This window comes from Betta splendens, chromosome 2 (genome assembly GCF_900634795.4).
Source record: "Betta splendens chromosome 2, fBetSpl5.4, whole genome shotgun sequence".
In the NCBI taxonomy this organism is placed as follows: Eukaryota; Metazoa; Chordata; class Actinopteri; order Anabantiformes; family Osphronemidae; genus Betta; species Betta splendens.
The window spans coordinates 21,456,589-21,735,561 of NC_040882.2; the positions used below are offsets into that span (position 1 = coordinate 21,456,589).

At 43.7% G+C, this 278,973-nt stretch overlaps 25 protein-coding genes, 7 non-coding genes and 3 pseudogenes across 65 annotated transcripts in view; 15 read left to right on the forward strand and 20 right to left on the reverse strand.

Annotated features, from left to right (window-relative positions):
• Window positions 1-6,436, forward strand: part of rgp1 (GP1 homolog, RAB6A GEF complex partner 1) — a 12,052-nt gene extending 5,616 nt beyond the window's left edge. The window contains exons 6-9 of the mRNA XM_055507158.1: window positions 4,642-4,788; window positions 4,920-5,047; window positions 5,134-5,311; window positions 5,727-6,436. Of these exons, the coding sequence (XP_055363133.1) occupies window positions 4,642-4,788; window positions 4,920-5,047; window positions 5,134-5,311; window positions 5,727-5,950 (677 nt within the window). The 3' untranslated portion in view covers window positions 5,951-6,436. The remainder of the gene's footprint in view (window positions 1-4,641; window positions 4,789-4,919; window positions 5,048-5,133; window positions 5,312-5,726) is intronic.
• LOC114851565 (U5 spliceosomal RNA) lies at window positions 78-191 on the reverse strand. Its single transcript, XR_003785186.1, has one exon. It is a non-coding gene; the product is annotated as a U5 spliceosomal RNA (small nuclear RNA).
• LOC114851583 (U5 spliceosomal RNA) lies at window positions 456-563 on the reverse strand (annotated as a pseudogene).
• On the reverse strand, window positions 1,083-1,194 carry LOC114851580 (U5 spliceosomal RNA). The gene has a single exon (XR_003785198.1). It is a non-coding gene; the product is annotated as a U5 spliceosomal RNA (small nuclear RNA).
• LOC114851582 (U5 spliceosomal RNA) lies at window positions 1,453-1,557 on the reverse strand (annotated as a pseudogene).
• LOC114851575 (U5 spliceosomal RNA) lies at window positions 2,330-2,442 on the reverse strand. Its single transcript, XR_003785194.1, has one exon. It is a non-coding gene; the product is annotated as a U5 spliceosomal RNA (small nuclear RNA).
• Window positions 3,229-3,339, reverse strand: LOC114851576 (U5 spliceosomal RNA). Its single transcript, XR_003785195.1, has one exon. It is a non-coding gene; the product is annotated as a U5 spliceosomal RNA (small nuclear RNA).
• LOC114851549 (U5 spliceosomal RNA) lies at window positions 3,603-3,714 on the reverse strand. The gene has a single exon (XR_003785170.1). It is a non-coding gene; the product is annotated as a U5 spliceosomal RNA (small nuclear RNA).
• On the reverse strand, window positions 4,234-4,346 carry LOC114851568 (U5 spliceosomal RNA). Its single transcript, XR_003785189.1, has one exon. It is a non-coding gene; the product is annotated as a U5 spliceosomal RNA (small nuclear RNA).
• A 1,192-nt stretch (window positions 6,437-7,628) lies between the features above and the next one.
• LOC121201832 (uncharacterized) lies at window positions 7,629-10,307 on the reverse strand. The gene is made up of 3 exons (XR_008694089.1): window positions 9,555-10,307; window positions 8,203-9,440; window positions 7,629-7,766 (listed from the first exon to the last, which is right to left on the reverse strand). It is a non-coding gene; the product is annotated as an uncharacterized LOC121201832 (transcript).
• Window positions 10,308-10,386: 79 nt separating this feature from the next.
• On the forward strand, window positions 10,387-18,422 carry pik3c3 (phosphatidylinositol 3-kinase, catalytic subunit type 3). Of its 2 annotated transcripts, XM_055507157.1 has the most exons (26): window positions 10,387-10,791; window positions 11,361-11,549; window positions 11,677-11,820; window positions 11,925-12,054; window positions 12,244-12,270; window positions 13,133-13,219; window positions 13,325-13,420; window positions 13,524-13,595; window positions 13,704-13,808; window positions 13,952-14,044; window positions 14,129-14,314; window positions 14,504-14,634; window positions 15,092-15,173; window positions 15,384-15,451; window positions 15,554-15,659; window positions 15,735-15,851; window positions 16,020-16,151; window positions 16,261-16,389; window positions 16,595-16,664; window positions 16,758-16,822; window positions 16,908-16,992; window positions 17,075-17,149; window positions 17,241-17,409; window positions 17,490-17,580; window positions 17,654-17,779; window positions 18,177-18,422. In XM_055507157.1, the coding sequence occupies exons 1-26, from the start codon at window positions 10,727-10,729 to the stop codon at window positions 18,189-18,191; spliced, it is 2,655 nt and encodes an 884-aa protein (XP_055363132.1). In that variant the 5' UTR covers window positions 10,387-10,726; the 3' UTR covers window positions 18,192-18,422. The 2 variants fall into 2 exon arrangements, with proteins under 2 accessions (XP_055363132.1, XP_028984551.1); XM_029128718.3 differs by lacking the exon at window positions 12,244-12,270.
• si:dkeyp-75h12.7 (uncharacterized) lies at window positions 18,416-22,821 on the reverse strand. 2 transcript variants are annotated; one of them, XM_029143332.3, is made up of 8 exons: window positions 22,155-22,821; window positions 21,844-21,964; window positions 21,300-21,469; window positions 21,010-21,191; window positions 20,696-20,858; window positions 20,411-20,535; window positions 20,056-20,325; window positions 18,416-19,312 (listed from the first exon to the last, which is right to left on the reverse strand). In XM_029143332.3, the coding sequence occupies exons 1-7, from the start codon at window positions 22,231-22,233 to the stop codon at window positions 20,101-20,103; spliced, it is 1,065 nt and encodes a 354-aa protein (XP_028999165.1). In that variant the 5' UTR covers window positions 22,234-22,821; the 3' UTR covers window positions 18,416-19,312; window positions 20,056-20,100. The 2 variants fall into 2 exon arrangements, with proteins under 2 accessions (XP_028999165.1, XP_028999164.1); XM_029143331.3 differs by having other exon boundaries at window positions 18,416-19,786.
• A 135-nt stretch (window positions 22,822-22,956) lies between these two features.
• On the reverse strand, window positions 22,957-39,452 carry tesk1b (testis associated actin remodelling kinase 1b). Its single transcript, XM_029136993.3, has 11 exons — window positions 39,242-39,452; window positions 37,828-38,532; window positions 30,882-31,003; window positions 30,588-30,636; window positions 29,617-29,763; window positions 28,730-28,812; window positions 26,411-26,501; window positions 25,915-25,998; window positions 25,029-25,115; window positions 24,843-24,939; window positions 22,957-24,772 (listed from the first exon to the last, which is right to left on the reverse strand). The coding sequence occupies exons 2-11, from the start codon at window positions 38,014-38,016 to the stop codon at window positions 23,727-23,729; spliced, it is 1,995 nt and encodes a 664-aa protein (XP_028992826.1). The 5' UTR covers window positions 38,017-38,532; window positions 39,242-39,452; the 3' UTR covers window positions 22,957-23,726.
• A 4,737-nt stretch (window positions 39,453-44,189) lies between these two features.
• Window positions 44,190-50,443, forward strand: faah2b (fatty acid amide hydrolase 2b). Its single transcript, XM_029131015.3, has 11 exons — window positions 44,190-44,507; window positions 45,212-45,294; window positions 45,616-45,752; window positions 46,640-46,849; window positions 47,190-47,309; window positions 47,422-47,557; window positions 47,909-48,026; window positions 48,120-48,239; window positions 48,651-48,762; window positions 48,932-49,117; window positions 49,293-50,443. The coding sequence occupies exons 1-11, from the start codon at window positions 44,319-44,321 to the stop codon at window positions 49,466-49,468; spliced, it is 1,587 nt and encodes a 528-aa protein (XP_028986848.1). The 5' UTR covers window positions 44,190-44,318; the 3' UTR covers window positions 49,469-50,443.
• On the reverse strand, window positions 50,434-55,744 carry nelfa (negative elongation factor complex member A). Its single transcript, XM_029131003.3, has 11 exons — window positions 55,323-55,744; window positions 53,624-53,795; window positions 53,110-53,271; window positions 52,871-52,960; window positions 52,653-52,780; window positions 52,453-52,522; window positions 52,252-52,340; window positions 51,989-52,097; window positions 51,544-51,872; window positions 51,323-51,422; window positions 50,434-51,187 (listed from the first exon to the last, which is right to left on the reverse strand). Exons 1-11 carry the CDS (start codon window positions 55,530-55,532, stop codon window positions 51,003-51,005), a joined length of 1,644 nt encoding a protein of 547 aa, XP_028986836.1. The 5' UTR covers window positions 55,533-55,744; the 3' UTR covers window positions 50,434-51,002.
• A 464-nt stretch (window positions 55,745-56,208) lies between these two features.
• c2h4orf48 (chromosome 2 C4orf48 homolog) lies at window positions 56,209-58,646 on the forward strand. Of its 2 annotated transcripts, none has more exons than XM_029131037.3 (4): window positions 56,209-56,354; window positions 56,540-56,690; window positions 57,122-57,210; window positions 57,645-58,646. In XM_029131037.3, exons 2-4 carry the CDS (start codon window positions 56,579-56,581, stop codon window positions 57,714-57,716), a joined length of 273 nt encoding a protein of 90 aa, XP_028986870.1. In that variant the 5' UTR covers window positions 56,209-56,354; window positions 56,540-56,578; the 3' UTR covers window positions 57,717-58,646. The 2 variants fall into 2 exon arrangements, with proteins under 2 accessions (XP_028986870.1, XP_028986860.1); XM_029131027.3 differs by having other exon boundaries at window positions 56,227-56,354; window positions 56,555-56,690.
• Window positions 58,647-61,468: 2,822 nt separating this feature from the next.
• Window positions 61,469-67,490, reverse strand: LOC114851412 (glutamic acid-rich protein-like). The gene is made up of 3 exons (XM_029143308.3): window positions 63,131-67,490; window positions 62,981-63,059; window positions 61,469-62,831 (listed from the first exon to the last, which is right to left on the reverse strand). The coding sequence occupies exons 1-3, from the start codon at window positions 63,245-63,247 to the stop codon at window positions 61,714-61,716; spliced, it is 1,314 nt and encodes a 437-aa protein (XP_028999141.1). The 5' UTR covers window positions 63,248-67,490; the 3' UTR covers window positions 61,469-61,713.
• Window positions 67,491-67,649: 159 nt separating this feature from the next.
• Window positions 67,650-84,543, forward strand: nat8l (N-acetyltransferase 8-like). The gene is made up of 3 exons (XM_029143327.3): window positions 67,650-68,114; window positions 70,180-70,344; window positions 77,413-84,543. The coding sequence occupies exons 1-3, from the start codon at window positions 67,811-67,813 to the stop codon at window positions 77,778-77,780; spliced, it is 837 nt and encodes a 278-aa protein (XP_028999160.1). The 5' UTR covers window positions 67,650-67,810; the 3' UTR covers window positions 77,781-84,543.
• Window positions 79,876-122,248, reverse strand: LOC114851413 (HAUS augmin-like complex subunit 3). Of its 19 annotated transcripts, XR_008692837.1 has the most exons (32): window positions 122,130-122,245; window positions 117,912-118,101; window positions 117,480-117,567; window positions 116,916-117,263; window positions 115,653-116,776; window positions 114,784-114,858; window positions 114,297-114,355; window positions 113,230-113,958; window positions 112,911-113,077; window positions 112,666-112,778; window positions 112,066-112,265; window positions 111,938-111,998; window positions 111,710-111,774; window positions 108,932-109,015; window positions 108,646-108,741; window positions 108,252-108,308; window positions 108,058-108,114; window positions 106,522-106,587; window positions 101,664-101,721; window positions 99,949-100,026; window positions 96,036-96,147; window positions 93,985-94,067; window positions 91,191-91,322; window positions 88,362-88,472; window positions 88,103-88,181; window positions 87,232-87,299; window positions 86,994-87,055; window positions 85,259-85,333; window positions 85,129-85,173; window positions 84,895-84,991; window positions 84,706-84,793; window positions 79,876-79,988 (listed from the first exon to the last, which is right to left on the reverse strand). XR_008692837.1 is itself a non-coding variant. In XM_055503191.1 (28 exons), the coding sequence occupies exons 2-28, from the start codon at window positions 118,036-118,038 to the stop codon at window positions 86,664-86,666; spliced, it is 4,392 nt and encodes a 1,463-aa protein (XP_055359166.1). In that variant the 5' UTR covers window positions 118,039-118,101; window positions 122,130-122,244; the 3' UTR covers window positions 85,888-86,663. The 19 variants fall into 19 exon arrangements, 12 of the variants coding, with proteins under 12 accessions (XP_055359166.1, XP_055359178.1, XP_055359169.1 ...); XR_008692834.1 differs by having other exon boundaries at window positions 85,129-85,333; XR_008692832.1 differs by having other exon boundaries at window positions 84,895-85,333.
• LOC114851415 (prostaglandin reductase 1-like) lies at window positions 122,247-125,925 on the forward strand. 2 transcript variants are annotated; one of them, XM_029143323.3, is made up of 9 exons: window positions 122,247-122,378; window positions 123,206-123,315; window positions 123,475-123,520; window positions 123,625-123,684; window positions 124,018-124,185; window positions 124,290-124,563; window positions 124,668-124,773; window positions 125,089-125,207; window positions 125,304-125,925. In XM_029143323.3, the coding sequence occupies exons 2-9, from the start codon at window positions 123,210-123,212 to the stop codon at window positions 125,412-125,414; spliced, it is 990 nt and encodes a 329-aa protein (XP_028999156.1). In that variant the 5' UTR covers window positions 122,247-122,378; window positions 123,206-123,209; the 3' UTR covers window positions 125,415-125,925. The 2 variants fall into 2 exon arrangements, with proteins under 2 accessions (XP_028999156.1, XP_028999157.1); XM_029143324.3 differs by lacking the exon at window positions 122,247-122,378 and adding an exon at window positions 122,437-122,589.
• A 200-nt stretch (window positions 125,926-126,125) lies between these two features.
• On the forward strand, window positions 126,126-129,296 carry LOC114851416 (prostaglandin reductase 1-like). Of its 2 annotated transcripts, none has more exons than XM_029143325.3 (9): window positions 126,126-126,266; window positions 126,893-127,017; window positions 127,123-127,168; window positions 127,252-127,311; window positions 127,680-127,847; window positions 127,968-128,241; window positions 128,471-128,576; window positions 128,744-128,862; window positions 128,988-129,296. In XM_029143325.3, the coding sequence occupies exons 2-9, from the start codon at window positions 126,912-126,914 to the stop codon at window positions 129,096-129,098; spliced, it is 990 nt and encodes a 329-aa protein (XP_028999158.1). In that variant the 5' UTR covers window positions 126,126-126,266; window positions 126,893-126,911; the 3' UTR covers window positions 129,099-129,296. The 2 variants fall into 2 exon arrangements, with proteins under 2 accessions (XP_028999158.1, XP_055359197.1); XM_055503222.1 differs by lacking the exon at window positions 126,126-126,266 and adding an exon at window positions 126,286-126,744.
• Window positions 129,297-130,203: 907 nt separating this feature from the next.
• LOC114867606 (prostaglandin reductase 1-like) lies at window positions 130,204-133,966 on the forward strand (annotated as a pseudogene).
• A 1,159-nt stretch (window positions 133,967-135,125) lies between these two features.
• txn (thioredoxin) lies at window positions 135,126-138,082 on the forward strand. Of its 2 annotated transcripts, none has more exons than XM_029170391.3 (5): window positions 135,126-135,286; window positions 136,587-136,691; window positions 136,978-137,043; window positions 137,322-137,387; window positions 137,704-138,082. In XM_029170391.3, exons 1-5 carry the CDS (start codon window positions 135,263-135,265, stop codon window positions 137,764-137,766), a joined length of 324 nt encoding a protein of 107 aa, XP_029026224.1. In that variant the 5' UTR covers window positions 135,126-135,262; the 3' UTR covers window positions 137,767-138,082. The 2 variants fall into 2 exon arrangements, with proteins under 2 accessions (XP_029026224.1, XP_040923532.1); XM_041067598.2 differs by lacking the exon at window positions 135,126-135,286 and adding an exon at window positions 136,052-136,213.
• A 2,673-nt stretch (window positions 138,083-140,755) lies between these two features.
• Window positions 140,756-143,094, forward strand: LOC114867589 (thioredoxin-like). Its single transcript, XM_029170401.3, has 5 exons — window positions 140,756-140,912; window positions 141,397-141,501; window positions 142,164-142,229; window positions 142,508-142,573; window positions 142,785-143,094. The coding sequence occupies exons 1-5, from the start codon at window positions 140,889-140,891 to the stop codon at window positions 142,845-142,847; spliced, it is 324 nt and encodes a 107-aa protein (XP_029026234.1). The 5' UTR covers window positions 140,756-140,888; the 3' UTR covers window positions 142,848-143,094.
• A 53-nt stretch (window positions 143,095-143,147) lies between these two features.
• svep1 (sushi, von Willebrand factor type A, EGF and pentraxin domain containing 1) lies at window positions 143,148-200,913 on the reverse strand. 7 transcript variants are annotated; one of them, XM_029170191.3, is made up of 50 exons: window positions 200,807-200,913; window positions 196,179-196,713; window positions 182,255-182,510; window positions 180,843-181,019; window positions 171,129-171,287; window positions 170,059-170,238; window positions 168,466-168,645; window positions 166,709-166,903; window positions 164,534-164,652; window positions 164,149-164,278; window positions 163,153-163,260; window positions 160,753-160,884; window positions 160,455-160,646; window positions 160,137-160,258; window positions 159,944-160,049; window positions 159,648-159,851; window positions 159,312-159,545; window positions 158,959-159,120; window positions 158,584-158,745; window positions 158,205-158,366; window positions 157,479-157,567; window positions 157,266-157,362; window positions 157,044-157,157; window positions 156,783-156,896; window positions 156,469-156,670; window positions 156,213-156,370; window positions 155,736-155,934; window positions 155,442-155,617; window positions 155,187-155,311; window positions 154,956-155,085; window positions 154,713-154,883; window positions 154,424-154,597; window positions 154,206-154,325; window positions 153,891-154,067; window positions 153,540-153,624; window positions 153,181-153,372; window positions 152,774-152,941; window positions 151,905-152,577; window positions 149,098-151,826; window positions 148,723-148,957; window positions 148,353-148,508; window positions 147,856-147,919; window positions 147,324-147,497; window positions 147,064-147,240; window positions 146,369-146,551; window positions 145,168-145,338; window positions 144,405-144,500; window positions 143,955-144,050; window positions 143,729-143,822; window positions 143,148-143,431 (listed from the first exon to the last, which is right to left on the reverse strand). In XM_029170191.3, exons 2-50 carry the CDS (start codon window positions 196,611-196,613, stop codon window positions 143,401-143,403), a joined length of 10,785 nt encoding a protein of 3,594 aa, XP_029026024.1. In that variant the 5' UTR covers window positions 196,614-196,713; window positions 200,807-200,913; the 3' UTR covers window positions 143,148-143,400. The 7 variants fall into 7 exon arrangements, 6 of the variants coding, with proteins under 6 accessions (XP_029026024.1, XP_029026016.1, XP_029026007.1 ...); XM_029170183.3 differs by lacking the exon at window positions 200,807-200,913 and having other exon boundaries at window positions 147,064-147,237; window positions 196,179-197,149; XM_029170174.3 differs by lacking the exon at window positions 200,807-200,913 and having other exon boundaries at window positions 196,179-197,149.
• A 7,714-nt stretch (window positions 200,914-208,627) lies between these two features.
• On the forward strand, window positions 208,628-221,813 carry slc7a8a (solute carrier family 7 member 8a). Its single transcript, XM_029170326.3, has 11 exons — window positions 208,628-209,354; window positions 213,221-213,425; window positions 215,057-215,208; window positions 217,425-217,550; window positions 218,066-218,219; window positions 218,476-218,599; window positions 218,795-218,898; window positions 219,031-219,127; window positions 219,207-219,356; window positions 219,831-220,008; window positions 220,098-221,813. Exons 1-11 carry the CDS (start codon window positions 209,222-209,224, stop codon window positions 220,256-220,258), a joined length of 1,584 nt encoding a protein of 527 aa, XP_029026159.1. The 5' UTR covers window positions 208,628-209,221; the 3' UTR covers window positions 220,259-221,813.
• On the reverse strand, window positions 220,097-224,291 carry nedd8 (NEDD8 ubiquitin like modifier). Its single transcript, XM_029170414.3, has 4 exons — window positions 224,066-224,291; window positions 223,887-223,934; window positions 223,708-223,790; window positions 220,097-223,475 (listed from the first exon to the last, which is right to left on the reverse strand). Exons 1-4 carry the CDS (start codon window positions 224,081-224,083, stop codon window positions 223,367-223,369), a joined length of 258 nt encoding a protein of 85 aa, XP_029026247.1. The 5' UTR covers window positions 224,084-224,291; the 3' UTR covers window positions 220,097-223,366.
• A 210-nt stretch (window positions 224,292-224,501) lies between these two features.
• Window positions 224,502-228,345, forward strand: gmpr2 (guanosine monophosphate reductase 2). The gene is made up of 10 exons (XM_029170352.3): window positions 224,502-224,650; window positions 225,045-225,155; window positions 225,455-225,574; window positions 226,044-226,127; window positions 226,223-226,396; window positions 226,488-226,569; window positions 226,666-226,772; window positions 226,979-227,021; window positions 227,120-227,279; window positions 227,355-228,345. The coding sequence occupies exons 1-10, from the start codon at window positions 224,537-224,539 to the stop codon at window positions 227,542-227,544; spliced, it is 1,185 nt and encodes a 394-aa protein (XP_029026185.2). The 5' UTR covers window positions 224,502-224,536; the 3' UTR covers window positions 227,545-228,345.
• A 4,510-nt stretch (window positions 228,346-232,855) lies between these two features.
• On the reverse strand, window positions 232,856-234,692 carry si:dkey-183c6.9 (tripartite motif-containing protein 16). Its single transcript, XM_029170339.3, has one exon. It carries the CDS (start codon window positions 234,371-234,373, stop codon window positions 232,856-232,858), a length of 1,518 nt encoding a protein of 505 aa, XP_029026172.1. The 5' UTR covers window positions 234,374-234,692.
• Window positions 234,693-234,893: 201 nt separating this feature from the next.
• On the reverse strand, window positions 234,894-237,234 carry cideb (cell death inducing DFFA like effector b). Its single transcript, XM_029170379.3, has 5 exons — window positions 237,079-237,234; window positions 236,558-236,672; window positions 236,205-236,357; window positions 235,859-236,043; window positions 234,894-235,726 (listed from the first exon to the last, which is right to left on the reverse strand). Exons 1-5 carry the CDS (start codon window positions 237,102-237,104, stop codon window positions 235,585-235,587), a joined length of 621 nt encoding a protein of 206 aa, XP_029026212.1. The 5' UTR covers window positions 237,105-237,234; the 3' UTR covers window positions 234,894-235,584.
• Window positions 237,235-238,047: 813 nt separating this feature from the next.
• Window positions 238,048-241,852, forward strand: tinf2 (TERF1 (TRF1)-interacting nuclear factor 2). Its single transcript, XM_029170311.3, has 10 exons — window positions 238,048-238,409; window positions 238,514-238,716; window positions 238,835-238,936; window positions 239,244-239,339; window positions 239,438-239,548; window positions 239,645-239,768; window positions 239,851-240,643; window positions 241,256-241,314; window positions 241,386-241,465; window positions 241,713-241,852. The coding sequence occupies exons 1-10, from the start codon at window positions 238,382-238,384 to the stop codon at window positions 241,815-241,817; spliced, it is 1,701 nt and encodes a 566-aa protein (XP_029026144.1). The 5' UTR covers window positions 238,048-238,381; the 3' UTR covers window positions 241,818-241,852.
• dhrs4 (dehydrogenase/reductase (SDR family) member 4) lies at window positions 241,583-244,578 on the reverse strand. Its single transcript, XM_029170366.2, has 9 exons — window positions 244,451-244,578; window positions 244,035-244,153; window positions 243,689-243,866; window positions 243,402-243,503; window positions 243,230-243,300; window positions 243,062-243,113; window positions 242,821-242,955; window positions 242,674-242,729; window positions 241,583-242,588 (listed from the first exon to the last, which is right to left on the reverse strand). The coding sequence occupies exons 1-9, from the start codon at window positions 244,460-244,462 to the stop codon at window positions 242,474-242,476; spliced, it is 840 nt and encodes a 279-aa protein (XP_029026199.1). The 5' UTR covers window positions 244,463-244,578; the 3' UTR covers window positions 241,583-242,473.
• A 328-nt stretch (window positions 244,579-244,906) lies between these two features.
• Window positions 244,907-253,682, forward strand: efs (embryonal Fyn-associated substrate). Of its 2 annotated transcripts, none has more exons than XM_029170259.3 (8): window positions 244,907-245,098; window positions 245,584-245,787; window positions 246,490-247,785; window positions 248,015-248,134; window positions 249,044-249,982; window positions 250,399-250,458; window positions 251,303-251,560; window positions 251,673-253,682. In XM_029170259.3, exons 2-8 carry the CDS (start codon window positions 245,776-245,778, stop codon window positions 251,856-251,858), a joined length of 2,871 nt encoding a protein of 956 aa, XP_029026092.1. In that variant the 5' UTR covers window positions 244,907-245,098; window positions 245,584-245,775; the 3' UTR covers window positions 251,859-253,682. The 2 variants fall into 2 exon arrangements, with proteins under 2 accessions (XP_029026092.1, XP_029026099.1); XM_029170266.3 differs by lacking the exon at window positions 244,907-245,098 and adding an exon at window positions 245,246-245,468.
• Window positions 253,683-253,861: 179 nt separating this feature from the next.
• acin1b (apoptotic chromatin condensation inducer 1b) lies at window positions 253,862-271,764 on the forward strand. Its single transcript, XM_029170247.3, has 17 exons — window positions 253,862-254,030; window positions 255,563-255,628; window positions 255,720-255,831; window positions 256,166-256,233; window positions 256,804-258,159; window positions 258,330-258,412; window positions 262,650-262,767; window positions 266,937-266,982; window positions 267,396-267,541; window positions 267,713-267,859; window positions 268,024-268,195; window positions 268,381-268,526; window positions 268,786-268,893; window positions 269,238-269,345; window positions 269,548-269,923; window positions 270,160-270,257; window positions 270,378-271,764. Exons 1-17 carry the CDS (start codon window positions 253,896-253,898, stop codon window positions 270,696-270,698), a joined length of 3,606 nt encoding a protein of 1,201 aa, XP_029026080.1. The 5' UTR covers window positions 253,862-253,895; the 3' UTR covers window positions 270,699-271,764.
• Window positions 271,765-271,913: 149 nt separating this feature from the next.
• ajuba (ajuba LIM protein) overlaps window positions 271,914-278,973 on the reverse strand; it is a 7,647-nt gene continuing 587 nt past the window's right edge. The window contains exons 1-9 of one of the 3 annotated variants that reach the window (XM_055502211.1): window positions 276,492-278,973; window positions 275,418-275,570; window positions 274,002-274,103; window positions 273,858-273,925; window positions 273,700-273,762; window positions 272,896-273,026; window positions 272,722-272,773; window positions 272,540-272,608; window positions 271,914-272,406 (exon numbers count right to left, since the gene is read on the reverse strand). The exon at window positions 276,492-278,973 is cut by the window's right edge and continues 587 nt beyond it. In XM_055502211.1, the coding sequence (XP_055358186.1) occupies window positions 272,275-272,406; window positions 272,540-272,608; window positions 272,722-272,773; window positions 272,896-273,026; window positions 273,700-273,762; window positions 273,858-273,925; window positions 274,002-274,103; window positions 275,418-275,570; window positions 276,492-278,040 (2,319 nt within the window). In that variant the 5' untranslated portion in view covers window positions 278,041-278,973 and the 3' untranslated portion in view covers window positions 271,914-272,274. The remainder of the gene's footprint in view (window positions 272,407-272,539; window positions 272,609-272,721; window positions 272,774-272,895; window positions 273,027-273,699; window positions 273,763-273,857; window positions 273,926-274,001; window positions 274,104-275,417; window positions 275,571-276,491) is intronic. The other 2 variants (XM_029170281.3, XM_029170298.3) reach the window with 2 other exon arrangements.

Consider the following 278,973-nt stretch of genomic DNA (forward strand, 5'->3'; position numbering starts at 1 on the left):
TCCTGAACACTCCATCTTACATTGGGAAGAGGTTTTGTAGAGATTTTAGCAATTGTTTTATTTCGACAGTACAAGAAGCCCCACAAACGCAGGGTACAAAAAAAATGGGGATATACTCTTGTTGTTCCTCTCCACGGAAATCTTTAGTAAAAGGCGAAAGATTTGTACGATCTGAAGAGAAACAAGAGTGAACTACTTCTTTGCTTGGCGGACTGCGGCCAGACTGAAGAAGACACTGCTCCAAGTGACGGTTTCCTTTACTAAACACGTATATTATAGTTTTGCATAAAAAAAGTAATTATAATTAACATTGGAAGTGACTACTGCGGGGTATAGGACGAGGTCTATTCACACGTCTTTAGTAATGTGATTGGTGTTTTGTGATGACTTGTGTTTATAGAAACGGCTCGTGTAAAAAGTTATTACGGATTATGTTTCATTGGACAGCACAAGAAGCCCCACTAAAGCAGGGCAACAAAATTGGGATATACTCTTGTTGTTCCTCTCCACGGAAATCTTTAGTAAAAGGCGAAGATTGTACGATCTGAGAGAAACAAGAGTTAACTTCCTTTGCTTGGCGGACTGCGTCCAGACTGAAAGAACACTGCTTTAAGTGACGTTTTCATTTATAATGCAATGCATGATGGGATTGTGTTTTGGCATGTTAGGGCTTATAGAGTCATTGCCCTCATTTCAACGTTCATTACAATAGTCTTTTTGCTCTCTAATTGACTTTATTTAGAAAAGAGGGCTTGTTCCTGGTAACTTGTAAACTGTTGTAGACATGTATTGCTTTAGATTTTTTATACTTTATTGCATAAGCATATACTGTATTAGCCTCAGTTCTTGTCTTAAGTACAAAACATAAAACTGTTCATAAATGTAACCATTTCAAATTCCAGTTTGTCTGCATAAAAAAGACACTATATATGAAATGAACTACAACAGTGATTTGAGATACATTGCATTGCATGTTTGGGGAAAGCACCTTCTCGTGCTGTTGTCCTGAACACTCCATCTACATTGAGGAAGAGGTTTTGTTAGATTTTAGCAATTGTGTTTTTTATTCGACAGTACAAAAAAGCCCACAACGCAGGTGAACAAAAAAATGGGGATATACTCTTGTTGTTCCTCTCCACGGAAATCTTTGGTAAAAGGCGAAGATTTGTACGATCTGAAGAGAAACAAGAGTGAACTTCTTTGCTTGGCGGACTGCGGCCAGACTGAAGAAGACACTGCTCCAAGTGACGGTTTCCTTTTACTAAACACGTATATTATAGTTTTGCATAAAAAATTAATTATAATGTAACATTGGAAGTGACTACTGCGGGTATAGGACGAGGTCTATTCACCACTCTTTAGTAATGTGAATTGTGTTTTGGGCATGACTTGTGTTTATAAAACGCTCGTGTAAAAAGTTATTACGGATTATGTTTCATTGGACAGCACAAGACCCCACTAAAGCAGGGCAACAAAAATGGGATATACTCTTGTTGTTCCTCCACGGAAATCTTTAGTAAAAGGCGAAAGATTGTACGATCTGAAGAGAACAAGATGAACTACTTCTTTGCTTGGCGGACTGCGCCAGACTGAAGAAGACACTGCTCAAGTGACGGTTTCTTTACTAAACAGTATATTATAGTTTTGCATAAAAAAGTAATTATAAGTAACATTGGAAGTGACTATCTGCGGTATAGCGTCTATTCACACGTCTTTAATGTGAAGCTATATCGCAATGCATGATAGGCTTGTGTTTTGGCATGACTTGTGTTTATAGAAACGGCGAAAGATTTGTACGATCTTAAGAGAAACAAGAGTTAACTACCTTTTGCTTGGCGGACTGCGTCCAGACTGAAGAAGACACTGCTTAAGTGACGGTTCATTTAATGCAATGCATGATGGATTGTGTGTTTGGCATATTAGGGCTTATAGAGTCATGCCCTCATTCAACTTCATTACATAGTCTTTTTGCTCCTAATTGACTTTATTTAGAAAAAGAGGGCTTGTTCCTGGTAACTGTAAACTGTTGTAGACATGTATTGCTTTAGATTTTTTATACTTTATTGCATAAGCAATTACATGTATTAGCCTCAGTTCTTGTCTTAAGTACAAACATAAAACTGTTCATAAAATGTACCATTCAAATTCCAGTTTGTCTGCATAAAAAAGACACTATATATGAAATGAACTACAACAGTGATTTGAGATACATTGCATTGCATGTTTTGGGGAAAGCACCTTCTCTGTGCTGTTGTCCTGAACACTCCATCTTACATGAGGAAGGTTTTTGTGAGAGTTTTAGCATTGTGTTTATTTCGACAGTACAAGAAGCCCCACAAACGCAGGGTGACAAAAAAATGGGGATATACTCTTGTTGTTCCTCTCCACGGAAATCTTTAGTAAAAGGCGAAAGATTTGACGATTGAAGAGAAACAAGAGTGAACTACTTCTTTGCTTGGCGGACTGCGGCCAACTGAAGAAGACACTGCTCCAAGTGACGGTTTCTATTACTAAACACGTATATTATAGTTTGCATAAAAAAGTAATTATATGGTAACTTGGAAGTGACTACTGCGGGTATAGGACGAGGTCTATTCAACGTCTTAGTAATGTGAAGCTATTGCAATGCATGATGGATTGGTGTTGTTTGGCATGACTTGTTGTGTTTAATTATAGAAACGGCGAAGATTTGTACGATCTTAAGAGAACAAAGTTAACTACCTTTTGCTTGGCGGACTGCGTCCAACGAGAAGAACACGCTTTAAGTGACGTTTCATTTATAATGCATGCATGATGGGATTGTGTTTTGGCATAGTTAGGGCTTATAGAGTCAATGCCCTCATTTCAACGTTCATTACAATAGTCTTTTTGCTCCTAATTGACTTTATTTAAAAGAGGGGCTGTTCCTGGTAACTGTAAACTGTTGTAGACATGTATTGCTTTAAATTTTTTATACTTTATTGCTAAGCATATACATGTATTAGCCTCATTTCTTGTCTTAAGTACAAAACATAAAACTGTTCATAAATGTAACCATTTCAAATTCCAGTTTGTCTGCATAAAAAAGACACTATATATGAAATGAACTACAACAGTGATTTGAGATACATTGCATTGCAGGTTTTGGGGAAAGCACCTTCTCTGTGCTGTTGTCCTGAACACTCCATCTTACATTGAGGAGGTTTTGTAGAGATTTTAGCAATTGTGTTTTTATCGACAGTACAAGAAGCCCCACAAACGCAGGGTACAAAAAATGGGGATATACTCTTGTTTTTCCTCTCCACGGAAATCTTTAGTAAAAGCGAAAGATTTGTACGATCTGAAGAGAAACAAGAGTGAACTACTTCTTTGCTTGGCGGACTGCGGCCAGACTGAAGAAGACACTGCTCCAAGTGACGGTTTCCTTTACTAAAACACGTATATTATAGTTTTGCATAAAAAAGTAATTATATAATAACATTGGAATGCTATCTGACGGGGTAGAGACGGGTCTATTCACACGTCTTTAGTAATGTGATTGTGGTTTTGGCATAACTTGTGTTTATAGAAACGGCTCGTGTAAAAAGTTATTACGGATTATGTTTCATTGGACAGCACAAGAAGCCCCACTAAAGCAGGGCAACAAAAATTGGGATATACTCTTGTTGTTCCTCTCCACGGAAATCTTTAGTAAAAGGCGAAAGATTTGTACGATCTGAAGAGAAACAAGAGTTAACTTCCTTTTGCTTGGCGGACTGCGTCCGACTGAAGAAGACACTACTGCTTTAAGTGACGGTTTCATTTATAATGCAATGCATGATGGGATTGTGTTTTGGCATAGTTAGGGCTTATAGAGTCAATGCCCTCATTTCAACGTTCATTCCAATAGTCTTTTTGCTCCTAATTGACTTTATTTAGAAAAGAGGGGCTTGTTCCTGGTAACTGTAAACTGTTGTAGACTGTATTGCTTTAGATTTTTTATACTTTATTGCATAAGCATATACATGTATTAGCCTCAGTTCTGTCTTAAGTACAAAACATAAAACGTTTCATAAAATGAACCATTTCAAATTCCAGTTTGTCTGCATAAAAAAGACACTATATATGAAATGAACTACAACAGTGATTTGAGATACATTGCATTGCATGTTTTGGGGAAAGCACCTTCTCTGTGCTGTTGTCCTGAACACTCCATCTTACATTGAGGAAGGTTTGTATGATTTTAGCAATTGTGTTTTATTCGACAGTACAAGAAGCCCCCACAGCAGGGTGAACAAAAAATGGGGATATACTCTTGTTGTTCCTCTCCACGGAAATCTTTAGTAAAAGGCGAAAGATTTGTACGATCTGAAGAGAAACAAGAGTGAACTACTTCTTTGCTTGGCGGACTGCGGCCAGACTGAAGACACTGCTTCCAAGGGAGCTGGTTCTGCAAGGTGAGATTTCTCTTATTTACATTCATATCCATGCATTTTACATCTTGACAAAGTTTTTTTTCAGTGGGGAATTTGTAGAACAATGTCACTAAGAAAATCTTAAAAGTTTTCTTTTAGTTTGAAAATATAAAAGCGGTACTTTATAAAAAAAGGAAAATCTGTTGCACAAAAATGACTTGTCATGTGACTTCTTGTAATCTCTGTCATTCTTCTCTTTGACTCTAAGGCATGCCAGAGCCTCCATTTCCCCAGGATGAGGAGGTTTCCCCATCCAACCCATTCCTGGAGGAGGAGGAAACGAGCCGTAGGGATGCCCGGCCTTTGGAAAAAGCACTGGATATGCTGATGATCACCACTTCAAGACGTTGCCCCCGTTAGTCCTTATTTTAGCTTTGTCTTTTTTTATTGTTTTTCTGTATTTATTCTAATGTATCTATTTATCCTGTTTTATGGATATTTTGATTCTAGTATTTCTGTTTGATTTGGAACCTCTGTTCTCATCAGGCATGTTTAACATCACAAATATGCGTGGGAAAGTGGCAAAGTTTTGCATTTTTAAGACTGTTTACCGACTCGGTGAAGACATCATTGGAACATTCAACTTCTCAGAGGGAGACATCCCCTGCTTACAGGTGTCTTTACAGTTCTTATCTCTGTTTTTAAAATTTGACTTTCCTGTTTTATCAGCTTGCAAACTTAGCATTTCTATGTTTTTCAGTACTCCGTTAGCCTTCAAAGTGAGGAAGAGATTCAGCAACAGTACCTACGTCGGCCCGGTCAGACTATCAGTGTGACAGGACATGGACGACACGTGGAGTCCTGCCTGCACACAGCCTCCAGCCACTTCTCCCTGCCTATTCCCCTCAACGTCACACCAGGTTTCAGCACAGACATAGGTCAGTTACCAGTAACATAAGCTATGTTCCACAAAAAGAATGTAAAGTCATGTGAAGAAGTTTATTATTGTTTGTAAGTTTTTTTTTATTCATTTATATGTTTTTAGGAAGGTGACATTGATGCACATCAATTGTCTGATGTGATATCAGCAACAGGCAAAAGAGGACAGATAGACAGATAGTAGTTAGCAAACATAAATATAAAACATTCTGCCTCCAGAGCTCAAAATACTTGCTTTGGAGATGTTTTGAAATATGAAATGCATTCTGGGGAAAACACATATTTATTTGAGAAGATTTTACAATTCCTAAAAGATGACTTCATAAATCATTTGCAAACTCAAAAACCTTGCATGTATGAAAAATTGGTTTCCATATTTTAGCTATATATAGCTAATATCTTCTTACTGTTCAGTGACCCTCAGGTGGCGGCTGCATTTTGAATTTGTCACTGCTCGGGAACCACTGGAGCCTCCCACTGTTCTGCAAAATCAATCGGAGGTCACAGTTTGGGCCGGGACGGAGCATGTTGATGTGGACACATTCAGCTGGGATTTGCCCATCAAAGTTCTTCCCACAAACCCAGTCCTGGCATCCTACATGTCCCAGTTTACAGGGACCAACAGCATCGATATCTGACCATTGTGTGTGATAGACTGTGAGCATAAGGTACTCTAGAGTTAATACTGCGTCCCTTGTGTGTGTGTGTGTGTTTGTGTGTGTGTGTGTGTGTGTGTGTGTGTGTGTGTGTTTGTGTGTGTGTGTGTGCGTGTGCGTGTGTCAGAGATAGAAAAACCTTTCTGTCCGAAATTGAAAGCAGTTAATCTGTTTTTATTGGCTCAAATGCACAGAGCCAGTGTTTTTTTCCTATGTTAGATAAACAGCTTGTGTTTTGCCTTCGTAAATCTTACATAAAGAAGTCAACACAGACTGTGTGCAGTGCAACAATTTCTCTTATTGTTGTACATTTCTGTATTACTTCTTTATTGACCTTTCATTCATTTGCACGCCTTTCTTTTCATTTTAGGAAACAACTGTTTATTATTAAGTGCATTCATTTACTTTCATCTGTGTACTGATCTGAAAATACAAGATACATTTTATTAAAGTGTGATAGAAAATATACATGATTTGTATTTGAATTGAAAATCTTTTGTCTTAACAAAAATATCACAGACAGATGAGATACAGCAGAAAACTAATTAAATTCAGAATTTGCTACTGTAATTTATTTAATTTGGATGAAAGTTGTGTATATTAACCTGCACAGACACAGAAAACCTCTTACTCTATAATAAGAAAGTTTACCCTAAACCAACATTTCCTAAATTAGTTATGTAATTAACCATTTAGCAGTCTGTAGTTTAAATCTTCTGAAATACTGAGTTCTTTGCATATTTTCTGCTCTAATTAAACAGTTCAAATTCATAGTTGCTGGTAATGTTTAAACATGCACCATATCTGTATAAAAACAAGGGAGGATATTTCAGTATTGTGAGTATTGGTTTCACAGGCAAATGGATAAAAGACATCTGAGGAGCTCACTAGTCCTCAAGCTGTTGCTGCAGATGAAGTGATCCATGGCTGGGGTCACTGATGTCCTCACCTGGGGAGCAGGGCAGGCGGGGGTCCGCTGTTTGCACCAGAGACACTTTACAGGTCACTGGCTCCACCCGCACCTCGCACCATGCTGGGAAATCCACCGGCCGATGGACTCTGAGTAGATAAAAATATTTAAAATTTGAATATATTATGAAACTCAAAAGATCAATTTACGACTTCTTTCAGACTTATTACCATTTGTTGTCATAACTGTTTTTACTATCTATACTTGTAATAGTGTTTACGAGTAAATCGTAAATGATACTTTTGTGCCTTCTAAGTAACACACAGAAAATTTACATTCATTACTGTTTAATCAAATTGTTTTTGATTAGTCTGAATCCGTAAATTGACATTTTGAAGCAAACCAGGCTTGTGGATAATGTACTCACGTCTCACAGCAGCCGACCCCCACAGGTTGCAGACAGGTGCACTGCATGCAAGCTTCGTCCATCCAGGTTTCACCAAGTGAGTAATGAGTTCCCTCGAACACGCATGATGCTGGAACAACAATTCAAATATTAAATAATTATCTCTTTCTAGAACATTTACACAACTGAAAGTAACTATGAATGAGGTCTCACCTTTGAAGTTGAAGTGACATTCCATAGGTGCAGCAAAGCCACCAGCGGCCCACACAAGAACCCCAGTAGCTGCAAGCAACCAGTTAACCCCGGTGATTGTCATCTTCAGCTGTGACCAGCCTCTGGTTCCTCTCTCCATTTATACATCCTGGGGCTCTGTGAGCATCGCGTGGAGGTGTGGTTATCGCCATCATGTGACCCACAGGCCTGGCTGGGGTGCCATCCATTGGGAATGTCATGGTGTTTTGTACTGTAGCAGGCATGAACCTCTAAAGTGATAGAAACAATGACACATCAATGTGGTGACTAAGGAAGGGAAGGAGAGAGGTGAGGTGAAGTGCAGAGAGCAGTAGAAATGGGTAAAGACAGAGAGAAGGCGAGAGAGGGATGGAATTATCAAACATGATTCATCTCCACTCAACCTGAGTATGTGACTAATACTCACATAAAACGTGCCTAAACACAAATCTGTGAAACACATGTAAATAAAAGTCTTTCAGAGGTCACAATGTAGGGTGTGTTTACGTTTGGCTGCAGAAAACTCAGTTGTAAATACGTTAAATTGGTGACATGGAGGTAAACACTCTGTATAGGGCTGTTGTATAGGACACGGTGGCTGGCAGAACCATTTGCTACATGTATAAAAACCAACCAAAATTACAACTATGGTATTTCGGTACTATTGGAATGTTTTACATATCTTACCTATATGTTAACATCTGGTCCATACAACTGTTTTTTCACTCCTGGATGTGACTATTTGCCTTGGACATAAAACTCTTATGAAACATATTCAGTTGATTCTACTATGTTGGGGTAAATATTCTTTGGGAATTTTGTGTCTCATCTCACATCCATGTAAAATGTCCTAAAAAGTTGATCCACCCTTCCTTGCAAATAAAACATTTGCACATCTTCTTCCACCTCTCTGGTATCTGTAAGATCATAGGAAAAATCTGCTCAGGCCTTGCTAAGGATGCCCTGGTGTCTCATAACTGGAAATTTTATGTGTCTTTTCTCTGGTACCTCCAGCGTCGTCGGAGAGTTTTGATAGTTCTCTAGATCACTATCAACAGTCAGGGATACTTCATTCGCTTGGTGTGTATGACTCACAGTTGCCTCTGTGCACATCTCTATCGCATCCAGCCTCAGTAGAGCTACTGCTTCACCTTCCTCCATAGGCTCACACAGGGTGGTGCCGACTTCATCAGATCCTGGAGGTACTATAATGTTGTGCTGACAGCTTCAACATGAAATGCTGATGACAGGGGAGGACCTCATCTAAACAAAGGATGAAGATTTTCCTGCCACACGCCTATTGTTCTTCACGCACTCTGCACTTAATCAGTATCAAGTGCATTTTAGTTGGGAGGAAATTCTGTTTGAAAGTTCACAAGAGTGTCAGCACTGAAAGGGCTATCAGGAAAACAGGCTGCCTAGGGCACAGGGCAAAGAGAAGGCACCAGGAAAAACTGGCAAAATTTAGATTTCTGCTAAAGTGTGAAACATCTAAAATAGTACAGTTGTACACTAAATTCGTAGAGTCTGCATTGGTACGTATGTGCTGGAGAAGTAACCCTTTTGCCTTACTAACACCTAACAAGTGCAGAGTAACCAGAAAGCTTGAAACAGCAGGAAACAGCTGTCTGAATCTGAGGGGTAGATGATCAACAGGAAGGGAGAAAGCACTGAGGACCGCCTATACCACTCACGTCCACTTCAAGCAGAACCCGGGCTGAAGCGATAAACCGGGGACAGTTCGTCATCTAGTCACGCTGCATAAGATAGAGTACAGCACCATCAACAAGGCAAGAGGGTCCAGAAGTGCTTTCCTGTGGCCTCCTGAAGACCTACACCACCCTCACCAACACATTCAATACCTGGCATGCGTGGGCAACTGGTCACCATGAGGCCACATGAAGTCCACTGATTAGAGACAGGAGCTATAGGAATAAGAATAACTTTATTAGTCCCACAGTGGGGAAACTGCATCTTACAACATCTGAGTATTAGAAATGAACAAAGAAGAAGAAAAACCTGTCCAGCGGTCTCCTCACCTGGCCAGTTGAGGGAGGGGGTTCCAGAGGGCATGCCACAGGGGGTGGGGGGAAAGTTGGAGACAATAGGTGGGGAATGACTGTGAGCTAAGCCTCTTAAAATAACAATTCAGCTCATTTGCTTTCTCCAGGTTTGCTCCCCTCACCTCTGGTGATCTCCTTTATTTCAGTTCACACCCATAATTTAATAATTTCTGTGATACACATTCTCATGTTGTCTATGTTCTCAATGGGTGACTCTTGTGTACACCTTATAATCCTTATGGACACAGTATGACTGAACACAGAGAACATACTAAAGAGTCTTAAGATCAAGGTTGTGCCTGATCTGCCAAGTGGAGGAGGGCTATGGAGCTGTGTCACTTTTATTTGCATATGGTAATTACACTTTCAAGTAGGTCAACTGGCATATTGAATGTGTAAAGTAAGTGATATACAAGACTATACATAGTTTCAAATCTAGGATTGAGGCCCACAGCTAGATTTTGGAGTTTTTATATTGTTTGACTGGCACGATTGAAACCTAGCAGTTAAAGGTTCCAAGTAACAATTGTAATCTAGTTAGATTTAAAGTTGCACAATATTACTGGTTTAGTATTTTTAGCTGTTGTATTTCTTATTTTATTTATTTTGTTTTATACGTTTTATGCTCATTATGTTAAAATGTTGCCCGATTATGTTGTGTAATTAGACTACTAGCATAAACCTTACACTTCAATAATTTGGGTGTACTGCACCTTTAATTTGCTTGCCGTACTTCCTGCAGTTGTCTACTCGACATAAAAAATCAATGCCAGATACATCGATCAACCGCTTAGTTTTCTCAACCTCACTTCAGCGACAATCGACTGCTTTAGCCTGACTGTAGATTTCGGTTGCTGTTTTGTTGTGTAGCTATCAAAAACATCAAATCATGTCCAGCGAGACGGCATTAAAGTAATGTCTTTGTCCTGAACACTGGATTTGAAAGCTATCTCGTTAATCTGTTGTGCATACTGGTAACGTCTGTGACTGTGGGGGCAGGTTTTTCGCGTTTTGCCTCGCAGTGTATTTGTGCTTATCCGAGGCCTTGCCGCAACAACAACCGCTCGCAAAGTCTGACATAACCGTCCGGGATTTCATGTTGAAGTTGTCAGGTTTCTGCTCTAAGTCTAGTGTTTTCCCGTCGGAACATGGACACTGATAAATTCAACTATGCCTACAGCTGTGACTTGGACATCAACGTTCAACTTAAGATGTAAGTTTCTTGCGTAAACGGCCGCATTTCGCCCAGTGGTGCAACTAATCTGTCTTGTGACTTCACAGGATGCTTTTTGTGTTCGGTCAGTGAGAGTCGGACACGGTTTCCTCACCCGAGTATAAACTTTAAAGAACTTGAGAGGATACAGCACCAATGTAATTTGTAACTGACTAATTACTGAACAAAATCACGTACAATCAAGTGACAATGATGATGCTGCTAAGTTGCAGGACTAAAGAGAATAAGCATGTTGACATGGGAGATTCTGAGCATGTGTAAAGTCATGGCTAAATGCATTTGAGTATTAGTCACAACTGACATAACTAGTATTAAATCTATTCAGTGAACAAAGCCCTGCGATCTTTAGCATAGAGTGTTTACTCTCTCCACAGTAACTCAGACAGCAGGAGGAATTGAAAGTAGAGTGTCCTGTGTCCAAACCATATGTGCATGAATCAAGTGTTTAATGCAGTGTGAAACTTTATGATGTCATTGCGAGTGGAGCAGTGCATCTCTAAAGAATGTTTAAGTTTCCATACGTTGTGTCTCTCTCTCTCTTCTTCCAGAGGCAGTTTAGAAGGAAAACGGGAGCAGAAGAGCTACAAAGCGCTGCTGGAAGACCCCATGCTGCGCTTCTCTGGGCTCTACCTTGAGAACTGCTCAGACCTATACGTTACCTGTCAGGTGTTTGCTGAAGGAAAGCCTCTTGCACTGCCAGTTCGTACCTCATATAAGCCCTTCAGCACACGCTGGAAGTGAGTCCCAACCCAGCTTGTTGTTGATAACATCCTGATTGTTACTTGTTATTACCAGAGGACCATAGTCCAATAAGATGTCATAGATCCCCGTTTCTCTAACCTGCATTTCTCATGCTGTCTGCAGCTGGAATGAGTGGCTGCGGCTGCCCGTCAAGTACCCAGACCTTCCACAGAGTGCCCAGGTAGCTCTCACAGTTTGGGACATCTATGGGCCCGGCAGAGCTGTTCCTGTTGGGGGCACCACTGTTACTCTCTTTGGCAAATATGGGTGAGTCTCACCTTACATTATTATTTCTATTCAAATTTGTTCATGTGAGTTTAGATATTTAAATGTCAAAATAACAAATTTCACATTTCTTCCTTCTAACCTAGTATGTTTCGGCAAGGGATGCATGACTTGAAGGTTTGGCCTGGTGTGGAGGGAGATGGAGGGGAGCCCACTACCACACCAGGACGCACCAGCAGCAGTCTGTCAGAGGACCAGATGGGCAGACTTGCCAAGGTAAAGTGTGTTTGTGGACAGAACTGTGCTTGAAAAGAGTACTGGAAGGAGAAGTGAGTGTGGTTTATGGGGAAGAATAGGCTAGAACTGAATCCCTGAGAAAGGAAGGTGATAAGAAATATTGTTTGTATTGGATAACGGCAGAAACACTCCAATGCAAAGCACTGTCTAAAGGGTCATCTGTTCCAGGGCCCTGACCTGGAGGTACTCAGTCATGTGAGTACAAATGGAGGAGTCAGTGTTGGCAATGGAAAACATGTGTGTTCTGTATATGTGTGTGAACAAAACATTGGTCCAACGAGATTTTTAAATAAATGTCACTGGAGTCGGACACTACACGAGTGAGTTCTACCACATTAGGACAATGCAGAGCGTGTCGGAAGTTAAATGAACCCTTTAATGCTTCTTTCCCTCTTTTAAATCCCTGAACACTTTGCATTGTTCTATGTGACAAACATGACTGTGGGATAAACCTTTGGTTTAGGTTTGGATGTGAACACCTAATTGTCAATTGCTATGGCTTTGCTTTTGAAAGCATCACACACCTTTGTTTTTTAGGTTTTCTGCTGTTGCTGTAAATCAGTGTGTCTGCATGGACTTCATGTTTATTTGAACAGAATGTAATGTCAGTCAACTTGTTGCACTTTGGTGCAGTATTTAGTGAATTTCATTTATTATTATTTGTTTGGACTATTGCTTTATTTAATAATAAACAAACTCACTAATATCCTAATTTGTGTAATAATCCTGAGTGCAGTCACTCATGTCCAAAGTTGTTTTAGGCTGCTAGCAGTTAATTAGTTGTTTTAACCCATAACTGCTGATTTTAACCAGCAGAGTTGTTGGCTTCCTGTTCACAGCAAAGTGTGTGCTTGCGTTTGTTCCTGACACTGATGGAAGAGTGGCCTGGTTTAAGTGTATGAAAAGAGATGCTGTATTGGCTGCTGAGTTTATGCCTGATTGGTTTCGCTGCACATCAGTAACCATACTGATGCTGGTTCTGCTGCAACACAGTCTCAGTTTGTATTCCTCTCCTTTTCTTCCTTCCATCTTTCTGTCCCTCTCTGTCTTAACTCAGCTGACGAAGGCCCATCGACAGGGCCACATGGTGAAGGTGGACTGGCTGGACCGGCTGACCTTCAGAGAGATTGAAATGATCAATGAGGTGAGTTTGGCTTGGAATCGTGAAGCCAGTCACAAAAAACGAATTACTCAATTTATATGTGCAGAGTTTTTTTTAATCTTTTATTTTGTGCATTTAATTCTTCAGACTGAGAAACGCAACTCAAACTTCATGTACCTCATGGTCGAGTTCCCCAGAGTCAAAACAAATGACAAGGAATACAGTATTGTATATTATGAAAAGGTATTTCCAGATCAATCAATTTCAATCAATATTTTAATATGTTAAGGCCATGTCCATAACATAAGCAGTTATCTGTATTAATTAAATGATGGTCCTCATTCAGGATGGAGATGACACATCACCTGTTCTGACCAGCTGCGACATTGTTAAAGTTCCTGACCCACAGATGGGGATGGTGAGAGCACACACACATACACACACAGTCATAGTAAAGATAGGAATTTCATGTTTAGTTAACTTTAACGATATACTGCATAAACGTCTGCTCAACCATTCCTCACAGGAGAACCTGGTGGAGAGCAAGCATCACAAACTGGCTCGTAGCCTCCGCAGTGGGCCCTCAGACCACGACCTGAAGCCCAACGCTGCTACACGTGATCAGCTCAATGTGAGCAAGCATATGTGGATTTGTGTTAGGAGCCACACATGGTTGAATGAGATTAGTATATCAGATAGGTTAATGATCTATAGAGCCTTGGTTGTGTGTCACAATCTTGATATACTGTATAATTGTGAACATTGAACCAACAGATCATTGTGAGCTACCCTCCAACCAAGCAGCTGAGCTCTGAGGAACAGGACCTGGTGTGGAAGTTCAGATACTACCTCACCACACAGGAGAAGGTGGGTGGGTGTGTGGGTGTGTTTTACTCCTTTGGGGCATACGACCTTACTCGCATTGATTGCCTACTCCTCCACTCACTGCAGGCGTTGACTAAGTTCCTCAAGTGTGTGAACTGGGATCTGCCCCAGGAGGCCAAACAGGCCCTGGAGCTTCTGGGGAAGTGGAGGCCAATGGACGTGGAGGACTCCTTAGAGCTGCTGTCCTCGCAGTTCACCAACCCGACTGTCCGACGCTATGCGGTAGCACGTCTGCAGCAGGCAGACGATGAGGTGGGCAGAGGCAGGGCTTTCACTTTACTTCAATCAAATATAAACTTTGTTTGTTTAAAGTCATTCAACAGCAAACCTTTGCACCCCATCAATCCAACCTTGCCCCAACAGAAACATTCATGTAATTTAAAGTAATTAAAGTTTTCACCAGAAATCGTAAGAATCATTCATTCCCATCTCTCCTGTCAGGACCTGCTGATGTATCTTCTGCAGCTGGTCCAGGCTCTCAAATATGAAAACTTCAGTGACATTCAGGGAGGCCTGGATCCAGGCAGCAAAAGAGAAATCCAGGGACTTTCAGATGATTCCATGCTGGACAGGTCAGTGAATCAGAAATAATAAAAGCTACTCTGCATCGTCAGTGAGTCAACACTGCAAGGAAGAAACATATGGAGGTCATTTGTCAAGAACATATAAAAACTACTGACCTCCAAGGATTTTTTTAATTATTTGTTTTTAACCGCCTTAGTCTGAATATATCTCAGAATTACTCACTGGTCAGTAAAACACTCGCCAGAATTAGATTATTTTACTTTCAGAAACCATAACGAACTCATTGGATGTTATATTTTTTCTGGCTCATCTGCAGCTTTGGCCACAATCTCAGTGTAGTTAGATGCATCCACGTTGACCTAAAAATAGGAATGACACATGGACAGAACTATCCATAGCAAACACATCATCTCAGCAACACGAGCACAAGTCCATTTATGTGTCGTGTCAGTTGTTCTGCTTTCATTAAATATATTAAATGTTTTTCCTTTTCCCTGTCTTTAGTTCTCAGATCATTTCTGGCACACCTGGACCCTCCTCCACTCCACAGAAAGGCAAGGATGGAGCCGACAGTGAGAATCTCGAGGTAAAAAGGCAGAATGTGAATAAACAACCACAGAATGGTTGGAAACATCACATGTGCTCATGTCATAATGCTGCATAGAGATCTATACATTCCCATATGAAACAGAGCATCAGATGCAAAGTATAGTGTTAAAAACCTGAAGGGTGCCCATGAAAGCGTAGCTACTCGGCAGGTTAATATATGTAACCACATGTCTGCATTTCTCTATAGCAAGATCTGTGTACATTCCTCATCTCACGTGCTTGCAAGAATTCAACACTTGCCAACTATTTGTACTGGTGCGTACTGTTAATTTCCTGCTTGAGTATAATATTGGGTCAATTTATTACCTGTTATTAGCGATTACATATGGGTTTGCTTGTATTTATGCGTTCCTCCAGGTATGTGATTGTGGAGTGCGAGGATCAGGACACTCATCTGAGAGATCCGAAGATTCACGAGATGTACCTGAATGTGATGAGGAGATTCAGCCAGGCTCTGCTGAAGGTGAGCAACGTGATGCGTCTACTGCAGACTCAAATGAAGCGCGCGCTTCACCTTCTAATGTTACTCACGCTCCAGGGGGATAAGAGCGTGAAGGTGATGCGGTCCCTGCTGGCTGCGCAGCAGACGTTTGTGGACAGACTAGTGCAGCTCATGAAGGCCGTCCAAAGAGAGAGCGGGAACCGCAAGAAGAAGGTAACTGATCAGCAGCAGACAGTATTTACCTCCATAAGTTGAACAGAATGTTTCTAGTTTTCTAAAACAATCTGTTAAAGACATTTCTTTAATGACTTTGGCTTCAGCTGTAGTAGCACATCAACACACAGACCCTGCTAAGTTGTGTGTTCATCTGTGTGTCTGCAGACGGAGCGGCTGCAGGCTTTGCTGGCTGACAATGAGAAGGTGAATCTCTCTGAGATTGAGCCGATTCCTCTTCCTCTGGAGCCTCAGATCAGGATAAGAGGCATCGTACCTGAGACAGCAACACTATTCAAGGTAAAAAAAAAAAAATCATTCATTTGTACAACTCGTTTATAGATGTGGTTAATGAGTCTGTTTCCTCTGTGTGTGTGTGTGTGTTTGTGTGTGTGTGTGTGTGTGTTAGAGTGCTCTGATGCCAGCAAAGCTGATCTTTAAAACAGAGGAGGGGTTCATGTATCCAGTCATCTTTAAACATGGAGACGACCTGAGGCAGGACCAGCTGATCCTGCAGATCATCTCGCTCATGGACAAAGTATGATTACTTTTACTTTAATTACACAGTAACATACAGTTAGTCAGTTCACAGGCTTCTTTTTGAAACGTATTCAGCTGAAAAAACTGGTGCGTGTTTGGAGCCACAGGCTTTAACAAAAATCACTGCTTACCCAGAGAATAGCAGCTGCAGCTTGTTTAATTCCTTGTTTAATGTGGCGTTTGTTTTGTCTCTGGGTTTCCAGCTTCTAAGAAAAGAGAATTTGGACCTGAAATTAACGCCGTACAAGGTTTTAGCCACCAGCACTAAACATGGTGAGATAGTACAGTAATCTAAGACTGTCCCACTTACCTCCTTAAACAGGAATCCTTAGTTAGGGTTAAGGGCTAACATTGTTCATATTTCAGGTTTTATGCAGTTCGTCCAGTCTGTTCCTGTTGCCGAAGTCCTGGCCACTGAAGGCAACATCCAGGTCAGTGAGGCTGTAGACAGTGAGGGCTCGGTTTGGATGTCGCCGATGAACACTCTCTCTTCATACACATAATTTGTCTCAACAGAGTTTCTTCAGGAAACATGCCCCAAGCGAAAAAGGTCCCTACGGCATCAGCTCAGAGGTGATGGACACCTACGTCAAGAGCTGTGGTAAGGCAGTGGGTGTTGTAACGGACCTTTGCTCTACCTGTAGAACACACAGGTTCTGATCAATGATTTGTCTCCCTCTCAGCTGGATACTGTGTCATCACATACATCCTGGGAGTAGGAGACAGACATTTGGACAACTTGCTGCTGACAAAGACTGGTGAGACAAACACCTTTGTTTCACACCCTTTTTAATAACACCTCCTTTAATGGACTGTCCAACAGAGTTCTCCCCTTGTCCTGTTTTACAGGGAAGCTTTTCCACATCGACTTCGGTTACATCCTGGGCAGAGACCCCAAACCCCTGCCTCCACCCATGAAGCTGAGTAAAGAGATGGTGGAGGGGATGGGAGGCATGCAGAGCGAGCAGTACCAGGAGTTCAGGAAGCAGTGCTACACCGCCTTCCTGCACCTCAGGAGGCAAGAGGAACAACAAATGCACAGAAACAACTTCACCAAATGGGATCATTTAAAATATCGGTGTCCCTTCATCTCTTCAGGTACTCCAACCTGATCCTGAATCTGTTCTCCCTAATGGTGGACGCCAATATTCCTGACATCGCTTTGGAGCCCGACAAGACCGTTAAGAAGGTAGGTTCGTGTTATAATCTAAATCTATATAAAACAATTTTGACCAGAGCAAACTTTGATATTTTACCTCTAGGTACAAGACAAGTTCAGACTGGACTTATCCGATGAGGAGGCGGTTCATTACATGCAGAGTCTGATTGATGAGAGCGTGGGTGCGCTGTTTGCTGCTGTGGTGGAGCAGATACACAAGTTTGCACAGGTAAGTCTCCTTAAACATGTGGCCAGAATGGACTAATGCCGCTTTACAAAGCTTTTAAGCCGTCCTGCCTATGAAAACCTCATTTGTAATTGTTGTTGCAATTTGTGATTGCATTCAGCTGGATTTGTTATATGATGACTGGTGCGGTCCTCATATTTCATATCATCGTTCTTATTTTTAAAGATTTAATAATTGTGATATCCACAGGGATTATAACCCAACAATAGCATAACAAGCTTAAATAGGTTCTGTTCACTTCATGTTTCAGGTCTCCCAGTGTTTTAATGGACAATTAACTAGAAGCACTGACATTTATAAACTGAAAACATCAGCAGCAAATTGGTATAAACAGGTTAAACCATGATCAACATATTATTTTGTTCTTGTGCTTCCTTAGTACTGGCGAAGATGAGACGAGCATGAACTGGATGAAGCTTGTTGACCTGACTGGTGCGTGCGTGCGAGAGAGAATGAAGTAAAGAAACCCAGCGACACTGTTTAAAGGCCAAGATTGCACTGCCAACTTTACTGCAAGATGGCTAAACAAGGAGAACCTCCTTGTTTGCTTATGTATATATTCTGTATATTAATGAATGAATGAATGACTGTGAGGCCAAATAATAAAACTGTTGATACAACTAAATGAAGTGGACGCTTGTGTTTTTTAAATTCACATATTTTCAGAGCAGTGTGTGTTTTGGTTAGCGTAGCCCACAAAAGTGCTGCCATGCAGCGTTCATGGTGCACAGCATGGTTCTTAATTGAGCATCGCTGACCATCTGTGGTCATCCAGTGAACGCTGGGGGTAGAAACGCATCCAGCCCTAGAGGGAGATGAGTCAGAACCGGTGACTAAGCATTTCCTGCCAGACAAAGACCTGACGAAGAAACCGTTCCGGTTTAACGTGAACACATTCAGATACGGTCTAAAATAGGAACAAAGGAGTCCAATCGGCTCCACGACATTTGTTTCCTCACATTAAGATGGGAGACATCTGTTATAGCTGAGGACCAAAGATTCTGAGAAACTCAGTCATGTGACATCTGCCTAAAATAACTTGACAATTTATTAGTACACCTCCTTAAAAATGAAGGTCTAATACTACAGTGAATAAAGTGTGAAACTGAAACCTGCACATGGAGACCATAGTAAAATAAAGCCACTTCCTCTGATGTCAGGAGATGGATGTTTATACTACATGAACTTATACTGATGCAGACAGTGTGAACACAGTTCAGTCTTCCTTCCATTTCCAACTCGATTTAATGAGACGGCAGCAGCGATGAAAACCAAGTTAGTGAGTGTAAATACAACATCAGAATGATTTTACAGAAGATCACAATAACAAACAGGAGAAGACAGGAGTGAGCTAGAAACAGATGGGGTTAAATCCTCCTCACTGGAGGATGAGAAGCCGACGTGCACGTTGTGCTTCTGTGTAATCAGGCGCTCACCTACAGCAGCCAGCGCTTTGCTTCATACGTGAGTCATCACCACAGCAGTGGTGGGGCTGTTGGCCTGCGTCTGTGGACTCTGGAAAAGGTAGAAGGAGAAAACAAACAATGCTGCACAGCCAAACCCACAAAGGCGGAAAGAATGCAACACCAGCAAAAACAGGAGGCAGAAGATGTCAAGATGTTCCTTGTTTTCACGGGGAGGAAGAACGAGGTGTCAGTCACGGTGAGGAGGCAGCGGCGCTGCCAAGGGGCAACTGTGAGTCAGAGCAGCGGCCGATACACAGAGGAGCCCTGTGTTATCAGAGGGGGGTCCGAAGTTTCCCTAATTCCTCTGTGTGAACTTCATAGTTTGGACCCGGCCTGGAACCGCAGCCAGATTTAGAGTCTGTGCGCACACGTAAACACACAGAAAAACAGCGCGGGGCTCGGTGGACGTGGGGGATAAACGGTCTCTGCTCCACTGGTGGCGGCTCGCACACAGGAATGTGTTGGTGTGTTTGAACCCACACGCACATTTCTATGTGCTCAGGCCAGGGTTCGAGGTCGTCTTCTGGCCCACGGGAGAGAAATATTTATTACACTCACCATTTAAATGCTTGAAAAGCCTAATCTAATATATTCTATCTAACAATCATAACAAATAAATATTATTACAAATAGCGTTGTATATTTTTCTATTATGAACATTTCCAGAGTAATCAGATTATTTGATTCTGCTTTCGGCACCATAATCATGCTGCATGCATTAGAAGTTTATTTCACATCGTGGTTTAGAAACTAAACACTGCAGATGAAAATCAGGAAGCTTCGTCTACCCACCTTTATAAAACCAGTGCTCTCGTTAAGATGCCCCAGTCTTTTGCTCTATTGGTCCATTGTCTGAAAGGACAGAGACACGGGTGGGATGCTGATGCCAGAGTCCCGGCCTCGCTCCATCTCCCCACAGGTGACAGCCTGTTCCTGGTTGGAGGGAAGGCTGGAGGACGACTCAGTGGAGACGCGGTCGTCAGCAAATTCCACGTGGATGTCACAAGGGTCGACGGGGACCAGCGACACCGGGACCAAAGAGACTGGATCATGTACAGGCGCCTGATAGTGGAAGAAATAATGAAGATCCATCAGGGAGGACCTGGTTTAAAAAAAAAAAAAAAAAGACAATTCAATGAACACATACCGGGGTCTTGGGGGGATTTTCAGCTGTTCGCGCAGGTCGCCTTGTTTTTTTCACAAACGCCATGAGAAGCGGAGCGAGGAGCAAAGAAGTGAGGCCGATTCCCAGACACAAGCCAGGCATCAGGCCTGCAGGCACAACACAAAGAAGCAACGCTAGTACTGTGTGAACCAACGACCGACCCAGGAGCTTGAACTGACCCTTTGGACTTGGACAACCACATCACATTATACACGTCTGGGTTTTAAACAATCATTCAGGCTAAAACTAAGACTTCACGTGTTCAACCTGATTTGGAGAGCGTCTGGACGCACTGAGGGGCAGATTTGGGGGAGGCAGCCATGGAGAAGGTGGGGAAGGAGAAGTTCGCCTCCACACAGTACGTTTGACCCGGAGACAAACCAGAGAACTCCACGTCGGACGCCACCTCTTGGGTCCAAACCGTCCGAGTCTGCACCACAGACGACCACGAACATACAGTAGACAGTATACACACTGTTAACCTGTGTGTGTCAATGATCAATGGATGTTCACTGGGCTTCTTGTACAGATTAAAAATATTTATTTGAGGACATGCTTTTGTTAAAGACAGCGTGTTGGACCTGGTGTTCCGAGGGTTCCAGGGTGTTGTACATGGTCACCGTTGTCCAGGGGTCAATCATTAGAGAGATGGGACAGCACCGCTGCATGGAGCACCTCCTGCTGGCAGCACATGGGAACTGCACCCTCACCAGCAGCCGCAGGTCGTCCTTCAGGGAGACGGAGACAGAGGGGGGGCTGAAGGCTGGAGTGGACAGAGAGGACCGTTAACTATGCATCGATCACTGAACCCATGAGCCCCAGAGGCCGCACGGTTTCACGGCGCTGCGCTCCCCTGCAGCCGGTGACTGACTGAAATCACTGTAGTCAAACTTGCGCGGCTCCGTCCAGACTGTGGCGACGGGGCTGAGGTGGACGCCAAGGCGAATCATGTTGTACAGCTCGAAGTTGGAGAAGGCCTGGGAAACGTCACAGGTGCGAGAGGACGTCCACACACACCATGCCACGTCCTGCCACGGGTCCCTGCAGGAGCACAGTCACTTAGACCTGTAATAACCTGGCCTCAGCCTTTTAATGGGAATAAATCACATTCAAACATCAGTTACTATATACATTTATATTTTGTTCCTTTTGAAATTGGGTAGACATTGAACAATAATTATGTGACCAGGAAGAACATGTATAAAATTTAACCTAGTCTCCCTTCATCATTTTCATTTAGTTGAAAATCAAAATTCTATCTGACTGTTTTAACTATTTTAATGTTTATTTCCATGCTGACTTTTCTCGGTGACGACATTTTGAATAATATTTGCTATGCGTAAATATATAATGGAGCCTAGACGTGGTAAACACAGTAGCAGACGATGGCTGTGGAGGGAGAGCGTGACTCTTACCCCTGTGTCTTTGTCTGGACTGTGTAGGTGGTATTAGGACTGGCACTGGGACAATCCCACTGCAGGAGGCAGCCTAAGTCCAGTGATTCCACTGCAGTGTAACAGACTAACCCAGTCGACCCTAGAAAGATCACACGAACCCGTACACCAAAATAGCACACACACACACAGATGCCCATTGACCCGTTAAGTCAGATTGTCACAACTTTGTTAGCTCATGCAAGCGTGGCGGCCCCACAGAGAAGAACAGGGACACGGCTGCAGGAGACGCCGCTAAAAACGCCAGGACCAGAGTTACGCTGCATACTCACTGCAGATGAGCAGGGCGACCATGACACTCAGCCCCACCTGGGCTCCCACACGACTCGGGGCTCCACCTGGCGTCTCCATGGCAACTCACCCACCTCTGGGTCAAGCGAATAACACGGCGATCGGCATGCTCTGCGTCGCAGCGGAGATGAGCGAGTCCCTTAAAGCAAGACGGATGCACCTGCGGCGAGCGCGAGGAACGAGCAGCAGGGGAAAGGGACGGCCCGGAGTCAGCGGGCAGAGAAGGGGGGGAGAGGGATAAGGGCTTAATTGGAGGCCAGTACATTTGTAAGAGAGAGGAAAGGCTGTAAGCTACTTAGAGAGGGCAAAAAATAAGATTCATTTATAGGCAGAATGCAATCGCTTCCATCATTTACAAATATTTACAGATGTTTAATCTAAAAAATTGGAAGCAGAGAGTTTTTGTTTTAATTTAACCACATTAAAAAGATTAGTACGCTGATCTCAATATAATCATAAAACGAGTTAAACTTCTCAACGCGTCAAAATGTTTGTCGCATATTCTAAATGAGCAAAATATTCGCTTGTAATATTTATTTCCAGATAATTGTGTCAACACTTGCTAATTAGTCCTAAATAAGTACAGTCAAAGCTGAATGTCTGGTAATCTGATAATAAATCTGAGGGAAGAAAAACTAAAACGAAACATGACCTTAAATATGCAGAGGTTCTAATCCGTCCTCTGGAGCCATAAAAGCCCAAAGCAAATGTCAGGGCTGTGCATCAGGAGGTGGACGTGTCGCAGACGAGGCAGGTTAACGACAGATGCACACGAGGCCGACACTGCATTCTCTCTTTTTATTCAATGCCATCATTAAATAAGAATCTGTACATCTCTTAAGCAGGTCTATGACCATTCATTCGCAAAAAGTAATAATGATATCAATAGGTTCCTTATTAGCAACCGTAAATCAGCTGAAGTGCTTCACGAGGCGACCAGAAGGGCCAAGAGACCATACAGCAACAAAAACGTTCCTAAGAACCGTGTACAGCACACGCACACACGCATTTCTCACACTCACACACACACACACACACACACACACACCTGAGCAGTGAACCATACACCGTAATAATTAAAGACATTAAAGCAGAACTGCCTGTTCATTCAGAAACAGCACCAAACATCAAAAATGATTGCAACAGTAATACTAAGCTTAACATTCCTCATTCAGCATCATCAGTCATAAGAATCTTTACATCTGCGAATGTACAGGATCCCACTGGGCCCCAAACCGGAGTGTTGGCATGCTGATCGTCCTGGATGCTGCACATCAGTCAGCCCTACGCAGGCATCTGAAGGTGTGAGTCCATCTGCCCAGCAGAGGGCGACACACACAAAGAGCTCCCCAGCGTTCAGAGTCAGGGCTGCTGCAGGAGCAGGCTGCACGACACCCTCTGCACCAGAGAGCGTCTGGAAGCGAAGCAGGGTATTGCTGCATTAACATCTGTGCAAATTCTGAGGAGACCCACTTTGCTTCCAGGGCGGGTCTTTGGTGCAGAGTTTCCCACTCGGGTCTTTCAGTGTGTATTTGGTGTTGACAAGCCAAGGCTTATGTCTGCGGCCCTGGCAGGGCCAGTGCGGGTTCCGGGCTGGCGGTGGCGGTGGGGGTGGGGGACGGCGGCAGGCCTTTGGGCCCCGGGCAGAGCAGGCCGCGCGAGGCGCCGTGGTCCCGGTTCAGGTTCTTGTAGGGGTTCCTGCGGGGCGGGGCTCTGAGACACAGAGAGGGGAAGCGCAGCCCGGCAAGGCAGCAGCCGGGACAGGAGATCACCTCCTCCTGCTCCAAGGAGTGGCCGCTGCCCGAGCCGAACGGCGACGCCGCCGCGGGGTCGCTGGAGGGCGAGCGGTAGCCGTTGGAGTTTCCCGCGGCCGCGGCGTTGGCGTAGGGGGTGCTGGACCCCTGCGGGCGGCTCATGACCACATTGTTGTTCTCCAGGTGCGAGAGAGGGGGCAGGGACGGCGGCCCGTTGGAGTTGGTGGCGCCAAAGCCGTTGGACAGGAGGGGGGTGAGTGGAGGAGGGGAGGGTTTGGAGCACGGAGACGAGGCGCTGGGCTGCGTGTCCGGGGAGCTGGCGCAGTCCATCGGCTCCTCGTCCTCCTTCTCGTGGCCCAGTTTCAGGGAGAAGGGCTCGATAGACGGAGGAAGACCCGAGTCGCCCTCCAGCTGACTCCCGCTCTCCTCTCCCGCCTCCTTCTCCCCTCCCAACAGTCGCCTCTCCTCCTCGCCCTCTGGGAGGTCACCGATCAGCGCGCGCGTGATGTACGGCGGCGGCGTGCAGGGCAGCGAGTGGCAGCGCCGGTGCCGCCGCGGCGCCCGGCAGCCGTCGGCCTCGGGGGCGGCGTCGCAGTCGGGCGGAGGCGGCAGCGTGAAGGTGAGGGAGATGACCGACTTGCTGGGAGTGTCGAACAGCTTGATCTTGCCGCCTTTGAGGTCCTCCCTCTGAGAGAAGGGGTTGACCCGCGCCGGGGCCGCCAAGGCGGCGGAGGCCGGCGCCGCGTCCTGGAAGCGCAGCCCGTCGGATCCGCCGCGGAGGAAGCAGTGATCCGATGGCAGGCAGACGGACCTGCGTCTCAGAGGGCAGACTGCCGGAGGAGCGGCTGGAAAGAAAAAGCCATTTGGTTTTTAATTGGAAGAAACCGGGCGTTCACCGGCTGCGGCACGACTCACCTCTGACGGCAGTGCGGTCCTTCGGCTTGCGCTCGGCCTGTCTCGTCTCCAGCTGTGCTACAATTTGGGAAAAGGATGGTCGGAGCGTTGCATTCATCTGACAGAGAGGAGAAAATTAACCGATCAGAGGGTTTTTTTCATACAGAAGCAAAGACTGGCAGGAACTGGAGCAGAGTGGGAACTCACGTTACAGCAGGCGATGGCGAGCTGCAGGAACTCAGGTGGACAGTCTCCCACCATCTGCTTAAAAGCCTCCACGTCCAGACCAAAGTCCTGCACCAGACAAGAAAAGCAAACGGAATAAGGTTTTATATTGGGATGCTTTTTTTGACAGGTGATTTAACTGCTGTAATATCAGATAACCACAAGAGGGAGAAAAGCTGCTGCAAACATCTTCCCATACACGTAAAAGATCACAGTAGCGCTAGTTAATCTGTCCAGACATAAGAAAAAGAAGCCTTAATTGGTCATCATCACATACAACGTAACATCAGAATTTGTGTAATGCATTTAACCAATTCTCTGGGGGAGCTAGTACAAAGTGTCACTCAAGGACACACTTGGAGCTCTGCTGGGGGTTTGAACCTGCAACCTTCCACTCCCCAAACCAACGTCACTGCAGCAGATTTATTTTCAGGGTCCTTGTTAAAAACAGTTTGGTTCATCTTAGTCAGAGCTTAAAATCTGCTTAAAATCAGCTAAAAATCTGCTGAAAATACAAACCCTACACGACTTCGAGAGATTTCTGTGGTACAGTGACATTTCTGGAACATTCAATCAAAATAAGGAAGTTGTCTGTTTCACAAAGATAAAAATCAGCAGTAAGATTTAAAAAAATGATACTCATCAAAAACATTATCATCAAAAATGTTGCAACTGTTGCTTAAGACTAAAACTAATTTTAACGCAGGCACTTGCACAAGACCCTGGTGCTGAGGGAGTTTTTGAAACGATTAGAGCCCATATGAACACTATCAAAGGCTTCAATGGGATGAGATGAACATGTGATGATAAGTGTGTGTGTGTGTGTGTGTGTGTGTGTGTACACACACACAAAGAGCGTCCCTCGTACCTCAGTGCGTGGCAGGATGTCGGGATCGGCCTGTATCCTTGCGATGATCTCACACAGGATGATCCCATATGCAAACACGTCCACCTGCAGAGGAGCGGACGCGTCCGTCAGCAGCAGATACACAGTAAAATGACACCAGCCACATGTGGCGTGAACTGCTGCTACTGCTACTGGTAAACATGCGAAAGAGTAAACAAGTACAAATGGGTAAATAAAGGTCAATACAAAATCACATGACATGAAAGCTTGGTGGCTCCAAACCTTCTTGTCCTGGACCTGGCTCACACCTACTTGTACTTTCCTGAAGCGTATACTGCCTAAATAACTAAACCATCAATGTTTCCTTACATGCAAACCCAAAGGACACCAAGCGCAGCAGACGTGATTGATCAAATATTTACTGCTGTGCTTCAGCACCTGGATGCCAGTGGTTTGTGCTGACATTCACACCCACTGTAGACCTTGAACCCTAATGAAGGAAGAGCTCTGTCGGTACCTTCTCATTATACACCTCTCCTCGGAGCACTTCTGGAGCCATCCAGTAGGGGGAGCCGACTACAGCGAGGGGCTCCTGGTCCTCTTCCTCACTGTGGAACAGAAGACAGACTGAGTGAGAGAGGAAGTGTTGGAGGAAGCTGGATGTTACACCAGCTTTAGAGGCATCTGACGATAAACTAATTATTCAATTAAAATGACTCATGATCGTTATATCAACTAATCTGAAAATTAGACCTAGAAATAATCCAAAAGGAGGAAGACGGATTAGAAAAAAAATATTTATGCTAATGTTTTTATTTTAATACATCTCCTAAAAGGTTCGTCTGGTTTAAGAGAAGTCTTTGAACAGATCAGATTTAGCTTTTTTATTTTGTAACAAAATATCAGAATCAACTGCACAACATTTACTCCATTTCTTGCAGACAAGTCAGGGTTTGCATGAATACAGATTTCCATTTTGTCATGCATTTAAGATTTTGTGATCTGCAAGATCTGCAAGAGAAGTGTGACAGCGACGAGGACAGAAACAAGTGACCAGGACGGGAAGAGCCGCGCGAACAGGCTTCACGCTCCATTTCATTAACGCCGAACCCAATCAGGAGGGGTTATACGAGGTGAAGAGAGTGAGTGAGTGAGTGAGTGCTCTGTATCTAAGAAACCACAATGTTTTTCAGTTTTAAAGAGATACTGTAGTGTTGTGCAATTTATGCTGAACAAAAAGGAAGGAAGAGAAGAATGTGCAGGGCCAACATGCTTGCACACATGCCGGCGTACGTGCACGCTCCCCGCTGGCGGAAGCTCTCTGTGCTATTTCTATCTGCTGCTGCTGTGGGCTATGATACTGCAAAAAAAAAAAAAAAAAACACACACACAGCGAGGGAAAATGATGACAGAGACGATCATGGCTTATATTGTAAACACCGTTTGGAGGAGTGGACAGAAAGAAGACGAGGCAGAGAGAAAGCAGGTGAATGATCGTAGTGAATGAACAGACGAGACTGTGAAGGACGACGGCCACTTGTCAGCTCCAGTGGTTTCAGAGAGTGGAATATTTTGCCCTTATTTGGAGCACTTGGCCTAAACTCCCTTATCCTCCTCTATTCTGTGGAGGACAACAGTGTTTGACTAAAATAACAAGGTAAACAGTCCACAAGAGTGACGGAAACGCAATTCACCAGCTGCTATTGAAGCAGAGGCCGGAGCAAACAGAGGATTAATGTTTGATAGCTGCAGGTATGCAAGAATGAACACACACACACACACACACACACACACACACACACACACACACACACACACACACACACACACACACACACACACACACACACACACACACACACCTGATGGTGTGTGTGTGTGTCTGTGTGTGTGTGTGTGTGTGTTCGTTCATAATGCCGTGTTTCTTTAAGCAGCATCTGACTCCCAGACATTCAGGGCTGAGCCGTGTACTCGTACCGGTGCCAAGCTGTGCATAATGCAACAGGCACAAAAGAAAACAAAGACGGAGTGATGATGCGGCTGCAGAATCTTTTGAATAAATATGCTTCATATGTGAAGCGGACGGTGTCTCCATTAACTAAATAACAGAAGAGCTGGGCATTTTCTAAAGTTCAGGTCTCACTAGAACAGGTTTAAGCTGCTTGTTGCAACTTAGAGTAGTTTTTGTGAAAGGCTTTGAATGAACCTCGCCATCTACACATTTGCCGTGTTTGAGAGCTTTAGTCGCCCGATCCCTCGGGGGATTGTGGGTAGTCTGGCTCTGTCAGGGAGATATTTTTCAATTACTTTCAACACGTGTCAGGTTCATTAGTTACACTCGCTGCATACAGGACCTTCTTCGCAGTGGAATATTTTCCCCCCATGGTGGTAACAAACTCAAGTACAGAGACATGATGTCACCACAAAACCAGTTGCAAGAAAATAAAAAACACAACTGAGGACGACTGCCACTTTGCTCGCAGAATTAATGGTGCTGTATAAAATATGCCACATAAATGTCAGAGCCACGCAGCTGCAAACACAGCGGAGGCAGCGGGTCTGTGAGGCGTCACGGCCGCGCGGATCAGATACCGACACCGCCGAGCTGCGGTTTGCACCATGAAACGACGCGGGGGCATATTAGTAATAACAGTTCCACAGCAAGAGATTAACGACAACGTGTGCCTGCACACTGGAAAAACCCAGAGAACGTCTGAGTAATGAGCCTCATCATCCTGTGTGACTGTGTGTCATCTGAATGAGAGAAGCTGTGGGACACACACACACGGACACACACACGGACACACACTGTTGATAGAGGTTGTTATGGACTGACCTGTAATCTGGGATTTTCTCGGCCAGGCCAAAGTCTCCCACCACGGCGGAGCACGCGCAGCCCTCCCAGCGCACCAAGCAGTTCTGCACAGGGGTCAGAGGTCACACATACGCCATCGTTCAGTTTTTATTGACTCGCTTGGCTCCGGATACGTCTACTGTCGCTCCAGAGTCACAGCTCATCCATCACAGAAACTTTCATTCTTCTGAAGGTTTTACAAAAATGAAGGGATTATTTGAGAAAAGCAGCCGCTTAACAGCTACAAGACCTCACATGACCTCAAAGCTGATTTTCTACTGTTCTAGTTGTTCAGCACTAAAGCATGAGGTCACCGTAAGCATCCTGGAGGTTTAATCTTTTTAATCTGTTGTTCTTTTCAGTGTTGCTGCTTCCTGCAATGTGGAGGCTTGAGCCAAAACCCTGATCGATACAAAGCAGGACTGCAACAGGGAAAGTGCCACAGAGCAGGGCCATCCTGGATCAGAACCGGGTTAAACACTTGGAAACGTTCAATACGTTTGTAAAACTAGAGGTTTAAGACTTTGGGTTGGTCAAGCAAGCGGGTGAACAGTCAGGTCAAATCTAGGCCAACATATGTGGGAAACAGCTTCCTGTTACAGTGTACTGTATATTTTACATACTCATTAATTAATTCAGAACTTTATCCACGGCGCAGCTTTTCCCACAGATCTATTTATTTGCCTGGTTGGGACCAGGCCCAGCGTCACTGCTGAAGGACTGGGTCTATTTGTGCACTGGCTGCAGCATTAAAAAGGACACGAATCAAGTGGTTGTGCTTAAAAGACTGAACAAACTGGTTCCTTTACATCCTTGTGTCCCTGGACACATCTCCGACGCTAAACCCCTGTTTCAACCCGTGTTGTCACCTTGGAGGTCAGGTCCCTGTGGAAGATGCCCTTGCTGTGCAGATACTGGAGTCCGCGGGCGATGTCCAGCGCCAGGCTGAGCCGCAGGCTCCACGGCAGGTACACGTCGCTGCCCAGCAGCTGCTCCAGGTTTCCACCGTTGATGTACTGGACGAGCAACAGCAAGAAGAGAGGCTCATGAGTGAGGCTGGCATTTAAAAACCAGAGCACGGCTGACGATCATTAATGTGATTTATACGACACTGCCTGAACCTGTTTGGAAGTTAAATATTATTTAAGAGCCTGATAAAACTAACGCACCCAGTAGTACAAACGTCAGCTGTGGCTTTTATAGCAGGAGGAGGCTTTAATTCACAAACTGCATCTTATGTTTTAAAGAAGGGATCCAACGTCTAACAGTACCAGATAATTGTTATTTAAAGCCTCCATTGAATGAGAAATGGAGAATTTGTCATTTTCCGTGTGTTTCTTGTAGCTATGAAGGGAATGTCTTTTGGAGGCCAAGATGAACAGCACAACCCCTCCAAGGTGTTATATTTTACATTCCAAGTGTTTTTAAAGAGAATCTGGGGGCAAATATATTGATAGATTTTCTCTTACATTTTCTAAATGTGGTTTCACAACAGACCACGCTTTGCCAATATAAAACCATGCACGTCACATATGTTTGCATTAACGTGACGTTGAACCTGCGTCACGACATCTAATCGCTCTTATCTCCCATCTTTTTCCTCCATCACTGTTGTTTCAGCTGCCGGCTACCATGGCAACGTCAGGTCAACTCAGGAGAAACAGGTGAAGCATCAAGAGCTGCCTGGCTTCTGTGTTCGACCCAGAGCAAACTAGCTAGAAACCAACCCTCAAGGAACCTGGTTCGTTTAGAGAATATCTTGTGTGTAATTCTCCCTTAAAGGGAAAAGTGCATTAACATATGTCAACATGCGATTCTTCCTGGGTGAACAGCATCTCACCTCTGTGAGAGCGTGGAGCTGCCCCTCGTGGACACACACGCCGATAAACCTGGAGGCAGAGCAGGCAAACATGAGTCACTCTTTGGTTGAGTCATAAAATCGAGGTCCATCACACACAGAGATAAACACAACAGCGTTCGGAGGCAAAGGTGACACTCTCCTGGGAAAACTGCCTTATCTGATCCAAGGGTCCAAGAGAGTGAGGTGCAGACTGTAAAGCACTGCGAGGTAAAGGTCGCCTCCGGCATCAGCCTCTTGATTGGATTTTATAATGAACGCATGTGGCTGACTTACCTGAGTATGTTGGGGTGGGACAGCCTGTTCATGAGCTGCACCTCCCTGAGCATGTTGGCTCGGTTGCTGGCCAGGATGTTCATCTTCAGAGCCATCACCTGGCCAGACACCCGATGCTGCACCTGCATCACAACACAAAGCGCTCAGACAACTGGAACCAGTCTGCAGCAACAGCATTTAAAAGCAGCTCCGTCACCATTTTTGTCTGTCGAAATAGTGAGTTACGCAAGTTAGCAGAGGAAAAAACACAACATGGCTCAACAGACTCACTGGAGCAATAAAGGCTTGTTCCACTTTAGTAAAGCAGCTCGATAATTTATGGAAAACACAAAAAGACCTCATGGTTCACGCTCTCATAACAGGCGATTTATTACACATCATATTAGTTAACACTAAAGTAATAAAACTAGGCCTCGACTTTGAGTGATATTTAAAAAGTGGACATGAAACTTTTGCAGGTGGAGTCTGTTTGTTTTGGCTGCTGCAGCGCTCCAACCTGCTGCTACGGCCGTCTACCGTAACCACGGCGACGCGACATGCTTCGCCTCGGGATACGTGTCTGTGCAGATCCTCTTGGCGAGTGATGCGCACAAGCGGCAGACGATCAGTAAATGCGCCGACAGTGTGAGGAGAGTCGGGGGCGTTCCTGGATCCGCCCAGTGTTTGTACTGGTGAAGTAATTAGCAGTTGCTGCGCTGTCTGCGCGACACGGACTGTGGCAGTGGGCGTGAAGGCGAGACTGGTGCAACGACATGAAAGGTGTCACATTCACGTGTGAACTCTGCAGCGTTGGCGAATGACAGATTCCTGTGAGCTGAAATTGGTGGAACGAAGTTAAAGACTTGTTTTGCAACTAATTGTTTAAATCCAACAAAAACCTTTGACTTGTGTTTATTGCTTTAAACACAACCAGCGGGACTGGAATAGCTTTGAGCTAAATGCTAATACTTGCTGATGAGGGTATTTATGGGTACAAATACAAACTAGTTTAATACTGGTTTATTTATAGCAATTAGGAAAAGTAGAAACCCAAATTAGCAGGATTGTGAATTTCTGCACAAACATTTCATGGCAGTGAAATTTAAACCTGAACCTCGTGGTGCTCAATAGTTCACAACCATCTCTGGAGGAGTCTGTACTGTGATCCAGGCCAGTGTCCCATTAGCCTCATAGTGGTGATGGCCCTGAAAGCCAATTAGACGCCAGACTGGTGTGCAGCAAGTAATGCTATTAATGCGCATCTCTGGCAGTAAATCCACTCCACGGAGGCATTTGCAGCCTTTAGCTGGTAGCAAAGTGCTGTACGCATGGATGGACCCGTAAATCCCAAACAAGCACACGGTCTCCACAGATGATTCTAGATGGTTCCAACCAATGTAGTTCAAACAAAATCTTGTCTAAAACCCTGAAATGCGCTTGTGTATGAAACTGATACAAACAAGGAAATAAAGTCACAGTCCGGCAGAAACGAAACCCTGCAGGACCGATCTCTACCCCGATGCTGGGTCTTTACACACTGATGAGGCAGAGCTGGAGTTCACAGTCCAGTCAGCCAGATGAAGCACAGACGTCAGCGTTACGCGCTCATCTTCCTGATGCGCAGGTTACGGCCCGATCGGCCTCGTAACGACGGCTCAGACTCAACGCGGGGCTCAGTTGCGACTTCTTGTCCTTCACATCCGCGTGTGTCACGTTTGCAAACCCTCCAGAAGGACATGGGGATTTTCCCAGCACACTTCATGCCAACCTTCCCAGTCGTCTCCATGGGACGGCTGCTGGAATGTCAGTGTCTGTGGAAGCGCCCTGAAGCTCTCAGAGTCTGCCTTGGAAAGTGCTGCTGTCAGCGAAGGAAAGGTCACCGGCATCGCTCTCTCTCTCCAGTGTCTGTTATTACGGTGGCAGCCTGATGGGAGCGACCGATGCCCAGTGAGACGTGCTTCATGCTGTCTTTCTTGCTCTTGTGTGTAATGCATCTACAGAGTGACTGAAGCACAGACAGCGTTCACAGGAGAATTGGTTTCACGCTCAAAGTCCACTTTAAGATTCAATTGACAGATGGAAATTTCTGCAGAGCTTCAAATAAACAGTTTTATTTTGTGGCTGGACTATTATAAGACTAAGCTAGAAAAAAAATGACGTCAAGGCTCTTAAGTCCATGGTTTCTGAATACAAAAAGCACTTCATACTAAATGGAATTTCTGGTTAATTTTATCTATTTATACATAAACAGCTTTTGTAGCAATGACAATACAATTCTGAGAAATGCCAAATTCTTTTATTCCTCAAATTCCTATAAATATGAGGACGTGAGCTCAGCCCTGTTCTGCGGATGTTCAACCTTTATGATGATTGTTTTGCCTTTAATACAAGGATAAATTAATCTTGGTTTCAATATTTAACTTTCACTATGACGTAACAGAAAGAAACCTCTCACATCATGCGAGATCTGCGGTGGGACCGACTCCACACCTCCAGCTGATTCCTCCTAGACTCCAGCATCCGGTCTGGTACCAGACCAGTGAGAGGCGTCGCCAGACAGGATCCGTCTGCCACGAATGCAGCATTAACACGAACTGAGGCATTTCAAGCCAATACTTAAGCTTTACTAATTTGAAGGCCCTCAGGGACCAACTGGAGGTTCAGGGAAGCGACTCCAGCGCCTGAGGCTTAGCGTGAACAGGCCGAACGTGTGAGCGCGTAGGAGTGGGAGTGCGAGGGGGGGGGGGGGGGGGGGGGACTCAGAATAATCTAACAAAATAAAATAAATATAAAAAAGGAGCCTCTATTGTGTTGAACAAGCTGAAGTTGGATTTGGACTCCACCCGGTGTTGGCAGACTATGAATGGATGGAAATCTGACGCATTTTCCCCCCTTAAACTACAGATCATCTTTAACTCTGAGCACTCGTCTGTCAGTGCTGTACTTAGCAGAGTTCCATCCGCGCGTTTCGAGCTTGTGAGCGTCGAGTTTCAGCCCGTTGACCTCCGCTGAATGCTGGTGGACGCCGGCGTCTGATAAACACGCCGTGGCCGTGACGCAGCGCTGCATAAGTGCTGTTTTGGTGCTTCGAGCCCAGCTCCACCGCGTCACAGACACATTTCACCATGTGGTGATGCTGCACAGACGAACCCGGAGCCGTTTGTTTACCTTCTTCGGGGAGCGGCCTTCCTCGAGGCTTGGCCAAAAACACCGTGGGCACGTGAATGGCAGGAAGCGCTCATTGTGCATCGATATAAACACACAGCGAGTGTCTCAGGGGACGACGCCTTCAACAGCCACGAGGAGGACGGACCCAAGTCTTAATTGTGCAACTCTTAGGCAACGCTTCTCTATTTTAATCCTAGGTCCGGCAGAAACACTTGAATGATAAACACAGCGGTTCAAGCGAAGACAGGAACTTCACCGGCTCGAGCCTGCGCGTCTGTGCAGAACGTAAACAAAAACCGAATAGCTGTGCAACGACCGGAGGGAGGGGGCCGTAACGAGGGAAGAGCCTCACACGGAGCGGCTGATGATCACGTCTGCACTGCCCGATTTGTGTGTCCGCTGCATCTCTGTTGTTGTTTCACCTTTCCACTGATTCTGGTCACATTTTAAGCATCTGCGTCTCCTAATCTACACAACAAGTAACATGGGTTTTGGGTTTAAATCACGTTCATCTTCAATGTGCATGAGATGGAGATCTTTAGAGAGAAAAAAAAATGTTGCTCATCATTAAAGTTCTCAGTCAATTCTGTTGTTTTTCTGGATCCTCTGGGACAGAAAACTGGACATTGTTGTTACAAGTTAGTTTAAGCAACGAGGCCTTTGACCTCAGTGATTAAACGTGATCACAAAGTTACTACATGAACACACACACACACGTTTACGGCGTTTGAATTTGGACACACACAGTTTGTCAACTCCTTTCCACATCACACTCTGTCACAAGCCGCTGACAGACGCTCAAAAACATTCAAGGATTTGTCTGTTGAGACTCAGGTCGGTTTTAAATCCCGTCTTTATCTAATTACTGTGCGTCAGCTTATCATCATGTGTTGAATGCAACACACGCCTCCATGACTTGACTCTAAATCAGGCTAATCACAGGTTTTATGATAATTACCACGATGACGAACTTTGTTATGGAAACATTTGGCCTCATAGAAACGCATTTCACTGAGCTCACACCACAATTATAATTAAAAAACAAACCATTAAATCTGCCTCCACATTAACTTTCTGCCACCGTTAATGAAAGAATGATGAGTCGGGTCGAGATGAGCCAGCAACACAATAACACTATTGATCTGTGCTGTGTAACAGCACCTTACACAACAAAGTGTGGTTTCAAATGTTATTAAATGTTCTCCATATTTAATCAATGTGTTGATTGTTGATCTATTAACTGGGTTTGCTGTGAAAACACTAGAACTACCGCACATGTGTTCGGTTTAGTTTTTTTCCTAGCAGGAGAGAACGACAAATAAGTGTTAAAGTATCGTGATGAGAAAAGACCTGACGCCATTTTAAGTTATCTGTGGGTCTAACTTAAAGACTGCAAAACGCTCCACACGCAATTTAGGTACAAGCGGTATAGACGTCTGCAATAATACTAATACTACTAATAATAATACTAATAATGCCTAAATAAATAAAACAATCACAACTGAAGCTTTCTGGGTTGTAAACACGAAGGGGACACTTAACCTGGTATTTTAAGAGTTAATTATACTCCTGACGAGAACTGATGCTGATAAAAGGCTTTTATGCAGAGATAGCAGCAAACACCTAAGAAGAAAATAGGGCAGATTCCCATTAGATGAAGAGACTTGGGCCCTGCACAGTTTAATATCTGCACTTTCTGTCCTGATGTAATGCAAAACAAAAAAAAAATTTAATAAATGAGGATGAAATTTATTAAGTAGGAAGTTCAGTTTCCAGGTTCTTTGGCAACAGGTGTTCACTGCATTACAAAATAAACTATTTATCATCAGAGTTGAAACAGCTAGGAACACGAGCGCTTGGCGAAGGCATCAGTAATCGATCACAGAACCCGCAGGCACATGCACACACCGTCTTCTTGCACAATTTCCTTGTAACCGAGAGGTGTTGTTGCTTTGGAGCCCGGGTTTCGTCACGTTTGAGGGAGCAGACGCACACTCTGAAAAGAATTAACGGGAAGATGAGGAGCGGCGATGGGAGGATCTGTCTCGACACGTGCGCGCTCTTCCTTCCTGGTGCTGCTCTCATTTGTCTCAGGTTGCACAATGGCACGCCGGCGCGGTGAATGGCTGCCTGTCTGCCCGCTGCGCCCCCATTGAACACAAGTCAAAGCAGCACAAAACGGCCGTCTCAAAGCCGGAACCTTGACTATATGCACCGTGCGCTGCAGCGGCCTCCGCGTCCAATACACAAAAACAGTCCCAGGAGAATTTTGAGCCCGAGCCTCTTCCCTCTGAACCCGGATGCACGAACAATTGCTCAGTCAGTCACGTCTGCAAAGCCTTTAAATAAGACTGATAGCCGTGGTTACAGTTTTGCATGTATATGGCGCTATCAAAGGGCAAACTGATCCAAAGCGAAGTGGCAACTTGACGAGCCAGCAGTAAAGTCGGGGGCATTTGCATGCTCATTGAACATTCAAAGGGCAAAGCAGAGGGAGTGGCCTCAGACTGCGGCCCGTGGACCAGCGCCGATGAGGCCGAGCGGCGCCACCGAGCCCTGGGTCCGGCTGAGCCTCTGCAGGAGAGCTGCTCACGTCCACTGGTCAAATGGCAACGCCGCTTTTTAATGCGTCCCATCCATTAGAACCACAACGCTTCATCGGCAGTGAATGTGACAGGATTATTTATCATTAATCAGCAGCAGCTCTGCAAACGGCACCAATTAATACGAATTAGGAACAACAGTTGCCACAATATCTTGACATTCGTAAACAAGTGACTTGGGAAACATTTGACATACGTTGTGCAACCGACTGCAGGCGGGACTTTCCTGTCTTCCCCCCGAACGCCACCTTTCCATCATGTTCGGTTACGATGCGACGACCAGCGTTTGTGGAGCTCGTTTCTTTTACAGCCACATTGAACACGCGCTGAGCCAACGATCGAACACCGTTCTGGACAGAGTTTCTGCTCCTGCATGTATCGGCCCTGCTCCTGTGTTAATATGAAATCACCTTCACGTTTTTTTTCTAAATATATAACTTTATCTGTTGCTGGGCTCAACAAGTGACAACTTTATAATTAAACAACAGAACTTGGAAGTTTCAGTTTATCCCCACAACTCAACCAGTCACAGAAAACCCAGACACGGGAGAACAAAACGCCACAGAGACGTCCCAACAACCCTATTAATAATGGATAGATTCCACCAACAGTCAGAGCCGGGCTCATTATCATGCGTTGGTGCAAATCAATATTAAAAGCACGGCCTGATGTTTATTACATGTCATTTGCTCGGCCTGTGAACCTCGGCCATCTTACGTCACCGCCGCCTCAGAGCAGGCGGCCGCTCCGTGCTCAGACTGCGGGTCCGGACGCGGCGGCGCAGAGTTACCTGCACGCGTGCAGGTCCGGTCCGGACCGCGGCCGCTCACGTGGCCCCGCGCGCGGCGCCTGCCTTACGACATGTGGCACAGGGCACAGGGCAGCGCGGGGTGGAAACTTACATCACCGCCGCTCCAATTACAACCTGCTGCAGCCAGTCAGCATCACACAGTTTGGTTGCCATGGATACCGCTTTGCTCCGAGACGGTGATGGATGAAGTGAGTCAACAGGAACAGCTCAAACAGGGCTGTCAAGAAGTTTACTTCTCACCATCAGCTCATCATAATAATTAGACTTACACCGGAAGTTCGACGTCTTGACTTCTTGTAACTAATAAAACCCTGAGGATGAGCGCAACAAACCTCTTAATTTGCCTTTTCACAGACTGAGTCGAACCGTGACAAATGCCTCTCACCTTGAACACCTCGGAGAAGAACCCGGCGCCGATCTTCTCGCAGTTGAAGTCATCTAGTCGCGCCAGGCTGGACACGGCGCTGCGCAGCGCACGGTAGGAGGACGGCCGGATCCGGTTGGGTCCGTGGACGCTGTGCATGGGCGGCTCTGCGTCTCCTTCCTGCTCCGGCTCGAGCTTCTCCGTCTCCATCTCGGACGCCCCGGGAGGAGGAGACGGCAGGAGGAGGACGTGGGATGCGTGCGTGGTTTAAAATCCAGCCCGACTAATGTTTACATTTCCCATGTCCGCTACGAGGCCACGAGCTGCGCCCTCCGGAGGGAGGGGGGGGGGGGCGCTCAGTGGGGAAGCCAAATGTCGCAGCTGTGGACGGAGACCGGCGGCCCAGCTTCTGTCAAATCCACGCACGGGGTTCGGGACACGCTCGTGCTTCAGTAAAGTGCGCAGCTTGAGCGGCGTTGCATCCTGCGCAGTCCGTGCGCAGTCAGTGCGCAGTTTGGCTGAAGTCCCTCATGCCGCGCGGGAGGAGGCTGCGCCGCTGTCTTCCTGCCGCTGCTGCTGCTGTCTTGGCAGCAGCGTCCCTCTCCGTTTCCTCCAGCTCCGCTCCTCCTGCAGTGGAAAAGGCCGGGGCTCTGCTCCCGGTTCCACCAATTGAATTGATGGCTTCCACTGTGCGGAGTTGCCTCACGAGCGCTGCAGCCTATAAAACTGGAGAGGGACAGTTTAGAGGGGGCGGAAACAAGGGCGTTCATTTACCACATTAGGAGCGAGTGTGCGCGTGCGTGCGTGCGTCCGTCTTTAAAAGTATGGGTTATTGGAAACAAATTAATAGCACGCGTCTAATCTAAAGGAAACGAAAGACAGAAAAAGTCCCAATGAGGCTCTACGACGTCATCAGTCATGACTGGAGCTGCCTGACGTTTCCTCCGCATTACCGCGCAGCGAAATGAAATTTAAACAGAAGTCAATGCAGTTTAGGAGAGAGACTAATGGAGAGCCGGTCGTAAATCGGCCTGTCGGCACTCAGGTGATAAGCGTGGATGGAGCGAGATACCGCCTCACATTGTTGCTGCACGCACTTTGCCCACACGGGCGCTAACGCGACCCACGCACTCGGACGGCGTTCAGCATAGGTCTAATGGAGGCTGGAACCCCCCGGGGTCTCCTGACGCGGCGCGTGGACGCCCCGCAGACAACTGCGTGTCTCGGCTCTCCGCTGCGGCTCGTGAATTATGGATGACGAGCCGAGCGGAGTTCGGGCTCGTCTGTCACGGACTGAACGTCCCCATCGGACGGAGCGACGCGGACGACACGACCGCAGCCTCCCGATTCAAAGTCGGAGCGCTGACGCACGACTGCGCCGTAATCGAGCGACGCGCAGACGCGTGTTCGCCCGCAGAGCAGGAGCCGCACTTACCTGGCCTTCGGGAACGACACATGGGCCGGCGTCCTGCGTTGAGCCCCGAGCCCGGATCAGCCGCGGCGTCCGGTTACTGGCGGCCGGATTTTACTTATTAATCATCTGCGTGCGCACGCGTACGAGCCTCGGTGGTTTCGTTTTACCGCCGCTGCTCGTCCGCGCCTGCCTCGCGGTAGGTTTGGCTCGAAGGAAGAGGAGCGGTGACTTTTGCTGCGCTTTATTGGAGGCGGTGGGGCGGGGCGGGGCCGCACGTGACCACCGCAAAGCTGCACCTGTGGGTGGGCTAGAACTGGGCCGCTACACGCCTGGCAGCCACACTCCCCGTGCAACACTGTTATTATTATTATTATTATTATTATTATTATTATTATTATTATTATTATTATTATTATTATTATTATTATTATTATTGTTGTTGTTGTTGTTGTTGTTGTTGTTGTTGTTGTTGTTGTTGTTGTTGTTGTTGTTGTTGTCTGAACCTGCTGAGTGAACACTTTCCATTTAAAATACAAAACAAAGGATCCTGATGGGAAACATGTGCAAATTAACTATTTAGCATCAGAAAAAAGAAGTGATGGTGCTCTGTCTTCAGAGACAGAGGTGCTGGATGCCCGAGAGCGATAAAAACGCCGTGTTGTACATCAGACAAGCATGTCACACCCCACGGCCACATACTCAGCGTGATGACACCCAGCTGCAGGCTCATGTCTGACTCCACAGCAGGTCTGTGTCACACCTCTGTGGTTCGGTTTGTCCCACAGTCAGAGGTGAGCACGAACTTCACACCACCGCTGCCGATAATAATATGTCCCCTGTATTATTTAGTGCTGCTGATCATTTATTCATCACACTGACTTATATTTGTTGTGAGTCCTCGCTGAGCTTCAGTGCCTCTGTGTGTGAGCATTATGTGCTTTCATGCCCGTGTTTGTGTGTGATATGGGATAGCGTTGACCTCCTGACCCCAGTGTTCTGCCGCAGGGCTTATTTCCCACTAGTGGAACCACATCTTCTCTTTTGTGCGTTCATACGCTTTGCTCATGAATAAACTGTTGGTGATGACAAACAAAGGGACAAACTATACAAACATTAGTGAAAGAATATTGATGTATTCAGTTTTGTGTGGTTGAACTCTACAGTTGATGGTGTTTTACAGGGGTGGGGGTCTTTTAAAGTCACTGAGGCCAGAGATGATGCAGATCCATCTCATTAGGTAGTAGCTGTATGTTTGTGTAGATCCTCACACGAGAAATCCCCCCATTGACGTTGGTGATCCCCGAACTTTTCATTTGCAGAAGTGTCAACACTTGTTGACTTGATGTGTGGTATCTCAAAAACATTTTAATGGAAATTCTGGACACACATTCAGCTGGTTGCTTGTTACTTGAAAACCAGGTTCCATTAGAATAAAGATCCCTCCTTTGGCCTGGAACTGCACATTATTATAATGTGCTAATAAAGAAATCTAAGTTGCTGAGTCTCACAGAACAGAAGGCTGACTGTCGACGCGTGGTTTGTTTTCTATCTCACCAGCGGGACTTCCACTAATTTTACCTAACAACGTGTTCTTTTTATGAATATATTAAAAATGTTTTCAGGAAATGGAGCCAAACACTGACCACCACTGAAGGCAACACATCAGAAGTGTGATCTGATTCTGTGTTTATTTAACCTTGACTCATTTCTGCAGTTACACTCATGTCAATACAACATGCAGCACATCCTAAAATCAATATGAATCCATCTCTGTCTTCACCGAGGACAAAAAAATGTATTTTAATGATTGTGGCCCCTGTGGTTCTCATTCAAAAGCCCTGAACTCTGAACAATGTCTGGTTGGACAGGAATCAATAGCATCCAGCACCTGAGCTGTTCAGGACAATCAGATCAATCTGCAAAGAGGACAATAGAAGTGAATGATCAGAGTCACAGCGAGCGAGAGCAAACTCAGCCATTAAACAGCATCTTCACCCAACACAGAAAAGTGTCTGCTTAGGCCTGAAACTAATTCTGTGTCAGCGATCGATAACTTATTCCAGACACGCTTTAATAATACAAGCCTGTTGTGCCACAGTTTTGGTCAAGGCCCCTCAAAACTCCCTGGTGTAAATAAAACATGATTCGAGCGGCCACTGCATCTGAATTTCCAATTTCCACCTACACATGCAGGTCTGGACAGGGGCCACCTTTAATCTGCCCCTGCTGTGCCTCCCATCTGACCGTCCCGGTGGTGCCCCCTACTCGTTAAAGCCCATTTGTGGCTCCTGGCTCCGGAGCAGCCGGACGGGGGGCCGGGGGTCTTTATAATTGGCTTTTGGAGCACAGCTGTTTCACGTGGCTCCATGCAGGTCCCTGAAGGAGGCACAGGGGTAAGAGGGAGGGGGCTACGAGGCTGCCATGTGGACCGATGGCCCCTCCTCCACCTCCTCACCCTCCCCTCCTCATCTTGGATGGATGTATAGAGCACATAGCAGATAAATCTCCCAGAAATCTTAAATGTTCACTTTACTTCACACTTCAGCTGATTCTGATGCACAAGCCATCTAAGGCAAAAACATATTTCTCATTTTGCATTAGAGGAAACGTGTGTGCAGGAAGCAAAGCAGCAGCATTTTTGCTTTCGTTGTGATTCATTTGCTTTTGTCATGAGCCACTGCCAGATTATGCAGGAAAACACTGTTTTCTCTGCGCTGCTCAACCCCCCAGCTCTCAGCCCGTCAGCTGCTCAACTAAGAAGCTGTGCTGTCTGGATCTGAGTGGAAAGTCCCATGTTTTTACCACCATGAGGAGAATAATCTGTAGGAACCTCGCAATGCTTAGCGTAAGTAATGAAAAGGGCCCCTAAGAGTCACAGACGAGTCCTTTCCTCCCGTGGGAGTGACATATTAGCCCACGTCAGGCTCCCGGGCAGATCCAAGGTGCTTGAAAGTGGATCAGATTGAAGTGCTGCCTCATCCAAAGGGAGCAGTAAAGTAAATGACTGTACACTCAGGGATGAAACAAACATAAAGACTATTGACACAGATCTCATTAGGAAAATGAAATGCCTGGGTATATGTGTGATCCATCTGTGTGCATCGAAGACGAGCCAAACAGCCCCTCTTGAGTGTTCCAGACCTTCATCGACTGTCAGTGCATAATGTGATTGGGAATAATGAGCTATAGGTGGATGGCATGTGGCGTCTGTGCTGTGACAACGGAGACAGGAAGAAAGATGGAAATCAATACAGAGGAGCCCAGAGCCGTGCTGTTGTTTGCTGACCGCGTATCACTTTACCCTGAAGGCGTGTCTTTACGTTTCCCATGAAACATGACAGAATCCATGGTATAGTCGCTACATAATCTCTAAATAATACAGGCTAACTGCGCCGCACTGACTTCATGCTTTTCCCAGAGAGCAGAGCTCCTGACGCACAGACACAAACACCGCCAGTTGTGCGTCTGTCTCTTGTCTCAACATGCCCAGCAGTTGTGTGCGCCTCGGTTTTACCTTACAGGTGAGGAATGATGTGTTCTTTCTCAGCTCCACTGACACAGCTGTGCCCTTGTGTTGTCTATTCAGACTGGACAGACCCCTCAAGACGTGTGTATTTGCTATTTGCGTGGCATGTTGGCGCTTAAAGGAGCTCTGCAGTAAAAACAGAGCTGGATGCAGGTTAGTGTCTCTGTGTAGATTCCTGTTCACTGCCAGTGTGTGAGGATCAGTGGGCGTGTGAGTTGCCGTCCCCTAATCTAATGCTAGCTGTGGAATGATTTGTCTCCGGAACGACGAGGGTCAATAAATAGCTCAGCAGGGTGAACCATTCAGCTGATCTAATTGATTTCTCATTTCTTATATCCACACAGTCAAACCTTCACACGGTATTTGCCCACAACATGAAAAATGTGTGATCTTTAAAAGGGCAGATGTAGATTTATGAAAATCAAACACCCCAAACCATAATTTAACATATAATTCTCACCCACAGGCAATGTAAAATGAACCAAGTCCCACATGGACAACTTTATGTCCATAAAGGTCCAATCTAGACAATAATCACAACTAAACGTCTGCACAGAGCGACAGCGTGGATCCTCCACTAACCCACTGACCTGCATTGCAGAGACTGCGTTTTCTTTTTTGCTACGTGCTCTGTGTATTGAGTGAGGTGATGCAGTGTTGAAGCCTTTAGCAACGCTGCCCTCTAGTGTCCATGAGCGGCTACTTCATCTGGCTTCTCCCACCTGATTTTATCTAGAGAAACTCTTAAATTGTGAAAGTTTTGAGAGCATTTTAACCAAAGTATTATAATTACAAATTTACACAATTTTACACAATAATACAGTTTAAAATATTGCAATAATTTTTAAATAATTTATGTATAGCACACAGTGACATTTTTATTAATAAAACTGCTGTAATTATACGTTTTACTTGCAGAGTTTAAGCCACATTAATGTTACGAATAACATATTAAGTCAATAGGGTTTTGACTTTTTAATACAATTTCCTATCTTTGAGGTGACTATAGAATCAGCCATGGTCTGAGTGAGAGCAAAGGTTAATATTTCCTCATTGTCCTTGTTGTGGGGTAATAAAATGTGGTAACATTAGCTTTAAATTTCCAGAACAAGTAGTAGCTTAAAGTAAATAATAGCGCTGTTCACACAGTTATTGTTATAGTATGTAAGTTAAACTTTACCCGGTTAAATAAAAAATAATTGAATTATGCAGAGCGAGTTCCGGGGGTGGTGATTGACAATATAAATATAAAATAAGTGAAAACAACATGTTTCTAAGCTGCTATTAATAGCTACAGCTACTATAAGTAGCTGTAATGTTTGGTTTTGTTTATGTATATATGCTTGCATTGTTTGTATTTATTTGTATTCTATGCTAAGGTAACACTTTGGAAACCAAGTCATTTGTTTTTTTAAGAACCTTTATTTTGACGGCTACGCGTTTTCCGGTCCCATCACGCGCCTGCGCGAGCTTGACCACTAGGTATAAACTTATCGAGCCGTCGCCCCCGTCCAGTTCCGTGGTGAACGGCCGCCGAGCTCCCGCTGGCCCTGCGACCTCCCCGCGTGCAACATGGCTGTGAGCTTCCTGGAGCGCGCGCAGGCATGGCTGTTCAAGGCGCTCATGGGCGTCCTTTTAGCCTTCTTCCAGATGTTCTCCTCTCCGAAGCCCGGCGTTTCCTCCAAGAAGCTGCCTCCCGTCGACAACCCGCTGCTGCTCATGTCAGCGACGCAGCTCGCCACAAAGATCCGAAGAAAAGAGGTGTGTTCCCGCCACAGGCGAGCGGTGCTGGGTCGTATCACGTGCACTGGTCTCGGGTGCAGCTGCTTGTTTGTGTTCCAATTGTTTACAAACTGCACGAGCGGCTGTTGCGCATTTTATTGAGCCGTGCAGTTAGTTTGTTGGGGACCTGCCTCATCGCAGCTGATCTCCTCCAGGGACCGTCCCTGCAGCTGCTGGTCACTCTGGGTCATTCTCTCAGGGAATAAATAGGTTTATTTACTGTTTCTTATAGTTTATGGTCTGGTTGAATATTAGACCACTTTTGTAAACATCACTATAACTGTTATAAAAGCCGTCATTTATTTTAATCCCATGATGTTAGAAATGTAATCGACTGTATCTTTAACCATAATTAACAATAATAACTTAATGTTCAGTATGAGCTGCAGGATCATGTCTTGAGGTTGGAATCAATTTATTTGGGTTTTTAATTTCATTTGTTTCACTGGGAATTAGGGCTCAAAATAATGTCAAGATCCCTTGATCAGATTATTGCTTCCTCTCTAGTAACGAGGTCCACACGCGTTGTTGCTGTTTTAGCATAATTTAAAAGCGTTTTTTGACGCTTGAACTGGGTCTGTGGGAAACCTGTTTCCCCTCCGTTGAGGTAAAACGGTGTCACATTTCACTTAAGCAGATGCTGTGACTTGTCCTGACAGTGATACAATCTAACTGTGTTGCAGGTGTCAAGTGTTGAGGTGGTGCAGGCTTACATCGACAGGATCCAGGAAGTGAACCCGTTCCTCAATGCTGTGGTCAAAGACAGGCAAGAAACGTTCTCCTCATCTGATGCTTTACTATTTGACAGGAAAGCAGCTTTCTGGGTTTGATGCTTTTCATATTGCTCCTTGGACATTTATTAGATATTAAAAGACATTGCATACACTAAACAATAATAAATATATTTTTTGTTTCTGTATTTTCTTTTGTTTCACTGTATAAAGTTGTGCAGAGATGAGTTGCTCATTAATAAAATGAAATTCTAATAGCATTTGCAGCAATGTGCTGTCAACATGCAGCCACTTCTTAAATTTGCACAGTTTCTATGACAACAGTGATTTTTAAAGGAGTTGATTAACTTGGACAGGTTTGCTGCGGCGCTTCAGGAGTCGGCCCAGGTCGATAAGCTGATAGAGGAGGAATCCGGAGGAGAGGAGGTGTTGGAGGACCGCCTGCCTTTACTGGGAGTCCCACTGTCTGTCAAAGAGTCCTTTGCCCTCCAGGGTAACGTCCACAAATCACCTCACAGATACTTGAAACCTTGTAAATTACTTTGATTACACACATCTCGGGACCAAAATCAGACGGAACAAAAAGCAGAGATAAAGTAGATTGGCCCCAATCAACCGCGCATTAACAGCCAGTTGTAACTGTTACACGTATGGGCGGTTTAGAGGCAGCATTGTTAATCCTGCTGTAAAAGCCTGTTATGAAAGCCAGCTTTACCTTTGGTCAACATCTGAATGCCCTCTGTTTGCTTTCGCTGTTGATTTTATTCTATGCTGCAACTTGTTTTGAAACTCAAAGTAACTCCGTTATTAAATACCCTTGATGCCAATTATTTGCCTTTTAAAGCTTCGGAGAAGCTGCATATTTGTATAGTCTGTTTCTCATTGATCATGCACTACTGTTGCATGTCATCAGTTGGTGCATTTAATTCTAAACTAAACAACCTACCTACTCTAAAGCTACAGATTAGAAGCAGATAGTGAAAATAGACTAAATGCTGGTGCGTAGAGGCTGAGATAAAAACAAGAGTGAGTGAATTAAAGGCGTGTAACAACAGTAAATTTGGGAGTCGACTGAAAGCAGCTGGAAGGAAACTTGGACGGACTATCAAAGGAAAACCTGTTTCTCCAACGCCTGATCTTTGTTCGTTTGATGGTTACATTGTTGTCACAAAGATCAGTCTATCAACATTATTATCTGCAATTTCAGCAGAAAATAGATTTCCTAGAAGCAAAAGCAATTAGCTGGTTATTTTAGGAGACTTGCCATATTGACAGTACTGCTACACTTTAATTGCTCCAAATAATTGAGTAGATTATTTGATTGCTGACACTTTTACCAAAGCACTAAGTAGCTGCAGCCCTACGCTCTTTGTCTTGCAGGCATGCCCTTCACTACAGGCGTGGTATCCAGACAAGGGGTGGTGTCCAACACTGATGCTCCACCGGTGGCCCTGCTGAAGAGAGCGGGCGCCATCCCTCTGTGCGTCACCAACACCAGCGAGCTGTGCATGTGGTGGGAGTCCAGCAACCACCTGTACGGCATCACCAACAACCCGTACAACCTGGAGAGGATCCCAGGAGGAAGCTCAGGTTGGACACAGTCGCGCTGATTCCTGACCGACAGGAAGTTAAATGTTAGCGTTTGCTCTCGTGCTGGTTCTTCAAAAAGCATCTTTTATTAGTTTTTACACACTGAAAGCTTAGGCCACATACAGTCAAGCCTCTGGGTGCCTCATTAAGGACAAAAGCAATTTTGAATGAGCAACATTCATATTTGCTCATAACGTGAGATTTACCCTGGAACACTGGGAAACATTGAATAGTGGTAGTTGATCCTCATGTTGCAGCTCTTGTGTTGAGAAGCTCATTTAGCTTAATTGACAGCATTGTGATCCAAGCTCAGCTGCAGGTCTGTTTCTGCTGGGCTCAGGTGGAGAGGGCAGCATACTGGGAGGAGCGGGCGCCGTCATCGGCATTGGCTCGGACATCGGCGGCAGCATTCGTATTCCCTCTTTCTTCAACGGAGTGTTTGGACATAAAACTACTCCTGGTAGGAGACATGCATTACATCCGTGTTGACTGAGCGTATCGGCCCGCTGTGCTGCTTCCACTGCCCACGAGCATCCAAACAGCATACGAGGCTGCGCTGTCTGTTTCTGCAGGGGTCGTGTCCATTGAAAACCAGTACCCTACGCTGTCCGGCAGACAGGAGGAGTACGTCAGCGCCGGTCCCATGTGCCGCTACGCTGAGGACCTGCTGCCCATGCTGAAGATCATGGCGGGACCCAAAGCTGACATGTTGGTTTTTCCCTTTGCTCAGAGCTTCCATGTCTTGTTTGTTTCTTTCTTAACAAAACATCACTTTATAGATATTAAGATGCACTGACACTAAAGCAAATCCAAGCCTGCATGCATCTACAGTATTTCAGTAGGCTTCACATTTGCTACAAATGCAGATGTTTCTATCCTGTTTCATTATTAAATGCACACTGTGTTTTATAAAAAAATGAGGAATGCACTGTAGTCCAGGTTTATTTGTCTGGACCTTGATCAGGTTTAGGGAGACGAGTAGCTCCATACTTTAAGATTGATGGTTGTTAAAACCTTGTTGTTAGTTTAACTTATATTATTTTCTCTTGTGGTTTTCAGGTTGTCCTTAAACAAAAAGGTTGATCTGAAGAAGCTACGGTTCTTCACCATTCCTCATGACGGCGGCTCTCCTCTGGTGTCTCCTGTCAGCAAAGAGATCATAGACATACAGAGGAAGGTGCGTTAAATCGGTGTCTGGTCTGCAAACGTTCTGCAACATCACACATTAGAAAGATTTCAAGAGGTGAAGTCGCTCTGGGGGTTTCTGCAGATGGTGAAACGTCTAGAGGCCGACCTCGGCGTGAAAGTCCAAGAAGTGCAATTCCCTGAGCTGTGTCACAGCTTCCACATATGGAACACCTACATGAGTCTCCCTGACAAGGAGGGCAAGGTGGGTCCACACGACAGCCTGATCCACAGTTGACTCCCTCTCACGTCGGTGGGCTTTGACTGCACAGCAAGAAACGTCCACGTTTTAGATGGTGTTTACCAGGAAACATGAACAAACATGGGCACTGGTTGTTGTTTCCTTCCAAGACTGAATCCATGAACCCAGTGAAAGAAAGCAGGTTCACTAATTTGTTTAGTTGCCAGAGCAACACACATACACACTAGCATTCACATGCATCGGCTACAGTTCACTTTAGTCATTGTGTAACTGAAGTGATATGCTTTAGGTGAAAGCTTGGTGCTGAGTTAGCACTTGTACGACAGTGAGTCCTGTATCAAAGCACCGTAGCTGCTGTAATACAAAATCTGTTACGTCACACATCTTAGGTTTTAAAGCGATTCCTCCCTTCAGCCTCCTGTGCCGTTTGCTGCATTGATGGGGGAGCCAGGGCGACCAGTGTGGCCTCTGTGGGAGCTTCTGAAACGGATGGTGGGAAAGTCTGAGCATACTATGGCTGCCATCAGTAAGAGGACAAGATTTTCACACATTAATCAAGTTTTACTTTCATTAAAATGCTGTGTGCTACAATTTTAGCATCATCGCTACACATTTTATGTCTTGATTTTTTTTTTAATAAAACTAAGTTTTTAAATCAAGAAGAAATTTACAGATGTTTTCTTCTAACATTTCAGGTGTGGCTCTGTTTGGGCTGTTTCGTGTGTCTAATCCCGTCACCAGCGTAATCCAGAAGGAGAAGCTGCAGAAAGATGTGGAGGAGCTGTTGGGCAATGATGGCGTCCTGTTTTACCCCCCACACCCCCGGGTGGCACCCAAACACCACCACCCACTCTTCAGATTCTTTGACTTTACTTACACAGGTGAATGATCGTCATCTCCCATGAAACTACTGCAGTAGTGACCGCTTTTAACATTCATTTTAACAAGTCAATCAGATTGTGTACATAAGTATTTAGTTGCTAGGTCCAGACCTGTCTGCACTTATTCTGCTGAAAACGCTACATTACTGGATGATCCTTTGTTCTCTTACCACAGCCATCTTCAACACCCTGGGGCTGCCCGTCACCCAGTGTCCTCTGGGTTTGGGTGAGGAGGGCCTGCCCCTGGGCGTGCAGGTTGTTGCTGGGAAGCTGCAGGACCATCTAACCCTGGCTGTGGCTTTGTACCTGGAAAAGGCGTTCGGAGGGTGGAGAGACCCCGGAGCCAAATAGAACCACACAGTCAAGTCCAAATCTCCAGCTGGTTGGATCAGGAGCTGTGTAAATCAGGGGTGCTCAATCCTGGTCCTCGAGAGCTACGTCCTGCTGGTCTTCCAACTCTTCCGGCCGATTACCTAGATCAGGTGTTGGTAAGCTGCTGACTGGGTAAACACGCCTGGTCAAGGTAATCAGTATCAGCTGGGGCAGGGAAGAGTTGGAAAACTAGCAGGACGGTAGCTCTTAAGGACCAGGATAGAGCACCCTGGTGTAAACTCTGTCTGGTCACTAGCAGCGTGTTGAATGCTCATGTGCATTATAGATTTTTGTACTTGTGAGGGATCAGACTTCTCCAATAAGCCATGACTTAATTGATTTAACTTGTTGTGCTAGGATTACGGCACATAATTTTACATTGCTTTTAAATGTTTACATTATCAGAACAAAGGTTTTTACTGCTTGTGACATGTTTTGTGTTTGACTTCTTTAGCACCGGATCATACTGCAAGAGAATAAGAATGGTACTTTTAGCATTTTTTTTTACAGCAGCTATATATACTGTTATGAACTAATATATTCAGGTACACAAACAATGGAAGCTCAACTGGAACTTTGCCAAACACCTTTTACCAGGTAAAAACTTAAAAAATAGGGAGTCCTGTAGTTACAGCTAAAAGTTTATAAGATGAACATGTATATATCTGAGGGGAGATTAACAGTCTCCCTCTTGGAGGATAAAACAAGACTAACTCGAAACCTCAAAATACTGAAAGTATTTGTGTGATCATGTGTGTTGCTTTATAGTTAAATTGTGGTACCCATTTTATGCAGCAATGTTAGAAATAAAATTTATTCTACTCATACTTTAACAATGTTTTGGCATCACTTCTGTGAAGTCATAGTGTTGATCTAAGACTCCACTCTGCTCCAAACCAAAAGTTAAAGAATGACAGTGAAATAAAAGCAAGATCAGTAGCAGCTTAAAGATGACGAATGTCCCCTGGAGTCTGTCTCTTTATTTTTTCCCCTTCTGAAAAAAAAGTGATGAAAAAATAAACATCCACCAAGAGTCTCCAAACAGAACCGTTTTTTTTTGGGTCACCTAGGATGACTGTCATCATGGTTCCATTTCCTGTCACACACATAAGAAGCGGCTATTGTCACATTCACACAGAAAAATACATACAGCTTGTCGTCTTTCTAGCCACATGACATGTTTGTACCACTGTACAAACGCTGAAGGTGCCTGCCGTGACTGTAACTTCTCTTCTCAGACTCGGATTAACTCTCACCCCTCCTGACCACAACGTCAACCAGGAATCAGATGAACAGAAATACTCAAAGGGTATGGAAAAGAGTAAAAAAAAAAAATCTGCAGTCCTGCATTTTGGCTGTGCCAGAAAAGGGAGGCTCTTTCTCTCCTTGACACCTCTTAATCTGCCAGTGCTTGATTTGGCCCAAATGTGTATGCAAATACTTTCAAATGTGTAAACATGTTTGCTGACGTGGATAAGAAACGGTGTTTGTGGCGTTGAGCGATTGAAGTGCTTCAGGAAGTATTTGTGATGGGTTTGTATTTCTTGAGGCGGGTCCACTGGCCCGTGGAGTAGTTCATTTCGAAAACCGTGTCCACCAGCATGGTGGTGCTGCCGGTGCCGTCGGCTTTGGGCAGAACCTCTGTGTGCTCGCTCAGCTTGATCTGAATAATGTCCCCCTGCTCCGGGCATGGGTTCTCTAAAAGACACAGCAGGCGTTTAGGATTTAAAACCAGAATTGTCTATTTAAAATATTGCGCTCTGTAAATAAAAAGGCTTTATAATTTACTATGTAATACGTAAAAGACAGTGATTGAGTTGATTATTCCCATACCCCTTGATCCAGCCATGAAGCCCAGGATGAGTGCCTTCTCTGGTCTTGTGACCTTGTTGGCCGTCTTGAACATTTCCTGGGCAGCGTACATTTGGTCTCTCTGAAGAATAGAAACACAGAAAACTTAAACCTTAAGTAACAAAACTGAACAGGTAGATTCAATATTACAGAGTTTGGAGAATGAGGCTGTGTGTAACTACCCATGGGCATCTGCACCTTACCGTAAGTGACAGGTTCTTTTTGGGCTGGGGCTGTGATGGTGTAGGAGCTGGCGTCGGGGTGGGGGTCTGCGGTGTGGTGGGAGGCTGGGTGGGAGTTTCTGGCTGGCTGGCTGTTGCAGCGGCTGGAGGCCCATTGTTGACAGGGGTGGAAGCTGGGGTGCTGGGGGATGTGGGGGTTGCAGGATTTGCTGTGGTGCTTGCGTTGTACATAGGTGTCCTCTGTTTGTACTGTCCCGGTACGGTGGTGGTGGCACCGGTGCTTGCTGTCGCTGACTCTTCTGGTTGACGGGCCGACTGCAGTGTGTCCCGACCTGATCCACCAGCATTTGCTTTAGAGGTGGTTGATAAAAAAAAAAAAAAAAAAAAAAAAGATTTTTGTCATCTTTTTGAGAGCCATATAGTGTTTAGGCATAGATAGAGAAAAAAGCTGTAGCTTTTGACCAACCGGGTTGTGTCTCAGAGCTGGGAATATAGGAAGAAGAGGGAACCATGCTGGGTGTGGCTGGTAGGTAGCTGGTTGATGGCAGAGGGTTCTCGTTTAATGCCCCCAGTTTCTGAAAAACAAAAATGGTGAACTTTGGGTTCTCTGGGTGGCCAAAACACAAATTTTAACTTTAAGGAACACACAAAACAGATATATATTCCATAAATATATTCCAAGAAAAGCAAGGTATCAATAAAAGAAGGACAGTACAAGGCAAATGGTACCTGTGCAGAGACAAGGCCGGCAGCATAGTCGGGTGTAGTGTTTTCCACCACAGCTTCTTCTTTGGCTGCTTTCTCTCCAGCTTCGGTTTCTAAAGCAAAAATAAAAACAAGAGTGTAAGAACCAATATAACCATACTTTGTTTAATAACAAGTTTATGATGGATCTTTACAAAAAAAAAAAGAGTGTTGGAATATAAATACCCAAAGTCTTTCTTCTCCGCTTAGCCTCTCTTCCAGCTCCAACCATGTCCAGCTCTGAAATGTCTAACAGCTTGAGAAGAAAACAACAAGTGGTGAGAAACACCACATGATCTGAATGAACTGAAAACAGTTTAATAAGATCAAAAGGGATAAGTCAGTAATAAAGCAGGACATTAGCAAGGACTCTGATTAACTATTACCTTGACCCCCCTCTCCTTACGCAGAGGTGTTCGTGCAGGGGCAATCGGTGTGCGGTTACTGGGAGGGCTGAATATACTGGGGGCAGTGGGGCTGCGGAATGGAGCCTTGGGAATCCCTTTGAGAGGAGCTGAGGTGCAAGAGTAACAAATCAGAAAAGTCATGAGGGGCTTCATTTTGATTCTTTGCAGGTTCAGTACTGATGTTAGAATTCACTCACTAGTAGTGTCAATCTTTTTGACCAGTCCCCTTCCTTTGGCATGAAAAGGCACTCCAGCTGTCTTTTTCAGCTGCTGGGCTGTCTCTGACGCTGAAACAAGGATAATAAAAATGCTGTAAATAGTACTAAGTACATTTATTTGACGTCCAAAGCAAAATATAGAAATTATACAAAAACCTCAGGATACTGGAGAAGAAGGGCTGCTGACATTTAACTGGTGAGCTTTTATTGTAACTTACATTTCTGTAAAAGCTCTGCTCTGAGCGTTGCACTCTTGGGCTTCCGCTTCAGCTGGAAATGTTTCACGGGGGGTGTTAGGGGTCCCACCAAAGTGGTTAACGCACTCTTGTTCAGGTACTGGCACTCCAGAGGGAGCATAGCAGACGCCTCACACTCACCCACTAAAGTAAATATGAAAAAAGAGAAGGCTGCGCATTTAGAAAAGACCCTGTGTGCATTTATCTCTGATCAGATGACTGCACACTTTGCTGCATGTTATAGATATTCAGGATTCATATAACAACCAAACAGTTACACCACATGCAGAGAATGTGCCCAAATATTTCACGGGTTCAATTATTTAAAAAAATGTTTCCTTTATTCAGTTCGACCTACTTTCCACCACAGTAAATAAAAGAGGACAATCATAACAGCTAGGACTCACACAAAATTACTCACACCCTGTGCACTGTTTGTTTACATCATGAGACTGTTGAATGTTCTTATTTATATGGAAACAGCCCTTTTCTGTACCTTTCTCCCTGAGCTCTCCAAGAATATCCTGCACATTTGGATTCTGCTCCTCCAAGTCCAGATTAAGAGAGCCGGTCTCTGGGAAGGACTTTAGGATGTCCGCAACCATCAGCACCCAGGGTTCAGAGTCCACCGTAGCAAGCTGAATTATTTCTGACAGGGCCTCCTTCATCTGCAGAGAGGAAGGTGGCGTAAGTGGAAAGAAAAGTGTAAATAAAAATTTTTATGCCTGACACCATATGGAAAGTTTATCAGTTATAAACCTGTGATTATTATAACAGTACATACTATTTTGTCATAACTTTTATTTAAAATTATTATTATTATTATTTTATTTTTGCCCTCCTAAAAACTACAGAGAATCCTGAGACCCAGCCCATACATTTATGTCCTCTGTGGTGGTTTTTGATCTACAACTTTGGACTCATTTGATCTACCCTACTAAATCCTGACATGCTCTATAGATGACTTCCTGGCCTTTCCAATAGTATCTCATGTGTTTTGGTGGGATGAGGGGAACTTTGTTTTTATGCTGAGACAAAATGGAGGTGGCAGCAAAATGAAAGTGAAAATGTGTAAATGTGTAAAAGAAAATGTAATTGAAATATTGATTGAAGATATTGTTATTCTCCCATAGTAATTATATATTTTCTTATTCATGAACATGTCAGGAATTATAAACTGGAGTCAGAGGTCAGTTAAACGTTTTGCTAGAAAAAATAATAGCCATTTTATGAATGTCAACTATATTGGACATGAGAACAAGCTGGGTTGGCTAATGGCTAGAAACAGAAGACAGAGAAAGCTCAGGAGATGAGGTAGGAGGCTCATCAGATGAGAAAACAGACAAACTGTCATCATATGACAGATTAATAGATAAATAGATTGATACATAAGATATTGTATTTTGATATCCAAGCATCATTGCTATTTTACAGTAAATTCATTCGGTTGTCCATTACAGTGGACTTGCTGTAAAATCTAAAATAAAAATATTTGTATAAAATTCTAAATTTGTTCTATAGTTGTTGTTTTAACTCCAAAAAGGCAGGAAATTACAAAAAAATTAAATCGAAAGTTATTTTTCTTTGGTTCTCAGGAGGATATACTATTTTTTGTGCACACACTCATTCAGCATTTCTCTCATAACACAGGAGTGTTTTGCGTCTCGCCAAGCATCACATACTGATGACGGCTGTGTAACGTTGTCGGCAGCTAACGACTGATATGTCGGACTGGAGCTAGTACCGCCCTCCGGCTCGATCAAACAGCGCGCTGTCCAACCCACCATAATGTCTGTGCGAGACCCGCCAGGGTAAGGTTACCTGCTGGAGCTGTTGGAGGACGCCACTCGGTGCTGGAGACGAGTCGCTCCTTTTTTAAGCTAAACTGGACGTAAACGTGTACACCCGTTTTGTCTTGAATTTGAAGTAAAGCTTGAGGCTAAGCTGCAGGAATAACATGGGTTTGCAGGTTTTTAAGTGGACGCTAGCTAGCATTAACACCAGCCTGCAAGCTAACGCTAATAAAACAGCACCCGCTTATTAGCGTGGTTGCAAACATACGCAAGCTCAACGCCGTCAGAAAGTGCAACGTTTTGACTTGGAGCAACGCCGGGGAAGTTTCTTATAGGACTGTTTAAGTCGGCGCAGGTTGCTCTTCCTGTCAGCGATCAGCTAGCTAGCGCATAGCAACCCACCTCGTCAACGGTCCGTCTGGGAAGATGCAGCATCCCGAGCAGGAGTTTAAGCTTCACCGGCGGCGATAAGCTTGAGAAGCACAAACGTATGTTGTCAATAACAGACACGGTGAGCAGGGACGCGATGCTCGGCGGCGTCCACAGCTCGTCCGTAGATCCTAGTTTGTTGTGAAGCCACAGGCCGGTGTCGCTGTCCTTCATCGACGCCATCTTGGAAAAAGAAGTGTTTTGAGTTCGGGCATTTTAACAGGCTACCTAAGAAAACAGCAGTCAGGACTCCGCCCACACGAAGGGGCGCGAAGAGGGGGGTCACAATCGTAACAGTACACGGAGTCTGAAGGGAGCGTAATTCATCCACATGAATTGCAATTATTAAAATAAAATTCTACATACTGCAAATATGTTAATAGTCTTTTTAACACACCACACTGTCAAATATTGTTATAATAATATCCATATTATAATAAAAATATTGATATAAACGAAATGAAATAAATGCAACAAATGCAAATACACAAGCACTCGAGTCTTATATTTCTTAATGTATAAATTCATGGTCCATTTAGTTATGAAAGGGTGCAAAACACACTAAATATGATTACACGTGGTATACATGGATAGATGATAGTTACGAGTTTGATTTTTTCACAAAGACATATATAAAGACATAATATGATGCAGTTATAATATGTAAATGTCAGAATGATAAGGCATCTGTGGCCAGTATGACATTTCATTCATTTCGAAGCAGTTGAACTGACAAAAAGCAGGTGTTTGGCAAAGTTTAGGCATACATTGGAAATATGGAGACGATGCTTACAGTTTACAGAATGCGTGTTTTAATGATGAGCCAAAATTATTTAGATGAAATATTGTAACAAAAAATATATTATTTTGAAAACCATCGGAAAGCTTGACTCTGGTCCAAGGCCAATCACGCGCATGCGCACTGTCAGAATCTACATCAAACAGTCCTAGGCAGGCATCTTGCGCTGATCTGCTGCTCTACAAATAATCATCGACTGATTAACGGTGGGTTATTCCGCACTTTCCCTTATAAATAACCATTCTTCATTGTAGACCAGCTTTTAAATTAACATTTACCAAAAACAGCTATTTTGTGAACAAAGCCCGTTATGTTTAACGATTTAATTGATTCGCGGCCGTGTAGGACATTTTGATAGGTTTATAGCAACCAAACACTTGCTAATCCACAGGCGTCCATATTAAAGGTAATAAAAAGTGAACACGTCGCCATGGCGTCCGGTGGGTACGTGCAGGCAGCGGTGCTGCTGCTGGCGGTCCAGCTCCTCTGTCTCGGTGCGGCTGATGCGGATCAAGACGCCGGGACCGTCATCCCCGCTGAAAGTAGGTGTATTTAAATAGGAGATTGGGTTTTCCTGTGTGCTCAGATCGGACTTGGATGGTCTTCACATGTAATTAGGTCTGCCAAGGACTTATTTTTACACCGCCTAATGATGGCTGGTCCCACCAGGGGTTTCTGAGTGGGGATTGTAGGTCATCTTAATTGGTGTATACATCACAACATGAAACTGGGCCTGCGCTGCTCCTCTGAGACACATTCATCAGCTCCAACACACCGAGGTTTGAAGGAAAATGCCTGGACCTTTTGGGTTCAGCAGCGTCTAAATCTGACCTTGCCCGTGTTTGTTTAACCTCTCCCCAAAGTACAGCTTATTGACTGCTGCTGATAGAAGAAAAGCATTTCAAACACTGATCACACAATAGTTAATATATATATGAATAACCCATTCTTGACTATTTCTTCTCATTGCAAGGCCGTCCGTGTGTGGACTGTCATGCTTTTGAGTTTATGCAGAGGGCACTGCAAGATCTAAAGAAAACTGCCTTCAACCTTGATGCCAGGGTAAATCAAGTACCTTTATCTTGTTCATTACTGTCTGTTTTTCTGTTTGCATTATACAAATAATTCATCTCCCATGTTGTCTGTGTTAAATGTTTACTACTTATTGGTTGACAAGTCTCTCATACACTAACATATGGTGTATGATGGCGGTAACTCAAGTTACTGGGCATGATGATGGTAGTGGAGGTATTTAGTAATTTAGGTTTATAATATGCGTTTGGACAAGGTTTATTCATGTCATGTTAGTTTAGGAACATTTCAGTAGATTTCATGTGGAGGTGGTTAAAGGTGAAATCTGTACATGTTCAAACAGATCAATGGTGCAAATCTGTCCAACAGTGAGGATGAGAGAGTGAATGCATTTGTTTTGGACGCCTGACCTCTTCTGGCTCCAGCTGACGCTCAGTCCACTAACGTGTTATCTCTGCGTCCAGACAGAGACGTTGGTGCTGAGGGCGGAGAGGAGGGCTCTGTGTGACTGCATGCCCACCAACTCACTGGGCTGAGGACCCTGTCAACACAGCGAAAACCCAAACCACCACTGACATACAGCGACTCTCATTTCACACAACAGGCACTTTATTTTAATTTTGGTTGTACAGTATATGTTGTGTGATAATTTGATTGAAAATTTCATGTCACTTTTATTGTTTTGCCTTATTTGGGGTGAATTTTTTACAACAGCTGTATGATTTCTTCATGAAGAGATTTGGGTCCACTCTCATCTGTGTCGTATGAAACAACCTCCTTTTGTACTTTTTAGTATAAGACTGTATAATATAGATACAGTAGGATGCATCTGTAAATTTACTTGTTGAATGTGTTTTATGAGATTAATGTTTACGGCAATTATACACATTAAACTGTAGCATCACATGGAATTTATTTAAATGCTCAAAGTATTTAGATAATTTAAATTCGTAAATTAATTGATTTGCAGCCTGGCTTCTTTTGCAAATAAAAAACACAAGGTTGGAACACGTATTGAAGAAAGTTATTTTTATTTGTAATACTGACTGTTTTTTGTAAAGGTCAGCAGAAAGAAATGTGAAATTTTACCAACAATATTTTTAGACTTTTTCAAGGCATAAAAAACAGGCATACTTGTAAGTCTTGACTTAGCACAGCACTGTAGCATGACTTCACAGCACTTTCTGTTAACTTAGATTGTATGTATAGATTCTGTATATGTACACGGGTAAATGTTATGGAGCTGTCTATAGACGTCTTCTCTATGTAACTAAGTGTATGCAAGAGATGCGAGGAACAAGGTGTCGAATGAGCTGCAATATGAGCAGGTGAAGGGAGGCGAGCGCGGTGGGGGACGGAGGTAGAACTAATAATCATCATATTGTTGCTTGTTCACAAACAGTATGTCACAGGAAGCCTCATTTATTGTCGTAATGTTGTATCTACTAATAAAAACACTAAAGGATCCTGGTAGTGTTTTTTTTTACCCCACGTTGTTTTGTTGTCACTGCAGAGAATCTCACATTCACAACTACCTAATCACTAATTTGGAAACATACTGTATGAGTAGGAACTCATCAAATAATGGACTAACGACCTCAGCCTTTGTCCATTTGACATCCATCCATCCATCCATCCATTAGTTTAGCTCAGAGGGCTCCCGAGTACAGCAGATTATGTTTCCACTTGACATTGGATGTGCTGCTTTGCATAACCACAGCTCTGCTATGACAGCGTGTACACTCACAGGAGCCAAGTTAAGGTCCTGTGTTTTAGCTGACCTCACACGCACACGCACGCACGCACACACACGCACACACACACACACACACACACACACACACACACACACACACACACACACACACACACACACACACACACACCACTTGACTTATGTACGACAGGGATTACAGCAGAAAAAGGGAGGCTGTAAAGCACTCCGCACACCGGCAGGAGGAGCCCTAGGTAAAGGCATGCTGCCAGCTGTGTCGCAGTGATGCAGCACTCTCCTCATACTCTTCGCTTCCCTCATGGCTGTAAACGCAGATGGGCTGAAATACTGCATACAGATAAGAAAAAATAGAAGTCGGGAACTCGCCAGCCTCAGAAACGTCTGCAGTGACCTGGCACGAAGCGCGACTTCTGGTGCTGACAGCACCATCGCAGCAAATCGCCTTTCGCTGCACCTGATTCTCAGGCTGAAGCAGCTTCAAGCAGGCTTTAACTGGAGCAGCAAACAGGGAGCTATGGGTTTCACGAACATGCAGCATGCATGGAGTCATGCTAAAACAGCCTGTGCTGTGGACCAGCCCTCACTTGGTTCCTCTCTCCCTTTTACCTGCTGTGGGAAAGTATTTTCTTGCCTCAGTCCTACTTGGATATTTATTTAAACATAGTTTAAGTTTGGCATATTAGCCAGAGGTACTGTGAATCATTTAGTTTACAACCTGAGGGGGAAGGTGTGTTGATCAGATAACTGAGCAAGTGGTTCCCACCATCAGATGTATCAGATTAACTCCTTCAGTGATCTTTCATTATCAATATGTGCACATTTGCACTACTGTGTTGTTGTTTTCCTTTTTAAATTTCAGACATTTTGTTCTGGAGGATGATCTTAAAGCAGAGACCTCCATTTATTTTGCCACCGGATGCATCACTAAGCGAAGACATAAATGTGAATCAGACACACACATTCAGAATCCTTCTGAACGGAGATGAGTGTTAACATGGTGCCCATCACAAGACAGTCCATGACACGCTGAAAACAAAGAGCAGCAGCTGGTGTGAAATGAAGCTGTAAAAACAAAAAGCTGTTTAGCTGGTAACGCTTCCTGAGGAGAAAAATAATAATAGCCCACATTCAAAATGATATTAAAGGCTATGCTTCGAAGACAGCAGAGATTTGCTGTTCTCTCTTTTATTCGTGTTTTTCCTGAGTGACTGTTCCCTAGAATGAAATATTGATCATTAAACACATAATGGTCAGTATTTAAACACATTATGTTCAAAAAACCTATTCCAGTATTTGGAGGGTTATTTTGTACAATTCTGACATTTTGTTTGGTGGGAGGAAGCAGCAGGACGTTAGAAAGGTTTCCAGTGTTGATGCGGCACCATGAATAGGGCAGATGCATTATATTTACATGTAACACTCACATTGTTGAACTGCCACATGGATCATGGTTTTAAAAGTGAACCCTGTCCTCAAACACTGAAACACTGTGTCTCTTAAGGGCACTATGTTGTTTATAATGTCAGGTTTACTGTATTTTAAGAATCCTATCTTCTAAATAAGTCCGCTGCAATAAAACGCTACCCGGCTGAAAGGCAGTTTGCTACTTTTACTTTTACTTTTGCTTTATCTTTGACATGTGTGGTGGTGGTCAGCGTAGTGTTTTACGCTGTGCATGAATGTAGCACACAGTAACAGACTTGACACACTGATCAGGAGGGCTGGTTCTGTTCTGGGGGGTGGAGCTGGACCCCCTACATGCTGTAGCCTAAAGGAGGATGCTGGTCCAACTCCTCTCTATCCTAGACCCCCCCCCCCACACACACACACACACACACAGTGTGTGGCTGGACAGAGGAGCACCTTCAGCCAGAGGCTGATCAGTATTAGGTACTCCACAGAACACCACCGGAGATCCTTCCTACCGGTGCCATCAGTCTATACAACTCCTCCTCTGTCTGTAAGGGTTAATCTTCATCAATGCAATAACAAGTATAATAAATCTTTAGCTATTAGATGTGAGTGTAGATGTGTTAGCATTCTTAGTTTTAAGATCCCTTCCTTCTTGTTTGTACCTCCATCTGTGACAGCGACTGGGATTAATAGAGTTTTTTGAATCTTGAAGAAGATCTAAATTACCCAAATGGGCAGTGAAGACTGTGACAGGCTTCCACTGGGAAAGAAATCAGTAGGGAGTAGTCTTAAGTAACACAGTCTGGGGGGTTGACTCAGTATATTTGTTCACTGTGTCTCAGGAGAAATTTGTTCATTTAAATGCCTTGAACAAACAGAGTAAAATGACTCATGCTACAAAACGTGAGTATCACTGCACCTGTGAGAAACAGATTATTTATTACCATCTTTAATGAATTTTAACAGATTTGAATATTATGTTGTTTTGTAAAAGTGTATGTTACACATATGTAACATAGTGGACAGTGTATGTCACATATGTAACATGTGTGTAGGTTACTTTTTTTTAAGATAAAGACAAAAGTAAAGAACATGCACATGTGTAGAGGATATAATTTCCCCAGAACTGCCACACAATGCTGAAATTTCCATTATATTCTTTATTATTATTTGTTTTGATCAAGACTAAGACCAGATACTGAAGATCAGACACTGGAGAAAGAGAAGCAGATACAGATATGATGTACAGTGGATGGATATGTCGTTATACTTTCACAATAAAATACTACTTTCGTTTTTTTTTGCTTTGTTATCTCTGCTAATATGATATGAAACAAATATGAAAAGCGTGAGAAAAAGTTGTTGAGGGATTCATTCAGCTCAGCTTAGTAATCTTGCTCTCCCTCATCTTCTTCCTCTTCATCCTCTTCTTCATTCTCCCCTTCCACCTCCTCATCCTCAGTGTTATCCTCATCAACCTCTTCCTCTTCAGTATCATCCTCATCACCCTCTTCATGTTCAGCATCATTTTCATCAAAATCCTCATCATCATCGTCATAGGTCTCAATGTTCTCAATGACCACTTTGATGTCAGCACCATTAGTAAGAGGAATATTAACCTTTGAGTCTAGAGGAAGGATGTGAGACTGAGACTCTACAGTGGAGACATCAGATTTTGACTCTACAACAGGAATGATAGACTTCGAGTCTACAACAAGAGAGACTTTAGGCTTTGACTCCACAACATTGGACATGTCAGATTTTGACTCTACAACTTTGGAGACATCAGACTTTGACACTTCAACAGTATGGGTGTCAGACTGCGATGCAACGACATTGGACACGGCAGATTTTGACTCTACAACAGGAATGATAGACTTCGACTCTACAACAAGAGAGACTTTAGGCTTTGACTCCACAACATTGGACATGTCGGATTTTGACTCTAAAACTTTGGAGACATCAGACTTTGACACTTCAACAGCATGGGTGTCAGACTGCGATGCAACGACATTGGACACGGCAGATTTTGACTCTACAACAGGAATGATAGACTTCGACTCTACAACAAGAGAGACTTTAGGCTTTGACTCCACAACATTGGACATGTCGGATTTTGACTCTAAAACTTTGGAGACATCAGACTTTGACACTTCAACAGCATGGGTGTCAGACTGCGATGCAACGACATTGGACACGGCAGATTTTGACTCTACGACAAGAGAGCCTTCACGCTTTGACTCCACAGAGGAGACGGCAGACTTTGACTCTAGAGCAGGAAGGATGTTAGACGCTGACTCTACAACAAAGGAGACTTCAGGCATTTTAACAAGATGGATGTCAGGCTGTGACGCTACAACATTGGAGATGTGAGATTTTGACTCTACAACAGTTACGACCTCAGGTATTGACTTTACAATTGAAGGGTTGTCAGAGATTGACTGAACAACAAGGACGACGCCAGGCTTTGACACTTCAACAGGAGGAACGCCAGGCTGTGACTCTAAAACAGGAAAAATAAAAAAACTTGTTTATAGAGTGAAATCTAACTTAATCAAAAAATAGAAATGACACACTGATAACAACACACAGCATACCACAACAACAACATGAGACAACACACAGACACATTACACTTTATGAAATTTCTACCTTTGTTGTTATCGAGTGGTGCTGCAGCCACAACAGCCACAAAAGCAAGGACCATGAACATATTCTGAATCCTCATTTTCTAAAAGAAATCATAAATGTGGATTTCAATTTTTTTGAAAAAGAAAAACCAGAACAAAGTACAGTACTTACCTTGATTTTGCAGTTGAAGTCAGGTATAAATTGGCAGTGATGAACTGATCTAGTCTTGGAATGAGTAGAACGGTCTGACTGATGTGCCTTAAATTTGTATACTTTTGGGTGGAGCATGTATGTGTCACAAAGATCATCCAATCAAATTTCTGTCTGTCAAGGTTTGTCAAACAAGGTTCCTAAACACTTAAATAGCTTCCAAAATATTCCAAATATAAACTGGTATATATTATTTGTTATAACTGCTTTGACAGAAGTCAGGCTTCCTTTCTAGCTTGTAACCTTTTACTCAGGAGACGGATAAACCTGCTGACCTCAGAAATCATCAACGATCCAGAATTTAAAAGGTCTTAAATGGCTATAAGGGCGTAAAGGACAACTCCATTTCTATACAGCAACTCTAAAGTAGCTGCAGCTTTTAAACCTGTAGTACTGCACTGCAGGGCAACGATGATTTTTAATTATGACAAAGACATTTACATATCATCAGATCAACAAATCTTGTCTAACACATAAACATTTGTCCTAAATATCAGGTCTCTAAATAGGTATAACTTTCTCCTAACAGAATAAAAAAAATTACACTGCCACAAAAAATGACACAAATGCAAACAAGTTATAAAAAAATGACCAAAGGTGAATTTAAAAGTTTAAATATTTAAACTGCAGCTAGGGCAAAATATATGTAAATATAATACTTTGTCTTGAGCTTTTCTTTTTGCAAGCCCCTGGTCTAATATGTTCCTCTACCTTATATAAACTCTTTCGGTCATTAACTTGGCCTATGGATATTGACTTGGTGCTTTATCCAGTGTCAGGGCCCTGAGGATCAGGCGGCTTTGCTGATGTGTCACAGAGATAAAAGAAAACATCTGTTAATGTGCCAAGACATCTGAGCTAGTGTGGATGATCCAGTTTTATATGCTGAACTGCACATTCACTATAGTGACTCTATGTCTTGGTTCATCATGGTGAAATGGCTGAAATGAGGCTGCTCTGCATGTGTGAGAACCTAACACCTTAAAGACTGGCAGCTGCTTGTTTGTGGACATTTCTGTATTTGGGAGTTAATGAGTCCAGATGGACTCAGGTTTTCCATTACCACAACTCACCATGTAACTAACTAACCTGCCCTAAACTAAAGTCTATCAGCACTAACAGATGACCTCAAGGTAATATTCTGCAAAAGGTCCCAGGTTGTTTTAAATAATCAAACATTTATAATTCAAAGAATCTTTTATAACTATTGCGCCCACAAGTAACACCTGATCCACTGTGGCTTTGTGCCTCTGACCTGTGACCACAAGAGGGAGACATGTCTCCGAAAGTAAGTTGTAGTAACCGCCACCAAACAAACACATGACAGAGCAGATGTTACTACTTTGTCTTGCATCTGACCTTAACTAAAAGCCCATTGAAAGACACTAAAGGGCCAACACTGTCCTGTAGTCTTAATTATTATCACAATTAGCTTTACTTATTTAATTTAGATGGCTACCCCTGTAGTTTGTTTTACATACAAAACACAACCAACCAACTATCCACCACCCAGACTCCTATTAGAAGATGCATTTAACTGACCAACACCAAGGACCACAGATATGATGACAATCACACCATGAAGGATTTTATATTATCCAACGCACACAAGCTCATCTGTGCATCATCTTGAAGGTACAGTAGTGTCATGGCCTTTAATTTCTAGAACCAGCTCACAAATCTTTATTGATGCACCAACTCACAATTGCAACAGCGAAATGATTTCATGGACAACACTGAATATATTCTTTCCTATGGATGTTTGAAACTTAAACCCAGATGCTGTTTTTGTACAAGCGTATTTCTTAATTATTATCATTGCAATGATAAAGTAATAACAATCAGTTTTCCACAAGCAGCAGAACTAAGGAGGTCAAGTTAACAGCAAATAAACAAAACAAAGAAAAAAGGACCACAGGCGACATGTGGGTTGAAGGTGAGGGATCCTAATTAGGTAGAGTCATTAACATCTGCACCTCAGGGCACAGTGATTAATTACTGTTAGTGTTTGCTTCTGACATTATAATAAAAATCAAGTGTAAGCTAGAGGTTGTCAGTGAACTGTGTCCACCTGCAGCATGTGTGGTTTACAGTAGCACCTGGTGGGATTTGTAATGTGGGAAACACAGGAAAAGCCTCAAACGCCTGCGCAGACTCGGCTGCAGGGACGGCTCGTCTGTGAAAGGAGTCAGAGGTCAGAGCGGGAGCAGAGACGGCAGCGGCTTGATGTGACCCTTAATGGGGAGGGGGTCCTCGGCTGCAGGGCAACACGGGCTGTCAGGTCACATTGAGGAGCATTAGAACAATATGTGGGGCTCTCTGTGGGGATTTATGCACGGTCTGCTGTTGGAGGAAGCGAGGAGACAACTCCCTCAGTGAGTGAGCTAAATGTGAATAATTAAGTATGAGCCATTTTAAAGCTATCAATTTACAGCACATCATACTATCAATACTGGTCAAATGTATAACAGGCGTTTTAAAGTCAAGCCCAAGCACAGTTGGATTCGGGTTTTAGAATTCACAAACTGAACCCCAACTGCATTCCCAACACTACAGCTGCTTCCTGTAAAACAGGCATGTAACATTTGTGGCAAAGGCGCATTTTCTAAAAAAAACATGTGTATTGGATTAAAGTGAAGAAGTGGCTGAGAAAAAAAGACAACAAACCCTGCTGAAATAACAGCGCTCCAAAAGTTCAGACTCACCACATTTACGCAGCAGTTCCGGTCACCTTGGGTTTTCTGGCACGCTTGTCACAGCTTGTTTTACTCAAGACTGTGTGAATCTGAATTTATTTGATTCTCCAAACCAACTTTTGTCTTATACTTTGTCTTTCTATTTCTTGTCATGTCTATTTGATAACACTTAATTGTCCATGAAGCTTTTTTTGTCTTTCCTAAATATTTTATGTGGGGACGTTTGAGAAAACAGCATTCAAATACATAGGTTTATATTTATGCATATAAGTGTGAAACAGACAGTTCAGGTGTACTATGATGCCTATGATGATCACTTATCCTTTTTGATATGCTCTCTTGATTTGTTTTGAGGATGTTGTGTAAAAACAAAAATATTCCTAAAACTTTGCAGTTTCATAGTTGCGAGATCACCGACGGCACCTGAAAGCAGCTCTGCGCATGCTCGCAGGCAGCAGCCGGCTCGAGGAGACCTGCTGCAGAGCCAGATGCGTAGAAATCCGTCTGTCTGCCGCATGTTTGAGGAGCAAATGTCCGAGCTTAGCACTTTTTCGGCCCGTCTTCCTCCTTCCTTGGAGAATCTCTGGGGGGGGGGGGTTACTTACGGTGGAGGAGCGGGGGGTATATGCAGCTTGATCAATAGTAGGTTGATGGTGATGATCCAGTTCAAACTAGTTCTGCTTGACACACGCGGCTGTGGCGCCGCAAGGTTCCGTTTTCACAATAAACGTACGCATTCTCGCTGTTCTAATAGTTCTAGAGTGTTTTGTGGACCTCAGAGCGGCGGCGATGCGCAACAGTGGTTCTACGGCTTTAATGCAGCATGATGACGAGTAAATCATTATTATGGAGATATTTAATCTCTTGCGTCGGTTACGTGTTATTAGCGTCCTTATCTCTCGACTTTGAGATGTAATAAGTGTCAGCAACATTTTAAATACCAAGTAAAATGATGGTAAAATAAACACATTTACTTCAGTTCGTGGATGCTTGACTCTGACTAATAACAGTCACGGTTAATTACAGGGAGCGTCGTGGAAAAACAAAGAACCGGCTCGAGCATCATCACCACCATCATCATCATCACAGCCGCGCGTAAAGTCGCTGACGGATCGGCTAATGGGACGTTTCAAATGCGGCGTGAGGCGAGATGTAATCTCCATGTTAGGAGTGATGCATGACAGGGGATGCAGCAGTGACAAAGCGAAGGGACGCCGTGGAGGGATCACTGCAGTGCAGCAGCACCGGCGGTCGACGGCAGCGGAGCCTGAACGCAGCCGCTGGCCACACGTCAGCGCGAGCGCCTGCCCGACTTATGCCTCGCGGCATCACGTGCATATCGAGCGACATCGCGGTATAAACGTCTCACATCTAACCAGGCATGAACGCAGGCGTACGCGGACTTGCGCGTTACTGTGACTGCGGATGCCGGGACCGCAGCGTCCCTCTGACGAACGCATCCTCCGCCCGAGGCGTCGCCTCCGCTTTCCCTCGCGCCCCTGTGCCGCGTATCGCATCTCTTAAAAAAAACCCGGGGTCCTGCTCATTTAAGATTTCTACAAGATAAAGGCGCTCGGAAACACCTCTGCGCCAACCAGCATCACACCTCCTCGTATTCTTAGCCTGCCCAGATGCGGAGAGGACGAGTGCGCCTCCCGCCTCCCTCGTCCACGAGCATGTAACGGCGCACAGCTTCCACCAATCTGAGCAGCCCCCCCCCCACCCAGGAACCTGAATCTACCCGCCCTGCCCGCTTATAAATACTGCTTGAATCACACCGGCAAGTCTTGGTCGTCAGAAACGCTCAGGGTTGCAGCAGAACATCCCCCTTCGTCTTATCCCCTTCATCATTTCTCTGTTTTTTAAGAAAAGCTCACGCATCCTCCATTTCACCCTCATTCTCCCCCCTTTTCCGAACCGTGGTTGTTTTTTTGCGGCCAGTTGCATGCATTATTCGTCTCCCAAAATGGTTTGCGAGACTAAAATTGTTGCGGACGAACACGATGCTATACCTGGGACCAAAAAAGAGTCGATCATGTGGAGCTCCCCTGCGTCCAGCGCGGCGTTGAACCCCGCAGACGCCAGGGATGCGAGAAAGGATGCGCTTTTTATCCGCGAGTTCGAGCGCGGGGACGAAGAGGAGGTGCGCCGCATCTTTAACGAGGGTATAATGGAGCGGATACCCAACACGGCGTTCAGGGGGCTCGGGCAGCAGCCTAGGACCCAGTTTTTATATGCTCTTCTGACAGGTAAGTAGCACATTACTTTGCATAAGGTCGCCCATGTGTCGGCTCATTCCCATGGAATGGTTCAGACCGACTTTCTGGAGCAGAGCGTAACTCGGCATCAGTTGCCGGTGTCCAATGCTCCTGTTGCTGTTTCTTTGAGCAACTTGTCTCAGATTCACGGACATCCAACGTTGCGCTGTCACATCTGGCCCCGTGGGCGACAGCTGAGATGAAATATGTTTTATCGCAGCTCTCTTTCCGCCGGTGTGACGCCAAAAAGTGAATCTCCGCCAGAAAGGGGCTGCCGTCCGCGGGAGCGCGCACAACCTCATGAAACTGCATCGCCCGGATTTTATCTGCTTTTTCGGCGCCAACAAATAAATAGTATGAGAATAACATGCACTCAAATTATAACCTCGGAGATATGTTTTGTAAAACCGGATCTTTTGGTGAAGTGGATCGTAATAAAAAGTAAGCTGCTGGAGGAAAAGCGGTTTGTTACAGTTCGGTCACATTAATGATCATATTAAACATTTGTCTAATCGTTAAGTCATGAAAGTTAGTGCTTCATTATCCAGCCAGTTGCAGAGACGGCTTATTTAAATGTCCCGTGAGCGCGTGCGCACGTCCAGCATTCTGCCGGTATGTGGAAACTACTCTAACAATAACGGGGGCGACATAAAATGTGTGAGAATGTGCAACGACTCAGTGCATTCTCCTGTTCTTTGTACAAACTATCCAGCCTGTTTACTACTTTAAACCCTCTTAAAAGACAGATGTAGATTGTAGAAATGACTCATATTCTAGTCAAGGGGCATTTTATGTCTCCCAATCTGAATTATATTTTAAACGTTAAATCACGTCGTCCACGCCTAAAAGTGATCACAGCTCAAATCTTTTAAAATGCGTAACAAACGTAAAATGTGCTTTTTCCATGCTAAATAACGCTAACATACAATTTAAAATCGACTACATGAGTCTAATTCCAAATACATAATATACATAAACATAAATACAGTGGCCTCACGCTGGTCTTTTCAGGGGTTACAACAAACTACTGAGGCTGAAAGAAAAGAAAAAAATCGAAATCAACATCACAAACAGGTTCTGGTTCTGGTTCTTCGGAGACCGAAGCGAAGCGGACGTGCCGGGATGCGCGCTCCCGCGGACGGCACACACCGGCATGTCGCTCATCCTGCAACAAAAGGCGAAGGCACGGCCGGGCGCAAGGTGCGCGTGTGCAGCCGGCGGATCTGCCGCTGATGCGATGATACGCCGGCGCTGTGAATGAACGACTCAATGAATTCGAGGATTGGCCCACATGGCGCGCGCACGTACCCCAAAGAGAGCTCCCCCGCGCGAATCCACGGCTCTGATTAAAATCCCCGCCGCGCGCACACGCACCATGCGGGCGCTCCCCCGCCACCCCTGCAAAGCCAATGCGCCAGTCCTGCTCTGAACTCGCTTGGCTTTTGTTGATGTTGCCGACGCAGGAAAAAGGCCCACGTATCGTCGCTGCTGCCATTTATCGGCTCAAATTCCAACACGCTTGTTTATGGCGTAAATCTGTGCCGCAGACACTTCGCTTGGCGCTAATCGTTGCCTGCTAACCATCCACGTAAAAATCACATTCTGTCCAACAGAGAGAATAGTTACACGCCGCGCTGCGTGCAGAGGAGGAAACTAACTGCCACGTTACTGCACGACACAAAAGCATTAACTGCAGCATCCAGCCTGTGTTAATTCCCTTTAGCGCCCCCCAGCGTCAGGTGTCGGTAATTACTCCAACGCGGGTCTGCACGGGTTTGAACTGTGGCATGTGTGCTCTCCTGTCTCATCCTGTGCTCCTACAGGTTCGACTACGGTTCAGTGGTTACTTTCCTCGTGTACGAGACTCCTTACCCTCTTTTTATCAAGGCGTCCGTACCACACCATTATAGCAGAATCTTGCAACTGTTTGACTTACTTCTGTTTACAACTGTCATAGTTTTCTTCTGTATCTGTGTGGGGTCATATTCTGCCAAAATCAAACATGTGATTCTCTTTTCTGACAGGTTTCGTTTACTTTTCTTCCATTTCTCCATAGTAATGTGCTTTTTCATGACCAAATCCGTCATGCTGACCTGTTGTGCACCCCTCATTCTCATGGGTGCGCGCTACTACTACAGCAGGAAAGTTATCCAGAATTATCTGGACTGTGCTCTGCACACGGACATGGCTGACATAGAGGCTTATTACATGAAACCCACAGGTAAGACGCAGTGAAAACCTCCTCTATCACTGTTTGTGTAAACTGTGAGATAAATACACGTGATCTTGCTTGACATGCGACAATGCTCTACCACTAGTGCTGATTTTAAAGTGTAAAATCCAAACCTCCAGTGAGGCCTGAACATTTGCAGGAAACACACTTGGGTGTAAAGAGTTTTCAGGCAATGCAGAGGCAATGCATCAAATATGCAGCTCGTCTCTGCTTTCCCCTCCTCCCCATCTCTTGCTCCGCTCCTTCCCCCACTTGCTTCCTCTCCGAGCTCCGCTTGGTCAGAAGTGGGGGAGGTGGGGGTGCATCACAGGGCTATTGATTGCGCGGGGGAAACTGCTGATACACTTTCTGCAGCTCACCCGGTGTCGGCAGGGCTCATTTCCTCCACTGAAGCTTCTAATTGAGAAAAAAACCAATCTCCGTCCAGTGTTGTGTCTAACTATTCATTTTCTTCAGGAGTTCAGCGTAGGGTGTGACTGCACACATGCTTCATTTACACATTCCTCTGATCTGTAACACCTTTATCCTGTGTTAATCCAAAGCATGTGGCCAACATAAAGCACAGGTGTTATTTAGGCCAACCAGTGGCCCAGCACTGTGTCCTTCTCTCCAACACTGAGGCCTCTGCTGTGGTAATCCACTGGATACACAATTGCAATTTAGCATTCCCATTATCGCTGCAGGCCTGTGATGGTTCACTGGGGGTCAGGCACCACTGCTCATGCACAATGCTAATGATTATATCCACGCCAACTGAAAGGGCTCAGGGGAATGAACACCTGGCTACCAACATGCAGTCATGATGAAGAGGCATCACTGACATCACAGTCATTTGTTGAAGGATGGGATATCAAGTAGCACATAGGAGTGTTCTGTTAGATGCAGAAAACATTTAACGTGATGCCACAGAGCATTCACAGGAATTAGATGGGACCAAATAACAACTCTGCTCTGTGATATTCCACCGGTGAAAAGCTTGTGTGTCTGTTAACTTATGAAACACCAATGGACAATGGGGGCAGTGTTTGTACATAAAGTCAAACAGTACTTTACAGGCAGAGAGGGATGCTTCAATCATAGTCCAGGTGCACATATTGTTCTTGGGGGCATGATAATTGATAGGCATGGTGGTGTGGAGGAAAGCCCCGGCGTGTCTGCATTTGTTTCCTCCCACAGTCCAAAAGCATGCTACCATGTGGGAATGTGGGAGTGAGTGATTGTCTCTGTATATATGTGGCCCTGTGATAGACTGGCGACCGGTACAATGTAAACCCCGCGTCCCGCTCAACTCTAAGATAGGATAGGCTCCAACAAGGCCACAATCCTTACGAGGAATGAGTGGCCAAGATAATGAGGGAGTGAGAGTGAGTTAGACACTGTCAACGGACTGTTTGGGTAATAAAACAAGACTGACCTTTTGACTGAAGCTACATAACCCTACAACTACACCAATCAATACTTTCATTTCCTCTGTGTATCTGTGTGTGTGGTGATCACTCACTCTGTCATCTAAGGCCAGCTGTCCTCTCTTTTTGTGCCTGTGTCTGCAAACAATTGGGTCATAAAGCACTTCAGAGAAACCATGTTCGGGAATATAGTCAGCTGCTACTATGACAGATGCTTAATTTAAAAATTAATATATGTTGAATATATTTGTTTAAATTTAGTTTGTTATAGGTCTAAACCATTTGAATTCTAACATGTGAATACAGTCTTGATGTTATAATACAACGTCTGAGTAGGATCATCTGAACTCAACAGCTCAGTAAGAGTTTGACTGATGCAGCTAACGCTGATACTTCCTTAAGTGTTGTGGAACAATAGGCCACAACTGAAGATAACATGAAGATAAGAGATTCTAATCCCTTTAGGATGTTTTACTTCTACAGTAAAACTATTATCAAATCTAATTCCTTTATTTTTGTCCTGCAGAATATTTCAACAATATAAATTTATATTCCATGCACATGTGTTATCAGATACAGAGTGCATGAGTCAGACCTGAGAGATGCTCATTGTTAAAAAAAACAACTTCAAGAAAATAGATTCTCGTGACCAGTGACCATTGAAACCCTTTTTAATGTTCAAGCAGTATGCAGATGAAATATCTCCACCCACTCTCACTTTACTGTAGGTCACTCTAAAGCAGCTTAGAGTCTAAAAAGTGCATATATAATGTAATGAGGGTAACACTAGACACTGAGCCTAAGCCTCCCCAATGGTTCAGTTCAATAATATTGTCTAATGAGTACCGCTGTAGGGTCTTATCAAGGCAGGCAGGACACATTGTGATACCTGCTGGTCAGTCCCATAGGTCTGTTCACCAGTATCTATAGTGTGTGTGTGTGTGTGTGTGTGTGTGTGTGGGATGTGTTTGAGCTTGCTCTGGTCCAGAGGAGAGAGCAGCATTCTCCCCTGGCACCTGCCTATTTTAGCACTGAACAATACAAGAGGGTGGAAGACAAAGAATGAAAGACAGAATATGTGAAGCAAAAAAGGGAACTGAGTGGTGGAAAGGAAATGGGTACACGAGAACGAGGAGGATACATATTGCCTATCTAGTGGATATGTAGATTTATGTTTTTTCACTAGAAAATCAGAGTAATAACCTCCTTCCTACCATCCATTCCTCTCTTCTCCTCTCCTCTTGTTGCAGTTTGACTCGGAATTTTCTTTCTCTCTCCCACCTGTATCACGCCTCCCCCTCCTTCTCTGTCTCATCTTCACCAAAGGGGCAGACGAGGCTCTGCAGTCGCCAACTGGGACATCCATCTTCCTGTTACAGAGGAAATGATGCTTCGTCACAGCCAATAGGACAGTCTTCAGTCTGTCCAATATAGGAAATACAGAAATGTAATTTAAGATTAATTTATTCATTTGTCAGGGGCAGTAGACATGCACATTAATTTAAAAAACACAGAAATAGAAATAAACTATCTAAAAGATTAACAATAAATGAAATAGAATGGCTTCTAATGCACTAGTTTAATATCCAAAGTGTCAGACATGTTTTCAAATCTCTGGCTAACTCTATTATTTTCCAAACCTTATATGTATTTAGCAAATTCGTAAACACGCATCTGTGGTCTGTTCATTAATAATGCACTGTAGTCTCACAGTAGCCTCTGTCTTTGTTTCACGCTCTGCTTAAATCAATAGTGAACAAAGACACTTACTGCAAAGAGTAGATGGCATGTCGATAGCAGCTACACTGATTGCAGCCTTGTGCATATTCTCACTCTTCTTACTCTCCAGTGACAGATTAAATGCTTTACTAAAGAGCTTAAGTACATTTATATTCTTATTTTTATAGTTTGATCAGATCGGTCTATATTTACTCAGGGACAATACTCAGAGGCCTAGATGAAACAGGTTGAAGTCACATTTGTCATGTTAATTTAACATCTACTCTAATGGCGTTTGACCCAGAGAATTGATGGGAGAGAGGAGCTCAGCAGTTGCAGCAATGTGAACAAAAACATACACATTATAAAATGTAGCATGTGTGCACAGTTTCTGCATATGATAACACGAGGCAATGCATTACTGCACGTTAATGGGAAACACTGCCTTTATGAACCCAGGCATCCGTCTCTATAAGTATGCAACTGTATCTGCTGTGTTGTCTGTGTGTGTGTGTGTGTGTGTGTGTGTGTGTGTGTGTGTGTGTGTGTGTGTGTGTGTGTGTGTGATGATGGTCCGGGTCCCACACCCCTATTTGTCAGTGACAGAGGAAAAACTGCTGACGTGTGTTCTACGTGACAGGCCAATCTATATTCCCAGCATGCAATCTGGCCCCAGGAGAAGGGTGTGTCTGAGTGTGTGTGTTTCAGAAGGATGGGTATTAGAGAAGGAGTGTGTTGTGTAGAAGAACAAAGAGCATGTAACATATTCTGTGCCAAAGCATCTAAACCCTGAAAGTAGCTGTTTAAGTGCAATATTTAATACTTTTTAAAGCGGGGCGAAAAAACATATCTAGTCAAGAATGATTGTTATTATAAAAAAACAATGCTTTACTATGATTTAATATCACACACATACTACAGTACAAGAGGTGGAGCTCAATCAGTCGCCAGCAGCAATTCTCACTCCCCATTTAACCCATGAGAGGATCCAATTACTCATCCAGTGACGCCACAATAAATCGCGGGCGTTTTAATGCACCATACAACAATGGCACATGCTGTGGGGAAGCATAAAAATAACACGTACAAAAAGCCTCACTGTGATCAGACAAACACAAAACACAGCGTGTTCATCAGGGCTCACACCCACAGAGTCAGGTTCGCAGGGAATCTACCACAGCACATCCAGGCCTCACTCTGTCTAGACTGGACGTTTATCAAGTGAATCAGTCCTCCAGGCTCCTGCTGAAGAGGATAGAATAATCTAGTTAGACACCATCAAACCAATCTCCTGTTCTACACTTCTATGCTTTTTGGTTACTGTTCAGAGTCCATATCCCAGCATCCGCCAGTGTTTAACACCTCCACACAAACACACAATAGCAGATTAAGATTGTGAAGTAAAGAAATGACATCAACCACATTAAGGATGCTGTAATCAGATTTGAGAACCACGGAGAAACATCTCCAGAGCTCAGAGACATTCCTGTCTCAGTCTTGCCTTTTTTTTCTTATCTAGAAATCAGTATTCTAGCCCCTCCCCCTCTTTAATAAGAGCAGACTTTTGTCCTCCCTCCCCCATTGGCGTTTACAAACCCTAGCAGCAATTACGGATCCTTTCAGGCTCATCACTGTTACTGTTCATACAGATGCCTTGCCCCCCCATCAACCCCTCACCCTTTTTGTCAAAGATGAGACATGAGTGACTTATTTTTTGTCCCTCTTCCTTCTCTTTTCCAGAATAGTTTCTGAGTCAGCAAACTGATTCGTATGACTTTGTGGCCTCATTTTCACACATCAAAACAGGGGTGGTGCACTTTTACGCTATTAAATGCAGCTTTACTGCAGCAGCAGCGAGCACAAATTACCACTGGAGTATAGTGAGACCTCTTTGTAAATCAAAAAACACTCAGTCCAGTCAAAACTGTGATGACCCGAGGGCTTGAACACCTCATTGTTATCAGCACTTTTTTATTGGAAACAAGGAAAAGACAATAGAATGAAAAACAGTGTGTTCAAAGGCATCAGAACTTCCTTTACATGTCTTCAGTGTCTCATTGAGTCCAGACACACAAACCCATTGAAGTGTTAGCTACTGAACTTGTGTTTATAGTTTTGGATTAGTCTGTTGATTGCATTTTACTCTGATCCTTATCAGTGATCAACAGAAACATATTTTACTTCAGCTGCAGTAATCAATCATCTATCTAAATCTGACAGTTATCTCATATAAATTTGTTGAGCTACTTGAGACAGATCTTATCATTCCAAGTGTCTTGCTACTAAAGAAATAATACCATAACCATTTTGTAGCCATAAACATATTCTAGAGTATCACTCACAGCTTTACTGAGAGGAATTGCCTTCACACTGCTCCACTGGTTTCTGCCTCTTCTGTGACACTTTTCTTCTAGAAAACAAAGAATTGTGCAAGACATGCAACAGTTGCAACGCTACGCCTCAAAGGATCACTTCAGTTGCATATTAAATGAGTCTAGTGCATAGTTGGCTGTTTATCGTCTCGTTTGTTTTTTTCTCAAGCTTGAATTCCATCTCTGTGTCACTCTCTCTGTCTTCCCTTCTCTGGGTTCCCAGCAGATGTAATGATAGCTCACTTAGTCTATGCTGTTTAACAGTAGAAGTGTCAGATGTTAAATAGCCTGAGCCACGGTGTTCAGAGGCCTAGCTGTCATTCTCTGCTCGGCTTTCACAAGAAAGGCAGGCAAAGGACGTGTGTTCTACACTTAGGCAGACAGGCATAAGTATGGCTGGTGCCCTCAATAATGGCACAGGCTCATGTCAGACAGATGGTCAGGGGGGTTTTATGGAAGCGAATCTCCCCCAATCCTACACCTACACACACCTACAGACACCTACACACACCGTGTCTGTAAATATTACGGACACTGATGGAGAGGCTGTTTTATATGTTGTTTCAGTGCAATGTGAGGACCCAGAGTTTCATTTTTCACCTTTAACAGAAAAAAGCTAAACACAGACGTAACACAAAGCCTTCAACTAATGTTAGAACTGATGATGCAGCTGACAAATATCAAATTATACTGAAGATGTTGAAACAGCAGCTCACAAGCAGTAAAGATCAATATTGAAAAGGGCTGAAAAATACTAAAGCTCTTAGTCATGCACTGGTGGAGGAGCATTGTCTGCTGGCATTTTAACTGGTATAACCTTGTTTGTCTGTCTGCATGTGCATCAGTCATTTTGTCTGTCACCAGCGTCTGACTTATAAACTCTGGGATACAGCAGGTCTCTTATACAGTATGACCTGCTATTTACTTCCTGCATTTGTAAATTCCTAAAGTGACCACTTAGTCATGCGCTTGCTTTTCAGCATCATGTCACTAAGGAGTTAATGAGTCAGGTCCTTGCCCTCCTCAGTGCTCCTTACATCCCTTCTTCTGTTCCGTCTCCCTTGCTTTCCACTTAGAGCATTTAAGCCATTATGACTTAATGCGTAATGGTGCTAATGGAAACACGAAGTTCACTGACTTCATTTTTCAATAATGTGGGCGTCCTTCTATTAATTCCTTTCATCCATCCACCCCAATAATCAGTCTGTATTTACTTATATACTATAGTAAACATGTAACTGCCAGTAATAGCATTTCTCAAAAAAGAGACGCAGGTCAGAACAGTTAGCTGTGCTTTGTCCAGGTCCAGCAGCCTCCCAGCACCTTTAAAGCTCTACGTGGATCTTAAATGAGTGAGGCTCATTGTAAACGTGTCATTAGTGCATTAGTCAGTGTGTCTTTATCTGTTTTCCAACTATCCCTGCACTCCCTGCTCAGCTCAAGCTGTGAAAAAAAGAAAGCAAGTGAAAAACAAACATGAAAACCAGAGGTGGCCAAAAGTGCAACCACATGAATCTAAATTTATTATTTATTTATTATTTTATTTTTGTTCCCGCCAGGCTCTTGTTTCTGGGTGGCAGTACTCAACGGACGGGTGGTGGGCATCGTGGCGGCACAGGGCCGTGAGGACGACAACACGGTAGAGCTTCGGCGCATGTCTGTGGATTCTCGCTACCGGGGCAAAGGCATCGCCAAGGCGCTGGGCCGCCGTGTCCTGGAGTTCGCCGTGCGCAACAACTACGCCGCCGTGGTCCTGGGCACGACGGCCGTCAAGCTGGCCGCCCACAAGCTGTACGAATCGCTGGGCTTCCGCCACACGGGCCAGAGCGAGGACTACAGGCTCCCCGGGATGAGCCGCTCGCCGCTGGAGAGGCTTTTCTTCCAGATCCGCTACAGCCGCTACCGCCTGCAGCTCCGCGAAGAGTGAGAGGTGACAGGGAGAGAGATGGAGAGGGGGAGATGGAGAAAGAGAGGGACAGAGAGAGAGAGAGAGAGCGACAACCCTCCTTCACCTCAGAGCCCCAACTGCATCCTCTCCTCTGAAAGCTTCTATTTATTCTGTCATTAGAGATCACTTCAAGTACTGCTTGCAGTAACACTACTATTTCATCTTTACCGTCACTAACGTTTTTATTACTATTTTGCCTTTGTTGCTGTTTTTTATTATACTGTTACATTTGAAAAGAGTTTGTTTCATTTCTTCTATTTTATTAACCTACGTTTTGTATCTTTGCCCCAATAATTGGCATTCACAGAACCCCTCTAACCTACATGCTATGCACCCTCCCAGCCTTTATTACTAGTTTACCTTCCCCCTAATGTGCCCTTCTTCCCCACAGCAAACTTCAACAGACAAACAAACACAGGACAGACTAATGAGACCATTTAGTATTTGGGGGCGAGTTTGGGAGGGGTAATATTGGTGAGGCCTTGACGTATGCACCTAGACACGCTCTACAAATGTTACATTATATGTGAGCTTTGTAGCCTGAGTGTGGTCAGACCCTCCAGACACATATACACAAACACACACAATCCTACTCGGTGGCTTATGGCCATTCTCTTAAGTCACCATATTGGAGCACAGCATGCGAGTGTTACCGGCCCCCACAGTGAGAGAGAAGGTTGACAGGATGGTTAGTGGAACATGCAGTGTGTCCCGCGCCCTGATCGGAGCTGTATCAACACAGTGCATCTTCCCTGTCCCCCCCTCATCATTCTTCTCTCTTTCTGATGAACTCGCCTCTCCTTTCTTTATTCACCGCCCATTTATGATTCATTACCAGCTCCTCTTGCCGGAGCTGTGGCGAGGGTGTCCGACCGGCTGAGGCGACAGGAGGGTGAAGCTTTCTTACTTTACAGTATGTCACACTGACAGAGCCCAAGATACAATACAGCTGCATGTCAGAGCCTGTGTGTGTGTGAGATTGTTGAGAGTACGTGATGTGTGTTTGGTGATGCTGTTGTCAGGCATTAGACCATGCCTCAGCAGTGAATTATGTACAATGAATCCATTTTCCTTTCGTTTAAACAGATGTGCACCTTTCTTGTTACAAGTCAAGTATTATCTCACTAAACATCACTAATTTATATGCCTACTTATAAATTGTTTACAAGTGGAATTAAGAAAAACCAACATTTTGACAAAGCATAGTATCTGACTGATAAAATGATAATTTTATAACTTTAAAACCACTGTGTAATATGCAAATCTTACTGTCGAAACTACAACAACTACAGTGGCTGCAGTCTACACTCCACAAGGTTAATCCAGGCTATTGGGGGAACAACTGGAAAGACATGACTACTAGCAATACTTGCAGACCTACAGTACATGAGCAACTGAGCACAAACAGCAGATAATTATGATTATTAAATTGACATTAATATTTCCCCTCGCCATGTATTTATATTGTGTATACAGTTGACAACTTGTGTAGCAAACAGAATCTCTCTCATAACATCTTTCTCCATCTCCATCCTCTGGCCACACAACCAGCAGAAGATTCAACCATCCAATACTCTGAGCCCTGGTTCTATCATCAAACCATTTGTAAAAAGAAAACGATGCAAAATACAACAAAAAAAAAAATCACATACAAAGAAAAAAAAGTGAAAAAAAACTGCAAACGTAATTGTCCTGAAGTCAGCACTGACTCTCTTTGCCTTGCCAACCTTTCCCCCCAAACTCCCCCTTCTCCTCATTCATGAATCTGTCTGCAACCCTGGGCTAGACCCCACAACTTCCATGAACCCTGCATACCTTCCACTGACTTTTGACCTTCTCTGTTCCGGTCCCGACCCATTCCCTGCCCATATCTGCATGCATGCCAGAGCCTTGCTGCAATGCTTTTATTATTCCACCGAAAGCTTGTTGGACCAACCTTAGAGCCCCCTGCCCTACCCTGATGTCATCTAGGCAGGATGTATGTCGGATGTACAGTGTGGTTGTGTGAGTATGGATGTGATGCAACAAACCCAAAGTGAGAGAGAGAAATGTGTTGGACACAGAATAGACTTACCAACTGCAGCGCTGCCTGGATGATATCGTGCCTGCCAGCCAACCAACTGTAGAATGCAAAAAGCAATGCAAGTGTGGCATGCCTCTGTACCAAGTGTGTGTACGGTGCCTGCCCTGGAAAAGTGTAGAAAAAAGAACCAATTATCTAAACTATATATATCAATACATAGAAAAGGAAAAAATGATTCTTTTTTTTGATGAACATATAAAAGAAATGTGTGTTTCTTTTTGGAAAAAAGAAAACTGTAACATTTGCATGAAATGTCTTGCAAATATAACTTTTAGCACTTGGCAAACATGGAACCATAGGCCTGTAATGGGTTAGATTACCTTCAATGATTTCAGCTCTCTGTAATCAAAACAGGGGTGTGAAATCAATATTTGCCTCTAGCCAGTGATGATAAATCTAATGGTAGCAGGGAACCATTGTGTAGACGTTGCTCCCAATCAGTCCAATGTGCTTTTATTTGTGCTGTGGTTTACTGGTCACGGGCTGAAGGTTTCCATCCTTGATCAAAGTGGGAGTGAGAGCATGTAACTCAACGTATCATAGCTCTTTTTCCAATAAATCAGTTTGTAGTTAAGCCAAACTTTGATTTAAAATGGGCTTGTAAAGCATAATGCAAAAGAAAACATGCATTTTGTGCATAGTGTTGTATTTCATTGTGAGCATATACAGTATCATGCACAGAAATCAGAGGTCAAATGTTCAGACACAGGTTATTCCTGCTTTCTAGACAAATCTTTACAGCAGACACAGAACCTCCACCTGTGCTTCTGAAAGCTCGGTGCTTGTTTTCTTTTGCATTTAAATTTGGGGGGTCCCCAGAACGGACAGAAGGGTCTTTGTGTGTGAAGTTCATAGTTACTAACGGTTCTTTCTCCTCTCTTACTTTGTTCAAGCCATGTGAAATGAGCTTTGCTTCAGCAAAGTTTGTATTTTAATTTGAGTCAATCTAAACGTACCCTACCATGTACAGTACAATTAAGGCACAAATGCACTAAAATCATGAAACAGTAGTATTTTCAAAATGGCATCAGCTGTTTCTATCAGACCAACATGTGGAGGATGCCTCACATCAAGCACCTGCTTGAACTTGGTTGCTGCTGGAGAGAAAAAAAAGGACCAGACCATGACTTATGAAAAATGTCAGCTACCACTGTCGCTGCCAAACTACACTGGGCACCAACCTGTTGTTGATTTGGCTGCGAATACAAGAATCTTAACTATCTGTTTCCTAATGAATTAAAATTAGATGGCACAGCTGTAAAAGCCAGGTGTCAGTGGGGCTCAAACACCTGATTGTCTCACAGCGGCAGATAATACATTTGTGTCACCTACGGCAGCCAGTGTGTTTGGTTCCAGACAGGAAGCTGTGGTCTGGAGGTCCGTCAGTTCTGAGCCATTCTGCTGCTGCCAATTTCAGTTTTTGCCTGATGAAATTTAACATACCCCAAATGTATTTTGGGAAAAAAAAGATTATAGTGGTACATATTCTGAGCAAAGGCAATGTCATTCAGAACGTCTTTGCCAAGGCCTTATGCACTGGAATGAAACGCTGGAGTTGCGATATCTTGTGAACTGCATGGTTTAAAGCTAGTTAGAGGGTGATTTTGACTTTTTAAGATAAAATGCACTGAATTAAATGCATTTATGTATGTTTTCTACTTCAAGTGAATGCGCTGTGTAGTCCCACCCTTATTTATAACTGGTACTGCATACTTAATGTTAGAATGTAGTAATTACTGTGTATGCAACTCCCAGAGTGTAATTTTAGTTGAAAAAAGTTCCTCTGAAACGTTCTGCTGATGTACAATCCAAAACAGTGTGTCATCTTTCCTATTGGGTTTTCAGTTATTTGTTTAAGTGCGAGTGCGCTTTACTGGTGGTTGAAGTTTAAAAAGCTATGCTGCATTTAGGTCTCTCCCACTGGAGAAGCCTCTTTTAGTTTAGAGTGCTTGAAAGAACCCAGAAATGTCCGTCTGATGCTCTCACTGATGGCAGGCACAGGTTTCAATATGCCAAAGCTTCATCTTTGGCAGCTTTTAATATCCTAAATGGCCACAATTATTCAGAGCTGTTTAAATACCCAATCAATAAATATATCAATATTTGTTCTTATTAACATTTGATTCTGTTTTGCTACTGTGTGACAAGCACAGAATCCCAAACTGGAGAGATGTACAGATGTGTGGGTGTGTTGTATTACTCTGATGGCATGTGCTCATGCCCAGGAGCCTTGAGAATGAACACCTACAGGCATGAATGTAAGCTGCCTAAATATGGTTTCACATTTTTATGTTCAGACTTTTTCATGTTTTGCTTTTTGGAATGAGAAGAGCTGTGGAAACAGGTGAAAGCAGTTATTGTTTCTTTCATTAGGTGACTAAACCACTGCGTTAGACGTTAGACATTTTATGTGAATGTAAATAGCCATAATGCTACCAGTTACTAATGTATTATTTACTGCAACCTGTCATCTTTGCTGGTTTTGATCATTTTCGTCTCAGAACATGGCTGTTGCCTAGAATGTTCCACCTTACGAGGAGGACAGGGGGCGAGGGAGGAATATGCCACATTGGCAGTTAAAAGAGGGGTGTGGTGCAGGAGTTCTGCAGCAACAGAGCTCCGTAGCGTGGACTCCCTCTCTCTCTCTCTCCCTCTGGTGAGGATTTTGTTCCACTGTGGCAAACATGGAAGGACTTACTCTGGACTGAGGCCACAGGTGCCAAGAACACGTAAGCACTTGTAGCACAACTGTGTCTTGTTTTGCTATTGCAGTACAGGCAGTTCTGATTTTTTACATTTGCTATGAAGAATATGGAAAAATGTTTCTCCTGTATTATGACTATGTATCATAAGCATATACGCAAAGCATAATGTATAATTAACACCACAACCGACAGCTATTTCTGGAGTTTTGGAGAAATTTGCCAAAGGTGACAGTAACTGCTGCAGTTTAAGCCCTTAAAAAATCCAACCCACGTGCCATCTAATCAAGCAATAAATATAAACCGACAAAACCATGAATAAAAACCTACTATCTAAGGACGCTATTAAAATATGAAATGCTGCATTGATATCAAGGCCCTTATAATTTAGAAATTAGTGGCAGTGGTGCCATCATTGCATTGCAACATCACTATTCATACAACCGAAAGCTGAAGGGGTGTTTGATTGTAAAATGTTTTAGTTTTATTTTGGCAAAGATGTTTTTTAACTCTGACATTGAAGTACACAGGCGTACCTCTACATATTTGTACAGACAGTGGTACTGTAGGAAATTGGGGTAATGATAAGAGGATGTTGAATGATAAAGCTGAACTGAGCAGTTCAAGCAGACAGGAGAAAAGGGTGCAGCCTCACTTACAAAGTGCTATGTACTTTAACTTAATTGATCTTAATTTCTGATTTCACCACAAAGGCTTCTGATTCAGTGAAACCACTAGACATGATCTGCAATGAGATGGAAACACAGTTTATAACTCTCTTACAAATTCACTTGCTTACTTTATTTGAAGCCTATTAGTAACTGCAAAGCTGTAAAGTATGTTTTACTGTACATGTAAATAGCGCCTTGGGGTTATTTTTATGCCTTTTGTAACAAAAACTGTGGATTTAAAAGTTTATTTGAAAGATACTTTCAGCACCATTAAAGATGAATGCAGGTGTTTTCATCTGTAGCACCACACAACAATCACATATTAACTAATTGCAGCCACTTTCAGAGGCTACAGTGCATGCTGACTGATCCCTGGTGTCTCGGGTTCAGGCACATCCTTCCTTGCCTTGTCTGTCTGTTTGAACTCTCAAGTCATCAGAGAGAGCCTACAGCACTGCAACAGCAGCAGCTCTGTCAGCTTGTGGCACGTCCCAGCTATGGCCATGAATATCAGTGACTCTGGACTGAGCTATAGCAGTCTTCTGCAATGCTAGGGGCTCTCTCTGTCCTGGAGCCCTGTCATGTCTGTTGCCTGTTGCCAGGAAACCAACCAGCACAAAGCACAGCAGGGGATTGCTATGCAGCCACACTGTGGGGAGGCAGGCAGGTCAACCAGCTGGCGATGATAGACGAATGAAAGAATTGTGGACAGATAGATGGACTTGGTGGTGGGGGGTTAAACTGCTACTGAGAGGACTTTGTAACCAAGGGTTAAATTACCCATAGGAGAAGGAAAGTATCCTGGTTAAAATACAGAATTTCAGCCCAGTGGGTTAAGAAGGTCAGATAAAGGGATGTGAGTCAAATGACACAAAGCACAGATATACAAAGACCTAACATGGTTGTAGTGATCTGAATCAGTGTGGCAATACAGCAGATTTAGTGAACCCAGGAAAACGTGTCTTGAGATGAAGAAACCAGACAAGCACTGTAAGATACTATAGGTTTTGTTGACTCAACCAGCCTGCCTCAACCTCTGTGACACTGCAGTGACAATCTGGTTTTTATTGGGGTCTATTAGCTTCAGTTTCCCCTTGCCATTCTTTGGAAGAATACACTGGGATTGCTATTATCATTGTGGTTATCAACACTTTCTTTTATACTGATGACAACTGGAACCCTGTATAGATGTAAAGATGGGATTTCTTGCATTATGATGATGACTGAAACATGGATGTATATATATATATATTGTGTAAATTAAAATGCATTGCATTAAGCTTTTATATGCTGCAACAGTAAGCCATTTTTCCTCATACTTGTCACAATAGGAGTGGAGGAGTGGAAAAATGATGGACAGTGGGAATAGTTTAGGTTTAATATTAGATTTGAAGCAATATAAATGCCAGCAATCAGAGTTTGGAGGATATGTGGTATGGTCTACTTACAGTTCTCAGTCGCCATGGCAGCTGGGAGAAGCTAATGGTGTTGCCCTTGACAACTGGAAGCTTTACGTAGACCCTATGGCCTCTGCTCCTATTAATGGCACACGTTTCAGTAAAGGCATCACTCATCCAATTGAATGTACTTATAACCACATCTTCAAAATGATACTGTACTAAGTGCAAAGGATATACCGTCAAGGTTAAGGGTCGTTTCAGATAATCTTTGCTCTTCAAAACCATTGATGCTGCAGTCAACTGATTTTTAATGGGGGTCAGGAGCGTGCAGTTCCTTTATGTTGGTAAACGCAAAAGATAACAGGCACAAAACATTAATTATTATGTGTCATATGGCTTGCTGCCACACTATTGTTACAGGAATAACTACACATGAAAATACTACAAAGTAGTAGTGGAAAGTGTACATACAAGTCTCACGCTCCCCCTTTGATGGAGGGGTGGGGGTCTTGGAACCTTCAACCAGACAACAATGAGAGAACAGAGAAGCAGATTTCCATAACAGTATCCATTGCTCTGGCTCAGAAATGCTCATACTCACACTGGATGAGAGAAGCTTGTCTCACATCAGCAAATGAAGAGCACACTCCAGTCAATGGTTCAATAAGGAGGAGTGCTACATTAAAACAGAAAACTGAGGACATGCAAATGCAAAACAAACCAAGAAATTCTGCTAGTTCCGATGAACATCACAAATGCCATCTTTAATCTTACTTGAAATGTGATCATTCCTGTAATTAATTGATGCTATAAACAAGGTGCCACTTATTACTACGGGGGTAAGAGGGGGTGGTCTTTGTTTAAAATGTCATGCAGAGCATGGCGCCTGCTCCTCCTATGTTGGCTCAAAAAGTTGTAATTGCAGGACAGAACAAAAGGGACTAAAAGAGTCTCGTTATAGTTGTCAGAGAAAAGGAAACTCGGTCAGTGGGCCTGGAAGCTGGGTAGCTTTGTTGCTGTGTGCTCCTGAAGAATGTGTGCGCCTGTGTACAAGCACTGGTGGAATGTGTGTGTGTGTGTGTGTGTGCCCATGTGACAGAGGCATGAACAAGACAAAGGAGAGAGTGGGTTAGAGCAAAGTAAGCAGATAAAAAATGAGCTGGGGTGCGTGAGGCGCGGGATGCTCACAGCTGAATGAAATGAGATCATTAGCTTTGAACCAGCCAAATGTAACAAACACAAAAGTGGAGTTTATTTAGCGAAGAGCTGACATATTATGGCGTTATCCCAATAAAATAATGAAATGTCTATCTTTACACAAAGTCCCTCTTAAATCAACAACAATAATAATACAATACAAAAATACAGGTGCATACTGTAGGTAGGCACCAATTCTACAAATGCTTTAAAATTTAACATGGAAATTAACTTGAGGAACTTAAACACTATTGAATACTGTTAACACACAAACTTTAAAATGCATCATCTTGTCTTGTATTTTTAAGCACCCAAACTAAATAAAGGTTTATCCAGATGGAATAAACCACTTAAAAAATAGCTCAGCCTTTAAATCATTACAAAACTGTAATAAACTACTTCATGAACCAATTCATAGAAACTGCTTTTTTAAACACACAAAAAAAATCAGTGTTAAGGGAATGTAAAAGCGAGGTGGAAGACATAGAATCATATTTTTTCTAAATGAGGAGGGGAAAAAATGGTGCAATCCAGTCTGTGGATCCAGCCGTTGCCCCCGGATACGGATGAAGTAAAAGCAAGAACAGAGAGATGGACGCAGCTGCAGCTGCGTGGTTTCCATAGTGATGTGGATGCCGGACCAGGGAAGACAGAGGGAAAGAGTGTAAGAAACTGAAGAAGGCAGAAAGATGAGAACACACCCAGATGGAGAGCGATGAATACTACTATTGATGATAAAACAAAAGCAGACACAGGGGTGGGCTGGTGGTGGAAGTGGCAAGAGCGGCTTTGAAAGGAGTAAGAAGGACTTAAAGACAAGAAATAGGACACGTTGAAGGGATGTTAAGCTCAGACATAGATGCCCAAGACTTGCCACTAGAAACTGCTACTTTCAGGGGGACCTGGAAAACACACATGCATAGGATAACTGAGGATGTCAGTAGGTCAATACAAGAATGCCCACAAAACCAATGGTGCTTCCAAACAATATTAGCTCTATGTGGGGGAATATTACACATAGGATGAAAAGCTTAAACCCCTAAATCTACTGTCCTGTGTGATACCCACTGCATTTCACCTTGTGACAGACAAACTACTGTACTTCTGAATGAATTTAAACAGAGGTTCCAGTCTTTCACCTTGAGATGGACACCAAATCGATCAATATGCTGCATGGACTCCATGGTACTCTTCACCAAGGCTGCACACACAGAGCCACACATAACATTGATAGCAATGCCAGTGGCATGTCATGCAGTGTTTAACCACATGCTTTAGCAATAATGTAACATACATTCACTAACAGCCTTAAACACGTAATGTAAAGGGCATTTGATAACTGATTCCTAATGGAGATACTGAATGTAATAAATGTACCTGCAAAGACTTCCACCTGTGAGTCCTCCACTTCATACAGAAGCTCATCATGAAGCTGTGCTACCAATCTGCAGGAACAAACACAACTACTACTAATAATGTCCCACGCTCCATCTAATAAATCCTTCCACTGCGATGCACCCTGCTGTGTTCTGGTCTGCTTTGGCTCTTGCTGCATGCATATTTACCCTCGCTGAATGTTAGCGTGTGACAGCAACATTTATTCGGGAACACACTTCAGCGCTACGGATTCAGTTGGCTGAAGAATCAGCAAATGTTTCGCATGTGTTTTGCTGTGAAAAACCCAGTGAGTTCTTGCATATAAATACAGCACATGAACATGTGGTAGAAGTGTTTGTGTCTGCTTTCTGTCACAGTACAGAGAGAGTCCATATGAAAGTACCGGGTACTTCTTCTTGTACCACACAGCACTACAGCATAACCAAGTTAAGGTGAAATTTTGTAGAAACACAGCAATCCTCTGGGAACAGTGACTCACTCCCTAAAAAGTTTTTAACACATCGTTGTTTATCTTTTAGGGAAAAGTTCTTCACGCTCGTAATAACATTTCTTTTAGAAACTGAAAAATAGCTTTTGCACTCCCAAAGGACTGCAAAGGCCAATATTCTTTAATTACATTTAACCACAGGGATGCCAGGAGGAGACGGCTCTTTCTGTAATTGTGCCTTTGTCTCCTAACAACAGGATTAATGCTCATTTTACATATATTTTTCGCTCTAGTGTCTTAGTGTCAGAAAAACTAAACATGGGCTCACAGATATTTCTGCTTTGTATTATCTCAAAGTGTGGATGTATAAATGTGCTCTGCATGGGGTGTAACATAAGCATCCCTGGTGTTTATTGGTTGTACCTGGCAGAGAGTGCACTGGAGGAGGAGACCAGGTTGAAGATTCTGATCATAGCCATTTTACAAAGGTCAGCAGCTGAACCTGTAAACAATCACACACGTGTTGCAAACAAATAGTCAAACGTATGCATCAGGGGCCTATAAAGTGTTTACAAAACCATCTCTGTATGCATATATACAAAGAGAATACTAAAATACCTTAAAATAGCTCAATTCATAAGATAAAACTTGGATTATTATTTTAGTCTGTCTCTGAGCCTGCCTTGTACCACGAAGTTGACTGCCTGCCTCTCTGCCTGCATGCGTACGGCCCAGTCTGGAGAGTTGATGTTGGGAAGGGTCCGCCGGCGACCCATGATGGATCGGACGTAACCTAGACAAAAAATATTTGAAGTAACCTTTTCACAAAGATTTGTGGTTTTACGCAAAAAGCACAGCATTTAAGAAAAAAACAAAACAAGCCTTACACACCTACTATACATGCTGCGATAAAGTCTGCACACTTAGAACTTGGGAAAAACAGGTACAGTATTTTGACTTTGCTTTCACTGAGGATTTTTCCTAGACTAAAGTGATATTTTCTGGAGGGTGGCAATGATGTGAGGATGCAGTGGTTGCCGCTGTGGCCTCACAGCTACACGTTACAGCAGCTTACTCCCACTACAAAGTCAAGCAGTTGGGCCTGAAACTATAAACTACCCATAGGTAGGAGATTAAATAACTAATATTTTTATTCTCTGATTTCAATAGACCTCATTATACAGTATTAATATCACATCACGCTATTATTCAGTGTTTTCACATATTTAACCTGGTTATTATAAAATATTATGTTAATATTTACATCATTGCTGATATGCTGCCAGTCTAGAGATTCAGCTCAGATTACAGCTCAGATCTGACTGGAACTGATTAAAAACGTTTATTTCTATTTCTGCATTGAGAAATAATTGGATTCAAGCACAAGCTGGTCGTTGCTTGATGGATGATTTTGGCTTCGCTAAACTGTAAATTAGAGATGATGACATATTATCATTAAGACTCAAGTCATTTCCATTCAGAAATGGCCTTGAATAACTTAGCATGGAAACACCTTTTGTGAACCATCGGCGTCCTCTCATCATAATTAGATCCTCAGCAGAATTTAATTGTAATTTTAAAGTGCTCTGTGAAAAGTAATTTGTTGATAAAGCATGATGGGTGATTATGGTGACGGCATGCTCAGAGAGACACAAGCGCACACCCACTCACAAACAAGCACGATACACGTTCAAAAGCAAAGAGAAACACGTGGGTGAATGAACCCAGTACAGTCACACAAACAAGAATGTGCAGTGACGTGACATGGACATAATACAAAAACATTATCATATGCAGGTATGCCACACACACACAGGGGCACCAGTACATTCCGCCTGCTAGACAATGGAGCTGGCTTTACAGCTAAATCCCACCAGTATCCCTTACTATGAGGAAAGCCAACCAGGGCATGAAACCTGAATGATCCTTTTCCGAGAACACAACAGGCATAACTGCATAGGAAATTAGCACACTACAGAAACTAACACAAAACCTTTAAACCACTGTGAACTGACCCATGACACATGTGGCCTTTCAGATAGGAATGAGTGAGGCCCAGTGTTATGGATGTGCAGCGTTCTTTGTTTCAGTGATAACACATCACAGCACCGTGCTTTCCATTTATGAACAGGTATGACAGTAATTCGCACTGGAATGTGGGTTTTTTAAGTTTGTGTCATGGCACCATGAAGGCCGGTGATTTCCTAAATTGAGCATTTCAATCACGTGCAATGAGTGGAACAGTGTTATCTGTAAAACCAGGATCAAAAAACACTTTTTGAGTTTAGTCTGAAGTTAATCAACATAAGTTCAGGATTTATTATCCATTTGACAAGATTAGGTTATTGACACTTTTTGTATTTTGGACGTCTCAGCAGCTTACTGGAAGATCCTGAAGACTAATTTGATAAATTAATGTTGATGTCTGTTGTTTTAAGCCAAAATCAATAACAGACCACAAGACTGAAACAAATTTTGAATCAGGTCTCTGCCAGCTCCAGCCTGTATTTGTACAGTAAGTATCTACATAGCTACAGTATGTGAACTGCTTGACAGTGCTTTAAACAGTGCTGTTAAGTGGTATTTATATACTGGACTGATGCAGAAAGGCTTCCCCGTCTGCCTTGGCCTCCAGAGAATGTTCTTCCCTGACTCCCCTGTGTATAATTATATATATATTGTGTATCATTTTCATATCAATGGAAGAAAACATCACCCATTTTTATGCAGGCTACAGCTACAGTATAATGTCATGTACAGTACTAGGCCTCTTACAGTAAACACTAAACGATATTACAATGTTTACTAGTTCTGTCAAATTTTTACTGTGGTACATGGAAGGAAACAGAATAAATATGAAGTAAGAGTATATGAAAAGTGAGATTGTGAATGTGCTGGCTGTGTAGGTACACTTTCACTAGAGTATTGAGTTTGTGTGTTTGAGTGTAAAAGGTTTGACTTTTGGTGCATTCTGACATCATCCGTCTGCTTAACAACTCTGGGCTCACGTCTTATGCGCAGTGAGTGTAGACTTTACAGTATTTTGTTGGAGACTGTTCTGGTCTCAGGTGTGCTGTGTTGGCAGTTCAGATGGAATATAAATACTCGGTCCTGTCTGAACTATGAGCCCCTTCCCTTCCCATCCCACCTCATCCCCCTCTAGTATTGACCCAAGGCAGTTTGTCTTATTCCTGCCAATGCAAGCACATCTTCTGCTTCTTCAGCCAAACGCACACACAAATCCATAAAGAGCATGGCTGTGTGTGTGCAGCTAAGGAATTCAAACAGTGTAGTAAGTGTCAAAAGTGCAGTGCCTAACCTAAAGACACAGACACGCACTTTCCACTAAGACATCTTGCTGACTTCAACTACTTGAAATTAACCCTTTATGTCTTAACTTTGACACTTGCTGGTGATTTCTTGGAAACTGTTCTCACAAGATATGTCACTTATATGTCACTCCTTTATTCTTTTAAGAGAAGAATAATTCAGATTGTGACTGTACACATGCCTTGTTTGTGACACAGCTGGATGGTTCTGTGGATAAAGGCCTCAACTTCTTTGTAGGTCTGCAGGAAGCTGTCCTGGAATTGGGTTGCCCGTTCAGCACTCACCCCCAGGATCCCAGACAAACGCTTACAACCTGCAGGAAGCAACATTAACAGCTTGTCATACATCCAAAACCATCAGCAGGTAAACAAAATGTCACGGAAAACCGTGGTGGCTAGTCTTTTGTATTAAACTAAACAAATAAGCATATGACAAACAAAACAACTGTACCTTTATTATAACTGACTAAACAGTTGTAAAAAGAGAATGGAGGCTCGGGGAAAGCTGACAGAGGACAGACGGGATCAGCAAAATGAAAAAGAAAAAGCAGAATAAAGTGATAGATAAAAGAGGACAAGATAAAAGCAGAGTAGGCAAAGAACAGGGCAAGGCTGCAAGCTGTGTGTGTGTGTGTGTGTGTGTGTGTGTGTGTGTGTGTGTGTGTGTGTGTGTGTGTGTGTGTGTCCAAGGTTTGTTCTTTCTTGTGGTATGGTCTTGTTGTGTTTGTCCATTGTGTCTTGTTCGTGATTAGTTAAGGTTATTTTTTGAAATTCCTACATTTATGTTCTGAATTCATGAGTAAGTCTAGTTCTGTCGTGTGGTCATGCATTTGGGTCCCCCCTCTTGTCTTGTTAGTTAGCTTAGTGTTTCCCAGTAAGGGATTCTGTTTGGCCGGCCTGGTCTGGGCTGTGAGTGAGCAGGCCTAGTAGTCAAGGCCCTAGCAGCCTCCTGGCGTGTGCAGCCAGGAAGTTCCGCTTTGACGCATGCAACAAGAGCGTATGTTGTACCATCTTGTGCTATATTTTTTAATTAAACCTAAAATAATCACATAATGTGGAAATATACACAACAGGCACTGCCTATAGCAAAAAAATAGAAAACCTGTTCTCATTGTTACAGGACAGTTCAAACCTCCTTAAATACAATTATTAAAAAAACTTTATTTTTATTCACAAAATGCATCATCTTCCATCTTCTTTCTTCCAACTTCATTACTTCGCCTTTTTTTATGTCAATGTTATATGTGGGTTCATGAGTCCATAGCACTGTTCTGCCCCTCCCCCCTGTCCTGATTATTGTCTCGCACAGAAAGCTTCCTTTTAGTATTCGGTATCCATGGCAACACATCCCTCTATGTAGAGCTAGCTGTCTGCCTCTGCTGATCAGGAGCTCCTTCTATTGCTCTTCTAATTCCCTTGTTCTCTTTGAGCCCCACCACCCATTACACATCCCCTTTCCCCTACATTACTCACTGCTCCACCACCCTTTATTTATCATCCAAATTGTCTCACTATTACCCATATTATGCTTTGCTGATCTATTTTGTGTCCCCACACATAATCCATTTTCACTCTAATTTTAGCACTGCTTTTTTCCTTTCTGAATTGTTCTTCCATGTTTGCTTTGTTCATGTACTGTATAGATGCCACAAACAAATAGATGTATATATTTGTATTCATGGGCTTGTCTTGGCTTATTACATTTGCTAAAAGGGACTCATTCACTAGAGTGGACTGTGTTTGTCTGTATTAGAAATGCTGAAACAGTGGCTGTTTTTACCGGTACTGAGAGCATCATATTTTATTGAGCTCCTAAATGCACTTTACAGCTGCTGGTCCAGTTCACTCCACCTCGATTCTGATAAAACCCCAGAACTTTACTGTTGATTGTTAAAATGCATTTGACATATACTCTGGTTCGGTCCTAAATTTACCATTTTGTTTATATATTGCATCTGGGTCACAGTCCACATTAAACTAACAAATCAACTGCAGCTCAAATGGTGCTCACGTGTGTTAGCCTTCTGTTCCTTCGCCTAAGAGAAGCATTAGTTAGAAGCATTATTAGAAGCAATGCATTTGATTACCTTACAACATATGTCCATTCATTTGTTGTTCAGCTGAATAATAAAATGTAATTAGCTATTTCTGGCTAATTAAATTAATTATTCACCATAGTGAGGTGAAAACCAGCAGTCAGTCTAGTTTGTCATGTGTTGAGTGATACGTAAGTGTGACTTACGGTAGCTGAATAAAATATTGTCGCCTCAGTTCTGACCAAAAAAGCGCTTCTCTCTGTTTTACAGTCTTATTTGATGTTGGCACGGACTCAGACATTTATCACTGTTTGATAAACTAAAATAACCCTGACATTATTTACAGATTATGTTTTGACTTACAGTACACTTGTACCAGACTATAGGCTTTCAAAAGGAAGCTCACTCATGGCATCCTGGGTGAGCCTATGAAGTAAGACCTTCAACTCTGTCTAAACTACTACAGGTCATTAGTTGCCATAAACTCCATCAAAAGTGCATTTTTACTGCACTACTCTGGCTTCTATTGACCCTGAGTGTGTGTGCGTCCTTGTGTGTTCAAGAAACCTGACATAGGTGTGAACCATAATCTTGGTGGGCCACATGGGCGCATTACACAGTCATCATCATCTGACTCTATCAAAGTCTCTACGTTTTTTTTTTTTATCTCCAAAGACAATCTCTCATCACTGTGGCTTCAGAATGATTTTAGAGCATAAAGAGAACACTGAAAAAGAGGCTAGAGGCCAAAAGGGACCTGAAATCTTCAGATCAATCATTCTCTAACTTCTAACATACGCTTTATGACAGCTGTCACCTGTAACTTAATTGCTATACAGATAACAGATGGTAGGCCAGTTGACCGATAATTATTTTTGGTTCTTTACTGTCAGTCAGCTCCTACTGCACTTTAGGAGGATGCGTGGGTATTAGTGCTGACCTGCCCCATACACAACAGAATAGACGATGCGTTTGGCATGGTCCCGGTCCTCAGATGTCACCTCGCCCTCTCCTATCCCTTTCCTGAGTGGCAAAGACAAGCACAATGAGAGCCAAACTTCATCCTCACTGAATGAAGAGATGAAAATAAAGAACACAATGTATGAGAAAACATTTGTTCACACTCCTACTACCCCTACTACAAAACAAGTGATTGATAAAATACACAAGCTTGACGCCGTTTGCAGTCACATACATTCACTTTCTATTACTGATAAAATCCAAATCATGAATATATTACAACCGTGTGCCCACTGTGGTTATCTCATTTAACCTTATTTTACCTTTAAGGCTTAAAACCTTCCTTTTTTGATAAAGCTTATAGTTAGAGATGGTTGAGGTCACTGACAATGATTGTTAGTCACAGGAAACATCTCTCAGTTGAGCTGCTGGTCCAACCATCCTGTCTGTATCTAGTCCCTGGTCCACCATCCTGCCTGTGCTCTGTTGTTGCTTGTTGTTGCTGTGCTTTTCTCTCTCTCTCTCCCCTCACCCCAACCGGTCGAGGCAGATGGTCCAGCCTGGTGCTGCTTTCTTCCTCGTTAGGGAGGGAGTTTTTCCTCTCCACTGTTGCTGTACATTGTAATTAAAGGCTTGCTGTATGTGGGATCTTTTGGGTTTAGTTGTGTAAGGTCCTAAACCTTACCTTGTAAAGTGCCTTGAGATAACTTTGTTGTAGACACAGATCTGAAGGGTGTAAACAAATAAAACAGAATAGAAAACAAAACCATTTGGAACATAAGAAAGTACTGTATGCACTGCCGAAAACACACAAAAAAACAATACAAACAAACAACATGGAGATTAAAAGGACAATGACACAGGGTGAACACAGATAAAGGACAAACAGGAGCAGGATGTGGGCGGGCAAGACAGAGACAATTATTTAACATGACTTCTGGATACGCGTAGTACTAGGGATCAGACAGGGTGGTATGACACATCAACAGAGCATTTCTGGAGGTGCAGACAAGCAAGTGTCACTGCTGATTAGAGTGTCCCTACTCACACATACACATAAACAACAGAAACAATCAGTGCAGTGTTTCATGATGTTCAGTGTTTTGATACCTGTAGGTTTGGGCACTTATATCTGAGCCAATTACTCTGAAATGCATCGCTGTTTTTCTTGCTCTACATTACAAACACATACACGTGTCTTAGTTTAATAAAAAACACATCCAACTTCCAGTGTGTGTCTCACACTCAGTGAGGGTGCAAGAATTACATGCTGGATTGTCACTGACCCCTGCTGGACAGGCATTAATTTACTAAGAGACTGGGATCAAAAAGTGCTTCTTGCATTTGTCTGGAGCTTTACAAACCTTGACTAGTTGTTGTTACATGATAGTGTTGGCCAGAGTTCCTTAAATGATATAAGCCGAGAAAGACAGATTTTCTTGCAGACTATATTTTGATTTGAGGGAATTCTACAGCATTATGCAGCTACAATAAATACATAAAGGATTTCTAGAGAAAAGTCTAGGACTGAGTAAAGCAGAGCTATCTCAGCAGGGCTTCAGTGACACGAATTAATTGGTCTAAATGTGAATGATGTAACGCACAATGTAATGTGAACGCTCATAATGTGAGCTCTCAATGTGCTGTGCGTGACCCCGTAATCTGCTTAACCGGCTCCCCCGACACACACCTGACGGGTGGATGATAAGTCAGAATAACAAGAGAGACCTGTGTGCAACCACTGACCCATGTTAGTATCAGGGAGGGGGATTAAAACACATGTAAAAAACCTCATAAATACTTCAAAAGCCTGACGATGAAATCACTTGGACATCCAACCCTGGGGTGTCCTGCTCATGGGAAACAGCGAGTCGTAGTCATGGAAACAAGGTTATTAGGATATAAAGAAAAGGAGTTTGCAGTGTGGCTGGGATGGAGGGAAGGAAAAAGAAACCCTGTGGAGTTAAAACACTCACCTTGGCAAGGATATCAGAAGAGAACTGTTTAGATGGGAGGGGTAGAGAGACCTACCACTGAGAGGCCAACATGGTAAAGACGTCCGCCTGGAGGTTGGTAAAAACGCGGAGCAGTTCAGGGTCAGAGGAGAGGTGAGCCAACAGACGCAGCTCCACCTGGCAGAAGTCTGGCACATACGCACACATACAAAGGCACACGTCCTCAGAGAGAGAAAGGCAATGTATAGCTGCCAAAGGTCACCTAAGGTGGGTCCACCTAAGACACAGTTCAAAACTATGCATGAAACCATACTCTGACTTTTAGTTCTGTGCAACCAAACTGGAAGAAAAGAATCAAACTTAATTCAACATAGGATGGAGAAGGATTTGACAATTTTACCAGCGACAAGAGGCAAATATTCGCAGACAAAATATTAACTCATATACTTAATACTTTATTATAAGAGAAAAGTGAAAGGTCACTCACATTTAATCAAATTGAACATGCCTTTTGTGTGGTGAATAGAGGGAGTGAACAGAGAAACTCTCCGAAACCATCTAATTACAAGTCAAGTATATGAAAGCTAATTTTATTATATATTGCTTCTTTGCTCATTAAAACCGTGGTTTACCTGTTGTTTATCACACTCAACACAGTGTGGACTCAAAAGTAAGAGCTTACTTGTAGAAGCTGTAGAAGTATTAAATAGTAGAGGTCAGTTTACCAAGACAGAGTTTAAAAACAATGGAGCTACAAAACAGACAAAAAAAGGCTTGTGAGACCAAATCATTGTAAAAATCTGCCCACAGCAGAAAGATAACTAGAGGCGATAAATGAGATATACTGTACTGTACCCACAGACAGGCAGGAAAACAGAAGCAGGAGAACAAACAGGAAGGAACACTCACTCAGGCACTTCTTTCTGACAGGTTAACAGCATGTTGCTTGTCCTGTACTGACAGATCTATACTTCTTCTGTATACTTGGCAAACGTGACACATCGCTCAAGACAGTGGCACATGTGCACCCACATAGAGAGGAGCAAAAATGCACACTCATGCCCATTACAACAAAGCAACTGCAGCACATCCAGTCATTCTTCAAAATCAAATTAAACCTGAAAATGAGTGAAAACTGAGAATGTAAGTCAGTTAGTAAGCCACAATTTCCACACTGGTAGAAGGGGCAACACTGAGTGAATGTTAAACTTATCATTACTGAGGAAAATTGATGAGATACTGAGACACATTTACTTCAGGTCAAATTATTTAGCACTACAGAAAAGCAATAAAGTCCTTAAAGTAGTTATAGGGCTCAACATTTGCTGTTTAGCCCAGGTCAAACATAGATCGCAGCTAAAAATAGTTGAAAGGGGCAGAGACTCCAGTGTGGGAGGTAAAGTGGAGGAGCGACGGTGAAGTGAGAGACGGAGGGAATACAGTAAGGCAACTGGTTTGGCTTGCAAGGAGATGGGGTGGGGTGGGCTCTAAAGATATCCTCACATCAATGCTTCATGAGTCAGATCACATTTCCTTCCAGCATGGCCAACAGCCTCAAAAACATATTGCTGACCAGAATGTTTGTGTGTACGATAGAAAGAGAGCGAACAGGAGGTTTGGAGGAAGACAGGGAGAATTAGAAGGGATGATATGAAAATGTGTGGATCAAGCACAGATAGATACTAAAAAGACTACTGTACAGTATGTGCGATGGATCATTATTGATTGGTGTTGGTTGGTGTGTTCTTCAAGGCCTGCCTCTAAAAGAGACTATGTACAGTATTGATCGGCTGAGGAATCAAAGCAATACACCTTGCTGCTTTAGAGGCTGAATATTAGTAAATGCCAGTTCAAGTCATACTGAATATTTACAGAGAACACGTAGGCTTGTTGGATCACGTATTAATATTCTACATTAACTATTTATTTAACTGCCCTCTCTGCCAGTGGATTTAGTTTTACAAAAAAATAAATCAATAACCATTTAGACTGTATTCATTTGAATATCTGTGACATAAACAATATAAGTAATGTGAAGTCCATCACTTTGAGCTCTGGAAGTGTATAATAGGCTTTTACCATGAATACAATAAATTAATAATTAAATGATACTAAAGGTAATTGACCTGCAATGAAACAATAAGTAGTGTTCCAGCTTGTCTTGCGCATACTGAAAACAATAAGCAATGATCCCCTGTATTCATGTGACCCAGCATACTAGGACACTGAGGGGACTAAGCCTCATCTGAAACATTTTTAATGTCACCACTCACAGTGCTGCCTACAGGATCAATGTTGTGGATAAAGAGGTTTCCAGAAAGAACCAAAGGAAGTAGTGCCGTAGGTTGAACAGTGAAATTAAATTATATCATATTGCATATTAATTCTTAGCCAACTGAGGTGAAATGTTTCCAATATGTTTCCTGTACATCACACATTAAATAAACTTTTTGGACACATTAAGGCTTGAGGGGGAAAGTTCTTTGACTGATTCTGTCATTTGTATCTAGTTTAGTATTCATTTAATAGTCCCCTTGTGGGAGCTGTTTTAATGAGTGGGTTTGATTAGTTTATCTTGAGCAATGTGAAGTGAAGAACACAGGTGAATCCTACAAATGGATACTGTAGCTACATGACATGGAACCTGCTATGTGTACCATGACACAAAAAGAATGGTGCAAGTTATTAACACAAGAGAAGCACAAAGTGCATTGTGATACATAGTTTGATGTATGGACATGGAGTCCACAGTAAAGACTGTACGATTTGTCTTTAAGGTGACTAAGAGAGCTGTTGAGGGAATTCTACCTTTTCCTTTGCCTCCCTACACTCCAGCAGACATCTCTCATTATAAATGAACTGAGCTGACAAATGTAAACACATACAAACGCACAGATCTGCCACACACAGGTTAGTTGAGGAGAGAAAGGGAGTTATTTCCAAAAACTAAACCATAATGGGACTTTAATGTACATACATTTTAAGTCCGGGTTTGGATTGTGCTGAAAGTGAAATGAATACACACATACCTGCTATGTATAAACACATCTACACACTAGATAGAGTGACACTTGCATAATATATTTTATTGTGTAATATATTTTAATTTTTAAACTTTCTAGGGACTAGACTAGAAGGTTTAATTTCACCACACACAGCAGCAGTTCCAGTTTTGGAAGGGCATCAGAGGACTTGAAAGGGGTGACTGGAACAGGGCTTCCTAGGAGGGGCTGTTTCCATAGCAACCCCGCTTCTAACTGCACGTTGTGTGTGTGTGTGTGTGTGTGTGTGTTTGGTAGTTTAAGCCTGTTATGTGTGTGCGTGCGTGTGCATGTGTGTGCATGTGTGTGTGTGTGTGTGTGTGTGTGTGTGTGTGTGTGTGTGTGTGCGTGCGTGCATGTACATGTACTGTCAGATCCTCACTTGTGTCCTGTTGGTGTCCTCCTGCTAACCCTGGTTTATCTGCGAGGTTATGTAAGTACGCGACAGACATCACTGTCAGAGCCAGCAGACACCCGGAGCTCCCCACAAAGCTCTCCCAGGCTGACAGAGCTCCAGTCATGCCCTGACCGCCTGCACACCATGGACCAGTGTTACACCCTGAAGTGACCTTGTGATGCCAGCTGAGGTCATGACAGCATGGGAGGGTTTTTGACTTGAGATTTTAACTATCAAGCAAATTGAGCTGAGCCAAAACATTTAGGCTGATTGGAGACACAATAATTTATAAAATCCCCAAGCTGTTAAAAACCTACTGAATTAAAAATGTCTAAATCTAAGTGTGACCTTTGCTAGACTTTTCCAGCTTTTTTATAAGTCACCCATTTTGACTGATTCATCCAGATTATTCTGGTCTGGTTAGATAGGGCTAGTAACTGTACAGTGTACAATTAAACGATACAAATAGTTCTATGTACAAAGTCTATGAGGTTCACATTGGACCAAAGAACATTTATAGAAAACATCCTATCATGAATATGCTTTCCTACCTGCAGCAAGAAAGCTCCAACCTTCCTGAGGAATAAACACAGCCCGAGGATGAACAGTCACCACCTCCTCCTCCTTTCCTGTGGGGACCAAAAACTACATTAATGAGCAATGCACTTCACAGAAAAAGACCGTGATCAGTACACAGACTAGTTTCCTGTGTGCAGATATGGTTGGCAGAAAGTGAAACAGTTAGAGAATTGTAGAGTGACTGGGGCTTTAGATGTGCACTAAAAACAGCTAATGTTGACATCAAGAGCTTCGTTATGAACCTGCAATGCCGCATTCAGAAGCCAATCAGGATCAGTCTGTCACTGCACTCTCTGCTGTGAAGAGCTGGACTAAAGTGCTGACCTTAGTATAGAAGAAATGATGGCATCCATAAAACTGAACCTTCGTCCCCTTGGTCAGCACAGTGAAGGCAGCAATGCATCAGTGTGCATGCACAGACACATACATGCTGACCTTTTACAGACACACTCACTCACAAATAGAAGCACTGTAATCAGTAATGAAAATGCGCTGAGAAAAAAAAGGGATGCTGATAGAGGGAAGGACGGATGCTGCAAAAGCTGTAAAAGGAACTGAAGAGGCTTCGATGACAAGGAGATTTAACATCTATGGATCACACAAGTAGGAAGAAAAGAAAATCAGCAACAGTGAGAGAGAAGGGTGCAGAAATAGTGGTAGAAGGACTAATGTGGCCCCAGTGGCTGTGACTGACAGCAAAGTCAGTGCAGCCTGGTGAAACCAACAGATGGAAGAACTGGTTTTGATGTTTTATTCATCTAGAAATTTTGTTCTTGTCCTGTCTTTGGGAGAAAATGTTAGTCTGAAGCCTATATTTAATCCCAGGTTCAATCCCAGGTGTGTCCTTAAGCAAAACACTTCACGGAGGCTCCCTGGGTGGCTTCCCCTTGAATGGATCAAATGCAGAGAAGTGGCCTACGTAGAGCATGGCCTGTGAAGCAGCAAGTCCCTGGTTCCATCCCTGCTGGTGATCCTCTGGCACCAGGTGTGTTGTTGAGCAAGGCACTTGCTCCCCGGGAGCAGCACCGTGGCTGCCCACTGTATTTCCCGCTCTCAATATGATGTTTGCCATCGTATGCAGTGAATAAAGATGCTGATACACAGAGCTGATGATAGTGATGTTGCGTACGTGATCAGAATAGTCATCGCATGTTATGGCTGTGGTTTTCCATTTCCTTAAGTTACAGCCTGCTTTCTTTTGGTCCTCAACAAACCACTAAATGTAAGGAACGCCAGAAAAACCTCCTACTTAATCTCCTTTAATCCAGCATTCAATGCCATATTTAAATGAAAGATTTTAGTGAGGCAAAAAAAAAAAAAAAGAAAATGTGTTTTTTTATAGACACATATTAATACCAGCTTACTGTGCTGCTTTAACACTGTCATCATAAAGTCAGGGAAATGCAGCAGAACCCTGAGACATAATTTATAGCTCAGAAGGCAAACAAAAACAAAGGCAAGCAAGATACTTTTTTAGTGATTGGACCTTTGCTTCTGCAGACTTTTATAATCCTCATAAACCCCCTTCACTACTGTGGCAGCCTCTTCATCGGCTTTTATACGCCCCAAGAGTCTCCATCACCCACACACATACCTTCACATCTTTCACTGTCTCATTCTGCAGAATGTGTGGAAGTGTTTTGTCTGTGTGTGTGGGTTACAGTGTGGATGTGACTGTGCAGCTCACCTTGGATGCTCTGTTTCCTGGTGATTTGAAGTGGCTGCTTGGGCAGGGCCTGAAAGTTCTAGTTTGAGAGAGCACACATTTGGTAAACTAGAGTAGCTGGGTTAATGCAGGGTGTCTAGTTAACACACACAGTTTTATCCTAACATCATCTCATTACTCTATAGAAGTGGGTCTTTCTCTTTTCAACACAAAGCTTTGTACAAATACATAATTTCCCACTGTGTGCAACCCTAAATAAAGTAATCCACATCTGCAAGCTAGAAAGGTCATCTGTATACATCTACGGTGGCTCTCAGCATGCTCCTCCCATGCTTTAATGAAATAACTCGAGAACAGATGGACGTGACCTTTATTCGTGTGTATTTAAGAGTCACAAACAGGACTTCCTTTTCTGAAGCTTTAAATTAAAGGAAAACTTCACCGATTTTCAATGGGGGTTGACCCAAACGTTGGCAGGTAATATTTAAGAATGAAGAGACAACAGATTCCTGCATATTTTCTATGGAGAGAAATTATCATTTATTCCTGTGCAACAGTTATACAGCATATCCAGACTGTCCTCATCCTACTGTGTTAACTTGTCTGGGGTTCACAAAAAGGCAATGCACAGCAGCACTAGACGTTTCAAAGGTTTAACAGACACCTTAAAACAGGAGCAGCCTCACTGAGCGAATGAATCAATCCACTGAGTAATCCAAGACTTTGCTGACAGACACCAGAAATTTTAGGTAGGCAGTTTTTATCTGCCTGAAGGAGGAAAATTGGAAAAAGTACACAAGCTCCCACACAAACACACACAGTTTTATGAGAAGAAGAAAAAGCAGATTCAGACTCAGCAGTTTCATTTTAATCCCTGTTAATCCCCAAGTGAACCCCTTTAAAACACACAGAAACCGCTCAAAGTGTCAAGTGTAAGTGCAGAGGTTGTTACTGTGATGGTGATGAGTGTCATGGGTGTGCCCACACACAGATACACACACAGAACTGGTTAGTATGGACATGCACACATTCACAAATGTTAGTTCGACCCTAGAGTTATTCTGACAACCAGAGGGAGAAAAGAGCTTTCTGCCTCCAACACGCATTCATATTTTATCACATGAAGGGAGAGGTAGAGGGAAACAAAGAGGCGAGAAGGAGAAGGAGGGTTAAAATGACGAGACAGGACTGCAGTTGCAGGGTGTGGATGGTGGATAGCACGAGCACAGACACGGTGCTTTGATCTTTCTACAACTGTAAGGACACTCACTGTTCATGCATTTATCACATTTTGCAGACTCATCCCAGAGGAGACTCTAACTTCATTTTATTCTAATCTTGGCCAAAAAAGCAAGTCTTAGCTTGCAAAGTCATTTCTGCCAATAAGCCAAATAATCAGAAAACAGCATTTATGTAGGCAAGCAAATGTTTTGTTAGTCAATTATAGGCATAATAACTTCAGGTGTGTGTACGATACTCTGGTAACTGCATATAAGCTACAGTATGTGACCTATAGCCACGATTAGTGGAAAACTTACAGAAGTATTGACAAACCATTTGTCTGCTGCGTGGGTGTTCACTGTGATGTGACGGGTGAGTCAGTGTATCAGATTAGACTGCTCAGTGTTTGCATCTCATCACAGTGTTGCAGTGACAGCAGCATAAATTAGCACTCACACAAACATAAACTACATATTGTATATAGACTGCATCTAATTTATAACATATGTTTTTCTATTGCTTTGCCAATTGCCTATTAATTTTTTAATACCTTAGGATGATCACTGTTGATCGCAAACGCGTTGAATAGCAATTAAAGCCTGCTCATGCTCATGAAGAGAAAGCCAGATGTCAAACAAATGGACAATTTATGAAGAGACTACCATAAATAGTGATGCACAGTAACTAGCACATGCATCATAGAGAGAGAAAAAATGAATCATAAAAATATAAACCAGTGTGGGTCAGCTTGCGTTGCTTGCTGCTAACTATACAGTTTCAAACAGACACACATAAGTCTTCTCCCAAACACCAGTCAATATACATTAAAACCTACAGTACACACACTGGAGTAGATGATTAGAAACAGTCACTGTCAAATACATAGTTATACACAACATACCACAAATATACTGTATATAGCAGTATAGATTCAGAACCAACACCAACCAGCCAATGCAAATGTAACAAAACACACAGGCACCTGCTCTATGTGTGGTCTAAGTCATTATCACCCTCACTGTGTCACCAAATACAGTGAAGTTAATTAGTGGACACTGTGGGAGTCAGACTGAGAGTTTGAACCGACACACTCCTACCCTGGTATTTGCTTTATTCATGTATTAAACCTACAGTAGAACAGCAGCGCGAACGCTACAGTTCACTACAAACAATATATCTAAGATGCACATGCAGATATAATAATTCTGTACAATAAATATGAGCCAAGTGCAAAATACCAACACATGGCGGTGCTTTTCCCATCTGGGCTCATTTACTTTGAATGGGACACTTAATCATGGAGATGCTTGTTTTCCACATGGTCTCTATACTGATCACAGCATAATCCCTTATTTTCCATAACAACAGAGTCCTTGAATCCTACAATGCCTTCTTCATGTCCTAATATGGCTGCACAGTGGCCAATTATGAGTCTGCACTTGACTCATTCTCCTTTGGTGTGCCTGCATGCACCCAACAAGAGCATCACAATTGATGCCAAAGAACCCATTAGCCCTGACCCACTGATTCATGATTGTATGTCTGTAAATACCTGTTGTACAGCCCATGTGTCTGCCGTCAAGACAAATGATAGCGCCAATAACAACAAAATAGATGGGACGTCACGGCAAACTGCAGCCGTCGCCATGCTGAAATAAATGTCTAATTTGTAATGTGTACTTAGTGCTGGTGTAGTGAATTATACAGAACAAAGTTTCTATTCAGAAACACGCTAGCTGGAAAGAAAGTTAAAAGTAGGACAGGTGTAGGGCACTGTCAAAAATGTTCACTATATGGAATATACAGTACTAGTTAATAACTAATAATTGACCAGTATTGTTTGACGTAATTCAAACTGCTACATTAGTGCATCTGGAACTAATTACACACAGACTGTGAGCACAAACTGAATAAAATTAGAGCTGCAAATATGGACTTTCATAAATGTAAATTTGGCCCGGAGAGACAGACGAAGAATCTCACAGGACTACTGCCTTGCTAAACAGATGGGGATGACTGAATCGCTGTGTTGGTGTGGGGTAATTTAATCACACTGCACCATTTTAATGACTCACCACAGAGCGCACACACACGCACCCACAGAAACACAAACAGCACTAATTTATCTCCATTTGCACCACGACCTCAAACACACACTTCAAAATCCATCTGCTCAACAATAACAGAGCAGCACATGGCTGCAAGTCCACAACTATGCTCTCATGACTGAGTGAGTGGAGGGCAACAGAACCCAGCAAGCAAGCAGTTTGTTGTCCTGAATAAAGTCAGTTTATTTAACAGAGGCTGATACTTGGCCATTCAGGGGGCACTGGAAGTTCAGTTACAGTCATTTAGTGTAGCCACGCTTGTGCTGCCTCATAGGGAAATGACTCTGTCTAGAGATAAAACCAGAGAGAGCAGACCATACAAGAGTACTGCATCAAGGATCTAGAGAGCTGAGTTTTGCTTCCTGTAGTGCTCTATTGTATGTAACTCCTTTGCCTTGGGATCACAGCAGTAAATGTGTTAATGAGAGAAATTGTCTGTACTGTGACAGAAAAAAAGCAAGAAAAGACGCAAGTAAAATTTTGAAGAAACACAAAGACGAGGCCACAGAATGCGCACAAAAAGAACACAAAAAATAATTACAGTGAGAAAGAGAATCAAATGAGAGGTGAACAGAGGTGTGAGCGAATGACAATAAAAATAAAAATAGAAAAAGAACATGAGCCAGGGTAGCTGGAGCTCACAGCTTGAACAGACTGTATTTTTGCTTTTAGTAGATACAAACTAGTGGTACAGAATGGAAAAGCTTCACTTTCCTCTGCAGCGAGACTCACTCCATGCAGTATTTTAGACTCAGGGTTATGGATTTCCTGCTTTAACTCAGACACCCCTTTGTTACTGCAGTCTACTTTCATCTCAATTAGGCTCAAAACAGATGAAAGCTAAACCCCTCTGCAACAGCGCTCATTTGAATATGTGTGTACAGTATATGCATATGGCCTGAGTGCAGAGTGGGGACAGACAAACTTATTTTTACTAGAACAACCAAATACACTTCACCCTTTTCCCTTTAAAACAACACTATCTGGTGGTTGCGACCACTGAGTAACTTCAGACCACTATTAATATATTCAGCTGCTCTTAATGGAGAATTGTGATCAGACTGGCTGGAATCTTCAGGCACTGAGGAAGCTTTATATTCTCACACTAGTGGTAGGAAATAAAAGCATAAAGATATTAACTGCTGAATACATAATAGTTCCCTTAAAAGACTCACTGCAATAGAATACCAAGTCACAAAATTAATGGTGTGGCTGGAACGTTTTTCATCATCTGTCTTAAGGGGTGCACACATGAAGAAAGCAAGACAGTCCCAGACCCAACCACCAGCATCTCAATATAATATTTAGCCTTTATGGGCAGTGATAAGAAGAAGTTCAAGAAGGTTTTTTTTTTTTACAAAGAACCTTTTCTGTGGGTATTTGTCTTTTTTGTGATGACAAAACAAATGAGACACTGCTGTACTGCTGAGAACTAGAAGACTAGCTGGGGGTGGTAGCAGTCATTTAACTTATGTACTGTAAGAACATTTTAATTATAGTTAAATACAGACAGAAACAACAATGAATAAAGGTAGGCAAGTTATACTAACTGGTTGTTTGGATGAGATTCTGCCAGTCACAGCACTTGTCTGGTACCATGAAGAAGAAACATAGCTCTAATAGGGTCGACACAGAGAAGAAAATGTTTAGATACAATGGGAAAAGCTAAAAAAGACATTCAACAACCTGCAGAATCCTGAGGAAAACTTTGCATTTTCTGCTAACATGTTAATTACAATACCACAGTTAGAACATGTATGAGTCAGGTACATATAACCGGGAATGTTTCCATATACATAGTAAACTACTAAAGTAAACTGATTCACCCTCAAAGGACCAGCTGCAGTGCTTTTTCCCATCATCCCTCTGGTGCTTTGGGCCAGCAGGCATAAACAATACAGTGTGATGGCCAGTTTGAGCATGCCATCTCCACGCTGTGATACCACCTCTGCTGAGGCATTAAGCAGCGGATTTAAAGCACCATCATCTTAGTTATACACTTAGGTCCACTAACAATTAAAAGTTTTTAACTCCCATCCTCAGTACAACACATCATAGACTCCTGGCTCCTCCTGACAGAGCGTACCTGGTAAGACACTGAACTAAAGTTGCCCCTGGTGAGTCAGGCCATTGATTGCTGTGTAATCATCACCAATAAAATAAAATTGTGAAATTAGCCTTTCAGGAATTGCAAAGTTTTTATATGCCCACCCCCATTTTTGGTGGCATTCAACCATGGTTTGGCGAGGGTCAAGAGACTCTAAATTCTCCATTGGTGCGATAGATGTTTGTTTTATGTTTTAGCCCTGTGATGAACTGGTGATTTTGTCCAACATGGTCTATGCTTTCGCCAAATGACAGCTGGGTGTGTCCTCAGCATCCATGCGAGCCCTATGGGCACAGGCAGCTAGGGTAATGAATGCATGGATTAATTGTTCAATTACTTGTTTTATAGGCCCCAAAGCTGCCTGTATTCTAGGAGACCACAAATATTCAACAGCACCATACTCTAGCTGTGATTGTTGACTGCACTGCCCATAAGAGCACTGGATGAATCACCAACATGCGAAGCCAAACAGCTTCAGACAGAGCCAGAGAGACTCATTTGCAGAGCTGAGTAAGCAAAGATTGACAAACACAAGCTGCTGCACCCGTACAAAAGTGGAGGGAAGCCCATGTAGCGAGGCAGTCAGACACAGAGTTCAATCAGTTTGTGCCAACTTAAAACAGCAGTGGTAGAGAGGATGAACAGCTTGAAGAGATCAGCACTGATTAATTTTCACTAGAGCAGAAGCATCACACCATATTGTTACAGTATTAACCTGTGATGTGGTTGTGTAAACAACTAGTGTATGAACTACCTAAAGCATTTCAATCTGTAGCATCTTTAAAGAAAGTGAGAAGTGGTTTGATTTATTTTAGCCTGTGGCAATTTTTCAACTTTTGTTTTTGGTCTGTTTTGTGTTTTACTTTTATCTAGCATCACTGAAAGTTCATATTTTGAAAGGAAACTAACAAACTTGTTCTTTGACCTGTTTAGGTTTTACGTTTAAACATTTTATGTTTTAAACCAGTTGTGTGCTCACCTTGCTCATCATGCAGGACAGAATACCATCAACAAAGGTGGACTTGATTTTGTGAACCTGCGTGGGTTTTAGAGAAACAATGTACTGTAGTCCAGCTAGCGAAGCCATTTGTTATTTCAACATTCACAGTACTTGGGTAGTAACAGACTCCAGCTTAAATATGCAAATGAGAGTCTCATAGATAAATGTTTGACCTGTCTGTACTCCAGGATGACCTTTGGCAGAGGATGCAGATGCTGAAGCTGCAACAACTGTGGAAAAACAAGACAGCAAAAGTCTAATGACAACAAAAATATATTTAACACAACCCTAAAGCATCAATATTAAGATGCCTTAATATTAATATTAGATATTAAGATGCAAGATGCAACATGCCTGTCTATTTGCTAGATTTCTATGTGTCCTTGGTAAATAGTAACCGTTTTAAACAGGAATTATGTGTGAATATGTGTTTATGGTGTTTGTGTTTTTTTATCTGTATCTGTGTGTGTGTACTAACATTTCAAAAAGACTGATCAGGTTTTCTCAGATCAAAGGGGATTTAAATGTTAAACCTCGTTAGCATTTGTGTGTCTGTGTGCCACGTACTGTGGCTTCACATGTTGACTGCTGCTGTTTGTTGCTGGTCTTGGGAAGTTTCTTGTTCTCACAGCGCTCGTGGAGGCGAAGCTTGTCAAATAGAACCTTCACACATCGTAAAACATAAAAAAACTTTCTCAGAAATAAATGAGCATATATACAGCACATAGACAAGCACGACATAGAAGAATTCATCTATGCTGTGAATATTTCATATTTTGCTAAATTACAATTAAATAATCAGCAAATGAGACACACGCACACAGGACAAAGACGTCCGTATGAAGGTACACACTGTTCGCAGTTGAGAGTTGCTGGTGATTAGAAATATTTGTCCGGCTGCTCGGTGGGCCTCCTGTTCCAACTGCTTCATCTTAGTCTAAAAGAGGCAGACAATAGAACTTCATACATAAACACCAATAACTAGTAGCATAATACTAGCACTTAGTAACTATTTACAGATGTAAGTCACGCCAATACCTAAAAACGTATGAATAAAATGCTACAGAGTTTCAACCGAAGCAAATGCTATGCAGTATTTTTGTCCATGACAATAGGTAAAAACTCTTATGTATAGTTTCTGTGAGTGATTCAGCAAAATTAACAAGATCTGAAGCTTGCATCACAATGAAAACACTGGTTGTCTGCTGAGTATATGCTAGAGCTAATGTTTATTGTACATTTGATAATGTGTTTGAGTCGTTCACTTACAGAACACTAATTGCTTCTTTTTAAACATGTAGATGACTGATTGCACTGTGTTTTGCAAATTATTACAATCATTTACTTCTATACAGCTCAGGTTCTATTACAACACTGTATATCTTTTACCTTTTCAAGAGTATAAAGTAGAAATAAGGACCAATTAAAAATCTGAGACTTTGTTATAATGGAGTAGCATAGTTCTGAAGCATTGTAAATTAAAATTTGCTTAAATTAATCCAAGATCATTAAATTATCAATGATCTTTTTCCAAACCTGTATATGGAAAGCTACGGCAGGATTACTTGAGTATTGGGTATTTAAAGGGGAATTCAATATTCCCTTCCAATACAGGTATGTGTAAATCACAACCTGTCTCACAAACAGCACAAGGTAACACCATCACATACACATAAATTATGGAGGGAGAAATACTACATCCTGCTTATAATACCACAAGTGCTGTACTGTACATAAATTATATGGCCAGAAAAGCAAACCCACATCCAAATATACAGGACTAATCTAATACAATGAAACCTAAACAGCATTTAATGAATGCTGCAATCGTTTTCACAGCACTGAATATAATTATTTAAATACAGACAGTGTCACAACATAAGACACCAAGCAAAAGGAAACAGAAGTGCTAGTAAGTGTGAAAAGATATGAGAATGCATAATGAGAAAAGATCTGGAGTCATACGGATATGGAGATACGGAGGAAGCGATTTAATGATGACAAGTAAATGAGGTTAAATAGGCATCATACAAAAATAAGCCCAAATGGGAACTTTTTGTTTTTTTTATATTTGGGGTATCACCCACACAGCAGCTCATTACTAGTCTAAGTAAAGTAGAAAACAGTTCTCACCAGCGTGACAGCTAAGAAAATGAAATGGAAATGAGGACAAGAAAAGCAAAAACAAAAGGGGACGAGGGATTGAGGTGAGGTGATGAAATGAAACCCAACAGAATGAAGAATGACACAGCATGACAAATTGAGAAGAGAAGGAGGGACAGACAAAACATGCAAGTAGGACAATGAGAAAAGGAGGCAAGGACTGGGAGTCAACTGGAAATACTGAGGCTGAACATGGATAGAAAATGGCACTTAAACTGACAGACATTATTAGGACACGTGAGACAGGAAGAACCCGATAGGCAAATGTGAGAGACGCAACAATAGCAGAAGGCAAAAAGAAGAAGAAAGAGGTCAGGAAAGTCAAAGACGGAATAATATAAAGAGAGTAAAACGGAAGGAAAAGTGTTTGAGCTGGCAGCTACAATCCAAAATATGCTCTCTCACTCTGCCCAAAGCAGGATCCAGACTGCCTTATCAATATTGGATGCCAATGCCTAAGTACTGTGCAAAACACACACAGACACACAGAGGGTCTAGCAGGGAATTAACAGTGATTTATGAGACTTCATTTGCATCAAAGTCAGTAACTGCATTATATGCAAGTACAAAAAAGGCTAATCTGAACAATCACAAAACAGAGATAAAAGACGCTTACAGGTAGGCGGCATTCGTCTGGCTTAATTTTAATATTTCTTATCTACTGTGTAAGGCAAGTGAGTATGAGGATATTTGTGGGATTCAGCCTGACAGACTGGTGAAATCCTCCAGTGTTCGGTCCAGTGAAATTGGCAGCTCACATAAAAAGAAACGCAACATGACAGACTGGGGACAAGCATCACTGCGCTAACAAGCACACATTACAAAAACACAAACACATGCATGTACACAAAGCTTTAAAGAAACCCCAGTGCACCAGAGTGACATGTTGGTAGAAGAAGCAATGCACCTTGCTACAGCACAGCCTCTTGAAGAGGAGAGACAAACTCTCCTTCCTATTTTTAGTAACATGACAAGATACTAAGAATCTCTCTACATAACAACACCTCGCAAAGGGTTGGAAGTGGGTTTGAGTGTGTGTCTTTAGGACCTGTAAATGGATTATGATTGCAATTAGACGGAGCAGCACAAACAGCATAAGAACATTTGCATGTTTGTTGTCTATGAGAAGAGGACACATGAACTGAAACATTAACTGGAATGCAGCAAGATTATTTCTAACTTGTTCCGTCTTGCACCAATATTTGTGTTTCAAATTGTGAAATAGAGACAAAATAAATTACCAAAACGCAGTACAACACTAAACAATGTATAATCTGTGCATGCTGCACCACTGTTGTGTTCTGGTGGGAAATTAGCATCCATCAATAGAACTACCAACAACCTCTGGCTGTGGGAGATAAAGTTGACTGCTTTGAGACAAAAAGTTTTGCTATATTACATTGGTACTGAATAAAACAATGAAATCCACAGGCCAAAAGATTTAATTTAACAGGTTACTTTTTCTTACCCCCAGTAGATCTGAAGTTCTCTTCAGTGTTTCTTTGTCCACATGGATGCAGTGGCTCTCCATTGCTAAAATAACACCAGCAAACAGTAAATAATAAACCATACCCACTATAAGTACTAAAGTAGGGTATTGTTCCTATAGACTTTTTTAGAAACATTTGATTTCATTGATTACAGCCTTTAGGGATAATATGTTGTTGGTAATAAAGCAATGTAAAATTCCAATCACCTGCTAAAACAGGGATCATATTCTGCTCCATGTCTGAGTAAAGGTCCCACAGGCCCTGGTTCTGGACACACAAAGAATCAGTTACAGTTAGAAACTACAGTTGTGTAAGCATGTGTGCATCTGCTAACCTGTAATTTAGAGCATAGCTCCTTGTTAAGCCAGTAGAGGGAAGTGAGACTTGAGAAGACCTTCTTCGGACCCAGGACAGGTATTTTAAATGAAGTCCTTTTGCAATGTTTATTGAGAAGATCCTGGTAGCAAGACGAGGGATCTGCAGGATCCAGCAGCCATCCTGACACCTGTGGGTCCTGGATGTGACAGCCTGCCACTGGAGACAGAGACCTTTTAATTCAGATGTCTTTGTTATGCTTATGAGATAGCAAAAAGTTAAAGACAAGACGACATTTCAAAGAACATCCAAGAGAACATATTTTAATTGTGACTGTCTAAAATGTATGCTACTACTGTCGTGTTAAAAGGATGTTGTCAGTTGTTTTGTGCACTGTGATCAACAGAATACAAGCAGTCTACAGGTGCAGTAGTTAGTGAACTACAAATTCTCCTTTGTACATTTTGTCTCTGTTCAAAACAAAAACTCACACCCCTTTCTTTTAAAACTACTTCAAATGTACTACCAATTGACCCCTTGATGGTGATAATAAAGTTACAAATTAGTGTTTGATAAGAGAAATAAATTATCACAACTAGGTGTGTGGTGCGTGATATACCTTGTTTCCAGTTCAACTCTTCCTTGTAAAATTGCAACGCTGTGCGAAGCAAATCCTTGGCTTTATAGCATATCACCAGTTGAGATCTTGAAAATACCTGTAGCAGCACATCTCTAAGGGAAACAGACATGCACACACACAAGTACTAAACACCAATATAAATACCAAACCTGCAGTTTATGGATGCAAAAACACTTCTGAACAATTAAACTCACACGTCACATTCTACTTTACATCTTTCTCACCTGGTAAAGAGCTTCTGGCTGTCATGTGCATTTTGCTGGGCCCATTTGGGCGTTTGCTCTAGTTTTAAGAAGACCACACTGTCTTTTGCTCTGCGAGAGCTGCCTAGTGTGCTGCTGTCCAGATCATGCTTCATCAGTACGAGGAGGCCACACACTGGAGTAGATTTCTATATATATATAGGCCCAAGGAGGACAATGAAAGAGAATAGAGCAAGCAATGGCTAAGGCCCCTTTTCATAAGGGAAACACTAGTGACACTAGTTCCATAATGACTGGAACATATTTGTGAATAGATTTCTTGCCCCATAATGCTGCTCACCTGTTCTGGATCTAACTGAGTAGTTCCGTCCTGGTACATCATGGTTAACACCAGTGCTTCGGCTTTCAAAACCTCATGAAGCAATTGCATCTTCTCATCTGAGTTCAACTTCCCCGAATTCCTTATTCTAGGGTCAGATATTACAGCTGGAGCAAGGCAACCTGCGGTGAACTGGGCCTGAGTTTTACCAGTGGTCGTTTCTTTTTGGTATGTCTGTGATTTGTTGGCATCCTCTGGTTCAAAATTGTTTTGCTTATATGATCCACAGGCCATAGAACATTGGGTCAGTTCAAAAGGACTTGTAGCAGGTTTCAGGCACCTGTGATTGGTCTTACTCGTCCTTTGTTGGGTTTGTTGTGGTACACATGGATTTGTACGTACCTCTACTGCTAGTTCTGATTCACATGCAGGTGTTAGGTGTTCAGGGGTGGAGATTTTGGCTCCAGCTGTGGTCCACTTATGGACTTCTCCCTTCCATGTATTTTCTTGTGAGGAAAGAAAAGGTTCCCACTGAAAATTGTTCACATTTTGGTCTTGAAGCACTTCATGCTTTCTCTTCAGAGGAAACAAGGGGACCACGTCAGCGTGACGTAATGTATTTGGAGAAGCGGGGAACTTATTTTTCAGGTTTCCACTTAGTTTATTTTCGGCTGAGCTTGTGTCCTTCTCTGAAGAGGGATTCTGTCTTCCACACGTGGGCTCCCCCTCTCTGATGTATCCATTAGCAGTCTGCTCAACAGACATGATAAACATGCAGCCAGACAGGGACAAGGGAAACAGAAAGAAAATGAGAAGCAAGAATAAATTAACAAGGACTCCTTCTCTGTGTGATGGTTCTGTTACACAGAAGATCCATGTAGAACAGCAAATTAGTTTAGAAAGATTTAGCACAAAGAAGAAAGCAAATTGTATTTGATCATTCCCATTCGCACTTAATGCTAGTTGCATTATTCAGAATTTATGTAAAAGCTGAGAAAGTGAACATGTAAGCAGTTAGATGAGCACAAAAGGACACAAAGGCAACAAGCAAGGAAATAAAAAAGGACGTGACGAGAGTAGGGACATGCCTTCAGTGCTGTGTTCCAGACAAAACCACACACGGTTTGTTTGACAAGCCGGCCTGAAGCTGAAAAAGTGTCACAGAAGTAGACACAAACTCATTTATGCTTAAGCATTTATCACAAAATCTGCACTTTTTGGAGTCACAATGACTATATGTAACTACCCAATAACAGTTAAAGACTCTGTTACAGTATTTGATGTATGATAGACATGCATGTATGAATGCACTGTCAATGTGAATGCACATTGTGTATTACTCAATTGCATTATTGTATTACTCTATTGTATTAATGCAACCCATTTCACTCAAACCTGATCAATGTCTGATGAATGTAAAATTCTTATTGAAAATTTACATACATGCTGTTACAGCTGTATACGGGATACACATATCACAATTTCTGTATAAAACAACTACAGATAAAAGTAAACCATCCCCAAATAAAGTGCAATATGAACATACTTTTGTAATAAAACAATCTATACTCATACTGGTACGGAGGCAAAGTGCTTCGATCCCTGAACCTTTTGCTCTGCACTCACGGGATGTGAGACAATCTTCTCTCCCTGGGTCAAAGGAAGGCCATTTTTACTTGTTCATCACTTTAACTTTTTTAAACTGGTGATCAGACAATAAACACTCTGGTGTGTGTCAGTAAGCATAAATGGGAACCTTTGTAATGTTTGAAACCTCAGCAGCGTGTGACAGAACAAGGTCAGCCAACACTAAAAATCCTGGCCAGCATCATAATGACATTTTTTTTACACCACAGCTTGTTTGTGTGTGGTCAGTGTGCTTTCAGACTTGTGTTACTGTATATGTGAGTTGACTCAGCATTGTCTCAGCAAGTGAGGCTCAAACTGCCTTCCTGCAGCTCTATGTGAGCGGACACACAACACCCCTGGTCAGTGCTAAGTTGCCTAAGCGTTGCTCTGTCATCACTTCCACTCTGATACAAAATTAAAAAGTCACAAGCAAGTGAGACTAAAACTACGCACACACTTCTAACCTGTGTCGACAAACTTCATTACATCTGTGTCTTTGCCTGAAGTAAAGCACCAAACAGCCCTTTATTGGTATTATTATCCTATTATTATTATAGATATGAATGTTTTTCAAGTAAATAAAACACTGTCTCTTGCCCAAATGACAGCAGAGATAAACTCCAACAACCTCACAACCCTACTGAGGATGAAGCAGTTTAACAGAAAAGTGAGCGACTGCAGTGAATTTACTCCTACAGCTGGCTAATGCGCAAAGAGAAATATTCTAGCTCACTCTAGTGGTGAATATTGAAACAGCATTATTTGTATGCTTTGTAGAATCACAATAAACATGGCAACAAGCAACTTACACTTACCTGTAGTTGCACTTTGATTTTCATTATCAGCTAAAATAACTGGCTCATCTCCATTGTTTCCAGTCTCTCTCTGTACTTTCTTTCCTACATGCAAGTCACTGGCCTTTTTATAATCATCTTGTTTCTCTGTTGCTTTCACAGCAGAGCATTGTGATTGTTCTGCCTCCATTACATCATTAGTGCCTATATCAATATCTGCCTTTGCCCTCATCTCTCTCACATCAACTCTGTCCTCTGCGTTATTAGGGTCAAGCAGGTCAACTGCGGTCGGCTCACACTGTACCAATGCTCCTATTTGATCCTTGTGTTCACCACTTATTACTGATGGTAAAATCTTCGAATTGTGTCCTGCTAAAGCTACGTTATTGTCACTGCCTGATGGATGTTCAGCTCCACGTGCACTGACAATGCATTCATTTATTTCTGTTTCCCCATTTATACAGTCACTGTTTTTATCCCTGTTACGTGGGGTTACCAAATACGAGATGCTCTTTAAATTATTGTTCTCAGTCAGTCCCAGGTATAAAGGTCCTTTCATTTCAATGGCTGGTCTTTTCTCAGCATGCAACATCCTGTCCATCTCCACCTTCACAGTTCCATTTTTTGGGGGCTCCATCTCACGTTCAGTGCATGACATGTGGCCTGTCACACTTTCAGAATTTACTTTGAGCTCTGTCACACTCCTCCCTTCTAGAGGTCTTCCTGACCTGATTGGATTAGCATCAACGCCTGTAACCAGTCTTGGTAGAAGGTCACAGGAACTCAAATGTGTCTTTCTGAATATTTTAGACTTTGTTTGGTTACTTAGGCCTCCATTTTCTACCCTCTCACTGGGGTTGTGGTCAGACAGAGACAGCTTTAATTGACTGTCTAAAGCTCCACTGTATTCTGCTTCATTTATTGGGTTATTCCACCACTCTTTGCCCTTCTGTGCAGCTGATGTGCCATTATTGGTGTCAGGACTTACTTCGAGGCAGGATGAATATGTCTGACAAGCCAAAGTGGACTCTTCTTTATGGATATTAGGTTTTTCTATTGTAGGAATGAGTACCTCATTGGGATCTCCATTGTGTGGTAAAAAACTACAGTTGAAAGATGGCTTGATTGTTTTGGCTGGCCTAGGACTGAAATAAAAAAATATCAGAACGCATACCCAGCAGGACAATTTCATGTTGCAGTATACTGTGCAGTTAGGGGTTTTAATGAAGAGAATGATCTCTTAATAATAGGTTAAAAACATAATATATTTCATTTTATACTTACATACTCCAAAATGCTGCCCCATCGTGAACTGTCTGTGGTATTGGGATGGACAGAGTATGTCCATCTCCATGGGAGAAAGATGCTGCCATCTCAGATACCTCATGTTCAGAAAATGTCAGAGCTGGTTTAGTTTGGAAAGCAGAAGGCTCACAATCATTTGTGTGAGTATACATCTGTGAGCACTGATAAAAGCCTTCAGTCGCTGAGGTCTGCCTTTGGAAGGAGGAACCCCAGTAAGAGGAAGGAAAGGATGAGAGGGAGCAGTCTTGTGTCTGTGAGTAAGTCTGAAAGCTTTGGCTGTAGTTGGAGTGGTCAAGGAGATAGGTGGAAGAGGAGGACACTTGGGACCTTGTCCATAATATAGAAGACAGAATAGTGTTATATTGTATACATTTAGTAAGTAAATGAGTCTGGTTTGTTATTGCAGTATTTAAAAGTGCACCATGTTCTACAAATGTTTGTGCTTATTGGATAATTCAAACCAAATAATGCATTAAAAACTTTTATATACTTTTACTTGTATGTCCTGTGCCTATTATGTATTTAATTTCTGATCTGGCTTACCGATCTGTGCTTCTGTCCCTCCTCTCCTCCTGATTTACCCTCCTGCTTTGTGTCCAAGGCTCTCCAGATCTGCCATACCTTTTTATTACTACATACAAAGTAGAAGTCCAGACAAACTAATAACACCACTTTAGGAGTACCAGAAACATGAATACAATTAGACGTGTTTTCTTGCTGAATGACTGGAATCCTTAACTAGCAAAAGGGTGGAAATAACCCACAGCATCCTAGAACAATGCTCCTAATGCCTATATTTTGCAATCATGTGAAATGTCAGTCTACCAGCTTTTTATTCCATTGTGATAACTTAAATTTGTGCTCGCATGCAACTGTGGCCAATGAGAAAACAACAAGTCAAGACCTTATCAGATCTACCTATATAGGTACAATTAATGCATTTAACGAGACATCCGATGCTTGTACCCCACTTACTTTGACTGGGATTATAATGGTTGCGGCTACGTTTGGCTCCATGTGAACTCTGGGCCCGAAGAGCAACCAGAACCTTCTGGGCTGCCTGAGACAGAGGTCCTGAGTACAACCTACTAGAATGTTCCATCTTTTCCCTGTCAGAAAGTCTGCTATTCTCTACTTGAGGATCTCCAACTGAACCATCAATTACCTAAACAAGATAAAAGGCAGAGTTAAGTCTAAAACACATTTTTAGTACCAACTGTAGCACCAGAAAATTACTTTATTATATTTTTTTTTATTTTTACCAGTTCTGTTAAGTTCAAATAAAAAAATCTTCCAAACATAATTGTTTTAATTCATTGGATGGCCAAACAAACAAAAAACAAAACAAAACAAAAAAAAAACAGAAAAACATACCTACATTTAGTATTCTAAAACAATTTCTCCAATTGCTTTATGTAAAACTGTAGTATGAAATACATTTACATCTCTTAAATCATCACAAACCTCATTTTCCCAAATTCATTGCTGTCACAAATATTATTTAAATCAGACTAAGAGATTGTGTGCAGAATTATGTCAAACAAATGAATGTCCAGATATCAATCAGGTTTATGTCTGACATCGTCAGACAGCAAATCCCTTTCTTCTTCTTGAAGCCTAGGATGTGGTCATTATCTGGTAGACCTCATAAGGCACAAGAACACACTGACTTTGAAGTGCCTAAATAAGCTCCCCAAGCACACTGGTTTGACTACTGCTGGCCTCTCTTTTATGGCATTTGCTCTCCAAATCTTCCACAATTTTCTGCAGTAGTCTAGCATCCAAGTGAAAATAAATGTACAGTTCCCTTTCGCGCCTGAGGAGGGCACTGCGCTCTAGCTGCAAACGCTTGACTTTAGTCTCCCCCATGATTTCTTGCATTAAATGCTGCAAACTCTGTAGCTGGGACTCTGCTTCCACAAGCTTCACTTTCAGCTCCTATAGATGCAAAAAGAGCAGGACAATAAATTTACAAAGAACAAATCACAACATGCTAAGCAAGGAATCTGAGAAATATGAGTATTTATCCTCAAGCAGACAAACTCAGGAAACAAAAACACATACATGTGACATATAGTAAGGCAACCGATGTAAGGGCCATTTGTCATACCCGGCTTTTTATACCCAGAACCTGTGTCTTTTTATTATTAGAAACTCGACAGTGACATATGTAAAATTGTGCAAATGAAAAATCTATTGTTACCAGCTTCCCTCACCAAAGGTGATAAGTAATTTAAAAATTGACTGACTCACATTAAAGACTGCTGCTGTGAGAACATAAAAGAAAAGGAAAAAACCCACCTGTGTATTTGGGCAGAGCAGATCCAGGTCAGTGCTGACTGTTGGACATACCTGCGGCCCCAAGACCAGCTGTTGGAGCTCTGTGTACATTGATCGATGGAGAGCCTCACAGTCACCATATAGACGAGCAGCTGTGTAATGCTGCTCTCTGCGAGAACCACCTAGAGCATCTCGAGTCATTTGGAGGTTGCCTGCCAGGTCACTGGCAGCTTGGTCCAATGCTTCGTATGTTCGAAAGGGCTCAGATCGCCCATGGTCTGAATCATGGTCAAGGATCTGTAGCAGCCTGATTGCATTTAAAAAGGACAAAAACTGGCATTAACAGAGAAGCAAGCACTATGCAGATTTTGCAGAAGAACACGGGTATAAAACTACAAAAAATAATATGACATCTTATGAGCCACTCCAGTTACACTAACACTAAGGAAGTGTTATCTATACATTTCAGGATCTTACCTGCTAAATGCTGCATCCTTGCTGCTAATAATAGGGTTTGGCCTAGGGTTGATAGCAAGATCAGGATGAGCAAGGGATTCAATCCTCGAGGTCATGGCATTACCCTCCATTACCATTCTACTGTTTACTTCTTCAAGATGCTTCAGACACGTTCTCCATTTCTTTAATTCTACCTCTTGTGCCAGGAGGACCAAGTCAAATGACGCCTTCTGACGGAGGAGATAGTCACGAACCTAAGTGAGGAGAATATAATTTATTTTCATATCACTGTCAATCATTACTTCCACATTGTCTTACACTTACAAGAATTTAAAAAGCAAGTATTGCAGAAATTAAACACAAACATATCTGTTGTAATTAACTACAGATTACACATTTACTTTGAAAATCACTAAAAGTAATGTCACACACTAACCTGATCCTGTCTAGAGGTGTAGTAGTCCTGCCTGGCCAGTTGTAGAGCCAGGTCTCCCCTTACTATTGGCACATTAAGCAGCTTTGCTGATTCCCTAAGTGCAGCTAGAACTGGTCCATGAAGCAGAGCCTCAAGTTCCGCCTCCACAGCTTGTAGCTCCTTCCTGGACACAGCCTGACGCACATGCAGTGAAGAGGAGTTGGAAATGCTCTGGTAGAGTGAAGATAAAGATATCAGAATTAAGATTAAAACACCATTAAGTATGAATGAGGTGAATATAAATACAATGAGATGATAATGATTATAATTATAATAATAATTAAAATAGATTGAAAATACAATTACAATTGCCACAGTGTTTATTGGTGGCTTACCTTAGCATGGGAGGACTTCTCAGAGAGCCAATCAAGTCCAGCTTTGACACTTTTCTCCTCTGCCATCGCATTCATCAGCTGGTGCTGGGTCACAATATGAGACCATTGAAGCCTGGCCATTTCTGTTCTCCTACGCTCCACCACCCACTTCTCAGTCTCTTTTCCATCATATTCATTCTCTTCCTCCTCTCCAACTTCACAAGAACTCAGGTCAAGAATCTGGAAGCGCCCAGAGCAGGAAGTCTCAACAATGTCAGAGATTCCATTAAAAAAATGCATCTTGGTGAAGGTAGTCAGTGTCTTGGTGTTGAGCTCCTCTTGGTGCAGATATGAATCCAAAGACAACTGAGAGGGGAGGACAGTGTACCCTTTGGGGGCAGAAGGGTTTGATTGAATAGCTTCTTCTTTTTCTTTGGCTTCTGGGCGTGCAGGGAGATATGAAGCAAGTTTTCTAACCTCATCTGATAGGTTTTGTAACATTGTGTTGGTGTCAGCATTCTCTGCCCCAACAGAGGCAGTGGTTTTCTTTAGTTTGCATGCAGCAGACTCCAATTCTGCAGTTAATCTCAGGTCAACATCTGCACGGGAAATGGTTACAACCTGTAACCTGTTATACCGTTGTTGCTTCAGCTCCTTCTCTCTGCGTAATGCTTGCAGCTCTGCCTCCAAGTCCTCTATAGTGACATCCACATCCGTCCCAAACATACAGTCTGACGATGAAGTGGACCCCAAGATGTTTGCACCACCTCCATCTGAACTTCCAAGGGTTTTTAGAACCTCATCCAAAGCCGATTCATCCAGAATTGGCTTGCCAGACTGTCGTAGGTCCCGAAAAGCGCGTGCCTCCTCAGTAGTGATAACATTGGTTCGGTTTAAGGATCGACAGAAAAAGCGCAAGAAGTGAAGGTTTTCCGGGGCGCAGTCAAACAGCCAGTCAAATTCCGAGGCCTTCAGTGATGATGTTCCAGGATATCCTAAACGGCCCAGAGCCTCCACAAACTGGCCACCATCTAACATTGTGGTTTAGAACTGTGTTTCTTCTTGTTTCTGTGCTTGTCAGTCACATATCAGGACAATGTAATAGCCAAGACATTTAGTTAAAGCAAAAACAATCAAATCAGAGATGATATGGCAAAGTAATTCATTTCTGTAACCTTTTTGCATTCACCTTCCATGAAAAACAAAAATGCTAACATAACAATAAAAACCTAGAGCAACACTGAATGAGCAGCAAGCAAAAATCTCTCATAATATGATATATTGCAACAAATTTTTAAATAGCACCAGCTAAGCTTTTTAATTTGGTCATTACTTTCGTTACGTACAGCGCAATATAACAGAGGCACGTTTGAATTCATTCAACCTTGAAACAACGACCCCGTTACAGTCAAAAGGAACAGGTATGAGTTAGTAGATTCAATGCATAATAGCGGAGGTGGATAAATATATTGTTTCATCAACTTCTAACATAATGGACTAGCTAGGTCAAAGAGTTAGCTAGTTACATCTAACGGTTACGTCAACAACTAGCTTCAAAGTGTGCCTGACCTACGAGTTAGCTACCAAGTTACTCGTCACTTTGTTATGTTGTGACCATCGCCACATGTGTAGCGAAAAAAAGGAAACAATCTAATTTTCATTACTTACAATTTTAATCAGGAACTCTGCTTATTACCGTCCTCTCGCGCAGGCAGTTAGCCAAACGCGCCAAATATCCAAACTGGCGAAACGTCGTAAGTACGTAAGGAAAACGTAACGTCCTCCGTCACGCGTATGAGTCGCCTTTGAGCCAATGAGATTGAAGCTTGTACCTCGTCGCCTCGTCCGCGGTGCATCCACTGTGACTTGTGGGCACAAACCTAAACTTTTGTTTGTTGAGAACGGCGCCAGTTGTTGGTAAGTTAAGTGAATTGGGCTAAACGTGTGGTAGCTTGAACAGCATGCCTGAATGAGTAAATTCCCTTTTATTTAATTAGAAAGGGCAACCAACACCTAAATGAGTATATAAATATAATTTTAATGCGGTTTGATTAACTTAAAGAAGACGAAAACATAGTTATCAGAATTTCAGTGAGTTTTGACATCGTTAGTTGAAAGAAATAGAAAAGTAAGTAATAGAAAAGTAACTAGATTGTATAATCTGAATGGCACTGGGTTATGTAATCTCTTGAAGGCATTTACCATTAACCATCACCACACACGTTTTGTATGTGTGTGGTGATGTTTAATGCCTTTTGAATTGCATTCTAAATCTAGACTTTCTACTTATACCAGGTATATTTTAATTTAAAGGTAACAAGTAAGGATACCCATCTGTCTTAATCAAACAGTAAAATATAATAATAATAATAATAATAATAATAATAATAATAATAATAATAATAATAAGGAGCACTGCACAGATTGTGGGTATAAATTCAAATACCAGAAAGTGCAAGAAGCCAACTGGAATGGTCTCCAGTACCCCTTGCGGAATAACATTTCAGCTTGTGTCTTTAATCAGTATGTAAACATTACATGTCAGCGCATACATGTTGTAGAGTGTTCCTCTAATATGTTACATTTTACACTTGCATTGAGTCATTACATGTAGACATCGTGTGATTAAAGTATCTCACTTTTTTCTGCATTAACAGTTTATATGTGATTTGCAAATCCAGGAAATTGCAAATATTTCTTACATTTTGTTGCAACTGTATCGTCATATGCTCTGTTTTTACCAGAATCATGGTCCAAGCTCAGGTGTGGAACCTCGCAAAGCACTTTGATGGATTCCCAGATGATAGCAACTTTGAGCTAAAGGTGGAGGAACTTCCTGAACCAAGAGATGGGGGTATGATCATTTTGTCTGGTTAAGCACTTTACTTAGGATTCAACAGGTAGTTATCGTATGTCGAACATGAAATGAAGAATAAAGGTCACTGTTTACTTCAGGTAACACAGGTTACCTCAGGTTACACAGCTTTTTTTGTTTTTGACCTTTTTGTTACAGAGGTGCTTCTGGAGGCAGTATTTCTAAGTGTTGACCCATACATGAGGTGAGTGGATCACGCAGTTGAAACCATTCAGAATTATTCTAAATATCTATCTTTTAAAATAATAATAATAATTTTAAAATGTAACAAGAGGGCTGTCTCCTTAGGCTGGTCAGTTGTTTCTCTTTAAATGAAGGCGATGTGATGATTGGAACTCAAGTGGCCAGGTAAGAAACACACCTTAAAACACACACGTTATATGCCACTGTTTGTCTACCTGGTGTTTACTGAGGTAAAACACAATCTGCACCTATTATTAATGAATGGAGCCTTTAATTCACAGTGACTCAGTAAAAATGGACAAACCCACAATAAATATCCAAAAAAATATCACTTTTCAGTAAAGAACCTATTTGCCAGGCTTAAGATACATAAATTTACACAATGAGAACAAAATTGAACATAAAAGGTTTTGTGTGTGTGCTTTATATATAGACATAGCTCAGTGGCCTACAGTCTAAGTTTTGAATCTGTTTTGATGTGGTTCTGTTTCTCTGTAGGGTGATCCAAAGCAACAACTCAGCTTTTCCCGTAGGAACACATGTTGTTGCATCTTGTGGATGGAGAACCCACACAGTCTGCGATGGGAAAGGCCTAACAACCCTCATGGCTGACTGGCCCCAAAATGTCCCAATGTCACTGGCTTTGGGAGCCATCGGCATGCCAGGGTTGGTATTGAATGTACAGAACCCAGGTTAAAAAAGCACCTCAATGAAGAAAACAGTGTGATTTACTTCTGTGAACTGTTCCTTTACTCTTTGTCCCTCTGCAGACTGACCGCTCTGTACGGCATCGAGGAGGTCTTGGGGCTCCAGGAGGGCGACACTCTGCTGGTCAACGCTGCAGCGGGGGCCGTGGGCTCTGTGGTGGGCCAGATCGCCAAAATAAAGGGCTGCAAGGTGGTGGGTTCAGCAGGCTCCGATGCAAAGGTGGCATTTGTTAAAGAGCTGGGCTTTGATGAGGCCTTCAACTACAAGACTGTAGGATCCCTGGAGGAGGCTCTGAGGAAGGCTTCTCCAGATGGATACGACTGCTACTTTGACAATGTAAGCAGCAGACGTGTACTTCCAAGACAAAACAATTTATCTGAGCACTTCCTGTTTGGTTATTATCCTCCCATGGTTCTTCTTTTGCTCTGTGCTGGTTGTAGGTGGGAGGCCCATTTACAACCGCTGCCTTGCAACAAATGAAGAACTTTGGGAGAATAGCTGTGTGTGGAAGTATTTCTATGTACAATGACTCCACACCTCAGACAGGTATGTTTATTCGTTATTTACACTACAGATAGCTGTGCTCATTTTTGAGCATTTCTTCATTACCAGTGAAGAAATGTGTCTGTGTTAACCATTTCCTCTTTCATGGTTTTCTTGCTTTTACCTTATTGCAATTGTTTTCACATTCATTTGTACTAAACTCCAAGCGAAACTGATTTATAATGTTTGCTTCCAAACTGGACAGGCTGATATCCCTGAAGTTTAAATGATTTGTTGATTAATTCTTCGATCAAATAAATTGAGCAGTGTATTTTATTGAACTGACTTCACATGTATTTTTATCCACCCATCTGTTAGGCCCATACCCCTATCTGACTATGATCTTCAAGCAAATTAAGATGGAGGGCTTCATGGAGACTAGATGGGAGCACAAGAACCCTGAATCCTTAAAAAGACTGATGGGATGGATCAATGAGGTGGGTGATTAAAAATCACTAGGCTGATCAATCTAATTGTCTAGTTTTATAAGGTGTCTTAGTGTTTTAACTTCTCTATTTATCCGACCTCCACAGGGCAAACTGCAGGGTCGGGAGCACATTACAAAAGGTTTTGAAAACATGCCAGCTGCCTTTATAGGGGTCCTGAAGGGACAAAACATTGGCAAGGCTATTGTCTCAGTCTGACGTGGAACGAGAAGAAGGAATTAAAAATTTGAAATAACAATGAACACGTGACACATACATACCAGTTCACCTCAAATGAATTTAGGTCATTTCTGCACTAGAATAACCTAGATGAGCCAAGCACTGAACCTGAAGTTGGCTTAGAACTGTGTCCTCCTTGTGACTGTGCTAGTTAGTCACCCAGTAGTCCAAAGGCTTCCTGGAGAATAAGGTGAAAAACTTTGAGGTGAAGCAGTTATGATAGTTTGAATCTCAGTCTGTGTCTACAGTTTTCTTTCTTTATAAAATTTGTAATAAAGCAGCACAATCATGCAAGAACTAAAACATTCGAACCATATAGAAACTCAACACATTGTAAGTGAACAGCAGAGATTAAAATGCATAGCTGGACACCTTATCGTGAATATGAAAGTAACCCCTTCAGTTCACTAGACTGTATTAACCTGTTTATATTGTTGGCAGCTGTTTATCTTCTTTTATATGGTAAATACAATAAAGTCAAAGCCTCGTTTTTTGTTGTTCCAAATGCATTTATTTGGTAGTTTTGTGGGCGAAACCTTGTTTGTCTAAGGTTTCACTAGTATTTCTAAAAAAAAAAAAACCGTCGTTCATTTGCAACAGATTAGCTGTGCGATTGGATCCTTCGGCGTCGGAACGCGTCGGAGTCTGCGTCTCTGGGTTTGCCCGTAGCGTACTCGGTCTCATACCGGAAGCGGTGCAGACATCGCAGCCAATCAGATCGAGCGATGGGTGGACTAGCTCCGCCCTGTCTCCGCCCATGCTTTCAAAACCTGCAACAGCTCCTGCCTGAATTCTGCACTTCTGCCTTTTGTTTCTTAAGATCGGCAACTGGTAAGTGAAGTTATATTAAGTGTTCAGTAAACGAGGCAGACCCTGCCTGATATTAGTGATAATAGGCATCAGTAAGAAAAAGGCAGGCTCAAGGGACGTTTCTCGTCCCCTCAAGCTTTATCTTCACAGTCTTTGTGTTTTCAAATTAAAAGCCATTGTTTTCCATGTAGACTTTACATCAATTTAAAACGGCATTGTCAGCCGTATATTTGCTTTCTAGCTTAAAAACATATTCCAAAGCAACACCGTGACATGACTGGGTTGTGTAAACAAATTTATTATACCTGCTTCTTCCTGCTTAAGTGTGTGTTTTGTTTTCACTCTCACACTGCTGGTGAAGTTGTTATACCCGTAGATAATCCAAGGAGGTCACCAGAGGAACAGGAACAATGTACCTGCACTGCTTTAACAGGAAGCTAGTGAAAAAAGCAAGAAGCAAGCAAAGTTTTATTTACTGTACATACCCAACTAATATTGGGTAAGATTTGTTACAGGTTCACTTACTGTAAAACAGAGGCCTTCTTCTTAGAAATGGGCTTTACTCTAGTTTTTATAGCATCTTTAGTAACTGGATGGATCAGCGTGTGTGACATCCTGGGGGTTTTGTTGCTGTGCCGTCTCTCCAGCTGACACAAATAAAGAATCATGGTCCGAGCTCAGGCCTGGATTCTGACCAAGCACTTCCACGGCTTCCCACAGGACAGCGACTTTGAGCTGAAGGTGGAGGAGCTCCCCGAGCTCAAACATGGGGGTAAGAAGAAGTTGTCTGTTACTGCAGGGAGGACACGCGATTATGCTGTTTGTTGTCTTTAGCAAGCGTTAAGGAGCAGGAAATGAGTGTCTGGTCCTGTTTCAGAGGTGCTTCTGGAGGCGGTGTTCCTCAGCGTTGACCCGTACATGAGGTGAGCAGAGCTGAGCCGTCAGTCATCAGTGAACACTCACACAACATGAGCTTCCTGGCTGTGACGCTGTCATGTTTCTTCAGGGCGTACAGCACATGGCGCATGAAACAAGGGGATGTGATGATTGGAACTCAAGTGGCCAAGTAGGCAACAAACACACACACACACACACACACACATGCCTCATGCCTCTTTTTTCAGTTATTGTGTACTTTGTGTGTCTGGCGTTTACTGATATTCATCATGGCCTGCACCTGTTGTCAGTTACCGCAGCCTTTGATTCACTTTCTTGGCCGAGGGTTTTGATGCGTACTCTTTTTACTGGGAAGGATTCTGTTGAAGTACAACAAATCACTCCATGACCAAACCACAAAATAAATGCTTTCAGACCCACGTTACATGTTTTTCCTTACTTTGAAGCTCAGTGGCATTAGGAGTAAAAGTTAAAGGATGAGAAACGCTTCATTACCAGATTACAGCTTTCACGCACTTGTTTCGTGTTTCTCCTCAGGGTGATTCAAAGTAATAACCCATCATTTACTGTGGGAACGCATGTTGTTGCTCGTTGCGGATGGAGAACCCACACGGTCAGCGATGGAACCGACCTCGTCCCCGTCATGGCTGAGTGGCCTCAGGACGTGTTGCTGTCCCAGGCTCTGGGGGCCATCGGCATGCCAGGGTACCGCACGCCGCAGTAGCTTGTCTGTGTTGGTATTGAATGTACATAACGCAGCCTAAATAGTCAGCTTGGTGTGCTTTACTTCTGTGAACTGTTCTTTGACGTCCTTCTCCTCCGCAGACTGACCGCTCTGTACGGCATCGAGGAGGTCTTGGGGCTCCAGGAGGGCGACACCCTGCTGGTCAACGCTGCAGCGGGGGCCGTGGGCTCTGTGGTGGGCCAGATCGCCAAAATAAAGGGCTGCAAGGTGGTGGGTTCAGCAGGCTCCGATGCAAAGGTGGCATTTGTTAAAGAGCTGGGCTTTGATGAGGCCTTCAACTACAAGACTGTAGGATCCCTGGAGGAGGCTCTGAGGAAGGCTTCTCCAGACGGATACGACTGCTACTTTGACAACGTAAGCACATGACCACTGCCTTCCTTTATAAGACAGATTTTAGTAAATATAGGTCTTTTAACTTTATAGCTTATTGTAGCATATGGGTCCATTCCCAGCTAAAGCTAAGCACTACTACTGATCTAGTAATGGCTGTAAGTTTGGGGTGAATGTGAGTATTTGAAGCCTCCACTATGAATGTTGAAGTAGTCTCAGTCTTTGTTGATATTTGTCCTCGTCTCGGTTGCAGGTGGGAGGTCCGTTTACAACCGCTGCCTTGCAACAAATGAAGAACTTTGGGAGGGTAGCTGTGTGTGGAAGTATTTCTATATACAACGACTCCACGCCTCAGACAGGTCTGCGCTGTGAAACACATCACGTCATGTTTATACATTGATTGTACAGTTACCCCTAGGTGACGCTGTGTTGCTTAAGAGCAGGCTGACACTTATAAACATGTTCCTGCTCTCAGTGAAATACTTTTTTTTCCTTAAATATTTCTTCGTCCGTCTTTCGGTGCCAGGCCCGTATCCGTACCTGACTATGATCCAGAAGCAGATTAAGATGGAAGGCTTCTTGCAAGGCAGGTGGCAGCATAAACACCCTGAATCCCTCAAGCGATTGATGACATGGTTCAAAGAGGTTGGTGATATAAAAGACATGTAATATGATGCTTGAGCCGCATGTAAATAATGAACACATGTAGCCTTAGTCTTCACTTCTGGCTCCAGTATAATGCCGTCTCTTATTTATTTTTGCATGTGCAGGGCAAACTGAGGACCAGGGAGCACTTCACAAAAGGCTTTGAAAACATGCCAGCTGCGTTCATGGGGATGCTGAGGGGGGAAAACATCGGCAAAGCTGTCGTCGCAGTTTAAAGTGGAAAAAAAGGAGCAAAACACAAATTAGGATTATTGATGTGTGTCAAATCATTCATGGATTAATGAGCAATACGCACCCAACAGTTAATCGAAATTAATTCAAATTAAGACACTAATCCAGTTTATTTGAATAGTTTTGTAATCCGTCGTATAAATTCTGCACAGAAAAAGCAATAAATTGATGTCTGTACTGTTCTGGATTGTGTGTTTTTGGTATTTATTGAAAGATGACTTAAGGAGTAAATGAATACGAGAGGTAAACTTTCAAACCCCTGTTTCAGTAAAAGTACATATGTGTTTTAAGTTACAAATATTAAAACATACAGATGTTTGAAAGTGGGAATCTAGATTTCTTAAATCTGTTTAATTTTGTGGAGGTTTAAAAATTAAACACAAATAATACTCATGAATCCCATTAATGTCATTATCATCCCATTATATAATTTAAATGAAATCAAACCTGAAAACTGAATAAATGGTATCTGTGAATTTAGTCATGTCATAATTATTCAGCGTTCACACATTGACAGAACCATTGCAGGTCATGTGACGTCACAACTCCAGTGACACTGAGCAGCAAGGCGACTGAGCCATTCATGATAAAGGGTGAGTTTGTGAAGTCAGGCGGAGTCCAGCGTGGAGCTACAGGTCACGAGCGCTCCTCTGCAGGACACCCATGTGTGTTTCATTTCAAATTCGTTGTAAACGTTTCACGCTTGGACGAGGAACAAGCTGACATGCATCAAAGCAGGTCGACCTGAGTTCCGCTCATCTCGGCTGCTTCTGTGCCGCCTTCGTCGACCCTGAGATGCAGCAGGCTTCTGTGAAGCAAACAGCTGGTGATGATGATGGCTCAGTGGGGCAGAGCCTGGATAGGCTGCATGTGGATGCCCAGAGATGCGATCCCACTGGAGCCAAGCTCTGCTGCGTCACCAGACCTGATAAATACGATGCAAACCCAGCTGCACGCTACGAAGGGACCTCAGGTCAAAATGCAAGGACGTCGTGACGTCTTTTATCAAAGTCCACGTCTGAGCTGAGGTTTGTTGCCAATCGGATTCAAAGAACTGCCACCCGTCCCTCCCCTTCTCCTCTCCCGTTCCTTTAACATGTGGCCGCAGCCTGCTGCCGCTCACTGAGCCTGCAGCTCCTCGGTGAACGACAATTGGTAAGATTACACAGATACATGATTGTAATGAGGATGAGCTGATGAATTAGGATTTGACTGGGTCTTCACATAGAACCAGTCTCATGATACTGTTGACAGGCTGTCGTCTTAACAGTTTTATGGTATTGACTTTTTTCTTCCAAAAGTATAAATTCCAAGGACCAGTCAAGTCATTGACATGACCTGTTTACATAATTTCATTTATGGTTTGTTTTGTGTGAGTAAAACGAGATAAGAGGAACTTCTTCCAATGCACCTGCTCTGCAATCATTGTGTTGGGAATGTGAGGGAGCCTCAAAAAAGAGACAGTGTCTTCAGTCTCGTTTGCTCCTCTCGTAGAACCATGGTGCGAGCTCAGGCCTGGACCATGACTAAGCACTTTGACGGCTTCCCAAAGGACAGCGACTTTAAGCTGAAGGTGGAGCAGCTTCCCAGGCTGAAACACGGGGGTACGATCACTATTGTTCACTGTAGCGTTCATTACTAGTGAGTCGCTGTTTAAGGAGCTTGATCGTTGTTTGACTCTGGTCTCTTTTTGTGCCAGAGGTGCTTCTGGAAGCAGAGTTCGTCAGCGTCGACCCGTACATGAGGTAAGCATGCACACACATGTCTGCAGGTGCTGAGTTACTGTGAACACACTCCTACGTGATTAATCGATAAATAGGACTTTAAGATTATAATTGATGAATGAAATGGTTCACTCTTCATCTCTACAGGACATTCAGTAAATTTAGCATGAAAGTAGGTGATGTGATGATTGGAACTCAAGTGGCCAAGTAAGAAACACACACACACACACACACACACACACACACACACACACACACACACACACACACACACACACACACACACACACACACACACACACACACACACGTTATCTGCCACTGTTTGTCTACCTGGTGTTTGCTGAGGTAAAACACAATCTGCACCTGTCATTAATGACTGGAGCCTTTAATTCACAGTGACTCAGCAAAACTGGACAAACCCACCATGAATATTCAAATGAAAAATCTGTTTTTAGTGAAAAACATATTTTGCACAAGGCCTAACATTTACATGATGAACTAAATTGATCATGAAATGAAGTTTTTTGTGTGCCTTAATATATAGACATAGCTCAGTCTAAGTCTTGAATCTGTTTTGATGGTGGTGGTTCTGTTTTTCTGTAGGGTGATCCAAAGCAACAACTCAGCTTTTCCTGTGGGAACACATGTTGTTGCATCGTGTGGATGGAGAACCCACACAGTCTGCGATGGGAAAGGCTTCGTCCCCGTCCCGGCCGACTGGCCTCAAGACGTCCCCATGTCGCTGGCTTTGGGAGCCATCGGCATGCCAGGGTGAGGTTCATGACAGGGTGAGGTTCATGCCAGGGTGAGGTTCATGCCAGGGTGAGGTTCATGACAGGGTGAGGTTATGCCAGGGTGAGGTTCATGCCAGGGTGAGATTCATGACAGAGTGAGCTTCATGACAGGGTGAGGTTATGCCAGGGTGAGGTTATGCCAGGGTGAGGTTCATGACAGGGTGAGGTTCATGACAGGGTGAGGTTCATGCCAGGGTGAGATTCATGCCAGGGTGAGGTTCATGACAGGGTGAGGTTCATGCCAGGGTGAGATTCATGCCAGGGTGAGGTTCATGACAGGGTGAGGTTATGCCAGGGTGAGGTTATGCCAGGGTGAGGTTCATGACAGGGTGAGGTTCATGCCAGGGTGAGGTTCATGACAGGGTGAGGTTATGCCAGGGTGAGGTTCATGACAGGGTGAGGTTCATGACAGGGTGAGGTTCATGACAGAGTGAGGTTCATATCAGGGTGAGACACATTAACTGCATGTGTGGTTGTACAGTGCAGTATTCAACCTGGTAACCAGGCTTTGCATAATTTTCTGGCTCTATTTTCAAAAACACTGGCTTAATGTTAAAGATGCAAGTGATGCTTATGAGGTACAGGAGGTCAACTTTAAAAACGTAGGCTACAACGTGCTACTTCATTAAAAGTCCTTTAATCTTAGTCACCATGTGTGAAGCTTTATGTAAAGACCTTTCTAGTATCTGCTTGTTATGCAGATGCTGCCCCCTTGTGGACAAATCAAGCACTTACAGTTGTAGATGAAAGGCCTGTGGCCTCATCTCATTTAAACATTTCTATATGTATGAAGCCAAACTGCTTGGAAAAGCAAAAGTAGCTTAAAAGTAGCTTAATTATATCCGGTTGTGTTTATGTCCTACCTTTTTCAGTTTTATTTGCTGAAGACCCAAATAAACAATGCACAGATTAACTAAGGTGTAAGTTTTCTTGATGAAGGTGGACCCACGCAGTGAACATTCTTTGACGTCCTTCTCCTCCGCAGACTGACCGCTCTGTACGGCATCGAGGAGGTCTTGGGGCTCCAGGAGGGCGACACCCTGCTGGTCAACGCTGCAGCGGGGCCGTGGGCTCTGTGGTGGGCCAGATCGCCAAAATAAAGGGCTGCAAGGTGGTGGGTTCAGCAGGCTCCGATGCAAAGGTGGCATTTGTTAAAGAGCTGGGCTTTGATGAGGCCTTCAACTACAAGACTGTAGGATCCCTGGAGGAGGCTCTGAGGAAGGCTTCTCCAGACGGATACGACTGCTACTTTGACAACGTACGCAAAACGCGTCTGATCACTGCTTTTGTAATGGGACCAAATGTTCTGTAATTAATCAACTAGTATCAACTGATAAAAACTCCTCACTTCTTGCTTGGCCCGTCGTCTCGGTTGCAGGTGGGAGGTCCGTTTACGACCGTTGCCTTGGAACAAATGAAGGACTTTGGGAGAATAGCTCTGTGTGGCAGTATTTCTATATACAATGACTCCAAACCTCAGACAGGTCGGTCAATTTCACTTAACTTTACGTGTATTTATACTCGTGTCCACTAGAGGGAGACACTGTGTTCCTAGATGCAGACATGGTCTCTTTACTTGGATTATAATTATTACCACTCTGTCGGTGCCAGGCCCATATCCGTACCTGACTATGATCCACAAACAGATTAAGATGGAAGGCCTCATACAAAGCAGGTGGCAGCATAAACACCCTGAATCCCTCAAGAGACTGATGACATGGTTCAAAGAGGTTGGTCATTTATTTAATCAAAACATGAATTGCAATTATGAATTTCTGTACATGTCAGTTACTAAGATTGTCCATAATTTTTGCCCTCATTTTTGCTATGTATTTATTTTGCAATACTGCACATGCCGCCTCTGTCAGTGGGATTATGTTTGCCTTCAGTATAATTCCCGTCTCTTATTTCTTTTTGCATGTGCAGGGCAAACTGAGGACCAGGGAGCACGTCACAAGAGGCTTTGAAAACATGCCAGCTGCGTTCATGGGGATGCTGAGGGGGGAAAACATCGGCAAAGCTGTTGTCGCAGTTTGATGTGAACCAAAGGATCAAGACACAAATCAGGATTATTGATATGTCTCAAATCATTCATAGAAGTTATTCATATATGAAGAATGAGCAAGAGAAACATAACAGTTAATCAAAAATAATCTATCTTTGCTTGGTAGTTTTATGCTTTTCCATATTTATAAGAGTTCAATCTGAAACATTATAATGTCAGTTTTTTAAAGCTTTGACAGAAAAAGTAATTCTGCCTCTACCATGATGAACAACTTGGCCTCAGAACCATTCAAAACTGATCATTTATACATGCGAATAAAGGTTGAAAGGAAACAGAATTGCACATTGTCTTTTCTGTTTTGAAACAGGAACTGATTGTAGATGCTCATTTGAATTTCATAAGGCTGTGGAGAGTCTGGGCTCCATGGTTACGTAGGCTGCTGTTAGCCTGTCAAGGTGAGTTATAGTGCTGCAGAGCAACACGTGGTTCAATCCATTTGAATTAGAGTTGGGAGCTTCTGCATCTGCATCTATAGGAGACGTCTTTTTTTACACAATAGCATTAACATGACATTGTGGGCATGAACTGCAAGATTTAATGTTATTGTAGTGACTCAATCATTTACTACACACTCTTAATATTATATTTTTAAGTCAGAAACCATTTACTGAAAATATATTAAGAACAACTTGCAGTTGTTGAATAATGATGCAGTTAATGTTTATATATGATGTAACAGTTTTTTTCTGATTTTAGCACAGAGTATTTATAGGGGTGTCCAGTGGTCAACGCCCATATGGGTCTTTGTAAAACCATTCATGGAAATTACGTAATGACTGCAAGACATGCACGTGACATCGCAGAAGGCGGTACGTGGAGTTGGTCTGCGCTGACTCCGTCATTTACGGTAAATCCTGATTCTGTCAAGTCATTCTGACTTGAATTAACCCTTTTGGAACAGTGAAATAATACTTAAACATTAGTACTTATCTAATCTTATGTTAAGAAGCGGTATCTTTTGGACGGTTGATTTGTTTAGGAGAGTTCTGTTACATTTATTTCTGTACGGCTGTGATACTTTATCCAAGTGATGTCAACGTAAACACGAAAACGTAATTTTGATACCTTGGAGTCTGTTACAACACATTGTTTTATGCAAAGTTAAAATATATGTAGCAATGAAAATAAAAGCCATTTGAGGAAGATACTGTTTAGTGATGTGCAGACGACGACAAAGTGAACCACGTGCTTGTTGGTACTGTACAAACACAAAAAACACAATTACATCAGCAGTTAGTTGAAATAGACGCTTTTAAAAGTCTTCCATCTCAAACCGAAGTGACTGGAGGATACATGAGTTAAGGCCTTTTTAGTACCTGCGGGAAACATCGAAGTTGTCAATGTGTCACAGTTATTAATAAGAGAGGATGCGCGTGGACCTGCAACGACACGCCGTCGGTATTTAGGCCACAGCGCCAGGGCTTTTATTTTATAATCAGGACGACTTCCGGTAAAGGACGGATTCGTGCTGGCGCGACTTAAACGCGGTGCGTTCAGAGGAAGGACATTGTCGAACTCAGCCGCTCGCGTCCACTCTTGGGAGCACTGGTTCAGCAGACACCATGGTTCGCGAAGTAGTAGATCTGGTGAGTTGTAGCTTGTGTTATTCCAGGTTTATTTATTTCTTTATATCTTAAAGTGTAGGCTGTAAAAAAGCCGCCATCGCGGGACATTGGAAGAAACACGCTGCCTGCACCAGCAGCCCCCTCCTCGTCGGACCCTTCCTCCATTAGAAGAGTCCGGTTCGGGGCGTTGTGTCCGTTCTATTCATTCAGATGATCCTAAAGCTTCTGGTGGAGGATGGTTCGAAGCTGACGCGACCAGCGTTTAGCTAAAATGAACGGTTCTGTCACTAGGTTAGCTGTTGAGCAGAAGATAACGTCGATGAAGTTGGCTTCCTATTCGCCGTCTGGTCTATATACAGTTTGAAACCTTTTGTTTGTTTTAATTTAATTTAATTCGGTCTTAATTTCTGCTCTGGCGTGATGCGTTGCTGTGAAGTACAAAAAATATTTAAAATCTGCAGATGCTGGATGGAAACAAACAGATGCTGTTTAACTTTACAGGATTTGACAAGTGTGATTTGTCAGGCCAAAATGTTTAGATGTGGAAATGTATATAATTAACTACAAACTTGGGTGTAAAAGGCGTCGTAACAAATAACTGGGCGAATACTTGGCCGCTCGGTTGTGTAATGTTGTTCAACTTTTCCGCTGTAATGCGAATCAGACGCTAACTTCGGCGGGTGGCGGAGCGCCGTCACCATGCGTGCGTGTGGACTTTGCCATGTTGCTAAATCCCAGCTAGCCCGAAAAAAAGCCTTGCTGCCTTGTTTCCACCTTTACTGGTGGAAACAACGCTGTAATATGAACGACGCTGCGTTGTTTGCGCATACGGATCATCTCGGAGGATCAGATGCTAATGGGATGGGTTTGGCTAACCAGTGCTTCCAGTTACCTGATCTGGGCTGCGGGCCATCCGCAGCAGGCCGCGCACTGGATGCCTCGGGATGGGTGGGACCGCTGCTCATTTATTAATGCGCACATTGTAAAAGTCAGCGGCATTCCCGTTAGCGCTATAATAAACAGTGTGCGGTATGACGAGCCACTAAATATTGAATGAACCGTGAAAGACCTACGTGATGAGCGCCACTTGGTTTTGCCTTCAGCTTTTCTAAGCAAATCATCGCTTCCTGGACCTTCACTGCATCTGAAAGGGAGTGATCAGTTTAAGAATTAATTTATTTATCAAAAGAATAAACACTTTTTATTCTAAATGGGGTGCAGCAGCGTCTTTCTATGCAGCCTAAACTGAAGGAGCAACATTTGTGCTGTGAACAGATTAAACACATGTGCCACCACTCAAAGACGTTTTTATTTTCTGCAGGATGACTTCAAGAAGATCCTGAAGGAAGCAGGAGACAAGCTGGTGGTGGTGGACTTCACTGCCACATGGTGCGGCCCCTGCAAGCAGATCGGCCCCATATTTGTAGTAAGTGGATGCCAAAGTGTGCGGAAATAGTTGGATAAAGAATGTATGTTTGTTTTATTTTTTTTTTACCAGTAGTAGCAACGTCCTTCAGGTGTTAAGTTTCTAGTTTAACAAAACCCTTTTCCCAAGGGAGGAGTTCCTGTTGCGTTGGCAACGCTCCTGTCGTGTAATTACTGTTTGAAGTAGCATGAGCTGCTAATAGCAGATGTACCATTCTCTTTAAAGCAGAGTAAAGTCCTGTGTGTGTGTCCTGTATCTTAATGTTTATTTATCCACTCACTTGCAGAAAATGTCAGAAGACCCTGCGAACAAGGACATAGTGTTCCTGAAGGTGGACGTGGATGAAGCTGAGGTACAAAGTCTTTTCCTAATAGGAAAAATTACCAGAAGGTTTATGCAGGGGACCCCTGACACTGAACACCACACAGGTGGAGCTACAACAGATGATGCACAACTGACCTTGTGGAGTACATGATGTAATGTAATAAGAACAAACCAGACTTGCCGCAATGTGGCCACATGTGGTAATTCCTTGACACATGCTGGTTATTGGCTAATTTATTTAAAGTTTGGGTCATTGTTTTTAAAGGAGTGTCTGCAGTGTTTGACACTTTTCTTAACTCTTTTCAGGATGTGAGTTCAAGCTGCGGGATTTCTTGCATGCCCACATTCCACTTTTACAAGAACGGAGAAAAGGTAAGTTTACGATAGAGACATTAGCTTGAATCTTAAGACTTTAGAGAAGCTAAAGTTTAAAAACACTTTATATATAAAAGAATGCAGCCTAGATGAGATAAAAATGAAGAGCATCGGTCTAAAGTGGCAGTTTGAGGAGTAATGATTAAACGCATCCACAAGCACATTTTCCCAAAAAGGTTTGGATCAGTGGAGGTGAAGCTGACGCAGGACACTCAATTCCCAAACCCAAAAGAAAGGGGTTTTGGGACCAGACACTTGAGACTCGTTGTGAATATTTTTTTTAAAGGTTTGCGCATCTTTCTTTTTTCCCCAGGTGGATGAGTTCTCTGGCGCTAACGCGAAGCAACTGTCTGAGGCACTGGAGAAGAATAGATAGGCGCCTCTGACCAATCCACATGAGCCCTCGTTGTATAAAAACCTCAGCAACTGCCTTTTCCCAGTTCCACAGTCTGCTCCATAACATCAGGTTTTCATGTCCAGCCTGGCAATAATTTATTCCACATAATGTCCCTTTGTGCTCGGTGCATGTGTCCACTGTGCTAAAAGCAGACTCAACTTTAATAAAACCAGTAATAAGCATTTCTATTGTTTTTATAAAAAGGACTAACTTTGCTCCTGACCAACCCCTGAACTTGATTGTGAATCTGTCAAACGTGTGGATTTAAATAAATGAGAATAAATAAATAAATAAATGTGCTGTTCCACTCGTACACTTCATCAGACACCACAGACGTTGGACATAGAAGCTTTCAGCTGTGCTTCTGTGTAAACTGACCCTCTGCAGTGAGACAATATTGTTCTATACATGGTTCACATTGGCCTGTTGAGTCTTCAGTATATTTAAAATGTTGATCAAACCAGCTTTAAAGCTGTGAACACTAACAACTTCTCATGGGCCAGTTTGGGAATTGGAGACAAGTATAACGTGATGCAGCTACTAAGCAGTGAGTGGCATCAGAGAGGCGTTAATGCTGTGGCTGGTGCTCAGCCTCTACACCTTCAGCTCTCTATTGCTAAGCTAATAGCAGTCATGCTGTTCCCAGTAATAAATCTGTTTCCTGGTAACTTCCCAGCAAATACAAGCCCACATGGGTTGATTCTAATTACCGTAAGGAAAACCTTGGCTTCACAGCTGAGTGACGTGAGCGCTGCGGGGATGGAAGCGATGGTGATTCACTGCTGAACGGTCACGGCCCAGAGGGCGCAGACGTTTACTCGTGTTCCGCATGAGAACCTGACCCGTGTGACTAGTCACTCCTTTACGACCACCCACTGGGTGTGAGTCACGACACTGTGTCACTTCAGCCAGCGAGTTTACGAGCTCTCCCACTGCTCAGCACGAGCCGAGTCCAGCTGATGACGCGCAACTGACGCTTTTCTGCAATGAGGCTCAAGAAGCCATGAGAATCTGCAGACTCTCAGAATCAGTTGAAGTCACAGAGCTGGTTTTTAGTGGAACCCGTGAGACACAAGCAGAGATGCTTTTTTGACATTTCTGTTGATTTGTGTTTCACTTCAGAGCGTAGCAGCTTCTAATCTCCTGCTCTTTGGACTATTGCTGATTCCTGGACTATTGTTCCTTTAGCCTGTGATAAGAGAAAACAATGGATTAAAACTAGTGTATATTTCACCACTGACAACAACCTTTGACCTCATTATTGCTGCCATTTTCTGCTTGGATGCGTGCGTTACTGACTGTCTGCTTGTCAGTACAGTGAGACAGTTTCACCACTAACTCAACAGCTGCCTGGATGCAGCTTCTGCTTTTATGTGAAACATTAAAGGCGTCATTTGTTTTCCATCCAGTGATCAATGAGCTGTTTGTCATTCTGACATCATGAATTTGAAGTAACCTCCATGCAGATTCAGCCTCAGCTCAATGAGCACCATGGCTCGTATCCAGGATCAGTGCGCGTGAGAAAGATCAGAGGCTTATGTAACAAAGGTTTCCATGGAGACGCAGAGATGCGACGCGGCGTTTGGTGCAGCCGCTGCCGGCGCTGAGCGGCGGCGGGTTGAGATGGAGCCGCGGCTGCACAGGCGCCGCTCACGCTCTGCTCCCAGAGGCCACGGCACAACTCAAAGTGTCTGACCGTGGGTTTGGGCTGGACCTGCTGGTCTTTTCCTCCCGTTGCCTGACGTTCCCGTGTCCCCCGTCAGCTCTGTTCAGCCCAGGTGATTCTCAGTGATTTCCTCCTGCTCTGTTTATTATGAGCTGAAAGCCATAAATGAACGGGGTCAAACTGTGACCTGTAACCAGGCAGCTTTATGAGATCACTTCTCCTGATTATCTGATTAATCGATTCCTCCTCCTCTCTTCCCCTTCGTGCTGTCAAACTACTGCCCAGTGATGAACACTCACAGCCCCTTTAATCACCAGCGCTCCTTCATGTACTGGTGGAACAGCGGCCGTGTTGTTGCACACAGTAAACACTAAATCATTTCCACGTAGCTTGTGTGTTTTTCCTGAGGGAATCAGAAGTTAAAACTAACTTTCATACAATAAGGATTTTTATTATTCTCACGCTGCTGATGGTGGTTATGATTCAACAAGCTCCTTATTCCTGTCCCACATTTTCAGGGGTTTGTCTCCATCTACTGGTGCTGAACGCGTCAATGCTCAGGACTCAACAACAACAACACATATCCACTGTCTTGTCTCTACACTGTAAATGATAAAATCAGTGACAAAAGACCAGCGGTGATGAGTGAAGTCGCCTTTGTCCTTTTTTGTGTTCTACCTCTGTCTGATGATACGTGCTGCTGCCACCCAACGCGTAACCTTTGGACCACACACCATTGGTCTGGTGATGAAGAGGACAAACATGAAGGTGGTTATCAGCGGATTCTTGCTGCCTGACACCAGTGACCTGTGATGAGGGGACAGAGGAGCTGCAGCCGCTTTTACCTGCTGCTTTAAAACAGACACAGATTCCCGTTAATGCAAACACATCGGCAAAACAAGAAGCTCTTGGCACTCAGCTCCAGTGACGAGCAGTGATTTCGCTTTCTTTCTTAGTCACCAGCTGGTGGCACAAATATGCAGCTGACTACAGAACCATCCAGTTGCTACACCCAGATTTCAAAATAAAAGAGAAGGAAGTAAAGCATCGTTTTAGAAGATGTGCTTAAATGACAGATTACAGTAGATTGGATGCAGTAAATTTATATCAGACCTGTGTTTTATTTTATTGTTTTTGTTTATTGTAGAGTTAATGTTAACACATCAAATAAAACAGACAACACCTATTATTATTGTTAGTCATACCTGTTACAGTAATTACCATGAATTCACTGAAGTAAATACTGTGGATTATGAAGTCTAGTACTTCACTGGACACATTCACCATCAGGACAGGCTTTTATTTTTTTGGTCAGATTGTGCAGTTTCACACTGGCTGTGACTCACTGTGTCTGCAGCCATAAAAGAAGGAGTGGCTCGCTGCAAACTTCTGACAAACACAGACACCGAGACGCTCCGACTGCTCATCTGTCGCCATGGTCAGACAAGTGAAAAACTCCGTAAGTTGTAACTCGTTTCTTCCAGTTGTTTTGTTTGTTACACTGATATTCAACGCATTAGTGCGTTTGTCTCTTCTCCCTCTGCTTCATGGTTTGTTTGTTCTGCCTCTTTGTGTGTGTGTGTGTGTGTGTGTGTGTGTGTTTTTACTGTACTGGCTGCATCACACACACATCTTGAGTTTTTTTAATAGTAGTTGGTTCCCAGTGTTTTCAGACCGAGACGAGAACAGCTGCAAAGTTCTAGTGATTTCGTTTGGTTGTTGAGTGACTGGATGACTCAGCACAAACACAGGCACACGCTCAGTCGCCCGTTAAACAAACCCATCTGCTTCAGATCCAGCTGTCTGCTCTGTTGGGATTCATCCATACCAGGGGTTTACTGCCGTCTGTATGGACATTGATGGTCTTAAAATAACCCATCAGCAGGTTTATGACCTCAACCGGTTCCTTCAATCTAATGTTTTAATGTTCTTGTGTTCTGCAGGCAGAGTTCAAACAGGCCCTGAGCGACGCAGGGGGCAAACTAGTTGTGGTGGACTTCACAGCAACATGGTGCGGCCCCTGCAGAATGATCGGCCCCGTATTTGAAGTAGGTGCATCATGTCATGATCTGTGTCTTTGTTTCTAGTTGTTCCCTGTTTCACGTCATGTCCTGCTTGTCATATTTCACGCCATGTCCTGTGTAACACTACTTCCTGTTTTATTTTGGTAGTCTCCTGGTTTCTGTTCCTGCTTTAGCTTTACTTCCGGTTTTTGTCTTGTCACAGCTGTCCCTGCTCCACCTGATCGTTATCCTCACCTGCACTGAATCAGTTAATCACTCACCCGTGTATTTAGTCACCTCCTGTTCCCGTAGTCATTTGCCAGATTGTTGAGTTGAGAATGAGTTGAGCGTCCCTAGTTTCCTGAGTTCCCTGAGTGTTCGTGTTCTCGTGTCTTATTCCTGTTCGCACCGTGTATCCTGCCCGACACTGGATTATCTACTGACCGTGAGTTTTTGCCTGTTCCCTGCCTGTACTTTTGCCGAGCCTTTTTGTGTTTGACCTGGACCGTATGACCCTGCCTTGAGCAATAAACCTTTTGTTGATTATAACCTCGCCTCCGTGCTGTGCATGTGGGTCCGCCGCCTGCCCGAGTCCCTGACACATCATAGCAGTTCTTTTTAAAATGGGTTTGGCTTAAGGTTTAAAATATCTGAGCTTCTAGTTTTACTTTTTACACATCGGTCAAGGTTGATTCATTCTCTTGCAGGAACTGTCGACTAACAGTGAATACAGCAACGTTGTTTTCCTGAAGGTCGATGTGGACGAGGCGTCGGTAAAGGCTTCTTGATACACGGCACCACACCCATCACATCAGAACATGTCAAACCTGTTTGTGCCTCTTCTGACACAGAGGATCCTCATTCACAGACACTCAGACGTCCAATGTAACCATGTGTAGTGATGCTAACATACACGTATCTGTATGAGATGAAGCTGTGAGTCAGAGGCTTCAACAGACTCAACCTGTTCAACCGCCTGTTTACCAGTTGATACATGGTTATGTGCAGTTGTATACAGTACAGCTGATGTGTGTTTGTGCTTTTTACTCAGGATGTGAGTGGAGAGTGCAACATCTCATGCATGCCCACGTTCCAGTTTTTCAAGAACGGATCTAAGGTGAGTTGAACTAATCGGCTGCTCATTAGGACGTAACCTTGATCATTGACTGCCCACGCTCTCAGCTAAATTTGAATAGTTTCACTTTCTGTCGGGCGTGAGCTCCCTTGTTCCTTGAAGTTTGAACATTTCAAAGGTTTTTTTTACGTTGCGATCAAAAGCGATGGGAACCACAAACTTACAGTTTCAAGTTAATCTTTCTGTCTTTCAGGTGCACGAATTCTCTGGCGCGGACAAAAACAAACTGATAGATGGACTGCAGAAGTTCTGTTAGCTCCAACCGACAAAGTCCTTGTATGAAAACCACATCCTGTTGCAGTCTGAGCACCAGTGTCATGTTTAACCTCAGTTCTAATTAATTCAGTCACCACATTCCTGTTAGCTCAGTATGTCTGGATTAGACCTGACACCCTTCTGGTGCCTTTCATGTGAAGGAATGACTCCTCACAAAACTCTAAACCATTTTCTAGATTTGTTAAACAATTGGATTAGAACAATTAAATAAAGATGTAAGTAAATGACTGAGCTGTCGTACTCACTTCATCAAAGCCATCACATCTGATACACATTAATGAACGATGTTGTTACTTTATGCTTTAATAAAAACGTGAGAATAGTTTACACATATACATCGAACAATCACATCAGTTTTTACACATGGTACAAGTGTATAGCAGCATATGTTTAATACTGTCGACTCTCTATATGAAAAAATACAGCTTTATTTTACAAAATGGTTCTTGCTTTGCCTTTGCAGAGAGATGAGAATGAAGTGTGAAGTACTAGGTAACTATACAAGACGATTCACGTGGAGCCGAGTGGAAACTTTAGAAGTGATAGTATCCTTGTCTCCTTTTCCTGCAAACAGAGGGAGGAGAAGCAGAGTTCAGCTGTTGTAGCTTTGTTACAGCTGTTTGTAGAGCAGAGTGGGGATCAGGGCAGTGGGTCTGGATGAGGATAACAGGCAAACACTGTGCATTTATCTGATAACTGAACCATTTCCTGTGCGTGAACGTGAGCTTTAGGCGCTCATTTAACGTGTTTATAAAGCCCCTGTTATGTTCTTATCATTCATTTGTGTTGTTACCAGTGCATTACTTTGGAACACTTCGCTTTGCTACCGTTCCGTGTATGTGAGCGTTTGGTTCTGGTCACCTGGAGCAGTCGTGTCCGCCCCACCCTGAGCTGCAGTGACAACGGTTTGGCCTGATGCATCTGCCTCCGTTCAGACAAGGCGACGAACACACAGCTGTGAAGTCACACACACACACGACAGCACACAGTCATTATTGTGTCCCATAAAGTGAATGTGAACGTATAGATTCTTAAGGCGTAGAGGCTTAAACCCGTGAAAGCGTCACTGGCACAAATATGAACTCACCAGTGTGACACCTGGTGCCCGTCCACCCTGTGGGACAGTCGCACTGATAGGGCGCCACGCAACGGCCTCCGTTCAGGCACGGCAGGATGCAGATGGCTGTGATGAGACCAGGTAACAGAAGGCGTGATGAACATTTAGCTCAACTTCAAACCTGCTGTTTTACTGATTCAAAGGGTTTATTTGGTTTTACTGCTTTTCTTTGGACCTGCTTGTAAATAGTTTTATTTTATTTTAACATCCAGTTTTTTGTAGATGCTAAAATGAACACTGATGGTGAAGTTCATAAATATGCGTATAAAGAAATAGTAATAAGGCAAAAAGGAAAGCAGCATCTCAATGACTGCGAAATCACTAGCTACTGTAGCAGCTAATGGAACGCTAGCAGCTCCTAAACCTCGTGTTTCTTGGGCTCGTGCTCCTTCACGCGGAGCTCGCTGAGCAAACACTTACGCTCCTCACACAGTCGACCCATCCAGCCTTCGGGACACGAGCAGGTGTTGGGCCGCTGACACGCACCTCCGTTCTGACACTGCAGCCAACACACAGCTGATGGAGACACACAGACACGGGCGTCACAGGAGGAGAGAGACGTCACATGCTTCATGAAGATCCAGAGAGGTTTCAGTCCCCTGAAAAAAGCCCACGGCTAATAACATGCAGTAGAGAAGAGAGCAGCAGCATTCACAGCCTGCATCTTAGATTCCTGAGCAGAACCACACATTCACAGCCGCAGGGAGCTGCCTGGATCCAGCCTTCATTATCAGAACGAAAGCATTTGAATTTTACTTTGCATGAAATGAGCAGCAGGTTCTTGTTCAGTAAAGTAAAGTAGCCAGTCTGGTTTTTCCCTCCGTAAACACTAGGCCGTGGGGATGTGCCTTACACCTAATTGTTCTGAACATAATAAGGAGATTTCCCTTTAATGGGCTGGATCCAGGCTATGGAAAGAACTTCTATGAGTCATGTATCAAAGCACGAGTGTAAGAGTCAACAGACAGTCACAGTACAGCAGCAGAAGAGGTTCTTTGGTGAAGTTGCTCTTTGCGATGAAGGAAACCCATTTTCCACATAGAGCAAAGGAAATGTTGGCGCTAAAGAGAAGAATAGTACGGTAGTAGACCAGGAAGCCATTAAAAAGAGTGGCTGCAGTGCATCATGGGTGAAACAAGGAAGTGTCCCGGGATAGCGAGGAGTCCCCTGCTGTTCTCTCTACCTCTGCACGCGGGAGGCGGCGTCCAGGTGCCGTTCTCTAGACACCTGCTCCTTCCAACGCCCTCCATGGCGTAGCCGCCAAAACACGAGTACACAGCCACATCCCCGAACTGGAACACTGCCCCCCGCACCACCCCGTTGGCCACGTGGAGGGGGGGGCCGCAGGTCACCCCTGCACAACAGCCCAGACACCAGTCACTCTACGGCCTTAAGCAGCTCTGCTGTGACGGAAAGCAGCCAGGTCTACAGGGAAAGTTCTGAAGGAGCTCAGGATTCATGTCAAACACCAGAAACTGAACTACAGGAACACAGAACACAGGTGCAGATAGGACGTGTCTCTTATTGTCTGCATCACAGCTGTGCACAGCAGAGACACAGCTGTGGAGAGAAAATGAATCCAGTGCGTTTTCTGCCACATTCAACTTGATCAGAGTGTCCTTCATGCAAAACACCTAAAGGTGGGAATTTAACACTGTGAAAACCTGACATGATCCCAGACCACATGCACATAACAGCTACATGTACCAGTAGCAGAGCGGACTCCATGCGCGTACAAACACTGAGACACAGGAACAGGAGCACAGATGAGGACAGGAAAGACGTCAGACAGGCCATGAAGCTGCAGAGCTGCCCACAGTTAGTCCAGCATCCAGGTTCACTGGTTAAAATAAAAGCTCAGGCAGAGGCAGAGAACAGCTGGAGGCAAGACTGAACCTGAACATGCAGCACAGAGCAACGCCTGACACTCGACCGCACTGGTTAAAACACGATTCAGTCCCCGAGGGCGGGAATTTGGCTTAGATTGTTTAAAAGATAAAACACAAAATGACAACATAATGTCAACTATGTTAATTATTAAAAATAGATTTTTTTTAAATTTTGAACAAGGTTTTATACTGAGGGAGATTAACATGATACTAAGGGTAAAACAATACGAAACAAAGATATTCTAAAAAATAGCAAACACACAGTACTGTACATGAAATCTTTCAACAACCTCATTGAAACACAAATAAAATTAATTTATAGACAAATATGAGCCAATGTGAATACAGCACTTTAACAAGGAGGATTATTTGAATTATTAATACAAAATGCTTGTACTCCTAATGTGTTCCCTCTGCTTCTTTACTCCTACTGCTTCCTATTTACCAGTAAATAGTAAACCGGGTGAAACGTAAACTAGATTTCTTTCCACCTACTTTCACACACAGAGCTGATGGGGGTCCAGGTCTGGTCCGGCCTGCAGGTGATGGTGCCGCTGCCTTTCACCTGCTGACCTTTGGGGCAAGTGACACGAAGCGACTGACCAACATGAAACTCCTGCTGGGATCTGTTCCCGCTTCTGTCCTCCTTCCAGGCTGGAGGAGTTGGGCACGACTTGGCTGTGAGGGACACAAGGGACACATCTACTTTCAACTTTTTTTAACATTTAATTCTCTCTGCCTCCCTTTGTTTGTGTCGTGTACAGTGAGACACAGGAGAAGCTCAGGAAAGACAGGGCGTGTGCTGTTGCAGGCTCTAAGTTGTGAAATACCTCTGCAAAGATCATGTTTCTTTTTATATTAATTGTTAGGCACTTTATTATTACAGTTGACCCGACATGACTCTTGGCAACAATCTTAAAATTATTAAAACATACAGTACATACAGTAATAGCTACACATTTTAAAATGTTTTTTTCTAATGACTGCTTTACTCTAAATATCCAGCAAGAAGCAGCAACAGGTTGAACCCACTGGCCTCTTGTAACGGTCCACATTATGAAACCAATGATGAAACACTACACTCTGTGCAGTGTGTTGGGTGTTTGTCAGTGTTGTAAGCGTTTGCTTAAAACACTGATTATTCTTCACAAAAGCGTGTCCTGCGTGACATTAATTCAGAAGCTTCTCACGTTGGCATGTGGGGAAGGAGGAGCTCCACACGTTTGCTCCCACGCACAGCACCATGGCCTCTCCCACCAGCTCGTAGCCTTTATCACAATGAAACTCCACAGCCGGCCCAGTGTGCAGCGCGTGTTCCAGCACTTTACCGTGCAGTATTTGTTTTGGGCTCCTGCAGCCTCTGGCTACTGACAAAGAGGAGATACACAAATGTGTAGTTATTTTTTTCCTCGTACTTGGATTTAGATTTTGCCCCTCCGACTGCACACACCTTCACATGTAGGAGCTGGCAGGCTCCACGTGCCGTTGTGCAGGCAGACGAGCGTCTTAGGGCCGACCAGCTGCAGCCCAACATTACATTCATAGCTGGCATTGTGCAGGTAGGGCCCTCCTATTACCTGCACCTGTGCCCCCTTTACTGTGGGAGGAGGCCCACAGGACTGTCCTGAAGGGACAAACAGGGGGATGAGATGAGGATCCTAAGATTAATTCAATGCTTCTGCCAACAGTTACAGTAAACGCTGTATCCCAGTGAAAGTTAATATAGTTAGACATTACACAGTAAAGATTACTCCACTTCATAATTTATGATAGAGCTTCCAACTGCTGCTGATTTTTCCACCCACAGTTGAAGTCACCCAAGTTTTTCTTTTTTAGCTTTTCACTATTTCACTTTCTCTGCATGGAACAAAACAATTTTCGCTCGATTGCTCTTATTACGAAACGTGAACGTGTTGAGATGTTGGTGAATTACTGCATTGCACAAAACCATTTCTCCCTGTGTATCCATTTGAACAGCTCACCGATACAAACTGGCTGAGTGCCGCTCCAGGTCCCATCTCCCTGGCAGGTCTGGACAGAGTCGCCCTGTGACAAAGAGCAAAGTGTGGACCAGAGGACAGAGGTGACCATCAGTACATGTGTTTTTAGAGACTGTTACATAATGTCAGCTGATTGTCCTCTGTCTGTCTTTGTCTTTGGGAATAGATTGACTCATCTCCTGTTTGCTTTGTTACAACAGCCACTGAGGGAAAACCATGTGACTTTCTGTTTGCTGTCGCCATAACAGATGCAGAAGAGGAAGCCTTTTGTAGTAATATAGAAACAGGCCAAACCTGTTTGGTATTATTATAGACAGGTGTAATCATATATCCAATAAACATTCAAAATCACAAAACACTGGCCTCAGTTGCACAAGTAAAAAAAATGAACATTGCTGTAATAGTATATTCAGCTTTCAGGCTGGTGATGTCATTCTAACCTCTGGTAAAAGAGGTGAGAATGACGTGAGGAGCAGTACCTTCAAGTCAAAGCCAGGCAGACAGGAGTACATGACCAAATCCCCATAGTTGTAGCTGTCGCCCTTGATGAAGCCGTGATCAACAGGTGGGGGTTTCTTACACACCACTGGTTCACATGAGACTGCTGAGAAGTCTGGAGCCCAGCTTCCCCCCAGCTTCGTCACAAACCACAGAACCAGAAAGGAAAGCACAACAGGATTCATGGTTTCTTAATCACACTGAGGAAGTTTGCAGATCAAGTTCAAACACAGACGTTTCACATAAAAGCTCTGCAAATTACTCTCGTGTTACATTTTCTTTACATAATAACAGTGACTAAACTAAAGCGACTTCATTATTTAACTACTATTGAACCGACTTGTGTCCTACCTGACACTCTGCTAGTGCCGGCCCCTGCAGGTAGAGGCCAGGAGGACAGGCCAGGCCAATGGTTCCCCCAACAGGGGTGAGCTCCAGCCCAGTGACTGCCAAATGGGCAATCGCCAAATCAGTGGGTAGTTGGCAAGGCGTGGGGCGACACCGGATGCTGTGTTTGGACCATGTGCCATCACTCTGGCAGGACAGAGAAGCTGTCTGTGTGGCCTGATTGTACCCCTCATCACACCTGTATGATAAAGGAGACAATATATGGAATATACAAAATTATGTTCCTACCAACATGTTGGACGTTGTGGCCAATGTAATTAGCTAGTTAGGTTAGGTGAAATGTCGAAACAAGTTTTCAACACAAACCTGAGTATTTACCTGTAAGTGATTTGGTTTGGGAAGGTGAAGGCGTCTCCAACCACCTGAGCGTTTGCTATGGCTGGAGGTTGTCCACAACTCACAGGCTCACAGCTGATCTTGGGTTCTCCCCACTTGCCATCTCTCCCACAGGTGAGGTGTGCAAAGCCCTTTGCCTGGTAGCCTGGCCTGCACTTGTATAGGACTGTGTCTTGGAAGGTGTTACTGCCGCCCTGCAGGACAGCATTAGGAACTGCAGGCGGGGCGACAGTGCACCTGCCTCGGCCACACACAGGCACCCCAGGGCTCCACACCCCTCCCTTTTGACACACTGCCTCAGCGGGACCCAGAAGCTTGTACCCGTCATTACACTGGAAGAGCACGCGATCCCCACAGGAGCGCTCCCGGCCAATAACGAGTCCAAATTTGAGCATAGGTAGGGAACAGGTGCATGGCCGGCACTGGGGCACAGTGCCCACCCAGAGGCCTTGGGCAGAACATCGCAGCACGGGGTCCCCAACCACCTCATAGCCATCAAAGCAGACGTATTCCACCACATCATCATAATTGAAGGTGGAGCCATTTAGGAAGCCGTGACTGATGTCTTCAGGAGGTTCGCAAGTGATGATGTCACAGCGAGGCGCGGGTTTGTCCCAGAGTCCATCTGACTGACAAACGCTAATAGAGCTTCCTATTAGCTTATATCCCTCATCACAAACATACTTTAGTTTGCTGTTGAAGTCAAACTCAGATCCCAGCACACGACCATTGGGTATTGGAGGGGGTTTCTTACATTGGGCAGGTACACAGGTAAGAGACTCATGACTCCAGGTGCCATCAGCCTGGCAAACACTGACAGATTTGCCTTGTAAGAGGAAACCAGGCTGACAGCTCAGGTCTACCTCATTATTGTAAGTGTATGTCTCCCCCTTAAAAGTAATATCACCGGGAACGTTAGGAGGACCACAAGACACTGGTTCACACTGTGGCTTCTGGCCGGTCCACTTTCCATTGGCCTGGCAGGCTATAGTGTCACTGCCCCTTAGGACAAACCCAGGATTACATGCAAAGTGCAAGACCTCTGGATACACAAAAGTACCACCAGAAGTTGTGCCATTAGCAACGGTTCCTGGGTCACCACAGGAAAAGGGATGGCAAATTGGGGCGTCATTACTCCACAGTCGACCCGAAACACATTGTCTCACCGCTTCCCCATCAAGCTCATAACCTTCCTCACAAGTATATCTAACCATACTGCCAAGGGAGGTATCAGTCACATTGACCCAGCCATGATCTGGACTGGGTGGTGTCTCACACTCTGCAGGAACACAAGATGGAGCTGTCCCATTCCAGGCCCCATCCTCTTGACACACCAACCGGGTGTGGCTTGTGAGGTCATAACCCTTATGGCAACGGTACTCGATCAACGTCCCTTCAAGGAAACTTAAGTCCATTGGTGAGGATAATATTCCAGTGTCTTTAAAAGTTGTGAGCGAGCCCCCGACTTGCTCTATCACTCTAAAATATTCCCCAAAATCTATATGAGGAGGCAAGCCACAGTCTGAGGGCACACAGACAGGGACAGCACTAGACCAGCCGAACTCCTCACAGGTCAGATGATCCTGGCCCAACAGCTGAAAACCAGGAAAACAACTGTAGAAAATAGTGACACCAAAACTATGATCCTGGCCCTCGACAAAGCCATTTTCTATGGGTTGAGGTGGGGTGCAGGATATCTGCACACATGCAGGTGGCTTGGTGTTCCATTCTCCACTGGCCATACATTTCAAAGTCTCTGGGCCCTGAAGACGGTAACCACGGCGACAGGAAAAGGTGGCACTGTGCCCAAAATGGAGTTTTGTATAAACCACTTTGCCGTGGACTATTTGTTTAGGAATAGAACATTCAACTGGGCGACAGGAGGGCACCTCTCCAATCCAAAGTCCTTTCTCTCCACAGAGGACAGTAGAGTTTCCCACTAAATTATATCCACTCTTACAGCTGTACAGGGCTTTGCTGAGGTACATCAGACCCTGGACATCAACATTACCATTATATATCTGTGCCGGCTGAGGGCATTCGACTGGGATACATTCTGGGTAAGGACTGCTCCAGTGTCCTCTAGCTAGACAGGACACAGCATCTTCTTTTTTAAATGTGAAGCCATCCATACATGCGTATGTTACGACAGTGCCAAAAGGAAACAGGGCAGAGGTTGAGGCAGCATAACCAAACGAAACTTCAGGCAACTGGCCACAAAACACCGGTTTGCACACTGGAAATGTGTCGTTCCACTCTAGGGATGGGGTGCAGCGGAGAATGTGAGCCCCTTCGAGGATGTAGCCATCTTCACAGGATAATTCCACTGTTCCAGATTCCGAATCCAGGCCTTTCAGGACCAGGTGGTTCTCCTCCAGTGGTGGCTCTGGACACTGCACAGGTGAGCAGCGCGGACGTCGTGTCATATCCCATTTTCCTTCTTTCTGGCAAGTCCAGATGGAATCACCAACTAGTTCATAACCCTCATCGCAGACATACTCCACTTTTCGGCCCACCTGGAACTCAGAACCTCTGTAATGTCCGTGGACGATGTCAGGAGGAGGATCACAGGTCAATATGACACAGGTGGGAGGGTTAGTGTTTGACCACTGTCTATTGGCTTGACAAACACGATCTGGACGACCAAACAGTCTGTAGCCTGCATTACAGGCATACGTGATCTTGCCGTTGAAGGTTAATCGACCCCTGGCCTGGGGAAAACACATAATTTAAACACACTTAATAATTACAGGTTATTTAAATTGTGCAGTAATAAGTGCGTGGCTAACCTGGATGTATCCATTTTCAAGCTTAGGAGGATGGGGACAGGACACTGGTACACAGGTAGGCAGAGCTCCGCCCCATTCTCCATTAGCTTTGCAGGTCCTTCTCTTTTCCCCTCGGATCAGGAAGCCTGAGTGGCAGCTGTATGCCACCACAGCTCCAAAGCTAAAGTTATTCCCAATCACATAACCCCGATCAATGCTCTCTGGGGTGGAGCACCTCACTGGCACGCAAGTGATGTCATATGGCCAAGGCTCCCATTCGCCACCCATCAGACATTTTAATGTGGCTGTGGTATTGAGCATGAAGCCCTCCTCACATTTATAGCTCACTTCAGTGTTGCTCGCATATTTGGGTTTGTTGACTGAATCCAATATTGCATGGGGAAGGTCAGGTGGACGCAGGCAGAAGTTTGCTATGCAGCGAGGTGCCGCGAAGCCATCAGGAGGCGCCCACACACCCTGAGCATTGCACACCATCTTGGTGTTATTTCCAGCAGTGTATCCATCAGTGCAGTAATAATTAGCAGTGTCTCCAAACAGCTGGTGGCCTTCAAAAGGCTCAGCATGGTCGATGGCAGGAGGGGGTCCACAAGAGCGAGGGACGCATTGGGCAGAGCTGTCACTCCAGTGGCCAGTTGGCAGACATTCCCTCGTCTCTGGGCCAATCAAAGTGTAGCTACAGACAGACAACAACAAAAAAGTTCAGCAAAGGCAAGAAATGTTGTAAGACAACATTATCAGACTAACAATTTGTTTACTATAAATGTAAAGAAACTTAAATTTATTTGTGGCTTTTGTGTTCTCATTGAACAAACATGTGACTTGAACTGAATACACAGAATTATAACTGAGTAGATGTCAGCTACACCTACCCTTCTTTGCAGACATAGTGCACCTTGTTTCCTAGTTCATAGTCATCTCCTATAGTCAGTGCATCCTTCATGGCTGGCGGCTCACGGCACAGGAGCCTCACACATCGACCAACAGGCCTGCTCCACTCTCCTGTCGCTTCACAAACAACTTCCATAGAGCCCTGTGGTCTTCACACCAACATATTATTTAGCTTTCATAAGCAAACATAGCATCAGACATTTACAGATGAACTGAAAGATTTAGATAAGTGAACAATAATATATAACAACAACAATAATTCTAAAACAATGTTAAAGAACCAGTGTTTAATGCACACTCAAAAAGTCACGGTTGATGTAGTATCTTTATAAAGATTAGCACATTGTGGGAAAGGACAGTAAACAGTGTAGCTGTACGCTTTTCATACCTGTATCCCTCAGCACAAGTATAAATGACAGTGGACATGTAAGTGTTTCTGATGAGGGAGTAGTCTGCGTTCTCTAAAGCCGGAGGCCCCCCACAGGTCACTGGATGGCAGGATGGTGGTGTCCCACTCCAACTGAGGCTGGCGAGACACTGGAACTCATAGGGGAACGGAGGCATGAAGCCTTTCGTGCAGCTAAGAAAAGATAAACACAGTCGACGTTGTTAGATGCACAGAATCAACTTTTTTTCATTTGTAAAAACAGCTACTTTATTTTTGCCTTCATTCACTATTCACTTCCCTTCATTTATAAAAGCTGATGCCTCCTCACAAAATGGTGCTGTAGTAGATGTAGATGATACCTGAAAGTCACCTTGCTTCCATAGGTGAAGTTGTTTCCCTTCATTACGGAGTTCTCTGGAACAGTTGGTGTGGGGCAGGAAAGAGCTACAGGGCAACACAAATAATAATTTCCAGAGTAAACGACAAAGCAATTAATCTCAGGGAGGTTTACCAATAGAAAGTGATGTCCTGCAAACAAAGTGTGCAAACAAGGTGAATATGTACAGTATTCTGAATTTTTTGTCACTTACTGTACGGCACATGCAGAACAAAACAGACTTGGATTAAATCCCTATACTGCTTATTAGAAATGTGAAGGTAATAAGGGACGTACAGTATTACATTGACTTCATTTATATTCAACCCCTCACCTCTGCAGTAAGGTATGGGATCATCCCAGTTCCCCGTGTCCAGGCAGTGGAGTCGAGAGGAGCCAACCAGTTCATAGCCACTGTCACAGCCAAACACCACCACGCTGCCCATCAAAAAACTGCTTCCGTCTCTGTGTCCAAACTCTGGCGACCCAGGGTTCCCACACTTCACTGGCTCTGATGGGACAAACCATTTTTTGTTACTTAAATCATCACTTTTTTCTTTATTATCAGTATCTGCGTACTGACTAACTGCAACCTTCTCTAATCACTGCTGTCGTAAGCGTTATATCAAAAGGCTTGCACGCCCCCTACCTGTGCAGTTTTTCCCATCTCCACTGTACGGGTGAATGCATGTGCAGGTGTAGGAGCCATCTGTGTTCTGACAGCTGGCATGATCATCACAATCAGATCCCAGAGCACACTCATCCACATCTGAACACAAGTACACAATCTCTTTAGTGAGGAGGAGTAGGTGATAGATATGCCCATGCTATCTAACACCAGGAAGTCTGGATAGGAAAACAAAGTACCGAGACAAGCTGGGGGATTCCCTATCCACTTGCCGCTGTTTGAGCAGTGCACTTTGGCATCTCCTAGTAGGTAAAATCCACCATTACACTGATAGACCACTGAGCTCCCAGCATGAAAGTCTGTTCCCTGGAATAAGCCATTCTCTAAAGGTCGAGGAGCTCCACAGGACACACCTGCAACACACACACACACACACGCACACACGTATAAGTATAAGTTTTCATCTGGAGAGAAAATGCTAGACTACTTTAAATCAGAGGCAACTTTCAGTTTGTGTCTCCGCCTTACGTTCACAGCTGGGCAAAGGGTGGCTCCACTCTCCTTTGTTTTGGCACTGTAGCACCGGCTCCCCCACCAGGTAGAAGCCAGGGTCACAGGACAGCTGGACCTGAGCGCCAGGCTTCACTTCCACAGTGGAAGTGTGCAAGTGGGGCACTGCATCCTGCAGCTTGGGGCAATCTGAGAAATAACAAATGTTGGAGGTTACACATGTCGCAATGTTTGATATTGCATGAATTCATGTACCCTCACCTGCACAGAAAATGCTGTTGAGGTTTACTTTGACTCGGCCGATCGCCCCATTGAGAAAATCTGGCCAGGCAAGTACATTCCCCCTGTGGGTCACATGGGAGGCGGGACAGCTGCTGGCCAGTACCTTCACCTGGTAGATCGGCCGGGAAAAATTTTACTTTTACTGAACTACAACCACTGGATTGGACAGAAGTGTGAGTATTGTATGGTAAATTTTTATTTCATGTTTACTTGCTGTGGTGTGAGAACACGATCCCAGATATTTAGTTGGCTGATGGAGCCAACAAAGGACTCCGCAGGGTTGAAGCCTTCACCCCTTTGGTCTTGGTCCTGACCCAACACCAGCACCCCACCCGCTGTAAAACATAATTCAGAGGTTAACAAGCTCCTTTTCTTTTGAGTTACTGTGTTCCTCTCTGGATTTTCTGGACCAGAAACCTCTGTCATGATCCAGTAAGCTACAGTAGGCTGAGGCTAGCACTACACCTGGGATAGTGGTGCCGACCGACAGGCCTTTTCCTCCATCTGAGGCCTTTCCATTGATGTAGACCCTCCAGTCGCCATCCCAACTCCTCCAGGAAACCCCAATGTGGTACCAGTGACCTGTATTCACTGCAGGGCAGTCAGTGATCCGATCCTTTCCATTCACATATAACACCCACCTGTATGGAGGAAGGCACAAGGGTAAAACTGACATAATACAAAAACAATAAAACATAAACACACACGTAAAGACGTAGAATTACTGAACCCACTCAAAGTGCTTGGTATAAAACTGACCCATTGTAGTCTATCAGGAGAAAAGCGTTGTCGCTGCCCTCCACAGCGTAGGAGATAGGAGTGCCATAGTTGCTCGTGTCCAATGACCTCATCCAGAAGGTGCAGGTGATCTCGGTCAATGCTGGCATCACTCCATCCATCATGACGTAACCATGAATGCCTGACACCTCAAAGTCCAGGTTGAATGCAGAGGACATCTCTGGCAGGACAGAAAGCATGTATCTTTTTCCCAGTGTATAAAATATAGTTTGATTAATTAACTTCTTCAAACATTGTGTGTATAAATACATATGAATATTGAATTAATAAGATGTAGTTCACTACATTAACTAATTATATAACACCTTTAAACTAACACTGCTTTCACCTGGAAAATACTAAAAACATTTTAATGTGACAAGAACAATTTTGCATTGTTTAATTTCCTGTCTACCTGATTTGCAGCTGACATTGTATGTATTATTGGTCCTATTGTACCTGTCTCACACCTGGTTCCGTTGAACCCAGGAAGGCAGCGGCAGGTGTAGGACCCCAGACCGTCCAGGCAGCTGGCTCCATTCACACAGGGGTTGGGATCGCACTCATCTACATCCACCTCACACAGCCGGCCTCGGTAGCCCTTGACACACTGACACCTACAACAGGAACAACACAATGAGACATACAACTTGCGTCTAAACTAAAATTGGCTTCAAATAAAAAGAGCTAATTATTCCCTCAGAATCTTTATTACCTGAAATTGTTAATGGCGTCCAGGCACGAGCCTCCATTCAAACAGGGAGCACTGTAACATTCATCAACATTGACTTCACAGTAATCCCCTGAGAACCCCACAGAGCAACTACAGCTGTAGCCACCAGTCAGGTCCTCACATACGCCTCCGTTCAGACAGGGGTTGGAAAGGCACTCGTTTATTTCCAGCTCACAGCGAGGACCTGCAGATTTGTGAAAAAGACTATGAAGTTAGACTGTCTGCGGATACAGTACAGTATAGGCGGCTGTCGAGCTACTGACCAGGGTAAAAGCTAGCGTTCGCCTGTAACTAACCTGTGAAACCACTGGCACAGCTGCAGGTGAACCTGTTGACCTCATCCACACACACCCCTTCGTTCAGACAGGGGGCGGACATGCACTCATTTACCTCCGCCTCACACACAGTGCCTGAAACAACAAATTAAAACCATATTGGCTTGGTTTTCACCTGACAGGAATTATATAATTATATTGATTTTCAATTTTTTTTTTTATTCCGCACATCTTTGTATTTGTATAAGCAATTAAAAAGTAGTTAATTACAATGTTCCTAACCTAAAAATCCAGGCTTGCATTGACACTGGTAGTCTCCTATCCCATCTTTACAGAGGCCTCCATTCTGGCATGGAGCAGAATCACACTCATCTACATCAATTTCACACTTGGCACCTGAGGATGAAATGGCAAAGGTGGTGTCTAATGTTAATCTCTAGTGTCCCAATAATCATTTGATGAGAGAATTCCACTCTCCACCCGGTACCGGACCGGGTGGCTTACCTGTGAAGCCAGGCATACAGGTGCAGACATATCCTGCCCCAACCTCCTCACACGTCCCCTTATTCTGACAGGGATTCAGGAAACACTCATGGAAAACCTGCAGACAATTGGCATCAAATGAGACACGTTGCACTAAAGTCTGAGCATAAAGAACACATAGAAAGAGTTAAATTATGTGAAGAGAAGAGGAATTTACAGGGAACTCCAACCAACCTGACTGCTCGCTTGGTAGTCTTGACTGACCTCGACCTCTGGAGCAGCAGTTACGCTCTCTTCTTTTGGGAGGAAACTGGAGCCAAAACCTGAACGAGAAAAGAGAAAAGACAGATAAATTTAATCAAAGACAAGTTGGAAAACACAGCGAGACTCTTTCCTGCCACCAGTCTGGCAGACAGCAGAACAAAAGCCCGTATTCTTATTAAAAACTGGCAGCATATGTAACCGCGCTTCGTTCCCACACTTTCAGACATGCAGTGTTCATTTCCATTCTGCTGCACAGCAATAAAAGTCACAGTCTTTCCATTTCCCTCAATCCCAAGCAGTAATCCTTTTTCCAATTGGATTGAGCTGTCATACAGATCAGACAGCACACAATGTGAGAAATGGCACCAAGTTTTCACTGACTGACTGAGGTCCATATAGTTTTGCCTTGCACTTGACTGACTTTTTTACATCCTGTACAGATAAGATACACAATTTTACAAACTAACTCAACCATCAGTCTACATTATGTCAGTATGCAAATGTGTTTTATTGAGCTACAGCAGGGACTATACAGTCTTAGACTAACTGACTTAGCCAATTACACTGAACCTGAAGAGGGGAATAATTTCCAAAACCCTGCAGCCAAATTCTGGGGAAATTAGAGCTAATTATGAGGCGTGTACATTTTGTCAGGTTGAAATTTAATGTATTTTTTCTCTCACACGTGACACCTACTGGAGCAGTGTTGTATGGTGGTTGCTCCACTAACAGTGGTGGTTCCATAGAAAGGGCAGGAGAGGCAGTAGGAGCGTCCATGTTCAGGCTGGTAGTAATCCCTAGGACAGGGGTAACAGGGAACCAGACCGGTGCGCGAGAAATGACCTGCTGAACAGGGAACTGCAGCAAAGGAGACGGGGGAAGAACAGAAGAGAGGGGAACAGAACACACAAAGGAGCAGCACAGAGAAAAAACAAGCTCCAAATGAGTAACAACTAGGAAGTCAGACGCTAGAAGCAAAATCCTATTAACTTGCACAACTTAACAAAAACCAAGCTTTTGACTATTGATAAAAGCTAACTGGTTAGAGCGATAGGGTCACACTGTACAGGATTACCTCCACACTCCTGCTCGTCTACTGCTCCCCGTGTGACGGTGGACGTCTCGTCCGGACAGACCAGACAGTCCCTGGCTCCAAAGCCCGGCTGGAAGTGACCCAGTGGGCATGACTCGCAGATCTCCAGCCCGTTTACAGAGTGACTGCCAGGTTTACACTGTCCTGCAAACATACAGTACGCAACAAACATTAACTCAACAATTAACTGAGCTTGGGCTAATTATTCATTCAAATCTGAGAATGATTACAAAAAAAGACTATAGCATTAACTGTAACCTACATTGTGATGTTGATGCTCATATATAAGCTAATCTAACCAGACATGGAACCAGAGCAGTTCATCATCCTGTGTAATCTGATGTGTCTGAACCGTACCTTTGCATTCAGCCACACTGCGGGAGTGGAGGTAGGCCGTGGAGGTCCCCTCAGGACAGGACTTACACTCCAGCTGACCCTCCTGGTCTTGGTACGAGCCCAGCCAGCAGCTCTCACATTCTTTATATTCCAACGAGAAGTACGTTCCCACTGGACATAGGACTGGAGGAGCAGCACAATTAGCAGTTTAATGGGAAAACCTAATGCTTCACTAGAGTTTCTTTAAAAATCCCATAAATGTTGACGTACTACATTTATACCCTTATAAAGGTTAACAAACACATTAATAAAGCATTTCTGTGAGTTTAATAGTTTAGGTGGGTGTGCCCTCCATTCAATCCCCCAATACTCACCACACATCCTGCCTTTGAGCACAGAGCCCGGCCTGCAGTACAAAGACGCCTTCTTACTCTCCAGAGACTTTGGATCCGCTACAATCATTTCTGAAGACACGTGGAAACTGGACAGCGGCTGTTTGGCCAGCGTTCGCTTCAGGCGATTAGTAAGTTGTTCCAGAGTCCGCAGGAGCCTCTTCTGATTGGCCACCTCTATAGAGTCATTCCTCGACAGGGGCAGAGGGATGCTTGCTGGGAGAATGGACAGTGTTTAGGGGGCTGACAACTGATGGCAATACACTACGCCATGCATTATTATTACTAAGGAGACACATTATGAGTCACTTATTCTACCTGTGATGTTGAAAAAGATCTGGATCTTCTGGTCTCTGGTGGGGCCTGTGATTTTTCTGTGCCTCTTGGTGCGGTAGTGTATTTGTTTACTACTGTCTCGCTGCTGGTTGCTGAGTTGCCGAGTGTCTGTGGCAAAGCCTGAATCAAAGTAGGCATAGTCCTGGGAGCCCTGAGGACCCCAGCTGTTGCCCCAACCGCCTGGCGCTGATAAATGTTATGCAGAGAGAGACAAAATTAGACGTTTTACCCAAAATGAATGTTGGACAGCAAGAGTTTGTTTGCAGTTTAACGCTTACTAATAGAAAACCCATTCTCGTAGTCATAGTTGTATTCCAGGCAGTGACCCTGGGACAGGACCTCCAGTTTGCAGGTGACATCATCATTGCTACAAATGTTTGGGAGCTGAGGACAAATGAAAGATGTTACAGAATTAATTAATAAAACTTCAGCATGTGTTAAGTCTGTAAGTTTGCCTGTATATGGCCTCACCATTCCTCCCAGTTTGGTGTTGAACTCCCCAGTAAAGGACTTGACCAGGTCCACATCATCACAGCGAGACGCTTTAAACAGCATCTCAAAGGGCTTGAATCCACTGTTCGCTATGCGGTTCACTGAGAGAGATGTTTGAAAATGTTTCAATGTGTCACATTTTAAGTCAAACTGTCCCAAATCAATGAGCAAAGAAATTAAATCAGGTGTGATTTCTAAATGCATACAGTTATTTATCTGTTCTGAAATGTTGCAGCTCACGCACAGCGTGTAGCAGTATGTACAGTAACAATACTGTACTAAGTCTACTGCACCTACCTGAGCAGTCCGGCCTGTTTGCAGAATAGGGAGGCTCCCACACACCATTGTAGGCACAGAAGTAGCTGTGCACTGCATCATCGGTGATGCTGTAGCCGTCCTTACAGCGGAGAGTGCAGTTCACGCCCTCGTCTTCTTCAGAGCAAATGAACTCTCCATTAACAGGGACGTACGGCTGCTCACAGGTTGTTCCTGCACAAACAGGGAACAGAATCGATTAGATTAGAACTGGAGCCCTAACATACGATAAACATTAGCAAACATCTACAACAACCGTTGATGCTGTGATGTGCGATACCTTGGACAGTGATGGTGAGGTTGCAGGTGCGACTGTTTCCAGCTGCATCTGTAGCTGTATATTGGACCAGAGTCTCTCCTACTGAGAACAGGGTGCCTGGAGTATGGCTGCTGGTTATGGTGAGGCGACCACCTGAAGACCAGACATGTTAACAAACACACAAATAAGCATGATAAAACTGTGTTAGGCTGTAAAACCCCAAACCCAAAATAAATACACAAATAATGTTATGAATGTATTGACTAATCATTTATATTTTATTCCTATTTATTTTTCATTGATATCTTTTGCTTGTTCAAAAATACACAATGTATTTTAAATTCTGGCAAAAATATTGTCACGCTAAATATAACAATCTATATTCCATGTACAGTATGTAGTTTCTGATCATCAAATGAATAGAAGATGAAATAACCTTTGTGACCTTAAGCTGTGCTATTGTTTACATTCATCTTTAGCGGAGAATAACTTATTTTCTGTATCCAGGGCTTAAAGCATCCAGCATCCTGCAGAGGGCAGTCTTGGCTGCGCTCCAGTTTCCCTAGGCTAAAGTCACAGCCACAGTTTCAGTATCCATGGATGTTAAACAATCCTATGTACAGTAGACATGGAAATAGTTGGTCTGAGCATCACATGGCAGCAGAACAATTCACCTCCGGGGACTGAGGAGCTATAAATTGCTACAGTGTGGTTGACATTAGAAAGAACCAGTAAGTAATGGAGAGGGCTTAGTGACAGTCAGCAGTGATGAGAAGAGAGGATGTGTGGGACCAGCCGTGCCTGCAGTTCATTTACAGGTTGTGTACATATGTACAGTACATACACATACATACATGCAAGCACAAAGGAAAATCTATGCCAAGTACTGGACACACAAACGGGACAAACTGGGGAAAAAATTAGTCATTGACCTTTTGTTTAACTCAAACCCAGCACCTCCATTAACAGTAGCAACACCGTTCCAAGAGGGCTGACACACGTCTGGTCTGTTGGAGCCTGGTGTCTCCCCTTATATATAGCCTGTGTGTGCATTACTACAAGTGTTTATGTGTGTGCCTGCAGAGCTGTGCCTATATATAGCATTGGCATCAGGGTGTGGGCCTGGAAAAACAAAACACTGACGTCGAAGCAGCGCTGGGCTGACGTTGTTCGGCCCTGAAGCAGCCGCAGCAACCTGTTATTATAGTGTGTGTGTGTGTGTGTGTGTGTGTGTGTGTGTGTGTGTGTGTGTGTGTGTGTGTGTGTGTGAGGAGAGTGTGTGTGGGGCTGCACCTCTGCAAACAGGTGGAGAATGATGACTTATGAGTTTGTGTGCGAGTCTGTCTTTCTGAACACATGAACTCATGGTGAAGACCATTACTGTTATTTATGTGTCTGTACTGTATATGGACACAGAGCCAGTAAATGAACTGGGCCTGGCTGCGGCCTGGAACCCTGGAGTTTGGTTTGTCGTCTGTCACCACCACGGCCGTATGGGTACAGCTACGGTGGAACACCAGGAGAAAGGCGGCCAGCGCTGCGATATTTAGTCCATTTGACAAAGTGAGCCTTCAAATGACAGCTGAGCCTAACAGGTTGCATATTAAGTTAGGCCAACAATACGCACGACTCCTGAATCTGCATCCTAAATATTCTTCTTCTTTGGTGGCAGTTTGCACTGCTTTGTATGAGACATTCAGGGCAGTTCTTGATCATTTCTCCCTCATACTGTAACTGGCTTAATTTTTCCAATAAATAATGAATTGTTTTACTATAGTTTTTTTGTGACACACAGTAGCAATAGTGTCCTTGGGCTCATGCATCCATAAAAAACACTGGAACCAGACATATTGAAGTCAAACCTTAACGAAAAAAATGGAAAACGAACAGAACTAAACAAGAACTAATGCAAGTTGTAGAGTAAGACAGAGATTATGTGTGTTCTGGTGGTCGGTCTCATTAGGAAAACAAAAGCTGATTTTAATCATTCAAACAGGTTAAACTCCTGCATGAGTCAAGTACCTAGTGCTAATATAAATGACTATGTGAAAAATTAAACAAACAAACACATGCTCCCACAAAAGAACACTATTCATGGCAATAACACCTGTGTTTTCTTATTGCCTCAGTCTGCTTTAAGATCATTAACGGGCGCTGTAATAACTTCATCGGTTCACTATTCTTATTGTTCCTAAACAAACTCAAACACAAATAAGGCGTTTATGCACAATTATACACAGTTCATTGTCTTCGCACACATACACACAAACACACAAGGCTCTGATCCCCCTTTTCCATCCACCAAATGGAAAGATCCTGTTTTACCAACATCTGCAGAGGAAGCGGGTGGAGCAGAGTGGAACAGAGGAGACGAATAAACCTTCTACGGAGGCGACATCTGAGAACGGCGTCCACACATACCTGAGTTGTCGGAAAACTGCGGCACCTCCCAGACGACGGCCGCCTCCGAGTCGGTGGCCTGAGCCGCGGGCGGCGGCCTGCACCTGTCGATCACCGGAGGCTCCGTATCTAGAAAGACATTCTGCTTTTATTGGTAGCCATTCACATTCACCGTGGCAGAACGCCGCATGCGAGACTGACACGCGGCTGCTCCCAAGCGTGGAATGCGTTATAGCGTCGGCGGAACAGTGTGATCCGAGGTGTCAGGGGGCACCAGTAAAACACATGTCTCTAATAAAAAGCCCACAACGCTCACCACGATAACAACATATGGGAATGTTCACAGCTACCATCCTTGAGGTTTCCCCCCCGACTGCTGTGATTATGGAGCGGTTGACATGGGACACCTCTGTTTTTCACTCTCTACGGTAAAACTGGCACCTGCTGGAGTGGACATAGTCCTTTACCGGTGAGGAAGGACTAAAGGACTAAGAATGAAGTCGTGTCATGCATGTATGTTACGTTACGATGTTCTCTCTGTATCCATATTAGCCCCGTTTTCAAACACTGGTTTTGAAACAGCAACTAACATCCAAACCAACAATCCATCGATCAATCGATCTAAACAATGCATGATTTACACTGCGTATGACGAAGAAGCTCCCTATTATAGATTTAATAACACAGAACAATATAACGGTCTGGAGCTCCTGAGACACCACCGATCTAAAGCATATTTCTCATGTAAACAAAGCAGCTCAGCTGTGTCTACTTGAGTCAGTGTCAGCAAGCCCAAACAATGGAAAGAAAGAGATGACGTCTGTGTCCTAAAGGAGACGCCTTGTTTCAATCAACATACCTTTAATCATACAGTAAATGCTGAACTGCACTTAAAGAGCATTTTTTATTTAATTGTCACTGTGCATCAATAAACTACAACGTAAACTAAAGTTCTCTGTCTCAGACCCAAAGCATGAATATCTTGCTGTGATGCGGACCCAAGACGAACTGGCTCACCAATGACAGTGACTATAAAGGAACAGTTGGCCTGGTTCCCAGAGCGGTCCGTTGCAATGTAGGTGATGGTTTCCTTTCCAATAGGGAACAGCTGGGGAGGAGTGTAGACCGGCTTCACTTGCACCACTATCTGAATGAAGAAGAGACGGAACAGAGTTAATTCTGCTGCTGTGTTGCTGCTACAGTGGATGGTAAATTAGTCAACAGAAAAGAAAACGTCAGCATTTATGACAATACAATAAAACATTAAACCATTTATTCAGAAATATGCCAAACTGTCCTTTGTTCCAGTAACTCAGATGTTGAAGATGTTCTGCTTTTATCAGTTTTATTAGACTTTAAGTAAGTAAAAAGTAAGTATATAATTTTCAGATACACATCCAACCTCTTCTTTAGAGTTGTCTGTGGCGTTCGGTATGAGCCAGCTGACACTGGCTGTCCCACGCCGCTCATCTGTCTCTGCTACAATGTCACTGGGGCACTGGATCCATGGAGGCTCAGTATCTGGAGAGACACACAGGAGAAAAAAGATCCTTTAGAGAAAGGACATAATTACGTGATGAGACTTCAAGTGCTTTATCTGACTGAAGAAAATTAGATTAGGATTTACATTAGACTCAAGTGTTGCAGATGTTCATCCTAACCTGCCTAATGTTATTACTGGGGGAGAAGGTGTGTGATGTCATCTGACCCCTGAACTTTTTAATCACAGCAGCACATACTCATTATTAGTAATAACGCAAAGAGAGGACATCACTGTCCTTGTCCAAACATCATCAAATTCCACGGACATTAGATTAATCTGATCTTTCTCCTTCCATGAACTCAACATCAGGTCTCAATGGTAAAGAGTTTCTGACCTGCAATAAAAAGGATGACAGTGAATACGCACCTTCTGCCAAATGATGATTTACTGAGGTTAAAAGACAAAGACATAGAGTTAAGAATGGCTTCAATCATGATTCCAACTGACTGATAACCTCTGTTTGCTCCACTGGCACTTCTAACCTATCACTAAAGGACACCTGTTGGGCGGGTGCTAACTCACTAGCCACCACGAACTTTGGATGTCTCTCTCTGTCTCTGTGCAGCGCGTTGTCATGAGGTGAAGTCAGCACAGTTCCGTTTAAATCAGTTCAAGGCCGCATTAACTGAGAAAACCCTCCAGGAGCTGGACCTCCATCTGATCAGTGCTGGTCATGCCTGCTGTGTTGAATAAGAGAGCTGTTCCCATCTGGGCCTGATGACCCATCCACTTAGGCATCCATCTCTGTTAAACACTAACACACTTAGCTCCAATTGGCTTCATTCATCTTTATAACAGGGGAGGAATATTTCACTTTGGCTATCATTAACGTGCAATGCGCTAACAAGTTTCTCTGTATGAAGCTCCTCCTAATGTGCCGCCCACATTCAGTCCTTTGATGCCATTCGCTCAATGTGTTTCAGGTTTCAGGCATTTCTACTGCTCTATCTCGTCTATCTACTCTATTCTGTGAAAGCTGTGCCTTCAGAAAAAACCTTCTTGGGTTCCTTTGTTCCTGTACGTACGTTTCTGAATGAAGAAATGTAAGCATTGAGGGCATTCAAAAGGAGGCAAGCACAGCAGCTCTCCACCACCTGTGTCACCTGCAGAACATGCGGAGGGCTGCAGTCTATTAGAATGATCCCCAGATCCCAGTGTGAGACAAGGGAACTGACATGAGTGCTCCGTCATGGCATTGTTTGAGTTAGTGATCCATGTTGCTTCAAAACAGGGTTAGCAGGGTTCTCATTACTCAAAATGCAGATGGGGTATTGAAGACAGGAATAAATCTCTCCCAACTTTCCTGCTGTTCTCCTGCTCCACGTACAGTATCCTGGACCCTATTATCTTGGAACAATTCTTTTTGCTTGCAAATCAACTTACACCAGCTACAGTTAATCTAATAATATGATGCTAATTTAAATCTTCAAACAGCCAAATTTATGTTGTTTTATTGATTTATAAACAGCATCAACTCATACTTTGCCACTGCATGAGGCCCCGAGACTCTCCTTCCCCATGATGTGAAAATGTTCAGCTTTTCCTTTAATTCTCTGTACAATTGCACAACTCCTCCTGAAATGCTGTATACTGCAAGTAAAAATCATTGAAATTCTTAAACAATCATCATTTTGTGTGTAAAAATAAAATGTCTGTTCAGATTCATCAATCTTATACACAGAGCCATTGCTGGACTGCTGTGCTGGGCCTGTTTAGGGAAAAGTTGAATATTTTTACAACCATGCCAACATTCTCTGTGGCTGAGAACTGACTGAATAAAAGATCAATATCTAGCTCTTGTCTGTGTGCTAAGCAAGAACACTGTGTCTTACACTTACACAGATGCACACGCTGTTACACTGATGAACGCTCACCTAACTTGCACCATGGTAAGTGCAGTACCTCTGCAGGACTAACCCAAAACTAATCTGAAGCCAAAATAGCCTCACCTTCTGGCACTGTTACACACTAATGGCAGTAACTCACACTACAGTAGTCTTTACAATACATGACCACACGGTTGTGGTGCGTTACCTGTACAGATGGCTTTATGGACATTAGCGGTCCAGTTCCCTGAGCCCAGACACACTGCCTTCCTGTTTCCCCGGAGACTGTAACCTTGACGACAGGTGAGGAGGCAAGAGGAGCTTGGTGACATTGCCCTTTTCCCACAGGCAGGAGGCGACAGCAAGATGTTTGCCAGGGGCGTGATTGGTGGACAGCGCACCTCTGGGGAGAAACAGCAGCAATCAAAGGATGAATGCTCAGGGGATATTTTCATCTTTGATACATGTCTGGGGAAGCAATCAGTTGTTTCTTTGAATTCATGCAGCTGTTGTACAGTATAAAGACAAAACTGACTGAGGGGTGATTTAAAAAAAAAACCCAATCACCACATTGCAAACACCAAAAACCAAGCACTCAGCTGCATCAACCCACAGAGTCCTCGAAGCTGCATTGAAGAATTCACAACCGACTGCAAAGAAACAAACACGTATGACTCTGCCCTGATGCCAGGAGAAAGACCCAGAAGTTATCAATAAACAGGGACCGTTTTCTGGAAGTTGGATGTTTTAAATAGTGCAGATAGCTGGTTGGTTGGAAGTGAGTCAGAGGAGGCTGGAGGTTTGTGGCTAAACACTAACACTGTCCCTTTCTTGTGTGTTAGGCTTCCTGACCTGAGTGCTCTCTGTAGTGGGCACGAGAGTGTGCAACTATTTTTACTTAACTATCAGTTTTGAAGTGTGTGGGTTATTTTGTGTACATGCGTATATTTGGTTAGCGCAGTGCAGCTATGAGAACGCAGATGTATCTTCCTCTGGTTGATGTAGAGTATGAGGCTCCGTGCAAATACGCACCATATGTTCAACCACTGTGCATGTGCGCGCATGTTCTTATGTGTGTTTACATATGAGTGTAAAACCACATGCCTGTGCTTAGAAATATGTTGTGTGTGTTGTTTTAGAGTCATTTGATAAATTGTTTAGCTGTGTCTTCAAACAGGCTGATTCAATGAGCAGGATCTAACATTTTGTGTGGAAAGTAATGCAAATGGAACCGCTAAATAAAGTAATCTAACTTGACTCCAGAGATTAAGGAACCACAGGACTTTGGATGCAAGATGTATGAAAATGGAAGTAATTCTCTAAGAAAGAAGAGGACTAGAGTAAAGTAAAGTGAAAGGACACTGGGACCCAGACTTCATTAGCAGATTACTGAGGGTTTATTTGCCTAAAGGCTGCAACTGGCCACTAAGTGTGTCTGTGTATGTCTGCTGTAGAGCTACTGAGACGACACTAACCAGATTAGAAACCACGAAAGACGAGTGTTTGTTAAAGACGCAGGTTAAACTCACAACTGGCAAGCGGATGTTTGTTTCAGACTCTTTAGTTCTTTAATGGTTATTTCTTTACTTTCCATTTGTCTGTCTTGTGGTTTTGGCTTGATGTAGTATCACCATGAAATGAAGTAGAAAAATGGAGTTTTGAATTCTGTCTCGTTTTTTTCACGCACGCACGCACACGCGCGCACACGCACGCACGCACGCACGCGCACGCACACACACACACACACACACACACACACACACACACACACACACACACACACACACACACACACACACACACACACACACACACACACACACACACACAGAATATTTCCATAACATACAGTAACTAACTAGTAAAAATGAAGTCAGAAATGTGGCATTGTCATGTTATTTGAAATGACAGATAATATTTCCCAGCAACATACATGGATGGTGGTTTGGGTTTATGAGGGCTTACCAACACACCGAGGTTGGGGTCCACTCCATTGGGAGTTGGCCTGGCAGCTCAGTCTGGAGTCCCCCTCTAGCTTGTAACCTCTCTCACAGCTCACCTGACACTCTGCCCTGAAGGAGGCCCCGCCATCGTTGCACTTCAGGAGGCCATGCTGGGGCTGAGACAGAGGCGGACAGGATCGTACTGTGGGTTGGAAAAGCAATATCTGTGTTATGTTTTACAATTCCTCTTCTGCCTTGTTTATTTCATTAGCTCTTCTCATTTGTGCTACAATATATAGCACCAGAGAAGAAAAACCTGGAAATCATGAAAAAAGAAATGAGTGATAGATCCAAAAGCAACAAATTTTACTGAAAGAGCATCTGCAAATTTGTTTTATAGTTTGATTTTGACAGCTCCACTATGACTGGACTAAAACAAACTCAGCTATTAATATATCATTTACAATTAGTTTTCTTCTAGGATAGAGGAAAAACAGATAAACACATGTACTGTGTATAAATCAACAGAGAAGAAGAAAGTATATCAACAACAGGAATGAACAGCACTATATCATCTTTAGCTGGGGCCTATCATTTAGCCCAGGGCATGAAAGTCCCCATGACATCAAAGACGAAGTTATGTCTGTCTGTTCTGAGTTATGCTGAGGTCTAAAAAAAAGGGTGTGTGGTGTGTTATTTCTCATCACCACCCATAAACAGACAGGCGGTCTAGGGGATACCTCCTCCCTCAGGGCTTAACTAGTTGGGAGGTCCTACAATATGTGGCGCAGCCTACATGTAGAGCAACACATTCAGGCAGACGTATGCACACAAACTGAGAAAATACGGTATATCCCCAAAGCCACATACTATAAATCTGCAACACACACCCTGGAGTGGTACGTCTGAGTCACACTGTTCCTGTCTCTCTGTATAAGTGGCATTTATCTTTTGACCTCTCCGTCTCTCTGTCTTTCTCTCCCTTCTTCCAAGTCCCCACTCTCTTGCACCCCTTGATTCTCTTTTTCTTTAATCGAGTCCCCTGCTCTTTCTTTTATTTAAAAATGTGGTGTGACAGAAAGCAGTCGTCTCCTAGTAGATGTTGAGATCCAAGTATAACAAAAGACCTGTTAGTGTTACATGCAGCTATGGTTGTCTAAGCTAAGTCAAGTCCTGCTGCATGGCTGTTTAAGGGTTTGGAGAAGAGGTCTTGTAGCTTGGTGGCTCATTTGGTAGAACATTGGCTTGGGGAGCAGAAGGTGTCAGGTTCAAGCCCACCAGAGCACCAAGTGTGCCTTCAGTAAGACACTTGGCTGCTCACTGCTCCCATTAGTGAATGGGTAAAAATGCAGAGGTTAATTTCCCCAATGTGGGACACATAAAGTTCGATTCTTATTATATTATATTAATGACAAACATACAAAATATATTTGTGTATAATCACTGTACCATTAGAAGCATTGTTTGTGAGATAGTGTTTTGAATATGGAAGATAATGTACGGTAAAGCAATACTTCAATGTACAGCGAAGGCAGAGGGATAAGAGGGACCTAGAGAGTTCCATCTGGGCTTATGTTGCGCTGTCCGGGTTTTTCATTTGATTTCATTAAATCACCTCTGCAGCTGGCTGGGGTCCCTGACCAGGTGCCGTCAGCCTGGCACAGTCGGATGCTGGTTCCTTGGAGGTCAAATCCTGGCTGGCATCTCACGCCGCACGCCGCATCAAAGTGGTTGTTACACACATTCTGGATGAAAAAGCCATTCTGTGGGGGAGACAGTGCTGGACAGTGCACCACTGTACGAAGAAGGCAGAGAGAAGCAGAGAAGAGATCAACAAACATTATAGTAAAAAGGAAGAGAAAAGCGTGAAAGCAGAAAATTACAGGTTGCCAAACATCACCTCCTAATCTGCACAGAGGGAGGAAGTGAAAGCAGCGATTAATAAATCATTTTGTTCTGATGGCGGCTGTGTCGAAATCACTGGCTCCTTTCGAGAAGTGGGAGGGCCACTGCAATAACTGGAAGCAGACTCATTATTCAGGATGCCCTAACCTCCTACTCTGAAATACTGTTTGTGTTCCAGACGAGTCATCAGTATATCACTACATTATCTAACGCTCATGGTTTTCTTGGCGAACCCTGAGTTTCACTGTGCTGGATTTGTAGTAGTATTGTTTTATCTTTACTGACAGGTGTTTTTGGTTGTGACGGAGGGAGACTGTTTCGGTCTCAGTGGGGGTATTTGTTCCTCTGCATTAGTAATATTCCAAACACTTGAATGTGCTGGAAGCTGTTCGGTATTGTCCAAGGACCAAGCACAGCTCTGATGTCAACGCTGAGGGTAAGATCAACTAGAGAAGTATCAGCCTCCCAACCTTACAGGCACGTTAATGCTGTGAGGGGAGTAAAGGCCATTTAGCCATGGGCGAAGTACGTTTCCAGACAGATTTTGTTAAACTGTTATTCAAACTGTGTCATGGATCCTCAAACGTTCATAAATACATTAAATAAGGTAAATATTATTTGAGAAGATTGAGAACATTAACATAAGTTCCTTTGTGAGTCAACCAGCATGACCAATATTGTGACATTTCCTTTGAATCTTTCTGTCTGTTTTCCTTGCAAACTTGCAGAAAGAGTCTTTGGTGTTTTTTTACAAGCACAAACACAAAGTCATCCTCCTACCTTGACAGGTCATGCCGACAGGCTGATAGCCTGGCCTGCAGGAGCAGTCATTGAGAGAGGTGCTGCCAGGCTGAGACGTGTGCTGCGGGTCGGGGCACGACAGACAGGTGCTCAGGCCTCCTGGCGTTCCCTCAGGTTTAAAGGTGCCGGGAGGACATGCTGGTGGAAGGAGAAAAGGTTAAGCTACTGTAGAAACCAGCCGGCTCAGTTAATACCAGGTCCTTGTTAGGTCCAAGAGAATGCACCGAAATGGAAAGCTGAAGACCTTTATGACTAAAAAGTGAAAAACAGCTGCTCAGATTTATGAGGAGACTTTGATCATATTCATGTCTGGACATGTACAGTACTGGCAGAAAAAGTAGCAAAAGTGAAAACATGACCTCACTGGCAAGGTAGAAAGACTATGATCTGTTCAGCAACTTAATTATTCCAAGCAGTAAAAACACCAAACACCATAAACCACTTTCATTACCAGGAAATGCAAAACAAAAAATAAATATAAGCATCCAAAGTAAATAATGTTTTAGTGAAAGGTGCATATTAGAAAAAGTCCATGACAAAACATCTGGTTTAGTATAAATCAGCTTAAATAAACATTTTCAATCAACTTGATTTTGTTGAGGAAAACAAGGGTCCATCCTGTGTATGAGTGAAATGTAAAATAAAAAACATACGGTCTTGGTACCAAAAGTTATTAGAAGCTTTATGGGACATATAAAGTACAGTATAACATCACTGCCTTGTTTGTTGGCAGAAGTTTAGAAGTCGAACCGTTTCATAAACTGTCAAACAGAAACCTTTAACCAGCAGGATCAATTTAAAGCTGCAGGTGTGACAGAGATCCCACAGTGCTAATATTATTCACCGCTAAGTCAGAGGCCAGGTGTGAATTTACACTGTTGAGGCAATGCCAGCTTGGCCTCTGACCACACTCACTGCCTCTCCCCTCAGCTGTAGCAGGTCAGCCAGGATTTGTTATTCCACTGTAAAGCAAGCAGTGGCTGCTGGCACTAAAATGCACCCACTAACCCACATCACACACACACACACGCACGCACTCTCTCCACACATCAGAGCAGGTACAGTATATCTCAGTGTGTGTGTGTGTGTGTGTGTGTGTGTGTGTGTGTGTGTGTGTGTGTGTGTGTGTGTGTGTGTGTGTGTGTGTGTGACATCCTTTCTGCACTTTTCATTCAATAACTAAAGCAGCTACTTATCCATCCGGTGTATTTTACACTCAGAGGAGGTATCTTACATAAGCCTGAACAGCTGAAAGCGTCCTCTCTGTTCAAGTCCTCGGGAATCTGTTTTACAGCTTCATTTAAAGGTTTACAGGAGCCCTACTTACTTTTAATGTGAATAATAACTCACCCAGAGCAAAATTATGGAAATACTGTATCAGAAAATAGAAAACGGCAATTTCTGGCAGGTAGAAATGTACACAGACAGATGCATGGTCACAAAGACATTTACACACAGAGTGTGGAAAGACCCGATCTGTTTTCTGCATTGGGAGTGATGAATAGTAAGGATAAATGATGAAAAACAAGCAGCCATCTAATCAAAATGGAAAGTCTGGAAAATAAACGTGCAGAAAGACAAACCCCACACTGAAACTAATTGTGTTTGGACCCTGCACTGGACCTGAATCACAGCCAGCAGTGTTGTTTTGGGTCCATACTGCCTGTGTAGTTAACCCTGCTGCACTCTAACCTTCACTTACTGTAGTGTGTGTGTGTCAGAGGAAGTGGACCGTCAGCAGCCAGATGACTACGAAACAGAAAGTCTTCTGTGTCAGGACTGACATGCGTAGAGACAGGAGCTGGTCAAAGAGGGCGACTGTACCCAGTACGAGTCACCGGATCAGAGAATATATACTTCCACTTACACCAGTAGATATTAAACACTGGTCATGAGATCACCTGCTTTTAGAGAGATTATACATCTGATGCTTCATACAAATTTTGTATTACTGTAAGTAGAATTTGAATGCTTTTAAAAATACTGTTTTAACGTGCTACACTACAAATATTAATGGGATAAATAAAAAATCGACCAAACAATAGTTTTTGCGAGAAGATGCACAGCAGCAAATAGAAATCAAAGTCTGGAAGAGCCCTGCAGTATAAACACGTTCCACAAACATAATTAATATTTGAACGGCAAAAATTTCATAAGCAGTCCTAAGTCTTAACAACAAGTACAGTAGTATAAAAAAGACAACAAATCCAAGAACAGGCCAGTCCATCCATTAAACTCCGTGCTCCTCACATGAAGCAAGTCTTAAACTGGCAGACATGTCTGGTCAGGAAGCCAAAGTTCCTATCACACGAGAATCTCACTCGTCTCTGGGGGGATGCTGTGTTCGATTAGCCAGACCTAAAAACAGACTGGGACGGAAACAATGAAAAAAGATCCAGGAGGAGAGCGAGAACATCTGCATCCACAGCCACAACGGCAAACAGAGAGAGGGAGGAAGTGAGAGTGGTTTGCATCTTAGAGGGACACATTCTCCTTAGTCCATGAAATCCACAAACACACGCCTGGAAACACATCCGCTAATCCATGCAGCAACATTTTGCACTGACCTTTGACTGAACAGTCTTTGGAAAACATCAGTGTTAAATAAAGACCTTCTCTCCCTACAGATACAGATAAAAAAGGGGAAACGCTCAACAAAGCTTCAAATATAACCAGATACAGTATTTAGGTCAAGTAAGGATACATACAGTGCAACACTACTGCTGATGGCGGAGGCTGACTGTCAGTGTCACATGGACTAGCTAACCTCATTATGTGCAAAGCTACAAAGCCAAACAAAGACGACGGTGGGTGTTCCATGTTGCTCATAGGCTGCTAAGTTTGACCAAAAGCCTTCCAAACTGTGGTCAAAGGCCATCTCACACAACAAATGTTAACTCTGACCTGTTTTAACTGAGAAAACAACATTTACATGCAAAAACATTTTCCACTTTTAACCGAGACTTCCCATGCAAACTTGAAATTGGACAGTTATAATGTATAATCTGGGTCATAAAAACAGCTAAATACACGCACGGAGCTGACAAAGAAGTGGAGAAACTGGTGCTCAGTGTGAAGCAAATGCAGTGTGTATATATATGTTTGTTTTAAGCCAGGAGACTACATGCATCCCAGGCTGGACCACCAGAGGAGCCTAAGGGTGGGACTTAGAAGAATGTAAAGAACACATACAGAGAAGATGGACAATTCACCCCCAGGCAGAGGCAAAACATGGAGCCACTAGAACAACTGTCCTCTTCGACACAGAGGAAGCCTGTCTGAGTTCAGCTATTTATTATGGATTAGGGAGCGCTCAGCTGCACATTTCATTGTGAACAAAAATGATGCGATCCACAGCCAGGTGTCATCTGGTTCAGATTCTACTACTGAGCCAAACCTACAGTAAATGACACTGCAGCGATATTAGGGCAACCTTAACACATGGGGCTTTTGAAGTACACAAAATACAGGGGATCAGGCAGCTCCTAATGATAGTCTTACTGAAGAACTTGCTCCTGAGTTAAACTGCAAAGCAAAAAAGGGGGGATGGGGCTGGGATGTGCCTGCTGCACAGCTGTCCACCTACACGGCCTCCGTCGGGAGGAAGTGACTTCGGCGGACTCCCCGATCCTCAGAATGTAAAACCCCTGCAATATGATGCAAAGCAGTCTTCTGAGAGGAGACTGGAGATGGCTGCTCCAATGCTGCGTGCCTGATTATTATTCAAACCTTTCCCCAATGGAGAAGGACTTCACAGTAATTGCTAGATGTGTCTTGTGCATTCTCAAGGACGGGGAGACTGTCCTATTTGCTTATTACAGGCTTCAGCAGCAGTGGAACTCATCGGGAGAATGAGGCGAACCACTGCACAACCAACTGAACAAACACATGTTGGTCTCAAGATTACAGATCCGTCAGTGTCTGTGGTATGAGCTCAGAATGCTCAAGACTAACATGGCACTGCACTGGGAATGATACGCTAACATGTATCTCTCTACATTGACAGGAGCAAAAATGAAGATATCACAGTAGCAGCAGATTAAAATAAAACGCGTATGTGCTCCTCTTACCGTTGACTGACGGTGACCTGCACATGGTACAGTAGGTGCAGGGAGGCTTGGATTAGTAAGAGAGATGATAGGCGACCTACGGTGGGCTCAAACTGATGGACTAATGGATAGAAACATGCAGAGGAGAGCTAATGAAAGCTTCACAGTACACAGTTGTGTTTCATGCTCTCCTGCAGAGCAGGGTCTTATTAGAGCGGGTTTACAGCCTCTCTCCCTCCTCACTCCTTCATCTCTGTCTGCTTTTTTTCACACATATACACAGAGTGGCCTCAGTTTATAACACAAGTCATGTTTTCTTTATGGAATCCGTGACCTACAAACACAGAAGCTGAAGTCATCAATTAAGTCCATTTACAGACCTATATGTGTCACTTAATGAGGGTAGAAAGGGGAGCAGGCTGAAACGTGGTGTTTAGGAGCAACTAAAATGGATTTCAACACGGCACTACAGCCTTTTACTGCATACAATCTGAAGCAAAGACTAGTCACTGAACACCTTAAACACTGGGACCTTTTAAAACCAACATGAAAACTCCTCTCTAGACATTTGTAACGAGCTGCTAAGTTTTATTTCTGCTAAACTGTTCCCTTGATTTTGACCTGTAACAAAAGGAAACAATAAATAAATAGAATGTGACTTTAGTTGGAAATAATATAAATTTCATTGTTGTGTCTAAATTTTAGATTGTGTCAGGCTTTAATTAAAATAACATTGTGTGCCTTTATAATATCTTAGAGGCAGTACCACTTTGCAGTTGTCTTCCATATAAATAATATTTATTACAGAGTTTATTAGTAATAATCCCCCCCGGCCCAGAGCCAGCCTAATCTTTGCCAGGCACTGAGAGTTCCCCATCCCTTCACTGCAAACGATGCATGGCTCCAGGGCGAGGAATCACCCTCCCACTCTCTTTCCACCCTGCTCACCAAAGAAAAACACAGACTGATGCTTTCATCCAATAGTTCAGGCAATTATTATGAGTTGGGAAAGTCGGGGGGGTGTCGGCACTTGACCCCCCCAAAAACCCTCTGTCGCTTGTCCTCAGGAATCCAAGACATTTGCCCCCTGCTCACAACAACAAGACGGAGACAAACTCCTGTTGAGCAACTGGAGTCTCACTTGCCACGAAAACACTGGGAAACAAGGAGTTGGACGTGAACATACTGTACAGAAGCAGACAGTCTGCTGCAGTTATTGATGTTGTGGGATTAGGATTCAAACAGTTGAAGGAAACACAGAGTCTTTATGAGACAGTTTATGTAACACGTTGGCTAAAATCACTGCTCTGGTAGAAATATATTTACTTTGCAAAACATTTAAGTGCAAATTTCAACGGATCAAACAACAGGGCAGTGTTGGGCTACTTTCATCCATCTGCTGGCAGAGGCACTAATGGCTGCCAGTTGGCTCCAGTGTCCGGCCACCAGCACGTTGGTCCAGAAGAAGAGAAGATTTCTGTAACTCACTGACTTTCTGTCTCGCGTCGCTATGGACCTTTTCATTTACAGAAAGAAAACCACTGAGCTAAAAGACAGAAGAAGAAGATAAACCACCAGCAGTATGAATATATAAATCAAGAAAGGCCTCAGTCTGATGCAAACGCTCCTGTTAATGTTGTTCCTTACAACCATTTCAACACCGCAAATGTCCGTTCTGCCTTGTATTTAAGCATATGACTGATTCAGAGGCTCACTAGCATGGCAGCGTCTTTATGGTGCGTCCGGTGGTGCACGCAGACTCCACTAATTCCTCCTCAGACAGTTATCTGCTGCGTGTCAGACAGTGAACGTGGTATATTTTAATGGGTCAGTGGAATGTGGACAAAGCAGGCCCAAACATGTTTGCGCCTGTTGATCCCTACGTACTATATACTTTAGGATAAGTGTTGGTGTGACTGTGCAGGGCGAGATGAGCGGCGTGCCGAGCACTGTGGCAGTGATAACAAGCGTGGTATCAAGTTCAGACACATTCCTCGGGCTTCAAAAAACTGCATCCTCGCTGCCTTTTGTTTCCATTTTCTTTTTAATTTGCGCTGCAGACTTCTGAACGGGGGTGAAGTCAAAGTCAAAGGGAAGACATGTAAAAACTATGTTGCGACACATCTCATTTTAATTGCTCTGTTCAATTTATTTCCACCTCGAGGCGTCACCTCATGGAATCGCTCAGTCATTCACATCAAGACCACAAATATTTACAAAGTGGATGCCGTGAATAATTTGTCTCTGGTGCCGTCAATCCACAGAGAATTGTGTGCGTTATGCTCAGGGTCAAGTTGGAGCTGCTGCCGCACGTCTCCTTTCAGAATCACCAGGCTTCTATGAACTTAATATTGTAAATATTGTGCAATTCTTCCACTATCAGCTCTGAGGAAATGTTTTGTTACCCTCACTGCTTACTAGTCAACAGTTCATATCCTGGAAATAACAACATCCATCACTAAACAAAATCCGTCTAAAAAAACAGACAAAAACACAGAGCCTGCACATACAGTAGCTGCTAATGTAACTTCAACACATTTGTAAATGGCTGAACCAATCATAAATACACTGATCTCTTAAGTTTGGTTATCACCAGCCACATACAGTATATTCTCTGATAACAAATGTTTGTCATTTGTTAGATGCTTGCTTGCTTTTCTCCCACTATTCCATTCATCCCCAGCAGAGCCGTCCTCGGTCAAACAAAGTCTGTGCTGATATCACATTAACACAGTCCAGAGCTCCTGTCACTCTCTAGGGCTACAGAAGGGACTGATAAACCAGAATGTGTGACAGGAGGAAGACATGCTACCTTCCTGAACCCCCACATTTCTCAGTTTCCCCATCCCTCTGTCACAGATACTGAACTAGATATTTGGTATCTGAAGAGCGGCAACGATTTGAAAGACGACCACACTTCAGAGGAACTGGGTCCTTCGTTCCATTTCTATCTGCTGGGATTCCAGTCATGTTTGGAGGGAGAGATTGTTTCACTTGGCTGTTGACAGATTCATAAGCAACACTGCTGTGCGCTGCAAGGATTTGGATAGTGTTTCCAACAGAGACCAAAGCCAGTGATAACAATAATAAGAATAATCCGCTGAGAGGCATGTTCTTATTATATTCAGTTGTGTCAAAGACCTTAATGTGAACAAACAAAGTAAAAAACAATGAGATTTTAAAAAACATTCTCCGTTTGGACATGAAGACTAAGGAAACCAGAGACCCTTAGACTCAGACTTGCATCTGTCTGTCACTCTAAGATTACTGCCATAATTCACACATCTACAGTTAGAGTATATTAGAGGGACGTGTGAGGTTTCTGAAACAGTCGCTTGTTCAGTTTACATCTATACGTTTCACGGGTACAGCGAGACTCATTCATCACTTCAAAGCCACTACTACTTCAAAGCAGCTTGTAAGTTCTCACGAAATACAACCTGTTATAAAAGTAGTCTACAAACGCGTATGAGCACATTTCACACCACTAGACTAAACCAAAGCTAAGATAAACAGCGCTATTAGTGGCTCTGACTGCTAATGAATCCACAGCAGCAACCGCATGTCACCAAGACACGATGAATATGCCAACGTATGAACCAGTGCCCACAACAACATGGCGCCCCTTCCCCCAGCAGAGCTGCTTATATGAGCTGGTAGGAGACAGACAGAGGAAGACGTCCTGAGTTGTGGTTGCAGCGCCTCACTGTGTTCTTCCTTCCACGGGACGGCTGGGCCAGCTCTGCAGTCTGCTCTCTGCTAATAATTAAACCACTGAAAGTGATTAATAAGCAGAGTGGCGCTCCAGTCTCGACAACATCTGATGAAAATTAGGGAGGCGTGCTTTTTGGCACAATGACCTCAATGCCCTTTACTTTTGCTCTCAGTTCACAAATCCTCCGACTTGAGTTGCTCCCGTTGTCTTTTTGACATTTAAACACTGGTCTGATTTATTTTAAATTATAAATTGTACAAATAACAGTAGTCCATCCTTCTCTGCCTTTTATCTAACTCTAAATTAAAACCATATGGGTACAGAGAGGAGGACCAAGAGGGCAAACATCACTAGGATTATGTTTCCATGGTTCCACTATTAGAGTTGAATATTTTGTACAGAACCGGTTCTTTTGTTTTTCTGAATTTGAGCAGTCCAAATAACACTAACACAGCAGCAAGTTCATCTGTAAGTGGTTCTCTTCTATCCAAACAAAGTGTTCCCCTGTGAGTGTAATGATTGCACATTGAATAAAATTAATGTATCATCCTATGGTCTTAAATGACAGAGACCACCTGTATGAAACTGCAACACCATACTGTGTGAGCTGGAGATACACAGTAACATAGCAAACATTGGATATGCAAGTGTCTAATTAATTTGCTATTACACAAGCTACAGACAATTATTGTACCTGGATAGTTTCCAGTGTCAAATAAAGAGATGAATGTGTTTCCAAAAACATAATCCATCAATTCTGTGGTGGGACCGTTCCAAAGGCTTAAAGGCTGAATCTGAGGACTTCCCCACATGAAGAAAGCCACTGCCTAACCACTTCCACTTAGAAGGAAACATCTCCAACATACCTGGCAGAGGATCATTAGATCATGAGTCTTCCACGAGTCCCTTTAACAGGGTAAGAACAGAGAACACCAGTTTGACATGTCCTTGAATTCTGATTTAAACAGATTTAAATTAATGATAATATGAATTAGGACAAAGATGAGGGCAAGGCTAAATATTTGTGTCAGGAAAACAAATGACATAATGTAGACTATTTGACTGGTTTAAATTCGCATTAGCATGGATGAATCAATACTGGAATTATTTATTATTCCATGATAGCATTTGTAACACAATTTGCGCATTCTGTGAATGAGAAGAAGTGGGAAGTGAAGTAATAACCTAAAAAAAGGGTAAGTTTGAAAATTACAGCAGTATTACTGTTTACACTGATAAAAAAAATCACTGTGTGAAATGTGGTTTGCAGAAGAGAAGGAAAACACAAAGCAGGATGTGGTATATCCAGCTAGGAGCAAAAAAGTCAGAGGTGAAGGAAGACCATTAAGGTTTTAAATACAAACAAACCCGTCACTGTCTAAGTCCTCAAGTCCTATGGCTCATTACTGGATTTGCTGATAGCTATCTGCCCTGTGGGCAGCTTACGCTGATTTAAATGGACAGGGTGCTTATTTAAATTTCACCAATACTGAGTTTTGCAGCAACCTGAGTCAAAGTGGACCTGGCTTGACTGACATGGAAATTAAACAAGGACAAGAGGGAGAGACTGGGGAACTCCCAGTGTCTGCAAAAAAATGCTCCTTCAGTGGAGAAAAGGCTGAGCGAAAGTAATTTTGGTCCAACTGTGGAAAGCAGCAAAACACAACTGCAGATTGTTAGTAGTTGTTTCTGTTGATAAGGATGCCTGATAGAGGAGAACAAATACAGATACAGCTTTTTAACCCATACTCTACACCAGATCAACTGCTGTAGGAAACCCCAAATGGCATTAAATAGCTGGTAATACAAAAACATTACTTATTGAAGGGCTGATGCAGCCCAGGTTGAGAAGGAAAGTGAGCTGTTTCATTGTGTGACTTCATGGGAAGGCTGTGAGACAGAACCCCACATTTACAGAGTGCGTCCTACCTGTGCACTCATGCTGAAGGCCATTGCCGTAGTATCCCTTCTCGCAGATGCAGTCATACTGTCCAGTGTGTGTGCCACACTTACAGCTTGCCATGAGGTCGCAGCAGTCTTTACCCGCTTCACACAGAGACGAGCAGCGTGACAGGTCCTCCTGGATGTAGTCGCCTGTAGGAAGGTCTGAGGATGGGAACCAGACACAGAGGAGCCGTGGCTGCATTACGAATGTTTGACAGCACGTGGGATCCTTTCAGTTGGACTGAATCATTTCAAGACATTCACGTTGTAAGGAATACATTAATCATCAGTATGTAATTATTTAATTTTTGGCAGAAACTAAATAAGTTTGTAAAAACATAATTTTTTTCCCCCATGAGAACATTGATGATTGTGTTTTCCAGTGGTTGGACTAGTCAGTATGTGTCATGCTCTAGCACTGCTAGAGCAGTGCTACGAAGCACATTGTGAGGAATTGTAAAGGATGATCAGCACAGGGCAAAAAATGCTCCAAAACACAGTCAATTCTGTTACTGTATACTGGAGGTGATATCATTTGCTTCATTTTTGTATTGTACTGCTCAACCGGCAGACGCCAACGGAAGAGAGACAGACACAGTTTGCTTTCAGACTGTTGCAGAGTCGCTGGGCAGACTTCAAGTCAGGCTGAGCGAGACCAACCGGAAGCACAGCTGATTGTGTAGTACTCTATGTGTTTTCACGGGACGTTCCACCCATCTGTACCACGGCACCTCATGCGTCTGACACCGTATCTGAATATGTACACGGGCAAATGCGTGTGCGTGATTTACAGCTTTCTACGAGCCCAGCGCTGTAGTTCACTGTGTTTTATGGTGATATTTTAGGTTTTAAAGGCATGACTGAATCCTTTCTTCATCAAATTGTGGGAAGTCCCCCTCAAGTGTGGGAAAAAATCGTTGCTCTGTCCAATTTTTTGGAAGTGAGGCCTAATAGCTGTTGGCAGCACATAACAAAAGAGACCATGCAAAATTTCCTCTGTCAGATTCCATTTAAATTATTATGGGCTTACTTTTAAGTAAACATTGAATTTTAACAGGGTCAAACCTTCATTCAAGAAATATTGCTGCAGGTCAATTTATGATTATGGGAACCCTGATGCTTCAAAGACACTGTGGTAGCTTTAACTTTAATTGACCAAAACATGGAGTCTGATTAATGTTCCTTTGTGCGGCTAAAGCGGCTAAGAGGCAACGAGGTGAGACGTCTATGTGGCTGTGAAAAGACACACAGATGCTTTTTTAAAAATAGTTTACAGTAAATGACGCAAAACACTGAAGACTTTGAGGATGTAATTAAAAGACGTACAACAGCTGTGGCTGTACTCTTTAACAAGACAAAACAGATCAGTAAAAACAACGGCGTCCTTCTTACTGTACCTTCATGTAGAGCACGGCGCGCCAGAGCCTCAAACTCTGCAAAGTTGTGCACCAAGTAGCAGTGTTGGTCCTTGGGATGCGAGGCCATGTCGTGGAGTTCCCTGATGTTCCCCTGCCAGATCCCCAGAGTGAAAATCTCAACGCCACGGTCCCTTAGAGCTGCTGCCACGGGCCGGGGGTCTCCACCATTCGAGTAGCCATCAGTGATCAGGAAAATGACCTTGGTGGAATTGGCACGAGACTGACGTAGGATTTGCTGTTAGAGAATAAAGAATAAAGTTCAGAAGGTGAAAATTACCAAATTACTCCTTTTTACTCGTACATGAGTATTAGTTGCTCAGTTACACTCATGCAAAGCTTAGTGTGCAACTGTTAGGTGTTGAAGTGCTGTATCTACTCACTCTCACTCACTCACTCGTGTGATGACATGTGTGAAGAATGTACCGTTTTCGTAAGAAGAAGATCGAGTTTGTGACTAAGGCTGACCATTCAAAAGCACAATACAAAGATCACATTGCCTCCCAGATCTACCAACATACTGTAGCCTTCAGCTTCGGTGACTTGACGAAATTGAATAATAAAGAACGTCACACTCAACCACTAAAAGCAGCCCTGAAACCCTACATCAGCAAGAGGGCAGGAGGGGAGGAAGGGACAGAAAAAGGAGAACGCTCTACAATTGTAATTACTTCTCCTACAAACTACGCAGCTGCTTGCCAGTGGTTTGAAACCGCCGGAGAACACTGGGCAAGAAAGAGCAGGCTGCCGTGTCTGCCCCAGAGACCGGCTTCAATTTCCAAACTAACTTTAGCCGCCGTTAGCAATTTACCACGTACAATTAAACAGGACAGAGAAACATATCTTAAAATAACAGGACCATCTGCTGGCTTTGCTTTGAAGTGTTTTGGTTTGTCGTAAGGGTGTTTTAAGTGAGAGTGAGAGGTTATGTGGATGAAACCCAGTGAACAATGGAAAAAAGAAAGGTTAGTTGGAGCAATGCAGTGGAGGGAATATACAAGAAATTGAAGAAGCAGGATCAGCCAAGATGAAGTCAGTAGGACAGATATTCGCTTACAGACGCAAAGGACGACAGCATATCATAAAGAATTTAAAGTTTGAAGGGGAAACGAAGAATGTGTCTTAAGGGGAAGCGGACGGACGTTCTGTGTTTTGAGTCCAAACACAATGTAATAGTCACACAGGGCAGGTTGTAAAAATTGGGAGACGTGCAAGGGTGTAACTGCCGGGGAAGAGAAACAAAGCAGGAGAGAAAGCTCTGGTCTTTATTGTCTAATTGGCTAAACATCAAGCAGCTCCGGTTGCTCTGGAGAGCTGGAATTAGAGCCTGTGCAGTGATGGAGTGAGGCAGGAATGAAGAGAGAATAGAGGACATGGTTCCCCTGCTTTGGTTTGTCTATGACAGGCTTCATCTCTACATCGACGCAAGTACACTGACTTTAGGTCTTTTATTGACCACGAGACTGCTGTTGGGTCACAGTGGTTTCTGTGTCGCCGTGAGTCAGTGGCTGGTGTTAGTGAGAGAGGAGACGCCACCAAACGGGTACTAATACTCCCTCAAATAGCCTCCACATACTTGAGGTCAGAATATTAGGATGAGGACAACCACAGAAGCCAGTGTGTACAAAAAGGCTGAAAGCAGCCCCTCTACCTGACTGTTCCAGGCACAGAGTACAGCACAAACGCCACGATAACATTTCTGCAGCCAAGTTCAATTTGTTCTATTCAATTCAAAAAAGCAAAACCATGTTACATCAGGTACAAGGATTCGTAAAATCCTTTGTAAAAGGCATTTTGCGTACAGTCCAGTCTGGTCCTAGTGAAGGTACATTGCTGTATTATTCGGAAACTATCAACACTTTAAAGATATTCAACCTATTCTGTACATGTCTCTGAAGAACAGCTGTATGTCAGTTTAATTACAGAGTAAGTTCATAACTATATACTTGCCAAAGCCCTGAATGCCTTTAACGTAGCCAACCAGCAAGTGGCAGATGAAGATTTCACAAATACACACACACAGTGAAGTAATTGTAAGTGTAGTCCCAGTACACTTCTCTAACTCTTTTATCATGGTGTCATTAGGTTCATTATGACACAAAAACCCTTTCTGACTGACTGATCAAAATAAACAAGTGGTAACTATAACCTTGAGCCCACTGATGAAACTGTTATCCCTATTGTGGCAGGCTCGCCATCTCCAAGCTCTGAGATGCTTTCATAATTACAACTTCAAAAGCAGGCACTTCTTTGGACTTGGCAGGAGGGATGAGCATCTTTTCCACACCTCGAGGGGCCAACAAGGATGCCAAGGTTCCCCATCTGCTAATCAAAGATTTATATTTGCATGAAAGGTAGTGTGAATGCTAATTGAAAGCACCCTGCACACAACCCTCCACTGCCACACTGCTGCCAGAACCCACCTGGCTCTGGGCTTTTATAGGTAAAATATGTAGTTTACTGGAATCTATTCAAGATCAGCATGAATAAACCAATCAAATATTCTGGATCACTGCATGGTTGGCCCATATAAACTCTTTATTTCAGTTGTTTCACACTTCAGTACTATTCAGCCAAGAATAAAGGAATAACGATTCACGCACTTCTGTGGTCTCAATCACCTTATAAGTTCTACTATCAAACAATATAAAGCTTTGTTGTTTGTCAAATGCACCTTCCAAAAACAAAAACTTTGTTTGCAGACATTCCACTTCAGCTTTAAAAAAGCTGCAACTGCATCCCTTCAGAAAGACCTCTCCCGTCGGTTCGGAAGTGAGAATGCTTGTTTTGACAGAAGATCTGCTCTTGGCTTGCGTGGCAAGAATAACAACAACAATTCTGCAGGGGCCCAACAGAAAAACATGCACACATGCACACACAATTACAGACTTGAGTAACTTCTCAGGGACGCATACTTTGGATATCTGAGATAAACTAGGTCACCTGCAAAGATAATTTGTTTCCTGGTTGAATCAGTAATTAACCAGACTCCTGTGCCAAACATTGTGTTTTCCTCGCTGCATGCCATAGAGAATTATCACATGTAGATATAGTAGATGTAATTTACATAAGAAATGATATTTAAGCCCAGATTTCTTTTGATTCAGATTAAGAGTGTGGAGCACATAACTAAGACTTCTAGTCAGGGTGACTTGAGCCTGCAATTACACCAGAGTCTGGTCCAGTACACGTGGAGATTTTCTCTTCATTACTTCTATTTCTACCTCTGTTGTCTTTGTATCCATTTCATTATGACATCACTTGGTATTCCACAGAATAACGGGGAGCCCCAGAGGTGGATTATACTGTAAATCACCCAACATGAAAACCCTGCAATGGTATTTGCATAAAAATTTAAAGTCTTCTTTTACAGTAGATAAATTCCAAGGTGTAGAGATAACAATGTATAATTTTTGAAAGACGCATAAGCATTCAAATGGAAGTTTCCAAACCCATAGAAAAGATCACATATAATTGTTATACTGTCTGGGTTATACTTGGCAAAATATAAGGGATGGAAAACTCCTCCTAGGATACGACAGTTAGGAAAAGGCTCCCAGTTCGGGTTAGGGTTACCTACAGTACTGTATAGCACTGCGATGGTTTAAGCCTCGTCTGCCTGTCGTGTATTTGTATGCAGGCCCTAACTGAAACCAGTTGGATGGAGCAGTTTAATGCCATCTAAAGTGTCTGAGAGCGAGCAGACAGCCAGCCAGTTGCCAGGACGGCTGTTTGTGTTAGCCTGATGGTTTCTGTCACAACACCATTCATCAAACTCAACAACTCAACCTGAGACGACAAGAGAGGAAGAGACACACTGACAAAGGCAAAGTAATTCCACAACGTGATGCCAAAGGGGGAAAGGCTATCTTGGCTGTCAAATGAAGCACCCTCATTCAGCCGTCCCTGCAGGCCACAGCCTCTTGTTGGCATCACAAAGTGCTGAGACTAAACATTTCTGCCACCAGCCGTGCCCCAGTCGGGCATCAGGAAAACTGGTCTGATTGATTGGGGAGAAGAATAACAAGGCCATTTACAGACAGGCTGCCAGTTACATAACAGTGGGAATACTGACCTGGCAACTTTCTACCACTTCATTGTGGCTATTACAAAAATTATTTTAAAACAGTATTATATTATGGAGTTCAGTTTGCGATTTGGGAGACCTGACCTCATTACGCAAGCATTGAGCGATCCACAGCATAACGTCTAAGGCTCAAGGACTCAAGAGACTCAAAAGACTCAAACAGCCATGAAGACGTTTCCCATCTTGCCTAAGGTCAGCTCAGACCACACAGCACTTACGATGTAGCTGTGGACGCGTTTCCTCCATATATTGCTCTCTCTATGCTTTTTGCTGTCGTTTCTACTGATGGTTTAATTTGCCGTGCTCCCACAGCTGTAGGTGGAGAGAAGAGAGATGTTAGAGGTTGTGGAGGAGATTAATGTGAGGGTTGCTTCTTATTGATTCTCCTGTTCATGGCTCTTTGGTAGGATAATTTATAGTAGACCTTGTAACATAAAGCGTACGCTTGAGGTGAGGTCATTTAAGGAGGATTGGTTTTGCTCCAAGATTACAGTATATGGACTCTATTCTAAGAGATGCCATAATTTTCCTCAAAAACCACATCATAAATCAAGAGCGATGTAGATCATAATAGGACGATGCTTATACTTGTTCTCCAAAACATCACTACCAATATGAATTCAAATAGGCTGTTGCTATGGAACACCTATGTTTAATGTTTAGAAAACTGAGAGTTCAAGGTGTTTCATTTGAATTGAGCTCTCCACTAAAAGCTGCTTTGGAATTCTGGGCAATATCGTGTCTTGGGGGACGAGTTTCTTGCCAATGCACAGCATTTCTGACATGAACTGATTAAGCTGAGGTGGGTGTGTACTCCGGTCTCTTTATTTCGGAAACTAATTGGAACAGTGTTTCTTGCAGAGGCTGAACATAGTAGGCCCAAAATGCTGCACAACTGGAATGTTACAAGAAAATTATATGATGAGGCATCGGGCTAAAACGACATGCTGAGGGCCTATTTGTGGGTTTGCATTTATGTAACAATGATTTGCACCTAGCAAATACCGAAGCTGTTTCATACAGTCATGTAACACATTTTCCTTTCATGGAGGCTAATTCAACAGTATGTGGTCCAGTATGTTTCAGGCTGTAGTTTGTGCTGCAGTAACACATTATACAAAGAAGAAATAAATGGGTTGGACTACACTGCAGTAATATTGTGTTAGACGATGTACCTAATAAGCTGCCAACTCAGTATATCGTCACGAACACAAACAGCGCCATCCAGCCACCCAGACAAACACGTACACATACTCACTTACCAAAGAAAACAAGCCAATGGAATCTGGCACTCTCAATCTCCAACCTCAACATAGCAAGTGGTTTGCTAATAGATCTACGCGCTTAGCCCACAAAAACATGTTATTTAGTCTGCCACTGTGGGCTCTCTGAAATAGTTTTGGTTTTTTCAGGTGCCAGTGTATGACGCTTTTGGTAAATCCTAATCTAAAAATGCCAAAATAAATCCATACGCTTAAAGAATTTGTCTGCATTGTGCCTTTAATCGCGCCACAACAGAGCTGCTGGTTAACACTTTTTTTTTTATAAAACAGTAAGGTGTCGCAGTTAGAATGGTTGTCAGCTATGTGGCTGTTGGAGATACTGTACACCTCTTCGGCCAGACTGAAACCACCCTAATGCTATTTATGCTATTCGTAGGATAATAAAGTGGTAATTAAAAATAGGGTACTAAAGCGTTCAACAGTTGGTTCCTGTCCTTGCCAATGCCTTCCTGACCTTTGACCTTGCTGACAGAGCAATATATTTCAAAGCCTCCTTACATTCCTTTATAATTTGCACACTCTATTCTGTGCCTCACTAAATCAACATTGACCGTTTTCACGCATACGCTCACAGGAAATCTACTAAGTTGGTGTCTGTAGCTTTACCAGTCGCTAAGCAGCCTGAAACTGTGTGTGTCCTTGCGGTTACATTGAAGTGGGGCCCAAAAAACATGTTTTTCTAACAAAGTGGGGCCCTATGGCCACTTGTGGCACCCTTTGGCCAGGCCCCACAACTCTGAAGGCCTGTTTGAGGGTCAAGATGGGATTGTGTGTGGTGTGTGCGTGCGTTTACATATAATAACATAATTATGTGGATGTGAGAAGGGAGAATCTTTTTTTCCGTTTTGACACAACCTTTTTCCAGGACAGAAGTCTCAAAATGTTGACCCAACTGGACATGAGCTTTTCATGTCCCTTTCAAATACTGTTGTAGGTGTAGGTGTCATGGCAGGCCCACACATACTGTATCTTCTGATCAAGATGAAAGTATTCACAGCTGTCAGTAAAATTGCTTCATTCAGCCCCCGTTTGTGAGCTTACTGCAATGCTCCAATAGATTTAAAAGGAAAAAAAAAGAGGTAATTGTGGGTAGCAAGTGAATACCCTCTAATGGGATCGGGTTAAAAGACATAGTGCTGTGTGGTTATTTCCACTCTGGCAATGAACTACTTCTGATGCATGTAACAGAGAAGGGGATAGTAAGAGGAAGAATTTCCTCTGCAAATCGTCGATGAAAAAGGCGTCAGTGGAAAAAATAAAATCAGTGAATTGCAAATCTTTATCTGCTCTCTTTGGCTATTGCTCGGTTTTTCTTGCATTTTCACACATCATTAGGTAATTTCCTGTAAATGTGTACATCAATCAATCATGTGACACAAAGACAATAAAACATATCAGAGCCTAGTGCTAATACACACTCTCAACTACACTTCCAGAGTAGTTTCCACTGCACTAGGTCCAAGTGAGGCAAAAGTAGAAGCTCTGATGTGATTTCTAGCTTCAAGTACACCCAAAAATATTTCCACTGGTTTCATGTGCACACACATAATGTAGACGGAAATGTGTTTTTAATCTATTGCCAACAATGTGCACAGGCACCTGCAAAATATTCACACATAAATATGATATCTTAGACTTCTAAAAGCCAGAAGAAGGGATGTAAGCCACTGTTCCACTCACAATTATGTCTCTTTAGGAGATATAATTGTAATTGGAAAATTCTTTGAGCACTTTAGTATTAGGAAGGTAAAAAAGATCTATATACTGTATAGTAGGTGTAGACCACTCTGCCTGTCAAAACTGGAGAGAAAAAGCAGGATAGATGCATAAATAAATACTTTGTAGTCACATAATTTGCAAAATGTAATTACTTACTAGAACAAGTCTTTTTCTTTTGTCTGCAGCATTTTTGGCCTAAGCCCAACTGGGACATACTGTATTGTGTGGCATCTAGACCAGCACATGCTGTCTTCTGTACATCAGTCCAATACACCCTCAAAAAAAGACAATAAAGTGTAGAACAAACTGGAAGCAGAAGGACAGCTACTGTAGTGAAAGAACAAATACAGTAAATGAACAAGAATCAGATGGTGAAATTCAGCAATCAAAAAGAAAGCAACTAAAATCAGCAAAGCCCAATTCTTCATCAGCAATAACTGTAGTAATGTAGTCTTTCAGCAAAGTGATGAACAACTGCACAAGTGTTGAATTAGAGCCATTTTCACATTACAATTCCAAACAGACAGAAAAAGCTGTATAAACATACAGATGACTCACACACATGCACAACTTCCAAGTCGGAGCCACCGGCAGCTGCCACCAGAAGCAGTCTGAAGTGTTGGTTTGTCTCAACAAGACAAACAAAACTAATCAGTAGTTAAACCGCATCAGAATAAGTTGCTCTGTCAACCGTCTCCCAAACAGTTCAGCACCAGAACCTTTCTTGGCAAGAGACTGAATGGGAAATCTAAGCTTGGGGTTTTATAAAACTGAACTTGTACTATCTTCTAGTCTCAAACCTAAACTTTTCTTCCTTTATCTGTACTGATGATAACGCATCCTAGTTCACACTTCTGGTTCGATTTTTGTTTCTTTCTGCATACAGGCCATAAAGTGTCTGATGGGTAGTGTATGCAAAAATGGTGAATTGCACCTTAGGGTCTTCTAGACGTCTACAGACTGGAAAAAGTTGCTGGAAAATATTCAGTATCCATTTCAAAAAGGAGGAGTGTGTGATGAGAGAAGAAACAGAAGTGCCCAGGCAACTGTTACAGTAAGTAACAAAGGCAAGTACTAAACAGACGACGACAGATCACATTTTATTCATTGTGCTCATCATTACCATACAGTACTTTGCAATAGAAAAGCCTTAAAAAGAAGCTGGGGGGATTAAAACAATGCTACTAAAAGGTATGGTAGGTATAACTTAAAACATTTGAATAATTTGTAAGAATGGAACACCAAGATTCCTGAATGAGTTTAGTCCAATACTGGTTCCACCAAAAACAGAATGTTGAAATATTTCAGAGAATGTAAGAGAATACTTACAAAGAGCAGCTCAGTCACAACATTTTGTGCATATTTGAGGTTGACGGACAAAGAAATATTTCTCTCCAAAAGTCAGAGTTGAACCCGAGACAATTGGATTTCCTTCTCATGATCATTCTGATTTTATAAAAGTAAAGGAATGGTACAGTTTGCAGACTTCTGTATAATCTGGTTATGAAATGTGGTCTGAACTACACCAGAGGAAAAACTTGAAAGAAATACAGACCGTCACAATCTTGTGTGTTCTTGGAAAATAGTCTTTGTAGAAATAATCCTGCATCTTTTATGATTAGGTAACTTAGCTGTGAGTTGGACTGCAGCAGTTCCTCCTAAACACTATGAGTCAGACATCTGGTTTAAATGGTGTTGGAGATCTTGTATCTCTTTAGAGTCCACCTAACGTTAGCTTGCAAACAGTCTGAACGTATGAATTCATTTTTAACACCTGTTCATCATGGTATATAACAGGAACTCCACTACACCTAATGGGATTCTGTCATTCTTTCTGAAGTTAGCCTAGGGTTCATCAAGATTCCTTGAATGTATTAAGTTGGCTCTTGATAAACTTTAGATACATTACAGTGTTTTTGTGAGATGATGAACAACACTTTACAGTGACTGCTTTCCCAGTAGGTACAGTAGATGAAGGAGGGGTGCTTCTGTCTGAGTCTTCCTTGCTGCAGACCCTCTGATACCGAGGAGGAGGGTGAATAGCGTGAAGAAGCAGACAGACCGAGGGGGAGGAAACAATTATGGGTGAGATGGGGGGAAGTGTCAGTTGCTCAGACAGGAAACAGAGGCTTTTCTTATCATCTTATCACCCCTGGGTTCAGCCGTGAGGACTGGATCAAAGGCATGCACCTTGCTTTCATTTGTGGCAGAGCTCGCTCGCTCACAATTGTCTCTCGCGCCCAAATTTCAACAATTCAACAAGGAAAGCTGCATATGAGAAGTCACTGTTTGCTCAGGATTTGCAGTGACTCAGCCAGAAGACAGGAAGGAAAAAAACACATCAGGGAGCAAATATGTTTCTACAAACGAAAAGTCCCATCGTACGCAGGATGGTGCTCATATCCCACCTTCATTTGCTGTGCTCTACGTCTCATTACTGGTTATTCAGAAATTCAAGCAAAGGCTCAGACTCTGGACATTAATATCGAGTGCATGTGTGTGTATTTTAAACAGACAAGGAATTTCTACAGTTCCTTCAAAAGCCAAATATAAGCAAGTTACACAAGCCTCATTTAATCTAATGGACAATGTTTTGAAAAACAATACTCCATATTTTGACTCTGACGTGTCAAAGTTGATGAATAGATAGTGCTGGGAGGTCTGCAGCTCTGAGGGAGAGAATGACAAAGGCGAAAATGAAAGGATTGGGCCTTCACAACCTCAACCCCTAGCGTTTGTTTTCCTTAATGTGGTCAGGCAAAGCTGAATCGAAAAACACATTATCTGACAAACAGCTAAACGTAGTGATTGACAACAAAATGTTACTTGATTCCAATCTTTAAACTGGAAAAACAGCTATAAAAGACAGACTATGGGATGAAATTAGTTTCAACATTGTAAAAAGTTAAAAATACATTATATGTGTACTTACTTTCTGCAACAACAAGATACAATTTCAATCCTAAGGAAAGTCTAGATACATTCTGCACAGATCTACCAAAGAGCGCAAGTTTTAAAGAGAACTTTACACATTTAAAGATACAGGACACAAAAACACATATTCTCTTAAGACACAAGCTATTTGACATTAATAACATGACAAGCATGTAAAGACATGCAGCTGTTATAAACCTGAATAATGAGCGTGACTGAGCGCTTTTCTGATGAGCGAGGCACCAGAACCACGGGAACCCCCTTCCAGTCTAACTTAGAACCATGTCAGTCCCAAACTCACCGACCCACTGAGCATGAAGCTCATTGTTAGGCGGCTAATGCTGGTGAACAAACCCAATATCTGTTCTGACCCAGATTTAGACAGCCCGGCACACCACTGACCAACAGTCAGGTAAAAACATTACTGTGAATAACCACCAGTAAGAACCACATTCTTGGTCTCCAACCCTTGAGCCAGGACTTTCCCCTCTCATTCTCCTACTTTTTCCTCTCATTCTTCCATTTTTCTCCCACTCCTTTTCTTTCATCATCTCTCCACACGCTGCCCATCTGTCTGTGTTTTAAACAACTGTGAAAGCAGTCTGACACAGTGAGGCCGCCAACGCCAGTGTAGTGCTGAGTTTTCCTGCCTGCAGACGGAGCAGCGGGGGGGTTTCTCTCGCAGAACAAGGCAACACAAAGGTGAGTCTTCAGGTTGGAGACAAATTGATTGGACAGAAGTCATGGTGGGTGTCTACAGTTTCTAAAAGACTCAGATTTGAGTATTTTCATGGCTGACACAACAAGCAACAGTGGAAAAAACAGAATTCATGAATAAACAGGATTAACAGCAACTAATAAAAATAAAAGATTTACACTTTGCATTAACAAAAATCTTAAAGGCAGGAAAAACAAATGAAGCAAATTCTTCATCACCTGAAAATTCTATTGACATTTTATGAATAATTACTGTAACTGCATGGGGAGGGAATAACATTTAGACACTGAGGTGAAAAAAGTGGGTCTCAGGCAGAGTGACGCAGTTCTTGCCTGATTCTGTCATCAGATTCTTCGTTCAGTGACCAGCAGAGCTCTGGAAAACCACAGGTTAAGTAATGTGATCTGCTCCCAGCCTGTCACGACTGACACAAGGCTGAAGAGAGACAGACCCTGCCACGAGGCCCTGGGGAACATCATGACAAAGTGTGTATGACACCTCTACTCATCCATTTATCTATTTCATTTGACACACAGATGCAGCAAGTTCTGCTGGTTTCTGAAGCACTGCAGGTACATTTCACCTGGAGACGTGACAATGCAGCGAGCTCATGAAACGAGACAAACGAGACCCAATCGATATTGGCTTTCTGGTGCATTTTGACATGTTTATCACCTTGAATGAATTCCACTTCAGGTCTAGGTCTCCCTCTTAGTAATATTGCCACGTTTAATACCACAGCCACACGATTACATCACAAATCCAAACTGAAATGTTTCCCAGCTGCTGAATATCAACTGGACAGGTCTTAAATGTCAACTTGGACTTGTAGCTGTCGGAAAGTTGATGGCTGGACAAACGCCCGCTACAGTAGCTGATGTCAGAAAGGTCTAGGATTGGAGGGGACCACACCTACAGGATCCATGTCAGTCCATTTTAGTATAACACCATTCAGGACACACATTTATCAAAAGAAAAAGAAATCCTGAATCAGATCATTTTGGAACACTCACACTTTCAACCAACTGTGTGATGCATTAGGTGAAAAGACGCACAGCGGACAGATATGAAGAGTGCTGGAGGACAGCCCTGTCTCTACATGCACAACTGGTGGAAAAATGTCTGTCTTAATGGATCCCAGCCTTCTACAGCACTTATGACAGGCAGGACCAGCCTAGGGAATTCAATGTGATTATTATTATATCAATTATCCTCTCTCATCGTCTCTTCCTCTATAGGCACAGGTCCTTACATCCAGCACAAGCACAGAATTACTACACGCCCTCAGACACGTCGCAAAAATTCCCAATTCAGACACACTCACACGCTGAGACAGCTGGTGTGCAGTTTAGGTACACAACGCCGGGCAGATATGACTAGTGTTAGCACATCCATGCTCAGAAAATGTTGAGTTGTTCCATTCCCAGCAAGATTCATAGACAATAGAATTTTAAGGAATCAGATGATAAATCACAGGTGGTTCCTGAACATCACTTTACACAGTAAAGATTGGACTGAGTCTATCAGGTGTGGGGCAGTTTCTGGAGTTCAGTACCACTCCATGTGCTGCGTCTCAGCCTGCATCTGCTAAGCTCATCTACTGTATATTTCCAGAAAACAAAAGGTTGCACATAGCTCTCCCATTACTCACACAGCCCTCAGCCTCACACCAGTTAGATGCCATAGTGGAAACAAATATTATTATTGGCTATGATGCCAAGCTACATTTTAAGGGCACCTTTAGATGATTAAAACTACCACATCACTTGATAAATCACCCCAAACACTGAGTGTTTGTGAATAGCGATAAGGCACTTTTAAGCCTTTTCTTGGTATTGTGATCTTTAGCAGCTGGGATGCAGCCAGCGAACTCCTTATCAGCACTTAACCAAGGAGGGTGAGCTGAAAACCTGTCCTGAGGGCCAAGCTTGGGGAGCTGGGGAATTTGGGCCAAGGCTATGAGCTCTAAAAAGGAACGGTGCTAGTACTGAGCTTACCTATTTGTCTGACCAGCCAGGCTGCTATTTATAGTTTATGATTTGCCCTTTGGGGCCAGAAAAGTTGAGCAGACGATGCTGCAGCAGTCAGCAAGAAGCAGTTGTGTGGGCATCTAGCAGGTCTGCCAGTGTGCGGCTGAGTCAGTCAGGCTTGAGTCTGTTTTCAGGCTTTGTTGCGTCTAGTCATAACATCTGCCTTCATTTAAGGCATTTGTCCTTTAAACGTGCTGCTAAATAACAGGCTGCGGCATTTCTCGACAAGTTTGAATCAACTGAGTTTTGTCTAATGTGCAATGAAAATAAGTCCCAGAGCCTATAACAAAGCTCCTGGCTTCAGGCAGATCAGACACTGACTGAGGTGTGTGTTTATTCAGGACCAGCCCCTACGTATACCACCAACACAGCTTTTACAGCTGGACTATTTGGACTTGACAGATGAACTATGCCATATGTTCTGTGTGTGTGTGTGTGTGTGTGTGTGTGTGTGTGTGTGTGTGTGTGTGTGTGTGTGTGTGTGTGCAGATCGGTGTCACGCAGTTCAAATCCACAAACCATAAACAAGCTAACATTCTGACCCCATGTAACCTCACATGACCTCGATTTCCCTGCATTTACAAGTCAAACATATACATCAAACCTGTAAAGTGTCTGGTTAAAAGCTGTCAGAATTAATTAAAACGGAGAATTGGAAAATGTTGTATCAGTTACACTTGAAAAAAAAGGTTTATGTAACACACAGTGCCCACACTTCACATAAACTGCCTGAAATTCTTGACTCGCGTACGTCTTGGTCTTGGTTCCACTTTTCCAAACCGGCATTGCTCCATTCGTATTTGTGCCTCCATGGTTTTCGCATGTGTGCGTATGAACGTCCAAGCATTTATAGCAGTGGAAACCGGACAATTAGCTTCTAAGGAAGCAGTAGCAACAGCAGCAGTGCCACGCTGGGTCTCATTAATATCTACCTAACTGTGCCACCATGCCACACTCACTTCCTCCACACACAGCAGGCTGCAGACACACTGGCACACGCACTCCGTGCAGCCGCACAAAGAGCACGACGTCAGCAAAAGCAGGTCCACAGTCATTATTACATGACCAGCCGCCTTAGGATGTGGACACGTAGTCATACGACAACAAACAACGGAGTGAGGATTCGGTGACTCACCGCCGCCCGCTGGAAAGCTCCCTTGGTGTAGGTGCCGCCTCCTCTGTAGTTGATGGCTGGAATCTCCTTGTTGAACAGGGAGCACTTGTGCTGGTGGGACTTGGGCGCCGAGATGTGGTCCACCCTCGTCACGACGTGAGTCTTGGACGAGAAGGTGACCAGCGCCACGCGCGTGTTCTCGGCCGCCACGGGGAAGTCGGACAGCATCTTCCGCACGAACCGCAGCTCGCTCAGGAAGTTGTTGGCCCCGACGCTGGACGACTCGTCCACGAGGAACACCAGGTCCAGGCAGGCGCTCTTCTCGCGCAGCTCGCGGACGTTCCGCTTGAACGCCTGGCCCAGGCGCTCCACCTTGCTCTCGGCGCTCTCCGACAGGTTGCCGGGCGGCGAGGAGGCCGCCGCGGGCGTCATCTGCCGGGACCAGCGCGAATGCATTGGGGGTTTGGACTGATGGTCAGGTGGCACGGCTGCAGACCATATATCCAGGACGCACAAGAGCACGAGGCCAGTAGTCCATGCTGTAGCCAGACAGTGCCTTTGGGGAAACATATTCACAGTCAGCACACCTGCACAGAAACACTGTTCAAAAGAAAAGAAGGCAACTGTGATCCTCTTCTTCAGAGGTGTTCAGTGAAGGGAACTGTGTCTTATGCCCGCGTCCGTGTCCAGAAACGAAGCAGACGGCCGCCGTTGGGTGCAGAGTTCCTAAAAAGCATCGCTGGAGGACGGTTCTGGTCTTCTCATTCAAAATGTGCCTCTGCTCATCAGCTTCTCTCCGTCCTCGCTGACAAAACTACGATCCTGTTGGGAGCAATGTTTGTTTGCAAGGTCTCTGTCTGCTTATGTAAAAAAGGTCAGTAAATGCAGCTTCCTTCTGTCTTTGTGTCAATGCTGTATGTGCACATGCATTGTTTGAAGCTTGTTAAGTGCATGGATGAATCTAATTGTCCTTTTCTTCTGTCAGTGTCTCAGTCTGAGTATCAGACCCAAAAGCCCCCACAGCCTCTTCAGTGCTCCTCAGTTCCAACGTGCTGCCCCTCAGGCTCCCGTCTGCCCATGTGAAGCTCCTGCCTGCACCGTCAGCCAAGCTCCAAATGCTCCTTCCCCTTCTCCCCAAATCATTTACAAAAACCAACAGAGGAGGAGGGAGGAAAAAAGTTGAGAGACAGCGAGAGGCTGAGGGGAAAAAGGGGGCAGTGCAGTCGAGGCCGTGGAGTCATTTTTTTCCCTTCTTCTCTCCTCCCCCTTTTTCTCTCCCTATCTCTTTTTGTGTATCTCACCCTCCCCCTGCTTCCCCTTCTCCTCTCGCTCTCTCTTGTCCTGACGGAGGAGTGAGGTTTGATGCCAGTGCAGCGTCTAGCCTGTCAACTTGTCAGCCCTCCAGTAGAAAACACCAGCAACAGGAGCTGCGATCAGCCCCGTCTTCACGTGAGCACGCCCGCCAGCCGGAGGAGACCAAACAGTGGGAGTAAAAGCTGTGATAAGGCAGAGCTGAGACTCAACTATGAAGGTTAAAAACTGATTGAGTTAGGATGCAGTTTGGACGCTCTAGACCAACTATCTATATCTAGAGGGAGGCAGATCTGCCCTTCTTGCTCTATGGTTTTGTCTGTTTCTTCCTGCACCACGGGGATTCACACACTCTTTCACTGCAGTGAGTTTTTTTGCATTATAGCCTCTCCCTCTGTCTTGTTTTCCTTCAGTGATTTTATCTGTAACCAAAACAAAAGCACCCAGTGTTACAGAGACACACTGCACCTATTAAACCGAAGAACTAAGATTTACAGATTTGCAGAAAGCTGTGTTACATGTGCAAAAGCATGAATATTGATCGCTGCAACCAGGGAGGATAGGCTGCACCTCCCGTCCAGGTTCCACTTTTATGTAAAGTTTTCCATTACATCAAAACCTGACTGTGGTTAGTCACTAACAAGAGCAAATCACAGGCTCGCACCATTACAATATACAACAAACTGAAAATACTGAATAGGTTTGTCATAATGAAGGTCACCTCACACCATCATTATATTTAAAAGCCAAATCTGCCACCTTCAAACGTCTACACCCACAGTACATTTAAGATACAGTAAAATCACAAAAGAGACAAACACAAGAAATCCTCTCAAGCAAGATTCTTTAAACTGTTATTTTGTTTTTTTGGCTTAAAAATATTTTTTACAAATAATCTGACTGAGAAAAAAATATATAAAATACACAATTTTATTGTAAATTATATAAATGTGGAAAAATGTGCTAAAATGGCAATTATCTCACACTGACTAAATTATCTAAACCTTTGACTACACAATGTATAAAAAATACACACAAACAGATGAAATACAGGGAAACAATAGGAGAAGGGAAAGTGAACAAATGCAGAGCAAGTGTAGGAGACAGAACCAATATAAAGCAGAGAGCTCACAGGGCGTGTGTTTCCACCAGCACAATCAGTCTTTACTATACAAGCCACAATGACACACAACACACAGTGTGTTTTATTAGGCCGTTTGATCCAAGCTTTCTCCCTCGCTATCATTTAACAGAGACTAAAACAGTAGGAATAGCAAGTAGCCTCACACTCAGATAACTGGATGGGAGAGACACAGACAAGAACTGACACACACACACACAATTAGCACACACACACACACACACACACACACACACACACACACACACACACACACACACACACACACACACACACACACACACACACACACACACACACACTGAAAGGAGACTAGGGACAGCTGTGACTTCCTGCTTTTTGGCAAAAGAGACCCCGCACCAGACTTTTGTGGTGGTCCCAAGACAGACATGGGGGTGGATGAAGAGGAGGTTTGTGAGCATGGTGTGTTAATCAGTAGTGGTGGGGGGTGGGGGTGTCTGCATCTTTCCAGTCTAATAATGAAATGTCTTTTCTCAATGTTAAATATGGCCACACAGGAGATGCACATAGTGATGAGTCTAAACCTTTCTCAATAAATTAAACAGACATATCATGTTCTCTGACATAAATGTGAAGTATTGTCTCCCTTCATTTGACTCCCAACAATTCCAGGTCCCTGTTTAGTCGAGAGCTTTCACATCCAAAACTTTAAGGGTCTGTGGGAGGCATGTAAACACAGTTTGAGCACTGTGTCCAGATGTGAAACAAATACAGACATATCCCCACCAAACAAAGACATACTGGACAAAACAAATGGGAAAACAGCAGCTTTAGAGTAAACAGAAGGGAAGTAACACAAACAGAGAACACTTTTCCCTGTGGTTATTGTGGTGAAATTGAGCTAATGATCCATCATAATGATGGATGAGGATCTAGAAGATCATACAAGTGATATGTTATCGATGAAGGCAGCTTAAAAGCAAAGGTTTTCTGACTCATCCCTGTCCTAAAGGACGAACGCTTAAGTGGCAGCGTACCTGAGGCTTTGTTCTGTAAATAACACACATCATCCTTGACATCATAACACTGATAAACTTCCACTGTTGTGTTCTCAAATCCAACACAGTAAACCAATCTAGTTTCTTCATTTACTCCTCTCGAAGCCAAAAATGATCTGGGCTACAATGCATTAGAATTAACACAACATCACACTAATGACTCACTAGTCAATAGTCATTAGTGACTCACTAGTCATTAGTGACTAGTCATTAGTCCAGTCACTACACATTAATCTAGTCACTTTCTTCCTGTAGTTGACACTTTCTCTCACCTGCCTGACATCACCTGGAGCAGCAGCCACAGTAGCTACAGGTGACAACACATTCCTCATATTTCTTGACATTTTTAGCCTGAAGGATGAAATAAATCTCAGCAAAATCAGTCCAAAACATTCCACCACAACGAGGTTACTGGATCTGACGGGCAACACGTACCGTGACACCTTTGAATCTCTACATCCATGGGAGCAATTTTAACAGGACAACTTTAGCAAAACTTCACACTATAGTAATTGATACTTTACAAACAAAACAAGTGGTCTCGCCCATAAACCGGTACAGAGAGGAACCCAGAGTCTCCACATCCTTTGGAGGAAACTCTGGGACGTTCAGGTTAAGTGATACCAACTGTTTTAGGTGGAAGCTAATTTGATTTGATTTGATTATGACTGCGGAACACAATGGTTTCCCCGCTAGCGAACCCGCTGAAGTTAAGTTCCTCCATCCACAGCGTCTGCACTGACGCCTTCCTTTCTTGTTTAATATCAGCTGTGCACGTATTCATTTGTCTTGTGTGTCGGGCCTAGCGTGACCCGCTTAAGCCGTCTGAACCCCTAATGCCCTTGAGCTATAGTCGCCAACTTGTAAAACTAAAAGAGCTTAGAAAAGTAGGTGATTTAGCAAACAGGGGATGCCTTAGAAGCGTATTCAAGTTTAATATCATCATTTTGGAAACGTCAATTAAAAGAGCCACAACAAACCGGGAACAAACAGCCCCTGTGTCTAACGAGCAGCTCTTCCGCGTTTAGCTAAATTAACGGTTCTAAGTTATTAGCCAGTTAGCAGCATCCAGCTAATGGAAACCACACAAGCTGGCGGCCACGAATGGCAAAAGAACAAACTGAGTGATTTTATTCAGGTCAAAAAACTGTATAAAAAACAATTAAAGGCTCTGTTACCATTTTACTGCTGACTGCTCCTCTTTTGTTGCAGCACTGTATCACACTGCCCCCCGCAGGCGGCTGCTTGTTATTACACCCAAAAGTGTGGAGGATGCGTTGGCACCATGTGGCCGCTAGGGGCAGTGATAACGTCAATTTAGGCACAGCCGAACTCCAGCAAAACATTTGTTATTGGCGAAATGATGATTTAACTATAAACGTAAGTTTTCCTAATAAGTTATATATCTCAGTTAACCAATTTACAATATATTCAGAAGTTACACTAAGCTTAATGCTAATTGTTTTAATATATGTATGCTTTTTAAATTACTAAAATTTCCAAATAATTTGTACAGAAAAATGATCAAAGCAACTTTTATTTTGCCTTAATAAAAGTTGCTAAATTTTGTTACCAATAAATGGAAATTTGTGTCTAACAACTGACTTTGTGACAAATTGAAATACAAGTAGGCTGCATATAAACAGCTAAAGAGATTTATACCTCTATCTTTTGTTTGCCCATAGTAAAATTGCACTGCTGTTGTTTTGTGCGAAGTTGTGGCAAATTTTCTATCATTTCACCTCAGCCACCACAAATAAATCAAATCGAAGTCTTTGAAATGAAATTTCTGGGATCACGGCTTGTGGAGACACAAAGTAGGCCACACACGTTTGTAAGCACAATACATATGAACAAGGGAACTAAAACTCAATATGCCCCAAAAAAATTGTGTTTGCCCAACACCAGACATCACAATTTGCTCTGGTTGGTGTTTTTATTAATCAACTCAGCAGCTGTCAAAGCAGTGTTGTGTAAAAGGCACAGCTCTGCATGTCTGTGGTTGCTGCTTTCATTTCCTGCAGGATCACTGCTGTCTGCACAAAAAAGGGCAGTGACTAGAAAATTAAATCAAAGCAGAATAAAAAGCGTGACAAAGTAAGGACAGAAGTTTTCCCAGATTATATTCTAGACTGCTCCTTTTTTATATCTCTGCCTGTTAGCAGGTGTGTTTATATTTTCGGCCTCACGGGGGCAGCAGAACAAGCTCCATGGAAGACATTGAGCGCCTTTGAATGTCATAGACATCAAAGGCTCGCGTCAGAACATGGACACTAAATTTCAATGACACATAAAGAATGTAAGGCATTTTGGAGCTTTTGTTCCACCAACAAACACAATATGCAAATCCATAGTGGTTTAAAGTAACACAATGTGCACCAGTATGTGTAATGTACGTTCAAACAAACTTCTAAAAATTAAATGCTCTAAGGCAATAGGTTTGTTTTAAACACAGTTCCACTACAAAATACATTATTAATCTGTTGATTGACAATAAACTACAGGTTTACAGTAATGATACTGTCTGTTTGATTCTGATTCTGATGCTCATAGGCTCGTGTGCGTGTGTTGAATGTCAATATGTCCTTATGATTTGAATGCAGTGAGTGTCATGTGAGTACATCTAGAGGTTGTTGGAGAAAATAAAGCTCCGTGAGATGCCAGTGGCACAACTGAAGGCTTAATGCTTAGCTGAAACTATTTATAACCCAGGCTGAGCTCAGTGCATAAATATTTTACCTGTTCAACGAGCCTGGAAGAAATTGATGTCCTTGAGGTTGAAAGTCGAACGGGCACATATTAAATAAGGCCCCACGGTGGGTAGATCAGGTGATTCAGGTCTCAGAGCTCTTTATTAGGTTTAAGAAGTCACAGAGACAAAACATACAACAAATTTGAAATGTCTTGCATAAATTTCCTTTAATCATTAACGGGTCTGGGTCTTCAGCTTTAATGTGAAATCAACCTTTCTCACTGCTGAACCCTGCCGTTGGCATGAACCTGAAATTCAACTAAAATATGCAAACGCAACCATGTTTTCAGTAACGACCTACATCAAGGCGTGAAAACAAGCTTTTAAACTTTTGATTGTTGCTGTATTTCTCCATACGTGAATTGTGCTCACGGATCAACCCAAAAGCAAACGAGCACAGATACACAAAAGCCCAGAGGGCAGATGTTCAGACGGAGACGCGGCATCGTGGGAAATGTGCACAGGGACGAGAGGTGATACATTCTACACCTTCACTAGATGCATCATATATTACACACACGTACAGTATGCATTCTATTTGCAAGGACCCCGTCCTCATGTCTGCAGTTAGATCAAACCTTTCTTTCTTACAAATATATGTACAGAAAATAATGAGCTTGAGGTGTTTGGATGACGCTTTGACACAGAGGCCTCTAACAAATGAATTAAACATTCATTTACCACTGAATAATTGCATCAGGAAGGTGGAGTAAGTAAAACTGTGTAGAAACACCGTTAACCTGAATTAAACGCAGAGCTTAACACATGCTGCTGCTGAATGCTGAGTCTAAGACAACACAAGCAGGTGAAAACGTGAAAACAAGAAAATAAATCAAAGGAGAAAAGAGAACGGGAAAAGAGTGAGAGGAGAGGAAGTACCAGGAGAAGCTGTGTCATGAAGCAGTGTGAACTGGATTCAGCCAGACTGACAGAACATCCCTGATAGTGAGGGAAGGGCTGAACCGACCGAGGGGGCAACACACACACACACACACACACACACACACACACACACACACACACACACACACACACACACACACACACACGCACACAAATGATCCCGCTGTGAATGAGGAACTTGGTTCCGTGGTTATTTTACAGCATCTCCACCACCACCCACTGCCCTGACTACTGAGCCGCTGACTCAGCTCATCTGCATTAGCGCTCATGTTGAATCCGTTACTGTTAGTGGCTGTTTTGGACACTGAAGGAAGCTCTGAGCTCTGGTGGACGCTTACATTTTTCCCATTTTTCCCAGCAGCGTATGTTTACACTCAGATAAAGCAGTCGACGATCAGATCTTACTTCTGAGTGAGCAGTAATGTAGCAAAAAGGACCCGCTGACGTCGGCGCCGACCTTGGAGCGTGACCTCTAGCCAGCGATGTTTGTATCTCAGGGTTATCTGCTGTTTTGCAGCACGAAGACGCACCAACACAACAAAAAGTCCAAACAAACTAAAGTAATATTGGCTGCAAAAAGTAAGTGTGTTTTTATGTTATATATCAGTCGAGCAGCTACGAGTCAGTGGTGATTTTGGCTCTGTTTTGGTCTCCACCTGCCCACAGCTGCTGAACGCTGAGCTCTCACCGGCTCTTTATTAGCGTGGCCTGCTTTTTTATTTCTGCCAGACTGAGGTTACAGCCATTCACTCTGTTTGGTCGTGATCCCGGCCTGCGCTTTTTCCTTTTTTTTTGGACATCCCAGGAACTGGTTCGTTTCTGGGGACCCGGTAAACACACGGCTCAGGTTACCTCCACTCATACTCACAGGACCTCCTCCGTCCTCCTCCGTCCTCCTCCCACTCCCCTCCAGCCTCTTCTTTCTATTCCTCCCTTTCACTTCTCTTTACCTCCTTCTCATCTTCTCACCTCTTCTTACAAACATGTTTGCATTCTCACCGTTTTCCAGCCGCTGACCTACTTCTCTCACACACCTCCTCTCTGCCATTACCTCACCCTCTCCTCCCCCGTTGTGTGAGGGCGACTCCTCCTTCTGTTCCATTGACGCTGGGGGTCCGGGAGACGCTGCGTCCCATCGCTGGCTCACATGCTGCTGAACGGACGCGTGCTCAGCCCTGCGCAGCCCTGGAAAACGCCACAGCTTCCTGGAAAGCTTTGGGAACGGACACACGTGCGCCAGCGTCACGACTCTGCTCCTCATGTGGCGCTGATGAGAAGCACATATGTCCACGTCTCCACCAGAGGAAGCGTTCAACCTGCAAGTGTTCATACAGAAACACAGCTTAATAAGCACCAGTGCGTCCTCGTTTCTGCTCCAGACGCACACATTTCATGCTAATGAGTGTAAAGCATGACTGCAGATGCTTTGTGGTCTTAGCTATTGGAAACAAAGGCTTGTTTACGTGTTTGGGCATAAACATATTACGTTGTGTTCCGTGCGTCGAATGGGAACTTTGTGTTATTATGACAGACTGGAGCAGCTGCCCTCAGTGCTCCTCCTCTTCCTCCTCTTCCTCCTCGCCTCCTTACAGATCTTATCCTTTGGCCCAAACTGACTGTTCCAGGTTGAACACTAGCGACAGCTCACAGGGATGAGAGCGCAGTGGCTTTGTTCATCTTATCAGAACCCTATTATTACTGTAATCTATTATTTAGGTTTCACACTAGAATTTGTTTGAGTCATTTTGAGCTTATTTAAACTGGCGTAGAATTAAATGTGCTTGTGTGCACAGTTGGACAAAGGTGCTGTAAGACGTTGGTTTGCAAAAACGCTAACCTCATCCCACGGAAACCTCTGATGACTCAGCAGCTCCTGGTAATGAAATATGCAAATAAACAGCACCTGTTCACACGGCGATGTCCTGAGGCTCCTCGGGCCCTTTGTCCTGACGCAGCGAGTTTCAGGATGTCCAAGAACAAGTGTTATAAATGATTCAAGGATGCAGAGCGTCACAATGCATCAAAACATAATTATTCTGTGCTTAATCATTTACATAAATAAGATAAATAGATCTAGGCAGCAAACCTGTTATCAGCTAGTTCTTGGGGACACCTTTGTTACTTAATAATTGCGTTTGTTGAGGCTGAGTTGCTGCTTTCTAACTCTGAAGCAAGTCTAAGTAAACTGACTATATTATGGATATGACCTGTTTTATGTACATGTACTTTAAAGTTGAATAAACCAATGATGAAACTAGTTGTTTTTGGCTTTGAACCTAAATATTGTGTGAATTTGTGTTATTGGCACATTTCCCTCCTAGTAATGAAGCGAGTCGACAAGGAAAGAGGCTCTCAGCTCGGCGCATTAGTGAGATGAAGCCTCTGTCTGGCCCGGTTCCAGGTTCTGCACTCAGCGTTTATCAAGACGAATATCGGGCTAATTCTTCTCTCAGCCGTGTTCTCAAGGTCCAGGCCGTGTGTCACATTGGCTTTTTTCACATGTACGAGATGAAAGAACACTCTCCCACCTTTGCTTTAATTGGCCTCTGCAGCCTGAGCGGGTGAGGCTGACGCAGCTCAGACCCGATCCATCACATGATCGCAGAACTGACCTGGGAAAGCCTGAGAACGCTGGCGTTGGGCTCGAGGGCACACCTTCAGGGACTCGTACATGCTCAATAACAAGCGTTCAAACAGAAGAGTTGAGTTTTAATATCTGGGTCTTAATGATTCCAGTGGCCGAGGCTCCTTGGAGCTGAACTGGTTAACTGGTTAGTACTAGAATATATTTATTCTAGTTCACAGTTTTCATCCTGGTAGATAAAAAAGAAATAGAAAAAAAATAGAAAAGCAGGGATTCCAGGTGCCACCAGTACTTAGGCTTGTTCTGTGATCATATATATGATAATAATATATGGGAAATAGTGGTGATCTTGTAATGATGCCATATTTCAGATTTTGATGACCAGCTCATTTGTTAATAGTCAGTGACGTCGGGCTTGGGCTCTGTGAGGAAGCCAAAACGCTGAGTCGTGGTCTGACAGCTGTTGCTCTGCATTGTCAGAGACAGGAAACCAAAGCAGCTTATCTGATGCCCATGTGACTCCTTGTTTTTCGGGCCGGCCTCGCCTTTGTGCAGCTCCGCTGCCCGGCACCGCGGCCATTACCTCCACGCGTGCACGCTATCGCGCCAATTTTCTGGCCACTGAGCAGCAAACAGCCCGACGCAGCAGAGTTACTCATTAACGCTCCCGTCCAGGGCATCTCTGCCTCTCACTGCCTGCTCTGTGGTCGCCAGGGAGGTACAGTGTGCGCACAGAAAGGCATCTGTGTGCGACCTGTGTCTGATCAGCAAAGCTGCCGAGAGGAAATACCTCCGCTCCGGTCACGGTGATGCAAAGTCAAAAACACTAAACATGCATAGGTTCTAATAAGAGTATTATGGTGTTTTGTGTTTCAAATCCCTGTCACACAGCTTTGCTGTTAGACGTGTGTGGTACAGTCAGAGTAAAGGCCCAGAGTCAGGTGACCGTCATAAATTCCTGGTAAAAGCTGACTCGGGACTTGCTGCCTGCTGTCTGAGGCACAGCTCCACTCCTCCACTTCTCTGACTGACGCCTCGCTTCACGTTCCCACTAGCAAAGGTTCCTGTCATCTTCTCTGTGTCATTAACAGATCCTTACTCACATGTGGTCACCAGTGAACGCTTCTCTGTAAGTGCTGAGCTTCGGCTCCGACGTCGGCCCGATGCCGAGCTGATGCCGGGTCAGTTTGACACGAAACGGAGCGGATTCATCTGCTGCACGTCTGATAAAGAGACGTCGGCGTGATGTCTCCACATGCAGCGCTGAGCCCCGCGTCAGGTCCTGGGTTTGGCTCTTTGAGCTCCTCTCTCTTGCCCATTTAAATAATCCACTCACCTAATCTCACCGTCCCACTCTGAATTAAAAGTGATGTGGTCCATTTCCAAAAGTGCTTATCTGCAAATGACTTTATCACAGGCGCAATTAAAGGTGACGTCATTAAAAACATTCTAATCTAATCAAGTCAACGCGGGGTGTTTAGATTCAATCAGTCAGGGAGATAACCAGATGTTTCAAACATCTGTAACCGAAACCACCGGCACTATCACAAAGTTAATGAGAGGAATCTTGTGTTCGATCGGCAAAACAGCTGCACAACGATGTGTGCAGCCTTTTCAGGGTCATGGCTCGCTTCCTCTGGTTTCCCACAAACACCGGTGGGGTCAGTTTTGCAGAAATGAGTGGCTGTCGTTCTTCAGCTGCTGCACGTGGGCGCCATCAGCCATCGAGGCTTTCCATCGGGACCTGATTCAAGCATTGCTGTATCATTACCCTGTTTCACTCCATAATAAAACAATGATCCACCTCAGCGCTGGTGACCTGTGTGCTGTACAGTACCTGCTTGTGCAAGCGCATTGCTGTTCTGACACATTTAAGCTGCAGGAACCGGACTCTACTAGACTTGCACTTCCCAAAAACTCACGGGCTCGGCTCACGAGGCGAAAAAGGAGAAACAGGAGCAGAAAGGTGAAGTGAAAACCGAACGCGGTCACATATTAAAAAACGATGAAAGGCACACAACATGTCGGCAGTTGCTGTAAAGTGGAGGAGACGCTGGTGAGAAGCCGCAAACACACGCGCAGCGGTTCAGAGAGCGCTGAGGAGCAGAGGAAGCCTGGTGTGATTGTGCCTTGTTGGCTCCTGACATTGATCTGTAGAAGGATGTAATATTGCCTTTAGCCATTAGTTCTACAAACCACCCAGGTCCGGTCATAGTGTTTATACGTAAGCACACGCGTGTGAGGCCTGTTTAAACCCAACTCTCTACAGACGCCATTTCTCTAATAATTCTACTGTGATACAGTCATATTAAAGAACACGAGTGTGGATCCGTGACTCAGTCTCATAGTTTTGTGTATTTCTCCATCCTGACATCAGTCAAGGCTGTAAAGTGTAACGTTGTTGCTGTAGCGTAACACATGGGATGGAAACACGCGCAGAGTGCAGCGCGTAGTGACAGCAGTGACGTCATCAAATGGCTAAATATAGATTCTGGCTTGTGCATATAAGTGAATAATAAGTGTGAATGAGCGTGTCAGAGCTTGTGAGAGTGGGTGAGAGAAAGTGGGGGGACGGGGGACGGGGGACGGACGGGGGAGAGGCCGTCGGAGCCCACGTGACGCCGTGTTTGTGCAGGTTGGTTCGGAGGCGCGGTGGATGTGGACCAGCTGATGCTTGCGGGGCGGTGGGAGTCTTTGTGGGAGGAAAAACAAGTCGGCCGGGAGGTGGGAGGCTCCGAGTGGGCGGCGCCACCGTACCCACGCACCCGTATATCAGCTCAATTCAAAGCGCTCCCGTCCAAGCGCGGCGCATCTCGGATCTTCATGACGCGCACCTCAGAGACTTTACGAGACTTTCGGCCTGTTGTCCACTCGTGGAGCGGTGCTCGCAGGGAACAGAGGATGCTTTTGTGTCTGCAGCTTAAACCTGGAACAAAGGGGCACTGAGAGCTTTTTGTCGCTTTGAGACATTCGTTGCCGTTGCGCACATCGCAGTTTATTTATTCGTCGGTTCTTCCGGCATGTTACTGGAATCTGCAGCGTTGCGCGCTTCCACCTGTGAATCCGTCAGAGGCAGCAGCTGATCCAAGTGCGCGCGGCGCCGGTGTCGTGCCTCAGAAACACTCGGGGGTTTTTTTTGTTTGTTTTTTGTATTCATTTCCTGTTTTGATCAGTTTTGTGATTCTGTTCGTAACCCGTCGCTGCGAACAGTCGCTCATCACACGAGCCAGCCGTGCGTTTCCGCGGTTTTACGCACAAAGGAAGTGCCGCCGCCTGTGACCCGCACCGGGTGCCGTGGGCCGCTCAGGACCAGACCAGAACCGAAGGGCCGCGTAGACGAGTCCGGGCATCGCGATGACGGACGGTCCGAGGCAACGCAGCAGCGCGTCTGACTCCTCCAAGGATGCTGGCGAGAAGCAGGGGTCCGGAGGAGGAGTTGCGCTCAAGAAGGAAATCGGGCTAGTGAGCGCCTGCGGCATTATTGTGGGTAAGTGATAGTTAGTGCTACAAAGTATTTATATATATATATATACACAGAGGACACCGGAGAAGCAGCACAGTCTGTGCCCTGAAAGTATATTAGATACATGCGTCTGAAAAAGTGAGTGATAGTAGAAGAAAATGAAAGACGGAAGGAGCCTGTGGTGTCACACGTGTTTTAGTAAGTCGATATTCACCAGGGTACAAAAGCTGCTCTGGGATCAGATTCCACTGTTCAATACCCGAGGAACAACAGTTTATGGTCCTGTGCGAGCGTTTGCAGATAAAGAGGACGCACTGCAGGGTCATTGTGTGCTGCACGTACGGGAGCTGGTGGAAGCTGAGCACGTGCTTGTTCTCCGTGCATGAACGCGTCTGATTGGCAGTGATGAGATAAGATGCAGGCAGGGTGATGCCCCCCCCCCCCCCCCCAGCAGCTCAGAGCCCAGGGCCCCCCACAGAGAGGCTCGCTAGGTGTCCGTCAGCGTGGGGCTCTCTGTCCCCGCTGCACTTAATCAGCGACACTTTCATCACCCCTCTGTGTGATGACGACATCACGTAGGAGCACTGATACAGGCCCGACTATCGGCTGTGCCTCCTCACATGACCTGGGCACAATGAGCTTGAGATGATGTGTTTGGTGGCTAATTGGCAGGTGTTTATTGTTTAGTAGTAACCTGAAACTTTAGAGGTTCATGCTTTAGGTCTCTGCTGTCCTGTTCCCTGAATGCATCCTTTACACTTTGTGGAAGTGTGACAGTGAAGCTAAATTAGTGGCAAAAATCACCCGGAATAACCCTTTAATCATATGAGAGACCTGGATATTGAACCATTGCCACATTGTTTGTATGTTATTAAATATATTCAGATTTATAAGATGAAATATATTCAATGACACAGGAATCAGTAGAGAGACAATAATTAGTGTTCACGTTCATTAATATAGTGTTTGAATCATCAAATACAGTAGAACTACAGCTGAGGAACTACAATGTGGGCTCCAACAGAATTCAGACACAGTAGCACCAGGACAGCTACAATACCACACTATATGTATATGGGGCTGTGGGCCTTTATGTTGACCTTCACTAGACGGGAGACGAGGGTGGAAAGGAGTGAGTTTCCACGGTAACAGGAGGACAGAGGGAGAGAGGAATCCCAGTGGATCTGCTCTGAGACGCAGAGGCAGCGACGAAGCGCAGCCTCGAGGTTCCACAGAAGAGGCGTGAGTTCTGCTCATTGTGACGCTCATAGACCGGTGTTTGCTCTCTCCAGGGCCATGATCACGATCTCAGTGATCTCAAACCCTGAGTCATCATTCAAATCTACAGAGTCCTAAAGCAACTGAAGGATGGCGGTATCTTCTCTAAACCGTTTCATTTATGGCCCCGCTCTCATCAGCCGACCGCTAAGACGCTGCCTGTCAGCGATCTCGCCGTGCTTTATGACCGTCCAGAGTCCACTCATCCCGGACCGAGTCGCTCATTCAGGCCCGTCGTGCATCAGGCGTCTGATCCGCCGGACGTGAACGTTCCCCCGCTGGGGAGCGTTTATGGCCCATTGTCCCGTACGAGCAGTACCATAGGTCCAGCAAGGCCACGGTTTAGAAGTGAACGTTTGGCCACGTCACCCTGATAAAGAGGTTTATGAGCCGCGTCCGCGCTCAGATCCGCTGTGTGTGTTTTATTATAGAACTGCTGCATGGACGCGAAGCCACATCACTTTAATTAAATATGGAGGTTTGGTTAGCGCTCCTGTGTTTTATGATTGAATTATGCTGCAGGGCCTGAGTGCCACCAGGGTGTCTTTGTATCTGGTTACTGCCGTCGCTGCCTGTGCAGGAATGATGGTCTGAGGTCTGGGGATGCTGGCTGTGGGCCAAGCAGCAGCCCCCCCCTCAAACCAGCCCCCCCACGGCCCGGCCTGGATGCTGTTTGAGCAAGGGTTCAGGACAGGAGGGAAACGCAGGCACTAATCCTCCATGTCTCTGTGTAGGCTGATTAACGTGATAACATAATGCTGCACACACACACGCACGCGCACGCACACACACACACACGCACGCATGCACACACGCGCACGCACACACACACACACGCACGCACGCACGCACGCACGCACGCACGCACGCGCACACACACACAGACACGCACGCACGTGCACACACGCACGCACGCACGCACACACACACAGACACACACGCACGCACACACACGAACACACACACGCACACACACACACACACACGCACGCACACACACACGAACACGCACGCACACACGCACGCACGCGCACACACACACAGACACGCACGCACGCACGCGCACACACGCACGCACGCACGCACGCACACACACACACACAGACACACACGCACGCACACACACAAACACACACACGCACACACACACACACGCACGCACACGCACGCACACACACACGAACACGCACGCACACACGCACATGCACGCGCACACACGCACACGCACGCACACACACACACAGTTTGTAGTAGAAATAAAGCCTCAGCCACTAAACCATTAAAGCATGCAAACAAAATGACACACAATCACACAAGATGACAAGCACTTTAATTATCTGTCGTTTAACAATGTGTTATTCATGTAACGACATCAACTTGGATTCTGTAACAGACAGACACGTTCACACAAATGGTGTAAAACACAAACCGTGAGCAGTGCATTTAGAAGCAGCCTGCTCTGCGGCCTGGCTGGAGACAAAGGGACATAAAACAGGAAAATGAAGTTCCACGTTAGTCAGCATTATCCCCACATACTGACATGTGACGCGTCACATGACAGACGCTCCACGTTTAATGTCTCCTGTAAGAAACACCAGCTCACACACGTCCAGACGCTGAAAGCTGGATTTGACCTTGTTTGCACCAGTTATGCTGCGGCTTCACATCTGGACATGCAGATGTGAACAGCTGCTTGTACAGATGATGTCCAAGCCAGACGAGGGGGGTGGACAGACAGACAGACAGACAGGCGGGCAGACATGCAGACAGACAGACAGACAGACAGACAGACAGACAGACAGACAGACAGACAGACAGACAGACAGATATACAGACAGACAGACAGATATACAGACAGACAGATATACAGACAGACAGACATGCAGACAGACAGATATACAGACAGGCGGGCAGACAGACAGACAAACAAACAGACTGACAGATAGACAGATTTACAGACAGACAGAAAAACAGACTGACAAACAGTGGGGCCGAGCCGGTTCAACAGAACTGTGGTTCTGAACCAGTAGAACTGGTGCATCAAACGTGTCTTCATTGAAGCCTCCGGGCAGAGTGTGACGGTGTCACTCACACCTTTGACTTTTGGACCCAACTACCCTTGTGTTATTCACCACTTTCAACCTTTGACTGGATCCATCTGAGTCGTTCAACCCAGTCAGCAGAATGTGATGGAAGACTCCTGACCTTTGACCCCTGAGTGACTCTCTGATTTGGGCTCCGGCCGCGTCTTCGGTGCCGGACCCGATCCTCCATTCACGCTGCCGTGTAAACGGCTGACGCTCCGATGCTCAGTGATAATGTGGGCGTCCGGCTCTAATCCCTCCTCGCCTCTCGCTCACTCCTCCCTCGGCCCCATCCCATAACTCGTGCACAGTCAGCGGCTTCTGTCACTGTACAAACTCACTGACTTTGTACTGGGACACTGTTTATTCATTCGTTGTCTGGCTTTTCAGTCTGTGCCCAAAAAGAAAAGACTGATGATGAAAATTATCAGATTTTGGTGGTTTGTGGGGATTGATTCGCTCCCAACAACCTGGTGACTCAGGTTGTACGGTACTCATGACCTCCTCTGCTCCCTGTTCCTCCACCAGGTAACATCATCGGCTCGGGCATCTTCGTCAGTCCCAAGGGGGTGCTGGAGAACGCCAGCTCCGTGGGCGTGGCCCTGATCGTCTGGATCATCACCGGCGTCATCACCGCCATCGGGGCGCTGTGCTACGCGGAGCTGGGCGTCACCATCCCCAAGTCCGGGGGCGACTACTCCTACGTCAAGGACATCTTCGGAGGACTCACCGGGTGAGCAGACGCTGGTGTTCATGCTCGAAAGGGGTCATTTCGAGAGTCAGGAAGCAGGAAGAGGCTCGGAAATAAAGGGTTTTGTGGTAGAAAACGCACCGGTACACAACCAGCGGATGCGCTCACACCCACACTCATACTCCAACTTCACAGCGGAGCCCCGCTGGGCTTTTAACGGCTCATTCATTCGTTCATCCGCAAATTACTCCATTGTAACGCGGGCCCCACTAGAAGCTTGGGAACCACGCTAAGGCCACTTCCCAACGACAATGTTTGTTAGTGCAAATTTCACACACACTGTGCATCTGCCAGGACAGTAAACACAGGGCGGAATTCCAGCAGACAAAACAGCCAAGGATTGTTTTTTTGTACAGTAGCTTCAATGCACATCAATGAGCCTTTGCATCCAGGGGCTTTGTAGTTTGTGGCCCTGGGTGGTGTCGGGGCCACGCCGCTTCCTTGTGCCCTCTGTCTAGCACAAATAAACCGGCGTTTGTTGCTGTTGTGCTGCGGCTTTTGTGTGCAGGTTGTTCGTGCACGTCGATAACGGAAATACCTGAGTAGCTGTTGGCAGCGGGGGATTATTCAGATAAGCTCAGAATTAGCTTAGAAGAAGTAATGCAGCAAAACCTGGAAGGCGTGCTGTGTTTGTCGGTGTTTATCCAGTTGTGCAATGCAGGTGGTTGTAGTGTATTTAACCCTTTATCGTCCAACTGGGAGGTTCATCTGTGATGGTTGTGTTTATCATAGAACAACTTTTTGTGGGAAGTAAAATATGTTCCCATTAAGGATTCAGAAAGCGAGGAGCAATTATGAGAACGGGTTCGTCCAGAATGACTTTGAATCCTGTTCACGGTGTTGCTTTTCACCCCCCGGCGTCGAGCGAGAGGTTTTAGTCAGGACTGACCTACATTTGGGTTTTTATATCAAACACACACACGCGCATGCATTCCAGTGAGACACAAGGCCATTAACGCAGTCTGGCGTAACAGTGTCTCTGCAAGCGTTCAGAGGATTTAATGGAGGAGCCCGGCAAGCACATCACCAACCAACAACCACTGGTCGAGCCTGGTCGCGTCGGCGTCGAGCAGATGTGGGAACGCTGGTTCTCAACATGGAACCGTCTGTGGATCCACTAACGTGTTCTAGTAAAATCAGACAAAGTTAATTGTTCCACGTCTGACAGCAGCGCAAACCGGGGGTCGAATGAGTCACCGCGGCTATAAATAGAAGCGCCATCGATCCTTCTAGCGGAGGTTTGCACAGCGGAACAATCCAAGTGTTTTTCCACCGCTCTGATGAAGAACCGTCATCAGCATCAAAGCGGGACGAAAGCAGAGACGTTTCAAGTTCAGCTGCCGTCTTTATCTCCGACGCTCAGATGAGCTGTTTGTTTTGTCTGTCGTCTCGCGATGATTGTTCGCCGTCTGTTTAGTTTTTCAGCCTCTGAAATCTCCCGAAATAGCCAGAATGTGCTCCACATGATTTCCTCTCCATTTTAAAACGGATTGTTTTAGTAACAACGTGTGACAATGTACATTTGCTAAAAATAAGGCGCTTTGAAGGGCAGGATGCCCCGCGTGTTGTATGGATGTCCACGCGCTTCATGCTGATGCTGCCCCCCCCCCCAGGTTCCTGCGCCTGTGGATCGCCGTGCTCGTCATCTACCCGACCAACCAGGCCGTGATCGCGCTGACCTTCTCCAACTACGTCCTGCAGCCGCTGTTCCCCACCTGCTTCCCTCCAGAGAACGGCCTTCGACTGCTGGCGGCCGTCTGCCTGTGTGAGTGCTCCCAACGGCTACATACAAAAGCTTATGCATTATATATGTATAGGAATATGGCCACACAAAACGTATTTACAGTCCAGTCGCTGGGTGTGAGCGTGTCCGCAGAACCAGCTGGTTTTATATTCAGACTGTAAAGAGTTAAGTCAAATCAGCAGCATTTGCTAAATCTCAGAGGGGTTTAGAAGCTTTGAGAGCAGCCTCCACTTTTAATTATGTGACAACGAGGAGAAGTTCAGGTATTAGAAAGCTGCCGCTGTTCGTAGACAGCTCAGTGTTCCCCCTGTCTGTGTGTTTAACCCCGGTCGAAGGTCAGCAGAGCAGCTGGAGTCAGTGTGTGAACACGTGAAGGCAAATTGATGAATGCTGACATGACAGTGAATCACTGAATAAAGTTCACACGGACTCGTCAAATACTGCAGCGACTTCTCAGACAGACAGACCGGTGTGTGTGTGTGTGTGTGTGTGTGTGTGTGTGTGTGTGTGTGTGTGTGTGTGTGTGTGTGTGTGTGTGTGTGTGTGTGTGTGAGTGTCCTTTGACCTTGTTTGACCCGACACACACTAAGCGATAGTTTTATAATCTCTGTCTACAACCAGTAAAACTCCTGATCTGCTGTTAATGATCTTTGCAGGTGAATGCAGTGAACTCAGTCTTAACTCGTCTGTAGATCCTCCACTTGTAACGTACGGGTCTGAGGCTGTTTTTCTCTGCTCCCATCCAGTAAACAAACTTTAGACACGATCTTTTTGTCTGATGTAATGACTTAAACCTCAGCAGAACTCCTCATCCTCAGTGTTTCATAGAGCTTTGTGGCGGATTACAGACATATTGACCTGGTTTCCACAAGCCCCGGAGCTAAATGTGCTTAATTTTACCAGGAGCTGCCAACATCCAGTTGTTGCCCAACGCTGCTTTGTTTATGTGAACAGCTTATCCTGTGGCTCCATTGATAGAATGTTGTGAGGCCGTTTGGATTAATCTTCGTTTGTTTTGCAGCTGCTGTTGTTGATGTTGTCGAGGAGTTGGGTGATGGGTTAGGGGTCTCCTCTCGCCCCTGATGTCATTCATGCTGCTTCTGCGTGCATTTATCTGACGGTTATGTAATGAGTGTGTTTATTTACCTGCGGATCCGGCCACAGCCGGCTCGCTCGGCGGTCCGGTCGGCTCACGCTGTCGGTGGGGATCCGTTTCCACACGGGGGGGCAGAGGGTCCTCCATGGAGTCCAAGGGGCTTCATTTACAGCGGGCCAGCGGGTATCTCACAGGTTTACGCAACTCATTTGGACGCTCAGCTTACGAACAGCTGAGCGTGTCGTCAGGTGTTTACTGGCAACCTGTCAATCAACAAGGGCGGCTTCACTGGTGGAGCCAGGAGGTTCAGGGTTGCAATTTAGTGCATTCCTCCTGTGTGTGTGTATGTGTGTGTGTGTGTGTGTGTGTGTGTGTGTGTGTGTGTGTGTGTGTGTGTCTGTTCTCACTTCCTGTTTCTTGCAGCTGTCTGCCGCAGTTATTGGGTTGAGTAAACTCCCACTCACATACCAAAAACACAAAAAAGCCGTAAACGTCTCAACAAACGAGCTCGGCCCGCTCGCCTCGCACACATCTGCAGCACTGCCTTTGGTCCCTGTATTGGCAGCTGAGCCTGGACTTATTTAACACTAGGACCCGGGCTGATTATTTAATGGCCTCCCGTGGGTTTGAACCCACTGGCCTGTTCCACCCAGCACTTCAGATTAAAGCCATTATCTGTGTCTGTGTGAGCTCGGCCTCTGGGTGGATCCAGTTGAAATTTCCACATAATTATAATCATAGAGGTGATACAATCTGTCATTTGCTCCTGAGAATTGATTTAACAAATAAGACATTTGTTCTTTACCGCTATATAATCAAATGCCAGAGCTGCTGTACTAATATTAAATTATTAACCAAGGTTAATGGGTTTATCAGTGACCGTAACCACTTTAATCACTTCTCCTTCTCTTGGGAAACTTTACAAGCACCGCTTCTATAAACGCGACCAGTAAAACAATTAACACATGAAACCAGTGATTGCATGTTGTGTCGAAAAAGTCACGTCTCATGTTGCCTCAACATGTGTTACGTAATCACTTGCAAGCATCTCAGCAGAAAACATGTGAAACAGTGAAAACATTACGAACTAGGAAGTGATGTTAAGGCTGCAAACCTATGAACGGCCTTTATTTCTCCTCAGTGCTGCTGACGTGGGTGAACTGCTCCAGCGTCCGGTGGGCCACCAGGGTGCAGGACATCTTCACCGCCGGCAAACTGCTGGCCCTGGCCCTCATCATCATCATGGGCATCGTGCAGATCTGCAAGGGTAAGGTCCTGCACGAGTCCCCGCCCACACGCACAGGCGCGGTCGCCGGGGGCGACGGCGGTCACCGGGGGCGACCGGTTGCCGGGGACAGGGGTCAGCGAGTTGGGCTAAAACTCACAGCGCTAACACCAGCGCGCCTCTGTGGATTTGCACTTCAAACATGGCCGGGGGGCAGCTTTTACAGGGGCCACAGAGAGTCGGCCCCTGAAACAACAAAGACGATGAAGGGTCCAGCGGCTGATTTTCATAGAGAACAGTGTGAGAGAGCAGGAGTTTGTTTAAAAGTGTGCTGATGTGAGAAGAAAATGATGATAAAGTCTTTCATGACGCTGATATTTAAATGCAGTCTTCAAAGCAGCCAATGGGCTTCAGCTGCTTGTTTCCACACAGTCATTCCATTAGATGTTCTCGCAGGGAGTGATCACAAACAGACTCGAAACAAATAGAAATGAGTCAGACTTGAGGGTGAAACCAACCTGACGCCGCCTCTTTCTCTCCATCTTCTCCACCTGTAGGCGAGTACTACTGGCTGGAGCCGGTCAATGCCTTCGAGCCCTTCCAGGACTACGATGTGGGTCTGATAGCCTTGGCTTTCCTACAGGGCTCCTTCGCATACGGCGGGTGGAACTTCCTCAACTACGTCACAGAGGAGCTGGTGGACCCTTATGTGTGAGATGCTTCACTCATCTATTAAGTGACGTCATGTTGTTGTTTGGAAAGCAGTGGTTTGTTTCCAGACATCCAGATGGTTTAAAGGCTGGAAATAAACTCTCATTCACTCCTAAAGTCTGCCTTCAAACACTGGAAACTGTTTATAAAGAATCTCAGTTCAATGAGACACCTCCCTGTTTTCATTTCCTCCTTCCTTCCGTTACTTTCTCTCCCGCCCGTCAGTCATTTAAATGCAGCCCTTTATTGTGTGCAGGAACCTTCCTCGTGCCATTTTCATCTCCATCCCCCTGGTGACGTTCGTGTACGTCTTTGCCAACATCGCCTACGTCACGGCCATGAGCCCCCAGGAGCTGCTGGCCTCCAACGCCGTGGCCGTGGTGAGTGGCTCTGACTGGGGCAGGTGGTCCTGGGTGGCCCTCTAGTGGTCTCTGCCCATCAACGCTCCAGTCCAACACCCCACCCTTTGCACCATGTTCACTGCATGACGAACAGAAAATCGCCATGCATTTGATACATTACCGTCTCTTCATGGTTTGACCCTTGACCTTTCTGCTCCCGTCCCACCCCCCCAGACCTTTGGTGAGAAGCTGCTGGGAGTCATGGCGTGGATCATGCCTATCTCCGTGGCTCTGTCCACCTTCGGGGGCGTCAACGGTTCCCTCTTCACCTCATCACGGTTAGAATGTTTTATATATTAAATATTTAAAATATTGCTTTGTCATCAGTTATTCCTGAGTGAATGATGGATCTTAATATGAGGACGGATGGATTTCTGACTGTTTATTTATGCTTTGACTGCTTTTTCCAGACTCTTCTTTGCTGGGGCCAGAGAGGGCCACCTCCCCAGTCTGCTGGCCATGATCCATGTGAAGCGCTGCACCCCCATCCCGGCCCTGCTCTTCACGGTGAGTCCCACGCTGCCTCGCGCCTGTCCAGCTTCAGCGCCTGTCCATCTCACGCCTGTCTGTCCCTCCTCACTCCCAGTGCCTGTCCACCCTGCTCATGCTGTGCACCAGCGACATGTACACGCTCATCAACTACGTGGGCTTCATCAACTACCTCTTCTACGGAGTGACCGTCGCCGGGCAGATCGTTCTGCGCATCAAGCAGCCGGACATGCACCGACCGATCAAGGTGCGTTTGTGTCCCTGTTTCGCTTCATCCATTGCTTTTCTAACAACTACTGTATTGAAAGTGCTGAATCTTTATAAAAACAGACAGAGACAATAAATCTCTGATGCAAAAAACAAATGTGTGCCAACAAAGCGGCGAAATAATCTTCACTGAATGTCTTTTGAGAAACAATTCATGACTTTCATGACATGAAAAATGTCTCAGTGCTTTGTTTGAGTTGGAACCAGTGAAGTCTGGTATCTGACGGTAAACCTGTTTGGTTACATGGAAACTGGCTCTGAAATATAGCCGTTGCTGCCATCTAGAATGAGTTGTGCTTTTAGAAGACGCTCTACTAACAAGGTTCTGGAAGTCGCTGGAAAAACCAGTGAGTCCGGAATGACTGGGAATGTGCAGCCAGTCTTGAAGTGAACAGTTTCCTGGTCAAAGAGCAGAGTCTTAATAATAATAAGGACCGTGTGTTGTTTCCTCCAGGTCAGCCTCCTCTGGCCGGTCATTTACCTCATCTTCTGGGCCTTCCTGCTCATCTTCTCTCTCTACTCTGAGCCTGTGGTGTGCGGCATCGGCCTGGCCATCATGCTGACCGGGGTCCCCGTCTACTTCCTGGGAGTCTACTGGGACAACAAGCCACAGTGCTTTGACGCCTTTGTTGGTGAGTTGCCTCCGCACCGACTTTGCCTCGATGCCTTGTACAAGCAGTTGCGTTAAACCCGACATGGAAACGTGCCTTTCTCCTTCCAGACAAGATGACGTACCTGGGCCAGAAGTTCTGCGTGGTCGTTTATCCAGCAGAGGGCGACGCAGGCAGCAGCGGAGGCGGAGAGGAAGGGGAGGAGATGAAGGAGGCCAGGTCTCCTCTGTCCAAGGAGGACGGAGACAACCACAAGTCAGCGGACTGCTGAAGCGTCTCCCAACACACAAACAAACACACACAGCCCTTTTCATGGATTCACTGGTCAACACTTCCCACGTCTCTTCCTTCACAGTTTAGTTGGGTTTAGCATCATGTCCATCACTGATTTCTGCACCAAGTATAGAGTGGCAAGTTTCTCAAACTTTACTATCTGGGGTCCTTCAAAAGTGCAATAACGAACGGTTAACACCATTACGCCTCCTTCACCCTTTAATCATTTTTCTTCATCATCATCATCGTCATCATCATCTCACTCTTCATCACCCCCTGCACACTCCTATGGAAAGATCATCATTTTTTAGTAATGTTTTTTTATTATCAAAAGACTTTTAGCAGTCTGTACTGCGACGGCTACGCAAACACCTTTAGTTTGTTGAGCCGTTTTTTTCAACACACCAAAGCTGTATTATGATTTGTCAAAGCAGAATCGTGTTCAGATCAAGTCGATTGTGAAGCACACTAAAGTAGAGTTTTGTAATTCCAATATGTTTCTCTTTTTTGTAATTATGATAATTGTTTATATCATTAACTGTATTCTTATTTTAGTTTTATTATGTTAATTTTAAATTTGTTGATATTCTTTTTTTTTCTATCCGGCTTCATATTCATGGCCTATTGTTCTGATGTGTGACGTGTGTGTTGTTGGTGATTGTGGCGTTAAAAGGTTTGGTAGCTGGTTGACAGCAGTGTTGCAGATGATTAATACCTACTTTTATGGAAGCAAAAGAAAGTAGAGAGCTTCGAGTTCTGGTGTGAACGCTACCCACACAAACTGACCCGTTAAAAAAGATGAGAAAGAATGAGCAGGAGCGCTGACTCACCACATCTGCGTTGCCTACATGCAAAACTTTACGCCGACACGTGAATGCGCTGATTGTGTTTCAAGACATATTTTTGTAGCTTACAGTATCATCTAAAGTAGCTGTGTAGTAACATGAGCTTTACGTTAAGTATTTCTGCTTAAGACAATTCACTGAAGGACACGTTAGTGCAATATTAGCACAGGCACCAGCCAGAAATCTAGGAAATCCAGTCTGAAGCGTCTGGTGATGGTTCATGTATTCACACTAATGCTGCATCATATCGTAACAACACTCCTTCACACAGAAACACAGACTATGTTCTTCAGTGTCTTTATTCTTTCTAGTTAGTGTCTCAGGGCTTCGTCACTGCCTTCTCTTTAGATACACTGCCTAAAACCTCTAGACCATGAAGACTTAACATTTCTGACTGATTTGCCTTTGAAATCCAGTCTGTCAGTGCTCCGTGTCTGTTTGGGTGCTTTTAGGTTTTCATTTCCTCAGGAGACTTTAAGTTTTATGGAATCCCAAATAAAGTAACTCACAGAGAATGAAAGTTGGTGAATAAATAACTATGGAAGCATCACTGAAGCTGTGCCAGTATTGTAAAAAGTTGCTCTTGTTCTGCTTTAAGGGGAAAAGAGTGTTTGGACGTCTTAATGCGTTTGGTCATTGTGTATGTGCAGTAAACAGAGATGTCAGAATGTTGTCTCACAGTAAATAAAAACCACTGGTTAATTTGTACTTCAGGGCCTTATTTGTAGAAAAGCGCTCCACGTCTGTCTCCACATTCTGCTGTGTTTGGTTTTGACATAAATATATTCACAATGTCATAAATTTTAGATTTTCTTCCTTGCTGCACATGAATGAGGCCTGAAAAAGATTTGGACCGTTCAAATCAAATGCTGCAACTTCTCATCATGAGCTGTACAGACAACAACATAAAGTGACCTACTGTTTTATATGTAAAGAAACAATAAGAGTGCTGATTTTTACCTTCTTGCTGCTCAAGGTTCCCTGACAAGCTGCAACCCCCACTTACTTCAATTTAGACCAAAACGAGCAACATCACTGTGGTGGACGTGTTGAGTGTTGTAAGTGTGTGATTATCTAAGTAGATCTTTTCTTATAAACAGCACAAAAAACTGCCTGAATGTTTCTTCTACAGCTTCCGTGTCCACATTGGCCTGTAATTTAAGTTGCCTTTTGCATAGAACTGTCATACCGAGAGCCCTTTTGAGTGACATCTTGCTAAGTGTTGTGTAGAAAGTGTAAATGTGTATATTGGAGATGAGCGTGTGAAGAGAATAAAAAATAAATATAACATGAACAATCCTTTTTGCACCTCCTCTGTTCAACTGTATGGGGCATTTGGGGGACAAATGGCAGGAGAAAGGCTTTTCAGCAGTTTATTCTTCTGACAGATTATTTTACGACATGTCTGTAAACAGAGGAGTCACAGAAGTGCAGCAGTCATAGAAGCTAGAGTGGCTTCAAAGAACAGACAAACAGACCTGTTTACAAAAGATACGAATCTATTGTCGGGGGGACCATATTTGGCACACTCCTGCATCACAGCATTAACAGAATAATGAATTGACATTGTAGAAAACAACTTTTATGCTGTCATCCTCAGCCTATGCATGTTTTAAAATAAGTGGCAGGAGGTTTTCTTGATATGCAAAAGACAAACTATGGTTGTTATTTCCAAGAATGTTAATTTGTTTTTTGAACATTTTGTTGTCCACGTTTTATACATCTACTGTATCTGTGCTACACAAAGGCTAAACATGAGAAAAGTATCTTTCTGAGTGGGAAAATTTGTGGGAAACATAAGAAAAACAAACATAAAGCTAACAAGCAAAAGGATCAGTTCCCTTACAGCATCTTTAAACCACACATACAGTAGCTCTGCCCCATTGTGAGTCTGTGGAACAAAAGAAACACCTGTACTTAAAGGCTTCATGAAAGCCAGGTGTGACATTTCCAAACCAGCAGTTTTTGTTTAGCAGCCAAATTAGCCCTAGGTTGTGAAGCTATAGATAAACGTTTCATTTTGTTAACGTTAATGTTTCCAACATCGTCATTGTTAACATGTGGTGTATCTCAATAGAACAGTGTGGGGAGTGTCTGCAGTCAGTTCTTCCCGGCTGTAGGTACAGGCAGCCTTAAATAAATAACACTGACTGCTTCTTCATATGGATCTGTGCTGCCAGGTGACTGTAGCTGTGTCTTCAGTGTGGGCACCACAAAAACAAAGGCATGTTTTGAAGTGATGTCTACAGCACAGGCTCAGATCAGAAGCTCCTAGGAGAGCAGAGCACACAACCTCCTCGCAGGGCAAGAACCAAATGAAGAACAGAGCCTCCCTGGATTTTATAGTCTGCAGCTGTTTTCTCATCGTTCCTGAACAAAGACAAAAAGGATGAAAAATAAACTCATGTTTTATTCTTTTTAATTAGCAGCAAGAACAATAATAGAAGCAGCACCAAGTGTATTACTATGCTGCCAATAAAAACGGTTCATATTGACACAGAAAGCAAAAATCAGGGAAATAATAATAATTAATAGTACTTGTAACTGGATTTGTTCACATAAAAAAATCCTCAACGTAATGAATACTTAATACAGAGCTTACATCTGTTTTCCACTGTAGATCAGCCTCTGTTGCTGCGGAGGGATCCCCTCTTTCTCCTCCACCCTTTCTTTAATCCGCTCCACCTGGATATAAACCAGAACAAAACGCGTTGTTCAGATCTTAAACGCATAATTTTATGAGCACACAGCACAAACAGGGAGGTAAAACTGATATCCTACCTTATCTGTGGGCTCTATGTCAATCTCTATCTCTTTTCCAGTGAGTGTCTGTGATAAGAGAAAAAACAAGTTACTGATTAGCAAATTATAACAATGGACACAATCCAGTGATTTATTATTAGAGTAAAGTTAACTGTTAAACTGGATTAATGGTTATATCGCTACTTGTTCTGCCGTACCTTTACTTTAATCAGCATTTTTGTTTATTGAATTAACCAAAGGAGGAGCCGCTGTACAACTGTAATAACTACTAAATATTAATACTAAACTAAACTAAATATATACCGAAACTATCCTACGGATAAATAGTAACAATCTATCCAGTATTTTGGAGATGGAACTCGTTACTTCTCCCTTTTTAGAAATTCAATGGAGACTTCCTGTGTTCTTCATTGAGTCCCACCGTCTCCTAGTTAAAGACAATAGTTCCGCTTTAACTATTGAAGATTTGTTTCAATTTGGGTGAAAAAAACTTAATTGTCTAAAATTGTGATTATAAACTTTAATATGAGTCACTCGTTTTCCCCTACTTCAAAAAAATTACCTGCGTTTCATAAACATATGAATAAAACAATCTTTACGACATCGGGGAGCCATGGCGTAAAGCGAGTCTCTAATTTGTAGTTCTTAACCCGCGTGTCGCCTTCAAGATGGCGCTCCTAAAAACTACAAACCGCCGGTCAGTTTTTGTCCGCCACCATCACATTTCCCGCCGTGGGGAAAAGGAAGCGGCGCCACAGCAAAGTAACCGTCATACTTTAACGGTAAATATATGCTTTTGCTTATTCAACAAAGTCGTTCATCTGTTGACTAATGATAGCCTATACTCAGATAAACTTATTCTGAAGTTAATTAATCAGATTCAGTGTTGCCACTTTTTACCGGTCTAGCCATAATTTTGACAGCCCTCAGATCTGAGCATTTTTCAAGGTGGAACCGTTAGCACTAGCAGGTTTAGCAGCGTACACGCTTTATGAACTGCTTAATTACACTTCGGCGATGTAGTAATTACAGTGACTGCCTCGTGTTTAGAAAGTGACGGATGTTTACCGGCCACAGATCACTTACTAACGTTTAACAGTGTACAAACAGGAAAAAGGCGCAGAAAAGCAACACAACTCAGATTGTAACATGTGGTGTATTTTCTGATCTTTCTAGCTGCACATTCTGCCTCTTTCCACCATGCCCCGCATTGAGAATGACATCAAGCTGGACTTCAAAGATGTGCTGCTTCGTCCAAAGCGAAGCACGCTGAAGTCTCGGAGTGAGGTGGGTTTACAGCTGTGGACCCCCCACACGCCGACCTACATACAGATGTTTCCATGTGCTGAACTCTGATTAGTTTAGGACAAAACACGTGTTACATTTGGTAGAAGGGAACATGTGAGCACTGAGTCACAGTGAACCTGGTGGACTGAAGGTGGATGCTCTCATGCTTTTGCCACATATCCGCATTTATGAAACAGATATAGGAAATTATGTTGTATCATAAGGAGAAATTTGCAGCCATTAAGATAATTAGTGCACTAAAGAATTATGTAAATATCAAGTGTTTTTATGTGTTCCAGGTGGACCTGATGAGGAGCTTCAACTTTAGAAACTCTAAGGGCAGCTACAGAGGGATCCCCATCGTCGCTGCTAACATGGACACAGTGGGGACGTTTGAAATGGCCTTAGCTCTGCATCAGGTAGTCTATGAATAACATGGGATCAGTTCAAATAAAGCATCATTCCTTTTTGGGTATTAGCTTTGTTTTCATGGCAAATGAACAAAGCAGTGGAAACAAACAAGTCTTGTTGATTTTGATCAGTGATCAGAAAACTGTAATCCCTAATCAGCCGCATATATTACAGAGCAACGTTATATGGATACAGGCCAATAAAACAGGTGATCAAGACTCTATGCTGCAGGTTCAGAGACCTGTCAGCAGTTGCAACGTCTTTTATGTGTTTGTAATTAATAGTAAACCCAATCCCAATTTTTCCTTGTTTTAAGGAGTTTTAAGTCACAGGATAATACATTTTAAAAAACTATATGAATTATGTTTTTATTGATTCTATATTCAGCCATAATGGTTAGGTTTATGTGTGTATTTATGTCCTTATTACAATGCATCATTGGTAAATTAATGTCTTACTTATTGTCTTATTTTCTAGTTCTCTCTCTTCACTACAATTCACAAACATTACACTGTGGATGAGTGGGTGGAGTTTGCAGCCAAGCATCCTGAATGTCTGGAGGTACTGAAGGTGTTCTTATTATGTATTGGGTACAGGAAGTGTATTTACAGTGTAATTATGGCATTTACTGCAGCACATCTCTGCTTATGTCACAGAGCCTAGCAGTCAGCACAGGGACTGGTGAGGGGGACTTTGAGAAGATTTCAACCGTCTTGACAGCAGTGCCTCAGCTGCAGTACATCTGTGTAGATGTGGCCAATGGCTACTCTGAACACTTTGTCCACTTTGTCAAAGATGTCAGACAGAAGTTTCCCAATCACACTATAATGGTCAGTATATCTTTGTTTAACACCCTTAATCATCAAATAAATTGGAAAAAAAGTACTAATAAAACATTTTTTAAAAATATTGTTTTATTAGGCAGGAAACGTGGTGACAGGAGAAATGGTGGAGGAGCTGATCCTGGCCGGTGCGGACATCATCAAAGTAGGCATCGGACCAGGTGATTATGGCGAAACACTCAGAAAGCGATCACATTAGCTTTGAATTTTTTGAAACACCTACAGCTAAGTATGAATTATTGTGTCTTTCTCTACAGGCTCTGTGTGTACCACTCGCAAGAAGACAGGGGTGGGTTACCCCCAGCTCAGTGCTGTGATCGAATGTGCTGATGCAGCCCATGGCCTGGGAGGTCACATCATCTCCGTGAGTAATCCAGCGACATATTGAGAATCCTGTACTTTATGTTATTTAGCTCCACCAGCTGATCAGTGTGGTTGGTTAAATGTGTATTATACCCCTACAATAATACAACCATTATGTGATGTTTAGCTCCCGGCTACACAAGCAGCCATGATAGTCACACTGATGTCACATAGTGTTACGTGTTGCTGTCTTCTCCCCACCCACAGGATGGGGGGTGTACTTGTCCAGGAGATGTCTCAAAGGCATTTGGTGAGTATTATTAGCTTAGGAATGTCTCTCTTATTGAGAATCATTCTTACTGAATGAGACCATTGACCATTTGTTTGGCTCTTCATCGTGCTTCTCAGGTGCTGGAGCAGACTTTGTGATGCTGGGGGGTATGCTCGCTGGCCACTCAGAGAGTGGGGGCGAGGTCATTGAAAAGAATGGGAAGAAATACAAGCTGTTCTATGGAATGAGCTCTGACACGGCGATGAAGAAACATGCAGGAGGCGTGGCCGAGTACAGGTTAGAGTCACTAAACCTACTGAACATGTGAACAGCGTGTTCTGGTTTGATAATACCAATGGTTTCTTCTTCCAGGGCATCTGAAGGGAAGACGGTGGAGGTCCCTTACAAAGGCCCAGTGGACGAGACAATAAAGGACATACTGGGAGGGGTTCGCTCCACCTGCACCTATGTCGGTGCAGGCAAGCTGAAGGAGCTGAGCCGCAGGACCACCTTCATCAGAGTCACCCAGCAGCTCAACACAGTCTTCGGCAGTGGCAGCTGAAGACGCAGCTCAGCTACAGCATCTGTCTGCAAAACTGACTGACCAAGTAAACAGATGCGTTTATTCAAACCTAAATATGGTTCTTTGTTTCCTGTTGTTAATTGACAAAGTTTTAGTGAGTTCAAAATTCGAAAAGACTGAAATATGTTCATTTCACAGAGACCAGTGAGTGTTTTAGGGACCGGCTTCTCTACAGAAAAGATAGTAACTCTTCACCTCTTTCATGATTCCACTGTCACCTTTTTAGTCATTTTACTGCATTTACATATATGCATGCACATCGTTGGCTGTCTACATATATATATATATATATATATATATATATATATATACACACACAATATCATCAGTCTGCTCTGTACTGAAATCAGAACAGTGATACTAAATTATAGGTCTTAAATTATTTAGAAAAGCTAAACATGTGAGTAGCAGCTGTTACTCAAATGTAAGTTTTTGGGAAATTCAATGTATTTCATCACTTTAATGATTCTTTTTTGCACTTTAATGATTTGAGAATAATATTTTGTTTTAGTTGTGTTACAGAAATCTACAACGTCATATGAAATGTTGTTTCCAGCACTTGCTCCTGCATATATACCTAATTATAGCCATATTTGGACCAATGTCTTCGCCATCATTATTGTTTCACCTCAATTAGTGTCTGTAGTGACTCCATTTAAAGCAGTTTCATGATAAATGTTTCATTTTTTATCACCACATGTGTAATTTATGTTGTAGAAATAAAAAGGACCTTTTTCACTTCATATTTTATCCAGTCAATAAAAAAAATATTGTCACAAATGTTTTGCCTTTTACTATTGATGTGATGAGTTACAGTAAGTGGACAATACAGAACAAAGGCTTCTTCCATCAAGTGAAATGATAATGATGCCTAAAAGAAGATACTGAGCTTCCTGTGATCCATGACAGCTTCAGAACAATTACCGTAAATAGAAAAAAAACCCCATTAAAACAGAAACGTGGTTTGAAGTAGAAACAGTTACAAAAGCAAAGTTACTAAAATAGACGAAACAAAAAGATGCAACATTGTGTATTAGGAACAATCTGTTGAGTCTTACAGAAGTTCACAAACTAGTTCTGCGTTGACCCGGTTCATGGTACGGTTTTCCTCATATGTCAAATTAGCATAGTAAACAGTTCCACAGGGGCAACACCACTGGAGAATATATGAACTATTATAGACATTTTCTTTTCCCAGTTGGACAAATGGGACCAGGTCACTGTCGTTGAGCTTTATGTTAACTGTGAGTATTTCCTCCCTCTGGTACTGTCTGGTTCTTCTAAAGAAAGACAGCGAGGCAGCAACAGAGTTCCAGAAGACCTCCACCACCTCAGGTCGTGCCATAGGTTTCTTTAGGTTTCCACTCTTATGTGTGATTGTTTTAGAGGACTCTATGCGCTGTTTTTTGTGTTGACTGCTGATAGTCCTCCATTCAGTGGTTCATCATCAGTGGTTATCAGCCCATACCTATGGGCCAGTCGGTACTAACCCATCTACTGGCAGCGGTGAGTAAGTGCAGTAGGTCGCCGTCATTTATCCGTAGGGTAGATCACAGCTCGGGTGATTTAACCAGCAGAGTCAGTAGGGGCGCTGTTGAGCGGTTGTTGTTCAGACGGGAGGATCGAAGTTTTTGATTATGATTGTGTTAGGCAACCCTAACCTTAACCGCAATAACGTCCAAAGCTGCTGAACGTAGCAACTTAGCTAGCTGCTAGCTGTTAGCTAGTAGGTAGAGTAGGTCCCTACTGGGCTGATAAGTACTGATCATGGCCACTGAATGGCGTGATAACATCTGAAACGGTTGCGACGGAACCACGTTAGCAAAAGTTTACCACGCGTCTGTCGCAGACAATTAGTAATTAACTTGTATCAAATTTACATAAAATGAAGTCTGTATTTAGTTATTTAAAAGTTAGTTCATTTATGCCAATACTTTGGCAGAATCGGGGTATTACAGTCAATATTATTGACTCAATAATATCAAATGGTAAGATATTGTAGCGACCTGCGGTTCCGGGTCGCGGGGCATGATGGGTTATGGTGTTTTTTATTATTTAGAATTTGCTGTGTTTGTTTAGACATGTTTGATGAAGTATTATAAAAACACCACTGGCCTCTTTTCCTAAACTTTGCTTTGAATTGAACCTATTAGTAGATCTTCAATTCTTCATAGTTCTACTGCAGTAAGTTCATAAACAACTGCCACAAAAAACTTGATCTGATTTTACTGCATATTTGTCAAGTAATCCACTAGTCAAAAGTATCCTACACTCAACATAACTGAGCTTTTTTCACAGATTTAGATAAAACGTTATGGCAAAGTGAGTGAGAGCACTCCACTTGTCCCTAGTCATTTAGTCTTAATATACACATTGTGACTTATGTTTGGACACACAAACACACACTGTACTCACCAGCTAGGAGACAAAGGAAGAAGCACACCCTTACTGCGTCTTTTTAAAACTTCATGACCTAATTGGTGATGTCATAGGTGGGAATAAATGTGGGGAAGTTTAAATCCATCCTTTTAGCCTATGTCTTAAAGCAGCCAGTATGGTTGAGAAACTTGACAAAACATGTGTTTCAGTGTGTGAAATATTTATTGATAAAACTACCTTTTCAGAAGTTTTAGAGAGGGGGGATTGGAATTCCCATGGAGGAAATGGGTTGGTTTGGAGAGAGATTCACCCTATGGAAGTGAGGTATTTAAGTGAGGTTTGTGTTGGAGAAAGCAAACTAGGTGGAGTGTTGTGGAAATCTACTGCAGATCATCAGTGTGATGAACCATCTCAGAGTTTACTAGCATGACGGCATAAAGTGGATCAGACTAAGACCACTAAGACATATTGCATATCCTCTGACAGACTGGGGAGTCAGAGCCTGCTTACACATTAACAGGGGACATCCTCGCACTGTCTACAGTCTCCTGTTATTTACATGCAGACTCTCAGAATGAATAAACACAGCATCTCCCCACATGAATATCACAAGCCACTGACAGACGCAAATAAACATCTTTTCACTTCCTTACACCTTTGTGTCTCCTGGAGCCCTTAAGGTCCTTTTTTAAGCATATCACCCTAAAATCTGAATGGAAAAGTAGTAACTCTGATAATCAAATGCTTGATGGCTCCTCCAGGTATCTATTACAATACGTTCAAGAATCTAAATGACATGAAGCTTGAGAGGTTGTTAGATTTATATAAAAAGGTGTGGTGTGAAGATAGAGTGCCAGGAGAGTGGATAGAGGCAGTCGATATTCCGATAAGAAGACCTGGAAATAGCGTTGACTTCAAATGTGTGTACATTTATGAACAGAATGGTTAATGAAATGTTGGTGTACAAGCTGGAAAAAGAACATCTTTTAACTGAGTATCAGAGCGGCTTTAGAAAAAGGAGAAGCGCTGTAAACCCAATTATCCGTTTGGAGGATGACATTAGGAGGGTACAGGTAAATGTTTTAACGGCAGGCGAGTATCAGTCATACAAGCAAGGGTCAAGGCACAGGTAAACACAAGCTTAGGTACAGGCAAGTAATAGGCTGGCGACAGTCGAAAAACAGGCTCTGGTCACAAAAAACTACAGGCGAGGCTAAGGTACAACAGGGGCAAGGCTGGCAGTCAAACAGGTACAAGAACAGGGTCGTCACAGAACAAGAAGAACAATACAACGCTGGAAAGTGGTGAAAAGCAAAGCATGGAGGTGAGTACTGAAGTATAAGTAGCAACTTAAATGACTGATAGCAAACAGCTGGTGAAATCATGTGACTAGAGCACCTAGCAGGAACTAAACAGGAGTAAAACCAGAAATGGACAGAAAATAAAACAGGAAGTGGCTACAACAACAACTTAAGAGTCCGAATTCGTGACAAACATGGAAAAAACTTATGACATGTTATGGAATGTTAATCACACTGAATAGTATAAGAATTAGGGGTGAAATGTTTAAATGGAGAACAGGTTTTTAAAAGGCAGGAAAATTCAAGTGACGGTTTAAGGAAATGTTATGAGGCCCATGTTGTTTAATATTATGATTATTCGTGTGTTTAGAGGCTTAGATAAAGACTTGGGTAGATCTCTTTTTACCAATGATGATTCAATATGGAAAAGAGGAGGGAACAGAGAATACTGTTCAGAAAATGTATCTATCGGCCCAGAGACACAATGCATCTGGCTCTTGCCGGTCTGTTGCAGGATGCCGGCCTTTGGCTCTGCATTTAGAAAAGGGCTCTGCCAAAGGCCAGCCAGAGATACTCCTCCAAACGGCATAACGACAGCACTAAACTCTTGTATGGCCCATACAACTAACCACAAATATCAGTCTGCTGAAGTACTTGCTGTCTTTCATATAATCTACAGCACGACATTCACCCATTAAATATTAGTGCTGTATGCGTATGCGAGGAAAAACAATGGCGAACTGAGTAGTTTTCCTCCAGCCGATTGGCCACGCCCCCTCTCGTACTGTCCCCGCCCCTGTCAACATGGCCCCGCCCCCTATCAGCTAGGGCAGGTACAGAGAAAACCAGGAAGCACTAGTTGTAGTTTTTGAGCCCACGGCCACCATCTGCCAAGGCGTCCTAACAGATGGAGCAATCTCAGTGGCCCTTCATTCTTAAATATTACCCGACATCTTTTTGGTCAACGCCCATTGAAAATCTGTGAAGTTTTCCTTTCAGCTTGTCATTCTTCAGGTTCTCCTCCATCAATATTGTTTCAACTCACTCATTGTCTGTAGTGACTCCATTTAAAGCTGTCATTTTATTTTTTATCACAACATGATGTGAACATGTGTCGTTTATGTTGGCAAAATGAAAAGGCAGTTTTTAATAGACCTTTTTCACTTTACATTTGATCCAGTCAATTAAAAAATATTGTCAAAAATGTTTCTTGTGTCTTTTATCTTGCCTTTTATTATTAATCTGACGAGTAACAGTAAGTGAACGATACAGAACAAAGGCTTCTTCCCTCAAGTTTGTAATGCCTTAAAGAAGATACTGAGCTTCCTGTTACCAATGACATCTTTAGGACCGTTAAATGGAAAAAAGCTTCGTAACATAGAAAGTTAGTCTGAAGTAGGAACAGTTACAACAGTTACTAAAATAAACAAAACAAAAAGATGTTGCATTGTGTATTAGGACTAATAATACTAGTAGTTCTATACATACAGCAACATTATATATTTCTGCCCCTAAAAGAAAGGATTATTATGTGATACTAGAAACCAGCACCTTTTGTGAAAAATAAAATATAATTAGAAAAATTAGAAATAATTGAGTCCTATTGGGTCCTAAAGAAGTTCACAAACCAGTTCTGTGTTGCACCGGTTCCCAATGATTTTTCCACATGAACAATTCTTTTGAGAGTACATTCTTAAACCATATATATTCATATCTTCACGGTAAGTATTTCCACAGCTGCACCTCCATTGTTGCTGGGGACGATGTGAACTATCATTGACATTTTCTTTTCCAAGTCTGACAAATGGGACCAGGTCACTGTTGTTGAGCCTCATTTTAACTGTGAGTGTTTCCTCCCTCTGGAACTCCTCAGTTCTGTTGAAGAACGACAGGGAGGCAGCAACAGAATTCCAGAAGACCTCCACCACCTCAGGTCGTGCCACAGGCTTCTCTATGTTTCCACTCTGATGTGTGATTGTTTTAGAGGACTCTATGCGCTGTTTTTTTGTCTGAGCTGACCCAAATGTCTCTCCAGAACCATCTGCATACTCTGTTGTGAGGCACATGAGCTGCTTACCTTCACAGCACAGACCATACACAGGTCCATCCTTCAGGTTCCTTCCATTCTTTTTGTCACATAAACCAATGGTCCAGTCAGAGTCTATGGAGAGACTAACAAGCCATCTGCTGTAATCAGGATGTGACTGGGCACTGTGGATCAGAAGAGTGCCAGAACATTCTCCTATGGAGCTACAGTAGAAAACCTTCCTGCCGTCTTTGGACAGTAACATTCCTGGACCCAAGACCTGTGGGTCAAAGATCAGGTCTGAAGCGGTGGTAAAAATCTCCTGGTGGTTTTCAGGATCAACCAAAGTCAGCAAAGACCCCCAGAACTGTCCTGCCTGCTTCATCATGTCGTCACCTTTCTGTCTGATCTCCTCAACCAGTTTGTCTCGATCGCTGCCAGGCTCCAGCCCTTTTCTCAGATCCACAGCCTTGGCCTTTTCCAAATCTTGGTGCACCTGAGAAAACCTCTGCAGGAAGCTGAAGGTGTCCTTCACCTTCTGCACTGCTTGCATGCTGTTCTTGCTGGTTTTGATGGACGCCATACGAGCAGCCACTGAACTCTGGACGGTATTAAGAGAAATATCACGCAGGTTAGTCACAGCCTCAATGAGACGCACGCTAGAGAGATGTAGCTTCTCTCTTTCTTTCTCCTCCCACTTGTCCAGACTGATGTTTTCATCCTTGGTTTTCAGCAGTAAGGCCGCCTGCTCAGTGCTGAGCTTTTCCAGGAGCTCTTTGTGAGCTGTGGCGAAGGTCTTCATGTTGTGCAGTCGATGTTGGTCCTCGATGGCACAGGAAACACACACACAGGTCATGTCATCCAAGCAGTAGTACTCCAGCAGTTTGCCATGCTGGGGGCATTTAGTGCTCCCACACATTGCCATAGGTTCAGTCAGAGGATGGGTTTGTAGCAGCACAGGAGTGGTCAGGTGGGCCTGAAGGTGCTGGACGCACATGGAGATCTCACATTTCATGCAGGTCTTACGTGCTGGTTTCCTGTCCTCCCCTGTGCACATGTCGCAGAGAATAGCTGCAGGAGCCTCTTGTAGCTGATCAGACATGTCAGAATCAGGGAGCAGCTGATCTTGTTCCTGGTAAATTAAGTATAAGCGTTTCTGAATTAGACGTGTCCGTCTCTGTAGGGAGTCATGTGCTACAACAGTTTAATTTCCTTTTATAGGACTACTTCTCCCATGTTTGATTACTGCTGATAAAAGCCTCACCTCACTTTACTGTAGCTGTTACAAAAGTTAATAATTTACCACGAGCACAATTAGATACAGTTGGCAGTTTAAACACACACCCAGAAAAGAGTAATGCATACTGTAGCTTCTAGTGTAATATTTGAGACACTGAAACACATAGACCCAGTAAACTATTAAGGTATATAAAGTACTGTGTTTTTCAAACATATGATACTTTAAACTTGTATATAATAATTTTGAATCACTTTCTATAGATAAAGATGGGGGACCTCTGCTCTCCCCCCAGCTTGTTGAGTGAGAACCTCACAGACCTGTTGAAGAGTGTTTTCCCCACAACCTCAAACTGTCATATAATTACAAAAAAATGATACTAGTCAAGAGGAGTAGTTGCTTAAACCAAAACATTGTATTTTATGATGTTTACAATTTGTTGGACAAATTGTTACATGTTTGTATGAGGTTGCAAAGTTCAATTTATCTTTTGCTGTTATACTTGTTGACTTTTACTTGTTTATTTTTATTGATGATGACTTTATACATTGGTTCACATGTATGCACAATAGGTTATATGAATGTTTGTCATTGACAATTTTTTCAATTTAATGAGTTTTTATGTTTCACCAATAGAAAAGATATATAACAGTATTTTATTCATAATCATAAATAAAATGAAAAATGTATATGACGTTATTTAGAAAATATTGCACAAAACACACTTTATGTCAATTATTACACTCCTTTTCCTTTCCACCAAGCTACGTTATTACCGCTTTAGTTATTCAAGACGTTTTCTGATGTTTATGTTGCACATGAATTAATTTTTTTATGTTGCTCTTATGTTATGTTTATATTGATATTTAAAATATTTAGGGGGAAAAAGAACATACAACACATATGTTAAAAACATTAACGTGTCGAAAAACACAACTGTGTGATAGAACCACCCAACCAGATGATTAATCATAGGAGTAAACAGAGGACACATTAAACAATCATATCGATCCTTATCAGTTGAATAACATGGGATTTAGGCTGTGCTCTCTATGAATACATTTGTCTTGGCTCCTTTAGTTCCAGCTCTTTATGTACTCTGCCCTCTGTGGCTGCCAGAACTCAGCTCCTTCAATAACGCGCCGGATCAGGGTGGCAGAAGTGATAAGCAGGTGTCCGGCAGCGTGCAGGAGGGTGGAGGCCAAGCGCAGGGTTTCTCTGGAAAACAGAGCAGAGGTAGAGTATGACGCTGTTTTGATTTTTATAAATGGCAGTTAGAGTCACATTTGACTAAGGTCAAGCTAATTTCTTCTCTATAACAAAAGGTTTCACAATGCACTGATGCTTTACCTGAGGATTTTCTTGGGTCCGAGACACTGGAAGTCAGCGCTCACAGAGTACAGGCCTTGAAACGTGGCCTTCACACTCAGAGAACCAAACACATCCTTTGGGCTCAGCCTGTAGAGGTCAAAGGTGACGCGAGCAATGTCTCTCCCAGTCCTTGCTTTGTCTTTGGATTTGGGCAGAACTGCTCCCTGGAGGGTCAGAAACACATTCACACAATAAATGTCTGTGATGTGGGAGTAAGTGCTGTTGTGGCACAACATGCAGGACTAGAATGTTTACTAAACCACAAGACATCAATCTGTTAAAAATAAACCCGCCCATCTAGTGAAAAGCCTCTAGTCACACATACTGCTTGTGGTCTCCACCTCTGTCCAGCTTCCAGAGCCATGAGCGCAGTGTTATCAGGGAGGGTCATGAGAAACTCGTCCGAGTCCACCTCTGTACCGTCCTCCTCACAGACCAGAGACACCGTGGACAGAGACAGCAGCAAGACCTGGCAGACCTACAGATTCAAGTCAGCATCACATCAAAAGGATCATTTAGCGCCAATGTCAGGAACAAATGACATAAAAGAGTTTTGAAATAGTTGCCACATTTTAATGATTCACATTTTTCCTTTTGAAGTTTCATGTCCTCCTTTTTTATGTATCCTGTTTCACACTGGTGTGTTTTAGGTACTTCTTTGAAATATAAAAACCTCACCCTCTCCTTCAGCTCCTCCAGGGTCCCAGCTGTGACACCCTTCCTGGTCTCCCTGTTGTGACAGCTCACTCTGAACGGCCTCTGTGGTGGGGACCACACTCGCCTGGTTACTGTCCTAAGGACAGACATGACGAAAAGTAAATTAAATTAAGTGTTTTGATCAATTTGCACCTTGATTAATCTTCTGCCTTGCCTCACTGGGATTTTCACAGCATAACATCTCACTTATCACATCAGTTAAACCTTTCACCAGTCTGACAGATACTCCCTGACCTTTCATTTCTATTAAGATCCCTTGAAAAAGCATAGTTAGTTTTTTCTCATGCTTCAGTAGAACTCAGATATTTAAAATCTCACCTTGTATCCAGTGCTAAGTTAAATTGATGGACATGTCACAAACATGACATTTTGCTTATATGAACACAGGTAATGTATCAGATTACATGTGTGCTTACAATACTGTGCTAATTCAAGCAAACACATACAAAACCACTTAACACAATAATATTCTTTTCACTCACTTGATAAATGAAGATGTGGAATCCATTGCGTGTCGTTGTCTGTCCTCAGCTGTATGATATGTTGTGTGTTCTGGTGAGACAACAGTAATAAGGGAATAGTCAGAAGTGCCTGTGTTTGACACAACAGCTGGACTTTGTTCCAAACCTGGTGATAACTCAGATACAGAACATCACAAGCTAAAGTTCACCAGGCCTTTGTGTGTGTCATTAAAAAACATCATATCTCTGCCTGACAACCCCATTATTAAGCCAACTGATACTGTATTTAGGTAAATGATATTATAATATGTAAGACTTAAACTGATGTTATAGTATTTTTACACATGAAATGTAAATAACCAGGATCCACGTTTTTGTGGCTAACAATTATAGGGAAAACGTTATTTTACCAGCTACTAATGACTTTCTACAAAACTACGAATATCTGCATTAGTGACTGTTTCTAAAAACCTTGTTAGTCATGCGGTTACATGTTAATACCAATATAGCTGTAATGGCATATTTTTATCTTGTTACCTTGAAAATTAGAGAATAAATAAAGATTTTATTTTTTAGTTACTCCGTTTATAATAAAAGCGTGTAGTAAAAACGAAGAGGTAAATGGTAATACTCAAGTAAAATAGAAATATTTTCAAAAGTTTTTTTTCTTTAATGTGCTGTATTTTTAACATTATAGCTCGAACCAGCACTTCTAAAACTCTTTAAAACTCCCGTTGTTCAATTAGAAAAACATTGGTATTATTTACAAACATTTCACCAACGCACTGCTTTTTATTTGCTTTCGCTTGTTTTTAATGTTTATTGTAAACTTATAGCTGTACTGAATAAACAGCGACGCCAATCAAGGAAACGGATGTAAACAGTCAGCAAGTGGCGGGTGCCGTCTTTACGTCATATCCCGGAAAGACAACAGAGTGCGCTCGTTTATCAGACCGGCGAGCGTATGTGGGCGGAGTCACTTGTTGCTAGCTTGCGTCTTGCCGCGAGGCACCGCCAATGCGGCACATCGCAAGTGAAATTGGAGCACCTTGTATTTTTCCCGTGAAGGCGGGAGGATGAGAAGAAGCGGGTTTAGAGAAAATAGTTCCAGTGTTGTCAAATACGCGTAAACATCATCTTTGATTGTAGTTTTGAAGATAGTCAAGTATTGGTAGCTGGTAAACATGATCTCTGGAGTGTTGAATAAATACCTTTTACCCATTTCATCTGTTTAAACTCTTCTAACGTCTGTGAAGCGTTCCTCGTCGACGTTGAGTTCTGCTAAGCTACATTTGCCCGGTTTGTTCGTCTGTGCTCTGTCGGGATGACCACAAGCAAACCCAACGAGCACGGTAAGTGATCGCTAACTGGCTAGCGGCTACACTTAGCTAAAGGATGCATTGCTCAGTCAAGCGCGTCCGCTTATTTGTGTTTGTGCCTGTTGTCTCGCTCACAGACGTCAGCCTCCCCTTCGCCGCCCTCCAGCTCCTCGCGCCCCCGGTGCGTCTGGTGTCGGCAGCCGTTTGGAAGGTGATGAAGCAGAGGGACGTGCTGCAGTACGGGGTGCTGGAGGAGTTCGTAACCTCCGCCTGCGAGGCGGTCCCCGGGCTGCTCACCATCAGACACCAGGGCAAGCTGGCTCTGGGGCTGCGAGCGCGGGTGAGTCTACTCACTGGAACGTGTCGCGCCCTCAGTGGCACCGTCTACCACCAGGTTCTCTGTCTTTAATGTTGCAGTCTTGAATTATCCTCATGCGAACACACACACTTGTCTGCAGTTAATCTTGGAGCTGTGCTACAACCAGCCTGACGTCAAGCTGGTGGAGCCTCACCTGAGGAGGATTCGGACCTCTGACCCGTCCTCCTCTGCTCCTACTGCGGTAAATAATCTTATAACAAGCAACTGGCCATTTTGTCACTTTACACAGCTTCTAGATAGTCTGGGAGTGAAACCAACATACTGTGATTGCCCACAGGAACATTGCTACGTCACTCAGTCTGTATTATCAGCATTGGTAAAGTGCAGTGTGTGTGTGTAGTATATTATGAGTAATGAGGCAAATGTTACTTATATCACCTAAAGGTTTCTTTTAATAAAACCGAATAGAATTTGTGATGAGTTGAATGGAGCCTGACATTTCAAGTTGATTGTGTGTAAAAATTGAATTTGCTTTTTTTGTCTGCTAGATGAAAGATGCTAAAGTGATAAAAGCAGCAAAGAAATTTGACTTGTTGGTGCACACACTGCTCTCAAACCCGTCCAAGAGAGAGCAGTTCTTCAAGGTGAGTCCGTCTTCTCCAAAGGCACAAAGCAGCACTGACTTCAAGCTGTTTAGGAGATAGACTGTATTCAGAAACACTGTTGTAATTCTGTTTTATAGGAGGAGTTTCCTTTGGAATATGGTCCAGTGTTCGACCAGGAATTAGAGAAACTACTGTGGGAATTTTTGATCCGTCTTGACCAACTGCTGCCTGTTCCCAACCTAGCTCAGGTAGTGAGTCCATCAGAACAGTATCCACTGCTTCCTTAACTGTTAAATAAAGGTTGTCTTGAAGGAAAGCACGTATAAATATTAATTTGCCTGCAGACCGTGTCGTGGCTCAGTGGCGCTCCACCTGTCCTGGAGCAGTGTGCCCGTGCAGCCACCCAACCTCAGCTTCTGAAAACCGTGCTTCAGCATCAAAGCTGTCTAGGTCACCTGGAGCCGGCAGGTAGAATCAGATGGCTTAACAATGGGACCTCTCCTGTAAATTCTTAGTATTTTAACTAACTTTCATTTTAAATCTTTTACAGCATCTCTTCCACAAAACATGGGAGACTCTATTCTGGATTCACTTTCTCTGCCCCTGTCTGGAAGAGTAGCTTCAGATGAATCAACACAAATTAGAAAGTGTGCTGTGGACAAGTGCACAGATGGTGCACAGACAACAGGCAACTTGCGATTCATTACGCCTGTTATTGGATTAATAGCAAATGAAGATGTGCCATGTATGATTTCTGCCAGTAAAAAGACAGTCACTCCAATCAATGCAACAAACGTGTTCATAGACCCAAAGGAGAACTTGCAAATACCCATAGATGATGGGAAGAAAGGAGAAAAACACATGCAGAAGAAGACCAATTCCTCCAGAAGAAGTCTTAAAAGGAAACTCTACCATCCTGTTCAAAGTCAAACTGATTCTGACTCTGATGAGGAGTATGAATCTTTAGGAATGGCCAAATCTGCTCAAAAGAGCTTTACTAGAGTGAGGCAGACCACAGGTGATCTAAGAACTGACAGCACTGAAGTAAAAGAAACACAAACTGGAAAGAATGAGGCGTGTAACACGTCAGTGCTGGTGACCTGTATGAGCAAACTGGGTCTGAAAACGCTCCACCTGCCAGAAGAGCCATCCCTCCGCTCCGTGTATCTGTCCTGTCTGCACAGCCAACCCAGAGTCATTGTTAGAAAACTGCCAGTGGCTCACCAGCCTGGTAGAAAGCAGCAGGGTGGGAGGAGGCAGTCGTCAGTCAAACCTGCAGCTCGTAAACCATTCAACAAGCGTCAAAACCGTGACTCAGATTTGCCTGACTGGGATAATAAAGAGTAAGAGGCTTGCTGCACAAATGTCCCTTTAATTGTGGAAAATACTGACAAAGTATGAATGGGTGTGCATTGTAGAACGTATCATGTCAAAGAGTAAAACACGTTCTGATCCACTGGTGTTTTTAAAAAATGCTTTTACAGTTTGTAGGTTCTAAATGGAGCCATAATGTGACACAGCAAGAGGAGAGTGGCTCATACAACACGTACTGCTGTAAAAGCCAAGAGTTCAGTTAGTTTTAACACGTTAATGCAGCGTTGTGCTTTAAACAGTTCCAATAAAATAAGTGAGTTAGTTCAATGTTTCCAGTTTGATCTTTGCCTTTCTGTGAGATAGAAGTAGAGATTTAATCACCAATGGAATTTGGAAACCACAGGTCACGAGCTGAGTCATTTATTCAGGTGCATCTCAGTGTTTCCAGTTTGCCTTTCATTTCCAACCTTAAATATAAATTACGGTCGTCCTTTCCTTTACCTCCTACCTCTCCATCTCTCCCCTCTCACTGCTTATATTAGTGCATATTTGATATTGTTCATTGAAGATAATGTTGACTATAATTGTCTTTTCTTTTTGATGTTTTAATCTAGATTCTTGCCTTTCTTCCTGCTTTACAGAAACCACCCTGCGTTAGCTGGAGTAAGCAGCTCTCCCTCCCATCATTTGAATAACACAGGTGATTTAACAAAAACCATGAAAATGACAAACCATTCAGACTGTAGATTAACTGTTTTCGTTCATGTTTAGACGAACAGGAGCTTCCAGGTGACAATGAAGACTATGTAGCTGATTCTGAAGATGAGGTGACCAAGAACTTGAAAGGCAGGGTATGTATGTAAAACACAGGGTCCCCCGAGCAGTAAAATATTTAGAATGCATCAGTTTCAAAGCATTGCACCTGTAAGGTAGCATGATAGTCTTTAAATAACCAACAGTCATTCATCTGCATTAGATAAAAATCAGTTTATTGTCTCAATGATATACAGATATGTACAGCACAGGGTGTTTGTGCCCTGTAGAGGAAGGGTTACACAGTGACCAGTGAAGCGTTCATGCAGACTCTGTCTCCCTCAGCTGTTTATGAAGCGCTACTACAGGACCAGACATGGCACGTATATTCCCACACTCAGGGAATTCTGGAAACCTGCAAAAATGCAGCGCAGCAGTAAACGCAGATGATGTTTCTACCTCCATGACTGGTCAACGCTAGATGACCTCAATTAGGCTACGCTGAAATGCTGAGGACTATTCTGGTTGTTGTTCCGATTTATAATGTCATTGTTATATGGAATTGATTTTAACTTATCACAAAAGCCATCAAATGTCACTGACTGATTATGAGGACAGTCATATTTAAAGACCAAATAATGTGTGTCTGATGTGTATGTTACAAATAAGCTATATGTAATATTAATAAAGCGCTTTACTTTGCAGTACAAAAAAAGTGTCTAGTGTTTACTGTAATTCACCTTTGATCTATTTCTGGCATCCAACTAATACATTATGTCCGCTAGATGTTTTCATTAACATCCAACTAGTTTGTTTGTGCCTCATTTCTATATTTAACCTTTCATTATCTAGTGCTTGTGAAAATGATTGAATGGGAACCTTTATTTAGGTAGTATGACGTTTATCAAAACAACTACATGAAAGGAACTACCTGGAAATTATTAGAGTTGTTGCTCCCATTCTAGGACAAGGAGCTTGTTTCTGGTTCAAATTCTTTTCACAGAACATGTACTTAATGATTTGTTGTTATTGTACCACAACTTCTTGATATTATAAACATCAAGAAACAAACACAATTAAGCCAAGGTTTTGTTGTGTCTAGAGGTTCACAGTCGACTGCTCATCCCTCCAGTAACTGTGATGGTCTCTCCAGTGATGTAGGAAGCCTCCTCAGAGCACAAGAAGGCAATCACCCCACCGATTTCCTTGGGCTCTCCGATTCTGAGAAAACCAACATTAGTTTTTATATAACTTATGAATTACTCATAGCACTTGTAACAACCAGTCCTGTGAATGTGTACTGTACCTTTTAATACTCAGTTGCTTTTTGAACTCATCCATGATGGCCTCATTTTGCCATAACTGGTACAGAAACAACAATCATTAGGTCAAAGGTCACAGACAGAACCAAAAAACGCATTCACATACAGAAAAGCAGAGCTCGTCTCCTCACCGCAGCGCTTAAGCGGGTCTTGATAATACCAGGGGCCACGCAGTTGACTCTTATGTTGCTGTGAGCGAGCTCAGGAGCCAGTGCCCGCGTCAGACCCAGCAGAGCTGTTTTACTCACGCTGTACGGACCTAAAGCCTGCAGAGATGTGAAGACGCTGCTTTCATAACCATACACTTGTCTGTTAAAAGAATCTGCTTTATTTATTGCTAGAGGAAAATGTTTGGCCGACGCTCTCACTGACATGCATCGGTTGGTATCCAGCAACCGATGAGACAAATACCACATTTCCTCCTCTGCAAATGACAATAAATACATAGTGTTTTCAGTTTTGTGTTCTTTACAGCTGATTTGTGAATATAAATTAGCTCAATTTTTCCAAAATCGTAAAACCCATTAGACTGTCACTCACCCCCTCTTTTCCATATGAGGCACCACCAGCTTGGTCAGGAGAAAAGCTGATTTCACATTTACAGAAAGGATCTAGGAACAAATATAGATGATGCTATGGAAATATTATATATATTTCTCTATTAATGAAAACACATGAAAAAAATATATACAAGCTCATTTAGGTAAAGTACCTTGTCCCAGACATCCTCAGTGGAGTCCATGATGTTTCCAAAAAAAGGATTGACTGCTGCATTGGATACAAGGATGTCGATGGCCCCACACTTATCTAAGGTCTGTTTAACACATCATCATACACAACATATAGCTGACAGTCTTATAGTTACTAGTAGAAAAGAAATCAAAATAAACCTAACTAATGTCTCAACATGCTGAATAACCTCTTCAATAATAAAACCCCAATAAGCCTTGGGTAAATCCTTAGACATTTCTATTTTTATTCCCTGCTGTTAGGACTCACCATTTTAACCAGTTTTTCTCTGTCCTCTCCAATGCCAACATTACAGGTAGTCCCAGTCACCTGGACGCTCCGGCTCTGCAGCAGCGCCACAGCCTTGTCCACATTGGCCTGGCGCCGGCTGCTGATCACCACATGTGCTCCTCTCTTGCCCAGAGCCTCAGCTGTAGCTAGACCAATCCTAAGTCACACATGTGACAACTGTTATTATCAATAACACGATCCATGCTGTTTTATATAATATGCAACTTGTTTGCAATCCCGTCAAACACAATCCTTGGCAGTGGAACCTTCCTGGCCATTGTAGGAGTGAATCTGGGTCAGAACACCCAACACACTTATTTCTTACCCATCCGTAGAGGCTGTGACTATGGCCACCTTCCCAGCAAGACTGCTTTGAGACATGCTTCTTTGTCCAGCAACAGGATTAGTTTTGAGTAGGCGCCTGAAAACACTTCTTAACATGACCTGTGCACAGAGAAATGACAAAGATCTGTTTAATATAAACGTTATGAAACTAGGGCAGAGGTCACCAGAACTTTGAACGCTGGAAGAGCCAGGTCTGAATAATGTAGGTTATAGGTGTTTACCGCAATAATCTAAACTACTAAAACAACCTTTGACCCATGACAATCTAGCAGTGATCGATATTTACAAAATTTAAGTCACACAGAACAATTAACATTTATTTAATAGCACGTACACCTTAAGTATACGAGGAAAAACTAATGTTGGTAACCAAAAGAATGAGACGCATTAACTCACCGTGACGTTCATGCAAAATTAAACATGAAATTACACAGACATGCAGGACTGAGGTTCACGGATAGTATTAGTTTTTACTAAGGACTAGTGTGTTGCTACTGTGAGTTTATTCCGGGGTTAAAGTTCAAGTGTCAAAATAAAAGCCTTCATCCAGTCAACAGAACGCGTTTATATTTTATACAATGTTATATTAAACCAATGTCAGTTAACTATGTTATTGCTTAAAATAGTTGTCACAATTTTCTTCGGTGACCCATTTATTACGTCGGTGACATGTGCAGATCTTTTGAATAAACGTCTAAGCTTAATGATAACTTGGATAAAAAACGAAAGGGCAGTAAATGCAACTCACACATAACCAGCCAATCACAGAAGCCCTGTGCTCGCGGCTGCGTCACCACAACTGATTTTACAGCAGATGGATAGGTTTAACCCGAGCGCTGAACATAGGCGTGTTACATGTAACGCGCTTTTAAGTCAGCGAACTGAGTCGCTCTCCGAGCGAGGAGGCGGAGATCATTTTGTTGTCATCACCGAAAATCATTAAACGCCGATGGCCACGGATTTTCACGCTTGAAAAGAAGTACCTCCGCGTATCAGAGACTATACGCCGATGCGAACTTTGTCGGCGATAGAAAAAAAGCCAAGGTAATTATTTTGTACCTATATTTACAGGCGCCAGCGCTGGTCAGCGAACATATCGGCTGTAGCGGGATTATCCCAGCGATGCTATTGTTTTGAAGTGAAGATTAGCGTTAGCAGCGAAACCAGCTTTAAAATAGCTAGCATTATGCAGCTGCTGTTAGCTAGGCCGCGGCAGCACCGCTCACACTACTACATCTGCCTACTGTTTAAAAATCTGCCCATGATTCTGTTGCTTATTACTGTGCAGGACACTTGTTATAACGAATGCATTCCGCTTATTTCTGTACCATACTGAGCTAACGTTAGCTGTCGCTGAATGGGCTGCAGTAACGTTACGTTACGTTACGCTGTTGGGCGTGGAACGCACAGACAGGTGTTGCCGCTGTCCCGTCTACCTTTCATTCCACATGTGTCTTGTTACGTAGCCGCCGAGTTTAGCTAACGTTGTTGAACCTCGTGATAATAAATCGTTTGTACGCGGTTTACAGGCTTCTCTACGGGGCAGACGAGACGCCCAGGCTTTGAGATGCGTCCCGCCGAGCCCCAGCTGTGCCTCGGCACGGAGGCTTACTGGCGACTTCTAGATCTCTGAGAAGGACAGCTGGTCTAGATGGGTGACCCGACTGATCAAGACCCTTGACTTATACCTTCTATGCGGGATAACTGTTAATTCAACAACAATGTCCGTCTCCGTGAGTACAGCATTTGTTTCTTTGCATGCATGTACGTGTACACGTCATTTCTCCGCAGCGGTCCATAAAGAGCGATCCACTTTGATCTGTATCGTGTAATTAGCAGGTCTTGTTTTCATGTTGCTTTGGAACATCGTCTTATCCAGATATTTAAATACTCATTGCCTTCATCACAGTTTTACGAGGGTCCCACGTGGCCCAATTGAGCCTGCTTGTCCCTGGGGGGTTGGTTTGGAAAATGAAAGGGGGCCTGACTCTGTGCTTTTGGGTTGGCAATTAAACCCTAAAGAGCAAGGGACAGATGTGGCTCTCCTCCCCTCCCCCCCTCTCTTCTCCCTCATTACCATTAAGCCCTTGTGTCCATTCAATCATTGATCCTCCCTGACTGTGCCCCTCTTTCTCTCCTTCGTGGCTACTGATGCAGCTGTGAATATTTGAGTTGGCTTTTCCATTTCCATCTCCTCTTTTTCCCTGATCCTCTTCCTGTCCCTCTCGCTCTCAGTTGCATTTTACAGACTCTCCCCTATTCACTCTCCATTCAGCAGCTTTAAACAATCAACCTTTGTATATTCTTGACCTCTTATTGCCATATCAATGTACTTGTTTGTTTGCCATGTACATTACGTAGACATTAGCCTGTGTGAATCACAGAATTGATGAGAGTGGGTTTTTAATTTCTGCTATTCCTCCTGCTACTTTTAGACGGTATTGGCAAAGGCGCTGTTTGACAACGCTGCTGAAAGCCCAGAAGAGCTGGCTTTCCGGAAAGGTGACATTCTGATGGTTCTTGAGCAGGAGCAGAGTGGGGGGCCTGGTTGGTGGCTCTGCTCCCTGCATGGCAGACAGGGCATTGCTCCCGCCAACCGCCTCCGCCTCCTGCAGACCGCCCCACCCCCAGGTTCAGACCTCCAGCGTGGCCTCAGTAAGGAGTCGGTCTACCTGTCACCTGGTTCCCCTTTGGCCCGGACTGCTGTCAGCAGTAGTGCCGAGGACATCGATGGGGTTTACTGCTCCCCTCCAGTCGTAAGTGAAGGACGAGGAGCTGGAGCTGCCTCAAGGGCTGGGGAACTTCTCAGAGTTGAAGGTGGGCGCCCACGCTCCCACTCTAGCTCTGGCACGCGACCCAGACCCGACTGGGATCTTGGGGTGACAGGACGTCCGCGGTCACCCTCTCTGAGAGGACGAGGTACCGAAATGGCAGGAACACTTTATCAGACTCCAGTAACTCCTGTACCTGCAGCAGCTCATGGGAGACAGCCTGGAGCTCTCCTGGTCTCAGAGTCTGTGTACCTCTCACCTACTGGAGTGCCTAGAGTGGCGGATGAGCCAGAGGATACTACATATCTGGTCCCTAGAGAAACACTAACATCAGACTTGGAAGACTGTTACTTGGTACCCAAAGGTACACCACTTGCAGGTGATGATATTTACCAGTCCCCAACAGGAGGGGGTGTGGCCACCTCTAATGGTCCTTCTGTACTCAGTGGAACTGCTGTGGTCAGCCAGGAGACCACTGGGATGTACCAGACACCCACCCCTGTGGGATCGAGCCTTCATATGACTTCAGCCACTGCTTTGGCCCACCAGCACCCATGCCAGTTATCCGCTACTCAAGTAACTCCCAGACCTCTGCCGAAGGGAGTTTCACCCAGTTCTGGCGTGGCCAGGGGTAAACCTGCTCTGGCCTGTCATCGGGGGTCCCCTTTACTGGTCAGAGCCGGGCAGGTCAGGGTTCCAGGATCACCAAATCCTGCCCGCAAGCCTCCTCCTCCTGCACCTCCTGTAAGGGGCGTCACCAGGAAAGATGCTCCACAAACCGGAAAGGCAACAGCCGATTGCAACAGCGTCTCTAAACCCACTGCTCATGTCACCCCTTCAAGTCTGCAGCAAGAGGAGAACAAACAGTGGGGCACTCCTCAGCGCAAGGACCAGACCAACGGCAACATGCACAGCCAAAAAGGAGAAACTCTGAACACATCAGATGTTGTGGACGACCAGGTGTGTGGCGACTACTTGGCTTCTCAGCTTTTTAACCACAGACTTCACATATTTATCAAATTTAAATCTTATTGAGCAGTGTCATTTTGTGTTCATAAAATTTGACTTATTTTGAATCAAAGTGAGTCAAACTTGTGTTGGTGTAGATTCACACTATTGATTTGAATCCTTTCATTGTGAAAATCACTTTGGCCTGATGATACTGAAGTTGCATTCGTCTTGGTGGTAGGTTTATGATACCCCTCCTAGTGGCAGGTGGCAGCGTCCAATCCCACCCGGCCTCGCAGACGATGATGGCATCTATGACACACCTCGCAGTGTCCCACCACACGCCGACTCTGACAAAGAGGTAAATTTAACTCTTGCTAATATTTTTTCCTCCCCCTTCACATTCCTTCATTGGTTTTGGTCTGCGTAAACTCCCCTCGCTCCTCCTCCCCCCACTCACTCATTACAACAAAGTAATGATTCAAACAGCATCCAGGACTGTTTTTATGTAATATAGAAGTATTTACCGGGCAATGTTTTGTTACTGGTTTGAAGCCTTTTCTCTTGTGATTTTACTTTATACAAGTCTGGAGTATACAGTCTGGAGTATTAATTTGAAAAATAACTGGGGCAGCTTTTTGAAGTCATGTCTGAACAAGTGAACTGATTCACTAACAAGAAATAACTATATCATATGTCCTGTCACCATTTCTTGCCACATTCCACCATTAGCACATCTCCCTACCCCCTCCAAGCGACGCTACACCTGTCTCTGCCTGCTGTAGGAGCCTGTCTATCCAGTCCAAATGTTGCTTCTATTTTCTGTCTGTCACGCCTGTTTGTCAGGATCATGCCCCAGCCATACTACCGCCACCCTGCCCCCACTGGTCCCCACTCCAGTGTTTGTGAACGTATCTGCCAGCTGTTGAGTTCTTTTTTCCGCTTGGCCTGCACTCACTGTATGTGGTGGACAGACTCCCTGCTTTAATGTGATGATGTGTCATTCACACCAGTAGTCAGTGACTGTCAGTGTAGCGTGTGCTTACAGATTTCACTTAGTTTTAATTTGTCTTTAGATTTAGTGAAACAAATAATCCGTCATACTTATTTTTCCATTGGGGGCATTGATCAGCAAACCCCTCTGGTGTACTGATCTGTTGTGGTTACATCAGTCTGGGTCATTTAATGATTATTTTTACTATGGCAACAAATGCTATTGTTTTCTTGATTGGATCATAGCCATAATGCCACTTTTATCTTCACCCTGTAGGTCTATGACGTCCCTGCCATCACTTTGAACGTGTCCTCTTCAGATGTTCAACCTGATGAAGTTGATGAAGTCTACAGTGTTCCTACGCTACCAGGTGTGCCTTTGGGGCCAGGGGAGTCCACAACTGCTCTCCCCAGTGAGGATGCTATCCAGTTTGGACAAGTCTGCTGTGTCCCTGGACCTGAAAAACGAAGCAGTGGTGGAGATCACCATCAAGACTCTTCTGAGCCCGACGGTGGCATCTATGATATGCCCGCTTTGACCATTGAAGTCCTCCCCCACTCTTCTTCATCCTCCTCCACCTCTACTCGCCGCCTCTCTGTTTCCAGTAACGGTTCAGGTGATGTGCAGTGGAGAGCCTCCCTTTCCGGTCTTGTCCAGTCAGTGCTGAGCACAGCCTCCTGCTCTGCCTCCACTCTGTCATCACGGGACCTGGCCACCTCATTGGCTGAAATCCTGTCCACCTGGAAAGCCAGTCATTCGGGTGATCCACCACCACCTCTTCAGCAGGCTTGGGCTCGTCTGTCAGACCTGCTGCCAGCATTGTCTGCTGTCGGCATTGCTCCTCCATCTGAGGGTCTCCTGTCTCTGGTCCAGCGCTCCCTTGAGGAGTGTGCCCACCTCTTGCAGGTCCAGGGCCGACCACGTCTGCCTTCCCAAGAATCCTTGTCCCGCAGGCCATTACCTGCTCTCCCAGTGCCTGATGGGAAGTCATCTGGAGGTGGTATGGGCTCTCGTAAGGGTAGCTGGATCCAGGAAAGGCCCCTACCCCCAACCCCTCAGCCTTCCTTCCCCTTGCCCCCAACACCCCCCACTGTGACTCTTACAATGGGACCTGCTGATGAAGACGACCCTAGCAATGAGTATGCTGGGATCGGCTTGACCCCCATCCCAGTCGCTGTACCTTCTGGAGACAGTGTTGGATATGTTAAGCTGCAGGTCAGTTTTCTGTGTGGCGTTTGCTTGTTCTCCCTGTGTCTGCATGGGTTCTCTCCGGGTTCTCCGGCTTCCTTCCACGGTCCAAAGACATGCGTTTAGGTTAATTGGCTACTCTACATTGCCCCTAGGTGTGAGTGTGTGTGTGTGTGAATGGTTTGTTTGTCTCTTTGTGGCCCTGCAATAGACAGCGACCTATTCAGGGTGTACCCCACCTCTCGCCCTCAGCAAGCTGCGATAGGCTCCAGCTCCACTGCCACCCCAAACGGGAAAAAGTGTTAGAAAATGGATTGATGTTTTTGAGCTAATGTTTTTTCTTTGCAAAGATGACATGTTAGTTACAAGAAAAGGTAACGGCCATTTTATATCTCAGTGAAAGACTGTTTCCTTACATGCCTGTACTCTCCACCCGACACTAGGGTAAACCTGAGCCTCTTCCTAATGCCTTGGTGGAGAACGGCCAAACACAGGAGCCAAGGGTGAGTTTCTGTACTTGTGCCTCCACACACTCCGCAAGTCTACACAGATAATCCCTTGTGTTCACGATGTGATCTGTGTACTAATCATTCAATAATCCAGTCAGCAGCAGATCTTCTGTGGTCTAAGTCGGTCTTGACTGTACTCATCTAACTTTGTTATATTAGTATTCCCATACGTTATTATAAGGCACAATGTTTGGGAAGCACAGATTTACATGAATTTCAGAGAGTAGAGAAAATTCGGGGATACATTTGTAGATATGTGATGACACACAACAAATGAAGTTAATCTGAGCAGTTTAGGAGATAAACTAAGGCCTCTTTGTGTTGAGATTGAGGTCTTGTCTCTTTATTACTCAGTCTGCATTTTTCCTTCTCCTTGCTAGATTTCTTGGTTACGCAATAGAACACCAACAAAAGACTGCTTGTAGGGCTTGACAAGTCTTGCCTTACATTGAATGGAGGCTACAGGACAATAAGTGACAGAATAAAAACATTATGCAGTCATTCTTTCAATAGTGCCACTTTTCTTATGTACCCTGTTTTTCAGTGCAACGTATTGCTCATCATTACTCAGAAACCCCTTTTACATGTACATTTAGTGAAATAGATAATCCATCATACTTGTCAACCTTATTTTTCCATTGGACGCATTGATCCGCAAAGCCGTCTGACGTACTGATCTGTTGTGGTTACGTAAGGTTACACAAAACTAAGTCTCTGTCATCTCATGCTGTTTTCTTGATTGGATCATGTTTTCTTTGACTCAAAGTCAAACCCAGTGCTGGTTATATTTTCGTATGACTGTCCCCCAGAACTACAAATTCTCTCTTTTCTTGTGCAGTTGACTCCATCCCCTCCATTGCCGGTGTCCCTGTCCCTGGAGGACTCTGAGCTGCTGTCCTTCTACTCGTCTCAAAGCCTTGCCCACCTGTCTTGCCTGGCAGACGCCATTGATGTGCTGTTCACCAGTGTACAGGGGAACCAGCCGCCCCGCATCTTTGTCGCTCGAGGAAAGAGCCTAATTGTGACGGCGCACAAACTGGTGTTCATTGGTGACACTCTCTCCCGGCTTCTCAGTTCTGCTGACCTCCGGGCCAAGGTGGGTCCAGAAAACGTTTTGAGACATTCCAGCGAAGATCATGTAATGCAGGGTTTAAATTGAAGAGAAAAGCGTGTAACTTTTTTTGGTCTCATTCCTTTAACTCTTGCAGATCACAACCTCAGGGGGACGACTCTGCCAGGCCTTGAAGGCAGTTGTCGTGGCCACAAAAGGTGCTGCACAAAACTACCCCTCAGTATCTGCCAGCCAGGAGATGGTGGACCGTGTTGCTGAGCTCTCCCAGCAAGCCGCTGGCTTCTCCACTCTGCTCCAGCGTCTGGCAGAAATATCTTCATGATATTTTGTATCTCTTGCATAAACTTTGTTTACACTACACACACTTTTTTTTCCTCTTTTGAAATGCCTTATCTGTTATTACTCTTTCATTACGTTTGGTTTGAATGGGGGTGAAGCAAGTGAAGTGGAACATGTTTAGCCTCACTGCAGCTCTAAACGGGGCGTAGACTGTTGGTGTTGTCCTCCAGGAGTGTGTCGGTCTGCATTTGTTTATATACTGACCTCTGCTTTGATGCCAGGTACATTTTTGAGTTGTAACTTATTATATATTTGCAGACCCTCTGTGATTTTAAGTGTCTGTGCAGACCGTGTATCTTCTGTGCTTTGGTTTATTATGTGTAATATATTTTCTGTCCTGGCCATTTGTCCCTATTTATTTAGCAACCCCCTATTGTAAAAAATAGCACAGACTGACGTCTTACGTCCTGGTACTGACCTACACTACACTGTGATACCTAAAAGGCATTTTGTCATGATCATTCTGAGGCTACTGAGGCAGTAGTTTGGGCCTAATATGGAAGAACTGATGTGTTTGTTCATAATCTCAACAAAGATGTCTTGTTTGTGTACTACCCATTTACACTAAAAGGTTTCGTTTTAGTTGTCATATAAATGTGTGCAGTCCTTCTTTAAGAAGAGTGAAAGTCCTCTTTGATAGACAGGAGTAACATCCCAGACCTAATATTGAGGACAGGTAACAGTTGGGTGAGAAATTGCGTAATTGTGTTCTTTCCCACAGTCACATGGCAGTTTGCTGGAGGATAAGAAACCTGTTGACCAAGTGCACATGCTCCCACATGTTTTGTTGTGATGTGCATTAGTTACCTTTGCTTTTGCTTTATAATCCCCAATGAGGCTTGTCACCAGTGCTTACTGAGGTTGTGACTAAGAATGGTAGGAACTAAGGGCTGGGTGGTATGCTTTTCTTTCATTATTAATGCTAGTGGGAAGCGGTTCTTCAGTGTTATAATTACCAAATTGAGATGTAAATCAGTTCTTTGTAATAATTCATTACTATCTTTTTGTACCCTTGGCTAAGAATAAAAGCACAGGTGTTCATAGGCACATTTGAAGCTGTAGGGACATTCAACAACAAAATGTTTTTTGTGAACTGAGATCTTAGTAGAAGGCCATTTTATCTTTGAGGTGCTACGTTAAATTAGAATAAAGTGGCCAGCTTTAATGGTTTTGTTTTTGTCCTCTGTGAATCATATTAATTAACCTAATAGTCTGCTTTATTTTTTACATCTTAATCAGTATCAGCAAACAATGTGTATGTTTCACTGTTTTGTGGCTGACTTTAAATCAGTTTGAGGAATTTGTAGCTTCCTGATGTTTTCACCTTTGCTGCAGTGCCACTTTGTGGAAGTTTGAAGTATTACCTATTGAATACCTGCCTGCCAACTCAGGCTCTGTACTGTACTATAAAGAGTGCATGAACGGCAAGTAACCTTTAACTATATATTTATTATTGTCATGTTTTGTGTTCTTTAACTTCTGTGCTTTACAGTGTGCATGGCTTTAATTTCCTTATATTTTATATATGCACATCCTTCACCAGGGGGATTTTTGCTACTTTAAAAAAAACGCATCTTCTGGGAGATAATGTTGCAGTTCAGACATACAGCTGTATTCCTTTTGTACAGAGGGATTTTGCACTATTTGATCACATTTGAGTCTGTTCTTTCTATTTGCTCAATCATTGACATTTCATCTACAGTCTACATCTACAGACTTTAACACTACATTTGATGTATGTCTTGTATCCCTGTTCAACATGCATAAATACATCTTTTGCAATTAAACAGATTTGTTTGCATAATCATTTGCTGTATTACTATTATTTAGTGGTGGGGAAATCATTGTTCTCGTCGACACAAATTCGTCCACCTCGAGAAAATAAACTTGCCCTTTATTTGAGGCACGCTGTTTACATGTAGTTCGGGCAACCCGAGCGTGCGCGGAAAAAGCCGAAGTTTGACGCCGAGCAGCAGCCGTAGCGACGCTTGTTAGAGTTCAGGCAAGCGGACGGATCAAAATGGCGGACGAGGATATTACGCTTGATGGAAAACCTCTCCAATCGCTCCGAGTTGCGGATTTAAAAGCCGCTCTGGAGCAGCGGAACCTCCCAAAAAGCGGACAGAAGAACACGCTCATCAAGCGACTGAAAGGGGTGAGTGTTGGGCCGGGTTGTGTGGGCCTGTGTCGAGTCTGGCTAAGTTCGAGAGCAGAGAAGCGGTGGGGGGGTTGACATTAGAGGCCGTAACGGTGTGTGGTCTCGGAAGCGGGAATACATAAACCGCCTGCCACTCGATATTCGACACAAACCACTGTCTTTATTGTAGCTTACGTCTAAATGGTAACACAACCAAGCGAGTCGCCGACTAATTTCGGACTTAATTCGTGAGTAGTCTTCGTGCACCATGTTGCACACAGTTGAACTGTGCACCTGTCAAGTCGAGGCCTAAGCTGCCAACAGCCGCTCGTTGCTGTAACGAACATCACCGTGACCGCGCTGCGTGTGTATGTCGGGGTTACGGGGGCGCGCTCCGCGATGTAAACACTATTTAAAACGCTTACAGAACGACCGAGTTACGCGTTTTTGTGTTGGTTTTGCCAGTACTGTTCTTGTTGGGCACAAAACCTCCAATCCATAAATATCAGTAGGGCTGAAGCTCTAGTACAAGAGGCCGTCGACCGGACTCCTCTACCCAGTAGGGAGGACAGTACCAGGCACCCAAAGTACGGTTTAAATAGCATATATGGACATTTTATATCTTATTCAGTAAACGTGTTTCCGTTAGTGTTATTTCCCTGTCAATGTGTTGAGTCAGACACGTCTCCACACTGGCAGAAATAGAGTTCCACTCAAGAAAACCAGGTCCTCCATACAATAATAATTTGAATAAGGGCATTGTAATTGTCATTTTTGTGAAGTCTTCCAGGATTTTAACAGACATGAACAAACTTTAAGTGCCTGTATTTCCTTTGAGAGTCTGTATGACTCCTCAGTGCAGGTTATACACCTGGTTACTGGCGACATGCTTGTCAGAGTTTGGCATTAGTGTAAGAACATAGACAAAAATGCACGTAGAATTTAAATAATTGAAAAGAAAATGTGAAATAATTTCATGGTAAAGTCACAATAGAATACCATCTCAACAGGCCCCCGCCTACAGATGTGTTTTGTAATGTTTTGCATAAGCATTTGTGTTCAGTGATCACCAGTGAAACCTAATATTCTGTGCAGGATGCACAGGTGGCTCATTTGGGTAGAATTGTTGCTGTTGTAATATACATTCAGTTTGATGACTGCGCCACAGGTTAGTAGGATGGAAAGTCTCCTTAATGTATTTAATTGTTATGTTGTACACTCATTTATGCAGTCACTCCATAGAACATGGTTCTTAAAAAAATTTAATATAGCTCAAAATATGTGAGAAAAGTGTCAAATGCCTGGCTTGCAGAGGTACAAATATTCAGACTTACATGAGTTAAAAGATGGACCCTTTTTTTTCTAAAGATATGTCTTCACTACAGGATTATTAGTTCGGCATGGGCATTCCAACAGTCACTTTATTAAGGAAGCTTTATTGTAACTCTGTGTCTTATCTCCTTATGCTCTCATGTGCTGTGTTCTATCTTTTAATATGATGTTGTATATTTTTTTTATTTTAAACAACTCAAACTACTCACTTCCTGCAGGCTTTGATGTTGGAAAACCTACAGAAGTCATCATCCTCTCACGGTGGGCTGCAGCCCAACTCTCAGGTACAGAGATTTTAAAAAGATTGTTAGTTTGTCAGTCCTTTGGCAACTTATGTGGTATATAAGATCTGTGTTGTACTCATCTTTGTTGTAGATAGGGGAGGAGATGTGCCAGAACAGCTTCATAAAACAATACCTGGCCAAACAACAGGAACTCCTTCGCCAGAGACTTGAGAGGGAGGCCCAACAAGAGGGGGGAGCTAATGGTACAACACAACACTGTAGTTCTGCATTCTGGCACTGACTTGATTTACTTGAGCTTCTATAGTTCTTTGAATCACTTAGATCAAATTGTTAAAATGTTGTGTAAAATGTCATACAACAAGAGACTGCCACAGGAACTGTATGGTCTTAATTTCCAGCTATGTTTATATTACATGCATGTTATAGTCATCCATTTTCAGACACTTATCGAAAGTCAGATTGTGGTGGTAGCAGTTTATAATCAAGTTTTTCCTTGTTCAGAATCAGGAGTGTCTGTGAGTTCCAATTATGACTGGTGCCGACCTTTAACCACTGGTTTGTGTCTATCTCTGGCAGAAAGCCCAGCAGTGGCAGAGGAGGATGACGAGCACTCTGAGGACAATGACAGCTCTTCCTATATCAAGGTCAGTAACCTCCACACACTGAATAATCAAAGATTTATGTTATACATTTCTATAATAAATGAAAAAAATTTCTACATTTCAGTGTGTTATATTTGATTATATTTTAGCTGACAATTTTTATGTTACGCATTTATTTTCATAAAAGCTGTTTCCATCGTCTTAATAGGTCTGAAATAACATATTGTATTCACAGGACTCTATTAGTAATATATTGATATAATATTAATAAATATGCTATCGAAATCGGTCTTTTATATCAGCGTAGGGATTTAGTCTGATTTTACAAGGCTTACAGTGGTCTGCTGCCAAATCTTTAGTCAAGAACTTAGCCACTCAATGTATGTGTAATGTAGGCAACACATGGACCCTACCATGTAGCCTCCCTCTTTGAAATAGGGATGTTGAGTGAGTGGTGTTCACAGGGTTGTGTTGTTTAATGTCATCACTAAATCTCTAACTTTTAAACATTGTGCCCCTAATTAAAATTTGCAGATGTATGGATAGAATTAATTGAGTTATGATCTTTATAGTTACATCTCTCAAACTGACAATATTATTTGTGGCCAGCAGCATCACTCCATACTCTCCCAGCCAGCTTTCACCAGGGCAGAGGAGAAGGTTCCAGTGGATGTATCCCCAAGTCCAAACCTCTGCCACCAGGAATCCTCCGAAGCTTCAGGTGCCAGGATGCAGAGAGCAACCTTTCATCAAGTTCATATGGACCCACCAGCTCCCTCTCCTCCTCGCGCTGTAGCCTCCTTGTCAGTCCGCGTCCTCAGCCAGCCTGACCAGCAGGTACTGCCTCCTACTGTGTCCCGAGCCCAGGAGAAGGAAGGCACAGCACCAAGCCAGCTGGGATCAGCTCATCCTGTGCTTCACCTAAGCCGGTCTGCTGGAGTATCAGGAGGAAGTAATGCCCATGAGGATAGTGATGAAGATGATGATGATGTGGATGAGAGTGAAGATGATGAGGATTGGGGACCTGGCCCTGCCACGGCACGAAGGGATAGAGTCCCTTCCCAGCCACAGCAGGTGACCCCCAGTGTCTCATCTGCTGTTGCAAGGTCCAAACGCAAGCTTCAGCCACCACAACACATTCCACCACCACAGGTACACCACACCCCTATGCAGTTGCGCCATCCCACTCCTCCTCCTTCCCCACCACCAAACCTCTTCCCCCTGCCTGACACTCCCAAGCAAAGCCCACCAAACATAGACGACCAGGAAGGCCCAAGGGTGGCATCTTTCCCACCTCCCACCATGCAAAGGCAAGACTCGGATTTAAGTTCTCGTTCCAGTAGCCCAGAGCCCCCTGTGAAACGCAGGCCAGGACCTCTCTCCCTGCTTGTACACAAGATGGAGTCAGAGAAGGCTTTTCATTCAGGGACCACCTCAGCTGCGGAAATGTCAGGAGAGACAGCAGACTCCACTCCTGGGTCCTCCAGTGAATCTCCATCGCAACGATTGGCGCGAAAAAGTCAACAAGAGGTTAGTGAGATGGAGGAAAAGAGGCAATTAAAGGAGGAAACGAAGAAAGAAGAACGTCGGGAACAAGAGGGAGAGAAAATGGAAGTTGAAGAACAGGAGAAGGAAAATAAATGCTTGGAAAAAGAGGTGGAACAGGAAAGAAAACAACTGCAAGAAAAGGAGAAACAACATGAGAAAAAAGAGGAGGAAAAAGACGGAAAAGGTCAGGAAGAGGAAAAAGGAAAAGAGAGAAGACACCACGAAGTTGAGAAGAGAAAAGAGGAGAAGCTGGTTAAGAGTCGTGAGACAACAACCAAAGAAAGGGTAGTTGTGCCTGACGCTCAAGATTCAGATTCCTCTTCAGATTCTGACTCCAAATCAGACTCTTCTTCTCGCTCATCACAATCCTCCTCCTCATCCTCCTCCTCCTCCTCCTCTGGGGATGCCAGGCAGCTTAAGGTCAGTGGCCATGTGCCTGGTTGGCTGAGTTTGATTATGGGATTTACCAACATAGAAATAGTGTTGGTAATTAGTTGTTTCACATGTTATACGTAATTTTTGTTTTTATTATGACAGTAGTCTGGTTTGTTTGTCCTTTTTAATTTCTCTTGCTTTGAAAAATTTCACAGAAGGCAGCTCAAGGACAAGCGGCAGACGAACAGAAAGCAACAAACTTGAATAAAGAAGCAGAGAAACAACACCTGTCAAAAAGGTCAGTAAGCATAATTAAAATACAGGTAACAGCTGTACTTAAGTCTTTATATGATTTGTGGCTTCAGTTCAAAAGTTACACTACAAAAGTTAACCACTTGGATTGATAAAAATTTTGTCTACTTTGTGGGCTTTTCAATTATGGTGATGTGATGCGTGCATTTCTTTGTGTCAGACATATAAAAGTAAACACATCTTAACACCAAAACTATAGTTGGCATTAAAAATGAAACTAGCAGTTTATTACAACAACCTAAACCATTGGAGCTGGTCTAGTTAGTGCTGCCATAGTACACACGATGTGGTATTTATGATCACACTTCTGTATATCCCAGCTGGCTGTTCACTTGCTGGTAGGGGTAACTATGCTCTGCACCTGTTATCACATGGGAACAAAATCAACAAATAATTTGTACTATTCCTGCGTTTGCTGCTTATTATGACTTTAATGTGCATTTATATCTCGTAAACATTTTATCACCACTACTTTTTAATGCATTGTGGTCAATGGATGCAACAAAAAAACAATTATACAATAGAATATTATGCCAAAGAGATATTTCATATAAGTAGTGGAAGGTAAAGGTAGGTAGTGGTAAAAGTGGTGTTTATCTGCAGTTAATGAATGGGGTTGTACAGCTTCCCTTGATTTTTGTTGCTCTGTTTAAACAGCTCTTTGCTTTGTTCCGTTTTTTTATGGATTTGAATAAATGGATTGGTCACATAAGGGTGGAGGTAATTTTCCACAGTGTTAGCATGGCTGAGCATAAGACAGGCCTTCTAATTATGCATAACATTGGTCACAGTGCTGACAGCTTGCCTCTGAGATACTCACAATCTGAATTGGTTACAACACGACATTTTCTCTCACACTGCTGCGGATTAAAGCAGATTGTTCAGACAAAGCCTCCCAACAGACCAGGCTTGTTCTGGAGCCTTCCTGAGGTAAAAGTGTCCTCTCTTCCTCATTTCGTGTAGACCGGTAAAGCGTTGTTCTCGCTATGCAGCCGTTTTATTAAAGGTAGTTCCGTATTATTTTTGCGCCAATGTCCAAGAATTAAAAAAAGCACTAAAGGCTTTTATTTTGAAAATATCGGAGCGGAAAGGGTTTTTTCCTGGTGTGGTTGACTTGACGCCGCTCTTCAACCAACATGGCCGCCATGCACGCATTGCATCCCTGACACCGACGCAGTGTGCGGCTAATCGGCAACAGAAACAATCACGATCGGATTGCTTTTAATTTCGCGTCCCTGATCTCAACCCACGCCGGACCGGGATAACCACCCAGCGCCGGCGCGTCGGTGATTGATTCCCGGGGGTTCCCGTCCAAGGCCGGTCACAATGCTGTCCGAAGGAAACAAAAACGGGTAAGACTGAGCCTGAGGGCGACTCAAGGCTTCAGGTTGCTGGTTGCACTTTTTCTCTCATTATCCACAGCGCAGCTGGGACACGCTAGCCGCTGTCCGCCTGCTGCGTTCTACCGTGGGACCGGCTGGACGAGGCGCTCAGGCTTAGCTAGCAGCCCCTTCCTGCCTTTTAATATCATGTCATCAGTTCACATTGGCCTGGTTGGGAGCGGGTTACATGCTCGCCCATGTGAGGTGAAACCGGGGGTGGGGACGTCGGTGGGAGTCTATTGTTGGGTGAAGGGGCAGCGAAGGTTTTTGGGGGAAGGGGGCCTCCATTCATTGATTAGACCCAAAAATAGCTTAACGTTGGAGGAACACACTGATGAATAAATAATGGAGTCACATTTCAGGGTGGGATGAGAAGAAGCATGTGGACACTGACCTCTCTCCTCCTCACTCTTCTCCCATACCACATATCACAGAGTTATGTTATTATATATTTCCAACGTTATGTTTAAAAATCAGCATTACTTTGTTTAGTTGTCCTTTACGGCTCCAGTTTGGCCAATTCCCCGCAGTCCACACAGTGAGGTGTTTGTATTTTTGGGTTGGTGTGAGTGTTAATGATCTCACTGTTGTCTAGGGAGATCATTAAATCAGACATCTGTTAACTGTACAGTCAGTATGAATGGCCCTTATGGTGTGATATAATTTTCCCAGCTGGCATGTGTGGTTTGATCGGTGGCAGTGTCTCAGGCTGTTTTTTGAGTCCAGATTGTTGATTAGGACATAAGAGTAATTTTGTTGAGCTAATGAGAGATTTTGTCATGTTCTAATCAGAGATAATGTCTTCATTTAGGGCTTCTTTTCAAAGATGCTGTTCCTCATGTTTATGCTGTGCTTCCTTATTCCAACCTAGTTATGAATACAAAGCTGGTTTGAAATGAAGTTACCTGAGAAGAAAATGCTGTGCATCACTCTCTGTCCCCCCCTTTCTTTCATTGTCTTTAACATGACCCCAGATTGGCCTTTCCTCCTGTCTTGATTCTAGGGTGTTGTGTTTCTACGTGACATCTGTCTCCCTTTTCTATTCTGTGCAGGTGTTCTGTGCAGGTGTTTCTCATGATTTACGCACACTCATAGATGCTGACATTCAAACCTAATCCAAATGAGGGGAGATGGTGTTGCACTAAGGGGGTCTTTTTGCCTGTGCAGTGATTAATCTCTAAAGTATTTTTAAATAATCTATCGATTATATCTATATCTTTAGATTTCTAAAGTGTAACATCATAGGCTGTGCTAAAGTTCTGCTTTCCATGCCATGGAGAAGGGGGCTGAAAATCTAAGGCTTAAATAAGGAATTCAAGGAATATCTTTGTAGAACATTATTGTGCAGTAAAGGACATTTAAGTAATTATTGGATTAGGAAAAAAACATTCTAATAAGGATAAACCTTTAGGCATTTTTTTAAACTGTTGCTTTTGATGGATCACTGCACTCATCTGATCTGATAGTTATGGCATTTAAAGAAGTTTATTTTGAGGCTGACTTAATTCTAATTCTGTTATGTCTTTTTTGTGAAATATCTAACTTAATAATTACAAAGATACATAAGGATTAAAATAAATATATTTCCAATGAATGTTAATTTAAAAAAAAATATGTTGTGACTTTTGTTCAGCTTGTATTTAATAAAATATGACATCTGAACTAGAGAGAGTGCATGTTGCAGAAATTTGGTATAGCTACTTTCGAGTAATCCTTTTAAATAGCAGTTGTGTATATACAAAAACATGTTGTGAATCAAACAATAGTTAAGAATGTGCACTGTGATGGAGACGGATCCTTCAGTATGTGAATCTCCCACCTACAGGGTGCTGCCTCTGTGCCTGTGTCATCACATGGAGGCAGCGGAACAGGATTTGATAATGCTGCTAGGGTGATGGTATAACTAAAAATATAATCATTCCATCTGCTGGGTTTTGCGCTGGCCTTAGATAGCTGATAAAACAACCGAAGCCAAGAAGCTTTTGTCTGTGTGAGGTCTGACTCAGTATCTATAATGTGTGGCTTTCACTGGCTTCCTTAGAGAAGTTTATTATGACCTGTCTTGGATGTGATGTGGACCTCACACGTGGAATCAGCTGTGAGCTTATGTCTTGGACCATGAGTTAGTTTGAGGAGCATTTGTGACCCTGGGTGTCAGTTAGCTGGTGAGTTATTTATAGCAGGAGTGACCCAGATCACTGGCCTCCAGCAAGCTTCCTCTGACTCTTCCAGTGTTTTCTTCTCTTTTTATACACATTGTTTTGTCATTACCAAGCCCCAAGAGCTTGGCTGGTAGGATTATTTTCTTCAATTAGCTGCACCTAATGATTTTTTGTAATCACAATTCTTGTGTAATTTTGTGCAATTGTTCAGTCTAGTTGTCAGACTTTTGTCAAAGGCGATGAGAATGAAATCCTCAGCACAGAGCAGCTAAACCTTGGTCATGTTAATCAGTTAAGATTTTGATATTTAATTGAATTAATCCTTCTTTCAATACAAAAGCAACATCCACTAAGGGGTCATTATTTTCTATTCGACATTACACATTTAAAATCCTGCTGCACCTCATTGTCAATACTTCAGAAGAAGAAGTTGACATTTTAAGGTATTGTTTGAAACGTTCAGTTTTAGTCTATAACAATGGGGGGAAAAAAATCCTTTTAAGCAGAATACAGATACACATGTAGCATACAGTACTGGATGTAGTAGTCCTCTCCTGTTGAGAATACAGTAAGACTAGACGAGTCCAGGTGAGAAGGTGGTGACCCCTGGGCCACGGCACACTTTAACATCTAAGCCTACCTTCTCTCACCTTTTCCTCACACATCCTACTTCCTGCAGTGAGGTGTCAGAGCCAAGCGCAGCTGCTGTGACCGAGGAACCAGACTCTGAGAGCTCCATGGACCAGCAGCCAGGGTCCAGGGCTGAGCCAGAAAACGACAAGGAGCGCATGGAGGAGGTAAGGTCACGGAGAGCGTGGGGTTGGCCGGGTCTGTTCTGTCTCCCACTAATCTTCATTCTCATTCATATAAAAAAATGTAGTAAAGTACGTCACTCAAAACCAACACCAGCCTAACATTTTTGCAGCTATTATTCTTTTCAATCTGATTCTGACTTTCTGCATCACGTTAAACTTAACACTTAAAAGTAAAAAAAACAGTTGACTATTTGCACTAATAATGGGCTGATTTGGATTTGAGGCAAGTAATAAATAGGTATGAACTAATCCTTTCATCTGCATTCAGTGCAACTAATGTTTTGTAGGTGGCTCATTTAGTTACATTGTCTCCTACTCGTGCCTGGTCCATTGGGGCTTGCATATGTCTGATTGAATCCAAGTAGTTGAGTGCTAATGTGTTATAACGCCCATCCATCTGTGTTGCGCATGCTGTTTCACTGTTATTGTGATTTTGCTGGAGAAGAAAGTAACAACATTAATCTCAAAGACCCCTGACACACCAAAGAGACCATAGTTTAGTGACTGTGTTTGTCTTCGACCTGAAGCTGTTAGTGTTTAGAGCAGAGCTGGTCTATAAAGGTTTTTTCTCTATCTGAGGACATTAGTGTAACAAATTAATTTACTGTGCCAGTGAATCCCACAACGCTGTGACAGAACTACTTTAGACTTTCCCTTCATGTCAGATTGCACATCAGCCACCAACTGTCTCCTTTGTGCAAAACAGTATCAGCCATAAAGTAGGTACACTTACTGTGTATCCTTGTCTTATGCCCTACACACATTTAGGTGTGATTCCTCAAAGGAATACTCATAGTCATATGTCATCATCTGATTTGGTGTGTCAGGGTCCAAAGAGCCATTGCTCTAGACCTGAGTATTTAAGCCTTTGAGCTTCAAAAAACTGATAGCAGCTGAAAAGCAGCAACAGAAGATGCCCACACTCACATATTGAGCTACTATTTCAACCTCAACCTTGCTTTCTTCTCTACACCTTCTTCACTTGTTCTTATCAAAAACACCTTAATTAGATTGACCACTGAGTGTCTATGCAATTAATGTTATTATGAGCATGTCTTTTTCACTCTGTGTCTTTTGGTTTTGTTTTCCCCTTGGCTTTGCATGAGTAATGGACTCTGACACTTTGTATAAAGATGCATCAGAGCTTGTTTATGCTTTTTCCTTCACCCTCTTTTCGTTCCCTCTGCTCTCTCACTTGCTCCTTTTACACTGCCTCTCTCTCACTGACTTTCTCTCTCTCACTCTCTCTCTCTTTTTGACTCCTTACTTTCCATCTTTTGACTTTGTATCCCATCATGAAAGCTTCTCTCACTATATATATTTATGGTGTGATTGCTGTTTAAAACCCCATTGATTGCTTTGTTATGAAGGTGCCCATGCCTCTTCCATTGTCCCTAATGGTACCTGCTGAGTACTACTACCACCACCACCAACACCTCCTCCACTCCTCCTACTTCTCCTACAACACCTGTCCCGCTATGCCCAAGTGCGTCGTTGGTACCTGAATTAGGCCCAGAGTCTGCAATCCACTGAGTACTACACTGAGTAAAGCCTGAGCCTGCAAGGCACCCCCTCTAGCCCTCCAGTGACTCGCTGAACCAGCAGGAACTGGAGATCGCATCAGACCACTACCTACAGCAGTGGCAGCCATGGTAACTGCACCAGCACAGTTGTCATGGCAACTCGGCCTCAAGGGCTGGAAGCCTGCTCGCTGAGCTGAACCAGACCCGACTGGACTGCACTGTGCAGCGATGAATAATGGGGCAAGAGAAGAAGAGGGTTTTTTACTCGCTGCATCTTGTACTTCGCTTCCTCCTCATCTGCCATTTTGAGGATGCTCAGTCTGAAAGTGCCAGCTTCCAACTTTCTGGCCTTCCATCTCCAAAGAGACAGCTGCAGCTCAGAGGAAAAACAAATCCTCCTCAAATCTTGAGTTTTGTTTTCACCTTTAGTCCCACACTGCCCTCTGGTTGTGGGGTGGAGTAATGACTTTGGAATGGAAAATGCTAACCCATGCTGTGATCAAAGCATTTATGTCAACGCTACTTTGGATTAAAAGAAATCCAGTGGATTAACATTAATCAACTTGAAAGAAATTGTTGTGGGACAATTTTTTAAACAAAACCTGCTGGATAAAACCTGTTTGTGGATGTAACATGACTGTGTGGACATTAACTTGCACTGGAACTCTGGTTGAGCTAATAAGGCTAAACGTCATCCAATGCCTTGAAATGCTGACCACACAAATCCATTCTTCAAGTGTGCAAGTAAAACCTTCTGCTTTTGGACTGTAATTTTTATCACCACGCCTAAAAGAATGGTTTCCCTGAACTCTTCACCGGCTCTACAACAGTAGAGACTTTCAAAGGAAAGAAATGTGACACACAGCAGCACTGTGTGTGGGTACACAGTGACACCCATAACACACACCTGTGCCTAGAGGGCTGAATGTAATCAACAGATCATTGCCTCCTCTTCCCCTGCAGCCACAGTGTCAAAAACCTGAAGTGTGACTAATGATCCGCTGCCTGTGCTGCGGAGCTGGCAGATGGACAACTGCAGTCGCTACTGTTTATTTATTTATAAATGTATGTCTTCACTACACCCACAACGCTGCTCTATTTCCAAGGATTGTACAATGAGAAATATGCTCCCATTTTTTCCCACTGAGACATTTAAAGCTTCCTCGTGACAAGAAAAAGACAAAGTCAAGATTTATTCAGCAGCTTTCTGGACATCAAAACGACATGGAACTAAAAGAATGAACTAAAAAGCTGCTGGACAAAAACCTCAGGACAAACATTTGACATTTGAGACTGAATAGTCGCAAGCTTTTAAATGTGGATTTTACTTTACTCAGCACTGTTTATGGACTAAGTACTGCCCCACCTCCCACCTCTGTCAGACTCTGTGGCAAGACTATTTGAAACTTCTGGCTTCCCAAAAGACTGAAACATGACTTTGTGATCATCAGCCACTCAAGAAAAGTTGTTCCCATCCCCTGTCAAGAAAAAATCCATCCCAGTGACCAGTTCCTGCCTGGTGGCTCATCTACACTCTAACTGAGCCGTGCCCTCACTCCTCTGCCTTCTCTGATTGGACCCTTGTTGCCTAAATACAGTACTCACTGTCGTGCGGTTGGGCCATAGTCGAGCAGTAAGGAATCAGGTGTCAAATGGTACCAGGAACTGACTTGTCATTATTCCTTTATTTAAAATGTAAAATGATTAGCCTGAAGGAAAAATAATCTAATTCTGATTTATTTTGTAAATAATATAGTAAACTATTTTCCCTTTTATGAAACTGAATACCAACTTTGGAACTCTTACACATACTGCAGTTTAAAATTTACTTTTTGACACAAAGCTGAGAATATTTGCTGTTTTTTCACAGACTGTAAATCTAAGGGTGTCTGTTAAGAATTATAAAATTTTTGCTGAATTTTAACTGCAGTATTGATAGCCCTCATTAGTGATATTTGAGCCTTAAGCACCTCTGCTCATAAGAACTAAAATATTTAAAAACGCTTGTTTAGCTGCAGCGCTTTAATCCAAACTGTGCTATAAAAAAACATTAGTGTTAGTAACACACACTAACGTTTTTTAGAACTAATGAGCTGTTCCTTTACAATGTAATTACACTGACACTTTACCATTTCATCTTAGTAGTCCAAGTCCTTGTAATGGTAACAATAGTGCCTTGCACCTATCGAGGAGGTTGCACAGGATTTTACATTGTTGGGTCTACTGGGTAGTTGGGTTTAAATTTTTACACAATTTTTTAGCTAAAATTTCCTAGATGGGATCTAGTACCTTTACAGTAGAACCCAGTTTCGGTTCTACACAGCTACTTTTATCCTAAACATGTTTTTTCCTCGTATAACGGAATAGACGTAATGATTTATCTTAGTTCCTCTGAGCAGAGGTGGAAAGCAGAAATGTACCTAGAGTATCGACTAGGAACTCTCTATTGTAGTAGAATTGGAGCCTCTAGGCCTCTGTTACTTTAACCCCTTGCCCCCTCCCTTTCTCCACTTCCTGTTTCACCTCCTCTGTGTTGATGTCTGATTGGTGTCTGAGCTCTTGGTTCTCATCTCACCCCGCACCCCTGGGGTTTCTGTATGTTCTCTTTCTGTCTCCCTCTTTTTCCAGAGTACCACTTCTAAGGCTTTTGCTGCTCGCAAGATTTCTTTGACCAGTAAGTATTTTTTATTTATATTTTTTGACTGTTTCTTTCTTCACAATAATTAATGATAAGGCATTGTCATTCTTAGGTTTACTCTTGGCATTTAAGCTTATATTTAATAATATATTTCCAGCTCTAGAGTAGTGTGAATGGGTCAAAATATGTCAAAGCTACAAGGGTTAACTGTGCACTTCATTTCTATTATTTGATAAATGTACCATTTAGTTATACATGTTTTGCTGTTGCTGATGAATTATGAATTTACGTGCAGTATTTTTTAGTATGCTACAGCCAGCAATCTGCTTATTTATAAATGTGTGTACTGTTATTTCTGCAATACTTGTACTGACATGTCGGAGAGTAATTCCTCCCATAATTTGTCCTTTCACTAATGAAGAGATCTTTTTTTTCCCTTGCCTGTGCAGGCAGTAAGACGTCTCCAGGCACCACAGATGGAGGAGCAGGCGACCCTGAGACAGGAAGTGCGGCAGGGAGGAAGAGACGGTGGGGATCTAGTACAGCAGTCACTGCCAAGAAACCATCAATCAGCATCACCACCGAATCACTGAAGGTAATGACACAGCAGGTGATTAGGGTCTGGGAAAATTGGCATTATATATTTGGTTTCTGTGTGTTCTGTTAGACAGATTAATTTATTTGAAGCTCTCTTTTTTTAGCAAATGCCTACATTTTTGACAGTCTGAATTTGTATTGAGGCATTCTGTCTGTCCCTTTTCTTCAGTCTTTGATTCCAGATATTAAAGTTAATCAGGACCAAGTGGTAGAGCTTCACCCTGAGGAGCTACAGCTGTCTGGAGATGAAGAGAACCTGGACAGCAGCCACAGTGACCAGGACAAAGGACTCAAGATCCAACGTACTGTTACACAGGTAAGGAGATAACTTTCAGGACTGATTATGTCCTAATGCTGACAAATCTAATACAACTGTGCAAACAGAAATACAGAGAGAGGATGCAGTGATGATGAACATAATCTTTGATCCTGCTCTGTGATTGTGTGGGAACATCCATTTTTAATACTGTTCCTCCTTAGGTTGTCTCTGGTGACAGCCAGGAAAATGGACAGACAAATGAAGATGAAAATGTGGAGAAGACGGAGAGAGAAAAACAACGCAGGACTTCCAGAGACGAAAGGAAGAGCAGTCTTTCTGAGGAAACCTCAGAAACCCAGACTCCTGTCAATGTTGATGGAGAAGCCGCAAAGGGTAAAGTGGACCCCTGGAAGAAACCTGTAGCTTTTTAATTGCTGTAGTTTGTTGACCACAAATCACTTTAAATTCTTCAGTTTCCCGTCATCCTTCAGGCAGGCCTTTCTTTCCCTCTGTCTTGATTACAGGTATTGTTGTTATTTTCAACCTTGCCCCACTCACCCTCCTCATCTTTTCCTCAGTTACCCCCAGCGACAATCTGGTGCGCCGTTCTATCAGCCAGCAGAAGTCTGGTGTGTCTGTGACTATTGATGACCCCATCCGCACATCAAGGCAGCCCTCACCACCTCGTGGCAAACTTTCCAATATCATCCATGTGACCAACCTGGTGTGTTTGTACTTGTAATATTACACTGCAAAAAAGTACTGTTCTATTATTGCCGTCCTTGTGTTTGAAGACCTACACTTATTCAGATGTTTATTCAGTTTATGTACTAATTTAGTCATTGTGGGGAAACTGGAGGAATGACCTGTTTTAGAAAATGTATCTTTAAATCTTTGACATTAGTACCAAAGACTAATGTGATCAATCCTTTATAAATGATCCAATAACTAAGGTTGTTTAATCTAATCTGTCTAATCTCCAGGTACGGCCCTTCACTCTGGGCCAGCTGAAAGAGCTGCTTAACCAGATGGGCACTGTGGTGGAAGAGGGCTTCTGGATTGACAAGATTAAATCTCACTGTTTTGTCACAGTGAGTATTTACTAACTAAATGTTGAGCATTTATTCATTCATCATTTACCTGCCACAACTTGTCTATTTAAAGGATATTGCTATTTTGCCAGAACGGTTGTTAGCAACTTGTGTGTGTAGAAATGAGTTTGTTGCTGTCAGTATTTAGAAAGATGGTCTTACCCAAAGTTACTGCTGTTTGCTATTCTACATATGAAAAGACCAGTAGGAGTTTTTTTGTTGCACAAAGACCCATTTAAGGCGACATACTGAGAAGCATACTGTGAGCTAAATACTCTTACTATTTGTATAATGAACAGACATGATTATGCTGCATCTGACCACGTCTTTCCTGTCTCTTATAGTACACTACAACAGAGGAGGCAGTTGCTACCAGAAATTCCCTCCATGGGGTAAAATGGCCGTCAAGCAATCCCAAGGTCCTCAACGTTGACTTCTGTGAGCAAGCTGAGGTAATGACCCCTTATCATTGTAGTGCAGTGTGTCAGGATGTGGCTAACTACTGCTCCCAAAAGTTTCAAAGCCTTTTCACAGATATCACAGAAGGTTGTTTTCAGTTATCCAGAATTTGAAATGATTGCATTTTTCCTCATTGTTGTCTTTCATGTTATTTCTTATTTTGTTCAATTTGCTCTTGTCTTTTTTTCCCTAAAGCTGGACTTTCACAAAGGTATTTTGAAGCCAGAAAAGGAAGAGGAACATGCTGCACAGCCAGCCGGTCCTCCAAACCGACTGCCCCCCCTAATGCCTGAGAGAGACAGGGACAGAGAAAGGGACAAAGACAGAGAAAGGGACAAGGAACGAGAGCGGGTACGGGACCGGGGAGTGGGAGAAGTCCGAGATCTGTGGGCAGAGCGGGAGAGAGAGATGGAGCGCCGGGAGCGTGCTCGTGGCGAGCGAGAATGGGACCGGGATAAGATCCGTGAATTTGCAAGACCAGGAGAGGACGGACGGCGGTCTCGATCCAGGGAAAGGGAGCGAAGGAGGAGGGAAAGAGCAAGGAGCAAGGAGAAGAAGACTGATAAGAAGGGTAAGGGGGATGGGATAGACACACACACACACACACACACACACACACACACACACACACACACACAAACACACACACTATTTATCCTATAACATGAGAGAAATCCTGTCTCAAATCACACAATGCCATCTAGGCCTCACTGAGTATTTTCTGTCTACATGTGAATATTTGTCTGAAGCAAAGCTGTGCTGTCCTCTGCCGACTCAGTAGCTTTTGTTTTGTCTCCTCACAAACAGAGAAAGGAGACGAGCCTCCAGCTAAACTTCTAGATGACTTGTTCCTGAAGACCAAAGCTGCCCCGTGTATATACTGGCTTCCCCTTACTGAGGAACAGGTTTGTCTCCACTCAAATGTTGACATTTATTATGAACTGACTTATTTGTCAGACAACCACACAATGAGTGGTTGTGCTATCACTTAGAACTAAACAATATTTATATTTTTTGTCAACCAGGCAGCACAAAGGGTCTTGGACCGCAAAGAGAGGCGAAAGGAGCGCGAAAGAAAGCGCAAGGAGCAGGAAGAAGAGGAGGAAAAGAAGCGAGAGGAGGAGAAGAAAGAGAGGCTGAAGGGTCGAGAGAAGGACGGCGGCATGCCGCCGAGCGGTGGAGCCATTGGACGCGGCGCAGATGGAGAGCGAGAGCGAGAGCGTGGCCGAGACAGAGAGGTGGACAAGAAGAGGGAGAGCGGCCACCGACCCAGACGGCCCTCGACCGGCGCCGGCGGTGGACGGCGCTCCCGTAGCTGTAGCAACCCGAGGGACCGGCGCCGCTGAGGCCTGGGCAGCTGCAGGGAAAGCTGATAGCAGCGCAGCAGAGGACGCAGCAGACAGGAAGTCTTGGGAGGGCGCGAGTGTTCCCACTCACTGAAGGTTTCCTCTTGCCTCTAAGCAGGACTTGTGTCTGCTCCTCGCTGCCTGCCCACCGTGCATTCATTTACCCTCTTCGACGCCAGAGTTGTCTTCCACACATTTCTGCCAGTCCTCTCCTCCCCAGTGTCCAATTTACATCAAAAATACTTATTACATGTTTGTTTGAAAGTAAACGGTGGTTCTAGCTCCACCCCCTCACTAGCTGTCTTCCAGAAAGTCTCCCTACAGCCTGTTGCATCTTCTCCATTGATGAAAAGAAACAAGGCGGGTGGTGGTTTTTTTCTTGTGGCTTTAACATTTTGTCCCACTGAGGTTTGGAGCCTGCCCCTTTATTTTAGTTCTGCGGGTGCACAGTTCCTTCCTCCTCCAAGCCCTGTAATAAAACCAGACCAAAATAGATCCCTGACCTTCAAATATTTGCTAGGATCAGTCGAAATGTTTCACTCTTCAGCGTTGAGTTTGTTTTCTTATGTTCAGCTGAATTTCTGTCCAATTTAAGATTTCTTTTTTGTAATGGATCACGTTTGTTTTTTAAGCCCTCATTGTGGTTTGTTGTGTTACAACAGGTGATGTTTGTGTGAGCGTGTCCCTCAAACATACCACTGGTACATGAGTCTCAACACTGTAACACAGAAAACTGTAATAGGAAGATAAGTGGTATATGTGATGCAGGAGATGTACACACGCCCTGGGTTGGTATTTAGTGGATGTTTTTGTGGGATGGGGGGTGAAATTCTTTGTTCTATAATTGCAGTAGGCCGACCTTCACTGCGCTGACGTCTCCTTTCCTCTGGCTATTCAAACATATAAGGAGGTAACATAAAAAGTTTATCTTCTAGTATAGTAATGGTTACAATTTTAATATTTTTAATTTTGTTTTTAGTTCAGACCTGTTTGATTTTGTAACTCTATTCCTGCTCCTGCTGAATGTACCGAGAATTAAAATTAAATAAATTTAAATTGGTTATCAGCTTGGATGTTTTTGCTTTAGATTTCTCCCACAGCATCATGACCTGGCTCAGAGCCGCTAGGATGGGTGTGTTGACCTTCATCCAGTCAGAACATGAATGTTATGTTGAAATGAAGGAAATCGTAACAGGACTGTGAAATTTTAACATGTGAAAGACGCATCAAAAATATTTATTACAGCATACAGAAATTACAGTAATGTTGTCCCCTAATTTGTACAGATTCACACAAATCTTACAGTAAAGTCGAATTTAAGTGCAAAATGTTTGCTAATGGTAATATGTACAAAATAGTTACGCAAAAATCCCTTATTCTTCTACAGCAAACAGTAGCCAAATGGTAAAAAAGCAGTAGTTTCACTCCCTTATAACTATAGTACAGTAATAATACAAGTACAGCAGGCATGTACACAGAAGACACTGACGTCTCCTCTAATATCAGCAGTTTCATGGTGACATTAACGTGAGCAGAAGCGGTGACAGCATGCACGTCCTCAGCGGCGTGGAGCAGCTCAGTGTGTGTTGTGAGGGGGAATGTTGTGTGTGGCGCACACTCTGCTCATGTGACACGAGTGGCAGAGGAGATGAGAGTCCAGAGGGAAGCACTGCGACCCGGGCTTATCAGACAGCTGCTTACCACACTCCTGGGGGGGGGGGGGGGTGCAGATAAGACAGGAGGTGAGGTAAACTTTACAGATATTTCATAACTAACAATCGAAAGCTCCGACCTTCAGCATTCAGTACAACAGGATAGAAGCTAAGTTGATGGGGACTTACCTCGCAGTGGTAGCACTCAAAGTGATAGTCCTTGTTCATTGACACCACCCTGAGGATCTCTTCACTGCCCTGAAACACAATAGGATTATTCATTTATTTAATATTATTATTATACACTGTCTGGAAATGCAAATCACCACAAGAATATTTTGGAATGACACTGGATCTAAATGAATCCTCACCTCAGTGGGTAGGATGGGCTGTAAACAGGCAGCACACTTTGGGGCAAAGGTCCTGCAGGATGAAGCGAGAGATTTATACTGATGGTAAACACATGAATCAACTTTATATTTAGCTGAAATGTCTAGACAGAGCCAGGATCTGAGGCAGGTCCCCTGTCAGACGTCAGCACTCACTTGTTGTAGTCTGTGACGCAGTAGATGTTGCTGTGTTGGTCCACTGTGAACGGGACCCCGTCCAGAGCCTTGGAGCACACCACGCAGCGGAAGCAGCCGGGGTGGTACGAGTTCCCCACGGCCTGCAGGATCTGAGCACCAACGCTAGTCGTTATTGCAGGCCATCAAAATAGATTTTCATTGTAATATGTACACGTACGAATACGCAGGTATACATAATTATGACCAGGTACATTTCCATTGTTCTACTGTTTTATAAATAATTTAAGTCACTGTTTCTACCTTTATATTTATTAATCAGTGTGAACGTGTAATTAAAATAAATGCTGGTGCTGGGGATAATTAAAAACATGTTGCTCATCAACTTAAGGGTCGGTCTTGAAATAATCTCTCAACCAAACGTAACTAGTGAGAAGATCAAGAACAAACAATTCTCTAAAAAGCTTGAATGTGGTTAGTTCCCTCATAAAGGGCTCAAAATCATAGACTCCCTTTGGTTTGCTGTTTATATTATGGGTATTATGTGGTTCATATATGGTAAAACATTTTAAGCTCATCACTACAGAGTCTTATTTCTTTATTTATCAAAACCCAAAGGCAAACATTCCACTGAAATGTGCCGTGGGAACCAAGAGAGGAGCCAACGAAAACATGCCTCTGAATTTCTTTATCCCTTGGGGGCTTTTTTGAAATGACTTCTTGGAAACGTGGGACACAAATAACTTAAAGTTGCTCAGGACAGGTTAAAGGTTTCACTAGATTCCCTTGGCTGTACTAGGTTGCCGCCGGAACCGAACCCCTCACCTGTTCGAGGATGAGGTGGCCACACACGTTACACTTCTCCGCAGCGGCCTGGAATCCTGAAAACTGTTATTAAAACAGAGAGATTACCATTAGGAGGAGATCAGCCTTTGAACGCGTTGTGTGCGAGACAGATGACAAAACATGACCTCAACTCTTACCATGTAATCCTCTTTACAGTACACAGAGCCGTTGACATTGTAGAAGTCCTTGTTTCTCAGGGTGCGTCCTACAGACGGGGGGACGGGACATCGTCAGTAAACTCTTGCATTGTGACCAACATTACTGCGTCTGTGGAAACTCACCGCAGGACACGCAGGTGAAGCAGCGGGTGTGATAGAGGCTGTCCAGGGCCTGGCAGGCGTTGTCCGCCCCGTACACGCCTTTCCCACACTTCACACAGGTTCCTGTAGAGACGGGGGGGATAAGGCGGACACAAACATGCATTTAGTCGTGTAATCGCTCGTCGGCTCTTAGCACTTCGTTTACGACGCATTCCAAGAGGATGTGTCTGAAATCCAACTCCACACAAAGTGTCAACACTTGTAAATCCTCTCGTTCGCACCAGCGAGGGGATTTTCACACAGTTAAAACCCAGTTGCCGATGCCAGCCTGTTTGCTCATCCACCCCGGTGTCTGTTATTAAAGGGAAACTCCGCCGGATCCAGCGTTTTTGGCACTTGTTCCACAAAATAGACAGACTCCTTCTGGGGGGTTTCGGCTCAGACCTTCCATTACGTTGTCCTTTAAACCCAACAATTGAAGCAATTTGGAGCTTAAACAAATTGCATTTTTCCCTTCACGAACCTCAGGAAACAACAACAGAAAGTGGCAAATTACACAATTTACTACTTTTGCTACTTCCTTCATTATTATCCAACAGCAGATAATAATTTCCCCCTTTTCAGTCAGTGGAACAGATGCTCGACTTCCTCAGGAAACCAAACCACAAACGCTCAGCAATTTCCTTAGAGATGACAACATTACAGTCGGGAGCAACAGATGAATTAACACGACACAATATAACTTAACTTGCGTTGTGTCTAAGTAGCCGCTGAACGTTGAGTGGAAACATAATGTGGCGGTCCGAGCTTCAGGCCTCTGATCTATTTCAGGGTCTGTCTGCGTTTCTGCTGCGGCCGAGGGAGTGCCGCACAAATCAACTATTCCTACGCTGTGCTGCTGCGATCCTGGACAGTCCCTTCAGTTTTTAGGAACCGGCTCAGCTCCGTGCCAAAGCCAGAAACCAGAGGGCCAGGAATCCAACTTTAAATATAACGTCTGAGGCGGCCCCGTTCGAAATAAGCTGCGAGAGAGTCGGGTTAAGTGACTCGGAAAGAATGCGGGGACTTTTTAAATTGGAGGTGAAGCTTTTGGGTTTTTAACCAACAATGGTTTGTACAAAGAAGCTTGTGTGGACACAGGCCTAGAGCAAATAAACATGGGTGTACTAGGAGGAGGTTTGGCTCACTTCCCTGCAAAACATTTGTTTTTTTTCCCCACACCTAAAACTAATTAGAGGAGAAATAACATTTATTTTACAGCTTGTTTTGTGTGGATCCATTCTTTTTACCTTGTGGGTTAAAAACCAAATAGAACGTTCTCATTTGGACTCTGCGGCCGCCTGCATCTCCACTTTCTTGACTCCACGCGGGGCATGTTTTTCATTTTTACTTTCTTTCCGATTGGAGGGTTTTCTTTCTAGCGCTGCTGAGCATTACCTCTGAACGTGCAGGTGTTGGCTGAGCTCAGGGCGTCTGTATTTATGGCCCGCTGCCTCTGGTTTCTTCCTAATGGCTGAGAGGAGTACAGTATTGTATGTCCCCTCTGGGCACGCATACCTGAACAGAAAAACAGGCTACAGCACACCGCCCCTGCACACGCCAAGGCAGCAACACACACGCACACACACATGACTCACACACACACACACACACACACACACACACACACACACACACACACACACACACACACACACACACACACACACACACACACACACACACACACACACACACACACACACACACACACACACACACACACACACAGCGTTACTGTGGCCTGAAGTCACTCGGGGGAAACACACCCTGCTACAGAGCAACAATAGACACTCACACACACATTCACCCAGCTACTGTAACGCACATGCACGGATCCTGAGCCCTAATCTTCGGTGACTCAGTAATGGCTGGAGCTGTGTTTATGCGGAACCTTGTAATTTGTGTCCCGGCGTCACAGCGCAGCTCCGCGCTCGCTGTGGCAAATTGGCCGCGCGTCAACCGACGCTGATGTTTTGGACACAGGTGCGACTGTGAGAGATAGCAGGCGTATCCGTGCTGGTATGAATGTCATGTTTTGCCGACTGTGCATCTTTTCGCGCGTCCCACACGTTTCCTTCACTTCCCTCTTTCTGCTCCTGAGCTAAGTGCTTCTACTTGTCTGGATCAGTTTCTGAAGCCCGAGCTTTTTTTCCTCCCCTTTATGCTTCGCGTGCTATAATCCTGCATGTCTCTGCAGGTTCCAAGGCATCACCCATCCATCCATAACATTACAACTATTAATCTGTCCGGCCTTCCTTGCATCCATACCCAGCCTTTCATTTAAAGGCAAACCTGTGATCCAACACCGACCAGTCAGAAGGACGATAGTAAAACAGTGAATCTGTATATGAGCAGTGCCGGCACTGGCTCAAGTTCGGGGTGCGATTTCTCCCCCGACTTTTCTCTCATCACTTTCCTGTCTCGAACGTGTACCCTGAAAACTACTGAATTAAACAAAAAAGGTCTCACCAAAGAACTCCTGTCGGTTCTCCACCGCCTCTCTTCCGGCTCGGAGCCCTGGTTCCTCCTGAGCGTTGGCTGGTGCTGCGGCTGAGGAGGGGGCCAGTATCGTCGCGCTTGGCTTGGAAAGGGCCAGAGGCGGCTCCTTCAGCATCAGCCCCTCCAGGAGCCCGTCGTCTCCCAGCACCGCATCTCTCAGAAGCAGTCGGGTGAGCTCCTCCTGGTACCGAGTGCCGGGAAGGTCTGAGTAGCGGGCCCGCTCCCCCATCACACCCCCCTCTTTGCCTCTCCCCCCTGCGTGTTGCTCATCCCACCAGTCGGAGCCGCCTTGGTAACACGTTGCTGCTGGACTTCCAACAGCAGGCGGGTAGGAGTGCCGACTATCGTAGGTCCCTGGACGCATCCCTCCATCGAAGTACTGAGTCCAGGGCTCCCCGGGTGCTACGCCAGCCCTGTAAATGGCTGCAGAGGCCCCTGTCTGCACAGAGTGGGGCTGCTGCTGTGGCGGGAGGCCTCCGGAGGCAGAGTAGCGAGAGTCGTAGCCTAGGCTGATGCCGCTGGTCCGGTTGCTGCTGCAGCGGCTCCCCATGGGGCTCCCTCCTCCACCGCCACTGGCAGTGCTGGAGGCAAAGCTGGACCTGGGGCTGACCAGCACTGACTCCTGCAGGCTGAAGGATGAGCATGGGCTCAGAGTGGGTCCTGGGGGGTAGAAGAAGCCCCCTCCTACACCACCTACGGTCACATCTGATGGGCGATGCGGTGGATGGGAAAGGGATGCGGGCCTGGTGCTCTCCCACAGTTCACTGCCCGTGCTCAGGCGCTTGTAGAACAGAGCCTCCTGGAGGGAGAAGCGCTTGTGTCTCTCCGGCTCAGAGAGGTAGCCCGGCTCCACCAGGCCGCCTCCGCCTCCTCTGGGAGCGGACCCATATCCCGCGGCAGCGGGGTACGGTGGGGCTACGGAGAGGGGTGGTGGCTGGGACAGGAGCTGCTGCCGTCGGCTCAGCTGCTGGAGCTCCAGGGAGTAGCGGCGCTGGTTGAGGGACGCCTTGGAGCCAAACGGCCCCGGGAGGTCGGCCTCGGGGCCCAGGCCGGACTCGCGTCTCAGGTGGGAATCCACCCCTTCGCCCAGGTAGCAGGAAGCCCGCTGCTGAGGGGAGCGGCGCCTCAGCGGTGCCAGGATGGAGGGGGGAAGCTGCGCGTCGCCCTCTCCAGGTGCGGGAGCCAGAGCGGACGGCGTCGACGGGGGCGCGAGGAGCTGAGAGGAGGGCACCGCCATGCCCCCGCCGCCTCCGGCGCCGCCGCCTCCTCTTCCAGCCAGCGGAACACACGCGTCGCCTGTGGTCGCAGAGGCGAGCGAGAACTGGCTGGGTCTGGAAGGCGAGGCGGCTGCAGCGCTGGGGGCCGGTGGCACGGCGCCGCCCCCAGAGATGCCGGCGTTGGCGTTGCTGTTATTGGAGTTGTTGGCAGAGTCGTGTTTTTTCTTGGAACTGTTGAATTTCACACTGCCCGAGTCCGTTAGCTTCAGCTTCTCCAATAACTTGCTTATTGGCCGGTCCATGGCGAACGCTTGTTTTTTTTTTTTTTTTAAATTACCTTTCTTGGCAAAGTCTTATTTCTCTCTCTATAAATTACAGATGAATCTGCTCAAATACAGATGTAAAGCAGAACAAATATGTTCAAGTCAACCTACAGTTTCAACTACAACTATAGCAATTCTAAAGAAACAGCAAATTAAAAGCTGGGACTGAAGGACCCTGTATATACACACTCACCCAATAAATAGAAAACTGATAAATAAGACCTTTAAGACATTTCAGGGTGGTTACATGACTTCAGTCCTCTGAGTCATCTGGTTTGCCTTCATGTGGAAAGTCCACAGGCACAGGTAGACTGTGGTGAGCGGGGATCCATTGGATTATCAGACAATTACTAACAGTTCAAGTCAATCCAGACAGGAAGTGGGAGAAACGCACGTCTAGGATCACTGCGGCGTGACCTATGGTCGTGGAGGGCCTCCTTTGTGGAGCCACATCTGCATCTCCTCCGACTGAAACGTGCTTCAGTGAAGTTTGCTCGGTGGCGGTGCTCCGGCGAGGGGGGGTTATTGTAAAAACAGACACAAAGCGGAGAGGTCCGGCAGGACGCAGGCTACCGCTGCTTCATGCGGCTCCAGTGTAGACGGCTAAATAAGTCCCCTTGTGCACAGATCGTCGACTCAGCCGATGTCTGCCATTCATCCCGGGATGAAACGCGCTCGGAGAAAAGTGCAAATGTCCCGACTTACTTCAGCTCAGGCAGCAGCGAACGGAGCACACGGCACCCGCTGGACTCCTGTCCGTCCGTCCGTCCGTCCGTCCGTCTTTCCGTCCGCGCTCGAACGCTTTTATCATTCCCGTTTTCCCCAAAGGAGGAATCCTGTCCGGGACTCGGTGCGATAGTAGCGGATAAGTTTGGAGCCAGAGGAGGAAACAGGAGAACCCGGCGCGCCGTT

Coding starts and splice junctions, on each gene's coding strand:
- pik3c3 (XM_055507157.1), top strand. CDS start 10,727: ATGGACACTGATAAATTCAACTATGCCTACAGCTGTGACTTGGACATC. Junction 13,421..13,523: donor GTATTGTATATTATGAAAAG/GTATTTCCAGAT, acceptor GTCCTCATTCAG/GATGGAGATGACACATCACC. Junction 16,665..16,757: donor AGCCACCAGCACTAAACATG/GTGAGATAGTAC, acceptor TTCATATTTCAG/GTTTTATGCAGTTCGTCCAG.
- svep1 (XM_029170174.3), bottom strand. CDS start 196,727: ATGTTTCCCCAAAGGCACTGTCTGGCTACAGCATGGACTACTGGCCTC. Junction 160,259..160,454: donor AAACAGGCCGGACTGCTCAG/GTAGGTGCAGTA, acceptor CATCTCTCTCAG/TGAACCGCATAGCGAACAGT. Junction 159,852..159,943: donor CGAGAATGGGTTTTCTATTA/GTAAGCGTTAAA, acceptor AACATTTATCAG/CGCCAGGCGGTTGGGGCAAC.
- efs (XM_029170259.3), top strand. Junction 247,786..248,014: donor CAGATGTTGTGGACGACCAG/GTGTGTGGCGAC, acceptor TCTTGGTGGTAG/GTTTATGATACCCCTCCTAG. Junction 248,135..249,043: donor ACGCCGACTCTGACAAAGAG/GTAAATTTAACT, acceptor TTCACCCTGTAG/GTCTATGACGTCCCTGCCAT.
- nat8l (XM_029143327.3), top strand. CDS start 67,811: ATGCATTATTCGTCTCCCAAAATGGTTTGCGAGACTAAAATTGTTGCG. Junction 68,115..70,179: donor TTTATATGCTCTTCTGACAG/GTAAGTAGCACA, acceptor ATTTCTCCATAG/TAATGTGCTTTTTCATGACC. Junction 70,345..77,412: donor TTATTACATGAAACCCACAG/GTAAGACGCAGT, acceptor TGTTCCCGCCAG/GCTCTTGTTTCTGGGTGGCA.
- acin1b (XM_029170247.3), top strand. CDS start 253,896: ATGGCGGACGAGGATATTACGCTTGATGGAAAACCTCTCCAATCGCTC. Junction 267,542..267,712: donor TCACCACCGAATCACTGAAG/GTAATGACACAG, acceptor CCTTTTCTTCAG/TCTTTGATTCCAGATATTAA. Junction 268,196..268,380: donor TGATGGAGAAGCCGCAAAGG/GTAAAGTGGACC, acceptor TCTTTTCCTCAG/TTACCCCCAGCGACAATCTG.
- gmpr2 (XM_029170352.3), top strand. CDS start 224,537: ATGGCGCTCCTAAAAACTACAAACCGCCGGTCAGTTTTTGTCCGCCAC. Junction 225,156..225,454: donor CGCTGAAGTCTCGGAGTGAG/GTGGGTTTACAG, acceptor TATGTGTTCCAG/GTGGACCTGATGAGGAGCTT. Junction 225,575..226,043: donor TGGCCTTAGCTCTGCATCAG/GTAGTCTATGAA, acceptor CTTATTTTCTAG/TTCTCTCTCTTCACTACAAT.
- LOC114851416 (XM_029143325.3), top strand. CDS start 126,912: ATGGTCCGAGCTCAGGCCTGGATTCTGACCAAGCACTTCCACGGCTTC. Junction 127,312..127,679: donor ATTGGAACTCAAGTGGCCAA/GTAGGCAACAAA, acceptor GTTTCTCCTCAG/GGTGATTCAAAGTAATAACC. Junction 128,863..128,987: donor TGATGACATGGTTCAAAGAG/GTTGGTGATATA, acceptor TTGCATGTGCAG/GGCAAACTGAGGACCAGGGA.
- LOC114851412 (XM_029143308.3), bottom strand. CDS start 63,247: ATGCTCCACCCAAAAGTATACAAATTTAAGGCACATCAGTCAGACCGT. Junction 63,060..63,130: donor ACTTCAACTGCAAAATCAAG/GTAAGTACTGTA, acceptor GATTTCTTTTAG/AAAATGAGGATTCAGAATAT. Junction 62,832..62,980: donor ACCACTCGATAACAACAAAG/GTAGAAATTTCA, acceptor TTCCTGTTTTAG/AGTCACAGCCTGGCGTTCCT.
- tesk1b (XM_029136993.3), bottom strand. CDS start 38,016: ATGGAGACGGAGAAGCTCGAGCCGGAGCAGGAAGGAGACGCAGAGCCG. Junction 26,502..28,729: donor GAGAAAATCCCAGATTACAG/GTCAGTCCATAA, acceptor TCTGTTCCACAG/TGAGGAAGAGGACCAGGAGC. Junction 25,999..26,410: donor GAGAGGTGTATAATGAGAAG/GTACCGACAGAG, acceptor GCTCCTCTGCAG/GTGGACGTGTTTGCATATGG.
- nedd8 (XM_029170414.3), bottom strand. Junction 223,791..223,886: donor ACATAGAGCCCACAGATAAG/GTAGGATATCAG, acceptor GTTTATATCCAG/GTGGAGCGGATTAAAGAAAG. Junction 223,476..223,707: donor ATCTACAGTGGAAAACAGAT/GTAAGCTCTGTA, acceptor GTCTTTGTTCAG/GAACGATGAGAAAACAGCTG.
- LOC114851413 (XM_055503190.1), bottom strand. CDS start 118,038: ATGGAACATTCTAGTAGGTTGTACTCAGGACCTCTGTCTCAGGCAGCC. Junction 114,859..115,652: donor AAATCAAAGTGCAACTACAG/GTAAGTGTAAGT, acceptor CCTTTGACCCAG/GGAGAGAAGATTGTCTCACA. Junction 111,999..112,065: donor AGCTATGCTCTAAATTACAG/GTTAGCAGATGC, acceptor TTGTGTGTCCAG/AACCAGGGCCTGTGGGACCT.
- dhrs4 (XM_029170366.2), bottom strand. Junction 243,301..243,401: donor CTGAGGATGTCTGGGACAAG/GTACTTTACCTA, acceptor ATTTGTTCCTAG/ATCCTTTCTGTAAATGTGAA. Junction 242,956..243,061: donor CTGGATACCAACCGATGCAT/GTCAGTGAGAGC, acceptor ACATCTCTGCAG/GCTTTAGGTCCGTACAGCGT.
- LOC114851415 (XM_029143323.3), top strand. CDS start 123,210: ATGGTCCAAGCTCAGGTGTGGAACCTCGCAAAGCACTTTGATGGATTC. Junction 124,564..124,667: donor ACGACTGCTACTTTGACAAT/GTAAGCAGCAGA, acceptor TGCTGGTTGTAG/GTGGGAGGCCCATTTACAAC. Junction 125,208..125,303: donor TGATGGGATGGATCAATGAG/GTGGGTGATTAA, acceptor CGACCTCCACAG/GGCAAACTGCAGGGTCGGGA.
- nelfa (XM_029131003.3), bottom strand. CDS start 55,532: ATGGCGTCGATGAAGGACAGCGACACCGGCCTGTGGCTTCACAACAAA. Junction 52,341..52,452: donor GCGGAGAAGAAAGACTTTGG/GTATTTATATTC, acceptor TTTTTGCTTTAG/AAACCGAAGCTGGAGAGAAA. Junction 51,423..51,543: donor AAAAGAACCTGTCACTTACG/GTAAGGTGCAGA, acceptor TCTATTCTTCAG/AGAGACCAAATGTACGCTGC.
- LOC114867589 (XM_029170401.3), top strand. CDS start 140,889: ATGGTCAGACAAGTGAAAAACTCC. Junction 141,502..142,163: donor TGATCGGCCCCGTATTTGAA/GTAGGTGCATCA, acceptor ATTCTCTTGCAG/GAACTGTCGACTAACAGTGA. Junction 142,230..142,507: donor TCGATGTGGACGAGGCGTCG/GTAAAGGCTTCT, acceptor CTTTTTACTCAG/GATGTGAGTGGAGAGTGCAA.
- tinf2 (XM_029170311.3), top strand. CDS start 238,382: ATGACCACAAGCAAACCCAACGAGCACG. Junction 238,937..239,243: donor CCTCCTCTGCTCCTACTGCG/GTAAATAATCTT, acceptor TTTGTCTGCTAG/ATGAAAGATGCTAAAGTGAT. Junction 241,315..241,385: donor CCATCATTTGAATAACACAG/GTGATTTAACAA, acceptor GTTCATGTTTAG/ACGAACAGGAGCTTCCAGGT.
- txn (XM_041067598.2), top strand. CDS start 136,067: ATGAACGACGCTGCGTTGTTTGCGCATACGGATCATCTCGGAGGATCA. Junction 137,044..137,321: donor TGGACGTGGATGAAGCTGAG/GTACAAAGTCTT, acceptor AACTCTTTTCAG/GATGTGAGTTCAAGCTGCGG. Junction 137,388..137,703: donor TTTACAAGAACGGAGAAAAG/GTAAGTTTACGA, acceptor TTTTTTCCCCAG/GTGGATGAGTTCTCTGGCGC.
- slc7a8a (XM_029170326.3), top strand. CDS start 209,222: ATGACGGACGGTCCGAGGCAACGCAGCAGCGCGTCTGACTCCTCCAAG. Junction 209,355..213,220: donor CGCCTGCGGCATTATTGTGG/GTAAGTGATAGT, acceptor TTCCTCCACCAG/GTAACATCATCGGCTCGGGC. Junction 218,600..218,794: donor CCTCCAACGCCGTGGCCGTG/GTGAGTGGCTCT, acceptor CCACCCCCCCAG/ACCTTTGGTGAGAAGCTGCT.
- cideb (XM_029170379.3), bottom strand. CDS start 237,104: ATGGATTCCACATCTTCATTTATCAA. Junction 236,358..236,557: donor TGGAGGAGCTGAAGGAGAGG/GTGAGGTTTTTA, acceptor TTGAATCTGTAG/GTCTGCCAGGTCTTGCTGCT. Junction 235,727..235,858: donor GGACCCAAGAAAATCCTCAG/GTAAAGCATCAG, acceptor TCTGTTTTCCAG/AGAAACCCTGCGCTTGGCCT.
- c2h4orf48 (XM_029131037.3), top strand. CDS start 56,579: ATGGCGTCCGGTGGGTACGTGCAGGCAGCGGTGCTGCTGCTGGCGGTC. Junction 56,691..57,121: donor GACCGTCATCCCCGCTGAAA/GTAGGTGTATTT, acceptor TCTCATTGCAAG/GCCGTCCGTGTGTGGACTGT. Junction 57,211..57,644: donor CCTTCAACCTTGATGCCAGG/GTAAATCAAGTA, acceptor CTCTGCGTCCAG/ACAGAGACGTTGGTGCTGAG.
- faah2b (XM_029131015.3), top strand. CDS start 44,319: ATGGCTGTGAGCTTCCTGGAGCGCGCGCAGGCATGGCTGTTCAAGGCG. Junction 44,508..45,211: donor CAAAGATCCGAAGAAAAGAG/GTGTGTTCCCGC, acceptor ACTGTGTTGCAG/GTGTCAAGTGTTGAGGTGGT. Junction 49,118..49,292: donor CTTTGACTTTACTTACACAG/GTGAATGATCGT, acceptor CTCTTACCACAG/CCATCTTCAACACCCTGGGG.
- si:dkey-183c6.9 (XM_029170339.3), bottom strand. CDS start 234,373: ATGTCTGATCAGCTACAAGAGGCTCCTGCAGCTATTCTCTGCGACATG.
- si:dkeyp-75h12.7 (XM_029143332.3), bottom strand. CDS start 22,233: ATGGAGACGCCAGGTGGAGCCCCGAGTCGTGTGGGAGCCCAGGTGGGG. Junction 21,965..22,154: donor GGTCGCCCTGCTCATCTGCA/GTGAGTATGCAG, acceptor TGATCTTTCTAG/GGTCGACTGGGTTAGTCTGT. Junction 20,326..20,410: donor AAAATCCCCCCAAGACCCCG/GTATGTGTTCAT, acceptor TTCCACTATCAG/GCGCCTGTACATGATCCAGT.